This window comes from Melanotaenia boesemani, chromosome 14 (assembly GCF_017639745.1).
Source record: "Melanotaenia boesemani isolate fMelBoe1 chromosome 14, fMelBoe1.pri, whole genome shotgun sequence".
In the NCBI taxonomy this organism is placed as follows: domain Eukaryota; kingdom Metazoa; phylum Chordata; class Actinopteri; order Atheriniformes; family Melanotaeniidae; genus Melanotaenia; species Melanotaenia boesemani.
The window spans coordinates 10,041,544-10,329,901 of record NC_055695.1 but is presented as its reverse complement, the minus strand read 5'-3'; the positions used below and the strand labels follow the sequence as shown (position 1 = coordinate 10,329,901).

The window sequence follows — 288,358 nt, the reverse complement described above, 5'->3', positions numbered from 1 at the left end:
TATTGGCCATAAGGTTGCATCCCAACAATATCCTGAACATGGGAAAATGAAAAGGAAGGAAAATACAGTTAAAGAACAAGGTGTTCACAGACAAATACACCACCACACACTAACAGTTAATATCCTGCTCAGTCTGCTATTAATTAAATAGCTTTGGTGGTGCAATTTGCAGGGACAGAGAAGGTGGAGCTAGTTAAAGCCATGTTTAGGAAATTTCTTTTTAATTTCTTTTTAACATTGATGGTTGTAACAAAAATGTTAGACACCATCAAATGGATCAAAAAGTGATGATAATGTACCACCACATAGTTAGAAAGTGTTGACTGGACACCATATTTGATAAATAATCTGTTAGCAGGTTAGATGATTTACATTCTGATCTTATTCTGTTTCCTCATGTTTTCCAGTGTGATGTAGAATGTTTAGGTGTTAAAATCTCTTCTCACCATCTTTCTGAAGCCTAAAAGACAGCTTTATTTTAAAACTTTGCAATTCCCCAAAGGTTTAACACCACTACAAGAGTCCAGGAAGCAGTCAGACCACGGTCATTCCATTTTCTTCATTCCTTTGCACTTTTCCTTTGACTGTGTTATCCTAATACAGTGGTCCTAAACTGGGGAAGCATTATTGTTGACGAAGAAAAGTGGGCCCTGCAGAAAACATTTGGGAATCACTGTTTTTTAACATTACTGGAAGAATTTTTGTCTTGTCATTTTGTGAAAGTTAAGCCCAGATTTGTTGTGCAATCATAAAAGACGTTACACAACTCTAATGCTGAGTCAATTGGATTATTTGGTTTTGTCAGGTTTGGTAAATCTTTAAATCAACTGCCTCAGGGGAGTGCAGACCTGCCAACATCCCCCAGACTTTGCCAGATACTAAAACAGACAAAGTGCCTGCCAAAACTAACCCTAGACATTTTGAGAATTAAAAAGGGATTTCAGCGATTTTTAACTTGCACCTGCAAAAACAGACAGATCTGTTTGAAGAGGCGATTTTAATGTGTGACACCTGAACATGTAATGTATGAAAACACGAAGACGGTAATAGAGACAAAGCTCTAGTCCTGATAAATAAAAACGGCTTAACGGTGACAGCATTCTGTGACGACCTTGTGAGGAATGATGTGGAGACTGGATAATTACAATGCAGGAATCGGATTTACTAAGTAAATTATTGTTTGATTGTCTATAGATTAGAGCTTTGTTTGGTTTGGTGGCTGCCTTGATGTGTCGGTGTGAAAAACATCCTGTTCTACATAAAGACCTCTGAGTTGCAAGGTCATAAAAATACATTTAAGTGTTCACATCATGAACTGGGTTGTGATGTGGAAAAACAAAAAGTCATATTCTGCCAATCTCAGAATGCAACTCCACTGGTCTGTGTCTTAAACAAATCTCAGCCTTGTCAGATTAATCTGGAATTTGCACTAATAAAATAAAATAAAATAAAATAAAATAAAAAAGAATGTATAACTGGGAAATAATCAAGATGTGAGAATATTCACAGCTGTGCTTTTGATAGTAAGTAAGTAAATGGGAATTAAGGCTATAAATTTACTGTGTGAATCTGCATAGGGATGGACACGGTTAGCAACAATGGTCATGGAGTCTGTGATGTTTAAATTAGGGTCAATTGGTCAGTTGAAAAGACTCAAGTCTTATTGTTAAATTTCACATAGTAGAACAGATGTAAAAAGAGTATGTGAGCATGTGTTAGTTTTTTTTATTTCCCTGTGTAAGCTTGTGAGCAACAGGATGTACCCATACAGTAACTCCTGTTGTTTTAGCTGATAAAATATGTGATTCATTTAGGTGGGGTAACATGTTATGTAATCACTGCCTTGTTGTATTTGCCATGGTACATTTCCTAAACGCTCTGGCCTCCTCATTTGTTTGGATGCAAAACCTTTATTAACAAATGCTCTCTGCCCACATCACTTTCTTTTTCTTTCTTTCTTTTTTTTTGTTTTTTTTGTTTGTTGCTTTTGGGCAGTGAGGTCCAGACTTTCATTTGAATGTTTCCATGAAAGTTTCTATCCAAATCCTCCAGTAGAAACCTGGGAAAGTACATTTGAAAACAACCCAGATACTCAACTTGTGCCACTTTCATGTACATAACTATGTATTTTTACACAGACTGTGGTCTATGAATGTATGCTTTCTTATATTCTTTAAATTTTCACTTATCTCTCTTTGCTTAATCTGAGTTTATATTCTTATGAGGCAGCCCAACACATATGTGGTAGACTAGCTCCCCCCAATGTTCAAGATCTGCCAAACGTTTGCCGTTAACGTTTTGAAAAGACAGAGCAATGTGTAACAAAAATAATTAATGAATGACACATCCAGTGATGCACCCCCACATATCAGACAGCTCTTAACCTAATTAGGTGTAATGAGTAATGACTTAAGAAACAATTCCTTTTTTAATGATCTGGTCTCATTTTTCCTCAGTCACTGACCATTAAACATATAGGAGGAAAAACATTGATCTGCAATTACAAACCAAACATATTAGAAGTAAAAAGAGTAAAAATGTAATATTACCTTCCATGACACTGGTAATATGTTTTTTTTCATGTGTTATTCCAAGCACACTATTCTGTCCCTTATTCTTTTAGGGCTTTTGCTAAATGTTTATTAACTTAGCACAAAAATTAAGAAATTTATGTTTGCTCAACTATTTCTCCCTTTTAAGAATACTATGTGGAGTTAAATTACACAAAGCCTGATTAGTTAACTTCACAGCAAGGTATAACTTGTAATGATCATCCTTTTGTGGAATAAACAACACAGCTAAATGTGTGGGTAGCATCCCCAGAAATGTGCCAAAATCCCCTGCAATATCCTCCTGTTGGTATTCTCTCACCTTTGAGTGCCATCAGCAACAGATGTATGATTGGCACCCAATTGGCCTTAATTGACAGACATATTGAAATTAGATTCTGGAGTCAGTGGTGACCCCATATCTTCAGAATCTGGGACCTGGATGATAATGCTCTCCCCCACAGAACTAGGATCACCACAAAGCACCTCCATTTTTAGGAGTACAGAGGGTGGAGTGGTCTGCTGTAAGACCAGATCTTAACAGCTGGTTAAAAATTGGATGCCATCCCACAACAAAATGTGACCAGTCTGGTGACCAGAATGAGCAGGAGATGCCAAGCTGATGCAGCTGCACATGGATTTTTTACAGGTTGAGGTCCCTGACAGTGTAAAATGGTAAAGAGTAAAAATAGCCAATGTGTGTCTTTTTTTATTTTTATTTTTTTTCTTATTACTGTAGGAGAGTGCAATCATCCAACCCACCATGCAATTTAAAAAAGAGTGAATACCAACAGCAGAATATTGCATGGGATTTTAGGGTCTTTTTGGGAGCACTGCCCACACATTCAGCTGTGTTGCTAATTGTTCCTCATTGTAAAGATGGCTAATCAGGATTTCTAACTATGTATAATACAACACCACTTGATATCATTAAAGGGGAGCATGTCCTGACTTTTTGTAATTTAAAATCTCTGATTACTAAATTGAACATTTTTTCTGTTTTTTTGTTGTTGTTTTTTTTAGCTAACGCATTGTTTATGATTCTTCTATTATTATCAGTGTTTTCTATTATTCTTAAGTCATAAAAGTAGGCTACTTTCCACAAATTTAGAAAATGACTTGTGATGTCAGCTTATCATCGCTTGGTGGCAGTACATGTATCTCAATCAGCTAAAAAAGCTGTTTTTTGTTAGTCTTACTTTAGCGAAGCAGTGAAAACCTTCATTATAAATAAATCAACATGAAAAGCCTTGTTTAGTAGTTTTAATACAATGCGTGCGGATGTGTTAAAAAAGAGGGGGAAAGTAGCCAGAGATTAAACTAATTAAATTAATAGACATAGTTATGCTATATGTTTAAAAAAGGCTTCAAAGCGCTGAATTTCAGGGTGAAACATGACTGAGATAAAGCAAATCACGTCCAGGGTGCCTTGAGTTGATCCAAAATGTCTCGCGGTGCGACGTCGTTTGCGCCTTGCAGACGCGCTGGCCAGCTGAGAGGTGGTCTTTGTATGACAGAGCTGAACAGGGGTTCCTGACTTTGCAGATCAGAGACAGCAGACACCGCCACAGCTGCAGGGACCACAAGTTGAGCTGACTGAGCAGCGAGAGGCTGATAGCAGAAACCAGACTCTTGTAGCTATTCAACTTTATTTGGCTGATGCCGCGCACTTTATAAATTGTTCTAATGTCTTTGCCTTCGTATCGAGACTCACCCTAAGGCAAGAACAAAGTACCCAAAAACTCTGTCGGAGAAATCTCTTGGAACAGAAATGGGCAGCAGATTGATGTGGCTGCCGCTTCTGTTATCAGTGGCGTTTTCTGCCGCGCAGGACGCAAATGAGGATATCCCGGAGGGCGCATCCACCTTGGCGTTCGTCTTTGATGTGACCGGATCGATGTACGATGACTTGGTCCAGGTTATTGAGGGCGCGTCCAAGATTTTGGAGACGTCCCTGAGCAGACCGAAGAGACCTTTGTACAACTTTGCCCTGGTGCCCTTCCATGACCCAGGTAATGCAATAATTAACAATAAAGAAGTGGAAGTCAAACAATGTGATCGGGTTTTTATCAATTTCACAATTATGCGTTGCTATTTTTTTTCTCGCGTTTCCTGTAAAATATCTGCATGCCATTTGTGACTATTTCAAATCTATTCTTTAAAGTCTAAACAAAAACAAACAGAAAGGTGGGAGATGTGATAGTTTGCTCACAATCCGCCCTCTGCCTGCCTAATGTTCCTCACACCTCCTGAGGAGGAACTCTGCACACAGATGTTCAGCCTGACGGTCACTATCATTAGCATTCCGCCAGGGTTACTATGTGGCTCTAAGTTTGCTATGCATCCTGATGATTATCATCACATTTGGGTGCTCTTTCATTCTAAACAACAATGTCTACACAATACATCATTGGGCCATTAAACAGAAACTCTGACCTGTAGGTCAGGAGCGTTACAGTCATATAAGTGTAGCTCTTCCAAAATATTTAGCATTTAAATAGCCACATTTGATAAAGGTGTCCTCCAGTTAGTCTTTGCATCACTTTCTGTATACAAACTACTTAATGGCAGCCACCGCTTTGGTTGACTTTTGAAGTGTGAAAGTTTTGGTAATGGAGTAACTTGTGTGTGGGTTTTAGAAACTGTTGCCAAAAACAAATCCTAGGGCTTCTCTCATGTCATGTCATTGTGTCTTTGCACTGATTTGGAAATTAGAAATTGAATGTTCACCAGAAAACATGCTCACTTGGCATCAAGGTCTTGTCATGGGCTGCAGAATCCTTCCAAAAAACATAATGGTCAACAAAGAGGTAGCGACAGACATGAAGAACAACTGAGAGGCAGTTTTGCCTTTAAGATTTGTGTGTGTGTGTGACTTCTGTCATTAATTGATGTAATTTATGCATCTTTGTGCAGTTTCCTGTCCAAATGTTCTTCGTGTATTTAAATGCAGACTTCTACATAAAAAGTCTAAAAATCTAAGTAGTTTAGTCTAAAAATATACCCAGCAGATAAAGAGAAAAACTGCTTTGGGAGATCTGAAGGAGAAAAGAGGAAATGAATAGAGATGATCTGTGTGGTGAAAACACAAATACCTATTCCAGATGTTCTTTCTCTGCTGAACTTCAGCATGTCACAAATTCTTAGGAAGCACATTTCCTTAATCACTGATTCAATCTGCAAGCTCTGTGCCTAGAACAATAATTATATTCAAGGAAGAAATATGTTCAGTGTACACAAGTGTAATAAACGAGGAATTCATTATTGTGTGCCTCTGGGAGGAAAGTTAATCTAGATCATTAGCAGATGATAGAAGGGCTGTGATGCACTGTGTCTCAGATGTTGAAACAGTAGTGGAGAAGTGCTGTGATTTTAACCTGTGGCTAATTTCAGGATTTAATTTATGGGAACATAGCGACTTTGTAAGATCTTGCAGAGAGCAACAGTGACTCAAGTCAGAGTTCCAGTGTCAAATCTTCTTTAAAAACCTCACATCTTTGTATTTGGCATTTACTAGTAAGTGACGTTCATTTGCTTCTTAAAATGTTTACAAGGATTTCAGAATGTGTTCTTCAAATCCCCCTAGGGAATAGAAGAATGATTAGCACAACTCACAGCTAGCAGGGGTAGCTGAACATTTTGCCAAATGCTGTTGTGACCCTTTCCCTCTGTCTCAATGTTTGTCCTCTTCCAACAAAATCCCAGCCCCTCAGGGAGAATCAGTTTTGTTTTCAAAATGACTTTTTTTATTATTAAGGGCTTGTTTCATTCTGACACAGATCCATTTTCTTTCCTCTCCATCTTACCGGGTGTGATAACGCAGTCCCTCCTGTTTGATTTGGCCCCTTTTAAATCAGAGCTTCCCTTTTTATTTACACTGCAATCTGACACAGTAAACACTAGCGTGTGTGTTTGTGAGTCTGTGTTCCTGTCAGTGTCGGTGTGTGTCAGGAGGATGCCTGGATATTGGGGTCAGGCCTGTGTGGGAAGATCAAGCAGGAAGCCCCCCCTTTCCTCCATCCTGCAGGGGGAGAAAGAATGAAAGAAAGTGGATCCTTCACAAGTTATTTTACTGAAGAGTAGGGGCTGTGAATGTAGCACTGCAGTCTGAGAAGACTCCAATGAAAGAGTGTCAGGGTTAAATTTCAGCTATCCTGGTGTGTTTTTATGTCATACCCATGGTTATTTAAGAGAAGTACATTCACAGTGTGGGGGAATGTATTGTACAGTAAAGTCCGTTTTTAGGCTGAGAAGTCAAAGGTGTATTGAGCACAGACTTACTGGACTCATGGTACATTTATTTGAAAGTTTATAGCCAAATAAACTTGGCTTCACAACACCCCCACTATTCTCTTAAACAAGGAAATGTTGCCTCCATGTCAGAACTGATTTAAATTAGTGCATTTTTCCTGTTAGTCCTAAATAAAGCGACTCTAAAATGCAAAAGGAGGTTATTAAATAAGGAATATGTGTGCTCGAGGGACCAAAGTTGTTGCAGATGTCCACTGGTACTCTGCTTTGCTTTACTTACCAGACTCTGCTGACGTCTTCACATACACATGCACGTTCTTGTAAACGCTGCCTTGCGGTGAGAGGGTGTGAGTCTTATGTGTTTGTGTGAAGCTTTTATTGGTTTAGGTCGAGATGGGTCAGAGACCATCACCTTGGTCCAGTGGGAGATGTAACACACTCTCTATAGCATCAACTTTCAGGGAAGTCTGAACACATCACTGTAAGGTTCATGCTTCGTTTACAATTTCAAATGTTACGTTTAATAAAAAGTAGCCTATATAGCACAAACAAGTTGACATAAGAATTTATGAATGTGAAACAAAATCTTCCTTATTTGATGTCAGCATACTGTTGTAGCCGAACAGTGTACAAATATGCAATGTGTACAGCTCTGAACCCCTTCTAAACACAGGGGATGTAGTAGAGGCCCATTTTTACTACATATACATAATCAACTAAAACTTTTGCCGGCAGATTTAATAATTTTTATAGGCAATTGTAAAGCATTGCAGAGGTTTTAAAAGTTAGATAGAGAAAAAAAGTCATATATAAATGCAATAATTATGTCTGTTTCATTAACATTAAGAATTTAAGACATTTCAAAACTGAATCATTTGCCAACATCTTGTTTGAATTCTGATCTTGTGTTCGTTTCGGTTCAGTGTTGTGGAGGCTTTTTCCTCTCAGCTGATGGCTTGCCTTACTAACATTTTCCTGCAAGTTGTCTATAGTTAGAGGGAAATGGTTGTGGAGTGATGAGAGGGGATGATGGAGTAGTTTCTACCTTCTCTACAAGATCAAAGGCTCTCATCTCAAAGCTCCCTTTGTTGATGTTCAGCGTCTTTTCCTACCAGCCCCTTTTTCCTTTGTTTCCTTCTTTCCAGAGCAATTTTTTGCCTGAACCACCCCGCCCGTGTGAGATTACAAGGAGCCTGCATTTAGCTGGACAAAGTCAATAATGATGCTATTAGACAAGAATGCCCAAAAGAGAGAGGTGGAGATTTTGTAGAGAAGAGAGGAGACTGAAATGAGTATCTATTCTGAGTTTTATGTTCTAATAGATCTACGGTGGGATATTAAAACGACCACTCATTCTCAGGACTTCACATGCATCCTCAAATGTTGCCCAAGGTACTCTTAGAGCATCAGTTTCAGCTCCATTTAACTTTGTAATTGTTGCTCATTGTTATCTTTCATCTTGGAAGGCAGCACATACCTGAAGGATGATGCAGGAACACTTAAATGATTATCCTTTCTGTTCCCAGCTTTAAGCTTTATGACAGCTTTAGTTCCCTGCAGTATTTTACAGGTAAACACAATGAAAGGACATTGTTTGTGACAAGCCAAATGACGGGTAAGGTTTATGACCTTAAATGCACTAGCAAATACGAATCAATTTAGTATGAGTAATAAAGTTAAGAGGCATATTTTAAATATTTTGTTCATTCTATTATGTTGAGACTTTTTTCCCTTCAGGGTTTGTACATGTTTTCCTTTTTGAACTCTGAGCCTCATTCTGAGGTCCTCAGCTTTCATTGGCTCTGGCTGGGATCTTCAGGTATCTTTTGACAACACTGTCTGAGCTCTTTTGATCCTCTTGACCTTTGGTGGCTGGATTTTGATTGTGTCTGAACATGAAGACGAACATTGGTTAGAGAGCAGTATAGTCAAAAACAGAGAGGCAGAGCATGAATTACATTTTAATTATGATTATCCTGAGTGACGTTCCTGATAACTTTCCAGATCATAATAAATATAGAGATCTTTTAATTAAACGTCAGGCACAAATGCACATTTTGCTGCATATCTCTGACATGTGTTTCTTGCTCTGGAGCATATTTACCTGACGTATCCTTCACTTTTAACATATGTAATTATGTCAGCAGCAAGGTTCTCCCAGTTCAACTTTAATTTGTCTGGGAAAGATGAGCACCCGAGGCTAGTCAGGTGATTTTGATAACAACTGCCTCTGAATGCCTCATGTTAGTGGGATGCAGCTTTTAAATGTTTTGTCTGTCTGTTGCAGTAACTCTAACTTGAGCTGCACTACATATTCATTCTTTTTATTTATAGTTATGAATAACATACTGATGCATTTTTATGCATCTACAACAAAAGTTTGACTCCCAATCCACTTTTTAAACACACTTCCCTGGATCCCAAGTGGATAGTTTCCATCTGCTGCTTGCATACACACTACACTCTGTTTTAGTTTTTGCTAGTCAGCACTTTTATTCTTTATTACTCATAATAATAAGCAGCAACCTCAGCACTTTAACTGCTGCCTCTAACTGAGGGTTTCCCCAAATTCATCATTTTTAGATTGATGTCTAGACGTTGTTATTAAGGAAAGATGTTTTCTGACACAAGTTTCTTTTATAATGCATATCCATTTAAGTGTTTTACATCATGCTTTTATTGCCTGGATGACTCATTTGGAACCCATTAGAGTTGCGTCCTTATAGACCTAATTCCAAAGTTGAACATTCACATGATTTGGTATGGCATGACTCCACATTGGATGTGACTTCCAAGGCGTTTCCACTGTTCTTGTACATTTGAGTTGAAACATATGTAGGGTTTAAGGGTTTAAGCAGCAGAGTGTGAAGTGACATAGAAGTGATGCGCATCCTTAAATTTTCAGCAAGATATCAGGAAATTTAACTCATCTCCAGTTTTTGTGACTATGCTTTGTTTATTTTCTAACACATAATGAAAATTTGAATAAAGAAAAAAAATGCTTTTGCCTCAATTTTAAGAATGGCAAGTGATGACTGTCTTAAATGAACAAAGTTGTGAATCCTACTACCACGACAGTCCAAGAATTTGGATCTGCAAAGTATGTAAAATTGCATTAAATAGTAGATTTCAAGATTGTTTATTTGTCATGTGCATTTTCGACACAGGGTCAACAATGCAAAGAAATGCTTGGGATGAGGGGAACCGTTTGACTTGCAAAAATTTAAAAAAGTACTAATAGCATGCAATGATAGTACTTGTTAGAAGAGAAATAAATACAAGAGAAATAAGTAAACAATATAGTACGAAGTATAATAAAATATATTAATGTATAAAATACAAAGGTGCGGGTAGGATTAAAAATAAGGTGTAGGTAGAGTATTTCACAGGTTGTAATATTGCTTCAAGTGAATTTCGTATTGCACATAGTATGGCTGCACAGTAATAGGTAGCAAGTAGTTTAGTGCAGTATTATTGTGAGTTCAATAGTCTGACAGTCGGGGGGTAGTAACTGTCTTTGAGTCTTTTTGTGCGTGCTGGCAGGCTCCTGTATCGTCTACCAGAGGGTAGCAAACGGAAATATCCTAGTGCTGGATGAGTGTAGTCCTTAGGGATTCTGCGTGCCTTACGCAGACACCTACTGTGATAAATGTCCTGGATGGAGGGGAGACTGCTGCCAGTGATGTCCTCGGCCCCTCTCACCACCCTCTGTAGTGCTTTTTGGCTCTGAGCGGTGAAGTTCCCATACCACACTGTGATGCAACCCGTCAGCAGGCTCTCGATGGTGCACCTGTAGAAGTTTGTGATGATGCTGGTATTCATACTAAACTTCCTCAACTTCCTCAGGAAGTAGAATCTTTGTCTGGCTTTGTTTTTTCCCACAGTGTCTGTATGTATTGTCCAGGACAAATCTTCTGTGATGTGTACGCCAAGGAACTTGAAGTTGCTGACCTGCTCCACCTCAGCGTTGTTGATGTATATGGGGAGGTGCTGGTCTGCACGCTGTCTCCTGAAGTCCACTATCATCTCCTTAGTTTTGCTGACGTTTAGAGAGAGGTTATTTTCCTGACACCAGCTGGTCAGTGATTTCACCTCATCTCTGTAGGCGCTCTTGTCGTTATTGGTGATGAGGCATAGGATGGTGGTGTCGTCGGCGAACTTGAGGAGGCTGTTGGAGCTGTGCCTGGCGGTACAGTCGTGGGTTAACAGGGAGTACAAGAGTGGGCTGAGAACACAGCCCTGTGGTGTACCAGTGCTGAGGACGAGTGTGGAGGAGAGGTGACTGCCGATTCTCACTGCCTGTGGTCTGTTACTGAGGAAGTCCCATATCCAGCAGCAGATGGACTTCTCCAGGCCCAGGGCGGTGAGTTTTGAGACCAGTTTAGAGGGGATTATGGTATTGAAAGCCGAGGTGTAGTCAGTGAAGAGCATTCTCACATATGTGTTTCCCCTCTCCAGGTGGTTGAGAGAGGTGTGGACAGCTAGAGCAATAGCGTCGTCTGTAGACCTCTTTGCTCTATATGCAAACTGCAGGGGGTCCAAGGTGACAGGGAGGGAGCCACACATGTATCTCTTAATGATTTGCTCAAAGCACTTCATGATGACAGATGTGAGTGCTGTGGGCCGATAGTCATTAGGACAGGATGCTGTGGGGGTCTTTGGGACGGGTATAACAGTGGAGGTCGTGAAGATGGTGGGCACAACAGACTGGCTCAGAGACAGGTTGAAGATGTTAGTAAACAGAGAGTTGGTCAGTACAAAGAATGTTTGTATTAACTAAGGTTGAAGCTGTTTAGATGTTGAAATCTTGAATATTAAATCTTGATAGTTTTGCATGCAGTTTTTTAAAAAAAAGATTTTAAATAGCAAAATTAAAAAAGTGCTATAGACACAGTTTTTAAACCCTTCACTAATATTTTGTTGCAGAATCTCAATAATGTCAGACATTTCTTTTAGCTACTACTTCATGTTCAAGTTCTGTAAAATGAACTGGTTTGGTTTTCTACTGGAAGATTTCAATCTCTTAAGATTTTAATAACACATTTTGGAATATGTTGATGCTCTTTACTTTATGAGCTCCTTTTATTTCAAGTAAACAAACTGATGTGTTACATACTGACATAGCTCTCCTTTCTCAGAGCAAGTAATTAATCTATAACCTTTCTTAAGGATATATCAGCCCTTTTAAGAAAAAGAAAACGTGGTTTTCTTTGCTTATGACCATGAAGGTCTTCCAGATTTAGTAGCACCCATAAATCCATAATACCCTGAAGCTATTTCTAAATCTTGCGTGCTAGTTGTTTGACAAGCTGCATTAACCCTCACATGCTTCTCTCTCTGAGGTTCTGCCACACATTTTCAGAAAAGTTAGAGCTGTATTATGATAAAATATCTTAATCACACAATGGGCCATAAAAACAGAAAAATCAAGATTTTTTGCAGTTCCCACATAGTTTATTAGGTTTTTCAAGCTTAGCAACGTCCCCTCATAGCAAGAAGGCTCCTGGTTCGCTCCTCACTTAAGGCCTTTCTGTGTTGAGTTTGCTTGTTTTCCAGCGGTGTGGTCTCTAAAAGGTGAATTCTTTGTTTACCTTAAATTAAAAATCTAATACTGTGGAAAATTGAGCAAAAGAAATCCTCATGCAGTAGTTTATTTATTTTTACAGCTTTGTTGCCCAGTTGCTACTGGCTTTTGTAAGTTTCTATTGATTTTATTCCTACATGATTACCTTTTTGCCTTCCCTCTTGAGAAAAAATGAGTGAGCTTAAAGCTTTTTTCTGAAATGCATAAAAACTATAGTTGCATTTGTGTGTGTGTGTGTGTGTGTGTGTGTGTGTGTGTGTGTGTGTGTGTGTGTGTGTGTGTGTGTGTGTGTGTGTGTGTGTGTGTGTACCAGAGGAAATGTGAAAAAAAGAGGGAAAAGGGATTCAGTGTGGTTGAAGCAACAAGTTGTTTAGGATATTTGATGGACACGACCATTTGAGACGGTGTTAGTTGTGGCAAATGTGTGAGTCAGACAAGTGTTTGGGTTGGAGGAAGTCATATCATGCTCTGTATCCATCTAAGATCGGTTCTTCCCAGTATTCTTAATGCCAACTCATCACTGACGTCAGAATGTTTGTCTTCTCAGACTGGTTGTGAATAGTGACGAATTTGATGCTGAAGTTTACATCTATTGTAAGTTTTCTGAAACCAACAGAGGTTCAAACTCTTATGTGTAAAACAGAAAAGGGGAAAAATAGCATTATTGTTTTATTTGCCTTTTCACTTCTTGTTAGCGATTATTACTGGCTGCAGCTGCTAGCTTCTCTTTGACAACATAAAAGGTCTTGCTTGACAGAACTTGTTCCTTTGACCAACTCACAGTTCCTGGGGAAAATCTTTGGCGCAGATGTGAGCGAGAGCATCATAGATTTAGACAAGCCAGGAGTTTGTCTTGGAGACTTTTTTGCAGCTGCAACAACTGCAGATTCCAAGGTCATTGTTTCAAACAAATGTTCATGAAAAACGTATTAGAGTTTATCCAGACTGTCACCCTCAGCCATGAGGAAATTGGTTTATATGGAAGAAAACCCCTGATTCTACTTTAACATCACCACGGACTAACAGCACCTCATCAAAGTTAGAATTAAGCTTGCTGTTGAAGCCATGGACAAGAAGTTTGTCTGTCTTTAAAATCTTAAAAAGTCTAAATAATCATCCTATCTTTAAATTTAATGCAAATTTTACATTTACATTGACCTGCTACAGACTGCACATAAAGGAAAGATGAAGTATGCATCTGTCTGAGGTAGACGGTGTTTAGTCCTGGAGTTTCTCCATTTCAGCTTGTACAATGAAAAATCTGCCCAGTAAAACGAAAGACAAATACGGAACACAAAACACCATCAGTCATAAAATACTTGTTCTTGAGCTTTGTAATTTTAGGGTTTTCTTATGGAGATTCTTGTCGTTTAATTTCAAGTCTTTTACTTATTGGAATTAAAGGTCCATGTTTAATTACAATAACATTATGAATTAGAGATTCAGATCTAGCCAAGACTCTGGGCTTTTGATTTAATACATCAGACACAACGAAGCATGACTAATGGCAAACTTATCAGTTTGTTTGTTGCCTGCAGCACTCTTAACCCTCTCACAAGAGACATATAGAGTCTAAACAGAGACAACACGTAAGCACTCTCGAAAGTTTTGTCTTCTTTCATCCTTTTCTCCAAATATCCTCTTTGATATGTTGTAAAGGCAGAACACAAATGTTTGCTTATGCTAAAACTGTTTACTGTTGTAAGTTTTGTTGCTGTTTTTGTGACATTCATCACAACAGTAAATTCAGTCAGAGAGCAGAGACTAAATCATGATCTGAAAAGTGAGCAGGGATCATTCACTAGGAAAACTTATAAGGGAAAGATATTGAAACGCAGAAACTAACTTGTCGATCTGGCACACGGGGCAGAGGAGCACAGTTTAAATGTAGGAGTAGAGGGAGGTTAGGCAGGATGTAGGGATGACACTGTGTGTCTAGCATTGCATCAGTCCGGATTAGTGTTACTTCCAACAATTTATGTTCAAACTTTTGCTATGTTGATTTCTACACATAACTCATTAGGGGAAAATAATATTCCAGCTTCTCTAAAACACCACTTCACTGGCTGGTAAAAAGATGTTTAGTTTCTGTCAAGCTTTTGTAGTGAGAAAATCAGAAGAATGTTAAGAGCAATTCTTATTATTGTTTAATTGTCTGTTATGTGAAACATCTGTACTGCGACATTGTTGGCTAGAAAATCCTCAGTGTTGTATTTTACCAATGAACTTACACATAAAACTAAAATGAAATGTGCTCCAGATGCATTATCTGTTGTTTACTCTACTAGGAGTCTGGAGCCGCAAGTGGCTCTCTGGACCTTCCACAATGGCTTTTAATACATAGCTAAAATGCTAAAGAACTAACTAATGTTTTTAAATATAGGTATATAACAAATGCAGTTTTTTTTTTTTTTAGCAATTTTTCAGGTTTTTCATGGTAAAATTGCATTGAATTTCCACAAAATAATGACTCTAAAGTTCAGGTTTTTTTTTTTTTTTTTTTGTTATTAGGTTGAAACTATAGACCTTTTTTTTATATAATTAAAAATATAAATAAAAATGTGGTTTCATAGAGTATATTTGTCCAAAATTATAACTTGTCTTTTTTCAAAAGGTCTCATAACATTTGGGGCTCTAAAAGAGTTTCATTTAGCTGAGCTGAAGGAAAAATGGCTCTTTAGATTGTAAAGGTTGCAGACCCCTGTATAGACTCTATACCATGTCAGAATTGCAAAGCTCAAGAGCAAGAGTAAATCTTGATGACAGGGTCAGACGGGATCCGAAAGAGACTGAACGTTTTTAGAGGTTGCCTATGTTGACGGTGTTCGTAGATGCCAGCTTAGGATGCTGGTTGGTCATAATCATAGCATTCTTCCTCTTGAAGGCTGGCTGAACGAATCGTCTTGATTTCAGTCTCTGGAGAATCCAGCAGCTATGTGAAGCACCTCTTACATGCAGATATTAGTCATGGATATGAGAATCATCTTCATAAAGCACGGAAATAGTCATTGACCATTTTTGCCAAATGCTACTTGCTTATGTTGAGTCATTATTTACTTTATTTATTATTTACTTTTTTAATGTATTGATCCTTCAATATCATTCTATGTTCTTCTTTTGTGGTTCTTGTTCAGACAGGCTGTAGGCTTTCCTTCAACCACAGAGACAGAGATCACATCTGACTCATCTTATTAACAAAAAAATAAACAAAAAATAAAACAAAACAAAAAACAAAACAAAAAAAGAAAGGAAAATACAGTTACTTACTTACAATACTTACAGTTAAAAAAAACACACTGGATGCAAACAGAACATCAACAAACTATAGTATTAAGCAGAATAATGCATATAGAGAAAAGATAGACAATTAATGGGGGTCCATTTAACCAAAGTTGCTCAGATGTGAAATCTCAAAATCACACTGCAGATATATATTTTAGTCACCCCTCAATTGTATATCAAGCTAACAATAGTGTGCAGTTTATGTTAAAGTGGTCAGCAAGTTCAAAGTAAAATGAGGGCTCTAGCGGTGAAGGAAGTAAGCCAATCTGGCAATTATAAACCATTGCATCGGTTCATCCACTAAACCCAGTTGTTTCTGGTGAAAGTATGTCAAACAAATAGGTTAAAAATTCGGCATAACTGGTAGTGATCCCCTAATCTGGATTGGTACAAAATAAATCCACTTAATATCCACTGACCACTGATTCTTATAACACACAGCACTCTGATCGTGGTGACGTACTGGCTTCTTGAAAAAAATTAATTCAAGATGTGTAACTTCAGTATATATGTGCACATGCACTTCTGTAACTTATACAGTATAAATCCTAGAGAGAACATCTAACAATTCAAGTCAACAATTAGGTACGTCATAGTTCTCAGTTTTTTTATGTTCTTTTAGAAACACTTTTTACACATTTCTTTTTAACACAACTCTGCTGGTTTAACTAGCATTTCTTTTCTCTTGGAAACAGGAGGAAAATTAAATCAGCCAGAAAAAAAATGCAGCTACATCTGCTTCTGTAAATACTTCTAACAATATTTCGTCTTCTCATGTAATTCATGGACTAACGCCCCTACATACATTTTATACTCATAAACAGGCATTTGGTGAAATGTTTCATTCACACTACACACATACATTCACAGACTTAATAAAGATTTCCCATCAACTTGTATCCTCTGTGTTTTGTCTCCAGCACCAGTTATCTAGTTTGATGCATGGCTGTACATCTGCCAGCTGTTGTCTGTCCCTGGCACATGCTCCCCATCAGCCTGTATATCTGGGTACACATGCCCATGACTGGTGTCTGAAGTAGTTGCACCTCAGTTTACTTGTGCCATAGAGCTGATTTGAACTCACGAGTGGCTATGGTTTCATGGTTTTATGGCCTATTGTCTCAAGGCACATCCAGTTGTTGGGAATGAGGGCAGGGCTGCAACCAGCAGAATTTAAACTGCCTGGTGGTCCCTTTCTCTGTTAGTTGTGGTGAGAAGTTTCCATTGCAAACTCACTTTGTGCTGGTTTAAAATAAATCCTGTTGATGGCTCCATTGCTTCAGGCTAAACATAGTTTCGTCATTCCATGGTGGCCGGTGAAGTCATGCAGTTTAGAAGAGCAGGCAACAAAGAAAATAGTGAAAATGCAAATGGAAGTAAGACGTCTAAGAAGATACTGTTATAAAGGCTGCAAAGAAAATGCGAAGAAACAGAGAAGCTGGGCAGAAAAACAAAAGCTGAAGATTTTTTTGCATTGCAAGTCATGCTTTAATTGTTGAGGCTTCATTTGTTGAAAGAAAATATTTCTGACAGTGTGTTTCTATTGCAACAAGGACATGGTTGTCACTGTAAACACCAGACGTAATCAGACTTGATTTGAATTAAATGGAGATTATTATCCCATCAGGGCAACTAACCGCTTCCTCTCTACAACACTCCCATTTAAAATCGACAGCACACATGTGTTTAGTAAAAAGCTGGGATTTAACTTTCAGAAGGTTGCAATTTCCTGTTTGGAAAAAGGTTTCAAGCTGATTACATCAGTGGTGTTTCAATAAAGCTGTCCATTTTTTTTTTCTTTTTAGCCAATTTAATCAAAGAATAAGATTTGTGTAAAGAAGTCAAGGAAAAAAATAGGATGAAATAAAAAGAAAATAGATAAAATTCAGCAGTTAATAATAAAGATGATAAAGTTAACAGCTAAAAATCGCTGAAAATGAAATTTGTTTTTTGCATGCAGCTTGTTGTTGTTAGTTTTGTCCCAGGAGAAATGTAACACGTGTGGAGTAAATTAGTGGTGACAAATACTGGGATAATTGCAGAAAGCCGTTGTGTTGCTCTATTATGTGTTTGCGTGTGCATGTGCTTGCATTTATGTAAACTGTAAATACACTTGAATATCTTATACTACCTGAGGGGTCTGCAAACATTTCTGCACCTATGTAGAATGTCTGTTGCTGGATGCTTTCCTCACAGAAACACAGTAATTGCCCCATGTGCTGTTTCACATGTGTTTTCTCAGTGGGACTGATTACATGAATTATACCCCATAGCTGACTTTCAAGATGACAGCCTCTCTGTCATTCTTGTGGATTTTACCCTGAGTCAGCAAACTGTGTTTGTTTACTGGTGTTAAGTGTTCTAACAGCTTCATGTTGTGAAACCAGTTGGGGTTTGTTGAGCTGGAAAAGCCGTTGAATTTACTTTAAGTGATTGACCTGTGCTTTTATGTTCTGTTACAGAGGCTCATTAATTAATTCGCAAATTAGACTCATTGAGAACATTTTGCTAATAGAAATGAATCAACCAGGGCCAGTAGATAGGGAAAAAAAACACTGTAGCTGGAACATTGTATTTGTATCTATCTATCTATCTATCTATCTATCTATCTATCTATCTATCTATCTATCTATCTATCTGTCTATCTGTCTATCTGTCTATCTGTCTGTCTGTCTGTCTGTCTGTCTATATGTCTATATATCTATATATATATATATGAAATAAATTAAATGAAGGTTTTTATTATTAAGGGGGAATAGCCACTGGAATGGGCTCCACCCCCCACAACCCTGCATTGGAATATATTGTATGACCAGTCAATGGATGGGTGGAAACCAGAATCATTTCATGAATTTCTAGAGGCAAATTACAGAAAACACAAAAAAGAAATATATCATCTATGTTACACAGACTCAGTTAACAAGTATTTATTTTGGTGAGAGCGATTTCATCAAAGTAAAAGTTTAAGTTTTTCATGAAGATATACAACATATCTTATTTGAGCTTATCAGAGATAATTATAATTTTTGGCTCAGCTGGTTTTGAAACTAGATTCTGCTGGTCAGCTCTGGAAATCTGTGACAAAACTGTGACAAGAATGGAAATGTAATTACTGCCACTGCTATTCAATGGTTTTGGAGGAAGTGAGCCCGTGGGATTTAGAGAGCATAAAACTTTCCCATCAAGGTCATAACTTTAGTGTAATGTCAGTAATAAATTTCTAACAATGTTTGTGTCAATTGTTTATCATGTAGCAGCTTGTGAAAACCTTATTATTGCAGCCAAAACTTAAGATTTTATTTGCTTAGGGGACACAAGGGGGTGTGAACTTCCCATCCATCGGCCTTGGAATTCTTTGCTGCTGATGTTGTTCTCGCTGCAATGATTCACAGCAAATTACTTCAAGCCCAAATGTCAGGAGGTGAAGCTGAGTATGCCTTTGGATGGATGCCCATCTCACATTATGTTCTGTGAGCGTTTAAGCCTGCATGGGATTTGTTCATGGATGCCGGCATTACAGATAACAATGTATGTGAAGGCTGAAGTCACTGATGTGATTGTTTACCTCCACTTCTCTTGTTTCAACAATGCGCTCCACTACCAGATTAAGTAAACAGAATGCAATTCAGATCTTATGTTAAGTTATGTTAAGTTTCTTCATCTGTTTGTTGTTTTTTCTTGCTATTTGTAGCTGGAGCATCTTTATTAGTAAAGCACATACTGTGTTTTAGACCTCAGACTGCAGATAAACACTTAAAAAAAGTCAAAACAAACAGCAGTGTTTCATTTATCACGATATGTCAGTCAGAGGTTAGTGCACTAGTCAAGTTTAAAGAGATTTATTTTGTCTCATGCTGTTTAGAGTTCATGAGTATTAGCTATGGTTTTCCACACTGCTGGTGCAGAAGAGGGTGGCTGTGGTTAGGGGCAACACAGCCAAAACAGTCTACAGAATCCTTACAACAGCCATGGGAACTTCTCCCTGAAGGAAAGGGATGTAAGTTTTTCCATCTCTGAAAACTTTGGCTGTAAATTTCATGTTCCCTTCAGAGCAGCCAGAAACATTTCCACGTTAGTCTTCAAAAGCATCTCCGATCACCACAAATGTTTCCTCGCTCCACCTTGAGGATTTACAGCGATGCCAAAATCTGGGTCATTTGGAAAAAGACTTATTGGTTCTTTGTTTATGTTAAATAAATTGAAAATGTTTGTGGAGGGGTTTTCTTAAAAAAAAGAAATACAACATGATGGGAGCTGAACTGTGTGATTGAGGATACATTTCCCATTGAATTAAAAAAAAAAGAAAGGATACATGTATTTAAAAAAAAAAAAATGAAGCTGTGAAAATTTACCAAAGCTTATTAATGAAGCTGCAGCACTTTATGTGAAAACATTTCTCGTTTATCCCCTGGAATTTATGCAGAGTTGAGAACTGTCGTAAAACAGTTCAAACTGCATCTTTTTTCAGCATTCAGGGATCCTTTGTAATTGTACTCTCTCCAACAAGGGAACCCTTGTTTTCCAGTCTGCTTGCATGTGCAGAATTGCAGTGTGTGCATGTGTAAGTGTGCATGCATGCTTATTTTAAAGCCTCACTCATCAATCTCATTCCATTGCACAGCTGCGGTGGCTGAAGTCTCCCAATTTGACTCAAGAGGGATCTTAGCAGCCCATTAACAGATAGAACAAAGTCAGCTGAGAAACAGAAGTTACCACCAACAGTGTCTGATTCAAAGTGTACAGCCACTGGTGTCTATATGTGGTGCTGTATTCTAGTGGATAATGGCCACCATGAGTTGGGTTAGATCATGTGTGGACACTGACACAAGAGTGTTGCCAGTTAAACAACTAATGTCAGCTGGTAACTATTTACATTAATGCATTTTTCATATTTGCAACTTTACAAAATGAATTGAATTTGATGCTTTCATGTCTTAAACAAAGTTTATATATCAGGACATTAGATGGCTTGGCAAGATATTTTGATACATCATCTTGCACTGTGAGAAATTACAACATTTGCACAACGATCTTTTAGTAAGCATTTCTTTGGACCGATAGACAATGACAATAGTCTACAGTTATTTATTTAACATTGATTGTATACAAAGGATAAATGCATCTTTAATGAAAACTCCATCCTCTTGTGCCTTTCATATTGTTTTTAGTTAATCTGGAGAGTCTTAAATCATGCCATGTTTACTTCCCTATTTATTGTATACTTAGATGTGTTGTTTAAACGCACCAGAAAAGTTGTGGTAAGTATTTTGCTTTCAAGAGTGTCAACTTCACAAGACTGCTCTAAGATTTTGGATAAAGTCAGCTATATGTCCTTAACTAATAAATATACAATGTCTATTACAGTTTTAATAATTTTTTAATGCTTCTTGTTGTATTTCTAGTGAGAGGGCTTTTCAGGCATTCGCTGTCACTCCTATTATCAGTATATATCTTCCTCACATTTCCCTCTTCCCTTGTCTTTGTTAGCTAGATAAATCCCATTTCCTACGCTGTTCCTCACTGCAGTTCATACTTTGACATTTTAATCTGGACGTCCGTTTGGATTTGCCAGAACTAACATTTGGCTCAGGAGCAGTCTTTAGGAATTAAAAATGCTTTCAGTTATACATCAGATAAAGACTTGAGCCTGCAGCTCTATTAATCACACAGCTTCTTTTGTGTTACTTCTTTGCAGAGATTGGACCGGTAACAATCACAACAGACCCAATGAAGTTCCAGAATGAGCTGAGAGAGCTGTACGTTCAGGTGAGTTCATAACTTCTGTCAAACTTAGGAAACAGCAGCCATAGTCTGGGTGCTCAGGTCATCTGGCCTTGATAAACACACCAGCTCTTGGTCATACCAGATGTCTAGCAGGAAGATCTGTAAGCTGTTAATCAGTCATTTTGCATTTTAGCTTAAAAAGTCTCAAAAGAAAATCCGTAGGATCGATCTTAACAGGTTTTGATCACATATTTAGTTTGATGCAATGGAAAAAAAGTGAGATTTCTTTTCTCCTTTAATTAATTTTTTAAAAAGTATTTTTAAAAACTGCAATGGCTGGACAGTTTCTTGTACTTTCTGTGTACTTTTTGGGAAAGAAGAGAGCTGTGAATATAGTTGTGGAAGATTTTATATATGAAAAGTTTCAAATGAAATACATTCAGGTAACAGTAGCGAAGACAAAGGTGCCATTCAAAGGTTCTTTGAAGAAGCTCTTTGCTATGTGCCTGTTGACAGTGTAGTGTGTGAGCATATTGTCTGCAGCATGGAAAACATCCAGTTTCCTCTCACTTACCGCTTCATTTCCAAGTCTGTTTTTCCTCCTCTCACCTCTTCACCTGAACAACTCCTGAAGAGATTTTGGCCAGAGAACATGGAAAATATACTCTTTGGAACTGACTTTAAAAAAAGGAAATCTTCTGTTATGCTGGGAGAGGAACCAATGAAGCACTTTATGTATTTAAGCCTAAAGAAAAGTAACACGCATGGGGAAGGTGGGATAGGTAGGGGTAAACAGGCTTAGTGTTGGGAGCATTAAGTCAATTTGGGGGTGGATGTTTGGCAAGAAGAATACTTTGGGGTTCAGGCAAGACAGAGGAGTCTTGTCTCTCAACTACCACTCTGGCCCCTAACCTGAAATCATGGGTCAGTCCATTCCAGATGTTACTCTTGGGGGTGATGCATCCTAACAAGCTACTGAACCTTTTAGACAAATGGACATGTGTCTGTTTGAAAGCTGCAGAGCATGTTTGCCTTTGACCAACCAAGCTGTTCCCAAACTGTTCCTGCAAGGCCCCCTTTTCTCCAACAACAAAAATGTGAAGCCCCCCCCACTCAGACACTCAACGCTGCCCCAGATACTGATATTTTGAGACAACATGGTCTCTCTTCATTACCCTCCAATGACCATTACCTGGTCAAGCCCAGGGCAAGATATACCTTATCATATTTTTATCTCTCTTTTTTGGCACTTCAAATCCCTGTTGTTGATCCATCATTGTTTCATTGTTTGCCCGTTGGTACTTTCACAAATTTGTCCTTGTTTGCTCACAGTGCAAAATGCAAAAAAAAGTTTTATTTACCTTTACACATCTGGCAATGAACAAAGGTACTTAAATGATCAACAGGTGAGAGGTAATCAGCAACAAACCAAGTGGCAAAAGGGACAAGAATATTGTATGAACAATACAACAGGCTCTTTATATTAAAACAGGAAGCTACAAAACCGGAGCACACAGTTAAAAAACCTAACTAAATGACTAAACTGGAATGAAATAAAAGCAATGATAATATTAAATTCTAAGTAAACCTAATTAAACTAGAAGATATAACAGACTAGAACACGAGAAACTAAGTAATCAAAAGACACTGAAAAGAAGTTGAAACCTGAACCCACAAACCCCACGGATCCCATACATTATACAAGTTTAACAAGGTTTCAAGAAGAAAATGTGTAACCCAGTTAATTTAAATACAGTATATTACTTCTCACAACAGCAGCTGAAGAAGTAAACATCTGTGAAAACCTTTTGTTAGCTGAAATCTGACATTTTAAAAAGAACTTCTGCAAATCTTAAGGGGCTTAAACAGATTGCAATGTGGCCGAAAGTCCTAGCACACAGGTGAAAAAAAGCTTCTAAGTCAAAAGCTCGTCATTTATTTACACAAAAGTATACATTTGGTAGAGACAGATTTAATGCTTGATCCCATTGTGTCATAGACTTTAAAACTAAATAAGCTGCACAAATTAGTTTAGATAATTTACTACATTAAAAAACAGTTTGTTTGACATTAAAAAACTCACACAAGTGTAAATGTACATGAACACTTTTGATTGATCCTGTTTTTTGTCTCTTAGGGAGGTGGTGACTGTCCAGAGATGAGTATTGGTGCCATAAAGATTGCTTTGGAGATCTCTTTGCCAGGTTCCTTCATTTACGTCTTCACAGATGCCCGTTCTAAAGATTACAAGCTGACCCACGACGTCTTGCAGCTCATTCAACAGAAACAATCACAGGTCGGGAGATCACTTTATCTAATGTATTTTTTTCTGAATAGCAGAGGCCACATTTTTATTCCTTTTTCTGCAGGTGGTGTTTGTGTTGACTGGCGACTGCGATGATAGGACCCACATTGGTTACAAGGCATATGAGGAGATTGCATCTACAAGCTCTGGCCAAGTCTTCCATCTAGACAAGAAACAGGTCAATGAGGTAAGAGTATTGTGTAATATACATATGCGGCTGCATCTGCTCACTTTGCTTCTTTAGAAGTGATTGAATCTTTTGAAAATGTCCTGTGATTTCCTTTAAATGGGTGGAAATTAGGTGGTAGGTGAATGTTTCACAACCTCTCTCATGACTTTAGTTGTAGCACATTCAAATCTGGGCTCCAGAGCTGATGTGCAGGAAACATTTCATTGATTGACTCATACCAACACTCTTTTTAAACTCTCCAAGAAATGTAAATCAGTCATCTCGGACTGTGAAATGAGCAACATCATTAAATTTTAATGTTCTGCTGTTTTATTACTTCAAGATAAGATTTCTTACTAACAACAGAAGGCATCTTTATGTTAAACAGCTTTTAGACTGCAGTAGTCCAATTCTTTCTCTTGTTATGAACATCACTCTTTTATGGTAATGTCATGTAGTTTTGTATCAAATCTTTTGAAATTTTGTTTGTGAGTTCAGTTCTTTTTTTCTCAAAACTTTTTTTTCATTTCAAACACCTGGTCTCTCACATATTGTTCTCATTTGAGTAGCGTCTGAGTCTTGCACAGTAGTGTTTGGGTTCCCAATGGCCACAGAGAGGAAGCACGGGGCAGGACATGTGGAGAATGTTAGAGACTTAACTTGTTTAAGTCTCAACATAGGAACTTGAGAGGATGTCTTTGCTTGCAACTGGGAGAGAACACATGTCTGGGTAATAAATGACATGCTATTTAAATGTTTTTCCCATCTTTACAGGTTCTTAAATGGGTAGAGGAGGCGGTGCAGTCCTCGAAAGTCCATCTGTTGTCCACTGACCATTTCAGTCAGGTCAGCAACACTTGGCAGATGCCCTTTGACCCCAGCCTAAAGGAAGTTACTGTGGCTCTTAGCGGCCCAGCACCTGACATCGAGATTAAAACCCCCCAGGGTATGATATATGTTACCATATGCCATCAGTAATATTGTTAGATTCTTAAAAAGTTTTATTTTGTACATGTAGTTTTATTATTTACATGGCATAGATGCTCACAAAATCATTAAATGTCTTTTTAGATATGCTATAACTCAACTGTTTTAGGCTGATTTAACTTAGTTTGATGGAGATAGTAAATAAGTTGCAAACTCTAGGACTCCAATAACTACAGGACTTGAAGTAAAGCACAAAGGTAGTTTGAGTACATCAAAACACTGCATTTTTCTCTGTATTACAGTACAGATTTCAGAAACATCTGGGATCCATACACTGGACTGTGTGCACATGTTTTTTTACTTACAGAATCTTCACTATTGTGTAAAACATGTCTTGCATCTTTAAAAATCCCCTTTTGATGTCAATATTTTATGTTTAACTTGCAACCAAGCTACAAAAAGCGGTAAAGCTTTATTTGTATCAGTCAAAGCTGCAGAAAAAGTAAATAATTGTGTCAGTGTTCGTGTTTGGCCTGTAGGGAAGCTTATGGGGAACAATGATGGCCTGACCGAGCTCTTGCACATTCCCAACTCTGCCAAGGTGGTCAACATCAAGGACCCACAACCAGGGATGTGGTCTATCAAGGTAAACAATCCATTCTTTACCTGGAGAGATGTAAAATTGCTGTTTTTTTTAAATTCCCACAGCTGAGCTGTCTGTTGGCGGGACAGACTGCAAATAGTTTAGTGGTATGACCTTGTAATGAGGTCACAACTCACATGCCAGGAGGGAGTCATTCCCTTGAGGAAGGTTCTTCAGTTTAATTGCAGCATGTTGAGAAACAATGATGCGTAATCAATTTAACTTCTATGTTGTCTGGTGAAAGCATCTGTCAGCCAACCACAACATGATCAGAAAGACACAGTTGAACTCTGAGAGGATTTTTACGACAGTCCTGATAGATGAAGATAAAGTATGTTCAAGGCCACTGTTGTCATCACAGCCTGTTACATCGTTGTCAGGGCACTCCTGCTGCACAGCTGAAGCTGTTGGCACCTTGCTGTCAGTACAATCCCAAACAGGTCAGTCATTTAACTGCCTGCACTGTCGAAGCCAGATGTTAAAAAATGACAAGCATTTTTACCTGAGTGATTTGTTGATGGGGCCTCGACAGCCTCTGTATTCTCTGTGGACCTCGAGGGGGACAGTTTCTCTCATTTCTGCAGAGCTGTGTTCTGTGTTAGAAGCTAATTGATTTACAGGGAAGGTCTCGAATGAACAACTTTAAGTTCACAGCATTTCCTCTACAAGTGTTGTGTTCCTGTGTGCAGTTAATATTATGAGGGTTCTAGTTTATATTACAAATGGAAGAAGGCAGAGGCATGGATGTAAACTGCTGTTTGACTAGCTGATAAAGGCTAACAATTGTGATGCAGTAAATCTAGAATTAACAGTCAAAAACAATCATTTAGGTTCCTGTTCCAGAGGGAACAAAAAACAGAAACAAATTCATATTCGGCCTCAGTTTCCTACACCAGTTTCTCTGGCTTCTTGACTATCTTCTTTGCATCTGCAGCAGTGTTTCCCAGGGCATCTAAAGAAATGTGGATAAATAATTGAGAGGGATTTGGCTGTTCTGCCATGCTGGGTTTAAGTCACATTAATGGGCCATGAAATTCCAGTGTGGCGTTCAAGCCATAGATTGTGTGTGAAAAGGAATTTGGCCCTTTTTAATCTGCTTTTAAAGGGATTTTGTAGTAATGTTCATCCCATCATCACCACTTTTATGTTTCACTCATAATTCTTGAAGCTTTTGATGTATCTTGATCAGATGTGGAAAAATTGTCTTTCAGGCAAAAACGTCTCTGGACGCTGACTTGAATAATAAAAAGAAGTTTATTACAAAAGTTCAGACATCAAAACAGATTTCTGCAGCAAAATCTGGAGGTCCCAAAGCCAGAACGAAGACCTAAAGACTTGATGTGTCATTCTGTCTTATATAGGGTTTAAACAAAGAAAATTGCTCAGTCCTGTGTCCTCCAATCATAGAGTTTGCCTATAGGATGCCCATTTGCATAGAATGCATGTTCTTGTGTCAATCCAGTATGTAGGACAGAGAACCTTATATGGTAAAGACTTAAGTGTGTACCATACAAATGCTATGCTTAGATACCTCACTTTTCTACACTTAGTGATAATTTATCCCTTTAAGTCCTACTGTGTCCTTCGTGATGCAAAATACATTGTCATTCATCATTATATTACTTAAATGGTTAATTTAATTATTTATTCCTCATTTGCAAAACACAGACAAAAGCACTTTTTAAATCTTGGGCCAGGAGTTACATGTAAGCTGCCTCACATTATGGTAAAATTAAACAGTAGTCCTATGTATTCATTCAGAAATTATTACATGTTGTCATGCTGGTGTGCACGAAAAGCTGGCTTCATGCTTTTCACTTCTGGGTCATTTCTTACTGGAATTTAACTCCGCTTTAAATGCAGTTTACAGTTTTTTTTTACTCAAATTTATTCTTTATTCAGACCAAGCATCTATATTCTACTTCTTGTGCTTGTCATCTTCTTTATGCAGTGTGTTTTTTAAATGTAGGTTGATCTAATGCTGTTGATCTTGTTAATCTTGATGCATAGCTAGCATGCTACCAATAGGCATGCTATGTCAGGAAAAGGTCAGTCTGTATATATGGGTGTGAAATCAGGAAATTAGCAGCTCTAATGACAGTACTTCTTCTTTGCTTGGCTCACAGCTTGACCTTTAAAGATCCTCTCCCTTAATTATAACCTCATTTACAACAAACTAAAGATGGGATAATTCTATGGCACCCACTGAGGCAGGTTTAATGGCCACCAAATGTATTGTGTTTAATGATGGAAGACAATGATGTTTAAGACTGGGCTGACTTCTCTTTGTTGGCTGAGCCCTACTTCACTTACTTTGTTTGAACCAGTGGAGGGGTAGCTGTGGATCAGGGAATATTGTGGTAGTCCTCCGGTGTTGAAACATGGTGTTGAGTCAAAGATGCTTTTGACAACAGCAAGTGTTCAATAAGTACAAGTTTTACCTCTAGTTTGGTGGGAGTTATACCATATCTTGACTGAATGGCACAGACATGTTTGATATGTTTATGTTAGGTAGAATTTAATCATTGTGAGACAGAGAATCAGCACATTCTCTTTCATTTAAAGCAATTGCACAGAAAATGACAGTTCAGGATTGCGTGCCATCAAGGCGTTTTTACCTGAGGTGAGGAGTTTCCACCTCTCACCAACATATACTTCAGAGTAATTACTCCGTCTCTGTTTCTGCAAAGCTTCAAAAGACCTCCTCATGATGAAGACCACGTGAGCCATTATCCTCTCTGATTATAGTGATAGTGTTTGTTTAAGTGAAGCATGAGCATCAGAGCAAATGGGTCATCTCTAAATTGGGGATGTTTTATAAGCTCAGGTGTGAGATATTTGACAGTAAACAGTGACTTACTCATGGTAACTTGTCTGTACATGTGGGGATTGTTGGCATACAAAAGGTACTACACAACAGTCCTAAAGCTGTGTCTGTCATTAGACCACTAAGCAATGCTTTTGATGCAATGACTTCTCTTTGTTTTTGTTATTTTTATTCCATTAGACTTGTCATCATGTGGCATCAAGTTGGAGTTTTGGACAAATAACTTACAGATATACCTTTTTTAAATTTTAAATCAGGCTTCTAGTAAAGGAAGACACTCAGTTCGAATCACAGGTCTCAGCACCATTGACTTCCGAGCTGGGTTTTCCAGAAAACCCACGCTGGATTTCAAAATGACATCCAGTAGACCAGTTCAAGGTGAGGAACACTATTCTTTCCAGTCTGTTTTGTTTTGTTCACTTATATTTTTGGACAATGAAGTATAGAGAATTTATATCTTAACTCTCCAGGTATTCCCACTCACATCCTTCTGAACACCACTGGACTTTCCCCTCCTGCTCGGCCTGACAGGTTAGAGCTCCTCACAATAACAGGTGAAGTTATTAAGACTTTGCCGATCCGTTACTACCCTGAGCGTCAGCCGTACAACCTCTGGAACATCACAGAGTTCATCCCACCCAACGACGCTTTCTTCCTGCGGGTGACAGGATACGACAGAGATGGCTTTCTTTTCCAGAGGGTCTCCAGTGTTTCTTTCTCTAGTATTACACCCAGTGAGTGAATCACATGCAGATGAAGACAACAACAACCGCACATTGTTATTTAAGCTGCCTAAGTGGGTAACTTTATTGTCTTCCTACAATGAATTCCTTTTAGATGCACCTAAAGTGGTGATGCCAGCCACTACTAATGGTTACTACCTCCAAAGAGGGGCTATCGGATGCCAGGTTGAGAGTTTGATACCCTTCACTCTGCGCTTCAGTAGAGATGGAAGACAGCTTGGAGTGGACCAACTCTTCAGGTGAGGAGGACTGTGGATGAGTGGATGCATCAGTTTAAGGTCTGTTAAATGGCCTTTACTTTTCTGTTAAATGTGAAGGCAAACACAGTTTAATAGTTTTTTTTTTATGACCTGAGTATATGCTTAGCCATCCTTCAAGCACTTCAGCACATCATTTCAGTAAAACCTGGCCAGCTAGACGTTATAAACAGATCACTTTCCTGCTGCAGGATTTAGTTTCGGAAGAGCTTGTACATCTAATTTTCTGACATCCACTATTTAATATCTGTCACAGCTTTGAAACCGTACATCTCCAGCTGGTAAAAAGTCAGAATAATGAAACAAAATAGATAAAATATATAAATAAATAAAATAACAGGTTTTAGTTGGAAGAACTATTACAATGTGTTGTTCCCATGTGACTGAACCTGACTGGATTTAATCAGATGAAAAGAAAACTTAGTAACAGACCAAGTAGATGTCACATTATTAATTTCAGAGTTTGGGTCTGTAAATCAAGGTTTTCACCCTGTAAAAACAATCTGCCTGAAAAATCTGCAAATGTGCAGAAAAAGGTTTCCATTGTTGATTTCAGATATGAAAAGATTTGAATCTGTGAAAATAAAAATAAAGTTCTTTTGCAAAAACCCTGTTCACATACGCAAAGCACAAAACTGTATGCAAGACTCTGAGGTGGTGGTGAATTATGGCCATACCTTTACACTTCTATCTGATTAGATGGTAACAAATCAAACTATCCAATCAGAAAGCAGACAGCGTCCCGATTTTCCGCACCGCTGCAGGCAGGAAGTAGAGTTTCAACATGGACAAAGGCTCGAGTACGTCTGTTACTTATACAACCCTGGAATCCAAACACTGTTGAAATAGTTATGGCGGCGCATGGAGGTCTGCTGGAGGAGCGCGACCGGGTGGAAGAGAAAGTGGTGGTTTGCAGAGAGAAAGACAGTCCGAAGCACCTGCTGCTGGAGTCTTGGACTGAATAATATTGGTTTATGTTAGAGTGCGATGTCTGTTACTAATAGACAATCTTTGCACTTATGTGCAACATTGTGTTGTTTAAGTTTTGTCTGATGATGTTACAAACTTCATCATATTCATTTTGTCACAGAAATTGTCGCACCCAGTGTCATTTAATAAACCACTGGCTGCACCATCGCCAGTCTTTAAAATTGATCTACTCCCCTTTTAGAACCTGCAGTGGTGCAGAAAGACGGGAAACTGTCTGTTCTCTGATTGGATAGTTTGATTTGTCACCATCCAATCAGATAGAAGTGTAAAGATAAGACCATAACTTCAGAGTCTCGCATGCAGTTTTGAGCTTTGCATCTGTGAACAGGGTTTTTGCAAAATAACTTTTTTTCCCCCACAAATACAAATCATTTTTATAACCATGCAAATCCTTTTCTGTACATTTGCAAACTTGATTTTTTTTTCAGGCAGATTGTTTTACAGAGTGACAAGCTTGATTTACAAATACAAATTATTTGCAAACATTAATTTACAACTGCAAAATCTCTATGACTTAATGTTGAGCCCAGACATTATTTTTCGCATATCGAAGATACACAACCATCCCTGTGCCTCTTGTGGTTGCAGCGAGTCTGATGGTGCATCATGGGAAATTGGCCAGGTAACTCTGAAGGATGAAGGCTACTATGAATGCATTGCAATCAGCAGTGCTGGAACGGGACGAGCTCGCACCTTCCTGGATGTATCAGGTGAGCAGACGTTATGAGACTGTCTTTGTACAATAGGATACAGGCAACTTTATCTGCACATTTCTTTTGGATGTTATCTTGTGGGGAAGTCAAACTAGGAAATTAACTCATAAAAAATCATAAAAAAAAACGACTGTTGTTAGTTCACTGTAGAACGGTAGTTTATATTAATTAAAAGACCATGGTTAGCTGCTCTCCATCACTACCTTTAATGATCCAGGACTGTTAGGAAAGCTCATGAGCTGGCAAACATTAGACTGTCAGTGAGTGTAACTGGTCTGTGATGGATCTGCTGGCAGAGCAGTGAGCAGTTTAAAACATCACTACATTTAATGTCCTGTATCATGGTTAGAAAATACCACTTAAAGACGCACACATATTAAAAACACAACATACCATGAGTGAAATGGTGCAGCAAGATTAAGTTTATGTCATGCTCAAAAGGTTAAAACACACACACACACACAGGAACAGATGGTTGGAATCCAAGTGGCCACTGAAATGGGTAGGATTTTATATAGTCTGACATCTCTTACTGTAGACCTCATGCAGAGAAACTGCACAAAGGCAGAATTAATGTAACTTTATGGAACATTCGGCAACATAATGTTGTAATCCATGCCTCATGGCGATTGTGTCATGCGGTCTGTGGTATCATATTTGACAAAGATTTGTAAAGAAATAGGCTGCAGAAATTGCACCAGTTGATGATGTATCTATTTGTAAATAAGTTAAAAGCTGTGCACCAGGAGAAAACTGAACTGTAATGTTTTTAAAAAACCTCCAAAGATACTGCTCTTCATACTAATAAATGCATAGTTCTTCACAGGCTCACGCAGAAAGTCCTAATCGGGATAATAAATTGGGTGTGTGATGATTTTGCGATCATCGTGTTGTCAAGGCAAAACCAGGAAGGTCATGTACTGATTTATATCTCCAGTCTCACCACAGGGCTAAATAAAATTTACCTGTTCCAAAATCCTCTTTAGTACATCTATTTTCCAGTCAGAAACTTTTCCGTTCTGAGAGATGACAAAGGACACATCAGGAGCATGAATGCAGTCAGGTTGCTTTCCAAAAAAGTTTCTGCTCCATGGAATTTACCGGAGTTTCATCAACAAGACAAACGCCAAGCAGAAAGGTAGAAGGCAGAGAAAAACAGAGCAAAAGGATAAAAGTCATTTTGCGAAACAGAAGAAAGGAAGAGGGATCTGGATAGCTGATAAGGGTAACTCATTCACCAGCTTTCTTTACAATTACATAGTTTAACCAGTGGACCAGTTTAACAGTATAACAGGTCTCTTCAATAAATACATTTTCTGTACACGCACACATGTACACACACTCAGACTCAGCTGTCAAATTTATGTCATCCTAACCCCAAAGAGCAATGTTAAAATATCCAGTTTCCTTCCTTTATAAAAAGGAATCCTCTTTCCAACATCTTCTCTTTCTTCTTCATTCCTTTTTTCCCTGCACCCCCCCCCCCCCCCCCCCCCCCCCCCAAAAAAAAATAAAAAACTGACTACACATCAAAGCTGAAGGTATGAGTTTTTTCAACATTTTGGATAAAAAGCAAGAGCATGTGAGCAACAGATCTTCCCCTCTGACAAATGTGTTTTGTTCATACTTTGACTTTTATGAAATCCTATATGCAGTTGCCAGAGAAATTATTCGACACCCATACTATTGGATTTTTTATGCAGTAGGGGTTGAATCATTATGCTGTTGAATGATATTTATATCAAAATAAAGTCTATAATTTCCAGCACTCATCCTACAGTTTTGATTAAATTCAGTTCTATTTATTTATATAGCAGCAGTTCCAAAGAAGTTCAAGATACAGTCCAGTTTAATCCTATAATCAAATCCAATTCGTTATAGCTGTATTCATACACTGCCCCTCCAAAAAAGAAAAATCACCACCTGGATTTAACTAAGAAAATAGGTATCGCCTCCCACTGCATGGATGATTATGTTTCAGCTGGCAGTAAGTTATTTAGCCCTAACTGATGCAGTGAGTAGCTTCTCATTTCACATTCTGCAGCCGTGGGAAAGATTTAAATCTGTTTCAGAAAGATCAAACCATCAACCAAAGAAAGCATTATTAAAAAGTGGAAGGATAGAGGAGAACAATTGTTTCAGGAAGAACTGTGGTTGGGAAAAAACATTTGGAATGATGGTGTTTGCAGATCACTTAAATGTTTGGTGAAAACAAATAAAAAAAACAACAACTGAACTCATGGCTATGCTTAATAGTGAAAGTAAAAGCATTTCCACATGCAGAAAGCAGCTGTGTAGCCTTGAGAAAACTACTTATCTGCAAGGCTAATTGGAAAAAAATCACATATGCAATATGCTAGGAAGCATTAGGACTGGACTGGAGCAATGGAAGACGGTCATGTGGTCTGATGAGTCCAGATTTATCCTGTTCCACAGTGATGGAAGTGATGCCGACATCATGCCTAGTGCCTACTGTACAAGCCTGCGGGGGCAGTCTATGCCCAATAAATGAGGTCAGCTGACTACCTGAATATACTGAATGACCAGATTATTCTGTCAATGGATTTTTTTCTTTCCTGATGGCACAGTTATATTCCTAGATGACAATGCCAGGATTCATTGGGCTCAGATTGTAAAAGATTGGTTCAGGGAGCATGTGACATAATTTTCACACATAGACGTTCTCCCACAGTGAATGAGTGCCAGAGTTAAAGCCGTAAATTAAATCTAAAGGGGGTCCAACAAAATATTAGAGTTCATTACCTTGAAAAGTTAATAAATAAATTCATAAAAAGTTTCCTAGCTAAAAAAAAGTATTGCATTGTATGTTTTGGATGGTCATCTGCTTCAACCTCATTTGTGTATGACTTGACTTGCAAGTCATTTAAACCTTAATTAACTCAAATTAACAAACATGACTTAAAATTCTGTATGGGCGCATTGAATTCTTCATGTTCACAACTTTCCTTTCACACTGTAGAGCCTCCTCCAGCCATCACAGTCCAGGGTAACGTCACCGTCTCCCCCGGCTCACGCGCTGTCCTCACCTGCCACGTTGTTAGCACTGTCAACTTCAACATCACCTGGCTGCGAGGAGGCCAGGACGCCCGCCTCGATCCCCGGGTAAACATCCTGGGCAACCTTTCGCTGCAGGTTTCCGCTGTAACCCCGGATCATTCTGGCTGGTTCGAGTGCATTGCTGCAAATGAAGGAGGCGCAACTGCAGACCGGATCTATGTCACTGTGCAAGGTGAGGAGTGTATTTTTATATAATCACATGTTTCATATGAATCTGTAGTGTAAATCAAATGAGAATTTGGGCTTAATTTCCTTTTCCTTTTTTAAGTGTTTAAGTGATTTTCACATGTAGTGTGTGCTGTTTGTACTTGCATGTGTGTGTGTGGCTTTAATTTTGTGTATGTGTACCTGCTGCTTCTTTGTGATTTACACTGAAGAGAAAAGAAAATCTTGGCAAAACCATCTACCTTCACAGATATATGATTGTCTCCCAAATGCCTCTTCCCTTCTTTCCTCCCTTGCTCCCTACAATTCTTTCTTTAATTCTAAATCTTTATGGGACGTGTGAAAAAGCACTTCTGGCAACACTTCAGTGAGGATTTTTTTTTTTTAAATCTCTGAAACGCTCTGATTGTCCTGCTTCTGACACTTTGCTGACACCGAATCAGGAAGACTCTTTTTTTCTACAGATGACAGGGTGTCACAGGGCATCAGCCAGGAAATGTGGATGTATTACAGCTGCTATTAGCATATGATCTCAGCCAGAACCGATTTGCGGGGAATTCAGGAGCTATAAAGACGCAAATAACTTTGTTTTACATGGTCCAAAAGAACATCCTGTATTTACTTTGCTATATAATATCCAGTCTCAGAAGTTGATTTAGAATCCACATGTTGCTCACTGAAGCTTCATTTGTTTTATGCACCTTCCTCAAGGTTTTTACTATCACTCTGTTAAACCTGTTTGTTATACTTTTTAGGGACAATTCTTCCAACTTCTTTGAATTTAGCTTTTTTTTTTTTCCAGCAATCTCTCTTTTTCTCTAAACAGCTGTTAGCAGGCCGTGGGGGTTTCCTAATTACCCCCTGGTCAGTCCCATCCTAGTGATTAGCCTCACTTTGAAGTAGGTCAGGTCTGTCAAGTTTGATGGCATCTTACACCACTTGTTTGTAGCACAATGAAACTGAGAGCATGTCCACAATAAGCTGGGTAGAAGTCTAAATGTAAGTTACTTTGATGTTGGGATTCTGTCTCCACTGATTCTTCTTCAAAACGAAAATATATCATCGGTGTGGGTTATATGTATTTATTAGACAACTAATCAGTCATAAAATAGGATTTGGTGGATGTTTCATAAAACAGAGTTTGGTTACAGTTAAAATAAGGTCATTTTTTGTTGATGAAATTGTTGGAAAACATAAAGTAGAATAGAGAAGAACTGAATTGTGAGTTTATTTTAATGCACAACATGATAGAAGAGAGGTTGCAGAAGCTGATAAAAAGCTATTTTACTGTATGAGTTATTTTTCTTGATTACTGGTTTATGTGATAGTTAAACTTTTTTTAATTAGGCAGGCTGATGTGATTTATCTCTAAGAAAAGGGAGGAATGGTTAAGAGGGGAGTGAGGGAGAAAGTCAAGACAGGAGGAAGATGCCACGTGAGAGGGAGTGAAGACAGATGAGTTGAGGAGGAAAAAAGGAAGGATGGAGCAGGTGAAGATAGGAGTTTTAAAAACAGGCTTCTTGCTGACAGTTGAAGCCTGCAGAGTTGAGTTTGAAGAATCTATTTGTATCTGAAATTGGAGGTGTCTCTCCCTCAGATCTTGTGAGAAGAAGGGCCAGTGATGAGAAAACTTTACCTGTAAAGGTAACAATTTACAAAAATGGTACAAATCATATACTTAATGCGTAACTTCAGATTAACTAATGCATTAATTAATACAGATATATCATGAAGTCCTGTTTCTTATCATGAACTACAGTTGATCTAAGTGTGGATTCATTTGATCACTTCACACTTAAAAGACCAATTGAACATTAACTCACCGTTAATATATTCATCAATATGTCGACAAATAACCCAGTTTAGAGCAAATTTATATAATTTAGTTCCATGCCATTGATTTCATTTTAATTTTTTAATGTAAGACACACTTAAAGAAGTTAACTGAAGAGCATCAGTGGTTCGATTCCTAGCTTCTCCTATCCACATGTCAAAGTGTCCTTATGTAATGATGTCTCCCTGAGGACCCGGAAATTCAGCCACACACAGTGATAGATTCCAAAAATGTAATTTATTGAGACCGGGTAATGGAGGAGATGAGCAGGGTTTGGTCCAGTAGGAAGTGGTGGCAACTTCCTCAGGTAATGCAGGACTCCAGAAACAATCAGGAGGATCCACAATCCAAATGAGCAGAGAATTAAGAAGCCAAGAGTCATAAACGGGGGTAAGAGGCAGACAACTTAGCTGGGGCAGGCGAATATCCGGGGTCGTTCCAAAACAGGTCAAAATCCAGGAGAGCACAAGGCAGGAGCAGTCCGACAGGGAATGAGGCAAGAGAAGTCCAAGGGCCGTAACTGGGTCAAACACAGGAATCTGGAAACAAGAGTAAATGCGGGACATCAACAATGGAAAACAATGTTGACCATCTGGCAGGGAAGCAAGGACTGGAGCTTAAGTAGGGAGGGGAGCAGGTGAAGAGAGTGAGCAATCAGGATTGCCACAGGTGGAGCAGATGAGCGTGATGAGGGACTGGAGGCCCAGCAGAGCAGCAACCATGACACCTTAGGCAAGACATAAAACCCCGGATTTCACCCGACATGTTCATGAGTATGTGTAATAAAACAAATCAACAACAGCTGCTTTAAAAATAAAAAAGAAATCTACCATCAGAAGCAAATCCTTCTTTTTTTTTTATTTGATCAAAAAAACACCACAGCTGTAACTAATAAACTGAGAAATGCAGCCTCAATAAGACTTTTCCATCATTTCTGAACTATTATGTTTACTTCACACTGTGATTCTCATGTATTAATGATTAAGGATTTATTCACTACTCATTAAGATTTCATTATTGCTAAAATGATCAATTAAATATAAAAATGTGCCCTAAAGCAGCAATTCCCAGACGTTTTCCCTTGAGGACCCCCTTCATGCAAATACTAAAAAGCCATTCTCACCATAAATGTTTTCTGGCTGAATCCTGTCCTTCCATAGAGATAAAGTTAAATTAACAGCGTAAAGCTTTTTGTCTTAAAATTGGGACAATGTGTGAACATAAATCACAAAGGCTCTGAATGTTCTAAGCCTCTGGGGACCCCCTGTGCTCTTTGGGGGACCTAGGGGGTCCTTGACCCCAGGTTAGGAGCCACTGCCCTAAAGTAAAGTCACGTCAAATTTAATATTAAGCACCTAGTACTAATAGTACTCATAGTAGCTAGTACTTTACGTCTTCATTGAGTGTGTCATACATTAAAAAAAAATCAGTGGCATGGAACTAAATGGTATATTTTGGTCTAAACTGGCAAATTTGTCGACATCACAATGAATATATGAATTAGTGAATTAATGTTCGTCAAATGATGCTCCATTAAGTGTGATGTAATCACATGAATCCACATTTAGATCAACATTATATCATAATGAGCATGATAGCTTGTGCAATAATTAATGCATTAGTTAATCATATGTTAAGCATTAGTTAAGTATATGAGCTGTACCTTTATTGTAAAGTGTTACCCCTGTAAAAATAGATTAACTGTTTTGTCAAGTTGCTCTGACACCCTTTTATTTGACCTTTTTTTTCTTGTACAGTCTGCACGGCTTAGTCTTTGGTGTCACAAACATTAAGGTCCATATGATGTAAAGCTGAGGAATTTCTAAATGTCTTTAAGTCAAGTTTGTAATATATCAGGAGGGTTGCTTGATGTTTTTATTTATTGGCAGCATCTGGTGAATGTGCTGTATATCTTTCAAAATGTGACTTCTCTTGTGATTGAAGCTTGAGCACCTGTATGTAACGCTATGCATTCCTTCATTCCTTCACACCTTCTGTACTTGATTTTTTTTTTAACCTTTTAAACTTGGAACTGCTGGACCTCGATCGCATCAGCACATTCTTCGATCTAACCTGCAGAGACTTTCACACAGTCACTTACAGATGGTACAGATGAACAGTTAAGTTTCCTTTCTGCTCCCAAAGAATAAAAGAAATCCTTACATTTCAATTCTTGACTGACATCTTAGTGGGGTTGATTATCGTCACTAATTTAGCTGAATCGATGTGATTCGATTTGATTCACAACAGCTGATTTTATTTTGATTTTGATTATATCCAATTCAATTCAATATCGATTTGTTTACAGCTAATTGTGAAACACCACCTATTTTTCTTGAGTATTAAAGACATTCTCAACAAATTTTTTGTATAAAACACTGAGTGCATTTACTTAACAATCAAAGTCAGTTATCTGGGAGTAATCAGATTACTGTAATAATCGGATCTGACACATCTACATGCAATTTTGAAAGCATAAGGTCACGTTACCGGAAATGACAAAGAAAAATCAATCTACAAGTTCTTTTGGACATTATTTCTTCTACAAGCTGCACTTCAAGCTGGAGTGGTTAGACATGCTGGAGACAGCCCAGCATCAGTTAGAACAGCCTACAGAAAACACATGCTAAATATATGAGTTTCTGCTAAATGAGCCAGATGAAAAGTCTCTAGCGTGAACAGATTTTATGGATATGGTAAGTGCAAAACATTACATAGAGTGAGACACTTCTTACATTGTCAGAAAGCACATTTACAATACAATGCATTGTATACAAGCATTTAAATACAATGCTGAAACATTTAGCATGGGCAAAACAACTTTACATTTCAGAAAAAAACAACTGTACAAAGACATGATGCCGTGAGGGGCTACATAGTTTAGAGTGCCAACAGGAAACTACTCAATGTCTAGGAATCACCTGGATCGAGCAGACATGTATTGTCTATTCTGTGGCTGTTCTCTAAAGAGGAAAACTCCTTTTTGTGAGTTTTGTGGACATTCCTGAATGATGTTTGGCGAAGAGATGGCGGGACCATCAGGATGCATGTGCTAAACCATGTAAACCGTGACACTGGGTTTGCATGTGGCTGAAGTCCTGAAAATTTTGCATCAATGTAAAGTTGCTTTGTTGATGGTAAAACTGTTTCGGCAGTGTATTCAGAACTTTGTAAAAGTGTTTTACGTTTTGCACAGTTGTTTTTTTCTGAAATGTAAAGTTGTTTTGCCCTTAGTAAACATGTTTTGGCATTGTATTTTTGTTTTGTACATTACAACATGGTTTCTGTGGTGTAAATCGTGACAATGTAAAATTGAAGTAATATTGTTTTGCCCTTACCAGCCACAGTGTACCAGTGTAACACATCCCTGCTAAAGTGTTGTTGGTGCACTCCACTGGTAGGCAGATCTGGGGAAAATCCGGGACACGCTGGAGGGACTATGTCTCTCAGGTGGCCTGGGACTGCCCAGGGGTCCCTCTGGATGAGCTAGAAAAAGTGGTAGGGCTGGGAAGTCTGGGCTTCCCTGCTTAAGCTGCTGCTCCCATCACTCAACCCCGGATAAGCATTAGAAAGTGGATGAATGGATGGATGTAGTGTTATCACTGATCTATCTTTAGAGAGCTAAGTAACTGAATTGCAATGTGACTGAACTGGTGAATCACCAGAAAATCTGGTATTTTGTGGCTTATCCTGTAGAGGTACCACGGGTCTCAGTGGAGCCGCGGAATCAGACCTTTATGATGGGTGATGATGTGAGGATCAGGTGCTTGGCCAGCGGTTTTCCTCAACCCAGCCGAGTTTGGACCCACAATGACATGTTCATCATGGCATCCAGCAGGTGGGTTCATTTCCTTTCACCTGTACACTTGTCTTTGGATTCTATAACTCAGACATTTGAGGGCTTGTTTTACTTATTTTCTTTTACTTTCTATAAAACTATTGTTTTCTTTAAACTGAAGGCAATGAGTGCCGTAATGTTAATAGTTGTTCTTCAAGTCACTTTTTTAATATTTACCATGTAAAGTACTAACAACTGGACAGGTTGTACTGAACTGTTATCAAGTCATCAAGTACTCAGCATGTTGAGTGTTGGATTTTGATCTCCTTGCAACAGAAATGAAGATCATTAAAGAAGATAAATAGCTTTAAAATCCATCAACATTATGTGAAATAAGAGGCATCCTGGTATTTGAAAGTCATGCTTCTTCTTGGCTGTACAAACATGTTTGCCTGTTAGAAAATTTGTTTAATCTAAATAAACCATGTTCTTCATGTTCTTTAGCATCAGTTTCCCACAAATAGTCATTGTTGCCCTGGAGAAAGTCCAACAAACTACTGAAGGTCTCCCTAGGAAAAATAAACTAGCCTTTACTGTTATTGCACAGGGTACAAGGACAATTTGGGTGGACTTTTAACATAACTATAAAACAAAGAACATCAATAATATTGCTCATGTGGTATAATGCCCAGATTTAAAGTTGTGGAGTAAAAAACAGTTTCATGTTGCACATTTAAAGCAACTCTACATCAGTTTCCAACCTTAAAACTCTGCTTCTGATTCATTTTAATGGCACAGTTGAGATCAATATGCACATTCCTGTGGCTGTCTTTGCCCTGCAGCAGCCCACGGTTGAAAAACTGCACCTCACAAGTTCTTTTTCCAACCCGAGGCTTCATGTGTTAGCTGCATTTTGCTTTACAGCCCCACATCACATGTATGCAACTTTATATCAAAACATTGGCTGTGCACCATGGCTGACTCAGCAAAGAAAAGAAAGACAGAAAATCACAGAGCAAGAGAAAAGACAGGAGGCAGCATAGGACAGACTTTTGCTGGCTGGAGAGACCTCAGAGAAAAGACAGGATTCAAAACGGATGTCAAAAGTTCAATAGTGCTGTGATGGAGACCTGTGGTTCCATCACCATCTGTTGCTGAACTGTTCGTACTAATATTAATTGAGTGATTGGCAGAGTTTAATTTAATGAGCACACAGATGAATTAATAGATTCATGAAATATTGAACAAAGTGAAAATGTTTGGTATATGTTTTCAGAGAAGGATTGGCCATCATGCCTGTGTAACAGAGGACTTAAATTAGTATTTTCAGATTTTTTTTTTTTTTACTTATTACTTTGTTCTATTTGTAAAGTGCGTAAAATAAGATGCTTGGCAAAGTAATGGCAGTACTCACTTCTTGGCAGGGCGGGGGAGGTAAAAGAGGGAAGATGGCCTATTTTCCTGCTTAAGAGTTTTTGGAGTAAACCTGGGGAGTAGTTTAGATTAATATATTGAATGTGTATTTGAAATATGTTGCAAAATTAGTTATTTAATTATTTATAGGTATGTTTAAGTCATACTTCAGTGGGTTGTTCCAGCTAACCTTAGCAGGAGGGTATAAAGTCCTTAGTTGCTCTTTGGAAGGTGATGATAACCAAATAGTCAATAAATTTTGCTAATAATGGCTGGAATGTACGCAAGTCTCACACTTCTTCTTAAAAGCTGTTGTGATCTCCAGCCAAATTGACATGCTGCTTTAATAAACTTATTTTTAGGGGGAAAAGTGTAATAGCCACTTGAGCCTCAAATTTTAGCTTTATATGATGTTTTGCCTCAGAATGGATGAACACAGACAGTAATCGGTGGTTAAAAAGTATTTCAGACTTCAATGTAAAGTGGTAGGACCAGTAATACCCCCCTGATACCCTCACAACCATGACTCCTGCCTCAAACGTATACTCATAAAAATCCTGGATAAAGTTGAAATGTGAATCTCACGTCATTTCCAGACACAGGATGACTCCTGACGGCACTTTGGTCATAAGAAACATGGAGAGGAAGGATGAAGGAGTATATGGCTGCTTGGCCAGCAACCAAGCTGGTACTGACACAATGACTTCCACCCTCACATATCTTGGTGAGTGGTACAGACAGTTATTTCAAGATTTAGTTTTAGCCTTTGATGTCTCTATGGTGCTGATCTTTCATTAATGTCTTTATCCTAGAATCTCCTGTTGTGACAGTGGCATTAAGTGAGATTCTCAGTGCCATTGGAGAAACCACCACGATGGCCTGTTCAGCATCTGGAGTCCCTCAGCCTGAGATCTGGTGGTACAAAGGTAACACCTTCAAAGCTGAGAGAAGGCTTTTAAAGTTCACAAAACAAATCTAGAAAACAATGATTGAATTATCATTTCATTTCTTGACTTATTTTTCAAAACCAAGCTATCTTACCTTTTATATTTGCTCTGATCACAAGGTAATGTTCAGCTGCATTCCTCATCCCTGGTGGAGGTGGACAGATTGGGAGGGACACTCATCATTAAGCAAACCCAGATTAGTGATGCTGGAGATTACACTTGTGTGGCTGTCAACGCTGCTGGCACGTCATCAGGGAAGATCTTTCTTGATGTTGGAGGTAAAATTTATACAAACTTTGTTAAGCATGATAAAATTACTATTTTATTTATGTTTAAGATTGCTGCAGGCTGCTATAACAGTTTAATCAAATCCATCTGCACTCCCACCAGGATGTCCTGAGAATTTACTTTGTTTCTATTCTGAAGCACAAAGTGTGTTTTATGTAATTAATGCTTATAATTAGATATTTATCTAGCTTAACATATGGACAAAATTGCATGTATTATTATGGAGAGAGTAACAAAAAACTTTAACAAAATACATTTGAACTAAAAGTTAATTAGCAGAAACTAATTGAGAGCTTCAGTGGGTTACCAGTTCTTTGTTGCAGCTTTTTTTTGGAGTCTGCATCCCTTAGGATCCCTTAGCTGAATTTCATAGATGCCATGTGTGTCATGAATGGCAGCGGAGGTGAGGACCCAAATGTAGGCAGAATCAGGCAGGAGTCAGAATCAGTAAAGGTAAAGGTAAAAGGGTTTAATTTCCAAAATCCAGGACAGGGAACCACACACGACAGGGAGTTAACCAAAAAGATCTGACAAGGAGTAACTGAAAACCCAGAACTTAAATACACAGACTGTCAAATTAAACACAGGTGACGTGCATGAGCAATCAGACAAGGTGCGCTAATGAACAGAAACCAAAGAAACACAAAACTAAGCCCCGAACACCAAAAACCAAGAACAAAAACTAGAAACATGACCAAAACTAAACACATGAAGTCAGAACCGAAACCATAAACCATGACAATGTGTGGCCATATGTGATGAACTAAAGATGATGTGTCTTTTTATAAAAAGAAAAGACAAATGCAAGGACTGAATCTTGGCAGCACTTTATTTAGAGGCTAAAATAATTAAAACCTTATGTAATATATGTGTTTGCTAGTGCCCATCTACAAAGGTTGTTTCATGTCTTAACAGGTTAACCATGAACCATGATGTGTGTGATGGCTGTGTTTATTGTGTAATGATACAACGGCTCATTTTGTGCAGTTCATGAATAGTGCCTTTAACAGTCCGAGACTTAAACAGGTCTGGCTTTTATTTACACAGGTTTGTATTCATTAGCATGTATGGGGACACTTACCCATGGTTCAAAAGTAACAAATGCAACTATAAACACCTAGAGGTCCATAAATCTTGTGTGAATACTAAATTTATTCCATCTGCTGTATAATGTTTCCTCTCTGTCATTGCTCTCTTTAACCTTGACTACTCCAGCTGCACCCAAATTCACTCACAAGCCGTCAGATGTGGCCATGGACATCAGCTCCAATGTGACCCTGACATGTCATGTCCAAGGACATCCTGAGCCACAAGTCACTTGGAAGAGAGAAGATGGCTCCCTACTTTTTAATAGACCACGCATACATGGCAGTATATCCCAGAGGAGGGGAGAACTGCATATCATTAGTAAGCTTATCAGTTATATGCATATACATTAAACAGAAAAATATACTTGGTTCACATTCTAATGTTCCTTATTTTTTGTCAGATCTGTGGGTCGAGGATGAGGGAGTGTATGTCTGTGAGGCTCAAAACCACTTTGGGAAGATCAAAACCCAGGCCAGAATCACTGTGACTGGACTTGGTAAGGCCAGCGCATGCAATGTTTGTTTTTTACAAAATCAGTGCTCCTTTTCGTTTTCACCAGATAGGAGTGTCTTCAAGGTGAATTCCAGTGTTTTTCTGTTCCTATTTTCTCTCATATATGGGTGAAAAGCACAAATAGGCCCAAACCATTCCCAGTAGAATCCACACTGAGACCACACTCATTACCGAGAACTGATGAAAAGCTAAAAAGAACATTATCCTCCCCTATGTGATTGTCAGTCATCATCTAAGTTTGGGGTGTCCAGCTCCGGTCCTCAAGGGCCACAGTCCTGCAGGTTTTCCATGTTTCTCTGCTCATAGTCATAGTCCATTAAACCTTTTTTTTCCAGTTTGGAAAAGAACTAACCCAAAACACTGTTTTAGAGAGCTTCTTTTCTAAACCTGTTCTGCAAAAGAACTTAATTCTCCTGACTTCTGATAAGAATCAAAGCCTGACACTTCCAGAAACAAGGACATTTGCCCAATAATATCACATTAATAGTCAAGGTGCTGCTCAGTTTAGATCTAATTGCACATATTTTATTGCCAATAATATTTGCACCATAATTTAGGGTGAATTGAGGAAATTAGATGAACTGGGATTGATTCATTTAATTCACAAAACAGATAAGAGAAACTGAGAATGGTTTGCTTGTGATAACATTTGAAATTGATTAAAAATTGCTCAACTAAGATTTTGTCTTGTAAACCTTTGCTATTCAGAGACAAAGCCCTGTTAAAATCAAGAAAGTCATGAGTTTTTGTAGTAAGTTCATAGATCATTTTCTAAGCCAGGATAAATGTCTGTTGAGTCCCTACCTGTCTATATCTTAGTGCTTCTGTCTCAATCTTCACATCATCACATCATTCCTTAGATGTAGGCCAACGGTTAAAAATTACAGACCCACCCAGATGACATGTTACCCTCCCTACTGGCCCATTTCCACACTGACGACACTTCCTCAGAGGATACATGAGCCCAGTGCAGAGCCACATATACTGTAGTTTTATCTGGACAATAATTAGGAAGTGAGCGTTGGTGTATGCAGCGCATGTGTGTGTAAAAGTGTTAGATTTAGTTTATTATTTTATTTGATTGTTTTTGCATATCAGTCAGGGTCGTCAACATCCTATTATCTGTCACATCTCTCCGATGTTCCGTTGCCTTCATGAACAGCCTAAACCATTGAGATTAAATGTGATTTTCAATAATTTGTCATTGTCCTGTCAGACTCCTGGATTATTTACATAAGCTGTGTACAATCTGCAGTTTCACCTGTCATTGCGATGAGTCCAGCTGTGCTCAGTGTAACTGAGGATCAGCAGGTAACTCTTCCCTGTGTGCTGCTGGCTGGAAATCCACTGCCTGAAAGACAGTGGCTACACAACTATGGCCTGGTGAGAACAGTTTACAGTTTTACCGCTTACATGCAAGCAACTTGGGATTTATTTAAATGTTTTTAAACCACAATCTGTTAGGTGGCCTCAGACCAGTATGTAACAGTGAGGAGGGACGGCAGTCTACATATTGAGAGAGTTCGGCTGGATGATGCAGGCGACTACATGTGTTTGGCTGAGAATGTTGTCGGGGCCACCAACCAAACAACTACTGTCAATGTCCACGGTATTGTAACCACCCTGCAGACAAGAGTATAGTAAAAAGAAAGAAAGAAAGAGAAAGTAAAAAAAAAAACATAAAATAAAATAAATAAAGGTCAATCTTTACTGTATTCTTTCAATTACTTTGTGGAGTGTCTGAACGGCATGTCATGCTAGGTCAGTTTTTGTTGTCTTCTCTTGGTATATTCTCAGGGACATTAATATAAGCAAACAGACAAACAGATTCAGCCATTTCAATTATAATTTTTAAATAAATAAATCATTTTTAAATGGGAGCAGCATTTCTAGGTGGCTGTATCTGAATATGTCATATATATTACACATTACATTTAGGATGGGTTTGTACTGGAAAAAAATTTCATTGCACCTGTTGCAATGACAATAAAGTTTCATTCATTCATTCATTCATTCATTCATATTAATTCTAAACATAAAAATCATATTATATGAATATTTGTTTTAGGATTTTGTAAAAAAAAAAAAAAAAGAACAAATTATTTTTACCCTATATTTGCATTAAAACTATTTATGGGCAAAGCTTTATTTTATCATTGAGGACCATGGTGAGAGGAGCAGTAGTGATTTGACATTATTTAACATATCAGCAGTTAATGGCTTTAAGTTGAGATAAAAGGTTGCAGAACAATCATTAATTTTACTGCAGAAACATTATCAATTTTAAATCCCCGGCCGTAGTCGGGAACTGGGACAGTTTCTGGACTTGTGCCATAGAGAAATTTATTAATTTCACCTCTGCTTTTTCTGTCAGAATAAGTCCAGACACCCTGAGAAAAAAAGGTCTGCAAACGCTTCTCATGAATAGGATTATCTTTGAGGTTGCATTACAGCCAGGAACTGCTGAGTAAGGGTTGGCAGATCTTAAATCACAATGAATGGAAGCTAAAAAAATGTGTTTTCCATTTAAACTACAGACATATGTTGCCAGATTCTACCAACTTATATGGGCAGAGTTTGCAGCAAGGATATAGTTCTTAAAATTAGGTCAGTCCTATTAATGCAGATGAACCATTTTAATTTGACTTCTGTAGTTGGTGTGAAGCTGAATTTGCTTTAACTGAAGTATTTATCACAGAGGTTACAAGAAGTGTGGAAAAAATGCATATAGCGCATTGTATTTTGTAACAAATACCACAACAAATTTAAAATAGTAAACAGGAAAGGGAAGAGTAAAGTGGATTAAACAAATATTTTAAATACTGTTTATTTAATTGAATGTAGACTTTCTCCAGTTGCAGCTGAGACACACAATTAATTTGGTGAAACAATTACAGAGACCACCAAGCACATAGTTAATGCTCTACTGTCTTCATTATGCATCCAGGTAAATCAGTAAATATTTGATAAAGATTTAAAAACAAGTTAAATTTACTATGTTTTGTCCTTGTTTCTTGACAGTTATTCCTACTATTCAGTATGGCCCGCAGGTATTTAGCACTATTGAAGGAACACCCATATCTCTGCCATGCCGTGCCAGTGGTGTACCAAGTCCTGACATCACTTGGACCAAGGTATATACAAATATTATTTCTATTTTTAAATGCTAATGAGAAGGCCAGTTCTGTCACTTTAGTGCTTTAAAGAATTTCTTTTTTTATGCTAATCAAATCATTTTTGATGGGAATGATTAATAACGTCCTGAAACACAAACTACTACTTGCATGAATATGCATATTTATATAATTCTTTATTCATTGTACTTTGCTTTTCCTATGTATAAATTGTGACTCAGTGCTGATATGCAGCAAATTTTAGGAGTTGTATGCATGTAGCATGTAGCTTGTAGCATGTAGCATGTAGCATGTAGCATGTAGCTTGGAGTTTTCAACAGTGATGAGCTCCTCTTGAAAGAATCCAGCTGGAACAGTTTTGTTAGCTGTTTTGTATCAAAGGTCAGGACTAATATGTCTTCTCAGTTCAGGTCTAGCTTCACTGATGGGCACTGATAAGACAATATTACCTGAATGGAAAATACCCAGCTGTCTCTGTGAGCATGTGTGTGTGTGTAGCTAATGTGCTGCACTATCAAATCAGCTCTACAAGTGTTTATTTATTATGTGGAGTGTGTTCAGCCTTTAAATGTGCAGTTGTTTGTTAGTTAAATGTGTGTTAGTGTAAAATATAAGCAAGTTTGTATTTGTGAACCGTGCCTCCCTCTTTTCCATTTTCAACACTAGTTTCTTGGAGTTGTAAAACCTTTGCTGTTAAAGTAAACAGGACAGCTGGGACGTATGAAACATGACGCTGCAAAGTTCTGAACCAGCTCTGCAAATATGATTCTTTTGTTTTCCTTTCTGGAAAAAAAACTTCTTCTTTTTAACATTAGCTATGGTAGGCTAGCCACATCAGATCCAAGAGGAAAGGCCAGATATGACGTAGTCCTAAAGCAGTAACATAACATTTGGTTTGTTTTGGTTTGTTTGACTAAATAATTATTAATGTTTCATTCATAGCATTTTTGTTTAACTGTGTGGAAGAGAATCAAATCATAAATTTAAGCACCCTTGAACACCACGTCCAGTTTTAATAAAGCTGATTGAATGAAATAAACTCTGGCTGCCGCCCTTTCCCTGCTGTAACTTATTTGTTTAGGGTGGAGAGCTGCTGAGCATGGGTGGTCCAGCTTTCGCTCTGGATTCTGATGGCAGCCTCGTCATCACTTCTCCTTCTGGAAATGAAACTGGAGAATTTATCTGCACAGCTACCAATGCTGCTGGCTATGCATCCAGAAAGGTCCAGCTCACAGTCTATGGTAAACATCTCATCAGATGAGAGCTTTGTGAAGTCAAAAGAAAAATAAAGGAGCTAAATGTAGCATTTCACCTTAGCAAGTTATTATTTAATTAGTTCTGAGACATTAAAGAAAGCACCCAATCTTTTCTAAATAATTATGTGTTTTTTAAGACATGATGTAAACTGTGGACACCTACATGGTGTGCCATCTGTATTTTATCTTCTATTTTCAGTTACTTTCATCATAAAAATTACCCAAACTATTACAGCAGACCTTATTCTCTAGCATGTGTTATATGACAACATTTTTTTTTATCCAAGATTTAAGATTCAGTTTATTTGTCATTACACAACACAAGCTTGCACAACAAAATTACAGACATGGTCTCTAATTGTGGTCTGTTTGGTCTGTTAAATTCACCAGCTACAATAAAATACCATGTGGTTGGTTTGTCATGTAACATCTCATGACCTCATCCACTTCCTTTTGAGCATTTTTTCCCTTTTATACTTCCATCTACGGGAGAGCACACAGCAGAACTACATAGCAAAACAATGCGATTAACATTCCAGTCAAAACAAACACACAAAAAACACAATTTGGCAGCATCTGAGCTTAAAACACCACAGATGCATACAGATCTAAAAACCTATTAATAAGGAGTATTTGGAATTGATTAAATCTGTCTGTGTTTGCCTGACTAGTGCGACCTAGGCCCAGTGCTGGTGGTCCTGCTGGAGGCTCAGCAGAACCAGTGAGGATGACAGTGATTGAAGGGGAAGATGCTGTTTTGCCTTGTGATGTCCACAGTATCCCACCTCCAACCATCAGCTGGGCAAAAGAGAAGCAGCTCATCTCTCCTTACTCACCCAGGTAAAATATATTTACTATACAATTTTTAATTTATTTTAAAAAATTTTGTTGTTGTTTTTATTAATTTTTTTTTATTATTACAATAGTCTTAAAACTGCAGGCAACAGTTCATTAGAAATAATCATAATTTTAAAGTGGAGTCATTGTATGAGCTTAATAATACCTCTATGTACCATTACCACAGTATATATGACAAAGGTGGTCATATGTGTCAGGAAACAATCAGGGAAAATGTCTCTAAACTAAAACTTAAACTACAGGTCTCCTCAGTTCCCAAACAATTCTGGAGGATAATTAAAAGAAAATATGTGTTTTAGATTGAGGATTTCAATAACACATGGCCTGGGAGCCACAAGCAGCCCACGGACCAACCCATTTTGTAAAAAATACAACATATTTTTAAAGAATGTTTGAGCTGGAAAGAGAAAATAGTCTCTAATTTCACTCGATCCCTGCAGAGAGCACTCACCATGTTTACATGACATTAGGAAAAAAAAATTAATAGTCGTATTAGTGCAACTAAAACCAGACTTTTAAACAAGCATGTGTTTATTTGTCCTAAATCTTATTAAATTAAAGGTCTTTAAACTGGAATAACTCATTCAGATAATCATTAGGAGATCAAATAACTTGTGCTTTGTCATTCTTTCATGACCTTGGGTTATAGTTTGTGGTTTTCTAAGATGACAAGATGATGAGTGTTCAAGCTTTACTCTGTGATCTATTGTATTTACTGCACGCCTGCCACAGTAACCGTAATTATAGTTGATGGTGGATCACTAAGAATTACTGAAGTACAAGTTTACAGTCATCACTAAATAATGAGTGGAAACAATAAGTGTGTGAGAGAGTGTGCTTATCTTTATTTGGCACAGTATTACTTGCCAGGTTTTGACTTTAAAGTTTAATTTATTTCTGTCTGTTTCTGAGCATGAACGATATATCTCATTCTTCTCCCAGACATACCCAGCTACCATCTGGGTCTATGAAGATCTTGGAGACCAGAGTGTCAGACAGTGGGCTTTATATTTGTGTTGCCTCCAATATTGCTGGTAACCTGACATTATCTACGAAGCTGAGTGTTTTGGGTAAGTTCTACAAGATCCCAAATCCTAATAATGAGTTAACAATAATATCATCACAAGTTAAAAAATGAGTTCCTGTTTTCTAAATCTACTATATCCATGTGAAATTTGACATTGTTTCATAAGATCACTTAATGGAAACTGCCCTGGTTTGGATCAAACTGGTTAGCTAAGTATGCAGTTTGTGATATGCATTTAATATTTTTATACAGTCAAAACTACTTATTCTATTTGTGGGCTGAAATTCCTGTGTGATCAATAACATGTAGTTCCACAAGAGGCAGAGAGAAGCTGAGAAAATCTTTTTCCTTCTGCAGTACCTCCTAAAATTCAAGCTGGCCCAAGAGTAATGAAGGTACAGGTGGGCCACCCTGTGGAGCTGTCCTGTGTGGTGAGAGGTGTCCCAGAGCCGACACTCACCTGGACTAAGGAAGGTAAAAGTTACCCGGTGTTACCTGGTGGTAGCCTGACACTGAAGAACGTGGGGCTGAAAGATGAAGGAACGTACACCTGCACAGCCACGAATCCAGCAGGCAGGGATGAGGCTCAAGTTAAGCTTGTCGTTCAAGGTTGGTTCCAGATCAAATTAAAAACTGAAAGCCTTCTGTTGATTAGTACGTTTGATTATTTACCAAAAGAAAAAATCAGCGATTAAGCATTTTAACAAAAGTTACTGTTTTTTTATTGTCTATTTAAATGTCAGCTGGTGCAATACTGTGCAGGACAAACTGTCACATATGCATTGTAGTGTGTTAGGGTTTGTATTTGGAGGTTGGCTTTTAGTAGATTATGTGTGACTGCGTTTTTTTTTCTTTCTTTTTCAGTTCCCCCTGTTGTTGAAGTACTGGAGCCCCCCTTCAACAGCCCCCTGCAAGAAAGAGTTGCTAACCAACGAATTGCTTTCCCTTGTCCTGCCAAAGGTGCAGAACTATCCTCTCCCACCTCTAAGTATTCCTGAAGAAATATTTGATCCAGCTATAATTTTGGAACTTGCAGTTTGATTAAAACCAATGTTTAACAACTGTTGTTGTGTTATAAGTAATAAAGTGCCATTCTGCCTCCTAATTACTAATAGCTTGGCTTTCCTGCAGCTCTGGTCTTCCTTTAAAAAAAAATCTCAGATTTTACTTAAACGCACTTATTAGATTTTTATTTTTTTTACTATTTGCATACATTTATCAGATGTTGAAAACTCTACTGAAGCAGATTTTAGGTTTCCTGTTTGTAACTTAAACAGAAAAATCTAACAGTAGGTGTAACTGACAGTACTTCCACAGTGATTTTTCTTCATATAATGCTGTAGGGTGATCCAACAAAGCCAGGTTCATTATGTTGTTGCTGAAGTCAACAGATGTAAAAAAATATAGCAATGAAAATTTAATGTCTTTGATTGATGACTCACATCAAATTGTTCATATTGGAACAGAGATACTACTTATTGATAGTTTTCATGTAAAAGTGAAGGCTGTAAGTTAATGATAAGATGTTATCATTTGGTTAGGTCATAATTAAGATTAAATTTGATTCTTAATTGTCCTCCTATCTTTTGCAGGTTTTCCTAAGCCAGTAATTCGTTGGTTGCGTAATGGCCAGGAACTTACAGGGAATGAACCTGGTGTGTCAATCCTGGAGGATGGTACACTGCTGATTCTTGCCTCAGTCTCACCTCTGGATAATGGGGAGTATGTTTGCACTGCTGCCAATGATGCCGGGTCTACGGAAAAAAAGTACCAGCTTAAAGTTAATGGTGAGTGAATTGTTCATTACGTCAAGTCTTAACACATCAGTACAGCTCTACTACAGCATTAAATTCTGACACATCTTAAAAGTATATTCATCACCTTCACAGTGCCTCCAGATTTCCGTGACAGTGATATCCCAACCAACCTGTCAGTGGTCCTGAACCAGCCCACCAGCTTGGTGTGTGATGTCACAGGAAGTCCAACCCCTGTCATCACTTGGTACAAGGATGGGACTCCTGTAGGTGCAATGCAGATAAACTTAAAAAAAAACAAAAAAAAAGCTGCTAATGCAGTTTTTTATGTTTTTCTTTTTTTATATTTTCCATAAAATATTCAAAAGTTGCTTTTTAAAAAAAGTAAATGCACACATCAAATTCACATTCTGAGTAATTGAGTAACACTAAACCCTGTTATTTCTGTAACCTACATTTGACATCAGGAGAGTCCAAAACAAAGATTGGATCACGCTGTTTTTACATGTATAAACTTAATGAGAAACTACAATGCCCTGTCCTTTCATTCTTTAATGAAAGCACTCATAAAAACTAAATGAGCTCTGATTGCAGGGTGTTCCATCCAAACAAAACAGACTTTAAAGCTGTGTTTATACAGTGTGTGTGCATGTGTGTAACAAAGACCAGCTTTAGTTCCAGTCTCCTGTAATAATAACATAAATGTGATGACCTGATGCAACGGTAGAGCTGTAGCACTGCAACATTGAATTTCCCTTTGGGATTAATAAAGTATTTTTCATTCATTCATTCATTCATTGCCGTATCATCCCAGTTAGTTGGCTGCTTTTTGCTGTCTTGGCTCCTGTATTAAATTTTCCTGCCAGACTTGGATGGGAAAATCAGATTATGTACCTTAATCTGCTAATTATGGGTAATCTAAATCACGATGATTTGCCTCTAAATGCTTTTGGCGCTGAGAAATATTTGAACTCTTTTCATGTTTTGCAGGCGTTTCTCAACATCTGAATAAATCTCTCTAGTGCTGTTTTTCAAATCGGCTTAGATTTTAAGTTTGATTTTTTGAAGCTATGATCGTAATGTTTTACTGTTTTGTCCAATGGTTACTGTCAGGCAGCATTTCCTGAACTTTCAGTTATGTTGTTGTGTTTGATTTAATTTATTTATGGTGATCGACAGGTAGTTGCCAGTAACAGCATCCAAGTTTTTGACATGGGAAAAACCTTGAAACTACTGAAGGCAGAAACAGCGGATGCAGGCAGCTACAGCTGTAAGGCCATCAACATTGCAGGCAGCACTGAAAAAGATTTTTTCCTGGATGTACTGGGTGAGTAAAGACAGTGAGAATCTTTTTTCCACTGTAACACAGAGATACTAATCCATGGCTAATCTAACAAACTTTAATAGTACTTTATGATGATATCTAACTCAAAATATGTAAATAATTTTTTTTAATCTGCTACACAAAGTTTGACAGAGACATAAATAGTCAGAACACAATAGCAATATATATATATATATATATATATATATATATATATATACTCTTTAGAAGGTTTCATATCAGTGAACTAGTACAATATTTTTTTTTGCTCTGTAGCAGTTTTAAGCTTTGAAGTGTCATGTGACAAATTGCTGACATACAGAGCCTACAGAATATTGTTAATTTGACATTTTTCCAACATACTATCTCTTTTGCCTCAGTCCCACCGACAATTGTAGGTTCTGGTTCTCCTCAAGATGTTTCAGCAACTCTCAAACAAGAGGTCACTCTTGAGTGCAAAGCGCAAGGGTCCCCCTTTCCAACAATCCAGTGGTACAAGGACAGAAAGTAAGTATCCTCTCATATAAATAAAAAAAAAGATTCAATTCTCATCAGGTAACACCGGGTTCTCACATCTCCTTTCAATGACTTTCATACATCTGATCCTTATATTTTTAGGCTTGTGTTTCTGGGTGATCCTAATCTAGAGGTCACCAACCGGGGTCAGGTGTTGAAGATAAAAAGTGCCCGTCTCGGAGACCAGGCTCGGTACCAGTGTAGTGTCATGAATGCAGCTGGAAAACAGTCCAAGGATTTCAATCTTAGGGTCTATGGTGAGTGAGCCTTTCAGGGAATCTATGTGTCAAAAACGTAGCCAGGTCGGGCTCAGTTCCAGAAAGTTGTGTAACTGTTTTTTTTGTGTCCTGTGGTTTCAGTGCCCCCGTCTATCAAGGGAGGCAACTTAACCACAGAGGTGACTGCACTGGTGGACACAGTGGTAACACTGGAGTGCGAGGCACGTGGAGTGCCATTCCCCACCATCACCTGGTACCGAAAAGGAGAGGCCATCCTGTCCAACCGACAGGCTCAGTATGTAGAACGAGGCCACTATCTAAAGATCCCACAGGTCCAGGCATCTGATGCTGGTCAGTACATCTGCAAGGTGACCAGTGTGGCCGGGAGGGCAGAGAAGAGCTATGAGCTGGACATCTACTGTAAGAGACTTGTATCTACATTTGATCAATTTTGAATCTAATTCTAATCTAATTGGATTATGAGAGCATGTTTGGCTAAATGGGCACACAGTTTAAAATCTTCAAATGAGAGTCATTCATATCCATATCATCATTATCTGTGTATCCTGAATGCCTTACTTAATACAGCAATGAATTTCAAAAATAAAAATTGTAATATTTTATAAGAAGACCCTATAGGTGTTGTATAGGTGTAGTAGGCCGTATAATGCCTGGATAAAATAAGCTGAATATGTACATTTAAATTTTTTGTCTGCTTCAGAATCGTAGTTTAAAAGTATGTTTTTTTTTAATTATTATTTTTAACTGGAACTTTAAGGCATGTGGGTTTAACCAGCTGAGAATATTTGGCAGATAATATAACTGATCATCTTTGAAGAGCATTATAAGGATCTGGTCCAAAATAATTTATACATAAAGCAATTTTACATGATGGTGACAGATGAAAGCCTTGAGCTTAGATATTAGATATTAATAAGATGCCTTTCAAGCAGACAGTCCAAAACTCCTTCTTTTTCCTTTTTTTATTCATTTCCACAGTGCCTCCTACCATTGTAGGGGGGGATGATGAGCCCACTGAGAGGAAAGTGGTCCTCACTAAACCTCTGATCCTAGAATGTGAGGCGGAAGGACACCCTCCACCCTCCCTCACCTGGCTGAAAGATGGAGTGCCTGTACGTGATGGAGAAAGTGTTCGTGTGCTTGAGCAAGGCAGAAAAATAGAAATCTTGTCAGCCACCGTCTCAGACTCAGGACGCTACATCTGTGTGGCCACGAGCATTGCAGGAGAGAAGGAAGTCAAATATGATGTTAGAGTTTTAGGTAAGGAAACACAGAATACTGCTTTATATTGGCATGGGCAGATACTGCACTTAAAGCACCAAATGAACTTGCAAATAAAGCAAATAAACACGTCCATGTTTGTTGTTACATTTCTCAAGCTTTCTATATTTTATAGTATAAAGCCTGCTACCTCTATACACTGTTTAATCTGGATATTGGAACTGCACTTCGTACAAAGGCAGTTTCATAAAAAAAATTAAAAAAGGGTCAAACATTTGATTTATTAAAAACTGTAATAGAGAACATTAGTTATATTCTGCATGGTTGTTTATATTTTGTTCCATGCCAAATAACCCTTATTGAATTGAATTGAAAATGGATAGTTTCACGTGGAACTGTGTTGTCATGTGTGCCGAAATTACACAGATTCATCTGAAAGTTTTTACTTCTACAAAAGCACACAGAACTGATGTACAGTGACAATGTCTGGGTCATCAAACTCACACATCTTAATGACAAAGCCAATTAGCTGTATTTTGGTCCCTGTTTAATCTCTGCATCCATTGATGACCTAGAGGATATCTTCTTTATTCAATAAAGCATTCTTCAGTATTTCTTTTTTCATTTCCAGTTCCTCCTTTCATCGATGGTGCGGAGGATGTAACAGACAGCACAGTTATCATCAACAGCCCTTTGGAGCTGGAGTGTGACGCCACCGGAACACCTGCACCAGTCATCAAGTAATACATCCGTCTAATACAAAAACATGAACAAACATAAACAAACACTTGAACACACTCAAGTCACTGTAAAAAAAATCTCCTTGCCAGGTGGTATAAAGATGGAAAACCAGTCAGACAGGGTGAAGGGTTGAAGATTGCAGCCAGCGGCCGACAGCTGATTGTTTCCCGTGCTCAGATCTCTGATACAGCTCGCTTCCAGTGTGTAGCCACCAATGAGGCAGGAGACCACAAACGGGACTTTAATGTGGTAATACAAGGTAACGTTAAAAAAAAGGAAAGACAGAAAGAAATTCTTAAAATAAAGGAATAATCTGAAAGGTTTTTCATATGTTTCAAGTTTAATTTCTGTAATTTTTACTCTTAATATAAGATTCAGGAAAGGTGCCACTTTTTTTTTTTTTTTTTTTTTTGCTGTTTGTTTTCTTTTTTCCATTCATAGTTGTAAAGTGTTTTTAAGAAAATAAGTCCATTCTCTTCACCTCTACAGTTCCTCCATCCATCCGTACGACTGGGCCTGCAGAGCGTTCTGTAGTTCTTGGCAAGTCCATCAGTTTGGAGTGCATCTCCAGTGGCATCCCTCCACCCAGTATTACCTGGCTCAAAAATGGCCGACCAATGGACACAACTAAGGAGCACCTTAAGGTTGGTTCCTGATTGGCTATTATTAAGACCTCTGACATGCACCGAAAATTGATGGTGACACTTTATTTCAAAGGGTGAGCTTAAGAATAATATGACAGCTTAACATGACATAAAGAAGAGTTAGCTTTATATTTGTACTTGTCATTCAGTCTGTCTTTTTTAATGGGAAGCTGATACTGTTTTCTAAGAACAAAATAAATATTTGCCTGCAGTTATGGGAATTATTGAGGAAATGTTATATTCTCAGTATTCTGATGTAAAATAATTTGTTTGTTTGGACATTACAGCTATGATTTTGATTTTAATTTCAGTTAACTCATTGCTGAAAATGTTATAGTCTTGCTTGCTTTGTTATGTTATGACAAATTTCTTCTTAAGTTGTCATAACAAACACATTATAAAACTTTGCATCAAGAACAAAAGCTTTGAATTTTTCTGCAATACGTGTAACCCTTTGTTGGATTTCTAAATTAAACTGTAATTAGAGCATGCTGTTCTTTATATCCTCTGTTTGTCTGCACCTAAAACTCCTATAGCTGCAGTCAGCAGGCAGAACTCTCAGGATCACAGAGGCCAGACTGGAGGATTCTGGGAGATATACCTGCTTGGCCACCAATGCAGCCGGTGAAGCACAACAACACATTCGACTCAGTGTCCATGGTAACTTTCAGATATTCCACACACTCCTTCCACATAACCCTTTTGTAGCTCATCTTCTCGCTCCTTCTTAAATTTGTATTCCCTCTTATTCCTGCTATCAAGAGACTATGTGAAGTTATAAGAATATCATGTATTAAATTCTTGTGATGTGTGACACTCTATTTATCTCTCAGAGCCTCCAAGAATCTCCCTCTCAGGAGAGATTATAAACCAGACTATTCTGTCAGGCTTTTCCACTGAGCTTGAATGCAAGGCCACAGGCAGCCCATTACCTGGTAAGAAAACTCTCTTTTCTCCTCAGTCCTGCCATTGCTCATGCACAGCTGGCAGGGCGTAGCTTCCTCAGACCACTGAGTTGAACATGACGTTGCAGCAGTTGTCCTTATCTGTAACCATTAAAGGAAGTGCAGAAAAGTGATCTCAGTTGTCTCCCTGCAGGCAGCTTCTCTTCTGTCCCACTCCTTTTCCTTACAGATAGATGAACTAGCAAGTTGTCTGTGAAAAACAATTAAACGATAGACGTCTAGATGTGTAGAAACGGCTGTATGTTATTTCAAGCTAAATTTGAAAGACACTCAATTTGGAGATGAACATGTTAAGCCATTATAATATATTAAATGTTCTCTTGGATTAAAAAACATAAATGTATGCCTCATGTACATGATTCTGTTATTCTTAAATCATTATCTTTTTTTTTACTTGAAATTGATTGTTTTTAAACAAATTATCCACATACATACCAACATCTATAACAATACATTAAATTAAATTATTTGATATACATAAAAATGCAGATATCCAGTAAAATAAAAGAAAAAACCTGGGTGAGGACAGAGGGTATTTCAAAAGTGATATACAGGAAGTATCATTAAGTGAGAAGACAAGCACAACAAATAATTGGATACAAACTGGTTTGCATCACTGGAACCAAAAGGATAAGATATGGGACAATTCACACAGTCAGAGACTACTGTCTCAAAGTTCTGGGAAAGATGGGAATTTTAAGGCTAATAAGCATTATAGATTTCCACAGCTGTTGTTCCTCATTATAAAGTTCATTTAGGTGGGATGTAGCTCCTTCCATGCAAAGCATTTCTGAAACTTTTAGTTGAACTTCATTTTTCCACTTCATTGCTATTATTATTTTAGCTGCTATGCATCCAGTTACTAAGATTTGTTTGTAAACTTTATACTAAACTGATTCAACATTAAATTCAAAAGACGTAAAACTGGATCACAATGAAGAAAAAAGCTAACTTTTTATCCAAAGTCTTTAATATATTTTCCCAAAAAGCTTTAATTTCTCTGCATGTCCACGCCACATGTTAAAAGGTCCATTATCTTTATGTCTCAGCGATCACTTGGTACAAAGATGGCCGACCTCTGACCGGTGCAGCTGGTGTTTCGATGCTGAAACGTGGCCAGGTGCTGGAGATTGAGCGGGCACAGCTGTCCGATGCTGGAATGTACAAATGTGTAGCTGTCAACTTGGCTGGAGCTGCAGAAATATTTTACAGCCTGCAAGTGTTTGGTGGGTGTTCTTTTTTCTTTTCTTTTTTGAAAAATGTGTTGGAATAACTATGCTAATTCCTTCATTTTACCCAGCTGTGACAACTAGACATCTAACAGCACTTATTAAGTCCATGCTGTCCACTGTTGTGCCTCACAGTGCCTCCGATCATCTCCAGCCGAGGTGGTACAGTAACAGTTGTGGTGAATGAAGTCGCCAGGCTGGAATGTGAGGTCACCGGTGTTCCCACGCCCAGTCTCACATGGCTAAAAGACGGCAGCCCTGTGGCAAGTGTTTCACATGGCATACAGGTGACTTGTCTACTCACCAACTGTGTTTACATCAAGTTGTAGGGAGGGGTTTTTTGTGCAATTTTTCATCTTTTCAAAACTAAAATTAGGTTTTCAGATAAATGTTACTTTAAACTTTCACTGTCATTTGTTGTTGATCTTATATATTTATTTAAATTTACTCCTGTTTTCACATTTTTGCATTAGTAAAAGGTAGGCACTATATAAGCTCTAGCTTCTGCCGACACTTTTGGTTTTCTACTTTTTTTCCATTTATTTTTTATCTACTTTTACTATACCGAATAAAGAATGAAAAAAATAAAGACTATCATCATACTGGTTCAAAATGAAGCATGCCATCTCTTCAGATTATGACACATTATGAGTGTTCTGGTCTGTTTTTGTCTCCCTCTCAGGTGTTGTCTGGTGGCAGAGTGTTGTCGCTAAACAGTGCACAGGTTAGTGATGCCGGTAAATATACCTGTGTGGCGGTAAACGCTGGAGGAGAACAGCAAAAAGAGTACGACCTCAACGTTTATGGTGAGAAAATCTATTTTCACTTGGCTGGATAAAACCCCACCTGTGTATTCATACATTTTAAAAGCAAACATTGATTTTGTTTTTGTAATCTACTCTTGAACTAAAGCAAAACGTGTTATCTTATAGAAGAAAATGGACTAAAGCTGAAAATTTTACAAGAAAAGTTATTTATTATTTAAGCTACCAAAGTCTTTTTAAACCAGTAATAACAAAAGTTTCACCACTGTCATAACCATTACATTAGAAACAGAACAGAGTCAACAACAAAAAAAAAAAAACAATTCAGATAATATTTAAATATCCTATTTTTGATCTGCACTCACAGAATATCATCCTATACACGTAAAACAATGTGTGATGTTATGCATGTGATTTTTTGGGGGGTTTAAAACAGTGGCTCACATATGGCCATGTGTGTTGTTGTGGCCGAGTGGTTAAGGCGATGGACTAGAAATCCATTGGGGTTTCCCCGCGCAGGTTCAAATCCTGCCAACAACGGTGCTTTTTCAGTTGTCCCATTGTTAAAAAGTAAACAAGGGCTGCCGTTGTTAGAGGGTTGCTCGGCTAAAAGCAACGACGTGCAGGAAAGTCAAATTCCATACATTTAATGGCCAGAGAAAAGCATTGACTTTTATAGATTGAGCGTGTTTAGAGACAGTATCTGCAGTTCTACAGTTCTAATTCACTAAAGGCTATTAGCTTGGGTAACAACAAGATAAAAAAAAAAAAAAAAACCTTGTCAGAAATAGAGCCAAACTCACTGTGATAATTGCCATGTTTGTTTTTGTCCTTTCACAGTGACTTAAGTTTTGTTTGCCCTTTAACTTTATTGCAACACATATTAATCAAAAGTTAAAACCTACAACAGGTCAGATTTGCCAAAAAAGGGTGACTGTGTCATGTAAAACTGATGAACAAAGGCTTGAATAAAATACCTCCTGCACTAGGTAATCTTTTCAAGGACATAATGCAGACATGATCATTTACAGGGTGGAGATTTCCTAAGTTGATGCTTTGCTGTTTTCAGTTAATTTCTCTCAAATGGTTGCCCTTTGTAAGCTCTGAAAGCTTACATGTCATATTCATGTTGTGAAAAGTTCCAGCAGCACCTTCTTTGTTGTTGGAGTCATTCCCCATTTAAGTGCTTCTTAGCAACTTCTGTGGAGATCTGGTTTTAATGAATGTCTCGGATATTAAGTTGCTCTAATTTATAAGCAAATGTTGAGCTGCTAGGAAGGAAAAGTGGTGCCCAAAGAGAGAATTTATTCTTTTCATTTATGAAGTAACTGGTTGTCTGTAGCATAACTTCACAGACTAATTTTACATTAACTGGCCTCAAAGCATCAAATCACACTGAATGTTTCACACCAACATTGATTTTTACTCGTAGAATTTACACAAGCTGGAAAATATTTTCAATGACTTGTATTCATGTTTGCCACAGTGCCACCTAACATAAAGGGGGAGGAGGTTAATGCTACAGTGATGCTTGGACATCCAGTGGAGCTTCACTGCCAGAGTGATGCCATCCCTCCACCTACACTCTTCTGGCGAAAAGACGGCCGTCAGCTCTTTAGGAAACCTGGTCTCACTGTCTCTGTAGATGGGAGTTTACTCAAGGTAAAGTTTGTCAGATGTTATATAACCAGCTCAGAAATGCACCTTAAAGAGCTCACATTTGACAGTTTGACTTTTGCTACTGCTTTCTTTTTTATTAGTTTGAGAGGTAATGCATGAATCAGAGCAGTATCATTATTATTATTACACTGAGTGACCTGTCTGTGAATTCATTGGTAGGTTTATAGTGCTCAAGTGCAGGATGCTGGCAGATATACATGTGAAGCCATCAATGTTGCTGGAAAAACCGAGAAGAACTATAACCTCAACGTCTGGGGTGAGTTTATAATGTTTTATTCAGTCAGTTCTTTAAAATAAGAAATAATTTTTACAAGATAACACTTAAATGAGCAGCTGATTTTCAGTGTTACGTGGACTAATTAAAAAGCTCAGAGACCATAGTTTCTTGTTTTTCATCTTACCTGATTTTTTTTTCTTCTTTTCAAATTTGCTTATTCTCTTAAAATTTTAATGTTGAAAAATTCCAAATAGCATATCATGGGAAAAATTTCATCAGTTCCCCTGCTCTATTAAAAAATGTCTCATTATAATTGAATGTGGTTTGACTGCTACCTGTTGGTGTCCTGCTGTCCTTGCAGTTTCTCCCAGTATCCGCGGTTCAGAGGAGGTGTCTCCTCTGACGGTGATAGAAGGAAGTCTCATCACTCTGGTGTGTGAGTCAAGTGGCATACCACCGCCCAACCTGACATGGAGGAAGGATGGTAAGTGTGCACATGTGTGAAAAGGGGGAAAAGAAGTCAGAATGAGAGCATGGATTCTCTGTGGGTGGCAGGTTTTAGCGCTAGTTTTCTTCATGTTTTAGGTTCTGAACTTAAATCAGACCAGCGGCTGAAGATTTTATCAGGAGGCCGTCAGCTGCAGATTTCCGGTGCTGAGAGGACGGATACGGCATCTTACACCTGCACAGCCTCCAGCGCATCTGGAACAACCTCCAAGGAGTACAGCCTGCAGGTTTACCGTATGTATGCCACATCAGTTCATCCAATGATCATATTTATTTTACACTATTTGGTTTTTATTCCTGATGTACTTCGATACAGGATGGTGAATTCTCTAAAATCTATATTTTTACACAGTGGGGAACTACTCTGGCATAGAAAGTAAAGTGTAACATAAATATGGAGAGCAGAATCAGACAAGCTACAGTGTGCAAATATACAATAGTATTTATAAAACACTGAGGAGAAAACTGACTTTAAGCAGAGCTTTTACCAAGAAAGGCATGTTTGTTTATTTTAAATTACTTTAATATGCAAATAGCTGAATCTTTTTGGTATATTAATGAATGTAAGATAGTATAGTGTATATTCATATAGTTGAAAGCCATACAGTATGTTAATAATGTGGATACATTAACAATATGTTGTAGAATTATTACCACAGCTTTTTGCGCTTTTTGTGTCATTTCAAAGATACACAACTCGTCTGCTTTTCTCATTTCAGTTCGCCCCTCCATCAGACGCAGTGAAGGTGACACTGATGATGTCACTGTGACAAAGGGGAGCGATGTGACCCTTCAGTGTGCTGCAGAGGGTGTGCCAAGACCAGCGATCACATGGCTGAAGGATGGACGACCCATTACAGACCATCATGATGCAAAGATCCTAAATGAGGGGAGGTTGTTGCAGATTAAAGATGCTAAGGTGTCAGACACAGGACGATACACTTGCATTGCTGTTAATGTGGCAGGACAGGCAGACAGCAAGTATGACATCAGTGTGCATGGTATGAATTTGTGATCTTTTAAGCTGATTTGTGTTAATTATTTGTATTTAATCATTCATCTGAAATTTGGAGTGTTAGAATTTCATTGTCTTCCTGTTCCTTTTCTTCACTGCCTTTCTTATCGTCCAGTCCCACCTAGTATAATTGGTCAGGTGCAGTTTCCAGAAAATGTGAGTGTTGTGGTGAAGAACCCAGTTGCCCTGAGCTGCGAGGCTTCTGGTGTCCCTCTTCCTGCCATCTCCTGGCTGAAGGAGGGTCAGCCTGTTAAGGCAACTAGTACAGTGCGCATCCTCTCAGGTCAGTTTGCATTTGATTTTCTGAGCTAAATGAAAAAAAAATTACTCTATATTTTCTTAGTACTTTCTTATGAACCTTTGCAAGGCAAAGCCAGTATTAGTTGAAATCTCATTAAATTGGTTTATAAATGTTTACACAGTTGTATACCTAAAGTTCCAAATCTTTCTGTTTTTTAAGATAATTAATTAATGAGCAAAATAACATACTAAATTCCAAACAAACTGAAGGAGCAAGGCAGATTTCTTCCAGCTACTCTGATGGGAAATGTGCGCTTGCTGACTTACAATATGGATGAGTTCGAAGCACTAATAAGGACACAGAGGGAATATATTGAATGCAGTATAATATGGCTGCAGGAACATATACTCTCATGTGCTGTGCACTGTTTTAAGACTGTTTGAGCAGACTGACACACCTATTTTAGCAGAAAGCTAGAAAGAGGAGTGTTGCACTGCTTTCGGTTTGAATATGTCTCAGTAAAGGAAAAGATCTGCAAACCAGATATTTAACTGTTAGTAGTGAATTTCTGTCTATATCATCTTTAAAGAGTCAAGACCAAAAAGAGTAGCTCTGTGCTGGGGACTGATCTGGAGCTTCTGAAGCTGATTGTCCAGAAAAGAAGGCACACAAACTGTTGAACATAAGGGACAATTATTCGCACATTGAGGAAACACCAGTGTGTTCAGTCAGAGGCTTCTTCAAGTACAATGCGAAGACAAAAATAAACCAGTAGTCATTATTACAACATCTATTTCCTACTGGAACAATAGGACCTATGATATTATTAAAACGCGATAATAATACTTCCCTCAAGGGATTATTAAAGTATTTTCATTTAATTTAATTTTCATTAATTGATCCTGATTTTCAGAGAGGAGAAATCCACTTCCTCAAGACTCAGAATTTTGCGTAAATCTTCTTACAGTATCAAATTGTACTTGGAAGAATGAAGATTGTTAGATAAATGACAGTAATTGACCCTTTTCACCTCTAGGTGGGCGCAGTCTCCGTCTAATGCATGCTGCAGTAGAGGATGCTGGGAGGTACACTTGCATCGTTTCTAACAGTGCTGGGGAAGAAAGAAAGAACTTTGACCTCGACATCCTCGGTAAGGAGGCAGTGGATGCCTGTTATTGGGGTTTTTAGTTTGATTCCTTTGAATACTTTGTAAATGTCTACTTTTAAGACACATTACAGACTGAAAAAGTTTTGCAGCTCTAAGATATTTATGTTTGAGTACGACTTGTAATGATAAAATAGTGAAAGAGTAAAAAACCATTAATTGCAGTTCCACCAAGTATTGTGGGAGAGGGAACGGTTGTGGACACTAAAATAAAGGAGAAACACAACATCACTCTCACCTGTGAAGCATCAGGTAAATTACAAATTTTCCTAATGAAAATGTTTTATCAGCCCTTAATGTAAGTTAAAGTAAACATACTCTTTATTTTGCAACTCTGTTGACTTCCTTTTAATAATTTCCCAGGTAACCCTGTACCAGAGATTAAATGGCTAAAGGATGGACAACTGTTGTTACCTGACAGGCGCCACCAAGTGCTGTCTCATGGTCGCTTTCTCCAAATCTCTGAGGCCCAAGTTGCAGACACCGGCAGGTACAGCTGCCTAGCATCCAACAGCGCAGGAGATCGCAACAGGCATTTCAACCTCAATGTTCTGGGTAAAAATACAACTCTTCATAATCTGGAAAGTTTTATCAACTCAATCAGACAACCTCAGTTGATTAACAGTCCATTTCATAATCTAATTATGTGTTTCTACCCTTTCATTTACCAGTTTCTCCCACCATTGCTGGGTCAGGCCCTGACATTTCTCCTGAGGAAGTTACCGTTACCCTGAGCAGCCCCACTTCACTGGTATGTGAAGTCCAGTCTTATCCTCCTGCGCTGATCATCTGGCTCAAGGACGGCACTCCATTCGAATCCACTCGCAATGTCCGAGTCCTTCCAGGTGTGAGATCAGATTTCTAATTAAAAGATTTTCAAAAAGGGCAGAATAGTGTGGTATATTTTTTTAAACCTTGTGTTTTTTGCAGGTGGGCGAACGCTGCAGATTCTCAATGCTAAAGAGGAAGACGCTGGAAGGTACACCTGTGTGGCTACAAATGAAGCTGGAGAAACCTTAAAGCACTATGAAGTCAAGGTTTATGGTGAGATTCCTGCACCTTTGAAAACATGCATAATGCATATATGTATGCATATGAGTCATCAGATCTTTCCAAAAAAATCACTTTATGATAATCATATAAACCCACTGATCTGAACTGAAAATGTTTTTGACCTAAGTTCCACCACAGATCAATAAGAATGACATTCCTGGAGAGGGACTGGCCCCTAAAGAGGTCAAAATTAAGATCAACAGCACACTGACTCTGGAGTGTGTAGCTCAGGCGTTTCCCACCCCAGCTTTGCAGTGGTATAAAGACGGACAGGTATGGATTTAGAACAACTGGCTTAATTTTACTGTTAATATGTGTAGGATGTTCTTCTTTAAAAGCAAGATGCCAATAAAGACTTTAAAAACACATTTTCCACAGATCCTACGGACAGATGATCATGTGTCCATTACAGCCAATGGCCGTATTGTTCAGATCAAACACGCTCAGGTGTCGGACACAGGCCGCTACACCTGCGTTGCCACTAATATAGCTGGAGAGGATGAGAAGGACTTTGATGTAAATATACAAGGTGAACTGGGTTGACTCATGCTTACAGGTTAACAGAGACTAACATCAATGACTGCTGACACTACAACCTCTGAGATACATCCAGAAATAAGTCCTTTATTATGTGTCAAACCTTATAACCAAAAGTAAAGCTCGAGTAATCCTCAAAGTGTGGTCAAAATATTTTCTGTTCTTTTCAGTTCCCCCTCATTTCAATAGACCTGGTGGAGTTGGGGATACAACATCAGCCTTTGGTTTCGGAGGGGATGCTCGGGATGTGATTCTTAACAATCCCATCTCTCTGTATTGTGAAACAAATGCTGTACCCCCTCCAACACTCACCTGGTACAAAGATGGACAACTACTAACTTCCACTGACAAAGTTTTGATCCTACCAGGTAAGACAGATAAAGAGAAGAGCCAGAAAGAAAGGAAATAGGACCGCAACTGTTTATATAAAAATCCATATTACTTTAATCATCAGGTGGGCGAGTATTACAGATCCCCAGGGCCCAGATTGAAGACTCCGGCAGATACACTTGTGTGGCCATCAATGAAGCAGGGGAAGACTCCATTCAGTATGATGTTAGAGTGTTATGTGAGTTTTTGATCAGTTTAAAATGCTGTGGAAAAAGTCTTTTTAGATAGAGCCATTTCTCATGGTTTCATGTTCTATGTCTGTCCTGCCCCAGTGCCTCCAACCATACGTGGAACAGTAAGCGACACGCCTGATGAAATCACCGTCCTGGTCAACAAAACTACCCAGCTAGAGTGTCATGTGGATGGAAATCCCACACCCAAGATCACCTGGTTTAAGGACAGTCAGACGATCAGCTCTCAGGGTTCTCATTTAATTTTGTCCAATGGGCGAACACTTAAGGTAAAAACCAGGAAACACAGACAAAAAAGATGGGTTACAACATGACAGCAAGATTTATAGGTGTTTTCTGTTTTTGAAATCTAAGATTGTTTGCTGTATTTTTGCATATATTTTTTTTTTCATGTTATCTTTTAGTTAAACTTAGTTTGAATTTGTTCTCAGTGTTGATTTTCACATTTTATTGCTTTATTTATAACCAAGATAACTAACATAGACCTAATTTGTATACTTACTTATGATGCACTATTTTCTCCATCAGGTGTTGACTGCTCAGGTGTCTGACACAGGCCGTTATGTGTGTGTGGCTGACAATGTGGCTGGAAGCGCAGAAAAACACTTTAATCTTAACGTTCATGGTGAGTTATTGGAGTGGACACTGAATAACCTTTCTTTGTTAGCTTTATAAAATAGATCAACCTCTTTTTTCATGTAGAACATGTCAGTTTCAAAAATCTTTTTAGTTTCTCTGCCTTCAAGATCACCTTGAAGATATTATTTGCTGCATTTTATGGTGCGTCTTCTTTGCCTTTCAGTCCCTCCCACCATTATCGGTATGAGTCCCAACAATGTGACAGTGGTGGTGAACAACTTCGTGTCTCTTTCTTGTGAAGCTATTGGCTTCCCTCCTCCCACACTGAGCTGGCTAAATGACAGGGGCCCTATTCAGGCCAACTCTAATGCCCTCATCATGCCAGGTACTGGGAAGTAATGTCTACACGTTCAGGGTCAACATTTAACTTCAGGAAAGTGATAACAACCAGAGAAGCTATAATACATTCAAAATAATTCTAGATGTTAATGTGATGTTAAATAAATAATTAAATTAAAAAAAATTTACTTTTGTATTTGTATTTGTGTCTATTTGTGTCTTCAGGTGGTCGTACTTTACAGATTCTTAAAGCAAAGGTATCTGATGGGGGAAAGTACATTTGTGTGGCCATGAATGCAGCAGGAGAAGCTTACAAACACATTTATGTCACTGTGTTTGGTCAGTCCACATCTTTCTTGTTTGTTCTGTACTGCATGCTTCTGACTCTTTGACTGTTTGACATTATACAGTGTATGGTTTTCATTTTTACTCTTGCAGTTCCCCCCAGTATCCGGGGCAGTAACAGAGACTCTCCCGTGGTGGTTAGTGTGCTTGTTGGTAAATCAGTAACTCTGGAGTGTGAATCCAACGCCATCCCTCCTCCTACCATCACCTGGTACAAGAACGGCAGGGTGGTGGCAGAAACAGCCAACCTAAATATTCTGGCAGAGGGACGGATCCTTGAGATCAGAGGCTCAGAGGTGAGAAACACCATACTGCTTGTTCTGTGTTTTTACTGATGACATCAAGTTATTCTTCTCATGTATGAGCCATTATGTTCTGATGGTTTATCAGCCATAGTAGATACCTTCTCAAATAAATTACATCCTCTTACAAAACAGTTGTTCTCCCAAAAATGACCAAGCACTTGCAGATAAACTGACATCAGGCAGAATTGAAAACACATTGTTTTTAATACTTTTTGCAGGTGTCTGATACAGGACAGTATGTTTGCATGGCCACCAACGTTGCTGGACAAGTAGACAAGAACTTCCACTTGAACATCCATGGTAGCTCCTTCTAAAGAAATATCTATTTAGAAAATTCAGGAAACACATACTTGGAAACAAATATTTCAATATGTAGATGACACTAAAGAGATCTCTTTCTAGTTCCTCCTAGTATTGATGGTCCAGCAGAAGAGAGTGTTGTGGAAACCATCAGTAATCCAGTTTCTTTTGCCTGTGATGCTACTGGAATCCCTCCACCCAGTCTCACTTGGTTAAAAAATGGACACCCCATAGGTAGGCCTCATGCAGTTTTAATATTGTTTGCAATTCGCAAAAAACCAACAATTTTTATTATTGTGAATTCCTCCATAAAGTAATTTACCAGTAAACTTCTATCATGTTTACCAAGCGGGAAAAATCAGTGAGTTTACTTTGTCACTGTTAACTTCATGTTTCCTTTAGAGAACTCAGACTCTCTGGAGATGCACATCTTCTCAGGGGGAAGTAAACTACAGATTGCACGTTTGCACCTTTCTGATAGTGGCACATACACGTGTTTGGCCTCTAACATTGAGGGCAAAGCACGAAAGAGCTACCACCTCACTATACAAGGTACGTGCTCATCTTTTCTGCAGGTCTTCAGCATTTAAAACAATCTTATAAGGATAGTCTACTTGTTACAGCATGCCTACTGTATTTTTTTTTTTTTTTTTTTTTTACCAGATTACACATTATGACAATTGTATTACTGGATAATCAAAATCCAGTTTTAATGATAGCATTTCTACCGCTCTCACCTGGATTGCAGCTAACTGGTAATTCTCTCCTAGTCCCTCCTCGTATCTCTGGATCAGAGATGCCCAGTGAGATGGGAGTCCTGGTAAATGACAGCATCCAGTTTATCTGTCAAGCTCAGGGAACCCCTACTCCAGTCATCCAATGGTTGAAGGATGGGGAAGCCATCAAGAGTATGGGAACCAAAGGGCTCAGGTACAGAAATTTGTGCCACCAGACCGGCATTTCTGTCATTATGGTAATCTATATATATCCATACTCATTTTGATTAAAGATTGAAGCCTAGGGAGTGTAATTTGTACACATAGCTACTGAATCAAGAGGGCATACAATATTCACAATCATTTGACAGCTTCCAGGACAGGATATTTGATTTTCACCATGGAGGAGATTAAATACAAACTTCACTGGAAGGTTACATAGGATGTGTTTCTGTAAAGATGTGTTTGGTGTCTTAATGCTCAAAACCAGTCCAGATGGCAGCATACTCACAGTGACCCAAGCTAACCCTGAAGACAGCGGAAAATACACCTGTGTGGCCACCAACACTGCCGGAGAGGAGGACAGGATATTTAATCTGAATGTATATGGTGGGTTTAATTGTTGTTTGTTTTTTTTTTATGTTTGTTTGTTTGTTTTTCACACTACAACATTCAACATTCTGTAAAGATGATCTACTGAATTTACTTGATGATGAAACAACCAGTTTTTCCCTTTTACTGACCTCCATTGTCCATTCACTAACACAGTTCCCCCTGCAATACTTGGAAACAATGAGGCTGTTGAGGATCTGATCACAGTTGTGGACAGTTCTGTCAATATAGAGTGTGTTGCTACCGGGTCTCCTTTGCCGCAGCTAAACTGGCTGAGAAATGGCCTACCTCTGCCGGTGTCCTCCCACATTCGACTTCTTTCTGCTGGACAGATGCTCCGGTAGGTCAGTGGACAGGGCACATGAAAAGGATTGTCCTGCAGTTGCATTTTCTTCTTTTCAGTGTGAAAGTGGTGATGTAACACATTCTTATTTATTATGTTAAATAACAGTAAGATGTTGTTAGCTTTACCCTTTTATGTAAACTCAATATAACTTGTTTATTCGAAAGATTTGTATGTCGCTTTAAGAAAAATGTCCTTCTGACCTGGATGTTGTTGGGAAGCTCTTCCTGGCTCTACAACCATGAAACCACAAAAAACTGAAGGATATTTAAAGAGTAGAAACTGGGTCCGCACCATTTATCACCTGTGTGATCCGGCGATCAGCCGGGCGATCAGCCGGGCGATCAGCCGGGCGATCAGCCGGGCGATCAGCCGGGCGATCAGCCGGGCGATCAGCCGGGCGATCAGCCGGGCGATCAGCCGGGCGATCAGCCGGGCGATCAGCCGGGCGATCAGCCGGGCGATCAGCCATGAGATAATAAAGGCTTTTTTTTTTCTACCTTCTTGAGTGCCTCGGTAATCTTTTCATGAAATAAGTTTGATGTTTGACCTTTATTTGTTTAGTAGGTAACTTCGCATTATTCGATTCCTCAAACAATTTCAGCTGATTTTATAATTCTTTTCACCTGCTCAAGGCAGCGGAGTTCTGTTCCAATCCATCTAAGAGCCCTCCCATAGACACTTTGCAGACCACAACCTAGACAAGAAATGAGTACAAAATTATGGCTTCATTATTAACTTTTTATTATTTTTATGGTCAATTTCGCCCTGAAAGATCCATGCCACTTTTGTTTTGGTAAAGCCTCTTTCCACCGACAAATTGCTTTCCTCTCCGTTTGAACAGCGAGCTCCTCCTCCCCTACTCGTCATCACTTCTCCCCAGGGTCATCGCCCGGCTGAGGGTAAAGGAGCGGACCCAGTAACTTTACGTTAGCATAGCTGATAGGCTGGATTTTGTTCATTTTCAGTTTAACATTGTAACTTAAAATCTGTCAGGATTACACGAATCCAGGTGTCTGATGGTGGAAGCTACACCTGCGTTGCATCAAACAGGGCAGGAGTGGACAACAGACATTATAACCTACAGGTGCATGGTGAGTTGATAAGTATATACCTTTAGAAATGTCCCTTGTTAAACCAAATAAAACAAAAACCAATAGTCTTTTAATGACTTTCTTCAGTTCCTCCTGGTTTGGATGGTGCAGGAAGCACAGAGGATGTGACTGTGGTCAAAGGAAGCTTAGCTTCTTTGCTGTGTACTGCTGATGGGACCCCAGCCCCTGTCATTTCATGGCTCAAAGATGGAGTGGTTCTAGTCCCTGACCACCATGTCTCTCTCCTCAAACTGAATACCACCTTACAGATTAGCCAGGCCCAGGTTAAAGATACAGGGCGCTACACCTGTGTGGCTAACAACACTGCTGGTCAAGCTAGCCGCCACTTTAGTCTGAAAGTTCTAGGTTAGTAAAAGATTTCAATTCTAACTAGTTTCATCTTCTGACTGATGGATGAGAAAACTGAACTTAGTTATAAATTCAACTCTGTCTTGATCAGATCCTCCACACATTGAAGGCTCTGGAGAAACATTAGAAGTAACTGTGGTTGTTAACAATGTCCTGGAGCTCCAGTGTGAGGCTACAGGCATTCCTTCACCCTCTTTGACCTGGCTAAAGGATGGACGCCCACTCCCACAGACAGACAGTTTGCGTCTCCTCCGTGGAGGAGAGGTACTCCGTGTGGCCTCAGCACAGGTCAGTGATCTGGGACAACTGTAGTGAAATACTTATGTGATATTTTTACATTTACCTATAAAATATTTTTTTTTATCATTCTTCCATTATGTGCTTCATATGATAACAGAAGAACAATACAATAATACCTGCTGATATTCTTCCTCGCACTTGTTCATGTTCAGTTGGAGGACACAGGCAGGTACAGCTGCTTAGCCAACAGTCCAGCAGGAGATGATGACAAAGAGTTCCTTGTTCGAGTGCATGGTGAGTGAAATGTGTGCGTTATACTAATAATATGACTGAGAACACTACAAGGCATTGGATCGATTTATGTCATGGTGCGTATTAAATTAGATTTTAATGGCAGCAGCGTGTTTGAAAGAAGTTGGAACATGGGCATGTGTACTATGGTGTTAAATCAGGAATTTTAACAGAAGTTTGAGAAACTGAAAAGACTGATTGCTGATGTCTTGATGGTAAAAGGTTTTCCCATTCTTGCTTAAAATACGATTTCAGCTGCTCAGTTTCTTTTGTTACATACCTTAGTTATGTTTTCAATGTCTGTCAGATCTGGACTGCAGACAGGCATGAGTCTTTATAAAAGATAATTTTTCTTTTTGGCATTATTTTGTTGAAATAACCAAGGCATTCCCAGAAAAATGCATTAAATGGATGGCAGCACTAGTTCTTCCAAAAAGCATATCCATCATTCAACCTTCATTGTGCCTTCATTATGTGCTCTAATGCCTGGTTTGTCATGGATGCCTCTTTTGAACCGTGCACTGATAAGGCAAATTGTCTTTCCTTGTCAAACTTGTTCAAGCAGCTGACAAGAAGATTTCTTTTTTTTCCAAATGTAAAAATTTTGTAAGATCCTTTAAGTGAAATTGGATGATAAAATACCTGATGGTACATTTTTCTGTTCAATGCTACATAGTTCCACCAAACATTGCAGGAGAAAGCACACCTCAAGATGTGTCAGTCCTGCAAAACAGACAGGTGACCCTGGAGTGCAAGTCTGATGCTGTTCCACCTCCAACTCTAACATGGCTCAAAGATGGCAAACCACTTCAGGTCAGTTTAAAAAAAGCAAACAGACAAACTTCCAACCTACAAAGAGATCACAAAACTGCCAGCATAGTGTGGCCATCTTGCTTGAATCATATCTAAAAATGATCAATTTCCTTTGTGTAGGCCTCTGCTCGGGTTCGTGTCTTGTCTTCTGGACGTTACTTACAGATCAACATGGCAGAGCTCAGCGACAGAGCTCAGTACACCTGTGTGGCAAGTAACATCGCTGGCAAGACAACGCGACAGTTTAACCTGACTGTCAACGGTACAGTTTCTGTATATGTTAGAAAAACAAGCTCAAGGCCCTCCTAGCTTTTATAGACTTCAATTCATCATAAAAGAAGAAATAAAACAGTTTTGGTTTGATCACCTGTCCCCTCAGTGGCCCCTACTATCAAGGATGGTCCTCAGATGGTGTCAGTGCATGTTGACAAGCCAGTTGTGCTTGAATGCATAGTCAGTGGCGTGCCACCACCCCAGGTGACCTGGAGGAAAAATGGCGTAATATTGGCAGGAAGCAACCACAGGTAAAGTGCATCATATCTATCTATCTATCTATCTATCTATCTATCTATCTATCTATCTGTCTATCTGTCTATCTGTCTGTTTGTCTGTCTGTCTGTCTGTCTGTTAGATTAACTAACTAACTATCTAATCTATCTATCTGTTCTAACCGTTCTTCTCAGGTATTTTCACAGAATCTGCCCTGAATTTAACATGTGAACATGTATGCAGGTACACATTTGTAGAGGATGGGTCTTTACACATCCACTTAGCTCAGGTGACCGATACCGGTCGCTACCTGTGCATGGCAACAAATCCGGCTGGGACACAGCGCAAAAGAGTGGATCTGCAAGTATATGGTGGGTGGTAAATTTATACAAATGAAATTGGGTCACACCAAACCACAGTCATGGAATGAATTCACAATCCTCGCCTCTCATCTTTTAGTGCCTCCTTCCATCGCTGACAGTCGCACCAATGTGACTGTTATCGTCAACGTGCAGACCACCTTATCTTGTGAAGCCACCGGCATTCCCAAACCCTCTGTCAGCTGGCAGAAAAATGGTCGAACCATCAATACTGACCAGAATCAGAATATGTACAGGTTGATCCAGGTTTTCTCCCTCTCTTTACTAATTTAAGATATTAAATTGTTTTTAAGTTTTTCAAGAGAATAAATTTAAAGACATTTTGAGCACTTATTCTACTTAGAATAAATTAATCTATACAGTTCTTTGGCAGTTATGTTAAAGACATATTTTACAAGATTGAAGGTAACAAAATATGTTGTTTAACTTTTTCTAAACATTAACTTGACTTCTTTCAATTATTTGTAGATTGCTATCATCAGGCTCTCTGGTCATTATAGCACCAACAGTAGAAGACACTGCAGTGTACAGATGTGTGGTCTCTAATGAAGCAGGGGAGAACTCGAAATCTGTCAACCTCACTGTCATCGGTGACTGAACCTTATTTGTTATATTCAATTCATCAATTTCATGGTGTAATATTGGCATTCCAGAATGCAATTGTTCTCATGGTATCTGTCCCACTAGTTCCTCCATCAATAGCTGATGAATCCACTGAGCTGGTTGTAACCAGACTGACCCCGGTGGTCATTGCTTGTACTGCATCTGGTGTCCCACAGCCTACAATCCACTGGAGCAAAGATGGTGTGAAGCTTCCCAAGATGGGGCAGGGGTACAGCATCCTGCCAACAGGTCAAAATTATATCTGTACAAATTATGTTCTTAGTATATCTCCAAATATACAACCATCTTTGACTAAATTAATAAATAAAGACCTTATAAAATTCTAAGATCAATTGGAATGAATTTCAATAGCTGCATGTAAAATGCTAATTTAAATTGGTTGAAAATGTTGATTTGTGTGTGTGTTGATCGACACTAAGGTCCAGTAGAGATCCCGTCAGCTGAGCTCAATCATGCTGGACGCTACTCATGCAGAGCCACGAATAGCGCAGGCTCCACTCACCGCCACGTGCAGCTTACAGTGCAAGGTAAAAAACAATCCATGTCATCTTACCAGACATACTGTTGTTTTGAGACCGTGCAGCTTATGGCTTGTGTAATATTTTCCTTTTCAGTCTTTCACTTCAATCTCAGACACACATACAAATCATTTCTATCTCTAACTTTTTCATCCCCCTTTCTGAGTTTCTGGATTATGTCCTAGAAAGGTTATCTTTTTTTTTTTTTTTCTTAGGAAACCTGTTGGTATGTTATATAGAAGATGTTACTTAGAACATATAAAACTGCATGCTACATATTACATATGTAAGTTCCTCAGTGTTGAGCTGCATTCAGAAAATATCATGTCAGAACCACTCATTATTTCGAAAGGTGTGCCTCAAGGGTCAATTTTGGGCCCCACCCTTTTCTCCATTTACATCAATGACATAGATAAAGCTGCTGGCAGCTCTCGGATCCACCTGTACGCCGATGACACCATTCTGTATTCAGTCGGCCCCTCCCCACAAGCTGCTGCAGCTGTTCATCAACTCAGCCTCACTTCAGTAGAGCAGTCCTTCCACAACCTTCACCTTCGCCTCAACTCCAGTAAAACAAAGTGCATCCTTTTTAGTCGGAAAACTGGCGCTGACACCCTACCAATACTCACCTGCCTAGACGGCACGGCTTTGGATTATGTCAACTCCTATAAGTACCTGGGCATCTGGCTGGATTCATCTCTGTCATTCGTCACCCACATAAATAATCTCCAAGCCAAAATAAAAGCCAGACTAGCTTTTTTTTTCTGTAATAAAGCCTCTTTCACTCACGCAACCAAATGCACTTTAGTCAAATTGACTTTACTCCCAATTTTTGACTATGGCGACATTATTTATAAAATGGCACCAAGCTCAGCCCTTAAAAAACTAGACACTCTATACCACTCAGCCATACGCTTTGCCACAAACGCCCCTTTCCACACCCACCACTGTGATCTCTATAAATTGGTGGGCTGGCCCTCCCTTCACACTCGGCGACTCCATCATTGGTTTCTTTTTATTTACAAGTCAATCTTACACAAGACACCTTTCTATCTCTCATCTCTTCTCCACCTCTCTCACAGCACTCATCACACCAGGTCAACCGAATTTATTAAGCTCATCATTCCCAAAATCGCCACTGTTTTCGGCCGTAATGCCTTCCACTTTGCCGCTGCATATGACTGGAATACACTGCAGAACACTCTCAAACTTCCAGCTCTGATATCTGTTTCTCTGTTTAGACAGAGACTTCAACAGATTATTGTAGATACTTGTTCCTGCTGACGATGCTGACTCTCCCTTATATACAAACATTTCTCCACTACTTTTTCTCTCACATAAATCCATCTTATATACTGTGTTCTACTCCCTTTCCCACTTTCATTTTTATATATTTGTACTCACTCTGCGTTTTTTTTAATTTGTATTGTATTGTTGCATTGTGGTCCTGTGTATGCACAGTTGTCTGTTTATATGTATGTACGTTATTTATTCCTGCTGGGGCCTCTTGGCCAGGTCATGTTTGTAAATGAGAACTGGTTCTCAAACATTTTTTACCTGGTTAAATAAAGGTTGAATAAATAAATAAAATTCAAAGTACTCATCTGCTGGCTCTCTTACTCCCAAGATTTACCAGGGTTAAGAGCAGGCAGTTGTTAAAACATTTAAGATGTCACTTGATTTAAACACTGCTACACGATTGTGGACTGGATATTTGCAATTTTCTCTCAAAATAAACAGCAAAATGTCTGCATTATGTTTGAGGCCATAAACAGTGTTCAGCCTCTACACTTTAGTTGTGTACTGTTTTTTTCCTTGTGTTTTAGTATCTCAAGTTTTAAACGCCGATGTTAATTAAATAGGAAAGTCAGTTTAATTCCAAAAAGAGCTCAATTTAATATTTCATATCTCTGCTTAATTTAAATCTTTTTGAGAAGCAAATAACAAGACAAGGAAGATCACTACAAACACAGTTTGCTTTAAGGCAGTTTAAAAAAACAGATAATTGATGAGAAGATGTTGAATCAGTGTATGGATTCATCCTTTTCCCTTCCTGCTCATCAGAACTCCCAGTGATCCAGTCACATCCATCCACACTGGATGTGATCATTAATAGCCCCATCACTCTGCCCTGCAGAGCCACAGGTTCACCCAGACCCACCATTACCTGGCAGAAGGAGGGCATCAACATACTCACCACGGGTAATTATCCTGTGTATGTTTGAGTCAGTGATCACGTGTAATTAGTCATGACAACATGTCTCTTGTTTTATGGTAGGTGGTGTTTTCACAATACTCCCTAATGGAAGTCTGCAGATATCCAAGGCATCTTTGTCAGACTCTGGGACGTACATTTGTGTAGCTCAAAACCCTGCTGGCACTGCACTGGGCAAGACCAAACTCAGAGTGCAAGGTAGGTGACAGCAAATAAGAAAGTAAGACATTTATTACACATCTCAGGCAGCTTCAGAGCTGATCAAGTTATCCTTATAATCACAGCTGTCTTCATGAAGACGCATGTTTCCTAAGACTGTCAATAAATACCTTAAACATATGTACTACACTTAATATTTCTGTTTGCACTCTATGCAGTTCCTCCAGTGATCCGTTCAGAGATGCAGGAATACGTGGCCTCTGTGGACTCCTCTGTGACACTGCAGTGCCAAGCTGAGAGCTACCCTCCGCCTTCTGTCACATGGCACAAAGACGGGCAGCTGCTGAGTGACTCCATACGCCTGCGGGTGCTCAGCTCTGGATCTCTGCAGATTGCCTTCATTCAGCCCAGTGATGCTGGAAGATACACTTGCACTGCTGCCAATGCAGCAGGCACCATGAGCTTGGAAATGAGCCTCACTGTACAGAGTAGGTTCTAGTTAATCAGCAATTTGAAGCACGTGATTCCACAAATCACACGACATTCAGAGTTAACCTCAGACTTTTATCTTTTTATGGGTTCATGCTGTCCTTTTTGTGTTTAAACCACATTTTATATATTTTTACAAACCTTGTTTTTACCATAATCACTTCACTGATTTGAAATTCAACTCAAACACAGACATCTTAACATTATCCTGTTTTGTTTTATTCTTAACATTGGAGTTCTTATCTATTTTTTTAACCTCTTTGAAAATCGGATAATATTTTATTATATTTATACCAAAAAAAAAAGGATTAAAATTTTTCAAACTACTCTTATATAACCACATATAAGATTAACTTAACTAATGTTTAAATAAAAGGAAAAATGAAGGTTAAAGTCAATGCAAAGGCAAACAACTTTAAAGGGATTTTAACTGTTTTATTTTTTACATCAGTTCCTCCTTCCATTCGTGGTGGAGAGCAAGAGGTTGTGGCAGTGGAGAACAGTCATGTGCAGCTGGTGTGTGTGGCAGAGGGCATCCCACAGCCCACACTGTCCTGGGAAAAAGATGGTACTCCTCTCAGTGAAAGTATGGGGGAGTATACAATCCTGCCATCTGGGGAGCTGGTTATTGACAGTGCTCAGGTATTAAAATAAATGGATAGAGCAGATGCCTAATTTTATACTACTTTGCTAAAACTTTAAATAACAATATTTACATCTATCTACTTGTTTATGAACAATTTTGTCTTATTTAAAAAAAAATCTCTCCTTCTCTCTGCACCAGCCTGATGACGCCGGTAGTTATACCTGTGTTGCTGTTAATTCAGTCGGGCAGGACAGTCGGACGGTGACGCTGTTGGTTCATACTCACCCTGTTTTCACTGAGCTGCTTGGAGATGTGGCGCTCAACAAGGGGGAGCAGCTCATGCTGACCTGTGGTGTCAGTGGCATACCTTTACCCAGAATTACATGGGCCTTCAACAACAACATCATCCCAGGTTTCATTCATTAAGAAATTGTTTTTCATACATTTATCCATGTATTTACCAGTGATATTCTCTTAATGTTTTTTCCATTCACTCTTGACGCTCTAGTTCACTACGATCATGTGAACGGCCACAGTGAACTGATGATAGAGAGAGTGAGCAAAGACGACTCCGGTACCTACACCTGTGTGGCAGAAAACAGCGTGGGAACCATTAAGTCTCTGGGCTTTGTCTATGTTAAAGGTAAATAAACATTTTCATGAAACATTCTGGCTCTCCTTTGTAGTTCTGCTCTCAGCTTAGCTCATCCTGTCTGTTCTCCAGAGCCTCCCATCATCGATGGGGACATTCATGCCAACCGAATTGAACCTCTGGGTGGCAATGCCATCCTGAACTGTGAGGTGCGAGGTGACCCACTGCCAACCATCCAGTGGAGCAAAAATGGAATAAACATTCAGATCAGTAACCGAATCCGTCAACTAGACAACGGTTCTCTGGCCATCTATGGCACAGTGGTAAGAAAGCACATATGTTTGAGGCTTGTCTTGAGTGACATTGGTTAAACTTTCTTCTTAAAAAAAAACATGTTTTTGTGCTTTTGTGGTTCAGTAGCTTGAGCTGCATGTCATGGTAATAGAAGAATATTTTTTATAGTGTTTTTTTTATCTTTTGTTTTTATGATGAATCACAGAGTGAAGATGCTGGCAGCTACATGTGTGTAGCAACAAATGATGCTGGTGTGGTGGAGAGAAGTGTCACCCTCACTCTGCAGAGTACGTCTTTACCCGTGTCAGTCCAGTAGAGCTTTAAATATTGTGAATATTGCATTTTCTGTGTACTGTAAAAACAATTGTGTAATTGAGCTTTTAATCAGAACAAATGATTCTTCTGTCAGGTGCACCCACTATCATTGTAGAGCCAGTGGGAACAGTGGTGGATGCAGGCACCACAGTTGTGCTAAACTGTCAGGCAGAGGGTGAGCCTAAACCTATGATAGAATGGTCCCATCAAGGACGCCCCCTGCTGGTGAACGAGCGTTTCTCTACTTTGTCCAACGGTTCCCTGAGGATCAGTAGTGCCCAGAAGGAGGACACAGCTGAATATGAGTGTGTGGCCAGAAACATGCTTGGATCAGTGTTGGTTAGAGTCGGTCTTACTGTACGAGGTGAGCTTCATATTGGTCAGGATTTCACTGTAAATGGCTGAAAATTTGACATATTCCAAATAACATTACTACAATTTGTTTTGTAGTCCATGGGGGCTACTCTGAGTGGGCAGAGTGGGGCCCTTGCAGTGTATCCTGTGGTGCGGGTGTCCAGAAGAGGCTGAGGGAATGTAACAATCCTTTACCTGCAAACGGGGGCCGTCACTGTGCAGGATCAGATATGGAAACACGTGGTTGTCATGGAAAACCATGTCCAGGTCAGAGTAATTTGTAAGAAAGATAAATAAATAAATAAACCAAAAGTAGACAATTCAACCTGTCCTTTTACTGATTGTAATGTTAACGGTATGCAAACTGAACCCCTAATAATATTTTTTCCCCTCTGCAGTGGATGGTAACTGGTCAGAATGGTCCTCTTGGGAGGAGTGTTCACGAACCTGTGGTCAGGGCAACAGAACCAGGGTCCGGACATGTAGTAACCCTCCAGCTCAGAATGGAGGGAGACCATGTGAAGGAAAGGCAGTGGAAGTCCTCATGTGCAGTGTCAGACCTTGTCCAGGTGAGAAATCATAATTTCTGCAAATAAAAGAAGGAACGATCCATTGTAGACAAATGTTGTAAGGTCTTGGTGTGACTTCAGGTGAAGCATCTTTTTGTTTATAATCTCATAGTGGCAGGTAACTGGGGATCTTGGTTACCATGGAGCCCATGCAGTGAGAACTGCGGAAAGGGCATGCAGTCCAGAATCCGGCTGTGCAACAGCCCCCCACCAGCATTTGATGGGCTGCGTTGTGAGGGCACAGACACCCAATCGCAAGTGTGCAGGGAGAAACCTTGTCCTGGTAACGGCAGGATTATGGTTTAGGAAAGTCTCAACTGTTGCCACTAAATGTAAATGGAGCCAACTAAATCTTCAAATTCCTCTCTTTTTGTTTCTTCCAGTGGATGGAAAGTGGTCATCGTGGATGAGCTGGGGAGCCTGCAGTGTTTCCTGTGGAGGTGGTACCAGACAGCGAACACGCCTCTGTGCTAGCCCCGCCCCTCAGCATGGTGGCAGGAAGTGTGAGGGCAATGACGCTCTTATAGATTTCTGTAACAGTGACCCCTGTCCCAGTAAGTATTTTAACTTTTTATTCTTTCTGTTGATATTTTAGAAATTACATTTGTGTGTGTGTTTACATGCTTGCTGTATTATTTTTCTATAATTGCAAATGTCTTTGCTGTTGTTAATCTAACACTCTTTACTACTTTATGTCAGTCAACGGTAACTGGGGTCCATGGAGCAGCTGGGGCAGCTGCAGCAAGACGTGTAACGGAGGTCAAATGAGGCGCTACAGGACTTGTGACAACCCCAGACCTGCTTTTGGTGGGAGAGCTTGCGCAGGTGCTGATACACAAATCCAAAGATGCAGCACAGCCAACTGCCCAGGTGAGTCAGCAGTGTTTGTGCATCTGTGTTAGGACCCATAGATATTTGAACAAGAGTTTTAAATGCTGTTGAGGGTTATGTTTTTGTGGTGCATCATTGCAGTTGATGGTAACTGGGGCTTATGGCAGCCATGGGGAGAATGCTCTGCTTCCTGTGGAGGTGGCGAAAAGACACGTATTCGACTCTGTAACAACCCATCTCCAAGTAACGGTGGTCGAGCATGTCCAGGAGACTCCACTCAACTGTCCAGGTGTAACACTCAGGCGTGCCCAGGTAAAGCATATCATAAAGAAGTTTGTCTGTGTCTGTTTTCACACATGCTAAGTGTATATAGCAGCAAATTCTCTGGGGCATTTACACAAGCTGGTATATTTAAAACAGTTTTCCACCCACTTTACAATATTTCAGACACTGTACATCAAAATATGTGCACAAAAAAAAGTCATAGGATTATCACTATAGAAAACCCAGCAATTTCTTCAGCATATCTTTAGCATCATGTCTTGTGTCTTGTGCATTCCACTGAGAGAACACATCTCATGTGTGCAGCACAGTAGCTTTATAACAGTCTGGTCTATACTGTAACCCTAACCCCCATGTAGAAAAAAGGCTTATGTGCATGTTCTTTGTACATTAACTGCATTTACACTTAAACACTTCTCTTCACCAGGTGGGCCACTAAAGGCTAGAGGAAGCATCATAGGAAACATCAATGATATTGAGTTTGGTGTTTCCATCCTGAACGCCACCATCACCAAGACCAAGTTTGGCAACAGACTCATCAAAGCCACTATATCTAACGTACCAAGAACACTTGGTCAGTTTCGTTCTTTTCATCCAAAAGTAAGCACTTCTTTTTAAGTTTCACAGAAGGACTAAATTTAAGATCTTTAAATTCAAGGTCCTGCAATGACAAAGCTCATCTCAATCCTGAACCCCATCTACTGGACCACTGCACAGGAAGTAGGAGAGGCTGTCAATGGTTACACACTGACAGGGGGTATCTTCAGACGTGAGACGCAGGTGGAGTTTGCTACAGGTAGAAATGCTCAGAGGGCTTCTGTTAGGTGCACCTACTATCAGTGCCTAATTAAATGCATAATTAAAGCTTTGAATGAATGAGCATTAAGGTAGTAGGTTGACTGGCATGTGATGTAATTAAATGTTTCCAGGTGAAATCTTGAGGATGGCCCACATTGCCAGGGGTCTGGACTCTGATGGAACACTGCTACTTGACATTGTAGTTAATGGTCACATCTTACAGCTACCTTCACACGCTGACATCAGTATCAAGGTACACAAATATTATGTGTATATTTTTTTTCATAATCAATGACAGTGATCGCTTTTTCTTTTTTCATAGCCTGCTATTTCATGTTACCTTTCTATTTTTATGTACAGTTTTTCAACCAAATCCCCCAAAATAACTTTTTTTTCTTTGCAATTAATGCAGTGTTGTTATTCTGTTGGCCAAACTTAAATGTCCTCTCTTGTATTTATTGTTGTGTTGTCTTCACTGCGTTACCCTGTACTTGCAATGTCTTATCATTCTGAAACCAAATAAATTAAATTTAGTGATGCCTGACACACACCATACCTGCCTTACGCTGTCATCTTTCAGGACTACTCTGAGGATTATATCCAAACAGGTCCTGGCCAGCTGTACGCTCTGTCCACTCGCATGTTCACCATTGATGAAGAGACTGTTCCTTACTCCTGGAACCATACCATCACCTATGATCCTGCCAAAGGAAAGATGCCCTACCTGGTAGAAACACTCCATGCCACAGCCATCACTGCTCACTACAATCCACTTGAGGAAGTGCTGGAATATAGCATCCAAGCTAGCATCGCCAAGGGTGTGTTTAAAGTTTTGTAAATATCCAAACCTTCTGTGAAATGGGGGTAAACATAAAAGCAGATTTTTAATTGGGTTATTTCTTTAAGCTGAAGTTTAAAGTGTTTTCACATGATTCCAGGTGATCGCAGCAACCAGTGTCCTCATGGTTTTACTTTGGTGGCTGCTGGGCCTTACTGTGCAGGTATTGCTAATTATAACACATAGTCAGTGTCTTTGTCTCAGTAATACTACTAATACTCCTAAGCTCAGTTAATGCCACTTTGAAATGTATTGTGATTGGTTTTTTTTTTCTTATCTCTACCATGCATGTGCTGCAGATGAGAATGAATGTGAGGTTGGGAATCCCTGTTCTCATACCTGCCACAATGCAATGGGAACCTATTACTGCTCCTGTCCAATAGGCCTCACCATCTCAGCTGATGGGAGAACTTGCCAGGGTACAAAACACAGTGCCACACAGTCCACTTCTGTTTAACTTTATGTATTATTACAGTTACTTGTCATTGCTCATTAAACTCACTATTCCTCTACTTCAGACATCGATGAGTGTTCCCTGATTGGGAATGTGTGCCACAGTGGACAAGACTGTGAGAACACCATCGGCTCTTACAGATGTGTCAAGCACTGTGGGCGGGGTTTCAGGAGAACAGCCGATGGCCTCAGCTGCACAGGTAGGCCACCAGATAGAGCTACGAATGTTTGGTAACACTTCATTATAAGGGTGGATACCATCTCCTTAAGTCAGATCATCTTGAGTTTTGTTTTTTTTTTCATTAAAATTTTACATCAGTTTGTAGAACTTGAACAATTTTTCAGTAAACAAGTCTGTGATGTTTCTTCTAATCAGTCAGTCACACGAAAAACATAAAGACATGCTTCTGATATTAGATAATTTTCATATCATGTATAGCAATGGGTAATGTTATTATAGAGAAACCCATTTTAAATCAAACTTGTTAAAACCAGCTTACTTGGCGCCATGTCATTTAATAAACACACACATCAGTAATCAAGTCATTTTCACTAACTGATTACTTGATCATCTATTAAATGTGAAGTAATCACATAAATCCAGAAGAATTAATAACATGTTCTGTAATAATACTATAATCATGACTAATGCATTTATCAAGCATCACTTAAATATGTGATTTATGTCTTTACTGTAAAGTGTTACAGAACTTTTTACTGATCTGTTCATTAAAGGATCTTAAGCTGACATGTTCTTTTATATTTTCTGTTGTTGCTCAGATGTGAACGAGTGTCAGGAGTCAAACCTATGTAATCAGCTCTGTTTGAATACCATTGGTAGTTATCGATGTGCCTGTGAGCCAGGCTTTCAACTCAGAAACAGACGGTGCATTGGTGAGTCTGCAACCCAGCTCCTTTAGCTTTCCAGCATATAGCACTGAGAGCATCTTCTGGCAGAAACACAATTAGCTTTGCTTACCTATGTCTAAAACTGGATGATTTTATGAGTTGTTTGGGCTTTTGTGACCTTAGAAAAACCCTCTATATCTGGAGGATCTTTGTTCTCCTTGCAGCTTGCCATGTTTATGTTGTAACCTAGAGAAAACCAACACAACACTTACTTTAGAGAGAGATTTTGAGCAGGTACCAGTGTGTACCCTGCCTCTTTCCTGCTAATTGCTGGGATAGACTCCAGCCCCCTGCAACCCTGAATTGGACTAAGCAGTATAGAAAAGGAATGAATGAATGAATTAAAGTGTAGTTTGGGATTATTTATTTGTATGCAGTATGCAGGTTGGCCTCTAGATGTCCCTGCATCCTACACATTAAACACTTTTTTCTCCTGGAAAAACATTCCTAACTTTTACCTAACTTTTTTATAAAAACATACCAATTTTTTTTTTTTTTATATCTGTTCATTTCAGATATAAACGAGTGCAGGCAGAGGGTTTGCCGCTCTGATCAGCAGTGTAAAAACACACGGGGAGGTTACACCTGTATTGACCTCTGCCCCAATGGTATGACCAAAGGTGGGAATGGAACATGTGTGGGTGAGTGTCCAGCAATTCAGAGAAAGAGAACATCTAGCAGTTCCAATAGAGATTCCAGAGTTATATATCGCATGGTTAATCTTGGTGGGTCTCGTGTCCTGTTATAGACATCGACGAATGCAGAGATGGCACTCATCAGTGCAGATACAATCAGATCTGTGAGAATACCAGAGGCAGCTACCACTGCTCCTGTCCACGTGGATTTAGATCACAGGGAGTTGGACAGCCCTGTGTCGGTACGTAAATCTCTCTTTTCTTCTTTTCAATATCAACAATGGTGCTCTTTGAATTTTTTTTACATTCATAGAGCATTATTTGCAGTGTCCAGGCAGGAAGTAGTGAGGTTTGCTAGTGTGCTCTTCTGTTTATTTAAAGATATTTGCTTTAACATTTCTGTATTACTTGTGCTCTACACTTCCCATAAGCTTGCTTGCTTCTGCCAGCAGATTCTTCTTTCTTTGTGTTGGTGATTCAACCCATCAAGGTATAAAGAGAAAACAAAAACAAAACAGTTCTGTGCAATGTGAACTTCATATTCTGCTTCTGCTTGCTTAAATAACTTAATGCTTTACTGAAAACTGCTAATTAATCTTTACATCCAAACTGCATTTTTTTAAAGAAATCCACTGCACGGCGTCAGAGCCTTTAAAACTATAGGATGATACTACATCTACTCATCGACATGTTTGGTAACTTACAGAAAAAGTTAAAGGGGGAATAAATGTTTGCTGCAGCCAATTCTTGCTATTCTAAGTGACTTTTATTATAGTCCTTTACAAATACTGCAAGTTACATTTGTTCATTTTTGGGCTTGTTTCTGAGGCATTTTTACTTTGTTTTATTTCCCCTTGTAGGTCCTCTCCTTTTCCAATGTTATTGTCTAATAATTACCTATGGATTACCTTGTTTTCTGCTTAAGCAGGATCATTTGCAACCTTGTTTTCTTGGCTGTTTACATTTCCCCATGCACACAAGTGACAAGCATATCTTACATAAACCCATGATCAATTACATTTATTTAGCTACTTCACTTTATTTTATATATTTTTAAAAGCTTATACTTTAAATGCTTTACATTTATAGAAGTAACTGATCATTTTTCACCAAGTTATCACTACCTTAACTTGAATAAATGATCACAATACTTCCCCATCACCTTACATCTGAATATATTTAGAAAAGTTTTTTTTTTTTTTTGTTTTTTTTTCGTTGACTCATTATTAATTTCTGTTGGTCATGTGCAATCTAAATTTAGTCAGATGGATTGTCTCTATGACATTGCAGTTAGTAAGGTAACCAGGATTAGTCGTAGATGTTTCCATAAATCTGGCTGTTTGTTAGTTTTGTGAGATCTGGCAACTCTGAACTCTTTTATATGTTGACCTAAAAGGCCTAAAAGACCGGCACCACAACCTCACAGCTCTATCTGTTTCTGTTTCCTCTAACTTTCTTCCAGGTCGGTATCTTCAAACTGTTTCTTACACCTTTACATCTGTCTATGGCTATTTCATGGTTTTGCTTTGTAATGGCATTCATCTTGTTCCCCCTGTGATACTAACGCCTTGATGTTAATATGTTTTCATCTAACAAGATATGGGTTTTCAGCCCTATGTTTAAAAAACATAGCTGAGATAAAAACGTGATAGATTTAGTTTTCTTTAATTTTATGAGTTGAAAAGTCTACAAATTAGATAACATTTACTTATAGTCTCAATACATTTCTGCTTCAGATACAGGGAAATGTATTGTTATTCAGTGGGGTAATTGATATATTTCCTCTCTCATTCTCATCTTTCTTTTCTATTTTCATCACCTCATTTATTCCTTTCATGGCTAAATATCTTTTCATGTTTCCACCTTGTGTTATTTTTGCTCCTTTTCCTCCCTCAACCTTTCTTTCTGTCACCTTTTTTGATCTTTCTTTTCCTGGTGCTGGTCTTCTTTTGTACCGAGGGAAGACATAAATGAGTGTGAGCGGCTTCCACAGCCCTGCGCCCACCAGTGCATCAACACTCCTGGCAGCTTCAAGTGCACCTGCCCACCAGGGCGCCACCTGCTGGGGGATGGCAAGTCCTGCGTTGGGCTGGAGAGGCTGCCAAGCTATGAAAGTTACTCATACAGCTACCGCACGTCTCAGTCTTCCCCGGAGCGCAGCTCCAACCATCAGCTCTACCACAACCTGGCCTCTCAGAGCTACCACTCCTACACAGCCACCAGAGGCGGGCGCTCCAGGAGCCGTAGCCGCAGAGAGACTCGCAAACACTCCTCACAACAGGGTGTCCTCACTTGTCAGCAGGGGTTTGAGCCCAGGGGTGGTCGCTGCTTAGGTAACTATAAAGGAAAGGCAGGATTGAGATCAGGGAAGAGGATGAGAGCTATGAGAGAAACCACACCCTCTTAATTCTGCCTGAGGCTGCAAATAGTGGCTGTTATCTTGCAGTCTATATCATAAAGAAACATGATTTGCAGTAGGCTTTTGCTGTGTTTTTGTATATGACACCAACAGACATCAATGAATGTGACGTGAGAGACACCTGCCAGCATGAGTGCATGAACACACCAGGAAGCCACAGATGTCTCTGTCCTGCCGGATACCGCCTAATGGCTAATGGCAAGACCTGTCAAGGTAAGACCCTCAGTGTACTTTCATAACCCGTGCAGCTTCTTGGACATACATTACAACTTACTTTCTTGACTCTTAGATAATTTAATGAACAACTGACAAAGCTTCCACACTGGGAGATGACTTGTGTGATGAACTCTTTTCTGTATCTACAGACATAGATGAGTGTCTGGAGCAGAACATCCAATGTGGAGCAAATCGGATGTGTTTCAACATGAGAGGAAGTTACCAGTGCATTGACACACCCTGTCCACCAAACTACCATAGGGATCCAGCCACAGGGTAAACCACCATAGAAATACACTACCAACTACTGCTAAAACCATCAAATCATGCAGATAGTGTGGTGTAATTTCATGTATATTGAGACGAATAGTTATTTGGATTTTTTTGGCTTACTCAGCAGAACAAATGTCCTCTTCATTTATTATACTTGTTGCGCTGTCTCAATAGGAAATAGATCCAGTGAAAATAATTTTCAGTTCTGCAGATTCACTGCAAGAAAATATTTTTCTATAAACAGCTGATTTTATAATAGGTGAGATCTTAAAACATTGCCTCTCAGGTCATTGACATTTAATGGTTTTTGGGTAAAGTGATGAACTATGTATGCACATTAAAAGCACTTTTGATTTTGAACTTGTAGGTTCTGCCTGAAGGACTGCCCAGCAAATGACCTGGAATGTGCACTGAGCCCTTATGCGCTGGAGTACAAGCTACTGTCACTTCCCTTTGGCATTGCAGCCAACCAGGATCTCATCCGGTTAGTGGCCTACACTCAAGACGGTGTGATGCATCCCAGAACCACCTTCCAAGTGGTGGATGAGGATGTCACGTTACCATTCGCCCTGCGAGATGAAAACATGAAAGGGGTTCTGTTCACCACAAGGCCACTACGAGAACCCCACACATATAGGATGAAAGTCCGAGCTCTCTCCTATAGCGAGGATGGAGGCATTGAGTACCAGACGACCTTCATTGTCTACATTGCCGTCTCTGCCTACCCCTACTGAAAGCACTTTAAATTATGTGAGACAAAGGTGGGATAGTGAACTGCGTCCTCCATTTGTGGCACCACATGGTGAGAGTGAGTGGGTGTGGTTTTGGACAAGTAACCACATCATTATACAGACTGAAAGAAAGTCTTGTGTTGAGTGGGGGGTGGTGGAGTGTGCACACCGCTCTGAAGACATTTGGAAGTAGAATTAAAGAATATGAAAGAGGCTGCTAAAAGAAACTCGGATAAAGCTGAGTGTTTTTGGTTTTAATTCCTCACATTGAACACATGTCAGTTTGTCAGGATTCTGTGATTCAGTTCTTGACATTTTGACTTGTTAATTTCCCTTGAAATTTATTTATAAGATCAGTGATTTAATTCCTCAAAGCAGAAACTCCTCTCAGTTGCTCAGTAATTAGTTTTAAGCTTTCCCTAAACTCATCATGTATTTCCATCTACCTATTATTAACTTATTGGAAAGTGCTTGAACAGGAAAAATGGGCAGCTCCTGCCTTTGTTTAATCTTATCAGTCACTACAGTGGAGATGTAACCGGTGCTGATATTTGTAATTGAACACTGCCACGTATACCGACTGCATCCTCAGGTTGTGGCCCATCATGCAGAAGTGCCTCAGATAGGATCCCCATCAGCTATCAGTCTGATTGTTTTGTCAGTGTAACGCTATAATTCTCCATCCAGTAGTTGATATCAAGATGTATTTTATTTTTATGTCCTGTACATAAGTGTTTTTCTTATATTGTACTTATTGTATCCATTTTGTAATAAATATAAAATGATGTATATCTGCAGCACTCCTGCAGCCTTTGTCATAAATAAGCTCCCATCACATCTGTGCTTGAAACTTATGTGAATTAAATTTGGGTGTCCATCAAAAAGCAGTATGTGGAATTTAGTGACACCTAGTGGTCAAGTTGCAGATTGCATCGTTTTGTTTTTTTGTCAGTGGATTGTACAAAGGGGATATAACGGCTCATTTTTAGAGTAAACAAAAGGGTCTTATTAGAGATGCATGCTCTTTTCACATAGGTTGATATAATTTCTTGAAATCTTAAGAAAAAACAAGTGATGTGCGTTTTCAATCATGTTTTACGTCTGTTCATACCAGCTAGTTTTAAGGGTTGGTGCAAGTGCCTCAACTCCACTCCATACTTTTATACGTTTTGGATAAAAATTACAATCAGTAAACTTTTAGGTACATTATTAGTGTATGAGAGCACATAGTACCAAACCTGTGAGCTCACATTAGTACACACAACATACTTGACTGACAAGATACTGAGATTTTTCTCTTTAAGGCAACATTTTGTTTTAGGCCTGTGAGGAAGGATCCATGACCCATGTAATCAGTATAAGAAAAACTGTCATATTTGATCAAATTTAGCAGCTTTAAAGCTTTTAATTACTAATAAAATCTTTTGTTTGGTGTGTGCTCACTTCTGTGTCCACCTGCAGTCAACTTGTGTGGTGAAAGTGCACTTTTACAAAGAGTGTGCTTATCAAGGCACAATCACAAGTCAGGACAAAGCTATGGTCAGCATTCATACCTTTTATTTTCATCGAAAAAAAAAAAAGCAAACATAAAAAAGGAATAGTTGAGTAAGGCAGTCTGTACATCAGTGTGGTCTGCTTTCATCTCCCCATTGGCTATAAGAGCATCACAGACTAGAATTACAAAGAAACAGAAGAAGTTATCAAACCTTTCTGTTCTTGTGTGTATACTTTAACTACTGTGTTAGAAAAAGTATCCAATGTCTGGATGCATCATCACTGATGACAGTATTTAAACATGACAACTCATGTTTAAATATCAACTGGTAAGTAAAACACAGCAATAATCAATAAAAAAAAATCCATGAATAAGTTTTAATTAGTCTGGAATTGAGCAGAAACAAAAGACTGGAATTGAATCCCATCATCAATGTTGTGTTTGAGGAGCAAAGCTGAGGCTGCTTGAATCCAAAACCGCAACACACTTTGTTTTCATGCTCAGTTATACTGTAAATCAGGGGTGGCCAACATCGGTCCTCGAGAGCCACGATCCTGCAGGTTTTTCAAATTTCCCTGCTGACTTAAACACACCTGACTTAAACTTAGTCATTGTGCAGATCCTTATAGGCTGTTGGATCCATTTAATTTGAGTCAGGTGTGGTGGAGCAGGGAAATTTGGAAGACCTGCAGGATCGTGGCTCTCGAGGACCGATGTTGGCCACCCCTGCTGTAAATATTGATAAATCCGCAACGTCTCCTCTAACACACAAACTCAACTAAATCACCAGTATAGGCTACACAATTCAACAGAAAAAACATTTGGCAACAGATGAAATCTACCCCAGTAAGGCAGATAAAACATAATCATTTCCAGTTTTCCTCAGTCTTATATAAAATCTTAATTCAGCTTAGTATCAGTGGTAGTTAAGGTGGAACTTCCAACAATAAGGATGATTTTGTTTTTAAAATCCTACAGCATGAATTTAAACTCAAAAGATTATACAAAAAAAAAAATGCTTCCCAGAGACAAAACAAGTACAAAGATGAGTATGAAATGCTTGATTGTGTTTGAAAAAAATGGGATCATGCAAACTATATATTTTTAAATTCAGATAAATTCCCTCTCCATTTACAGCAAAACAAAATAGTCATTTTACTGACTAACATCAGTACTGTTGAAGCTCTGAGCATTTTTAATAATTTAGTTTAATAGAGTGGGGATTTGGCTTTTAGGCAAATATAACAAAAAAAAAAAAAAAAAAGTTTAATCCTAGATTTATTTTTCTGTTAAATACTTATTAAAAAAAGATCTGAGGGCATTTCATTGTGGTGATGTGTTTTTCCTGAAAGTACACAGAAAATGCAGCTTCTAAAAACAGTACCAGCAGAGCCACATACAACCCTGTTCAGTAGCAGAGGGAGCATGTGGGTGTGAGGAACAGCAAAGTGGGATTAATATCAGTGGTGGTGGAGATGCATCGTGGGTAATAATCCTCCTCCCCTCCCTGAGGTGAATGCTGACCCCTGTGGGCAAACTCATCACCCTCCATCTGTGACTGTGCTTTTCAGGAGACTCCCACTGCTCGAGTGTTACTCTAAAGAGGATTTACTGCTGTTATTCCATCATCAAGTCTGAGGTTGAAATAACATGATGAAAAACAAGTGAAAAAGCATAAACCTTCTGGTTGTTGGTGTGGATAAATTACTACCAGTTACAACCATGTTTCAGCACAAATGGAGTGTGTGAGCAGAGTGTACAGCAGTGGTACTGAACCTTTTTATTTAATTCAAATCTTCTAATTTTAAGATATTAGCAGAGCAAGAATATGGCTGCATTTTTCTGCTGAGCAGATGCACAGGAATGACATTCGTGGATGTTTATAAAAAGACTCAGGGAATCCGCAGACACTCAGATGGGATGTAGTACCTGTAGCACCCTGTGAAGAGCATCACTTCAGCTGTGATCATAAATGGGAAGGAACATAAAAATCTGTCTTTAACCAAATACGACCCCGATCGTGTTATGTGGTTTTGCCTTGGGCAAACCAGGATCTCATTGGGTTAAAAACTCTGCCATCTGGTACATGAACAGTGCAGTGTGTCTGTGACGTGAAACGCTTTTCTGCTCCGCTTTTAAACAGTCTTCCTTGCCGTTAGTACCCTGACGATGCTGCCCACTCCTCCGGCAGCCAGAGCCTGTGAACACAGTCAAAAGCAGATCATCAAGTTATTTATTCAGTGATGGTACATTATTTGAGCATCTCAATTCAGGCTTTCAGGATGTCAAAAAACAAGCTTCTTCTATATTCATACATTTCCATAACCAGAGATCAGCCCGGGGGTTCACATCTAAAACATACGGTTGATAGTAAAACTGAAAGGCGAACCTTCTTTGTCCTGACTGACATTTTTGTCAGGCATATTTAAGACCAATGCATGATTTTTAAACAGACTCAAACCTCATATGGTGAAGTGTTAGTTGAAAATAAGGTGAACCAAGTGTAACGGTTGTGCGTAAGGACAGAGAATCTTCCTGATGTCTTTGTTTAGTCTTTTGCACTAAGCTTATGGAGGCGATAACAGCTTACATTTCACAATATCCTTTTTCTACTCTGTTGTTTTTATTGACGTTTTCATGTGCAAAGCATTTGGAACTGGGGTTGTTGTAAATATGCTGTAGAAATACACAAACTTGACACGATTAATCATGGAACATGTCTTCATCCATTACAGGATTAAGACAGAAGTGGAAATAAAGTTGGCTCATCTGTGTTCAATAAGAGTTATAAAAAGAGAAATGTACCTGCTCACAGCCTCATGAATCGCACTACAATATTCATGTACATAGTTTTTGCTTCAGCCATCCTGAAAACGAATCAGCAGACGTAAAATGTTGACTTTAAATGAAGCATTTAATTATAATAAATCAATAAATGATAATTATTTGAGATGGCAGACATCATTTTTCAAAATTGTGTTAATTTTTTTTTTTTTAAGTTGGTAAAACAAATGGAAATCTCATATTTCCTCATAATTCTCTTTGATGTAGTTGAGCGAGCTGAATGCCTTTAAACAATGTAATCTGCTTTCTGAGGTAGATGTATTATATCTGCCATATACAGGTTTTGGTTTACAAAACTTAAAAAGCAACAGAAATAAAAGTTTTTATTTATGTTACAGTAATTATTTCATATAAATTTTATTTTTCTGAACTGACTAACATGACAAAAGTCTCATAAATGTCTTGTGAACAATTGTGTTTTTGTCCAAGAAGAGTTTGATACAAAATGTTGAGGCACAAAAAATGGAAAATTGAGATGTTTAAGATATAATTTATTTTAAACGATCACTCTTCAACCCTTATGTGCCATAACTAAACTAGATTTCTACAGGTAAACGGTCAAATAATAGTTATATGCATTTAAAAAATAAAAACTGTAGCCTAATTTAAAGCCTGAAGACATTATCTGTATGAACACTGGATGCAAGCTTAACTCAAATTATCATTACCACTTCCTTTCATTACTCCAAACTTTCTAAAAATCATCACATCAAAAGAAAATGTGACTGTTCTGCTGAACATTTATTCCATCCTTGAAGTATTTTAATAACATTTATTTTAAGAGAAACAAGAAAAGTTGTGTAAATATTATACATCTGGCTAAAAAAAAAAAAAAAAGACAGATTGCTGCAAACTATTGGTGTTTAATGCCCCTCACTGTAAAAAATAAACCTTTTTTGTTGTTAATTTGCTCTTATGATGTTTCATGTGTTACAAGACATCACAGAAGAAAAAAAAACAATTAACACAGTGGCTGAAGATTTTTGCTCTGAATCTGCACCACCTTCAACCTCAGACAGGAGAAGTCCTGCTCTACGTAGACTAGAGGAACAAGCTCCAATAAATCCTGACTAGTTGCTGCTAGATACAAGTTAGAGTGAGAGGAATGTTAGTAAGTTTTCCTCTTTCGTTCTTTCTCACCGAGTGTGAGAATCAGATTGTACAGAAGAAAACAGCTTGTACTCTTCATTGTTGGTGACACACTGCCACATCTGGCTGACCAAAACAAAGTGGTGAGCGGCAGATTCCATTAGGAGAGACAGCTTTCTGCCCTACGGATGAATCTGACCCGGAGACAGCTGGGCTTGCCATGAAACCTATGACAACTATTCCTGCCATTTATCTGGGTGATGCCTCAAGTATGAGATTGTATATTTTCTTTTGTCTCTCATTTGCAAATCATGCCATCACAACAGCTATCAACAGCTGACGGCAAACCATCTTTACTTCTAGGCTGTGTCAGTCATTCTCCGGGGAAAACATTAGCACACAGCTTAAAAAAAGTTTAGGAAAGCAGACTTCACTAACGGAGAGCTGTCGACAGTGTCAGACTTCTCACAAAACCAAGAGAAAGGAAGCCGTGATTGGCTGCTGTGCCCTCAGAGGAGAATTAGCTGCCCTACATCGCTCTTTTTTCTTGCCAAGGTGAGCTACTATTTGAGTTTTGCAGAGTTGGAGGAGACTAAAGAAAATGTAAGAGGCTGTGTTTTGGATAGAGCTTATTAGCGTATTAATAGAGCCATACTCACCAATTTAAAAAGAAAGTGCAAAGTTATACCCCATGCAAAACATTAAGTTGTTTTGTTTCCTCCCATGGAAAAAACTTTTAATATAATCTTTAAACAAACAGATGAGCTGTTAAGAGAATCAGGGACTGTATCCTGAATCCTCCTCACACTTTATGGCTACATAAAAACATGGAGTGGAACTATTTACCTTTTCATGCCACTGCAGCAGGACAGCACTGCTGTTTTCTGACGGCCTTTCAAAGCCTTTGTAGATGTATTTCATCAGCAGGTCCACGCCGTTCTTATCAAGCGATTGCACGCCTTTCTCGATGTCACTGCTCTTGAAGGCACTGAGCACCTTCAGGACCAGACCCTCCGCACGATCCTGGTCAGAAGAGTGATGGCAGTTACAGACCACAGCTGCTACAGTTCAGCAGATCACTATCCTGGAACTTAAGTTATTAATCAGCCCACATTAATGTGGTTTTTAGTTTCAGTGTTGTCCTTTTTCTTTATGAATTTCAAACATATGTCTCACTTAACAATGAGTGTCAGCACAGATCAATATTTCTATGATTATCATTTAGGAATCTATAAGGAATCTGATTAGTGAAACCAAAACCCACCTTGACATTCTGGTTCTTTGTGTTGATAGGTGGGTTCTTCAGTACAGCATGTAACGCCTCCATGAGATTTCCTGTGCAGGGAATGTTAAGGATACAAAATAGCAAAAAGGGCCTATTTCCAAACCACAACTGCTTTAATATTATTCTTTTTAAAACAGATAAATATGATAAAAAGAAAGAAAGACAAAAGACTAACCACAGTCACTAGTGTATACCTATATCAAATAGTTGTAGTGTGAATATTTTCATATATACCATTTCTTTGAGAGCCTCCACTGGAGGAGTAAAGATCTTATTAGATATTGTTATAAGAAAACATATTCTAAATATCTGTCTTCTGCTCTGGAATCTGGCCCTCCAATAGCAAAGAGGAGCAAAACCTATATGAATGTGTAGACATAAGTTTGACGTTTCATTCTCCTGCATTGTAAAAAGTGGGAGGACTCGTTCAATGAGGAAGTGCAGGATTTTCAAGCCTTATAAGGCTGAATTGAAGGCTTCTGAGTTTAACTGCTACACTACCATTAAAACAAAAGCGATTAAATTGTACCACTGTGTTTGTGGAAAAGATATGCACAAGTAGTACAACATTTCAGCTTAAATTTGGCGGTAATATTTAACGGCGGAGCTGTAGTTATCAAAATGCAGAGCAGCTTGTAGTGATTACTTTGTAAAGGCGGCCTCAGCCTGGAGCAGCAATCCCTGGAATGTGACTGTCAGGCAAGTCTGGACAGTAACTGGCCTGTTAGCAAAACGCCCCTCTAACAGAAAAGCCGGAAACATGGAGCAAAATCGTAGCTGAAAATTAAAACAACACTATCGAAAACAACTGTCTAAGAACAAAAGGCAAGCTATCTTCTTATGAAAAATGATATTGTCTGATGAGGGAGTCCACCTCTGCTTCGTCAGGACCCAACTGGTTTTCTCCTCCGTCCTCCTCGTCCACAAATTTGTTCTCGTCGTACTCGTCCACGTCCACTCGTCTGAAGCGGGCGGACACTGTGTTCTTCGACATGTCTGCAGCTTTCGGGTTGAAGCGCTGAGCAAAAAGGGAGAAGAGTTCAGTGTCAAGCCCGGCCTTTTTCTCTGAGACGGCTGTCACAGACAGGAAGTCAAGTGGGTTCCGGTCTTCTTTCCTGCTATGTGTTGTTTGCGTTCTTTTGCTCTGCACCGCCGCAAAGCGGCCAAAATGTGTAACTGCAAGTTGTTGTTGTTCTTTTTGATTTTCTCCACGAGGGGGTGGTGAAACCTAGGAAATAAATCTAAAGTCAGTCAGAAGCACAAAGCATTGAACCTGCTATCACCATTCAACAAGTGACACAGACATCCGAAACTTAACTAATATTAATATTTGTCTAAGCAATTATGTTAAATATGTCCTATTTGAAAAACATTTATTTTTTTATTTAAAAATTCAGAGCCTTCTTTGTCCTGTCAAGAACAGCCTTAAGTTCTCACCTAATTTTTAAAATCTTTTTCATCATTATCATGAAAAAAAAATGTTAGTTGGGCTAAATAAATATACATTATATGTGTATATAATTGTAGGTATAAACTACAGCTCCGACTTAGATCAATGTCAGTGATTATTGTAACTGTCAGAAAACTGTTTTATCATTAATTGTTTTTAAATTTACAATGTTTTACTATAATTGGACTAGTTTCCAAAAACTTGCACTCAGGCCCTAAATATGCCCTGACAATGTTTTAAAAAAAAAAAAGACAGATTAACTGTGGACTTTACTGAACTATGTGAACTATGTATATATATGTATATATATATATATATATATATATAGTTTTGTTTTGGTTTTTTACTTTTTGTTTTTTTTGTATTTTCCAATCTAAGCTGCAATGTAATCACAGCTCTGCTGATCAAGCAGAAGGAATATCTTTGCTAAATCGCTTCTAATGCCAGTATAAAACAACAATAAACTTTTGCTACTCAGCCTAAGGCATTGGAGGGACCAATGAAATAAAAAGTGATGAACAAAACTTGCACACATTTACGAGAGGTACCGTGACAAGTGTTTCTCTTCGGCATAATATGTGATTCCATGTGCACTTCGTATTAAGAGGTCTAGATGAATCTGCAGCAGTGATGAAATCTGGGAATCTGTTGGAGTGCAAGTCATGTATCTGTCTGTGCCTCTGAATGAGTGTGTGAAGGTTTCATTAACTGCAGTGTAATCATTGCACGGTTCAGTATGATGTCTGGATTTTTTTTGAGTCACCTAAAAATGCATTTTTCTCTGTGTAATAAGCAAAACAGACTCTCGATCTAGCTTATTCACACTCTCATGCATCAGAGTAGAAACTTTTACTGATTAAAATGGTCTGGCGCCTTCTAATCTTCTGGGGTCTTGTTATGTTGTTAGGAGTAACAGACAGTGGCCAAGTGAAACAACCTCATGGAACACAGACCTTTGTGGAGGAAGCCATGAAAGCAACGACACGCCTACTCTATGTTTTAGTTATAGTCTGTGGAATTCTTCATTTCCGTACTGGCACTGTATAGACTGCTGACCATTTACCTCAGCAGGAAATATGATAGCTGTTGCTGATCCCAGTCAATCTAATACACGCGAGTATGAGAAAATGTTGCTCACTCTACTGGATATGAACATGTGAGGCGGTGAGTAGTAAAACTAATACAGACAGTAGAAATGCCAGTAGACCCCCCCCCCCCCAAACCCCAAATTACTGCTCATACACTCCTTTCATCCCATCAACACACTCATGCTTATTAAGTGCGTGTACAAAACGTCTTTTTTCCCGCTCTCAGATTTTCCCCCCATCACACCCATTCACGCAAACACACACACACCACATTGCATGCATTGGTCATAAGTCCTCATTGTAGCTTTGTGTAGTGCCCTAACCTGTCCGTGCTGTGTTTATGACTCAGCACATCAAAAGCTATCAATGTAGGCATACATGTGACAGTTAAGTGAATATGTAAATGAGAACTTTTTAATTTAAAGGCAGTTTGTCTTTCTGCCTTGTAGTGGGCAGTGAAATAACCAGTTCTGAACAAATAGGCAGGGCATCTGTCCAGATGCTTCTGTACTAAAGAGACTTTAAAGTATCCCAAGAGTGTAATAAGTACTCTCGCTTGAGGAGACTGTTGCTCTTGGATGCTGATTTAATTGAGGAATGTAATGATTTAACCGGCGCTGCGTTTGAGCAGGTCTAAAGACTGGGCGAGACTGCGCGTGGGTTCTTTTTATTTATTCTGTGAGCTAAAGTAATTTTATGTGGTGTGTTTTTAACATCTGCCTGAGCTTAAACCATGACAATGCACACATTATCCCTCATACAATTCCAGATTATATGAAAAAACATAAAAATATTTTAATATATCAAATATATATTATTTAGATTTGATGTACTGATGGATCAGTAAACAATATGCTACTGGTTTTACATCATAGGACGTCTCATATTAGAAACATGGGATTTTTTTTAAAATGTATATCCAATGATTGGTTAAAATATATGATTGGAAATATCCACTGTTTCCTTGTTTCTGTACAGCCTATTTATTCATTTCAACTTGTGCAAAAGATTAGTCTCCTTTTGGTTACTACAGTGATCTAGCAGAACTGAAATGAAGATGAAAAACTAAAGCTAGCGTAGATGTTTTTTTTTTTTCTTTTTTCAGCTAAAATTGTTCATTTCAAGTGGGACTGGCTAAGATAAGATAAAATTAGACAATGTGAAACTAACCTAGAGTACTTAAAATATCCTCCTTTAACCTAAAAGTGTGTCACCGGATGATTAACACACACACACACACACACACACACACACACAAATATACCACAGAATGTCTCACTTATTTCCACTGGAATTTACTCAAGGAGAGAAAAAAAAAATTGTGAGTTTAGGTTTCCTGGGTATTCCTTTCATTTAGGCATAAAAGGAAGTTTGACCTGATAACGGAAATTACCCTATTAGACTAAAAAAAAACATATGACAGGGGGTGGCCATAAAATTCCCTCTACCACTAACTTGAATAGCAAACAAAATTACTGTAAAATCATAAATCTGCGTGTCATCATCGCCTCTGTTTATCTTCCGCTTGTAGGACAAAAAAAAAAAAAAATCTGCCGCTGACTCATCTTTAGTGAGTCTCATGGTTTCGAAATGTGTCAGTGTGTTCGTTGTCCTTTCTGCATCAGTGATTTTCACGTTAATCCATCAGTGTAAAGTGAATTGAAAGTAAATATGTACTTCATAGCATAATGGTGCTACCAAACAATGGTTAGATGATGTATAACGCATATAATAAAAGGAAGCTGGAGCTTATCCCAGCAATTAGCAGGCGAGAGGCAGAGTACACGCCTAGGGAGAATTTAGAGTGACCAATGTCTAACATGCATGTCTTTGGATGGTGGGTGAGAACCCACATATACATAGAGAACATGCAAACTACACAGAAAGGCTACTATTCAAACCTCCCCCAGACAGGGCTCAAACTAGCAACCTTCTTGCTGTGTGAATGAAGTGCTAACCTCCACACACCTAAGCAGCTTTACCTTCATCTTCCCCTGTGCCTTTTTTTAAATGCTACAGGCTTTCTGGACTGTTTTCACCTGCCTATAACCTAATTGTTTTTTTTCAGCTACTGAGTAATAAAAAGGTACAAAATAAAGCTGTGGTCACTACTGCCCTGTCTTCCTTCCTTAATCATCAATTTCCTCCACTCTCATACAACACAAAGTTCATAGCAGGAAATCAGTCAACATGTTTTAGACAAATTTAAAAATAGAAATTTGGATTAAAATCTATTACATAGTTCTGTTTCTATACCTTCTGGAAAATCTATGTAGGACAATCCAGTAACACAAAAGGAAGTCGAACAAAAGGAAATGGTACATGTCACAAGGGTGACTTCTTTCTCAGCTAATGTGTTATTTCAGGGGGTGTCTCACGGATATCCAATATTTTAACAGAAAACAACACACAGGAGATACAATTCTCTCTTTTATTATTATATTCCTTTAACATATAAAATAAGAACACCATGCTTTGCCAGTTATAATAAAGTTAATGATAACAGGAATGTTTGTGTTCACACATCAAATCCCCAAAACTGACTTTTTTTTATCTGGTTACATGTAAACACTGATCACTGTTCATAAAATCAAACATAAAAATCAAAGTGGCTACCACTCTTGACTTGGTAATGAAAAAGAAAAGCAGACACAAATAATCAATATTTGTTTTGTTGTTAGTAAAACCCTGTTGACTATTAAGAGATTTATTTATTCACGTTCATAAGAATAACCTTAACAAAAAGTACGTCCCTACACTAAAACCTGTTTGTATGGAGACAGAGTTCCAGTCTGTCATCTGCACTCTCACTGCCCACCTTCCTGCCTCACAACCATAAGTAAAAACCAATAATTCTTAAGAGAATCTAAAAACACAAATATTAAAACATCCCTCTGCTGCATAGCTGCGCTGTAGCCAGCGGTGACTACTGTCTGTTAACAGTGTGTAAACAAGATGACAGTTAGAAAAGTTGTTGTGATTAAACTACTGAGAATTATCTCAAATTCTGCAGTTCTCTCTGGATTTTTTTCCCAGCTTTTCCTTAAGTTTCATTTTGCGCAGTGAAACCAACCATTCTGTTTCACTCTAATGGCTCTAGTGCACTAGATACCACCCACCCCAGACAGATGTTCAAAAGAAAAAAAGAACACAACACAGCAGGCAGATGAAGTGAAAATTGCTGAACACAGTGGAACACTGAGTGACATTAATAGTCTAAATTTCTTTGTATTACATCTCTAACAGGAAAACAGGTCTTTTGATAATAAATTCTCTTTTACACAAGCATTTTGGCTAGAAGAATCAGGAATTTCCCTCAGTACTCTGTAAAGATAACAAAAAGGAGTAAAGAAAACTGTCTTTTATGCTCATCACATAATTAAAACTTCAGGCAAAATTTGATATTTTTTACATTGTAATTTTTGTTTTTGTTGGTAACTCACATGAATGTAATGTACAGACATAAGAAAGCGCTTGAACTCCTTATGCAAATCTACATTTCAAAATCAAGGAATGATTTTACCCAAAATGTCAAATTGAAACCTTTAAAGCACACATAAGTGAGTGCTGCAAAACATATAACAACACCAGTATACACATACACAACAAAGACAAACTGGCTTGAAACATGAGCATACAGTGCTCGGAAGTGCTTCAGTGTAAAATTCCACAGCTCTGTGTGCAGCTTTCAGGCCTCTGCAGGTAGAGGACTAGTGTGTCAGATTCCAGGATTTTACTGCTGCAAGTGTAGGTGTAGTAAAAAATTCCACAGTGTTGCTGAGAGTCACGATGTCAGGTCTTGTGAACACATGTTACTCAGCCTGGCCTTCAATCTACTTAATGATCAAAAGGTCTGACAGTGAAATTGTATTTGCTGGGTAAAGAATTAGCCATGGAAAATTGGAAAATTAAACTTTCTCTGTCTGAAACGCACCCTGAAAAAATATAGATAGAAAAATAAATGTAATGTTGTCTTCGTGCAAAGAGAGATAAAGAAACAGAAGAAGCAAGGCTGTTTCCATAGCATCAACTTCTATTTTTCCAAAATGGTAGATTTAATGAGACACTCCTCTTGGAATAGCACTCCGTTTTCCCTCCCTGTAAGCTGGTAAACATCATTCAGATGTTTTAGGCATCCAGAGGGGGTGCTTTTGGCGTGCTTAGGAGTTGCCATCAAACATACCCAAAAATTATGAGCTCCTCGTCTCTGTTTATTTGCATGCTCTGTAGTTTGAATGTTCAGCTTACTTACAGGTAGAGCACAGTTGAAGCGTCTAACAGTGAATTCAGTGAAGCAAATTTACAAACAACACGGCTGCACACAAAGTCATGGAAAATGCAAGTATGGCTTGACTCTAGGGAAAGTGAACTACAGTCAAGAGCATCAACATCAATTGGGAATGTTGGAACTGAAAAAGAAAATTCATGTGATGCAATAAAACTAAATGAATAAGTACATGGGTTTGAAGAGGACATATCTTTCAAATGCAAATAACTTATATGTCATGGTTTGGGATTCTTGGAAGAGAAAGAGCAGTAGAAAGGACTCATTGTGCTGTCTGATGGTAGAGATAATAATCCAGTTGTACTGGAGTGTAAATCATCAACATCCTGTTTTCTCACCCATAGGTGAGGTGACTATCAGCTGTTTCGGGTCAATAAGCTGTTTTTAATGTAAATGTAACCCCAAACCTTTGATCAGTTAAATTTCTTTACAAAATACCTCTATTAGACATGAACCAGCATAATTAAAAGTATACAGCAATCAGAAGATGAGCATCTTGGAAAATAAAATGCTTAACTTTTAAGCTCCATCAACAAAACGTCTGCTTGTCCAAAGTCTGAGTTTCAGGCTACTGTTGGTCCTTTTCCAGATTATTCAAGGGTTTTGAGTGAGAATCTCTTTTAAGAGACTTTTTCGGGATCTCGCTGAGGGAGAAGGGACGGGAGAGGCTCGAGGGATTCTCCTTCCGTGACACGATGCAGTCCTTGATGGCTTCTTTAATGACCTACAGGGGATAAGAACTGGGATTAAATCCAAACTGTAATGATTTGTAATGCTTTAAAAAGAGATGACAACTCTCAAACGTAATGTTGGATAATTTACCTTTCATACAAGTCAGAAGTGTTAAACTGAGTGGGGATATTTAAAAAAATTTTCACCTGAAATAACTGAATAGAAATAATTTGGCAGTCTGAGCTGTTGACACTAACACCCATATTGCTTTTTGTTAACCTGGCTAAGAATTTCCTGTAGATGAATACCACAATAATACATAACTTGGCTGCATGTAATTTGGAGTGGAAACAATTACTTTGCTGCCACTGGAGAGAGTTCTTGTATAATCAGAAACAAATGTGTGTCAGACCCCTTTTCATAACCACATACAGTGACATGCAAAAGTAGTCATTCCCCTTAAACATTTTGTCACGTTACATCCACAAACAAATATAATTTATTTGAATTTTATGTGAAAGACCAACACAAAATGGCACACGATTGTGAAGAACAAGGAAAATTAGACATCATTTAATTTTTTTTTTTTTACAAATAATAAAACTGATAAGTGTGCAAAACTATTCAGGTCCTTTATTCTGAGTGGAACCATTTGCCTTCAGAAGTTGCCTGCTCATTGCTGAATGATCCAATGCTGGCATGATGACTAAATAGACTCCACCTGTGTGTAATCTTATCTCATTGCAAATACAGCTGTTCTGTAATGGCCTCAGAGGTTTGTTAAGAGAATATTGTGGAGCAAACAGCATCATTAAGTCCGCTGAACACACCAGAGAGGTCAGGGATGAAGTTGTGGAGAATTTTAAAGCAGGGTTAGGCTATAAAAAGATTTCCAAAGCTTTGAACATCTCATGGGGCACTGTTCAATCCATCATGTGGAAATGGAAAGAGTACAGCACAAATGCAAACCTATCAAGACACGGCCGTCCACTTAAACTTATAGGCCATACAAGGAGAGAACTGATCAGAGATGCAGCCAAGGGGCCCATGGAGACTCTGGACAAACTGCAGAGTTCCACAGCTCAGGTTGAGGAATCTGTCTACAGGACAACTATTAGTTGTGCACTGCTCAAATTTGGCAAGAACTGCCATTGTTAAGAGAAAACCATATGAAGTCCCATTTGCAGTTTGCCAGAAGCCATGAGGGGGACACAGCAAACCTGTGGAGGAAGGTGCTCTGGTCAGAGGAGACCAAAGTTTAACATTTTGATCTAAATGCAAAACGCTATGTGTAGCAGAGAATTAACACTGCACATCACTCTGAAAACACCATCTCCACTGTTAAGCATGGTGGTGGCAGTACCATGCTCTGGAGGTGGTTCTCTTCAGCAGGGACTGGGAAGATGGTCAGAGTTGACGGGAAAATGGATGGAGCCAAACACAGGGCAAGAAAACCTGTTGGAGTTTGCAAAAGATTTGACACTAGGGCAGAGGTTCACCATCCAGCAGGACAATGACCCTAAACATAAAGTCAGGGCTATAGTGGAATGGTTTAGAATGGCCCAGATTTAAATCCAATCAAGAATCTGTGGCAAGATCTGAAAACTGCCGTTCACATGCACTCTACATCTAATCTGACCGAGCTTGAGCTGTGTTGCAAATAGGAATGGGCAAAGGTTTCCGTGTCTAGATGTGCAAAACTGGTAGAGACTTGTAGCTGTAATTACGATCACGAACGAACACACTTCTGCAGTGAAGTATTATTTTGCAGAAAGTGTTTTTCCATATGACTCCAGCACATGGTAACAATATTTAGGAAACAGAGGGACAAGAAATAACACATCGTACTCATGCCACGTCTTTGTCAGACCAGTTTGAGGCAGTGGTGACGTCACTATGGCTTTATTGAAAAGGATGAAGATTAATTTATTCCGGTCTTTTTTAAGGTGACGTTGGGCTGGTAAAACTGTATGTATTATCACTGTTCCCGCTATAGTCTCAAAGTTTTGTTTTTGTCTCTATACTTCTTGCATCAAATGACTTAATCCATATGTCTCACATAATAAGTGAAGTCATACCATAATGCCAGGAATTAAAGACTTTGTATCAGCACTGTTTCCCTGGTGCCCGACACAGAGAAATTTGGGAATGTTAGAACTGCAGCATTCAGGTTGTTGGGAATTTTTTTTCTTTTGTCAGAATAGGCTTGTCTGATTTAGTTAATTGTCCAGTGAGCTTGAATCTGAATGATTAGCAGGGAAGTGACTCACTGAAATAGGAGCCATCTGACCTTGCTGTGGCACGTCTACTGTAAACATGTCAAAACTTCTACTATCCGGTTGTAGGTGAGCCTCCTGGATTTGAAATTTTTGACAGTGCACAATAAAAAAAATTTTGCACTTCCTTGATTGAGTTCAATGGAAGTAGACTTCAAATACATAAACGGAAATCAGTCTGTCTGTGTAAGCTGTTGGTATGAATCAGTATCTAAGACCTTGATGATTACTGAGAATTACACATTTCTTCATTCATTTTTGGAGAAACTTTATCCATGCCAATCTTACAAAAGCACCAAACTGACCTCAAGGTTGTTGAGAGTGTTGAACTCCATGAGGTCATGAAGTTGGGTGAATGCCTTGTTGGAGTACTGGAAGTTGAAAGTGGAGAATGGTGACTCAGGGTCATCAAAGATGTCAAAATCTGCCAATTCCTTATCCATCTCAGTTTCCCTGGGAACTCCTGAAAGATGACCAAAAGAAGAAAAGAAACAATTAAAAAAAAAAAAAAAAAAAAAGACACTGTCCGATCCACCGGGATGAATTCAATTGTTATTAATCATACATGTTGGGTTTATCTGGAAAACATCAGTTGGCACAGACAGCTTTTGAACATATAACATTATCTTTGTATTATGTAACTGTTTTCAACTCACATTTCAACTGAGAACAGAAAAAAAACCCATTTCCCATAATGTAGTTGCCCTCAAGTCATCAGTGAACCACAATACATGCAATGTAGCTCTGAAGGAAGAAGCTTGTACACAATGTAAAATATCTTTCAGTTAATAAGCATTTGATATGTTATAGATTTTTCACATCATAGGAAAATGTGTTTTTAACCAGCCAGCCAAACAAATGATTGAAACAATCTTCAAGTTAATAAAATCAAGTTTCTAAATAACACAAAAAATGAGCAGCGCTCTCTGTTCTTAGAGGCTCTTTTGGTGCATTTACTGATGTATATGTTGACTGTGACAGATCTTGTGTCAGAGTAAATAAGTTGCAATAAATTTAGCCCATCTATTGCTTTTATAGTTTATTATCTTCAATTATCTTGTTCTTGGTTGTATGTATTTTTACTTTTAAGAAGAAGTTGACTTTGGTCAGCTTCTCTTTTTTTTAAATGTGGCATATGAATAAACTTGACCTTGCCCTACACAGTTAATCTACATCTGGATTTAACTGAATAAAAGGAAAGTGTTGGCATCCATTTTTCTTCTCTGAAAAATGATTGACAAAACAATTGTGGCAGCAGGTGTGGTTTTTGAATCAGCTGGAGGGCAGACAGAGGTGTGGTGGATTCTGGAAAACATGTCAGGTGAGTCTAATTAAAACAGCTGGGCCCTTTCTAATCAGTCTCCCTCTTTCTATGAGAAGTTGTGGACTGAGGTCCTGGGCTATTAGGGGGAAAAGGAAGAAAAAGGAAGCTGGGGGCCATTAGTAACCTGTTTTGTTGTGTATTAAATTCCTTGTGTTGCGTTGTTTCTGTACACAGTAGCTGGAGCAATACTGCATACAATAATCAAAACAGTTACCAGTGGCATTGATCTTTTAGCAGAATTTCTTTCTTAATCTAAAAAAACATTAAAAATTCTTTCAGTCGAGCTCAATTGCCCCAACACCAACTTTATTTAATCCTTTATCCTGATCAATCTGTTGCCTTTTGATGTGATCATCATTAACACAGAGGTGGACATTACACAGTTGAAAATACAATGGTAAGCAGGAACTGGAAGTCCATTTATGGATTTTCAGTTGCACTTCTCAGATTTCTTTTGGTTTTGGGTGCAAAAATATCCGCAAATGGACTGTGGAAGCACATGGGCAGATGGCCAACAGAATGCAAAGAGAAAGAAGTGCAGATGTGGTGGTAGTATGTTTTAGTATGCTTCTGATGTATGGCCTGTTTATACAAAGAGCTCTCCCAGTGGAACCACGTTTTACATCGAACACACTGTGGTTCATTGGCTCATGACACAGCAGGCATCATTTCCAGCATTTCAAACCCCCACTGACCTTGAGCAGATTCTTTCTACATGGGCCCCTCAGATGATAGGCCTAATGTTTAAAAAAACTTGAAACACTGCTGCTGACTAAATTTAGCTGAAATCCTTAGTACAACTTCAGGGAAGAGATGTCTCATGTGCCATGTGGTAAAATGACATAATTCTAATAATACAAAAGAGCCTTGGCACATTTACCATTTATTTAAATTGTAGAAATCTCCATATATGCACATACTTACCAGGTGCTTTGAATTGCCTAAAGTTGATGTTGACCAGGACAAAGTGAATCACAGTCGGGCAGTTCTTTTCACCTTTTCTTGGTTTGAAGACGTAGCATTCTTTCAGACCCTCACGGTCAAAGACCTTGGGGTCGATCTTGGGGAATGGAAGCTTGTTCATTCTGGCCCACTTTTCTGCTAACAGTAGCTCCTGCAGCATATATATGCAAAGTAGGCAACACTGCTCTTGACTTTGAAAGTACATGGATAATTTCTAGTGATTCATGCAGGTTATAAAAAAAAAAAAAAAAAAAGAGCAATTTAGACCTTGAATGGAGGGCTGGAGTCACTTGGTCGAGCAGAAAAGTCAAAGGAGATGATTAGGTCTACACCACGCTGTGGCCGCAGGATGAGAGGGTAAGGAAGGTTGTAGGTCAGGCCACTGTCCACAACATGGATCTTCTTACTCTTCACGTCCAAAGGCTCATAAATACGATCAAATTCATCTGGATCTGCAAAATAACACAAAATTTATCAAACTATTGCAAGAATGACTCTTTAAAAGTAAAACTGTTCGCCACCTAATGCACCCAACTTGTCATGGCTCTGTGTGTGTGTGTGTGAGAGTTTGCAGGTTGGGTTGAGCAGGTTGCCGTGGGGACGGAGGGCGGAGGCTGGAGCCTCAATTGACACCACCTGCAGCTCATCAGTGGGCTCGTTAGCCAGCTCTTCTCCCGGCTATTTAGAGTCATGCAGGAGCTCCAGTCTTCGCCAGATTGTCATTCAATGAAGCGTGGTAATCAGGCCTCTACCTACGATCTATCTGTGCTTTGCTCTTGGATTATTGACCTTGTCATTTTTTCTACAGACTAAGACCTTGATCCCCTCAGTTAACCTCAGCACCCAGGATTTTGGACTACTCCTCGCATCAAGCTACCTGCCTGCCTGCTCGCCCTGCCTGCAACCAAGCTCACAACACCATCCACAGATAACATCTCCTGGTTCACCCCTCCACAGTCAGTCTCACGCAGAAACACAGTAAGCCGCTGACACAACCCAGCACCTTTCCCTGCAATAACCCTCTGCCCTTTCCACAAGAGTTGCCCGGACCTGGATCAAGCTACCAACACTTCTCATTAATAAACATTGTTGCACCTTTCTCCCGGCTGTCTAAGTGTTCTGCTTTTGGGTCCGCTTCCTGGTACCGCGGCTGTAGGCCGTGTCACAACTGATCTGTTTTCTGACACGCTTCTGCATCATTGCTTCACTTTCACTTGAAATAAGAAAAGGAGATTACGGTACCACATCTGTCTTCCTGGAGTAGCTGGAAAAAAGGCTAAAATGATCATAAAAGAAATATGAAGTGTGATTAAACCCCAGGAAGTGATTACACAACTTTGCATTTTCCCACTGCTGCTTTATTGTTGTCTCTCTCTCTCACACACACGCACTCATTTTATCATTTCCTAACAGATGAGGGAGCTTTCCTTACTGAAACCCATTTTGCACTTACTGCCCAGCAGAAAAAAAAATGTTGCAGAAGTGTGGTGGAGACCAAAGCAGAGCTTCAGAGTCGTAATCAAATTGTCTGCTTACTGTATGTTACTGTTTCTCCTGGACATAAAGCTGAAGCCTCACAGAAACAATTCCATGTCAGTAATATGATATGTTCACAGTTTGTTTCCACCTGTTGTCTGTTTTCTCTTGTCACATATGCACATTTGGCTTTCTAAGCCATGTCTTTTCAACACATACAGTATGACTGCCGTCTCTCAGTGAAAAGCTCTATGCTGATGACATCACTGTCATGTGGTTATCATACTAAAGGTGAATATTTTGAACCAAATTATGTCATAATCTATGATTTTTCCCTTTAGCAGTTTTGTCATGTTATGTTCTTCTTTGTCTTAGTTTGTAGTTTTTTCCTGGGTGTATTCTGTTTTTTGCTTTCTGGTTCCCGTCATTATTGTACCTGGTTTGATTTGGCTCATTCGTATCACCTGTTTCCATTTAGTTGTCCAGAGAATATATACCCCTTGGTTTCATTTATTCCCTGCCAGTCCATTGTTAGAATGCAGCAGAAAGCTATAAATCATTTTCTCCTTCTTGCCTGTGACAGCATCCACTTCGTCTTCAGGTGTGGCATGGTATGAGACCTCATTTACTGGAGAGAATGGAATATTGGTGTTCAGGTTCAGGCCCAGCATGAAGTTATGCACCTGGTAAAATATTAACAGGGGGTTTTAGTCATTAAAATATGCATTTTAATGTAGCTGGGAGATCAGGAAAAATGTAAAGTTGTTCAAATATACCTTCCCAGCCCGACCCTCTCTTGTATTGAACAAGGCAGAGTCACTGAAGAGTGAGGTGAACATTCGTTGAACCCAGCTGGCTTGAGCAGTACGATGAAACTCCTCCTCTGCCTCCTGGTTTTCTGTCCCACCTGAGCACCATGGTAAAAAAACAAAAAGAGCAGCTATCAAATGTGCTTGCATGAATTAATACAAATGTTAAAAGTAAAGTAATACATATGAGAAGAACCAAGACAAAGTTTAAAAAAAAAAAAATCTGGCGTAGTTAGATGCTTTTCAACACTTAATTCTTTTTTTTATCTACAAACAATAGTCATGTTTGACTGAAAGCTGATGCTGCTGTGGGTGGGTGCTGCCATTAAGAAACGGGAAACTTGGGTGCAGTTTTCTTTATCTTTTATAAAAAAAAAAAATCTCTGTAGTCTTTACCAACATTTCTGTGAAATAAGGAAACATGAGATAGTTTCTATCCTGTTAAGATAATATTCTATAGCACTTTCTTCAGGAATACCCAACAAGGTTTGATCAATGTCAGTGATAATATTGTCTGACAAGTGATGGGTCCACCTTTAAGAGAACACCAAATAACAGTATGCGGGGGTGCAAGACAAAGATGTTGCGCTACAAAAAAGAACATTGTTAGTTTGTTAAATGTCATGTGAACTTGACAGAAGACAGAAATGTGGATGGAGGATCCTACAACACAACCAGCTGGTTTAAACTGAAAATGTTAAGCTGAGAATTAGGAAACTCTAAAATCTGCAAGGCTGCAGTCCTGCAGACTTTAGATGTTTCCATGCTCCAACACAACTGATTCAAATGAATGAGTCACTGTGCTGAAGTCAATAAGCTCAGTAGGGAAACGTTTGACATATATAAATATCTATATAAAAAATTCTGAAGGGTTCACAAATGTTTACAGCGCATGCAGTACTGAGCAGATGACAGTATTTATTTCAGAAAAGTTGATGATCCAAGGCTTTTTGTTCTTTTATGCCATTTAAAATGAAGAAAATAATAGGTAGTAATGATATAACTCAACTGTGCGGTGCACAAGTTCCAAGTTATTTGGGTATTTCATACTGTAAGCCCCATTTTGCAAACACTTTTTTTCTTTTAGTCTGTCTTCTTCTGAACCACTCACTCCTTTATAACTTTCACTCTTCCCCTTCTTTTTTTAGATGTAGATTTTTACAAATTCATTCACAAGTTCACTACTAAAAGAAAAAGAAGAAAATTCAGCTTGAACAGTGGTATTAATAGCATCAACAGGAGCAGAACAAACTGTTTTTGTAAAATCTGTCAGGTGGACAAGAGAGGTCTTTTTATCAGCACCTTTTTATGACCTGACCACAGCAGATGTTTCACATCATAATACTGTTATTACAAACTTTTAAAATGTGTTAACTTCCCCTTATCACACAGCAATGTGACAATATGTTTTCTCACAGCTTTCAAAGTAACACAAACTTTATTATGCTGCACTATAAGAGGTCAGTTTATAAAATGCTTGTATGACTGACAGATGTTTATAGCTCACCTTTGCGTGGCTCATCATCGTCCAGACAGTCTTCTCCAACGATATGCTGGGGCTTGATCTGCTCTGTAAAAAGTTAAATAATATGACTTTTCAGTGTTTTAAACAAGCATATCTATTTCCAACCCTCAAAATTAACTCTGAAAGACAGTAAATGTGGCATTATCAAATTCCAATCTACTGATAGAAATTAGAACAGCCATGATCTAATACTGCATTCTCAAACTGGGTGGAAAGGTATTTTGTGCAGCAACACATTGTCGTCTGAATATATAAAGGTCATTCCAAACAAAAGCATTCAACAAAAAACAAACATCCGATGAGCTGTCAGGAAGCAAAGACTTTCTCACTGTTGGGAAAACATATCACACACACACACACACACACACTCATTATGCATACCTTGAGTGAAGCAATAGAGTGATAATTATAGGTATAGGGAGCTTTTAAAGCTATGAGAAGTCCAACTGTCTGTGTGTGTATGTAAACAACCAAGAAGGTGACAAAACTGTTAGATATGCCAGATTACAATAGCATCTCAGTCAGAGATGAATGTCAGTTTCAGTGGGAGGTGATACCGCAAAAGCAATTTTATCAGTGACATACCAACACCGAAACACAAAGCACCCATGACTACAAATGCAGATTTAGGATTTTTTTTTAAAGCTATCAGTTAACTGTTGTTCAGAGCTTCAGCCTTGTAAATATGTTATGGGTCAGTAGAAGCACAAAGAAAGACAAAACAGAGTAAGATTACCTAACTCCTCCTCCATGGTGCTGCCACCAGCTGTGTCCTTGACTCCCAGCACTCTGTTAAACAGGATCGAGAAGGCACTTCCCCACACGCCTGATCCATGAAAAATGTATCAGTCACTATGGTGACAGAAGATCTGGCACTTCATTTAATGCTGTTGTTAAGTCATCATTCTCACCCATCAGAAAATGAAGAGGGTTTTCTTTATATTTCTTCACAACGGTTCCCATGAAGAACTTGCTTCCAAACAAGTCAGGCGTCATAAAAGTGCCGTACTTTGCCATCCCAATTTCATACGGGCTGAACTCTACCCAGTCTGCAAGTTAAAATTTCAATGTTAGCAGCGCATTAAGGAATATAATGATAATGTATTCATCAAGCACCTGACAGTTTGCACTTAACTGTAAAACTCTGTAAACACGTGCAATGAGTTAGCTTAAAGCTAAGCCAAACTACCGTAAAATATTTTTTCCCAAAGACAGTTTCTGCTATTGTTGTAGGATGTTCTTATTATTTTGGATTACATGTCGGAGTTGCCTCATTTTTAACAAGCCATCAATTATAATTTAGGGTTGTGCCCACAAGTGAAGCAGCTGAATGTGGGCGGGACCTCAAGGTCTAACTAGCAATTATTATGGCTCATTCTCTGGCTCCCAAAACGCGTCACTGGTGGGATATTTTGGCTTAATTTGTGCATGGCATGAGGAAGTGGAGAGGCGTCATTCATCATTCATTCATAATTTATGCTGCTACAGGACTAAAAGCAATTTATTTCACTCAGCCTGCAGCACATTTTCTCTATAATTACAAATAACCTCCAAAGACGCTCCCAAGACGCTTTTAAAACCCTCCAAAGACGCTCCAAAGACGCTCGTTTATCTACATTCACCTTATTGGAAACCCTAAAACACTGCTGTAGGATCCTCCTGTGCTGTCAAAACAACCTTAGTTATTTTTATTTCTTTTGTATCATGGATTGCACAAAATCTTTAAGCATTCTTTTGTTATTCTGTATAATTCAGAAAACTGTAGAAATTGTGTGGAAGGCTATACACAGATGCCATTGCCTAACATTAACCTAATTTTCTTCCCCATGATGCACAAATATATGTGAAAGTGTATTAATTGTGGCTATAGATGGATACATAAAGAGTAACTATTTATGGTTTAAGTTTGGTTGTAGTTTGTCTGGATTTAGTTATTTATATTTACTCCTTATGTACCATTATCTTTGCATATATTTGTTAATATTTTCAGTTTAGCTTCCTGTTTTTCTTTGGAGCTGTCTGTCTTTGTGTATTCTGTTTAGTTTTTCTTCTTGCTTTGCTTGTTTCATAACTGGTTTTAGTTTGCTGATTGACGCCTGTTTTCTTATTCATCTTTGTATATGTATCGCCCCGGTTTTTGCTTTTGTTTTTATCCCTTGCAAGATTGTAATCACCTCCTGATTTGTGTCTTCTTTTTCTTTTCTAAGTCTTGCCCAACCTCTTTATTGTGCTTTTGATCTACAGTTATTTGTTTTGTTTTGTTTTATTGTTTAATGGACTGTTTTTTGCACAACCTATCCTGCGGCATATTTAGTTTATTTCTCCTTTCTTTTTTTAATATGTTAGTTATCTATTACCAACCTGCTTTCAAGTCAGTTTATGGATCTTTATATACATTACCAACAAGCGTCAGCAATAAGTCTAACTGTACTAGCAGTCTTTGAAGGGGCTAGGTTTTTTCCAAATGAGAATAAAAATTAATGAATTTGAAATTGATGACATGGACGTGTGAGTTAAGACCAAAACAAAGTTACCATTGGGCTCACTGACATATTTGCTAGAAATGTTATCTAGATCTTCCTGTGAAGAATTTATACTCTGACCAGAATGCAGCTATGTTGGAAAAATCCTGTATTGATGATAATGTGAGATGGTGACTTGAAATGACCCGACCATAACTGTTTCTGCACGTTTCTGTCTTACTTTAGAGCAGAGGTCCCCAACCCTGGTTCTCAAGGCACACTATCCTGCAGGTCTTAATTAAAATTAAGCTTAAAATCAAATGACTCTCTAACAAGATCTACAAAAGTCTGCTAATGACCATTAATGTGAATCAGGTGTGTTGCAGTAGGGAGCCATCAGACCTGACCTCACTGACTGAGTGTCTGTCATTTATTGAAAGGATTTTTTTCTAACAAGCTAAAGCAACTACTTCTAGGGTTTCTAATTTCAAGGTGTGATGAGAGTTAAAAAACAAACAAAAAAAAAAAAAAACAACAAAAAAACACGTAATTCTAATTTAGGAACAAGTTTGCCAATCCTTCATGAATATCAAAGCAATACTGCACAGAAACATCTGTTAAGTGAATCTGTTAACAACCAGAAATGATAAATAGTCCACTTGTGCTCAGTTTCCTATCAAGCCCTTTTAAAGAAGTGAAACTGTCACTGTTTAGGAGACTTTTTAAATAAATTCAGTGTATTTCTTTAATTTTTTCTTGAATTGTACAGAAAGTTTAAAAGCATTTGTGTCCTACAGCATTAAGCCATTGCTGTAGAGCAAAATTTAAAAAACACTATCCTGTTTTTTATTCCAAGAACAAACACATTTTCTCAGAGCAAAGGGGGAGAATAATGTCATGAATTTTTGAGGTCTTATATGTTCAAGCTGCAGCTGCTATGATGAGATGTTTATGCCATGCTTCTTGTCTAGAAGTGAATTGATTACTGGATATTTTAAATGTTTCTTAATTTAAGTTTCTGTTCAAATATTTGAGTCTGTTGCACTGTGAGCAGTTACTGTTGAGCCTACATCAGCAATGGGGAAGTACTGCAATGCATGCGACTAAGCCAGAGTCCACCATGACCTTGTTAACACCATTCAGTTCCTTGATTTAGCTGAACTGCTATCAGCAAGCTAAAAGCCAACCCACCAAGCCATGTCACATCCTCTGAGGCAGCAGTGTAGCATTAATAGGAAATATGCTGGCTGTTAATTTTGCATGTGGCTTGACTTATCTGATAATCTTCAGTCACTCATTACATATACAAAGTAGCTCTGCGAAGGGTACAGGCTACATGCAGTGCACTTTAGCATGAATAAAAGGCAAGAATTTACCCGCAAACATAAGCTCAGAGACATCTGGCTTGACATGCAGACATGTGAAGAGAGGAAGAGGACTCTGGGACTGGTTTATCTTCTCCTGGATCTCACTTAGCTTGGTATCCATCCTCTGGTAGGACAGAAAACTATTTTAATAATTTACAACCATAGATGTTCAAACAGTACATCTTTGTCTTGATTTAGAACTCCATCTGGCTATATGTGATAAAAAAAAAATATTTAAATAAAATTCTTCACAAAAAAAAGGAAGAGATGACATGCAAATGAGCGTTTTTTTACAGTAAAAGGGAAAAAAGAAAGAAAACATGTACCCAAAGAAAGGATTGGACTAAGATGCTGGTAGTAAATATAGGTGATTCCTACCGCAGGTATTAGCGTCTCTCCTATGAGCATACCGAAGATATCAGTAAAGGTAACAGGCTGGCCTGAGGCCTTCTTGGTCCACAGAGCCTGGATGTAGTTGGTGATGTGCTGAGGCAGCAAAAGCCTCAGTGGGTTGCTGCTAACTCTTATCATCAGCTCCTTGTTGATGTCCTTTGGTCCTTTATTTGGAAAGTCGGGGTGGGAGTACAGAGTAGACATGTACCTGCAGGGACAAAAGAAAAGAGAGAGAAAAAGAAGTGCAAGATATGAGTGCAAGATCAAATTTTAAGGAAGCAGCTGATAAATATGTAAAATGTAAAATGCAGGATATACCACTTGTTAAGTGATGTGTATCCAGCAAGTAAACACTTGAAATAAGCCAGAGCTGCTTTCCTAAGGATAGTTTCATACCAGCAGAAGAAGACAGGAAGTTTGCCAGAGCAAGGAGGGGCAACACCGAAGGAGAGTCAGAAAGGAAAAAAGGACTAAACAAGAAAAAACATAGCTGTGATGAAGATGAAGATAGAGAAAAAAGAGAGTTCAGGGAAAAGCAAGGTGTAAAAACAAAGAACTTGAAAACAAAAGACAGACCATGTCGATCCAGAAAGGCCAGCAATGTAAGTGGCACAGTCTAAGACCCCAGATTCAAACAGGGCCTTCATCACCCCAGAGAAGCCGACCATGGCACGGAAACCACCCCCTGAACCTGCTATGGCAATCACGGGCACCTGCAAAACACACACACAGATACAAAATAAGAGTCATAATCAGAAGTTAAAGGGGGACAGAGACAGGCTTAGTTACGTCATTACAACTTACAGCTCTTACACATTTAATTCTCAGATTCAGTCACACTAGCTTGAGTAACTTCCCCTATGCACAGCGAAAATGCTGTGCTAGTAGCATCCTGCCTACGTAGCATTGTCTACCTTCTGACCTCAGATTTTCAACTATTTCATAACTCCTATTGTGTAACACTGGTTCCTTTGCACAGTGTTTATCTCATTGTCTGATAGTTCCACAGCTATCCAGTGGAAGAAGGCATTAACTAGATAGCTCACTCTTCCACAGCTCCAAGCACCATGAGGATGCCTGGCTAGAGATTACTGCCAGCCCCAAGGTGCCTGGCCAGAACCAAACTGGAAAGAAAGGCAGCTTATCTAAATGCTTTGCTTCCTGGTGAGATAAATGTTGAAGTGTTATTGTAATCTATTGAAAAAAACAGCAAGCCTGCAGCCGACATGATTAAAAATGCCGCAAGGCAACAAACCTTAATGCTTTGAGCTGTTTTTTTTTTTTTTCCTTTGGAATTTTTATCTTCATTAGAACCACAGATAAGAGGGAATGTGTACTAGAACAAAGACGGTACATTAAGCACTCATATTGCATTCACCATGAATATCCACAAAATGCTACAACAACTGTATTTAACGCTGAATTTTTTAATCCCCAGGATAAACAATTAGAGCAGTAGCAAGTAAAAAAGGGCAATATTAGACTAACAGTGATTATTAAAAACAAAACACTCAATTACCAGCCCACTTTAGGACAGTCTAAAATATTTGGAACTTCCAATTGTGGTGTATGTAATTTCATACCGTGGGATCAAAATCATACAGGCAGTCAGCATGGCTAAAGATATGCAAAGGGCGAACATAGCAAATAAGATTTAAACAAACGCTGAAACACTGAATTATAGCAGTGACAGCAAGTCAGTCTTGTTTCAGGTGAGCAGTGAGGCAGCATTATTTTGTAGCTGTGCATGTCAGCTGCACTTTATAATTGTATCTTGATTATTAAAATGTAGTCATTTTCTTTCTTGCAGAGAGAACACCGAGTGAAAATGTCAGTACACGCATGGTGAAAACAAAGTTCACCACTGGAAACAAATGATTCTTTGGTTGGCAGGCAAACAAAAAGCTCCATGATTTTTTTTTTTTTTTTTTTTTTTGCCCCAGACAAGATGTGCCATCTTTCAGTGGCATGGTTCGTGCCTGGCAGTAGTTTATGTTTACTTAATGTTTCATTCACAAAATAGAAAATAAGAATATAATAACAATAATAATGCTTGAGCTGGGGAAATGGTAATTATGGACTCCTGTAAAGCTATGAGGCGAAATCAACACAGAACCATAATGCTGTGATGCTGAGAAGGTCGGTGTCAGCTTCACTCTCTTGGCTTAGGAGCTCGGTGCTGACTCAAACCATATTCAGAGAAAAGAGAAACCAGTCACTGAAATTGAGTGTTTGAGTAAAGTTAAGCTATCAAGTCACAAGTTTTAGTTTCAACAAGTCATGACAGTTTTCATTTCATTGGCATGTTAAAACATAGACGTCACCTCCTCTGGGGAGCTGGGGAGGAAGCGAGGCTTCTCCATGTCTAGCAGCTTTTTAATGCCGAGCATCACTCTTTCTCTTCGGGTTTGCCTGAACTGCTTCTCTTTATCACAGAGAGCCAGGCTGAACCTCAGGTCCAGGTTTGTACTGCAGACACAAATATCAGGAGTCAAGTTTTCTAAGAATCTGCTGGTAAACAAACACGTAATGACTCATGTTTGACATTTTCTGCTAGCTGGAGTTAATGAGCATCATATCTTTTGGTGTAAAACACAAGTGGTGACACTGAAACTGATCCATCCTCCAGATAAGATCTGCTTTTGGGTTAGTCTGGTCTGGTGAGAAACACACATTCAGAGACAAAACACTCATGACCTCTAGCCCTTTACTACTCACTTTCCAATAAAGACTAATCTTTCCAGTTTATTCAGACCCTCCCACCATTCTCTAAGCAACGATGGCCTGAAAATTATTATTCATTTGCATATTAGATTACTCAAGGATTCTGTTACTTAGCCACATAGTTTCCAGCTTGAATGTTACACAAGCCTTTGTTACAGATGTTGCTGTATATTTTAAACCAGTAAATCTGCATATATATCCTGTACTACTTTTAATACAAGAGTTTAAGACTAAACTGTGGGCAGTATCAACAAATAATGTGAAGATAAAAAAAATTACTTAAGTTTGACAACAATACATACCAGATCTCCAGTGTCATCTCTAAGTGTACTTTGGTTGCCTGTTGAAAAAAAACATACCTTGGTTATTGTACAGTCTTCAACTATACTTCCATAAATTAAATTAAATTAAATTAAATTAAATTAAATTAAATTAAATTAAATTAAATTAAATTAAATTAAATTAAAAATATTTTTTTCCATCATTTCTAAAATCACTACATTAGTATAACTGTTAAAAAGGTACTCTTTTAACACACTGTGTACTACATCCATTGTCATATGTTCATTCATATGAAGTTAAAAATGTAAGGTGCCATTTACACACTTCCTTATCAACCATATTAAACCATAAAGCGTATAACTAATGAATCTAAAATTTTCTTCCTTACTTTGCCGATAAGGAAAGTCTCCATTTTTTTCTGGCCCAATTTAAGCTTTGTGATGTTGAAGGATGCTGTCCCGAGTGTCTCGTCCATCACATAATTGGCATCCATTAATGTTATCTGGTCGGAATAAACAGCAGGGGGTTATAGTCAAAAATCTTTAAAAAACAACGTGTTAACATAAATAATTCTGCCATTATTTTATATTTACCGGTGTGTTTTTTTTGTTTTTTTTTTACATTTTTGTCAAGAAAGAAAACTTTAAAGCAAACAAGGTTTTTAGAAAAGCCTCAATATGAGCAACATGAGTCATTCTAAGGCAACAGTGATGACATATTACCTCATGTCAGCTGGAAAAAAGTGTTTACTTTGATTTGTGTGTTGCTGCATCATTGCTTGTCATCCTGTACTGGATTAAACTGGACTATAAAATGCAGGTCTAACCTCCAGGACATTCTGCTGGTTTGGGTCTAATATGAAATTAAAGGTCTCATTCCATCTTGGGTTGATGTCGTTGTCTATGTGCTTGGTCTTCTTCCTGCTCTCTGGGGCCGTCCGGATGAACAGCTCTACATACGGATCTGGAGTATCCACTAAGCACAAACACGTACATTCAGTGAATGTAAATGACCTCATATGTTCTCAATAATGTATTACAGAAATATGTTTAAAACGTACACAGGTCACCCAGCGCTCCTTTGGTGACGTTCTCAGCTCGAACAACTGTCACTGTGAATTTGTGAGAGAACTGCTGTTCCACCTGCAACAAAACATTCAGTCATTCCAGGATGGCTTCGCTGCATCATGATAAAAATCAATCAAACCACAGTGAAAACAAATAGAACAAATCTGCGTGAGAAACGAGAACAATTATAATGTGACGTAAGCAGGTTCACTGCAGATTTATGTATTAGCTAATGAACACATATGGGGCTATTGTCAATCCATAGAAAAAACCTCTGATTCAGAGGTCAACATCCAGCTGTGCTCACACTTCTTCGTTCATAATTTGATCTTTTCCGTGCATTTTGTCAGGAAAACGCATTTATAGGGGCTACACTTACCAGAGGCAAGTTGCATAAAGCACTTCAACTTGTCCCACTAAAGAAACCTTTCAAACAGTTAACCAAGAATAATTGTTTAGTATAAACCTGTAAAGTAATCATTAACTGCAAAGTGGCAGAAAGAACAAAGTTCTGTACAAATTTGTGATCGATCCAGCTGTATGTCATTGGACAAATTATTAATTGCATGCTGTTTGACTGTACAGAAAAATCAATCACTCATTGTTAAAACATTCTCCCAGTCATGGAAAACTTTTCTCTAGATGTGTTTATTTGCTGATTTATTACAATAAACGTTGTCATTTTTGGCTAAGATACAGTTAAAGTTTTTTAATTAAGTTAGTCGCCAAGTTCTTTTTTGCAATGGTTTATCTGCTTCACAAGGAATTCAATTTAAGAACAGATAGATGCAATTCCCAAGTACAAGACCTAAAGTGGCCTGGTGCAACAGAGTATATATCAAGGGACCCTTAACTCAGACTTTTAAGAAAAATCTTTATGTGGTTTGTGCAAATGAAGCCCAAATTGAGAGTTCATGCTCTCGTTTGGCCCACCTCCCATTCAAACAGAATTCCACCCAGCCTTGGCCAGCCACAATCTTTTATTTAATATGTGAAACAATAAGGAGCATACAGAGGAAGCCATCTTAGTCGCATCACTAAGTAAGACTATACATCTCATTTTCTATTGCTATGATTGATAATAAGTAAGATCAGAGGTTGTGTTGCATTTTTAATGACTTGCTTTGAAACTGATCACAACTCAGCACCATATTAAAAAGTAGTCATATCACTAGTTGTTTGTGATGTTTCATTGCACATTATTTTTATAGATTACAATTCAGTTTCAATTAACCATATAAACATCTCTTAGATAGGAAGTGTTTTAACATGTTTTAGAGATCTAAAATAGCATGACAATGCTGGGAATGCAGGTATCACAGATTATCTCATACTCATATTTGAAGCTTAAAGCAACAGTCATTCAAACATTTAGGCCCCTGCAGAGGTAATAGAATGACCTTGATGCTGACATCTTGACTGCTGTATTTACATTTTTTTTTTTATCTTTTCTGTAATGAGTGGAATTCGTTCACTGTGTTATTGGTAAACCACTGACAATCCAAAGCCTTCAATTAAATGATTAAAGTCAGCGTAATCTGTCCACTTATGCTTCAGCTTGAGTCGGCTTTAAATGCCGACTCAAGACACAATAACGAAGTCCATACTTACAATTATATTTGAAGCCATTGTGTTGTCAGGTGAGGAACTCTCAGATATGTCTTCAAGAAGAAGTAGCCTTTAACTCAGGAGAACATCTCAGTCGAAACACTGATGCATTTAGAGTCTAAAATAAAGAAATGCAACCTAATTAGAAATGCTTTATCTGTAAGTCAACAACATAGGAAAGTACAGATCTACTTTTGACTACAGCAGTCATAATTTCCTTACATGAAGCTACCACATCACGAAAAGACACCTTCCTTAGATGAAAAATGAAAAAAATGCTTTATCAGTATCATTGAAGCTTTATGCATCTTGGCAAGGGCGAGGAGATGTGTGCTGAGACCAGCCTTACAGAAAAAGAACACGGTGCATATGCCACATGCATTAGATTCTAGTAAAAGTAGGTGTATCTTTGATGTCCTTAATATGACAGAAACAAATATGGTGTTGTGTAATATCATATCTACTACAGTGAAGCTGGGTGTAGGTTGGCAGAAAAGTAACGTTTTGTTTTACCCTCTTTAAACAACGTTAATGACTTCTATTGATGCTCACACACATTAATTTACAATAGGGGTGTGTGTTTGCCTGTATGTGTGTGTACGTGTGTCTGGCGCCTCGCGAAAACATATCAAGGTCATCGAATCTTTTCTTTGCTGCTCATCAATGCGTATCATTACTGCTGGGATTCAGCACGTAGAGCGTCTGTGTGACCACAGCAGTCACGTACTTTGCGACAGAGGTCCAACTTTTGGATGTGCCAGTTCACTGCACTTGTCCTGATTCGACAGCTTGCAACGAGAGCATGCAGGCGGCTGAGCTTTGCCTTTGTGCTAAAATAACACAGAGTTTAAGGCACAACTTTTTCATATGAGGACGTAAAGCTTAATGCAAAACAGCTGCAGACTTAGCTGTATAAGGCACACAGTCTAAGCGTCCACATGCAAGAGCACTCCCATCTGCATTAAAGAGAAACGTGCAGATTAGGTCTGCGCTTCCTACACATTAAGGAGTAACTTCTTTTCTGGATTACAGGCTTCATACAAAGTTAGTCATTCGGCACCAACAACAGGTTTTCCCTGATTTGTTTATCTGGCTAAATTAAGACTAGGTAGATCAGACAAGGCCTGAGAATATTTAGACTTTGCAACTTGCAAACATTACCTCGCAGTTGATTATTCTACGGCAGACTACACAGTGCAATGCAATACAAATTAAATTAACGTTAACATGACAAAGCATGTAGGCTATAATAGACTATGCATAATATTATATAGTGACTTCACTCTCTTATAGGAAGCTGCTGCCTATGTTTGCCCTGATCTTATTTCAAATTTAATAATGACATTTAAAATGGTCAATAAAATTCTATTACTTTACGCTCATAAGTAGCGTGTTTTCAGTTTCCTTATCCAATTAGTTGCGCCAAGTGCGAGCTTTCAGGAAGACATTGCTTAAACTATTTCAGCCAGAATTACAGTTATTAGACTTCTTCAAATATATCCTTTTTCTTGTTCTCTTTCACAAAACCCAACATTGCATGTTCACAAAGAAGGAAATGGCAACTTACTTTAACTGGTGGACGCTCTCAACTCGGAAATCCTACTAAATGTGCCATTTTGTTCGAGAAAGCCGTTCCTGCACTAGTGCCACAGATGTCAGCGAAGCAGAGGTACAATTAACAAGCAGAAAAATGAACTTGGTTGGCAGGGAAGAGTTATGGAAAACTCCGAGGAGTCAGAACATGATTCAGCGGGTGATCCGCGACTGACTACTGCTGCTACACCTTTCCAAATGCGCACCATTGCGTAACAGTACCTCCTCGTGGTGGCGCGCTTGAGAGCAGTAGGACTATAAACATTTTATAAATTTTTAGACCACGTAAAACTCCAACGAACATGACACAGAGGTGATTATGAGGTTAAGCTAAAATATTCCAGCTTGAATCAGACAGCTGGTCACTTCGAACCCCTGTTTCCTTCCAAGTGGGATTATAAGACCTTTAGAATTAAGTTAAATATTTCTTTTAATTCTTCAGAAGCCTCTTATTTTGTTTGTAGCCTTACAAACCATATACATTGGAAAATTACTAAATTAAAATTAAATAAAAATGAAAAGGGAAAGGGAAATTGCAAACCTAATTTAAACTGGGAAGTTTTGGATGCCAACACGCAAAAGTGCTTAATTAATTTATTTATATATCTGATTATAATCATTATTGAGATTTCACACTTAATTTATTATTAATGAGTTAGATTGACGGCACTTGCATATTTTATGTTCCTTGATAGGGTAACATATTTTAACCCTTCTTTGTATAAAGATGTATATATAATTTAGACAGTCGATGGACATTTGTTGAAAAAATGTAACAGTAATATGTATTTATGCATATTGTTTTAATGATAAAAAACTATTGCCGCGGATTTTAAAGTTGGAACTTTCAATACAGTTGCAATAAATTAATTTCAACATGGTTTCTATTAAATGAAATGGTCATTTAAACCAGGATACTAATTTAATTTGCTCGGTCTCAAATAATTTAATAAATAAAAAATCTATATAGTTGGATAAAAGATTAAGGTTTGCGAAATAAAAAATATTCCCCACTGATTCCCTTTATTTATTTGAATTTTTTTAATCGCTCTGGCGGAGGCGTTCAATGGATTACGTCAGAGACGCGTGACGCAAAACGTAGAGTATTTAAAGTTTGAGCCTCAGGAAGGCTGAACAGAGTAACTGCGGAGCAGAGCAGCGGGGAAAGAGAAGAGGAGCTGACGACGTTTTGGGAGTATGAACAGAAACACGTGTGTGGTTTTCCTTCTGGCGCTGGGGTTTCTTGTCTGCGAAGGAGGTGAGTCAAGGATGAGAATAATTTCTCACTTTTTAGCAGAAGCTATAACTTTACAGAAGCCGAAATTTTAATTCTGTTCAATAAAAATGAACGGACTCTGATAAATGATTTAGTATTGGATTATGGTGTTCTCATTTTACTTTATTAAAAATTAGTAGCCCAAAATTTGCGTAGCAAAATAACAAATTGATATGCTGACACTTTATGGCTTTGCACTTTTAATAAACGTATAATGTATCTGTTCCAGGTAACCCTTGTTGCTCAGAGCCATGCCAGAACAAGGGTGTCTGCACAGCACTGGGGTCGGACAATTATGAGTGTGACTGCACTCGCACGGGGTATTATGGAAAAAACTGCTCAACACGTAAGTAACAAAACACACACTTTTGATCCAAAATCCTCATTTGTTTGTTTTAGTGAGCTTTAAAAAAATGACCTTTCCTCTTTACAGCGGAATTTCTCACCTGGATCAAAGTGTCCCTGAAGCCATCACCCAACACCGTCCACTACATTCTCACCCACTTTAAGGGTTTCTGGAACATCATCAACAACATTTCCTTTCTCAGGGATGCCATCATGAGATACGTCCTGACATGTAAGTCTTAAGGCAAAATGAAACCATTCATAACACATTATATAATTTGTACAGCAACTTTGTAGAGAGACAGTTTAGTATTGATACTAAATTAAATGATATGCTTGTTTTTTTCTTCCTTTGTAGCCCGATCCCACCTGATTGATAGTCCTCCGACTTACAATGCTGATTATGGTTACAAAAGCTGGGAAGCCTACTCCAACCTGTCTTACTATACACGCACCCTTCCCCCTGTACCAGAGGACTGCCCAACCCCGATGGGAGTTGTAGGTGAGAGCGCTTTCTCAGTGCCTTTGGAGAACCAGTTTTCTCAGATTCTTAAACACAGTAAAAAAAAATCCTGGTCCCATTACGTCAGAAGAAGAGCATCTTTTTTTTTTTTTTTTTATAAACTGAGTAAAATCTGCTCCAACAAGCACGATTTAATGTCCTAAAACTACCTTTTCCACTGAGATTATTAAGCAAATGTAAATAATTAATTTTTTTTCCTTAATTAATATCCCTTTTTTTTCTTTACTATGTTTTGTGTCTGCTCCCCAGGTAAAAAGGAATTACCCGATGCTAAAGTTTTGGCTGAGAAGCTCCTGATGAGGAGACAGTTTATACCAGACCCACAGGGGACTAGCCTGATGTTTGCATTCTTCGCGCAGCACTTCACCCATCAGTTCTTCAAATCTGATATGAAAAACGGACCTGCTTTCACCACGGCTAAAGGTCATGGGGTGAGTACAGCAGCCGTCAAGATTAAATAGAGTCCCTGATTGAGAGATTGATTTATTTTAACTGTGAAATGTGCCTTTAATGGCGTGGTTTATTCTTATAGGTGGATCTCAGCCATATTTATGGTGGCAACCTGGAAAGGCAACACAAGCTCAGACTTTTCAAGGAGGGCAAGCTTAAATATCAGGTATGAGAAAAGACGGCAGCAGTTCAGGCAGACAAAATGTTTAACACGACACCTGTGTCTCACAGCTGCTTCCTCTCTCATGATGCAACTTTGCAGATATTGGATGGAGAAATGTATCCCCCAACGGTTAAGGAAGTAGGTGTCGACATGCACTATCCCCCTCATGTCCCGGACTCTCACCGCTTCGCTGTTGGGCATGAAGCATTCGGTCTGGTTCCTGGCCTCATGATGTACGCCACCATTTGGCTTCGTGAGCACAACCGAGTGTGTGATGTGTTAAAGGAGATACATCCCGACTGGGATGATGAAAGGCTTTTCCAGACCACACGGCTCATCCTTATTGGTAAGTTTAATAAACAAGAAGTCTGTAAAAAAGCCTTCAGAATTTTTCTTTTCTATGATATGGAAAGTCAAGTTAAAATAATAATGTAATGTAATGTAAGCAACTAGGTGGTTTTGAATAGAGGAAGTTGTACTTTTTAGTTTTGTAATCACAAGCCAACAGTGTTGCATTCAGTACAGCAAGAAAATGATTTACAAGAAACCTTCGTTTTATATTCAGCATTAAAAGGAGGAAATGTTTTAGGTTGTTTACCTTTTAGACTCATTTAACAATATTACATGCATGTACATAATAAAAAGGAACTTGTCCAAAATATCTGCATCAGATTTTAAATACTTCATTATTTTCCATGTAGGCGAGACCATCAAGATTGTAATTGAGGACTATGTGCAGCATCTGAGTGGGTATCACTTCAAGCTCAAGTTTGATCCCGAGCTCCTGTTTAACCAGCGTTTCCAGTACCAAAACCGCATTGCATCTGAGTTCAACACCCTTTACCACTGGCACCCGCTGATGCCTGATAGTTTCCACATCGAGGGGAAAGATTACAGCTACAAGGAGTTTGTCTTCAACACCTCAGTGGTGACTGAGCATGGCATCAACAACCTGGTGGAGTCATTTACCAAGCAGGTTGCAGGACGGGTAAGAACTGTTAATTCTGTAGCAGCAGCCAGGCTGGAACACCACTGGTGCTTTATGCTGTATAACTTACATTTTATCTTCTTTTACAGGTTGCTGGTGGTCGTAATGTCCCAGGAGCCATCATGTACGTGGCCATTAAGTCCATAGAGAATAGCAGACAGATGCGTTACCAGTCCCTTAATGCCTACAGGAAAAGATTCTCCATGAAGCCATACAGCTCTTTTGAAGACCTGACAGGTGAGACAAAATCAAGATAATTTACAAGAACTTAGACAAGAAGGTGGAAAAGAAGACTTGGTTGGATTCAAGAAGGTCATAATAAGCATTTCCACATGAATAACTGTAAAGCAAGTTGGAAAATTCCCAAATCCTACCAAATATGGCTCATTCCAAAGTTTGCTTATTATAAAGGAAATGGCTTGGGCTTACTTACTAACAGTTTTGGAGGCTAGGCATTTATTTCCATGACTCTAAAAGCCAGATGTTCATATCATCTTGACGTAGTATAAGCAGACTGTCATCACAAAGAGCAACATGTAAACACACAATGGAGACCTCCTGGCTCAGAGGAGACCACTCAAATTTTCAAAAGACAAAAATTTAAACTAAATGTGTCAGCTCAGCGTCAGGTCAGAGGAGAAGCGATGTTTGCAGTCATGTGGGGGTCATATTTAGAATAACTTTGCAGCTTCTGAGCCAGTGAAGTCAAATTGTATCACCGGTTAAAACATCTTTGTTTTACTTTCTTTTCTTAAGGAGAGAAAGAAATGGCTGCAATTCTGGAGGAGATGTACGGCCATGTCGATGCTGTGGAGCTCTACCCAGGCCTGCTGGTGGAAAAACCTCGATCCAATGCCATCTTTGGGGAGACAATGGTGGAGATGGGGGCCCCTTTCTCTCTCAAAGGCTTAATGGGAAATCCCATTTGCTCTCCAGAATACTGGAAACCCAGCACCTTTGGAGGCAGTGTGGGCTTCAACATTGTTAACACAGCTTCTCTGCAGAAGCTTGTGTGCAACAATGTGCGTGGTCCCTGTCCTGTGGCGTCCTTTCATGTGCCTGACGTTAAAGAGACCGGGTCCTTCATCATCAACTCAAGCACATCACAGTCACGTAGCAGTGACATCAACCCCACTGTCATTTTAAAAGAAAGGACTTCTGAGCTCTAATTATAAAATTCATGTTTTTATTTAATATGTATTTATTTAATATTTATTATATTTTCTATTTATGTGTTTAAACTGAACATGTAAAAAAAAAAACATATTTTTGTATTTTTTTGTATGTATGTGTCTGTTGATTTTGTCATTTGTTACATGGAACATAAAAGTATATATTCGTTATTTATTGAAAGACTAACTGTAAGTTACTGTGAGAAATAATTTTTTATAATTGTTTATTACTTGAACTTTAGTTTACAGTTTCCGCTACATAGCAGCAAATATAATGTTTCTTTAGGATAAACACTGTAATTTCAATGTTCGTGCAAGTTGCAGGGCTGTTGCTGCATGCAATGGGAGCTTTACAGCATCATAGTGTAGTGGAATATTCAGAATGACCAATGTTGATGTCTTAAACTGATTTACCACACAGTAAAGTGTATTTCTGTTTTAAGCATTGTTATGCTGATATATTTTATTTGTATTTTCTTTGTGCTGGCAATGGTGACCTAAACTGTTTTTGAGCTGCTGAGTTCTTCAGAGAAAAATTTCCTATAGGAATTCTGTACTATGAACTTCTATGAAATAGCTAAGTTTTGTTGACTTGCAACTTCACTGTTAATAAAATGCGGGCAGGAAGTGCCATACATTTATAAAAAAAAGACAAAAAGCTTCCACTTTTATTATATTGACAAAAAACTTACAAAAAAATATATATAAAAAGCAAAAAAAAAAGAAAAATCTATAATAAAAACTTAAAAAAAAAAAAAAAAATGCACTGCCTCTAGCACTACATGACAGCACCTGGGTCCAACTGGACTCACAGCAGTCTGACTAAACCTTAACTATGATGTCCCATCTTGTTTGAATTCTTGCTTGTGTTGTTCTTACTCTCAAATCTAAGTCGCTTTGGATAAAAGCGTCTGCTAAATGACTGTAGAATAGAATAGATTTTACATTGTGACTTTGAATTCTCATATAACCTTTTTGACTTGGAGCCTGAGATCAGATGGGCTCTCCTTTCTTTCTATGCAGTGTAAATCACATGTAAAGCATGCACAAGCAGTGCAATCCAGGTATTTCCTTTTTGCTATATTACAGCCATATGCTAAAATACTTATATTAATTTTCCTCTATCAGTCTTTTTAACCCCCAAATGACACTAGCAGAGCCTTTACTATGATATTTGACATTTTGCTCAGGAGCCTTCCAAGTCTAACCTGTTGAGAGGTATGTAGATAGAAGTCAATCTGTAGTAAATTCGGCTTATCTGGGCATGGTTGTTAAGGCACACATACAGTATATCAGGGCTTTTGGCAAAGATAACAGGGGGGGTCAAACAGATGAGCTGCACAAGTCGTATGTGGCGCTAAATGAACCAGAACTCCATTCAGGATTTGTGGCCAAATAGGAGTCTATCCTAAGTGTGAGAGACATGTGAGGGCTTGCTCTGAGTTTCTGAGGAAAATAAGTCTTATAAAAAACCTGCTTCTTATGGAATGGTGGCTGGGCACCTTGACAAGATGACAATGAAGTAGAGTGTTTGCAGAGCAGAAAACCTCTGTGTCATTCCTGATTAACTTTCTCTATTTTCACACATGGATCAGAAGGAAACATGCACTTATACTAAATGGCCATGCAATTTGTTTTTAATCTGTCACCAAAAAAAAAAGTGCACAGCTGTGAATTTAAAGAAACTTGGTGGAAAGATTCAACAATAAAATGAATGCTTCAGATTACAAAACCGAAGCATTGGCCAAGGACACAATCTTTTAGAATTATTTAAATTTAATTTGATTATCATTAGATTTAATGTGATAGTAACTGGACTGAACTGGAATGTATTTATGTGAACATGTTTAAATTCTCATTATGATACCCTGAGATGTGAACTGGAACTAAATAAATAAATAGAATTTAATTAAAGTTCTGTTTTTTAGGTGAAGGGTTAAGGAAGCATATAAGTCAACACAACTGGTAATGTTTTGTTTGTTTGTTTTTTTTTAATTCACATTTAAAACTGGTTCTCCGTGAGCTAAAAATACACATCTAACACATAACAGAACATGTAGCATCGTGAAAGATGAAAAATAAACTGAACAACTGAGCAGCAACTGAAACTTTCTACCTTTGAAGCTTGGGGTTTTTTTTCTACCTTCATCTTTCAGAAATCAAAGCAACATTCCACCACATCACATACATAGAGGCATATATGTAAGACCTCAAACCAATAAAGAGAAACCATAAGACCACAAGATGAGGTCCCGCCATGGAAACACATTGAAAAGATTTAAGGATATATTGTGCTGACTACTAGTTACATGGCAAAAGAAATTTACGTTTTCGAATTCTGTAGCATTCGTTACTTTTATTTATGATCTCTTTTTCCACAGCATTGGTTTGTTTGTCTGTCTGTTAGCAACATATCTCAAAAGTTATGGACAGATTTTGATTAAATTTTCAAGAAATTAAGAAATGGAATAACGAACAAGTGATTACATTTTGAGGGTGATCCAGATCACTGCCTGGATCTAGGAATTTTTTAAAGGATTCCTATTGGGACATAGGGATAATTTTGCCATTAAAGCATCTCAATAGATTTTGCCCAGAATCACTGTCATAAAATTAAAAAAAAAAATAAAGACAACATTACATCATGGTAGATGTTAAATACATTAACGGGTAACCCAGATTATTAGAGAAAGTCTTCAATAACTTCAAGATTATCATGGCCAGTTGCTTCATCTTGGTCTCTAAGGGTGTTTCCAGGGTAAAGATTTCTAAATAAGATGTAGCATCTATCCAGATGAAGGAAATACATAGTGATATTAGCTTAAAATATACATAAGAGTGTTGTCATGGGGTTGGTAAATGGTGAGCTGTTGGACCTTTTGGGGTTTTTCCTCAGGTGAGTGACCCTATGATTGGTTGAGGTCTGTGCTCTCTAAGTACTTCTAGTTTTGTGTATAAAAACATTGTCTACATTTCTGAAATGGGTGAAGAGAAGACTAAATGAACATACAAAAACCACAAACAAGGAGATTATAGGGTTGGGCAGAGTGATTCAAATATCAATAGTATCAGCATCGTTCGATACCATTTTGAGATTGATATTTTTCTTGCAGAGGGCTTCGGGGGCAAAAAGCCTAAGAATGTAAATTGAAAGTAGGTTTTGCTTCTGTTTAGCTAATTTGCACTGTTGACCTTATTTATCTCAAACAATTTTATGTGATAAAAAGGGAAAGACAGTTATTTTATTATTTTGTTATATTGTTGATGTTATTTTATATAGTTAACAAACAAAATAAGTATAAATTTAAATTTATCAGTTCTGCCATTCAGTTTATTCATAAAAATGTTTTATTTGACAAAAAATATTTGCACTGTTATATTATGATCTTAATTATGATCAATAATTAAAAACAAAATATTAAATGATTGTAAAATTTCAAGCAAAAAGTATTGGTATAGGTCTCGGTGTCGGTATCGCTGATTTCCTTCCTTGGATTTACTTGGTATTGGATCTATACCACCATTTGCAGTATAGTCCAGTCCCAGCAGATCTCCAACTAAGACTAATGTCTTCACTCACAGTTTTAAAAGGAAATCTGGATCTACACTAATATATAAGTTCATTTTATGTAAATGCCACAGCAGATAGGGATAATTTTGCCATTAGGGCTTCTAAAACAAAACAAAACAAAAAGAAATATAGAGATTAATAGTTCAGCTTAAACCTGGGAAAAGAATAATTCAAACTGATGTTTTGCTTTAACTTGTTTTTAAAAATAATAATGATAAAATAAGGTTCAATGTTTTAGTGTAAATCTACATTTTCTTTTATGATTTTTTTCATCACTCTCATTTTTGAGCAGCTGATGAGTTTTCACTTCTACAGTTCAACAGATAAAACATGTACATACTTGTCAGGGTGAAGGTGTGTGTACAACGAGGCTGCACTGCACGATTTCCCGCTACTCCTGTGTTGGTGAGACAAATCAGCTTAGACAGTTTTAGTGAAGTTTGTCTGTCTCTTAATCAAAATTAATTATTCCTATTTATGTGGATTACTGAGACAGTAAATACTGTTTTGAGGTTATAATAATACTTTCCAGTTATTGAGGTATGCTTTAGGGGGAAATGAGTTGGTGGGAATATTGCTTTACTGTATATGAAGTGTGAAGAATAGTACCCAGTTCCAAAAGCTTACAGGAAACCTTTTATGATTAGGATGGATTGGCAGTGTAACAGTGGAAGGAAAATCTTCTTTTCCAGAATATGCGGTTCAAAGCAAACATGGTGGACAGAATGTTGACGTGACTGCCTGCACAGAGCTGTGAGTCACTCCCCCAGGCATCCTCCCTTCTAAAGGCAGACAATGGCAAACTAAATTTTCCCATCTATTCACACATTTCACACAACTGAAGCAGAGACCATATTACTCTCTCCCCTCCTGCTGTACAGCTGAAAACAAAACCACATACACAACTAAGAACATTGCATTAATTAAGTCATGTGCATCAGTTGTCATCTCAACTGAGCCTCATCAACAGTTCCTCCTCCAACGCATAATCTTTGTCCTGTACTTCAAAGCCGATGGATACCCAGGGGATTGGTCCAACACAGCATGAAAATGACCTGATTATATGAGCACATTATTGCTTAGTAGTTGTTTCCTCACTATCAGATGCCTGAGCGTGACTATTATTATTTCATTGTGTGTCAATGTGTGGTATGCTCAAATCCCGATCTATCAGACTGAGCAGGGGAAAGCATCTCGCTTTGTGTGGAGGTAATGAGCTTGAGCAGGTCGTGGGCCCCGGAGCAGGATAGCTCAGTCTGTGTTTTCCTTATGACCGCCTTCAGACCTCTATGGAACCAGACCTGGTGTGGGCACTGAATGCAACTGAAACCAGTTACGTGACACCTTGCAGGTGGTCAAAACTGATGTCAGCTGAAAGTTGATTCCATTTGTTCCAAATTTGTTTATGTGCACATAAAACACACCAAGTCAAATATATGTATAAAGTTTTATGTAAATCCTTAAAGGGCCTTTGTGTAACATTGTCTGCTGTTCACTGGCCAAAATCGCGGTCTGCATGTATTCAGGACCATGTATTTTCAGTGGTGGTCATTATGACCCCTGCTAGTGATCTGACACAAGCAAAGTTTAGATTTGTTTATACATATGACAGGTAAGCCGGTAGGGAAGTGCTGCGATGACCTGCCATCTTGAAACTACAGCCACTGGCAAGGGACAAATAACACCCACGCAGAATCCAAGGCAGCGCACAGTGATTGAAATGCGGGAGGAGAAGATTAACGAATCAGGCTTACTACCCCGGCAAGTTGGAAAATCTGTTAAATTGTTATTAACAAAAATGCAGGACCATGCATATGCAGCAGCAGCACTGGAGCCGTTTTCACCATCACCAAGATGCAAAAAAGGACACTTGAAGGCAGTGTGACTAGACGATACAAAAAAAAAAAAAAAAAGTATCAACATCATGCTAGCCTCAGTGGTAGGAGCTCAAGAAGGAGGAAAATTTTAAAAGGGATGCTGAAGTTGCCAGCTTTCTCCTCGACAAGTAAGTCAATGGTACTACCTAACTGAATCTGAAGCTAACTTTTTTCATTCGGTTTGGTTAGACAGTGTTGATCATTACCACTGGCAGCATAACAGTAGTTTCTGCAAAAAAAAAAAGCTTTGTTGGTACAGAAGTGTATGTTTATATGGTTTCATTCGCTTTGATAGTCAAAGTACACTCTGGCTTTCAGTTGCAGGAAAGCTAAACTAAAAGCCGGTGGGAAGGTTTTATAAGCTGGCTTTTACAAAAGCCAGCGCTGTGTCGAGGCCAGCTTCTCGTCAAGATCTGTTCCATCTGTGAGAACCATTCTTCCTTCAAAACACAGAGGAGCCATATCTGACAGTTTGATGTGATGAGGTTTGCAGTCACAAACCTCTTCACCTGAGTGAACTCTCAATGAACTATCGGATGACATGCTTTCATCTGTGTTGTCGAGGCCTTTTGAGCAACACGTGTTGTAAAGTAAGACCCTAGAATGCACCATATGTTAGAATGCAATAAACGATTCCAACATTAGATGGAAGTCTTTTTTACACATTGTCCCTTTAACTATTAATCCAACTTGCTCTTGAAAAACCAACACATGTGCAAAACTGCTTGTGGAGTGCAGAAAGCGTAGCTGTTAAGTAAACTAAGTTATGTGTTAGTGTTTACTTAAAAAAATTAGAGCAATGCCGGACAGTTCATGTGTATTTGACCTTTCAAATGATCAAGGCAAGAAGGCACGCCATCACGGCATAAGTTTTCACCCATGAAGAAACACCAGCCTGGATTTTAAGCAAATTGGAAGGCGATACCTTGGCACCGTTAATTATAAGGATATGTTATCTGGAGATCTCAAAGTTATTCTGTTTATCATTAGTTAGACATCAGCGCATCTGAGTAAATTACTAATGATTATTAACTATGATTCATCTGACAAATAGCATTTGATAACTGACATTCCGCATTGGAATATAAAACACAAATCTTGTTATAAGTTATCAAAAGTTGGTAAAAGAAAAAAAAAACTTTTCAAACTTTTGCAAAGGCTGTTCCTTTTCAATTTAGTTAGGTATTTGGCATAGTTTTGTTATAACTAGTTAGGACACCATGTAACCTATTTGTGTTACTGACTGACTGATTTTTAGATTCTGGTCACAAGTTTGTTATATATTAATATATATTACAATAAATCCGAAAGTAGTCATTAGTTGTCAGTAACACTGCAGCCCCTTGTCTCATCAGCTGGATTTATACTTGCACAGCGTCTGCGTACGGTAGGGCCAATGCAGCTGATGCTGGTGAAATAAAAATGCTTTCACACTCGAGCATAGGGTTACAGCGTTGTGTTGTAGTTTCTCTTCCATATGGGAAGGTGGCAGTAGGGCTGCTATCGGCTAGTGAACTCTACAGGGCGGAGTTCTTTAGATGGTTCACTTCAGTTACAGCAGACACTTAGAACTGCAATGGCGGCTGACATGATGTGTTGCCTCCACAAACACGTGGTGGCAAACAAAAAAATAATTATTCTATTAAACAGTTTACAGCAAATAAAAATGGCAGTTACCTCACAAATGCAGTTAGAATATCCAGAACCACAAACTGATCAATTACAAGGAAGAACTTGTGTAAAACCGTAGCAGGGGTGCATATTAGGCCTGGAAGAGGTGTGTATCAAGCCTCCGTGGAATTACACTGAGTCCATTATCATTAATTAAAATTATTAATATCATTAATAATAATATATCACTAAAATAACAAATGTTACCCATTGTGTCAGATTAAGTTGGATGCCAACATGGATACACACTGTTTAGTGTCAGAATGATGACAGTTTACCGAAATTTACCATATTACCATAAATATATCACTTTTTGTTGTTGGGAATAAAGTCCAGTGCTTCCTCTTCTGCTGCTCTTCTCCACAGACAAACGCAGACAGCAGCTATCTAAATATTCTTCTTTAAAAAAAAAAAAGAAACAAAAGTAAATGTCTGTGATCTTTACATGCCCTTTATTAAATATATATCACAATTTAAGTTTTCCACTGCTGTTCGAACCGCCAATTAATGTGCAGGTCTTTCCGGATTTCCTTGATATTGTTAAGAAAATAGTCCAGTTCTCAGCTGTTTTACCCTGACATGCAATGCCACCTCAGCAATGGTGGAGGGTCTACTTCTTGTTTTATCTGGTGCCCGGATTAGTCTATACACAAACTGTGTAAAAAGTGCAGTAATATAGTTTACTATGACAGAAACTGTTGTTTTTGTTTGTTTGTTTGTTTAATTTTTTTCTTTGGGATTTAAATTTACCTTCATGAACTAACTGACTAAAATGACTTCAAAATAATTTTGACTTTGTGGCAGCTGTTTGTATGATGTACTAAAGCAACCAGCTGAAGTGTACATGATGATGGATATTACTTTCCTCTACCCATATCCACCTGTATGCTGGTGAGACACTTTTTCCAGTTTATGTCCTTTCATGGAATGCTGCATTTCCACTGTGACAAGTGCATTGCCCTCCACACTGCAGGGCAAATATTTATTTCGATGTCATTCTTTATAAATGAATGTGTTTCACTTCCCTTTTAACACACTCATGCATAGGTGTCATGTTTTCACAAGCATACGCTAGTTGAGGTCATTGTGACAGTCTTAGGAAAACCCCGGAACAAATCACTCAATGAAATGAAGTTTGCATTCCAAGTGCACCTTGACAACAAAGTACACAACAAGCTTATTTTTGGTTGATTGGGTTTGGCTGTCTAAAATTGTAATGTAATCTCTTGAAGGACAGGAAGTTAAAAAAAATAAATAAAAACATAGATATTGATCAGAAGTTCAAAAGTGTGATGAGGGTATGCTTCCGCAGAGAAACTAATACAAACTGTGTGGAATACAAAACTAAAAACAACAAAAATATGCAGGAAGTGAAAATCCCAAGAACAGTAAGCTTCTGTTCACAGAAGAGGAAGAAACAGATGTCATTTTCATTTAGCTACTGTATGTGGGTACACTCATTTAATTTGAATTCATCACTGTGCCAGTTTTATCAGCATTACAGTGAATATTTTACTATAGTCTATCTGTGATGTTTGATTAAAACATACTGTAGAAAGAAAAAAAGAAAGAAAATATTTGTTTCCTGTACTCACGCATACCTAAAGTTTGAACCTCCTCCCGTGACTTTCTGTGACTTAGGTGATGAGGAATGCCTGCCACCTGATTGTTTCCACTTCTGATCCATGTCTCATCTGATGACTACGGAACCCCCCTGAAACTGCCAAACCACTGAGCAGTGGATGCCATTTCAACATCACCTGTATGCTCTGGCTCGGAAACACCAGATTCTCTTAAATGCAAATATCTTGGTTTTAGACCAAATAATTATAACAAAGATAATCTCATAATTCCTGGATTTTGCTTTTTTCAAACATAAAACAAAGAATAATTCTAAACACAATATCTGAATAACTGTTTTTGTCCAGTGGGCGTTAATGTAGTAGCTCAAAATATACAAACACAGTATCTACCTCACTTTATTTCTACCAAATTTTCTCTTTCAATTTAGCTTTAATCAAGGTAAAATAGTTCTATTGTCTTTATATGTTCCAGCTCCTCAGTGGTATAACATAGCCGTTTAAGGTCTATAAGGAAACAAAACTCTACAAAATACCTTTGAGGATGAGATAACAGCAAAAAAAAAAAAAAAAAAAAAAAACCACACAGCACAGGTGTTACACATCCAGGAACCACACAAACATTCAGTCACATAATGTCATCAGGTCAGACCTACTCCTTGTTACTCACTGATCAGTCACTTTTATATTTTCTCCAAACCTGCATGTGGGCCTAGATAAGCAGATGCAGTGACATCACACAGCAGTAATGTTTGGGATGATCTCTGCTGATGAAGTTTCACTCTTTAAGCAGCACTTAAATTACTGACATCACTCTGTTGCACCTGGAACCTGAGAATTCAAGAAGTGTATTTACAAGCTATATTCAGTCAAACACATACAAGTCAGTAGGTCAACTTCTTGTTACATCATCATTAAATCAATACTGACTTGTCAATATAAAGACAGGCAAAAAACAGGGTTCCATCCTAAATGTTATGGAGGGGCAGAATACACAATCTGTGCTCTGGATGAAGATGAATGACAGTGTCCAGCCGGCACTGGTCAGACTCAAACCTGTCAAATTCAGATCCAACTGAGCATTGGAACTTACTTTTAGTTAACTTGAATGTGGTTTTTATGTTATAAGTGTTTGAAAAAAAAGTTTTCTTTGTAAACAGTTTGGAGATGGTGCATACATACAGATACATACATACAGATTTGTGTTGTTTTTTTTAAGATAAATATTAGAACTGATTTCATTTCAGGCACTTAGCATTTATATTCAATAATTACAAACAGAAGCAGATTCCAACTCCGGTGGACTGTGTGACATTAGTCTGAGACATTATTTTTGGGTTTAGTCACTCTTTCTTTTACTTGCAGGTGTTTGGTCGCATTACAAAATTTCAGTCTGAGAAGTAGGTCAGAGATTAAAAACCTGTTTGTGGATTGTGTTAAGGTTGCAACAAAAAGAAAATTTTCTGAATTTACCCACTGTTCTGCAAAACACACTAAACATGGTGAAGACATTGAGCACACAACCTGAAAAACATTACTTTCAAAGGAAACAATACAAAATCTGTGCTCAGTTTTTATCTTAATATTAGTTATCATTTTTTACTATTCAATTCTTTACCATGAGACTGGTTGTCTGGGCAGAGTTTCTGTTAAATGCACCTTCCTTCTTTTTGCTAGTTTTCAATTTACTCTTGAATAAAATCTGAAAAAAAGTTACAAAAATTGATAAAAAAAATACTGTTCTTTACCTTCATATTTTTCATATTTAAAAACATGTCATTAATAGTAGAAATTTCAAGTACCATGTTTAAACTTTTTTTTAAAGGACATTACCCATTCCTTTAAGTATCTGATTCATGTTTTCACTACTTATCGAAAAAAGGTTCTGCAGAAGTTTAATCATTCAGATTATTAAACCTATTGACGTTGTCATATATTGGTAACAGTATTGCTCAGACTGTTTATCACTACTGACTAATTTCAGCTGTAAAGTGACACTTGATCTGATGGCTTTACCATGTTAGTAATAGGGTGTCATAAAGTGTCAGTGGGTGACACAGCTTGAATATCTGGCAAAACAATCCATATTTGGAGTAGAAGATCAACCAGTTCCACAATCTGTGCATGTACCTGAAGTTTGTTAAACTCATAGACGTATCAACAAATTCAACTATTTCACTTAAAACTTTGCTTGATAATGGGTCATGTCTAAAGGAAAAATGAAGGGAACGATCAACGTTTTTTTTCCAGTGTATATTATAAGATATGGTCTAAAAACGATAACAGTAGTGATGTTTGTTTGAGAGGCAGTGATGCATAATGCTACATCCAGACTGCTGAGAAGTGAAAGAAGAAAAAGTAACCCTATCAAAAGACAAGACATAGTGTTTTAACTTGTTTAATTAACAAAAGTCACACGTGCAGTTAGCATGTGTACATTATCTTCTATAAATTCTCAAGTGAATTCTCTATATCAAGGCTACCCAGTTTGGTCTTACAAGGGCCGCAATCCTGCTGAGTCATTGTGCAGAACTTCATAGGCTGTTGGATCTATTTAAATTGAGTCAGCTGTTTTGAAGCAGGGATTGAAAACCTGCAGGACTGCATCCCTTGTAGAATCGAACTGAGTAGCCCTGCTCTAAAAACACTTGCACGCACATATACACAAAAAGCAAATTAAGTGGTCACTGCGCAGGCTGCTCACAGCACACAACAAACAAGCAATTATACTGTTCACAGTGATAAAAAAAATGGAAAAGATCACCTGCATCATTTGGAAAATTTGATGTAGCCTATCAAATACATAAACACAACGCAGACAAATTAAAGGTAGTCTATTCGTTTAGGAAACACCTGGAACTTCATGGAAAATAAAATTTTAAATAACCTGAAAGTGGGCTATTTGTAGAGCTCCCCCTAAGTGTCTCTCTTTTTTAGAGGAGCTTAACTGCTTTTCATGGGAACTGAGCTCCCCTTAGCTCCCCCGTAATTTGAACCATGGTACTAAATGCATTAGTTTAGTGGTGCTAAAAATTTATCAAGTAACCTGACTGAGCTGCAACACATGTTAAATGGCATTTCTCAGTCTTTTCCTTCACTGTTCAGTATGTTTTAAAGCTTTAAATGAATGAATCATCAAGAGGCTTCTGCAGAACTTTATGACACTCTTCAGTGTTAATACTTAATCTGAATCAGGTATTTTTGAGCAGGGAAGTACAAACTATTCAGGGAAGGAAACTGATCTGGGTTGCTGATATAAGCTAAGAATACTCTTCATGTAAGTTCCTGAAACCAACATTGTAGGAACATTAACATTAGCTGATTTCATTGAATCAGTGTCTCCATCAGCCATGTTGGTGCTGTTAAGTTGAATGGACTTCAGATGGAGTGTGTGGAATTGATTTATATTCTACTCCATGGATTATTTCTGTAATGTATTTCTATGATGTATTTCTGACAGTAAACTCAGAGTTGTCAAGTGGTATTTATAATGAAGAAAACACAGCTAAAAATGTAATTTGATATTTTATTGTTTTAAATTTGTAACTTTTAAAATCAAATTCTCTGACGTTTTATGTGTGGTTTTACTCATAAAAGAATTTTCCTTTTTTTAATTCATGCACAACTTTAAATAAATATGCACTTGTGCACACATTAATTTTACCCCACACACCTGTTACAATGATTCACTTCTTTTATTGTTACAATCAATGATTCACTTATGATCATTTTCCATTAATAACAGACATTTGATGAGAATGTTGTTAAATGTTTGCCAACATGTTTCTCTTTAATTTAGTCTTGATTGTGTAAATAAAATAACTCGTTTGTCTTCTCTGGAAAACTCAGTGACTCGGACTCTACGGGGATTTGGCAGGACAGTCAAGAACACCCAGAGAACATTCAGCAAAGCAGCAATTAATTGGTGTCCAGAATCTGCACGTAGCTGTGATGTCAGCTGATGAATTAATGTGTTTGTCCATGTTAGATGTGTTCACTTTCAGTAGCCTTACCCTTCACATTCAGGTTAAAATGACTTGTTCTCAATCTAAGTGTGTGTGCTGGTGGAAATGATATAGTGATGTGTTTCTGGAGTTTATCTTAGTGAATGTATTATTAAGGCAAAATGTCCTCTTCAAGGAAGAACTACCAAACGGAATTTTTGACTACTTTAAGAGGTAGTCATACTGTATTTCTTCCTTGTTTCCCTGTACCAAGTAGAAACTGAGATCTCTAAAAGATTTGTCTTAACACAGTAGGCTCTTTGCATACCTTCATTTTATCTCAGAGTCCTGTCATCTGCAGAAATACTTAGATGACTCTGCAGTTGTGGGGAGGGCCAGTGGTGGATAGGAAGCTGAGTACAGGGAACTTGTGCAACAGTCATTTTAAATGTAAACAAGGCATGGGAGATAACATTCATTAAGAACATGCATTAAGAAGTGTGAATAAGCCAACACATTTATCATCTTCCTAGGCAAGAAGGTAGAGGTGGTGGAGGTTCTAATGACCTATGTGTAAGATCATCATACACATAAAGTATAGCTGATATATCTGCACAGGTGTTGTCTAAATGGTATCTTAATGGTAATTGTGTCAGATAAGGCTATAGTTACAAAAATCAGGATTTTATTAAAAGAAAACAACAGATGTGAAAACTTAATGCCACCTAAGTCTCTTTATGGTGCTTTCCAGTCACAATTACTGATGTACAAAAGATAGACGAGAATAAATATGCAGGAGTTATTTGAGCTTAAACCACATTATTTGTCTGTGTTTGTCCAGTTTTGAGAGTTTTGGTCAGACAATAATTTGTGTTGATTAAAAAGTTCATTTTTCATTTGAACAAGTGGCACACTGAAGTCTTCAGACAGAGGCTTCTTCAGCTAGAGGCTTCTTCAGCTCAGCTACAGTAAGGGTCGGTCCAGGAGGTCATGCGTGTTCACTGCAATAACCTTACATAGGATTGTTTATAATGACCGAAGCTTATTCCGGCTACTGTCAGATGAAAGACAGAGTACAGTGTGGACAGATCGCTAGCTAATTGCAAGACCAACATGCAGACAACCATCCATGCATGTTTCCATTCACCCCTATGGTCAATTTAAACTCAACACTGTAAAGACCACTGAGTCAGGATGATCAAAGTGCAGAGCAGTATGGTATTTAGAAATGGTTTTCACTTTTTCTTACTATCTTTATGAGTAATGAAATTACACAGTGGAAATATTTAGCAATTGCTTTTGCGCAAATAAACTTTTAACATTAAGGAGAATTTTTTCAGTCACCCTAGCCATCTGTCACCACCTGCATTATGTTTGCTTGTGACAAACGGGGAATTTCTCAGAGTTTTCAGATAAGACATTCAGGAAAAAGAAGTTCTTCCAATAAATGATGTCCTAATTTTCAAAGAATGATATTCATCTATTCAGACATGTTTTTGTTTGTAAACTCAAAGTCAGAAGTAGTAGGAAATCAGCAGCAATCCGACATCGCTATCTTTATTTCATATTTGTAACATTTTTACCAACACTGCATTTCATTTGTTCACAGTATCTCAGTTTGTGCTCATAGCAACTACAGCAGTTTCTTGTTACACAACATTTGATTACAGTTTGGGAAAGTTTGCTATCTGTATTTGTGTGTGTGTGTGTGTGTGTGTGTGTGTGTGTGTGTGTGTGTGTGTGTGTGTGTGTGTGTGTGTGTGTGTGTGTGTGTGTGTGTGTGTGTGTGTGTGTGTGTGTGTGTGTTTTAAGCACAGAGAGTCAGCAGTGATTTTAGCCTTAACATCCAAACAAAACAATGATAATGGTCCTTTCACTGTAGTAAATGTTTTGCCTCATTAAAAACAGAATACATTTAGAGAATAAATATGTTTAGCTTTGTAACACGGAAAAGTAGTATGGGAAAAATAAACATGCTTTCATGGAAACAACATTGATCTGCAGATATAAGTTCAGTCACCCATCCGTTTTGGCAACAGCCAACATAATTTTACATTCCCTGAAATTGCAGATATGGAAAAGCTTTTTGGGTTCTTAAAATTCCACTTCACATTAATCAAAACTGAAGAGACTATAAGCACATGCAGAAACCTTATCAACCAGCATATAAGTAACTGGGGTGAAATTCAGTTGGCTTGAGTCTTCTGTTTTCTTTTCTTTTCTTTTCTTTTCTTTTTGTTTTTATTGTTATTTTTTTCTTATTTATTTATTCTTAATTTTCTTTTATTTATTCATCATTGTTGTTCATTGAATATGTTAAGGCAACAAAACCATTTGTTTAGGCTCAGGCAATACAAGTACTTCTTTAGGTTTAGGAAACAAACATAAATTTAAATCAAATACAGCATTTGAAAAGTAGGTACATTCCTTACAAAGTATTACAGAACAAAGTGAAAGAGACATAAGCGCTTTACGATAAAACAGTTAACATTATACAGTATGTGCTACTGAGAAATGGAAAAATAACACATTTACCTGCTTGAAAAGCTTTTTGACTGGTAAAAAAGCTACTATTAAGAGCAACCTGAATCTGTTATAGGTGCTGGTATAATGTAGCACCTTTAGATTTAAGTTTATCAAAACACACCCTAGTGGTTCTTTATTTGTGTGATTTGGATGCAAAATTTCATGCTTTCTTTACCATACTCACATGAAAGCGAATCAAGTCATATATTTTATTAGATTTATTTAAACAATTGTTTTATTTAGTCTTTTCTTATCATCCATACTTCTACAAACCTCAGCAACTACTCATTTTTGTTCTATAAACTGAATAGACAAATTTTATTTGTATGTGTCTTAAAATATGCCTCAATTTTTCATGATCCAATGTCAAGCTGGAACACCTGAAATTTAAAACTAAACACCTGAATTTTAAAAATGTAAATTTTGATTGTTATGAACTTTTTATTCAAAAAAATGCCTTTAAATGGTTGTTAACTGTTTACACACACACACACACACACACAGATATATATATATATATATATATATATATATATATATTTTTTTTTTTTTTTTTTTATATCGACGCATGGCTTGGGCTCTGGGACCACTGTCTTTGAGGGGGGCTGGACTCCCGGTGAGAGGCGCCGAGAAGGTGTAGGCATGCTCATTGCCCCCTGACTTTGTGCCTGTACATTGGGTTTTACCCTGGTTGTTTGTGCTTATGCACCAGGCAGCAGTTCAGAGTACCCACCTTTTTTGGAGTCCTTGGAGGGGGTGTTGGAGAGCACTCCCTTGTTCTACTAGGGGACTTCAATGCTCACGTGGGCAATGACAGCAAGACTTGGAGGGGCATGATTGGGAGGATTAGCCCCCCGATCTTAAACAGAGTGGTGTTTTGTTGCTGGACTTCTGTGCTCGTCACGGACTGTGGGACTCCAGAGGCAGCTGATGGGTAACAGCAGGCTAAGCGGAACACAGCTTTGGCGGTCACTAAGGCAAAAACTCGGGCATGGGAGGAGTTTGGAGAGGCTATAGATAGATAGATAGATAGATAGTTACTTTATTGATCCCGAGGGAAATTCAAGCATCCAGTAGCATATACATACATTAAAGGTTAGTACTTGACATTAGGGGTTAGTACTTAAGCATAACTAGACTAATTTAAAATTAAATAGAGGCAACGGTAGATAAAGAAGACCATTATTATGGTCTATGTACATATATACTGTACAGGTGATCAAGTATGTACATATGTTGACGGTGGTAGCCAAACAAGGTGCATGAGTGAAAAAGTGCAGGATGTGCAAAAACTGCTGAGACAGTGTTAACAGAATGGGATAAGAGCAAATGTGCTTCCAAATGAGAAAAAGGCACATGTCCATAAAAACTATTCAGACTATGGTTGTGGTTGTGACCCCTGCGCCCTCAGCGAGATGTTGTACAGCCGGATGGCCCGGGGTACGAAAGAGTTTTTGAGTCTGTTGGTGGAGCAGGTCAGGGACAGTAGTCTGGGGCTGAACACACTCCTCTGCCTGCTCAGAGTTCTATGCAGAGGGTGAGAGGAGGAGTCCAGGATGGTCAGGATCTTGTCCAAGGTCCTTTTTTCTGCCACTGAGACCAAAGAGTCCAGCTCTGTGCCCACCACAGATCCTGCCCTTCGGATCACTCTATCCAGCCGTGCTGCGTCCCTTTTCTTTATGCTGCCTCCCCAACACACCACAGCATAGAAAAGGACACTGGCCACCACAGTCTGGTAGAACATCAGCAGCAGTTTCTTGCAGATGTTGAAGGACCTCAGCCTCCTTAGAAAGTACAGACGGCTCTGTCCTTTCTTGTGGATGGCGTTGATGGTCTCTGACCAGTCCAGTCTGTCATCAAGCTGCAGTCCCAGGTACTTATATGAACTGACCGACTCCACCTCCACACCCTCTATGGAGACGGGCCTCAGGTCTGATCTGTTCCTCCTGAAGTCCACCACCAGCTCCTTGGTTTTGGAAGTGTTCAGCTTCAGGTGGTTCGCCCTGCACCAGCCAACAAAGTCTTCCACCAAACTCCTGTACTCCTCCTCCTGTCCATCCTTAATACATCCAACTATGGCAGTGTCGTCTGAGTACTTCTGCATGTGGCAGAGCTCAGACTCATACTGGAAGTCTGATGTGTAGATGGAGAATGACTTCCAGATGGCTTCCGCCCGGAGTTCCTTAAGGCTCTGGATGCTGTAGGGCTGTCTTGGCTGACACACCTCTGCAGCATCGTGTGGACATCGGGGACAGTTCCCCATGACTGGTAGACTGGGGTGGTGGTCCCCCTCTTCAAAATAGGGGAACCACAAGGGTGTGCTCCAACTACAGGGGGATCGCACTCCTCAGCCTCCCTGGTAAGGTCTATTCATGGGTGCTGGAGAGGAGGGTCCATCGGATAGTTGAACCTCGGATTGAGGAGGAGCAGTGTGGTTTTCGTCCCGGTCGTGGAACAGTGGACCAGCTCTACACCCTCTTCAGGGACTTTGAGGGGGCATGGGAGTTTGCTCAACCAGTCTACATGTACTTTTTGGACTTGGAGAAGGCATTCGACCGTGTCCCCCAGGGACTCCTGTGGGGGATACTCCAAGAGAATGGAGTGCCGGACCTGCTTGTACGAGCTGTCCGGTCCCTGTACGACCGGTGTCAGAGCTTGGTCCACTCAGAATCAGAATCGTTTCCAGTGTGGGTTGGACTCTGCCAAGGCTGCCCTTTGTCACCGGTTCTGTTCATACCATTTATGGACAGAACTTCTAGGCGCAGCCGAGGTGTTGAGGGGATCCGGTTTGGTGGTGTCAGGATTGGGTCTCTGCTCTTTGCGGATGATGTGGTTCTGTTGGCTTCATCAGGCCGTGATTTTCAGCTCTCACTGGAGCGATTCAGAGCCGAGTGTGAAGTGGCTGGGATGAGAATCAGCACCTCCAAATGCCCCAAGTGGAGGAGTTCACGTAACTCGGGGGTCTTGTTCACGAGTGAGGGAAGGATGGAGCGGGAGATCGACAGGCGGATCGGTGCCGCGTCTTCAGTGATGCGGATCTACGTTCCCACCCTCACCTATGGTCACTAGCTATAGGTACTGACCGAAAGAACAAGATAGCAAATACAAGCGGTCAAAATTATTTTTCTCCGCAGGGTGGCTGGGCTCTCCCTTAGAGATAGGGTGAGAAGCTCGGTGATCCAGGAAGGGCTCAGAGTAGAGTCGCTGCTCCTCCGCATCGAGAGGAGCCAGATGAGCTAGCTCGGGCATCTGGTTAGAATGCCTCCTGGACGCCTCGCTGGTGAGGTGTTTTGTTTTCTCTTTTTAGTAAAAGTATAATATAATACATCTTAGTACAATATAATAATCAGAATGTAAACTGGTTATAAAACTTTTAGATATTTTAGATAAAACTAAAAAATCATGAAGGATTGTTGTTATCATAGTATTTTAGTATCTTGGTGCAGAAAATCGTATATTTGCTGTTGTGGAAAAACCACTTTTGTACCTCCACAAACAATAAGTGCTGCAAAAGTTTTCATGAAGTGTAATCCTTACAATGAGTTGTCATAACATATAACATAACCAGAATTGGTGAGACTAGCAACTCACAGAACGTGGAAGTAGAAAAATGGCCGTTATTTTCTGGAGGTCAAGTGAGCTTCAGATTAAACTAGAGTTCTTATTGACACAGCAACATGCACTTTTACCTGCAACAAATAAATGAATCCAATAGGAAAACATAGTGCTGAATTTATTAAACACTTAAAAATTTTGCATTTGTACTTAGAAACAGTTTGCATTGGGAAGGTGGTCAAACATAAGCTTTTTTTTGTCCATCTCCAGAAGCCTTTTTTATTTTTATGTAAACATGGGGACTCTAACTAAAACAGACAGAATGGAGCCTTTCCCATTACGTTTAGCCATCATATTATCAGTCAGCACAACAAGGCGGGGCAATAAGAAGCATCTGTGTTGAGAAAACCGTGAAGACTGTAAGGTCAAGACTCAGTAACTTTTTTTTCAGCAGTACTTGTTTCTTTATTCAGCTGTTTTAATTGCAGTAATTTCAACGTGTCCAACCCACAGCTGTCTTGTTTAAAATTATGTATAAATGTGAAATATATATAAATACCTTCAGATTTTTTTGAAAGCACCGCATGCCTGCCACTGGCAGTCACTGTGCCATCAAATCATAAAATCAAATTTAAAATCATACTTTGCTTAGATCAGTAAAATATTTTATTTCACTGATTATTTAACTAATGTCATGTAATGAATTGCTTTTTAGATTTTAACTTAAAATCAATAAATAAATGCATCACCATTCATGGAGATTGTGTAAAAGAAATTATTGTAGTTGCTACTCCTAAGTTGCTGTAGCTGAAACATCACTCCCTGTTATGCAGCTGAGTTTCGCTTTACGTATCGCTTCACACACAAGTTAACAAATATTTACACACCAGCTGTTTTGAGAGCTCAGACATGTAGGAGAACATTATCAGAGGAAGAGATGAGAAGAAAGAAAGAAAGAGAGATAAGAGTCAGCATAAGACTGACTTTAACCGTCTGGAGAGAGCTCCCAGTGGGGGTAGGTGGTTGCTTAGTGCGTCTTTAAAGGTTTGAGTTCATTATTTAGTGGTCATCATTTTGATGCTTTCTGCTTCCCGTCCTGCTCATTCACCTCACATGTGCCAGTTAATTTAGTCTACATGTCATGTACCCATCTTGCTTCCCTGTCATGTTGCTCATTTTTGTCCATGTAAGTGATTCTGGATTAAAACCTTTGTTCCTGTTTTCCATCTGCCTCCTCGTCAGCCTGCATTTGGGTCCTCAACCACACCTTGGAACTTTGACAGAAAAGTTAGGTGAAGGTATAGTAATATCTTTATTAAGCTCATAACATTACACTTAAGAAAGCATTATGAATAAATTACTGTAGAATGGTGTAGGACCGGGTTAGCAGAGGAGACTGGTGAAGCGTTAAGTCTACCTGAGACACATAGTTTCTGTAATACACCAGCAACTGAGGACACTACTGAGAAGACTTTTTTTATGAAAATAAACTCAATGTTTAATAGGTAACAAGAATGTATAAGAGCTATCATATATTCAGTGACTAACGTATCGTTTAAAGAAGAAAACAGTAAGCACTGAAAGAATGGCCTGTATTTATGTTTCAGTGGGTGTAAAGGTCCTGAGATTTGTGTCTCAAATTTGTGACACAGTGATGACGGGATCTCCCTCACAGCTTGTTATGACAGTGATCTTTAAAAACCATGTGTCTAACAAAGTTACTATGATTGAACCCATGGCTGGTTTAAACTGCTCTAAACCACTCTGGAGGGCTTGTTGTGTGTTGTAAGTATCACTGAGTCATACAGAAAGTGCACTCTGTTGCTAAGGAGCATCCTGTGTCATTTGTAATTACTGTATTTCAAGACCATGGATGAACTTCTGTCTGATGCTCTGGTGGATTATTAAACAAATACTATTTGTGTATGTTTTCATTACAGCGCAGCATGCACTGCTGTGTGGCTTTATGTTTGATTACCAAACACAGGTGGAAGTAGTGTGTAATATGTAGGTTTTATGTTGTAAGAACAATATGTTCATGTCTCATATTATATTATCTTATTTTATCATTGAGACAACACTTTAGATTCTTTAGTAGTTTTAAATTAATCATATTTTCCCTCGATATTTTCCTTTGTGTTTTCATCAGTTAATATCCTGAATATCAGGCAAGCAAAGGAGTATGTCTTTGAAGTTTGTGTAAATGTCAAAAAACTTGATTTTTAGACAGTCATCCAAAATCAAATAGAACGGGTTTTGAAATTCATTCAACTGAATTATTCCTAAATCTAAACAATATTACTTATATTTTAACTGAATTGATGAATATTGCCATGAATTGACCTTTATCCTCTTTTCCTTGCTTTTCTGTTTACTTTGTACTCCTGCAGCTCCTCCCAGTGGTTAGGTGACATTTAACATGAAAAAAAAATGTTTTGGTGTGTGTCATTCTTTGCCTTTAAACTTGAAGGTGGGATGTGGGGCCCCTTATCTTGTAAGCAGGATTGCCAAAGTAACTAATGACTAAGACCTGAATAGATCACAATATCAACAGCGGTATCTGGACAGAGAAGGTAACTGGGTGAGTGTCTCATAGCCGCTCCCTTCCTCCTGCTCTTACGCACATGACTGGCTTTAGTGTTGCACAACACATACACAAAACAAAAGTGCATGCAGGCTGAAGCAGGGGCCCTTGAGAGGATAACTGTCCACGAATCTGTAGGATGGAAACTACATCACTCTGTTCCATGTGACTTTATTTATCAATGTTTACAGTGACGATGATTAGTTTTTAAAGGTGGCAGCAGGCATCTTGCCAGGCATGAATGGAAAAAAAGTCCATCGCTTAGCTTTTGTAAGCAATAAACAACAGTCCACATTCAAATGGTTACCTTTTTATGAACTAGGACATGGTTTATCGCTACTAATTTGTTATGAAATTAAATTATGAGTGCAGGAGATTCTTGCTGTTCACATACAGCAAGAAAATATTGGGGCAAGGAAATCTCTTGCAGAACGAATCCCTATTAAAAGTTAAATTTCTAATTTTCCTTATATGACCCAACAAGCATCCATTTCCAACACTCATATACAGACACTGTGGCAGATATAATCACACACAGCTAAACAACCAAACTCATTTACATTTTTATATTTGCATTTTTGTACCAGTCATTTTCCACCTGTCTTTAGTCTGTTTGCACATCATCAAAATTTTCCACTTGCTTGCAATAAAAACCAATGATAGTGGCTCATACTAGGTTACATTAAGTGTCCTTTTACTATAAACAAACGCCATGAAAACATGTACAGGGTTTGAAGGTTTCGGATTCATATTGAGTTATAACTAACCATGCAGACCCCCCCCCCCCCCACCCCCTCGATTGTGACAGCCCCATCACTGCATCTCATTAATCTTTGAGAAATTTGGTACACATATTCTAGATGCAAGGGTGGATGAAAAATCAATGGCCTATCAATGGAGCAATGGCCTAAAACCAACAAGTCGGCCATTTTGGTTCAAAGTTGAAATTTTGGCAATTTACTGACATTAGATTTCACCATACTGTCATCAAAATTGGACTGAAAGTTTTGAAAGCATCTGTGCTTACAAGTTAATGAAAACCTTGTCAACGGAGTTGGTAGCAGGGGCGGGGCCTTAAAGTTTGATGTTTCACATGTCGTTGGAAACTGATATAACTCTCATTTCCTGTCTAGGCCATAGCCCCACCCACTTTCAGCTGGAAGTGACTTTTTCACCGTGTAATGACGTGCTCCTCAATGAATAATCCCATACTCTTGAAAGTGCTTCACAACATGTCAAACCCTTTCATGATACCACTGTACAAAACTAGACTTCCTTTGCCAAATGTAACCATGGCTAATATTGGTCTGATGTCATGAAACAGGAAGTCCCTGTAACTTAACCATTGTACCGTTGATCTCCACCAAACATGGCACGGAGGATGACAGTCTGCCTCTGAACTAGTCACATGGAAACATGCTGGATAGGTTACAATATAGGTCTCTAGCATCCCTACAATGTCTGACATCATTGACCTACACGGATAGAATTTGACACATAGTTGGACCTACAAAAAAGCCTCTTGGACGTATAGGCTGAATTAAATAGGAAGTCGGCCATTTTGAAAGGAGTGCTACTTTTACTTTTGCCCTTTTCTTTGCATTGCATTTTAATAAACTCTTTCTACACATTTTATCATACTTCCCTCAAAAATGGTCAGAACACTTATTAAAGGAATAAAAGTTAGCGAAAAGGAGGAATCCTTTAGTGGTGGCATCTTCTCAAAGTTTCATGTTTCACCATCAAGCACAGTCTTAATTAATCCCACAACACCCAGTCAGCACCACAGTGAACATGCTTCAGTCCAGTTCCGTCCTGACCACATTAACATCACCATAGCTCCGCCCTCCCGGAGATAGGAAGTGACTCATTGACCTGCATTACTCCAAAAAAACATTTCTATATTGACTCATTTCACTCGCTCATGCTTTTCAAGAGGTGATAATGACCTTCAAATATAAATGAAGTGATGAGCCTGTTATGCTGCACACCCCTGCAAGACTACAGGTGTGGCTGCAGTTGAGGTTCAGTGCACGTGGCAGGAAGGTCACCAGGGGTCATTGCAAAGGACAAGCGGCTCTGAAAGTGTGAGGACCTTCACCCCTGCTTGCAGCTTTATTTTGCTTTTAGATTTTTAACAGCACTCCAGTATAAAGGAAATGAATGAAATTTAATTTATGGAACATTTTTTGTCTAAGTTTTGCCTGTCCAAGAAACATTTTCTTAATTATAAATTATAAATTATAAATATAAATAATCATTCTGAACAGCCTTTCCTCAAGCTTCTTAAGACCAAAAGAAATTGTGTAAAACTGGTGACGGCATGTTTAATGGGAAATCATATAGCCAATCCTTGTGGCTTGCAAAATTGTTTTGAATTACCCCTAAACTGAATAAATGAAAAAAAGTGCAATTTTTTATTTTGGTTTTTGAAAATGATTCATCTTATCATTTCATCTTTAACACGTTTTAGTGTCATTAACACATCGACAGCCATTGATATTGCATGTGTTAGAACCCTTTAGCTCCATTCACAATAACAATGATGCCGTTAACTCTGTCCAAGTTGTTTTGTTTTATGGTTGATTTTGAATTGCTCACAATGTTATGGATGGATTTGTGAGTAGCTGAACCTTTTGATTCAACTTTACTGGAGGTTTCCAGATTTGCAATCCTCTAAACCAAAAGTGGCTAAAGTGTAAAAAAAGAAAAAAAGAAAAAGAAAACTTTTCTTCAAATACAACATTTCAATATATATTTCAGTTAAACAAGAAAACTGCCTATGTTTTACACTACCCTACTACACTAACCCTAACCCTGTGCCTGTCTGAAAGGATGCAGCTTAAGAAAGTCAAGTTATATCTTAAAAAGTTTATTTGAGAACATTTCTTCAGAGCAGCACATTTTAACCTTGAATGGGTTGCCAGAAAGTAGGAAGTAGAAAAAAGTACCCAGACCTCTGTAAGAATCACCTTCACAGTCACTTTCAGCGTCAGACATTTGTTTCCGTAACATGGATAAAAAAAAAACTCATTGAACCATGAGAGGCAGTGAGGGGCAGCAGGAGATCTTCCTCGCTACTGCTTGAAAATAGAAATGAAACCTCCTGAGTCAGTGCAGCTGAAAAATGTCGACACTGTGCCAGAACTAAAGCAAACCCGGACTTTTAGACTTGCAACATGATAGCTTACAGCTGTCATAATATTGGAAGGCTCCCCTACTAGAAGAATCACTTCACCACAGGAAGAAAAAAAAAGCACATTAAGACTTGAGTCCAGCCAGTGGAAAGTTACAGAACTGTACTGGTTTTCCAGACCCAAAAAGAAGTGGAGTGAATGTAGACTTCAGTGAAAGGGGCAAACATTTTTTTTTTCTGAAGAAGGAAAAAAAAATCCCTGGTTCCCTCACTCTGTTGCTTGACATCAGTCAGTGATAGTTTTCATGGCAGAATAAAACTTCCATGAAGAAAAAAAATTACCAAGAAAAGGTTCACTTTATTTCCACCTGCTACCTTAAACAGTCACCTTGGGAAAAGCTGTTTCTTAAATTAGCTGCTCCCACCTTATCTAAAGAATGCACCCATGACTGAGTCACCGTACAGTTTAAAGAACCTGCTTATTCTAACTAAAGTATAGCATCTGGGAGAGAAACCAAATACCTATTACGTGTAAAGCATTTACATCACTGCAGTACTGATTATTTACATTCCATGCCTGAATGTCGAGCCTCTTCTCTGACTCAACGCTCAGTTAAGAAAACCATAATGTTAACAGTGTAGCAGGAAAATATGAAAAGCAGTCAGGAAATTTTTCAAACCTGTTCATGATTGTAATTATTTTCATATATGATATCACCAATGAAAAACTTCACTCAACAGTCATTTAGCATCAGAGCCAAGTTCTAAAAAGAGAAGAGTGTCCTCTAGTGTTTAAAATAAAATGGAGGGGGGAAAAAAAAAGAAATAAGCTGGCCCAGAGTCACCCTGTTAACCAGCTAAGGCAAGCGATCCAATCATCAGTGACCATGTGACAGAGCGACGATGAATGGCGTGCTTATGCACAATCCTGCGCACCCATAGATACTAAAGTACAAGTGTCCAGTTTCTTCCCTCAGGATTTAAGCTTTTAAAGAAAATTTCCTCTTCTTCCACATACTGCATTCAACCATTCTGCTGTATGTCCTTTTTTCATACAAAAAGTTCTCTGCTTTTTACATATTATGATTACATAATCTTTTAGCCATTTTACTGTAAAATACACATTCAATGTAATTAGGTATTCATTATTATTAGAAAACAAGCTATTTTTTTGTTATTTAGACATTTATTGCTTTGCTCTGTGTGTTCCAATTTACATATTCATGTGTCCAGCGGGAAGAATTTTGTCAAAATTAAGAAATTCAACTCTGTCTGTTGTAAAATAAAATCACAGTTTATCTTGCTCTTGAAATCTTTTAGATAGGCTAATGCAATTTGATGCTAAGGTGCATATCTGAAAAAATAAAAATGTAAAATGGTCAGCTGAATTCCGTTTTAAGCAACGCTCCCTTATCAGTGGTGAAACCCCACCTGACACACATTCTCTGTACTCCTGAATAAAAGAGTCCAGTAATCCTTTAAGCCAATAAATATGGGACAGAGAGACATAGACGAAGGGCAGAAGTCAAACACGGTTGTGTGCTCTGTCCCAGGAAACATTATGTGGGTGTGGAAAGCATTTATTCTTCCTATTTGAGCTGCAGTGACTCAACACTTACCTAAGAGAAAGATTACCAGGAGGTATGCAGGGAGAGACAAAGAGTGACAGCAGGAGTGATTAAAGTTTCTCATGCCAGCTTTTGAAAATAAGTACATCCACACTATCCTGTTACAGCTAAAAGTAATGCTGCACTGCTGTAACATGCATAATGAAAAGTACATTTAAAAAGGAAATTTGGTCGGTGTTTGATGACAATGAAAAAACAAAAGTGTTGGAAAGTAACTGTTATTAAATATAACATCATTTTTACTCAAATGTTTCCATTAATCCAACTTTATAATTATGTACCACTTCATGTGAAGAGCAGAGTTTGTTTTGTTCCACTAAAATTATGCATCATGTATGAGTAAAACATATTCTGTGTATACGTATCAAGAACACAGACAAATGTTTAAAATAAATAGAAGTCATAATTGTGAGAATTTTCATTATTTAGTGATATATATGCTTAATTTATATGCTTTTATAATAGATTTTCTTTGGAAAACCATTACTTGGACCTGATTTATTATCTTGAACATGAAAGTTTTAGTGTAGTTATTCTTTCAATTTGTCCTGCAGTAACTGTGATGATGAATTACTGAGACATATTCTGTCTTTTAGTCTCAATTTGAATGATTTGAAGTTTCTTTACTTTCTCATTTACAGCTGTGATTACTGTTTTGTAATACCAGCTGATCAAGATGTCTTTGCTTGGATTCTCTTGCTCATTAATGGATAATATAAATATTGAGATACTTTGACTGAACTTTGACCAAAACAACCAAATGACTACATTCTTCTTTTGCAACTTTGGACCAGAAATTCTTGAGAAATGTAGACACAGAGAGAGACAAAGTATACTCTTTTACAAAACTATAAAGACTGACATGTTGTTGATATAAACCTGGATATTTTGATGCTCAGTTGTCTTGGCTTAATCACACTAAACATTTTCTTTAGTTATGCTTTAACTAAAAATTCTTAAATCTTCTACCAGCATTATTTCTCAATGTTTTTATACGCAGCATGGTAAAAAAAATCCTAAAACGTGCAGATATTTCTCTCATACATCTGTCTTTGTTGATGTGCTTTTATATTCACATGTATACTTTTATATGTTTGTGAACATTAAAAAGGAAAACCAGATATTTAAGCAACTAAAATACAAATATGGTCATACAATCCTGGTGTAGGACGTGAGCGGACACTACAGTGAAATTTTTGTGTTGGAAATAGTTATGAAGCACATGACTGAGCATCTGTAGATATTCCCCACCCGTAGCTAGCGGTGTTTTGTGTTTTGAAAGACTCCTATCATGAGTTCATTTCGTGTGAAGCTTCATGCCTCGAAGAACTTTGAATTCCAGACAAGATCACTTTATTTGAAAGTTCATCTCAGGGATATGGTGCTCTTTCTCAAGTTAACTCCTAACATGCTGTCCGTGCCAGTGTAATGTGACACTGCAGGACTTGTGCACTGCTCTTGAAAATGAAATGCTTGCACCAATTGAGTGATAGAGTCATGCGTTAAATTTCTAGTAAACAGAAGAAAAAAAAGGGAATAAAACATGTTCACAGATTTGAAAAGAAGGGTTCATCTCATCTTATCGGTTTCTCTCCTCAACATGTGTAGTCAGGCCTTTATCTAGTAGAGGCTTCTAATTCCTGAAGTGAAATCCTCTTAGGATCTATGCTCTATTTCTGTTTGGTCTATTGGTTCTTTTTTTAAAATCTCCATTAGACCCAGCTCATTGGCTGGAACAGACACGCATGCACAGAAAAACACACACCGTCCAGCAACAGATAGCTCAGTGAAGTGATTGAGACTACAACAGTTCATGGTTAGCAACTGACAAACAGAGAGGACTTCATTGTGACTGTGGGAGGTAAGAAAAACTCGATTGTGGAGTAAAATCAGCTTAAACTTCTTTTCAAACTGTACATTTTAATTTAAGATCTATGAAATATGAGACAGATTTTTTTGTTCTGTATATCTTTATATACACTCAGCTGATTTTGAAAATGTTTTGATTATTTTTCTTTAAACTGAACCATTTCTGCTATGTTAAAACTTTAAAAATAAAAAAAGAGCTTTTACAAATTATATTTTTGTTCATGTTTTGTTTAGTTGTGAAGCCTTCTGCCCAGAACAAACATTTCTTTCATTTGGAGCTGAATTTGGTCATGAGTTTGTGTCTCACTGGAAGTCAGCTGCTCACAAAAGTTTGCTGTCGATTTCTCAGTCACACTGAACTGAAACATTTGTACATGGTTTAAGTTGCTACAGCTAAATTTACCAAGGAACTAGATGGTTACAATAAAGATCATTAGAGCAGATCATCACCGTGGTTGCAGGCAGAAGAGATGACTGCTGGGAATAGGCCACTTAATCCAATCAGATATTGGCTCTACAAACATCACATTATGAACTGATACAATCAGTAGCACCACAAAAGTTAAACTGCAGTGTGTAACCTGATGTATATTGTAAAAGGACTTCAAATTTACATCAGCATGAGCTGAATATCTACATAAATAGTAGCTTTAGGGGCTAACAGCAAGAAACGCAGATCTGGTGCAGTTCAGTAATCCTCTTAGACTGCATTAATTTAATTAAATATCATGGGACTCGCTTGGTTTCCAGTAGCTTTGCCACAGTTAAAAGAGCTTACTTGTATCTGTGTTTAAGAAAGCTGACAACAAATAAAAAAATGAGTTAAACATCTAAACTCCCTATCTTTCAAATTTTACAGTATACACAAATATAAATAGCACTGTAAAGTCTGTATTTCAGTTTTTCTCTTTTGTCCTACAGGTAGCTGACCACAAAAATGTCTGACAGACTGATTGAGTTGGAGGAGAATGCAACCCACACTGGTGAGCATATGAACTGTTGCCTATTGTGACAAAGCAACAAAACCTCTGTACTGGTGTTGTTATTTAAGAATTGCTACACTTTAGACCTACAATTCAGCTATTAGTTTAAAGGAAAATACTTGACAGCGTGATGTGCTTAAGTAGACAAATAGTTCTCAAAGAAATTGGCTTTAAACAGATAAAAGAAAGACCAAAGTAGAGCAGAGAACAACTTAACAGATGCTCTAATCTTCTTTCTCTTGCGCAAGACTGAAGTAATTAGTACGCTTTCTAAGAGGTTAAGATAATCCCTGGATCAAAACAGGAAACATTACCTCCCAATAACTGATTCATTGTTATGCATTGTTGCAAACCAGTCAAGTTCTCTTACTGGTCTAAATGACTGAATTCCTTTCTTGTCTTAATATGTTTCCTGTATTATTATTGTTTTGTCCCCACCAGATATTTTAAGCCAAAGGCTTGAAATAAACTGGTCACAGTACCTCAGAAACTCAATAAGTTCTTTTTTTGTTTTTCTTAGGTCCAAAAGGAGTCATCAATGACTGGAGAAGGTTTAAGTTAGAAAGTATGGACCGGGAAAACTTACCACCTGCAAAAAGAGAACTTCTAAGACAAATGTCATCCCCCAATAAATCAAAAGAAGACTCCAGAGCGAACCTTAACCGCAAGGTACGGCCAAATCTACAGTCCAGACCACATTTATCTTTTTCAGGCATGAGATGTAAATTTTCTGTGGGAATTCAGTATACAAGTCTGTGAATGAACCTCAAATGTTGCATGAAACACTGATGCATAGCAAGATGTAACAGTGAAAAAAAATCCTAATGAATGCATTTATCCACAAATAACTTTGTGTATTACCAACTTAAAATCTCACATACATTTACATTTGTCACCATATACAAAACATAAACTGCTATCATTGTTTTAATATGATTTTTCAGATGAGTGTCCAAGAGTATGAACTGCTTAAGGAGGAGGATGAAGGATGTTTAAAGCAGTACAGAAGGCGTTGCATGGAAGAAATGCACAACAAGCTCAGCTTTGGGCCCAAGTTTGAAGGTGTACATGACCTGGACAGTGGAGAGGCCTTTCTCGAAGTCATTGAGAAGGAGCATCACAGCACAGTGGTGGTCGTCCACATCTATAAAGTTGGGATCAAAGGCTGTGAGCAGCTTAACAGCTGCCTCGACTGCCTGGCCACAGAGTACCCCACTGTAAAGTTCTGCAGGATTGATGCCGTTGCATCTGGTGCTGCTGAGCGTTTCTCGGATGAATACTTACCAACGCTGCTGGTGTATAAAGCTGGTGAGCTGCTGGGGAACTTCCTGTCCTGCACACAGCATCTAAATGAGGAGTTCTTTGCTACTGATGTGGAGGCCTTCCTCAATAGCTATGGCCTGTTGCCAGAGAAAGAGCTGCCAAGCATGGATGATGAAGAAGAAAATGACGTAGAGTAAACAGAGTTTAGTGTCTGGAAAAGAACAGAAGGTAATTCAGACGGCTGGAAAGAAGATCTAAAAGAAACGATTCATAAATAAGATATGTCAAGTTATGCTTTTGGGCTTTACCAAATAGGAAAATGCCCCTGTAGAACAATAGTGTTGGAGTGTTTTTCAACAGAGAAATTTTACATCCAGATGATGAGGAAACTTCTGTATTCCTGATATGAGAGCTACTGAATCAGTGAGTTACAGCAAAGTGAGGAGGCAGCTTTCCTCACCGGTAACCTGACAAAAGCCAAAGCAAACTAACTGCAACTATATTTGCAATGTTTTATTTTGTATTGTTAGGAAATCTTACTTGTTGTATCTACTTGTAAAATTATTCATTCATAGGTTTTTTTGTAGCGTTTGAGTTTGTATGTATACAACGTATTTATAAAATAAATCAGGAGTCATACAAAGTGACATCCACAGAGTTAATATGATGTTATACAAATGTATATAGAATATTTCCATGGTGTTGTACTAATGTGAAAAATATTATGATAAACGAAAAGAAGATATAAGTTCAACCTCAGCTCATACATATAACTCAATATGGAAAAATTTGTCTTCCAGCAAAGTGAGTCTTGTGTTGCAAAAAAAAAACAAAAAACTTTATTTTCATGAAAATAAAAAGTGAACAGAGGAATTTGTATATTTCTGTGTACTTGAAATGATAAAATGGAAGGAAAATATTGCAGCAAAATAATATTATCATCATTATCAACAACTGATTTTAGTAGTTTACATTTTTTTTTCAATATCGTCTGGATTTGTCAACGATTTAGAAATTTAATCTGTGTACTGTCATAAGATCAAACCAGTTTCTTGTCAATAAGAATTCAAATAAAACAGTGATGTTTTGTGATGTATTTCATTCATTAATTATAATTAAGGGCCTTTCACCTGAAAGTGTTCCCTGTGACCTGGAGTTTACATCTAATTTGTTCACCACAGCTCTGAACTAAAATAACTTTATACAGGATTTAAATAATTATAATAATGCTATCCCTTAGAAGTAAATTAACTTTTTGTGTGGATTGTTAACTAATATTTCTACTACTTTTTCTAGCTACTTTTGATTTTGATATTCTGATATATATTCTCCCCTGTTCCATTTGCAGAGCTGTTCACGCTAACCTGAATGAATCATTTTTATTAAATGATTAATGGCTGTAGCTTGGTTAATACATACAGTAGCATGGAAACAGAGTATGGCAGCTATTTTATAGTAAAACTATGTATTTTTATGAAAAGCATCCTTTCCAAAATGTTAACACATCTTCAGTCTGTGATGTGGCCACCACAGTTTTAATGGCAAAGAAGTTGGAGGTGTAAAAAGAGGACATCTTCTCTAAGATAAGTCCTTAAGACATTCTAACAGGTAAGGAGGGCTTCCACTGTTCTGATATTTGGCACCTTGTTTTCCCATCGTGAAAACACAAATAATAACAGGACAGACTGACTTGGGCATTGGTATGAAGGCAAGCCAAGTTTATTTGTGTAGCACATTTCATGTACAAGACAATCAAAGTGCTTTACATAATACACAAGAAGTATTAAAAAATAGCAGTTATTTTGATTTTTTTTTTAAAAAAGGCAGCAAATAGAAAAGTTTTTAACCTTGATTTGAAACTGTTGAGAGTTTCAGCAGACCTGCAGTTTTCTGGGAGTTTGTTCTACATGTGAGGAGCATAAAAGCTGAACGTTGCATCCACGTTTAGTTCTGTCTCTGGGAACAAAAAGGTAGATTTGACCCTGATGACCTGAGGGATCTGGTTAGCTCATAACGAACCAGTAGATCCTGAATGTATTTTGGCTCCAAACCATTCAGTGGTTTGTAAATTAACAGCAGGATTTTGAAGTCAATTCTTTGGACTGGAGTTATATGAACCACTTTCCTGGTCTTAGTAAGGACACGAGCAGCAGCATTCTGGACTAAGTGCAGCTATCTGATGGACTGTTTAGCAAGACCTGTAAAAAGAGCGTTACAGTAGTCTAGTCTACTCAAAATAAATACACAATTTTCTAAATCATGCTGAGACATCAGTCCTTTAATCCTTGATATAATAGTCTGACTTCACAACTGTCTTAATGTAATTGCTAAACTTCAGACTCCCAGATTTCTGGCTTAGTTGTTGGTTTTTAACATCAATGTTTGAAGTTCAGTCCTGATTTTTTTTTTTTTCTTCCTGGACTCCAAACACAATTATTTCAGTTTTGTCTTCTTTTAACTGAAGGATGTTCTGACACATGCAATCTTTAATTTGATCAATGCCGTTGATCAGTGTTTGGATTGGACAATAGTCTTCTGATAAGATGGTTATGTAAATTTGTGTGTCATCCACATAGTTATGGTAACATATTTTGTTGTTTTTCATTGCATCGCATGTAGATGTTGAACAGCAGGAGTCCCAAGTGGCAGCTTTGGGGAACTTCACAGGTTATTTTTGTTCCTTTAGATTTATAGTTACCTATAGGCACAAAGTGGTCCCCGTCTGTTAAATAGGACTCAAACCGGTTAATTGTGGTGAAAGTCATACCCAGTTTTTTATCCAGTCTAGTAAGATGTTATGGTATACCATATTTCATAGTGTTCAAATACCATGTGTTTAAAAAGTCCATTTTCTTTAGCTAACGGCAGTTATGAATCCTATAAATAGGAAAGACAGATACCACTGAGATACAGTCCTTCAAAAGTTTTGTGTAAAGAAAGAAATAAAACAATCCTTCATTTAGTGTCTGTTTTATAATTTTCTTTGAGATCAAGAGGAAACACCACTGTCAAGATACTAGAATGAGGGGGAAAGTCATCTTTAGGTAACATTTGTCTACCAATGCCTGTAATATATTCCATCTAGATTATGAGGTTTGATATATAAACTCTCCTAAACTTTGTATGAATGTCGCTCATCAACTCAGTGTATCTAAAAATAATTCTTTATAAAGGCAAGGCAAGGGCAGGCAGTTTATTTGTATAGCACGTTTCAGGCACAGGAGAATTCAAAGTGCTTTACATAAAACAAAAGCATTACAGATATTAAGAAATAGTAAAAGGCAGAAACGCATAGTATGAATCACAATAAAATAATAAATTACATTAAAATAACTAAAAGCAAGATGAGTTTAAAAGTTACCGTGCAGAATTCATGCATAGGCGCTTGAGAAATGTTTTTAACCTGGTTTTAAAAAGTGTCTACATTTGGTGAAAGTTTAATTTCCACTGGCAGTTTGTTCCATTTGTTTGTAGCATAACAGCTAAATGCTTCTTCTCTATGTTTAGTCTGGACTCTGGTCTGGACTAGTTGACAAGAGTCTTTGAATCTAAGAGCTCTGCTGGGTTTATATTCTTTTAAAAAGAACTGTATGTCCTTTGCAAGTCTTTTAAAACTGACTATTTGAATAAAGGCACTGTGGGAAATTGAATGCATGAAGAGGGATAGGGAGAAGAAATCTTCCTGTCTCTGCCTGCTTTCAAGATCACATTTAGCTTGAGGCAAACACTTGACTTACCTGTGACCCCAATGAGCTCCAGGTATGCCAAAACCACAAAATTAAATCACTTTAAGATTTTGATTTGTAAATAACAAACAGTTTGATTTAAAGTCAATCAAATTAAGTGTTTTCATATTTGCATAAACTGCCTAACTGAACATGCACTGCTACACCCACAAGAAAACAGGTCTGTTATAAAATAGATCAGTAATTCTGATTAGTGTAGGGAGTGTTCAACATGTATGAAACATTATACGAGACATCAATAAGAGTCATATTTAAATCAAGTTTTGAGGAAAGTTAGGAGCCTAGATCAACTACAAGTATGGAAATAAATGAAAAAGTCATCTGCTTGATAATTTACTGACTACAAACTACAACCGTGTAGCTACAATATTTGCATCAGACTGTGATATACCTCTAGAAGTCCACTGCTGATTTGTTTAGCAGATGTATACATCCACTGTCATTGTTAATGAATATTTATTTTAAGTCACACTGTTTAGATATTTTAAGAGTCCTGAATGTATAATAAACATTATAGTATTGTCCAGTACGAGTCTTGAATCTGACCCAAGGCCTCTTTCTGAAAGGACTTCCCCTGGGAGACATCTGGAAGGCATCCTGACCGAATGTCCTAACAACCTCCACAGGTTCTTTTTCACATGAAGGTCTGAGCTCCTCCTGGATGACCCTTCAAGCCTGCTAAAAGTTGAGAGGAGCAGAATAAACTCTGATGCAGCAGATTTTTGTTCTTACTGTCATTCAGGAATAATGTTTTTTTGCATTACCATATTCTAAAGGTTGACTGTTCATCTGACTTTTGTTTTTCCTGAGAAATATTTTATCCTGTTTATCAGTTTGATTTACATATTTACATTTCATTGCATGTCTTCCATATATCAGGCCATACTGCAGGATTGAGATTGTTGATTAGATAAGTCATGTGCATGCTTTCACAACTGTCATGGTTCATGAACAATGCGGGTTATTGTCATGTTAATTCCACCATTAAATAGAATAATAAGGGATCATACATAATATGTTAACTTAATTACGCATTAGTTTAACAGAAAAACAGCTTTAGAAAAGCATCAAGCAAGGTATAAATCTTTACATGGTTTCACAAAGTAAGTTTTAATAATTGCTGACAAGGATATATGTGCTTGTGATTCCATTGTACCACATCTGGCATCAATTACGTAGCCTCTAGCTGATGGTTCCCCAATTCCCAAAGTAGCGTGTCTAACTTTTATCATAAATATTATAATGCCTCCTTCCAGAGTTTTCTGAACAGAGAGGTTTTCCCTGAGATGCCCAAACATGTCAGTTAGATGGGTTGATGCTGACCTAGACTACATCACTGTATTCAAAATTGCAGTCAGCAATTCAAAACATCATTACCACCAAACCACAAAAAAGTTTTTCTGAAGTCACACGTCACAGGCATGAAGGGTAAGAAAGGTGCAGCATGCGTTCAAAGCTTTCTCTAAGAAAATACTTGCAAGACCTGAAAGAAAATTACAAAAGCAAAATGTCTCATTTCTAAGTTCATAATGAAAAAATTAAAGAGAGAACACATTTTGCCTCAACGTTTTGCAGCACAGACACATACTAAACCACTGGCTTCCTTTACTAAGCAGATTTACTGAGCTGTCTGTACAGCTGAAAACAGCTCATGCATGTTAAAGGTTTGGAAACATTCCAGATTTTCTCAGCCAAGTTACCCAAATAACTCTGTGAACTTTCCACTTGGAACAGACCCCAAAGTATGATTTGACTCATGGGTCCACTCAAACAAATGTTTACCTCAGTGTTTACCCCTGCACTAACCACCTGATTTCGCCCCCACTCTGATGTTTTGTTTACAGTGCTTTGCTAATTGGAAAATTTTATGCTTTTCATGTTTGGACTTTTGGAAAGCCCAGCTGTCGTGCTCTAGTTCATCCACATAAAAACCCATTTAAATGAGATTATGTCAGGACACAGCAGTGGAAACCTGGGATGAGCCATGTTTGACCAAATATGGACATCGGATGTAGGAGGGATGACATAACAGCAAAATATACTCACTTGCTGTCATTGTTAATAAAAACTTATTTTAGGTCATATCATTTAGATAATGACAAAATCCTAAAGAGTCCTTAAATTTTATTTGTGCATTGAAAACATGTTGTTTGATATGTGCTTGGTATTAGACGATTGTAATGACTAAAATAAAGGAGAAGTAAACAAACCTTAAAAAGTCAGAGGGCGTAGGAAGTTAGAGGAAACATATGTCAAGCTTAGGAGCATCAGAATCAACAACAAAGATAAATTACTCTTCACTAAACACTAAATAATTTATCTGCCTTTGGGTTGGTCTTACTGATATTTCACATGCTACACTTACCTTTCAAGTTGTTTCCGGTTACTTCAGTTAGATGTAATTCACACGAGAGAAATCTCTTGTCAGAATGATTCATGCATTAGATAATTTCTACAAAGCAGAAAGTAATATCAGTGCTTCTGAGATTTTTGTTGGGGACAAGTCTTGACAACAACCAGCATGACTCAGCTTAAAGGGGTTTGCACTGTAATGTTGCTATAGGTCACTGTACATCTCAGTATCCAGGTGTGACAGTCAAATAAGAAAATAGCTATGCTGCCTGCAGCAAAAGTTTACCACAATTCCTCCCAGGTTCGTGCTGTCTTTTGTTTCATAGAAGTATCCCAAAGATTATGAACCTATAAGCCACTGAGGTATTTGTCGGAACTAGTCCAAGCAGGGTTTAAACACCCACCAGATTGTCAAAGATACAGTTAACAAATGACAGATACTGAAACTGCGGAAGTGATTAAAGCCTATATATGGAGGAGTAACTGAAACTTAAAGCATACAGCATTAATCTGGTTAAAACTAGTAAAACCTCTGGATCTTTCAAATGTATCTGTGGCCTGCAATGTCATCATCATCAATATCATTTTTGTCTAATTGCATACAAATTACACAGGTAACTTATGGTATTGTTGTGGGTATTAGAAAAGAGAAATCTTCCAAAGGTCCTACTTTGTTTTCAAGGTATAACCATTCCAAGAAGGTAAAGTATAACTATTAACACCTTGGTACAAGACGTCCTGTGGGTAGGAGATGACAAATAAGTATGTATTTTACTCAGTTTACCTTCCAACCTACCTACATGTTATACCCCAAGATAATTGAGATTTAAATTATTTAAACCATTTAATAAACACTTATTTCTGACCAGTCGCAAATGAGATCAACCTCTAAAGTCATACTGTTCTCCAGCAGCAGATCATACTGCATAAAAAAAAGATCCTGTTACATCAGTAAGGGTCCAGTAAAATAGTTGGTCCACAACAAGTCTTTTATCCATATAAATCCATTTTAGGCAAAAACTGAAAGGTTTTAAGGGGTTTATGAAAACTTAGCATAAAAATTAAGAAAATCTTGCCTTTTGGCCATAAACTGCTGAAACTTATACTGTTGGAAAGCTTGTTTATTTCCCTTCTAAAGTAAAATGTATTGTGCAATGAGCAGCAGAATTAAGTATCTGGGTTGTGCCAAAAAAAAACTTGCCAAATCTTCTCTGCCAATACCAAGTAGTTTATACCGTTATTGCCTCTTGTTGTGAGCTTCTGATACACCTGGTGCTGACAATCAAGTGTCTGACTGGTACCTAATTGTCATTTGTGAGCATGGACACTGCTATACCTTTCAGTTGGGCAAATTGTAGAAGAGAAGATGTGGACAATGCTGTACAGACTGCTAAATTAGGGGTCTGCAACTGTTACAATCCAAAGACCCATTTTCCCCTCAGCCAGCTACATAACACTCATTTAGAGCCGCAAATGTTATAAGACCTTTTGAAAAAGACAACTTAATTTTTTATAGAGATCTAGTATAGAAAATTTGTTGTCATTTTTTTCTATTTTTAGGTTTTAAAATAAAGAAAAACATAAAACTTTTGCAAAAAGATGATTTACAGATTTTCTTCTACGGGATGTAAATATTTGTGGAAAATTATGTAAAGAAAAAAAAAAAAAGTTTCCAATCTAATGATAAGAGAAATAGATCTTTTTTTTTTTTTTTTTTTTTTTATCTAATTATTTATTATACTTTTGGAGTCATTTTGTTGTGGAACTTCAATGCAATTATTCCATGAAAATAAATAAATAAATAAAAAATACTGAAATTGCTAAAAACCTGTTTTAAGAGCCATTATGAAAGGTCCAAAGAGCCACTTGCGGTACCGGAGCTGCAGGTAACAGACCCCTGTTCCAAATAATCCAAGAAATCACTCATCACGGGCAAGCGCTACAAGCATGCGTATTTGTTCATGTTCAATCTTTCCGTGTGTGTTTGGCGCCATCTGCTGATTGTCAGTTAACACTTGAGGTTAACAAACAGGACAAATTGCATTATTAAAGCATTTAATTAAGTATAGAGTAATGCTTAAAGTTTTTACTTACTTATTCAATTGACATATATATATTTTTTTTCTCTAAAGACTGACATATATTTTAAGTGTCTGTGTCACGGTCCGATTGCTGCTTGACGGCATGTTCACCTGCAAAACAATACATTTCCCACAATACTTCCGGAGCTTCGACCACGATTACAAATATTCAACTGCGCCTGCTCGTGTCTTGTTGTGGGAAAAAAATGGCGGCACTGCTGCTACAGGAGTTAGAAGCTTCCGAGTTTGCTAAGCTGCCCAAAAACATCCAAAGCAAACTCGAGAAAATTTTTACAGACCAGCAGTATAAAATTGATTCGTTGAAAGCACAGCAGGAACAATTCCGGGTTGATAGCGGTAAGTTACCTGAGGTTATTTTGCTAGTTAGCGGTGCTAAAGTGATTGTGTCAGCATAGCATGCATGGAAGGGAATGAAACCAAGTCAACAATTTAACTTTGATGTCATGTGCATAGTAACCGTGTCCTGACAGAGTTATATATGCTTTTCAACAATAGCTTTGGGCTTGTGTAGTAGCCTTAACGTTTAAAACTGCTTATACGAAGCCACGATGTAAAGGCAACAAGTGCTAGCTTTGGGCTAACCCATAAAGCTAACAGCTAGTTTTGACGTAAATAATATGACCGCGACATGTGAGAATGCGAGTAATTGCCGAATAGAACAGTTGATGTTTGTGGTATTGTTTCCTTTCTTCGTACAGAGCAACACTTTTTTGAAAAAGTCAAACAACTTGCCCATTGTCAGGAGGAGTTTTTGTCACAGACTCAAGAACATCTTAAACTCAAAGAGGAAATCACCAAACTCGGTAGGGTTGAGCATGTTGCTGTATTTACACATTTAGCTTAATACGGCTTCAGTAAGTTGTACTAATGAATCAAATCTTTTCTTCAGGTGAAGAATTAAAACGTGTACGTGAAAAGAATGGAGAATATGAATCCACACAGGAGAAACTGTCATCAGAGCAAGTAAGGTCATACACAAGAAAACAATCAACCACCTTGATTGTTGTTGTACTCTGTTACTGCTTGCTGGTAAATTTACAGAAATGTGTTGAAATAAAGAGGGGAAAAGTATGTGAACGCACTTGGTCAAGTATTTTAAACAAAGTCAAATAAAGTCAATAAATGCTTAGCTTTGAATTCATAGAAACAAAGATAAGCTGGGTCTTTTGGGGAAATAAACATACATCTTTTTTCACACATAAACTCCAGGTAAACATCTTAAGATCAACATAAACAGTTGCCCTTTTTCATGCGAGTACTAGACAAGCAGAAATTGTTCATGCCAGACAAATTTTTATTGCTGGAAAGTTTCAGATGTGGTAAAGTGTACAAAAGGTAGAACATGAAAAGGCACAACAGAAATCTTAGTGACATCTTTACAGTCTGGCAACTTAATTAATCTTTTACGAAATATAAAACAAACTCAAACACAAAATATTTTTTCAACACTATTTAAGTCAGGCCAGCAGATTATGTTAAAAAAAAAAAAAAAAAAGCTGCTCAAAAATTAAATTTATGCTGAATGTTGAACCCCTATCAGGGGGTTTTGCCAATGAGCTTGTCACTAGTTTTAATGCTAAAATGTTAAGTATTATGGATGCTGTTGCTCCTATTAAGGTGAAAGTTGTCTCTGGGAGGAAAAGGTCTCCATGGAGAAATTCCACATTGGTGAAAAATGAAAAAAGAGAGTGCCGGAAAGCTGAGTGCAGATGGAGAAAAACAAATCTACAGGTTCATTATGACATGTATAAAGAGAAATCTCACTCTTATAATCTACAACTGAGGAATGCAAGAAAGTCCTATTTCTCTGACGTTAATAGCGAAAACTATCATAATGCTCAGGTCTTATTCGCTATTGTCGAAAGATTAACAAATCCTCCTGTGTCAGTAGCACCTGAACTCTGTTCCACCGAGGCCTGCAATGAGTTTGCCAAATTCTTCACAGAAAAAATCCAGAATATCAGACAAACAGTTGGTTCATCAGCAGCAACAAGTTCAATAAATGTACTGTGTCCATTGAAAACCAGCTTAAACACCAGTTTAGTCCCATTAGCAGCAAAGATCTAGGCGATATCATAAGTGAGTTGAACTCCTCATCTTGCTGCTTGGACATCCTGCCCACAGGCCTTTTCAAAAAGGCCTCAAAGACTGGAACCAGATCTGTTACAGATTGTTAACTTATCTTTAATTTCGGGCGTCTTCCCAGAACTTCTAAAAACAGCTGTAATCAAACCTCTGCTAAAAAGGGACAATCTAGACAAGACACAAATGAGCAACTACAGGCCGATCTCAAATCTTCCTTTTCTAGATAATTGAAAAAGCCGTTTTTCATCAACTAAACAACTTTTTAACACAAAACAACTGCTATGATGTCTTCCAGTCAGGTTTTAGACAGCACCACAGCACTGAGACTGCTCTGACCAAAGTCATTAATGACATATGTTTGAACACAGACGATGGGAAAATGTCAGTCTTAGTCTTACTGGACCTCAGTGCTGCATTTGATACAGTTGACCACAATATATTACTTAAAAGACTGGAGAACTGGGTGGGCCTCTCTGGCACTGCACTACTCTGGTTTAAATCTTATTTAGAGAATAGAAAATACTTTGTGTCAGTAGATAATAAATCACCAGGAGATCAAGGCCCTGTACAGGCTCTTGGTAAATACATTAAAGAGATTAATGACTGGATGTGTCTGAACTTTCTTCAGTTAAACAAAAACAAAACTGAGGTGATGGTTTTTGGAGCCAAAGAGAAACGATTAAGTGTCACCACAGAGCTTCAGTCTATACAACTAAAAACCACCAATCAGGCCAGAAATCTGGGTGTAGTGATGGACTCAGACCTTAACTTTGAGAAACACATTAAGGGAATTACAAAATCAGCCTACTGTCACCTTAAGAACATATCAAGGGTAAAAGATCTCATGTCTCAGCAAGACTTGGAAAAACTAGTCCATGCTTTCATCTTTAGTCGGCTTGATTATTGTAACAGTGTTTTTACAGGTTCTACCAAAAAAAAAAAAAAAACAATTAGACACCTGCAGCTTATTCAGAACTCTGCTGCTCAAGTCCTCATTAAAACCAAGAAAGTGGATCACATCAGTCCAGCTCTGAGGTCTTTACACTGGCTGCCTGTTCGTCAGAGAATAGATTTTAAAGTTTTGCTGCTGGTCTATAAAGCTCTGAATGGTTTAGGACCAAAATACATCAGTGACCTCTTGACCCAGTATGAACCTACCAGAACCCTCAGGTCATCTGGATCCAGTTTCTTATCAGTCCCCAGAGTCAAAACCAGACATAGAGAAGCTGCATTCAGCTTCTATGCTCCACATGTCTGGAACAAACTCCCAGAAAGCCTCAAATCAGCTGAAACACTTAATTTATTTAAATCAAGGTTGAAGACCCACCTGTTCTCTGCTGCATTTCACTAGTTTTTATTTGGATAGAAGTCCAGGTCTGCATTTGGTTCTTTTACGCTGAAATCTTAACTTTATTTCTTTATCTGAGCTTTTTCTTGCTGTTTTTATGTAATCAATTTTATCTTTTTTAATCTTTGTTTTTCTAATGCACTTGTATTTTTTTTCTTCCCCTGCACCTTGCTGTAATGTTTTTATGTTTAATGTAAAGCACTTTGAATTGTCTTGAACATGAAATTTGCTATACAAATAAATTTGCCTTTCCTTGCCTTGCCTAATATATTTGTTTAGACTTTGCTCTCAAAAGCCAAAGAGGAACTGGAGGCAGAGAAACAAGAGCTTGTGCGGACACTGGAGAGGAGATCCTTGGAAGTTCAGCATTTAAATGGTATTTAAATATGAATTCATGTGGACTTTTTTTTTTTTTCATTGATTTTATTTGGATACATAATCTTTTTTGTTTTTTCATTGCTTCACCAGATGACTTGAAGCAACTTAATGATAAATTAGCTGAAGTCAACACTTCTAAGATGGCTCTGCAGATGAAGTTAGATGAGCTTGAAGCAGCAGAAGTGAACATAAAAGTGAGTTGTACAATATTTGTATTTATATGTTTATATGTTTGGCTTCGTAATCAAATTACTGACTGAAGTTGTTTGTTATTCCAGTACAAGGAGAAGCGTATGGAACAAGAGAAGGAGCTGCTACATGACCAAACATCATGGCTGAAAGAGGAGCTGAAGGCCAAGACAGAAGAAATGCTGTCCCTGTCCCGGCAGAAGGGCAATGAGATCCTGGAGTTAAAATGCACCTTAGAGAATAAAGAAGATGAGGCAAGTTTAATGTCTTTATTTACATTCATTCACTCATTTGGTATTTTTATTTTTATAGATCCATCATTGCTTTACACATCAGTTGGCTGTGGTGATCTTTTTTTTTTTTTTTTATTCAGATCTTAAATAGTCGCTTTCTCTTCAGTACTCATTGTATGTCCACTGTTGTCAATTTTCTGTGATAAAAGGATTTTTCTGTTTAAAATTATGTTATATCTTAAACTGTTGTTTGGATTTTCAGTTAAATAAATTCCAAGATCAAGTGGCCAGTTTGAAAACCTCAAATGAACACCTACAGAAACAAAATGAGGACATGATCAGCAAACTGAAAGAAGTATGTATATTTCCATTTTGTGTAGTTTTTAATTGGATAGCAGTATTTTGTGTATGAAGTTACTAGATTAGCAGTTTATATCATTTATTAGTAAAACATTACTAGAGCTGATTAATTAAATTAAATCATGATGTTTATGTTTTGCTTTTCAGGCTAAGGAACAACGAGCCAACATGGAAGAAAAGTTTAGAAATGAGCTGAATGCCAACATTAAGCTTTCCAATTTATACAAGGTGTGGATCTTTGGAAGCAAATAATGTGCATTTTTTACCACCAGGACATCAACTCCCAGTTTGTATTGGTCATGGTTTAATGCATGAAGTGTCACTGTTTTGCAGTTACCAAACATGCTGTTTGAACACTGTTTTAGGCTTTAGCTTATTTGCTTGTTTTTGTTTTTATGGGTAAAATTTTACCACATCTTCTTTCAGGGAGCAGCAGCAGATTCTGAAGCAAAAAGTGAGGAGCTGGGTCGTGCAGTGGAGGAGCTGCATAAGCTACTGAAAGATGCTGGAGAAGGTAAAATGCTACAAAAGAAAATTATATTTTGTTTATTTGTTTTTTTTTAAGTGGTTTATTGTTTATCTCAGTTTAAGTTGTCCTCAAGAGTTTGTCCATCTCGTTCCTCAATTACAGCAAACAAGGTTCTTGAAGAGAAACTCCAGGAAATAAACGGAGCCACAGAGAAATCTGTTAATGAGTTGAATGATAGGATAAAGAGCCTCGAGAAGGAGCTGGACAATGCCAATGAACTTCTGTCAAGTTCTAAGCTTAGAGGTCAGTTCTTTTTATTCCAGCCCTTATTGCCTTACATTATTTACATTCCAAAGTAAATCTGTGCCAGTTTCTTCTTTTATTTGAACACCAGTCTTACTTAGTTTTTTTGTAACTAATATGATCTACTGTCTGTTTTTCTTGACCAGGCCCAATTGGTGCCTCTGTGTTGACAGAAGAGCAATTGACGACAATGTCTCCAACGGCAGCCGCTGTGTCCAAAATAAAACCAGGCATGAAGCTGACTGAGGTATGCAGAGCTTAGATTTAGTACTTAAGTAACAGGCCCTCTTTTACTTTCTTACTTTTTGTTATGGTCTTTCTCCTGTATTTTAACATGAGATTTGGTTTTAGCTCTACACAGCATATCTGGAGAGCCAGGAGCAGCTGCAGTTGGAGCGACTGGAGAATAAACGGGTCAATAAGTATCTGGATGACATTGTGCAGGAAGTAGAAGCAAAAGCACCCATCCTCAAACGGCAAAGGGATGAGCACGACCGCATGCAGAAGTCAGTGGCCAGTCTTTCTGCCAAGCTGGAACAGGCCGTCAAGGTATGTAATGTAGAATTACGTGTCTGTGGAATAGCTGCCTTTTTTTTCCTTCCCTAAAGTGAAGTGTATGTAAATCAGCTCCCTACAGTGAAAACATCGCTGTCTGTACAGTCTGATAGGAGTGTAGGAATTTGACTTTAAATGTGTTTGTGACAGGAGGTGCACCGTCTGCAGAATGAGGCTGATGAAGCCAACAAGCGCTCGTCTGTCCTGGAAAGGGACAACCAGAGGTTTGAGCTCCAGCTGGCTGATATGGCTCAACAGGTGGGTTTATATACTTTGTCATACTTTTATTTGTATTGTGATCTCTATTTATTGATGTGTAACACCCTCTGCTCTTACCACTAGGTTCGTGTGCTGCTGATTGAACTGGAAGAAGCTCGAGGAAACCACGTGCTTCATGAAGAAGATGTAAGCTCAGCTGATGTCAGCAGTACATCAGAGGTGATCAGCCAGCACTTGGTGACGTTCCGCAGTGTAGAGGAGCTTCAGAAGCAAAACCAGCGTCTTCTTGTGGCCCTCAGGGAACTCAGTGATGCCCAAGAGAAAGAGGAGTTTGAGGCCACCGGCAATAAGTATGTGTCCCGATGAGTAATGTTCTTGTTGTTCATTGTTGGTTAGCTTGTTTACCAAGCTGGGAATGTGGTGTCATCTAATTTTAGTAGTTGGCATCACAATTGTATATGAACAACAAGCTCTAAATACCAACAAGGCCATTTAATTTTTAATTAATATTTAGAAACTTATATTTGGTAGTAGTCAAACTGGACTTGTTCTAATTAACTGTCTCAGGCGTGGAGAGCTGGAACAGAGTTTGGAGAAAGCTCAGGTTGAGTTGGAGTCTCTGAAGGAGCAGCGAAGCCAGCAGATAAAGATGACCGAGTCTATTGTGAGGCAGAGGGACATGTACCGTGTGCTTCTGGCTCAGGCAACTGGAGTCAATTTCCCACAACAAGGTAATGAAAAAGAACAATGTATAACAGATGCAGGTCAGAATATGCATGAATGAAGGCCGTAGGATTAATGCATTAATTCATGCATATCAAACTGCTGTCATTTTAGTTAGATCTCAACTCGGTCGTTTAGTTTTTGTGAAATATATTGGACAGTGTTAATATAGTTCACTCATGTATTAAAACTCTTGGTTGTTTGACCTTAAGGTACCCCACCCGACGAGTTCTCTCTGACCTCTACCCCCCGACGTTCACCAGCAGCTACTCCCACCACAGGCACACCTACGGCTCTCGTCACCATGGCTACAGATTCTGCTGAAGCATTGGAGGCCAAGGCAGCCTTGCGACAGGTAAGCATCACATTTGTCATATAAGACTAAACTCTAAGATGTTCCTTTTATCTTTTTTTTTTTTTGTTTGTTTGTTTCTGTTTAAAGTTCAAAGCAGTAACATGAAGTATAAGAACAGTCTGCACATAATCAGTGCAGCCCATGGTGTATGTGGAGCACTCCCTGATATGATGAGACTTCCCATTGTAGGTCTGATTTTCAATCTACTGGATGATTTGCTGCAGAATTAACTGTGTAGCTAGAGCCGGTACAGTTTTATTACTTAAAGATGGTGAAGTCAAGTGTTTCTAAGTAATTAAACAAACTCTGACCTCCTTACATAATAAGCTTAGATTGTTTAGTTGCTTGTGTCTGCCCCCAGATGGCATTGTTTTTCATTTGAGAAAGCTGTCTTCTGTTTTTTGTTTTTGTTTTGTACCTTTACCACCCTTTTGTGGTGCGACAACTCTTTAACCTTTTTCGTATTCTTTCAGGGAGTCATATGGGGGAAGAATGTCAGTTTAAACTTTGTTTAAACTGTGGGAACTTTTAAACTATTCTGCTTAAAACAAACAAGCATCAAGAAGCATCAGTGCTGAAAGTCACCTGCAAAACCTTTACTGTAGAGCACAAAACCACAGCTGAAGTTCCAGGTTTCTCTGAACACTAACAATTAAGGATTAACTTGTCATTTTATCAGCCTGGTATTACTAGATCAAGGGAAGGTGTACACTCTTATTCATCTTCTGGAAACCTGATGGGAAAAACTTAACTATTTACATCTGCAGTTGCAGGAGGTGTTTTCCACCTATAAGAAGGAGCGCATGGAGAGTGACAAGGCAATGACCGAGCAGAACGAGAAGCTACAGGAGCAGCTTTCTGATCTTCACTCCCAAAATGCCAAGATATCTACCCAGCTAGAGTTTGCCTCTAAGAGGTAAATGTGGTAAAACACCTGTCAATTTTAGAAAAGTAAGCTTTGTCCTCCTTTAAGAACAACAAAAGTAACTTCCATCTCCACATTTATAGGTATGAGATGCTGCAGGACAATGTTGAGGGCTACAGGAAAGAAATTGCTTCCCTGAGGGAGAAAGGCCAGAAGATGTCTGCTGCCACACAGAAGCTTGAACAGACCATCCTCACACTGAATGAGGATCTTAAAGCTGCCAGGGAAAAACTCACCATGGCTGAGGTTTGTTATCCGTCATTCATTGTTGTTTCTGTTTTCTGCTCTTTTTTTTTTTTTTTAACTATCACAGTTAAAATGATGAAATGTTGATGCATATACTGTGAATTTATTTAATCTTGCTTTTAGGGCCATGCTGAGAACCTGCGCAAGGAAAGGGATATGTTAAAGCTGGTAGAGTCCAAGCTGAACCAGGAGAAGGAGACAATCATGAGCCAACAACAGAGTCAGACCCTGCTGCTGACCAATCTCCAGGCTATTCAGGCAATACAAGAGTTCAAATTTTTACCCACAGAAATATACACAATGATCAAACGAAATGTCACAAAAGTGTTTTTCTCTTCTTCAGGCCTCTCTTGAGCGTACAGAGACTGATACACGTCAGCGTCTCAACAGCCAGCTAGAAAAGCAGGAGCGAGAGATTTCCCAGCTGCAGAAGAGACTAGGACAGGAAGTGGAACAGCGCCACCTGCTCAGCAGAAACCAAGAGGTAAACACCACATTTAAGTGTTCTCTTGTGTGAATTTAACCAAAAGCGTAAGAACTGTAGACCGTGGTTTTTGGGGGATTGGGGCCCAGTAGCTGGACTTCTACTTTAAGACTCAAGTTAACAGAAATTGCTTAAACTGGCATCAACAAATACAGTATTTTTTAACTTTAACTTTTTCATTTGTAGATCCAGCTGATGGATGTAAAAAGACAGTTGGAGACACAAGTGGCTTTACATCAGAAAACAAAGGAGTTGCTGAATGCTGCTGAGTTGGAGCTTAATACCCTGAGGATGCAGCAAGGCAGCATTGAAGCACGGCACATTCTGAGCTCTCCATCCACACCCAGCATCAGAGGTTGGCATAAAAACATGTTTACAGACAGGAATACATGAAAAGAAAAGGAAAAAAATCAGCACGGTGCTGGGAATATGCAAAGTGAAATCCATATTCATTCTTGAGCTAAACAATTTATTGCTTAACTTTCCATTTATTTAAATTCTTATAGAAAGGACGGCAATGAAACAATGAAATTTCTCTCATTTTATACATTTCTGTTTTCCCGTCCACTGACCCAGATTTGTAGTTGGCCTACTTTGTTACACTCATTAGATGTGGTCTTTAGTTGTTCGTGTGAGCTGACATGCAATAAAAGAGCTCAATTAAAAAGTTAAACCACACTTTCTTAAGAGACATTTACCAGTGGAATGGCATTTTCATTGGTCTACAAGCACGTCCCCATTTAAAATCCCAAATTGTTTGACCCAATTGCAGGTCTGCAGGTTTCAGAGCAAGACAGAGAGGACCTCCAAAGCCGACTGCAATTGGCTGAAACCCGAGCAGAGGAGCTGGCAGAGAGCCTCAAGACTACCACCTCCAGTATGGAGCAATACAGAGCCATGGCTCAGAGCCTGGAGGAGTCTCTGGACAAAGAGAAACAGGTTGGGGACACAGTTGTAAACTAAAGTTTTTTGTCTTTCTGAGTCCTTAAGCTGTTAACAGCTGCTCAGAAAAGTACAGAGAATTGGTTGAGTAATTGTGTGATAAACAAATGTGTTATTATATTTATAAACACGCTGATTGACACAAATGGCTTTAAGCTAATTCCTTGTTATGCAAATTCTAAAAGTACAGATGTAATATGAAAGCATTTTCAGTCAATTAAGCAAAAATGTTAAACTACAATTTCGACCATTAGGGACCACCCTGCCGTTAGAAGAGTACGTGATATTTTGAGTAAAAAGCACATTTTTTGAACAGATTTCTTGACGTGGGGAAAAAAAATAAAATGCCAAAAAGAGTTTCTCATACATATTAAAACTATTCTATTATAGTGTTTAGCTTTGAAAGTTCTTTAGATGCTCTTGCTGTTAGAAATCAGGTGGTGAGACTGATTACTTCTGTCCTGACTTCATATTTGTAAATGCCCACTGACCAGGTGACGGAGCAGGCTCGCTCAACCATTGAGGCCCGTTTGAAGGAAGCCGAGGAGCAGCACCACAGGCTGGAAGCGACGCTTCTGGAAGCACAGAAAGAAAAGCAAGACTTAGAGGAGCAGAAGACGAGAGTTGTGGCCTCTCTGGAGGAGCAGGTATGAATCCTTGAATTGCAAGCCAATGAATATTGGTAGACATTTGTCTTTAAAGCATGCAGACACATTTGAAACATTTTATTTGTTGAGTAGGTCACTTTTACATGATTTCTTTTTATTTATTTATGTATAATCTTTTATAGTTAATTGATGACTGTTTTGTGGGGTGACTTGCTTTTAGATAAGTAGTCTGCAGAGAAATCTCAGCAGCGCCCAGGCAGATCACCAGGCGGCGCTACAGCAGGTGGCCATTGCCGAAACCCAGCAGCAGCAGGCTCTGCAGGACAGTCAGGAGCAGGTATGCAGTTATATTAAATGTCATGAAGTATGATCTGATACAATACATGGATTTACCAAGCTATCTTGGTTTGAAAAAATACTCAATGTTACTCTTTCTAAAGATACTGGCTCATGAGGCACTTGAGGTTGAGATGTTATTTCTTCAATTAGTTAATGCACTGCCAAAGCAGCTTATAAGTAATGCAGGTAAGTTGGAGATAAATTAGTTTTGCTTAAGGTTGTTTGAAATAGTGCTGCATTTGTGTTGCCATCAAGAGCACCAGTGGTAGTTGTGGGAAAAGCAGTTCTGGAGCCTTGTGCAAAGTGTTAAAATGAAATAAAATCTTCTTCTCCATCTCCAAGGCTAAGCTGGCAGCTGAAGCTCAAGATAAGTATGAGCGGGAGATGATGCTGCATGCCGCTGATGTGGAGGCCCTGCAGGCCGCAAAGGCTCAGGTCCTACAAGCTGTAGAGCTCAGACACCAGCTAGAAGAGAAAGTCCAGAGAATCAGTGCTGAGTTACTGGAGGCCAGAGTCTCCTGGGAGGAGCAGGAGAAGATCCTCAAGGTTGGTTTTTAAACCTTTTTGAAAGATGAGTTTTGTGAATCGCCTGTAGTGGTATATTCGCACTAAGTAATGAAGCCTTAATTTTTATTTATTGGTTTTTATTCCATTTTCTTGAGGGCATTTGTTATTGAAGTTGATAACATTCCTCATCTAACAGGAGGAGACGTCCAAAATGGAGAGCCGCTACGAAGACCTGCAGAGGCAGAATACCCTCCTGCATGAGCAGGTCCAGAAAATGAGCAGCAACATGGCTGCTAACATGCAGCGTGCCAGTCAGAGTTCTCTGAACGTATCCCTGACTGAAGAGGGAAAATCTCAAGACCAGCTTCTTGAGATTCTCAGGTAACTAATTAATCTCTCATCCTACCTTATAGTTGAGGACTAATGCCCATGTAATCTGTTTTATAAAGAAATTTTAAAAAGGCAAACGTTTAAAAGGTTTGAAAGGTATCTATGGTAATGTTATGTTTTAACTAATTATACTGTCTAATAGGGTCCTGTCCCTCCAAACTCTGATTGTTTCTAAAATCTTGATTCCTGCTCTCCATCACAGGTTTGTGCGTCGGGAAAAGGAGATTGCAGACTCTCGTTTTGAGGTTGCCCAGGGTGAGAGTTTACGTTACCGTTTAAGAGCGGAGCACTTGGAACGAGAGCTCAAGGAGGCACAGGACAGTTTAAGCTCTGCAAGAGAGAGAATGCAGGTTTGTTTTTATACTTGCTTATTCAGAGATCCGACAATTACCTACAATAAATAACATTCAATTTCTGTTTTAATGCTTTAAGAAGTATGTTTCTTTCAGGGGGAGAGGTCTGTCTTCCCTTGAGTTGAACAGCACAGAAATATGTGGACAGAAATGTACAACTAACTGTAATTTGTTGAGTAGCTGTGAAGTCTACATAATATTGTAAATGACTAATGCCACAATGTTTTTTTTTTCCCCCTCAGGTGACTGCAAAGACCCTCGCTCAGCATGACGAGCTAATGAAGAAGACTGAAACAATGAGTATATTAGTGGAGACCAACAAGCTACTAAGAGAGGAGAAGGACAAGATGGAGAAAGAACTGCAGCAAACTCAAGCTAAGGTGTTTGGATAATTTTAAATTCATTTTAAAATGCTTGTGTTAGTGGTTGAATTGATGTGTTATTCTAAAGTTTGTGATTCCAGTGTGTATGTGTGTAAATATCCTACATCTTTTGTGTGTTTCAGGTGCAAAAAAATGGAGTCGGATATCATGCCGCTGCAGCAGGCTAATTCTGAGCTGAGTGAAAAAAGCGGCATGCTGCAGGCAGAGAAGATGATGCTGGAAGAGGAAATCAAGCGTTGGAAGGCTCGAACTCAGGTCAGCTTTGAGACAGAAAGATAAGTCCATAATGCGTCTTATAGTCAGAGGAGCACATTAAGAGAAGTTGTGAGACTATTTTATGTCCAAAGTTACATGTATTCACACACTGTTTATATTTCCTTTCATGTTTCTCCAGCATTTGGTGAGTCAACAGAAAGATTCAGATCCTGAAGAGTACAAGCGTCTGCATTTTGAGAAAGAGGTACATCTTAAACGTATCCAGCAACTCACTGAGGAGAGCGGCAAACTTAAAGCAGAGATTGCTAGGTAAGCGATTATATTTGTTAAATTTGCTAAATTAAACAAGATATTATACATTTGCTTGGTTCTTTTTCTCACACTGCACTATTTTTTTTTTTTATCTCTCCATGTCTAAATAGGATAAATAATGTAACAACATCACTGCAGGGACAAATACAGAATTTGCGTGACACTATGAGTAAGTTAAATGATGAGAGGAATACGCTAAAGAAGGAGTTGGAGACAAAGAACCAGGAAATCCAAGAGAAGGTGCGAACCATCACCCAGGTGAAGAAGATTGGACGTCGCTACAAGACCCAGTATGATGAGCTAAAGGTGAACCATGATAAGGTAATGGTTTCCTAACTCTCTGTAATCCAAACCTTAAAGTAAGGGTTCATGGTTTTTAGTATATTTCATTCAATCATAAAATGTGTTTGGCAGCATCAGTGATGTGCCTGTTTTAGGTTCATATTTCTTATTGCATATCTCACAGCTGGTAGCTGAGGCTTCAGCAGGCCCACACCAAGACGAGGAAGCACGTCAAGCCTCAGCTCAAGAACTACAGAGCCTTAAAGATTCTCTGAGCCAGGCTGAAACCAGGACCAAAGAGCTGGAAGCACAGCTGGAGAACTTCAACAAAGTAAACATCACAAGTCACACATGATTTGGCTGGGACACTTAGTTGAACGTTATATTCTGTAGACACATTTGTGTTTTTAGCTCTTTAGGGAAAATGTACCTCTTGCACTGTTTTCAGCTAGTTCAAATAATTCCAATAAAACTGTTCTTTTTGGGAGAAGAGAAAAAGCTGGGGTAAAAAAACATAACTGTATATAGACAGAGTTTGATGTTTGCAACAGGTGGTCACAGAGCGAGAGGCTGAGGTGCGCACTGCCCAGGAACAGTCTTCTAGGCTGCAGACAGAGCTGACCAGACTGAGGCAGGAACTGCAGGACAAGACGTCTCAGGAGGACACTTTAAGACAGCAGATGGCTGAGAAGGAGGAGAAGACCAGGAAGGCCCTTGTTAATGCCAAGCAGAAGATTAACCAGCTCACAAGTGAGAGGCTTTTTTTTTCTTCATGGATTACATTGCAAACAATGAAACTGATGTCTATCAATGTTTATACATCTGGAGTTAATTATTCCTGCTTGTTCATTTTGTTTGTATCTCTGACCAAAATCATTTGTGTCAAGGCACCAAAGACCAGCTTCAGAAAGAAAATGAAGAATTAAAGCAGCAGCGAGATGAAATGGAGGTGCGAGTGAGTGCCCTGAAGTCTCAGTATGAAGGCCGCCTCAGTAGACAGGAGAGAGAACTTAGAGACCTGCGAGGTCAACAAGAGAGACAAGAGCAGAGAGATGAGCCACCTGAGGCAGGTCCCAGCAAGGTGAGACTGCTAGTTTTCAAAAGACGGGTCTTTTAATTTACATAAGCATTCAGTAGCGTTAATGTTTATTTAGATAATTTTACGTAGTCATTTCACAGAGTGATGGGCTTCTAAAGCCCAGTTTCCACCAACAGCAGCAGGTCAGGATGCTTTTTTTTTTTTTTTTTCGTTTCCACACACGAAAACTGGAAAAGGTACCCTAATATCCCGCCCGTCCTACTTTTGGGATATCCTTTCGCCTGGGTACCAATCTAACTAATCCAACGCAAAAAGGTGGAGCTTGACACACTGCAATCCACTAATTTGTTTATAAAAAAAAAAAAAGTCACTTATGCAACCTGCCATAAAAATGTGACTCCTCCTTTTCATTCAAGTGTTTAAAATTTTTAGTTGTGTTGATTTGTTTTGTTTTAGTTAAGAATTAAATATTAAAAACAAAACAAAGCAGGAATGGCTCCTTGTTCAGAGCAGCAGAATTTCTTTTTGTTGACTAAATTTCCATTTAAAATAACGTTATGAAGCACCGCCAAGAAGAAAGAACACCAAGTGTTAGATGACCGCCATTCTCATTTGTTACTGAGTCGTGTTTTGGTTATACTTCATGGAAGGCGCTGAGCTGCGATGGCGTCATGTTATCACGTAGCTGAGGCATCTATTGCTAACAGGCAGATACTCCGCCTTTCAGGTAAGGTTACAGTTCGCTGTGGGAAACAACAAAATTAGTTTACAAAACATATCTGCACCCCAACCGTCCCGACCTGCACCCGTTGGTGGAAACAACTCTGTATTAAACAAACCATAAGTGACTAGTTTAAAAAAAGAGTTTAAGGAGTTAAAGTAGTAATTAAATCAACTGCGTATTTTCATTTTCTCAGTCTTACAGATGGGATAAACTTTACTGCACGTTTCAGTTAAATTTTTTATTAAATGAATCCTTTATTTTGTTTAAGATTGATGTCATGGCATAAAATGACTTTGTAGCCGTTTCCATCATTTCTGTTCAGAAAGCCTTCAGATGTTTGTGGACTGGCATTGTTTTCTTTCTTTGTTGGTCTTTTTTTTTCACAATTTTTTCTTTTTCTTTTAGACTCAAGAGCAGCAGAGGAGCACAGAACAAAGACAGATCAGTCTGAAAACAACTCCAGCTGCAGACAGGGGCAGGTACGACTTTTGGAAAATAATGAAAACATTTTTTTTTTTTTTTTTTTACTTTAGATTCAAGTGGCATCAAACACAGCATCACATAGAATTCAACTGACCACATGTACAGTGTTAGACGGCTAGCCCTCTGCAGTTGTTTGTCTCAATATTGAGTTAAATGTGTTAACTGTATGTAGTGCTACATTCATTCAGTTATGCCTCTATAGTTTACTCACAGTGCCACAATAGAGAGCCGTGTTTGAGACAAATACCTGAAAGAGCAGAATTATTCTTCATCGTCATCCTTGTCTTTGTCAGTGCCAGCATCTCAGAGCCTCCAACTGCCAACATCAAGCCAACACCTGTAGTCGCTACAGCCAGCAAACAGCCTGTCAACCCAGGGAACAAACCCACTCCAAGAGCAAGCATCAGACCCATGATCACCCCAGCTACTGTACCCACTCCCACACCCACTGCTACAGTCATGCCTACAACACAAGTTGAGACCCAGGAAGGTAGGTGTAACTGCAAAGCTTTAATGTGGCTTTTTTATTGCCTCTATATATATTGTTTCAAAGGCTTTTATAAACTCAGAAGCCTTGGGCTTAGAATTTGGTGTATGTGTGTACTAATTTTGTCACTGTTTTACAGCCATGCAGTCTTCTGAAGGCCCACCGGTGGAGCATGTGACCGTGTACGGCAGTGCCAGTGGCTCACTGCGTTCCGCCAGCCCCAATGTCCAGACCACCTTAGCTAGCCCCATGCTGACTGTTCAGCAGACCCAGACACAGGCCACAGCATTCGTTCAGCCAACACAACAACAGAGTGTGACCCACTCAGAACCACCCAATCAGGAGCCACCACCTGTGGTGATTGAGGCAACACCTAGCACACAGGTGGAGTGGCCTTCAACGTCCTCCTCTGTGTTTGGCACTGGTGAGAAATTGTGTTTTTGAAAACTGAAATGATAACAGGTTTGGTTGTAAGGGTGTTTATTGTATCGTTGGATAGGGTGGGATTAGTAAAGGAGGAGAGTACGCAAGAATTTAAAGACATTTAGGTGAGGTGAGGGGTTTTTTGTAAAACAATTACAGATGGAAATCTGAGGCTCCTGTTTTTGCTCATTTTAAAAATGGAAAGTGTATGCTGATACTGCCACACTACAGAATATTTTTCTCTTAATTAAACATTAATGGTTTTTAATTCAGACCCACGTGGCTCTTTTTGTTTTTGCAATCAAAGCTGCAGATACTGTATCTTCATTCATTCTTCTAGTTTCAGCAACACCAGGAACGTCTGCCATGTCCAAGAGGCCTCGTGAAGAGGAGGAGAGCAGCAATGTGGTCACTGACACCGAGGCAACCCAGGAGGACAACTCCAGGGCTCCAATCCCAAAGAAGCTGCGCATCATCCAGAGAGTTGATCCAGAGGTAAGGAAGAGGAGGAACATATTAAAATCTATGAAGACAATAGTCTGTTGTTTTCATTTATTTAAAAAAAAAAGAGAGGGGGGGGCGGGGTTGAACAATTGATTCTCACGTGGTCTTTTTAGGAGGAGATGCTGGCTGAGGAGAATGCTGAGGCTGAGGGAGTGGTACCAACAGGCAGTCAAGATGGTGCTGAAGCAAGTCAGGTTGGTACAGAACCTAAAAAACATTATTGTAATCTCTTTAAAGAAACCGTTAAATATTTCTATCATCATCCTACCAAAATTATTTTCTGTAAGTGTAACATTTTCATTATGATAAAGCAAACAAATGGTGTAATAAAACTGCCTGTTAGTGATTATCCTGTTCAGAGAAACAAGCTGAAGAAAATATCAGTAGTCATAGAAAAGTGTATGTTGCTAAAACAACGAAAACATGTTAGTGAAGACTATGACCCATTTATTTATTTGTAGTTTTAGTTATGTTAAAGCTATATCTTATAGCTGTAGGTCTACCTGAGTTTTACCTAAAATGGAAGAAATTTACTTATTGCAGAATTGGGCACATAGGGAATCTTGAGGGTACACATGTGTGATCAGCATGTTGGCTTAATGTTTTTGTCCTGCAGACAGATCAGTTTTCAACCCTGGAGGAAGGAGATGAAGGTGCAGCTTCTCAGTCCATCACAGGAGACCAAGAGGTTACCCGGACCCAAAATGAGACCCCTGACCAAATGCAGCAGGAAGTCATTATCATATTAACTGACACTGAGAGTGAAGATGACCAGGAAGAGGAGGATGAAGAGGAAGAAGAACAGGTTTGTGTTTAGCTTTTTTTTTTTTTATTAATTTATAAAATGTCCCTTTTTATTGGTGCGTTGACTAATTCATTGCAGGAGTATGAAGAGGAGGACGAAGAAGAGGAGGATGAAGAAGAGGATGAGGAAGATGAAGAAGAGGAGGAGGAAGATGATGGTGGGATGGGGGAGGAAGGAGAGGACAGTAATGAGGGTAGCGGAGATGGCAACGAGGCTTACGAAGGAGACGACACAGAGGTGAGACGTGTCTTGTTACAGCATTGACCCACACAGCTGTCATTTCCTGCACGTTATCCCGTCCAGAGCTTCCGTTACGTGTTCACTCCCTTTCCAACTAACTCACATGTTCCACACAGTCCCGTTTTACCGTCACTTGTATTTTAACCCACTGTTGTAACTTTCTGTCTGAGTGCAGACTTTTCCTATATTTGCTTTAGTTGTTTACTTTTTCTCTTTTCTTGGTTGCACATGTTCAGTCTGATGAGTCAGTGTCTGTAAAGCATTTTGTAATAGTCTTTTACTCATAGTTTGCATTTGTATGTCTGAAATGTTTAAAGGTGTTTTGGGTGTGCCATCAGAAAGTCTGTTTTGTGAGTGTGTGTGCTTATTTTAACCTTCATGATGGGTACTAAAACCTGACTGGACAACAACTTATGTGGAGTTCCTGTAAATGTGGGGACCGTAATTTATCAGGGATTTTTGAGAGTTGGGACTTTGTTTGGGTTAGCATTTGGTTGTTGGATTTTGGGTTAGGCCTTTATTTGTGGTGGTAACAGTTTGGGTAACACAAATCAGAAGCACGTATTAGTTTTTTGTGCTTATATGCATGCTGGGTGATGCTGAGTGGACATCACTAAATACAGATGTTAATGCAATCAGATCACACAACAGTGGGAGTTGGTTCAGGATGCATTCACCAAAATATGTTTCGCTTATGTACATAAACAAAGCAAACTTTTTTAAACAGCTTTAAGAACAAAATTCTTGCTGTGAGTATGTGACAAGTTTTGCTCTGCTTTCTCACCTCTTACCGTCACTTGCGAGCGAGCCATAGTGGAACCGGACAGGAAGTCGAGACTCTTGTGTTCATTTTTCAAAATTACAGTATTTGCAGAGCAGTGGCACATTTCCTGAGTACAATTTCACACTCTTAGTTTGGTCTGTAGACATCCATTGTGCACAAATAGAGACTTTATGTACATATGGATACATTCATATAATATAATTTACTTTTGTAACATCTGGGAAAAAAAATAATTTTGAAGGCGTGGCAGCTTTTTTTTTGCCGTGATGATGCACCTCGATCATTTATGTAGCAGAAATACTGAACACATTCAGCTTCTTAACAGCATAAAGAACATACCTGGGAGGCCGAATAGGCTAAGTTAACAGCAAGTTCCCGATCTCGTTCCACATCACTGAATCCATTGAACTGTTCATCCTCGTTGTCGACTCCGGCAACTGCTGCTCAGTCCTTCTGTTTTCGGCTGCATATTTTTCTACCTGCACTTTGTAATCTGCAAAATAGCATTTTCTTGTTTGGACGCATTTTGTTTGTATTCAGTCTCTCAGTTGTTTTTTAATGTTATAGGTAATTTTTCAGTGTTACAGGAGCAGCAAATACTGGTTATCACACGCTTAGAGCATCTTCTTGCGGCTGTAGACGGTAATGTTTACTCCTTGGTTCATGGCAGTTGGTACGAATGACCATTTAAACATGTTAAATTATACAAGTCACACCTGACTCTAAGTAGCAGGACCAGCCTAACTATGAAGAAAAAAACAAAACAAAACTGCGACTTATATTCCGGAAAATACGGTATAAATTGTGTTTCTCTGTGGGTTCTTTTGTTCTAATAAGCACAGCTGTATAAATATGTACACAATATTTACAGACTTCACAAAACATTTTTCTTTGTTGCATGGAGAACTAAATCTGATTGTTAAATTTTTCCAAGTAAATCCTGGTGTTTGTGAACCATTTCAGACTTTTCTTCCTTTACAACACCTCCATCCCTGCTTTTCCTTCCTGGAAAGGCTTCCTGTCCTTTTTCCATTCATTTTTTTTTTCTATGTGCTTTCCTTTCCCAGGGAGCTGATGTAACAGACCCGGGCACTGAGACAGAGGAGAGTTTGGGGGCGTCGGACTCCACCCAGAGGCCAGCAGATTCCCAGACACCCAGCTGTAAGATCCAGGAAGCCATGTCAAACACACACCGTGTAGATTTACCTCAAATTCTCCACATCTGCTCATAAACTGTACCGCTGTTCAATTAGTTATCCGACACCCCTCAATGACTGGAAAAGATGTCATGTGTTGTTTGTAAGGGGGAGTGTGGGACAACTGGTGTGAAAACATTCTTTTACAGTCAAACAGTCAGATGTAGTTTTGATCTGCATATTATGGATAAAAATAATAAGAAAATATCATTAATTGACTGCAAACAATTTGCCACAACAGCAGTTTGGTGATTTTAAACTTTACAACAAATCATCTTATTTACATCAAAACTAGGATAAAGCGTTTTCTAATATTTTTTTCATATTACTGGACATATAATGTGCTTCTGTGATTTATATATTGTATATTTATCCATTTAATTGGAAAATATCTGACTCATTTCTAGATCCTTTCTTAACTGATTTATAAGTTTACTGTGTTTTACCATTCACAGATTATATTCTCCACAAAAAAATTTGCTTTCATTTCTCAAGATTATTATTACTTGTGTTATCATACATTATTTTAAGTTCGTAGTTTGTATTTTAACTATATCTTAAAAGCTGTGATTCAACAGGGATTTACTCACCCGATGTTCACTAAGTAGTCTTGTTCTCTGTTTTCTTTTTATTTAGTTGAGGGAAGTACAATGGAGGCCTTCTCAACAGAACAACCTATTACAAGTTCTGGTACACGCATGCCGCAGTCACCACGACGACCAATGCATCAGCTACCTCCCCGACTGAACATCCACCCTGCCCCAACATCTGAACTTGGACCTCCTGCTCAGGTTCAGGTTTGCACATCATCACTGTTGGTGAGGAAAACGTTTTTTTTTGTTTATTTGTTTGTTTGGTTAAATTAAATGTAGCTTCTAAATTGTCTTTCACAGCGTATCCCTGTCCGGCGCCAGTCAGTGGGCAGACTTACTCCTGGGATGCCGGGCAGTGCCGTAAGTCGCCTTGACAAACAGAGATTTTACTTGTTTTCTTTTTTTGTTGTTCTGTTTTGTTTTTAAACTCAACGTTGACTTTCCGCCCTCTGCTTTTGTAGCAGCACTTCTTTGATGAAGATGACAGGATGGTTCCCAGCACTCCCACTCTGGTGGGGCCTCACCGCCCTGATGGTTTTGACCAGGCCATCCAGTAAGTCACACACGTATTAAAAACAAGGTAGAAAACAGATGTCATGCAAAGTTTTAATGAACTCTGGAAACAAACTGATTATGGAAAATGTTGTAATATGTACATCTTTCTTCTTTTAGCATAGAGTTTCATGTCATCGTCTTCAGTTTGTAATATATATGTTTTATACTTGGTATACAATATATACTACTGACTGTTTGAGTGAGGCTCAGGATCAGTAGATCAGTTTTATTCTGGTGTGAACAACATGGTCCATTTTGAATACACACCTGTGTAAGATGTACTCATATTTTGTTGTTTTCTTCTTGGTTTTAAGCCTTTTGAAGCCATGTGACTCATTTTTGTGTACATCTCATTTGTCAGTTCTCCGCAGGTAGCTGGGGTGCCTCGCTTCAGTTTTGGTTCTTCAGGGGAAATGCCACAGACCAGTTCCTCCTCACATTCTGACCTGGGACAGCTTGCATCACAAGGAGGTGCTCCACTCATTTACAAACGCACACATCATGACCTCTTAGCTTATGCATAGTATTTTTGCCAGACAGGGTATAAGTGAGTGTTGTACAACATAGGAACAAACCACGGATGGTTAAGCTGGATGAATCTTAATATCAATCTTCAGGTAATTATGATTAATAATTGCATTATTTTCTGCAGGTTTGGGGTTGTATGAAAGTCCTCTGTTCTTAACAACTCATGAGGAGGAGTCTGGTGGACGCAGCGTTCCCACCACACCACTACAAGTTGCAGCCCCAGGTATGCGATCAGTGATCAGTTTGTTTACTCAACCACTTTTCATTACCATATAAAAATTAGTTTTTTGAGGCTGGAAAACGACATGGGAATGTTTGGATTCTGAAGTGCTATCACTTCCTAAAAACAAGATGTTTTTTTGTTATCTTCCAGTTACAGTCTTTTCAGAGGCAGCACAGTCTGACACAGCGGAGCACGCCTCTCAGTCGGTTCCCATGGTGAGCACATCCACACCAGGCCTTGTGCCTGGAACAGCCAGCACAGGGGAGGAGAGAGACGACATCTTCCTAGAGCCAGACACTGATAGGTGATTCTTCCTCCTCTTTCTGACAGCTGTTTTTCTTTTATGACAGAGGACTTCTGGCTAGCAGATGTAAAGTGTCACTCTTTTCCCTCTAAAATGATATGTTTTGATAATTTGTTTTTCAGGGTGGTTTCCTACATAATTTGAACTTTTGTTTATTTGTACTTTCCAGGCCCAGTGCTGAAGTATCAGTAGAAGCTGTGGTGTCTCAGGGAGACTCGGAAGAGCCAAGCCAGCCATCTGACAAGGCCAGCCTCCCCTCCACCAGTCAGGAACCTTCCTCCAGCTCCGCAGGTAGTGTTAATTTCGTGACTGTGACAGCTTCCCTGCTGTTGCATGCAAGTTCTCTTTTGTTGCATTTTATTGCTCTGCTGTGACTGTGAAATGTCCCTGTAGATACAAGCAGTGCTCCACCTAAACCCTCCCGACCTGGACCCAGCAGACAGCTGCAGCGCTGGCCAGAGAGCCGCGGTGGACGCATGAAGAGAGGAGGTAACACGTCCAAAGGCATTATAATGCTGAACTCTGGTACCAAACAAGTTAATGCAAAAGCAGCTTAGTTGGGGGTAACAGCAGTTGTTTAAATCTATCAGGCATTTGAGATGTTTTTGTTCCACTCATCTGAAGGAAGTTGTTTTATTGAATCCTGTAATCAGTTTATCTTTGTAGTGTCAAGCCTTAAAATCTGAACAGGTGAAGAACATGCACCAGCATTTTTTTTTAATTATATTTTTAGGTGTCTGTTTTATAGGTGTCAATGAATTGTATAGTGTTGCTGTCAACTAAGAAATGTTTTCACACAAATTTAGGCAAAGCACAGCTTAGTTTTCATGGACAGCTGCAAAAATCTTAAAGTATTTATTCAGATTCAGCATCTCATGACAGTAAGAAAACATTATCATACATTCATAAAGTTCTTCCATGAATACATTTAGTACAAGCACTGTTCAGAATTGACATCAGTGTTGCGAGGCTTGTCTGCAAATATATTTTACATCTCCACAGGTCAGGCCTTTCCTTCCCGCGGTGTACCTGGGAGACGATTTGCAAGATAACGCATCCATCCGAAGCCTTGACAACCATAGCTAGATAATTCATCATTCTTGTCAGAAACACATTTAAATTCAAAATATCTAGAATTTTTCATGATGGTGTTCACTTGTTCTGAAGCATGTGTTGTTCTTTTATATTTTTTTTGTTTTTTTAATGTTCTTGAAAAGTACCTGTTATCATAATCCGTGCTGAAGCGGTATGTTTTATGAAGAGTAAAATAAACTTGACTCAAAAAAAAAAATCTTGTAAAAGGCAGATTTTCTTTCTGTTAGGTTTTCTGTGGACATCTGAAGAAGTTGCTGGTCTGAGGTGATGTGTTTGCTGTAGGAGCAGCGATGACTGGACGTTCACCCTCCATTCTCACACTGTAGAATGTTGCTGGGAAAAAAATGAATTATTAGTTGAAAGTTTTAGCAAAGGTTTTAATATAGTTTTGCATCCATTTGACATTTTATTATTTAGAGAGCAGCCATCTTTCATTTTTTAGCGGTTGTAACTTGGTGTGTTTATTAGGAAGTGCATTAGGATGCATCTCGGTTGCCGTGTGGCCTGAATGTAAGAGCTGCAGTGTTGTGAATGGTGTAAATGACTGTACAGAGCAAACATCCTGACCAGACTTGAAATGGAACATTTTTGAGCTATAGGTGAAAGGACACCACCCTTAATGATTTTCACATCTGTCCAACGCCCCACCCCACTAGACACACATGGTCTTCATTTAACATATTCGAGGACAGAAGCAAATAACACGTTCTTTTAAAGTTTAGCCCTGGAAATCTGAACAGAGTAAATGAAAACCACATTTCCTGCTTGAACATCTCTCCAGCTTTCATTTTGGCTTGAACCGGAGTCCTCTCTTGCAAGTTGTTTTTAAACCAGATGGTATGAGATGAAGCATGAAGCCACATTTACCAGTTCTCATACAAGCTTATTCAATGTGTGCACACTAGATAGAAGTGCCACACTGGAACAAAAGAAGTATCCATGCCAATTCCACTCCTTCTGCAACGTAATTTATTACTAATTATGTTTAGTGATTGAGCAACATAAAAGTGAGTTTTCCAAAACTCAAAAATAAGATGTGGCTGTAGTGTGTACTGATGACTTACATCTTGAGACGACGAAATAGTTGTATCCCTCTGGTTGTCTGTTGTTCGGGACAGACACAGCGGCTGTGATGGGGGAGGGGAAACCTCTCCAGGATGTCTGGATTTTGATGGCTGGTTCTAACACTGACACTGGAAGTAAAACAGTGACGTGTGAAGTTTTCATCAATGCTTAAGTAAAGGAACAATTTTTATTTATCAGGCTATTAATCGTGATTAATGGACCACAAACAGATTTTTCTTTCTGTCATTAAAAGATCATGTTAGGACTGACGGGAATAATTAACTTTAATATATGCTTTAAATCATAGTCTTTTTACAAGTTGAACCCTAATTCCTTCACTAAAGCATGACTCACTTTTTCATTTTTACCTGTTCTGCTACTCCAACAGAACCTGTTTATATTCAGTTACTTGCAAAACTGGGTTCAATGGTGAAAATAATTGTGATATGAAAAGAATCAACTATCGATGATATTGTATGAGGGTAAAATCACATTAATGTTTGCCAATTGGTGTTCTTGTACAATTTTCACACTTCCTATTTATTCCTATGCTTTTTCCATTTTGAATGTAGTACAATTACCATATAAAAAGGATAGAAACCATCCAAACAAACAAAAAGAACTTAATTTAACATCAACATGTTTTCCCAACTGCTGATGTTGTGATTTGACCAGTAAAAACCTGATATTGTAACAGCCAAAAGGAAAACTTGTTTAATTTTTGACTTACCTGCTTGCCGGGCTCTTCGGGTGTGAACTGTGTAAATGGGAATGTGAACTTTCCTTCCACATGTTGGACTGGTGCCAAACTGGTATGAATATTTCTGAACAAATCCCCCTGAGAGAAACAAGCAAAAGCAAAATTCGTAAATCTCTTGACTGAAATTATGAACATGATACCACACTGAATCAAAATCAAGCAGAACAACTGAGCATCAAAAGAATAAAAGTCTAATTTCATCACCTCTCTTGAAGAAGTAGACAGACTCTCTCCTGTTCCTGTACTGCGGTACAGACAGGGCAGCTGTAATGTGGCCCTGCAGCCCATCAAAGCCTGTTTTAATGAATTTGGGAAAACCAGGGTCTATAACATCATTTTCAAATCTCCAGTATTTGCCTCCCTGCAAACATATAGAACGAACCAAAACATTACAAAGAGGAGATTTAAGTCTTTCATTGGAGAAAACCCTAAATATTTTTAGCTTCCACCCACCTTAAAAATGTATGTTTTGCCCTGACAGTTGCAGCGGGTGAACACTGTGTCAATGGGGGAAGGGACACCCCACACTTGTGTGATGCTCTGAGCTGGACTTGGAACCCTGTTTCTGTCCAGAAACCAAAAGTAGTGGCCTGTGCAAAATAACATTGCATGGTCAACAGAAGTGCTAAATTCAGTAAATGAACTACATTTGTATAGCATGTCCTTTTCAGGTGCATTCACTCATTAATGCACATTCAGTTTTTTTTTAGTCCATACACTCAAATATATAAGATGATTTTTGATAAGGGACAAGGGAAGCCTGTTAGGTATCCATCACAACAGTAAAATACAATTTCAATTTTAAATGTGCACTCTTGATTTTTTTTTTTTTTTTTTTTCACTTTTGGAGAATTTAGTTCATTAAATGGTTAACAAGCAGATAAAGTAGTGTAAGTACATTTAATTTCAGACAGATATTCTGCTTTCAAAACTGTGAGGAAAAATAAATACAGTCTCATTTGCATCTTTTATCATAGCTGGCCAAAGTGGAGCTATTTTAACTACGTCATTCATTACAATATTCCCTAAACAAGGTTCAACAAGATCTACTGGGACAGTCTGTTGGGACAAGTAAAAGCTCCACCTTTTTTTTCCCTGAACATGCATCCTGTATTTAATCGAGGTGCTGTTTGAATGTATGCTATGATTGTCAGCTTTTATTTTTGTGAGTGCACTAACCTCTGAACACCACTATTGTACCGTTCCTCATAGTGGTCACTGCGCTGACCGGCCACCCACTGCACAGGTTTGTATCATTGCTGTCATCTGGAAAACAAAAAGTTATACAGTGTTAGTAGTTATTATATGTTTACATTTCCTGTGAAAACTACTTTTAAGGATGCTGCCCCCATCCAAAAGAAAATCTGTCTGTGCTCATTGGTCAGTTCCACTGGCCTTTTCAAGCTCTGTCCCAACCAGATGCTTGTGTATTCTTGTGATATCTTGTAAAGCAGACTGTATAACAAATAAGAAAATCTAATGTGACTGACTCATAAACTGAGCTGCAGCCACTTATGATATGCTAACAGAAACAGGTAGCTTCCATCTCCGCAGTGATACTAAGCTGTTATAATAGATTTTGATAGCAAAGAAATTTCCCCTTCCAGATGAGTAGAGTTTATTGTTGTGATAAATGTACAGTTCATGACATGTTTAGAATCTGAACCGAAGATAAGAACAGGTCTTACCTGCTTGATAATATCTTGGGTTGTCTGTGGCTAAGGTTTGTGTATCAAAAGGCTTTGTCTCAGGTTTAGAGGTTGGCAGTGGTTTGCGTGGTTTAGGTTTTTCCTGGGGTTTTGAGGTGGGTTTAGATGTTGGAGGACTGGTCATTTCCACGGAAATCTTAACTGGATCAGCTGTAGGTACCTCTGGTTTAACACCATCTGTGATGTCATCCTGTACTGAGGGAGTGTGTGTTGACACGGCATCAAGCTGCGATGCATCCCCAGCCTCTGCTGGAGGAACGTTGGTGGATGGATCTTCGAGGTTTGCCAGTAAAGAGGGAGGGTCTGTAGTGACACTTTCTGAGATGTTCTCAATGCTGGGGTTTGAAGTTGCTTCCTCTGGGTTCACTGTTGAAACCACTGTTGATGAGGCAGGAATGGTGGTAACCTGAGAGAAATCCACGACTGTGTTTGAGTCCTGTGTGTTGTTGATTGTAATTTCTGGTTCACCTAAGGGGGGGATGTCAGTGTCGATCTCTGGTGTTGAAAGTGTAGGTGCTGTTTGTGGCACTGAGGTTGAATTTAACTGGTTGGCTGTGGTTGTAAGCTGAGGGGGATTAACTCCTTCTTCAGCGGGGGGTTTAAGATCTCCAGCATCTGAAAGTGGAGGAGTAAAATATTACATTTCTGAATTTGAATTAAATTTACTCATCTGTGGTAGAATTTGTATTAATAAATTAATCAAAGCCTACAGACGACTGTTCAAATAAAGGAAAACCTGTAGCCTGAATTAGCCCACAGTGAGATGCTAATAAATCCCAAAGAAAGAATAACAGCAGAGACCAGGGGAAAAGTATGGAATTAAATGGAGCTACCTAACACAAGATGCAATATATAATTCATTCAAGGTGAACATTGCAAACCTGTGATTGCAGATGTTGCATCTCCACTGGTGGAGTTAAGCATGGAGAGGTTATCATCTGATAAAGTTGGCTCTGTTGGAGAAAATGGTGCCTCTGTTGTGAACTCCACATCTGTATCCAGAGTGGGTTTGGTAGGAACTTGATCCAGCTGATCAGCTGTTGATGGTCCATTTCCACTGCTGTTTCCTGGGATTGGACTCACGTCCAGGTCCTCCACTCCACTGATGGAGAACTCATCAGTGGAAGGAGCCGGGCTGTACACATCTATAAAGGAGAGGAATACGCTGGGATGTTGCAAGTGAAGGTTTATGGGGAATGGGCTTTCTGTTTTTATAATCAGGGGATTTTTCTACTCACCATCACTGTAATCACCTGGTGGGTATGATGTTGGACCATCCACAGAATTTAAATAGTCATCTATAGAGAAAGGAGGCAAAATCATGCTGAAAAAGTCTTTATTTAACACTATCTCCTTCCATTAATCTGTTTAGTAGTTACAGAATTAAAATGGTGGAGAAAAAAAGCCAAGAAAATATGCTGTCATTATTTTTTGGCTTCATTTGGTGGTTTCCTCTCTTGTGACTAAGTTTGTGCCCAGCCCTCCTACACATGGTCCACTCAAAACAACACTACTGCCTTGTGTTTCATTTGGCACATAAGACTAAAACACTTGGCTTGTTTCTGTTGAGACTTGAACTTAAAAGCAAGCCACAACCATACACATCTTCTTTCACACTTAACACACATATAATTCATTAGTTTAGCTGTCGATATTAATTGAAAAAACAAACAACAAAAAAAAACTAAGATATGAGTTTCAGGTTTATGTTTGGAGCAAAAAAAAAAAATCTAATGTGAAATAAAGATTGTTATAGCCTCTTCGAAAAACATAACTAAATAATACAATCACCTGCATAGTTTTCGTCAGTGAAGGAAGTCTCTTCAGTCAGAGTTGGCTCTGTGGGTATATTCATAAGTTAGTTGTGTTGCCTTGAAGCACTTTGCCATAAATCCTAAATGGCTGAAAAAGTAGTAAAAGACAAAACATTTTTCCAAGAGAATATACCTTTATGTTGGCTATCATTTACAATATCACATGAGCTAGTCTTCACTGGTGCATTTTCACTGGCTGCTCCACTGATTTCTGCAGTAATTACCAAGACAGAAATACTGTCAAGGACCCAATGCATCAGTGTCAAGTATTGCATGCACTACATGCCATTGTTTCACTGTTGTGCATGTTGGTGGGCATGCTGCTGTTGGACATGCTTGCTTGGTGAGTCTAGGATCTCAGGTTAATTCTCAGTTTGCTTTATTCATGTAGACTTTCATGCTATTTGGCTATATTTAGCTGGATTTGGAAAATATAAAAATAATGCTAAGGAAATCTGCATCAGATAGCATGCAGAAAAATGCAAACAAGTCCATGATGTGCAGTTCAAGGCCCTTACCTTCCTCATCGCAATGAGTTTTGTAATCTGGACAACACTGCTTGTACTTCATGCAGTCAGAGTCGCAGCTGCATAGCCGGCCCCTCTTAAAAGCTTCTCCACATCGGCCCTTACACGAATTTTCTGTGTCACACAAAATCACAACAGACCTGAATAGTCATACCACATTACATTAAAAACATAAATCACTGTGATGTAAACTTGGTAAGGTTAGTTTTTTTACTGCTACTCTTCTACATCTCAGAGAAAACATAAAATTTTCCACTTCACTACATTTATTTCACAGGTTAAATCACAAGTTACAAAATGGAAGCTTTGGAAACTTGTTTAATATTTAATATGGTAGCTTTTAAGCATTTGTGGCCTAAAAACTGAGTTGTTTATCAAACTTCTGGGAGAGGTTAACAGCATCACCATATAATGATTTTCCATCTGAGCTTCATTCAAGAAAAAAAAGAGCTTAAAATATATTCATATACCAGAATTTTGTTTTTCAAAATCCACCACGAATCAACAATCATTTAACTGGTCTGTTTATCTAAAAACGAATCTATCTCCAGTTGCTGTTACACAAAACATTTTTCTGCTGAATTATAAGTATAGGAAGAGCTTTACTTGTGGTGCATTGAGATTCATAATCTTTGCAGCATTCTCCATAAGACAGGCAGTTATAGTCACACTGGCACATGAAACCCCTGTAGTATTCAGTACCGCATCGCTCTTTGCAGTTTGCTGTTAGAAAGATAGTAAAAATGGAAAAATGACATTAGATGGTACACGTTATGTGCTGATAACAAAGTCTACTTGAGGGTAGAGTCTGTACAAGGCTGCCAGATATTGATTTTTGAGGCGGTGACAAATACAAACATAAAGGCACATGTTAACTCACTGGTGAATAATCATTAGTGGAGTAAACTTCAAAAAGTACAAGCACATAAACATTTGTTCCGGAAAACCCTTTCACTCAAAACAAACAAAAAATACAAATAAAGAATACAATTTTATTAAAAAATGTCTATTTGCAATTTAAAGTTTTCCATAAATAATACTCACTCTGAGCTGCACTAAATGTCAAAGCGAAAACCAGCAAAATAACAGCACAAAGTTCTTTGGAAGACATCATGGTGTAAACCTGAAACTGAGCATAAGATGAAGCAGATCACATTTCCACAAGTGTTCACACTTTCAGGACCGAGAAGTCTTGACTTATTAAAGAGAGAATACTGACAGCAGAGCGTAACCTACCTCACTCCAGCTCCTGCCTCCACTCTGCTGGACATTTGATTCAGGCTGCTTTTAAAGGACTGAGAGTGACAGTCAGACCTCCCATTAATTGGCAGATCCGGTCTAATTAAAACTGTGATGATCTCACAGACTGTAGGGAGGGTCCTGCAGACCAGACATCATGATTCCCCATAAACAGCTGGAAGCACATCAACACACATCCATGCCAGACAGACAGCTGACTTCACACACTTCTGGGCAAAGGAAAAAGTTGTGGTCAGGACTTAAGAGTTTAGTCACAAATAGCAGAACTGGATAATTTCTCATCAGACCTTTGAGTTTTGTCAAATCAATACCATATGGGCAGTCAAATAACTCAGCAACAGATGAGTCATTTCTTTCTCTACAATATTATTTTTAAATTAAACTTTTATTAAACGATCAGAATTTGTAATTGAATTTTATTTTGAGCACGTGAAAAAGAAGGAAGGCAATGACAATAAATTATATTGATCCCCCCCCCCCCACCAAAAAAAAGAAAAAGTAGGAACATGTATAGCTGATTTATTCATATCCATCTTCATTTTATTTAATTTTTATTCTAAATTCCTCAAAAGAGACAGTAGTTTCAAAGGACATTTTGGTTAAAAAAAAGGTTGAAACAAAATAAAATAATTATTGGTTCAAATATGTCAATCCTTTTAATTACACAGTCATCCAGGTCTGTTACTGAATAAATAAATGCAATGCTGTTCTCCCAACGGGTAGAAAGTACCTAAGATAAATACATTGCAATACAGGAAAAGCAACCATAAAAGGCATCGTTTGTCATCAGGCTGCAGTAACAGAAGAGAAAAATAGGGACGAGTCACTGGTTACCTGACCTCACGGTGCTTTATAAATATTTACATGGTTTGATCAGTTTAGCAAATAGCTTCTTTTCTCCAGAGGATTTACTGAATAAGTGTTTCATGTCCCCAGAGGAGAGCATTTATTCATTTGTTTATCTCTTTACTTATTCATTTAGTAGACTTTGCTTTTTTACACTTTGACCTATCAGACTTAATTCTCTACCTCTGCCTGGGCTCTGACCTTTGGGTTGGGATTCACGAGGTAGTGAGTGTTAGACCCGAGTCAGTATGAAACTTTATCTTAAAAATTATATTTCAGTCTGTGCTTCTCTGAATGTACTTAAGCATATACAGCAGTGTCTATGTGCAAATATATCTCAATAGTAATTAAATACTCAGTGCAGTAAATATCTAATCTAAAGCTTATAAAGATCTTTTGGGGCTAATATTTTGTGGTTGTAAATGTTGATGGACCATCTACGTGGCCTGGTATTTTCTCATCATGTCATGATCCAGTTAGAGGAATAGTAGTGAGTGTTAGTACACTTGTGTCAAAGCAACAACAATAACAGGGTCTAGCTGAAATGACTGCACCTTCAAAGCAGGCTGAAGGAAAAGTTAGAACCACCATATAATAAGAAGAAACAAGCCCTTGTCCAGTCATCTTAATTAGAAAACTAACAGTCATCTCCTTAATGCCAAGATTTTGAAAAGCTGTAGTGTAGTTAGGGCCCCCCCTTGTGTATATAATTTTAAGTGCATCAGACTGACATAAGTTTTTTTTTCTCAGTGTTCAAATGTTTTATGGTGTGGGAGCTTCCCAGTCCATCTTTTGCACCTCGTTTTAGGGCAGATTTTGCTCTCAAGTTCAGAAAAGTAAACCCACTGCAACATAATCTTGGGCAATGAAAGCAGCACTACCTCAGTGACGGAAGGGGCAGTGAATGAGTAATAATTACAGAAAGATAATTATTCCTCTGCTTTAGTCCCCAGGTGTGTGGTATGTTTCCAGGGCTGTTTGTTTGTCTGCAGGCAAGATCACACAAACACTACTGCTCTTATTTTTATTAAACTAAGCTGAGCGATGAAGCACGAACTAAGGAAGAAGCCATTTTACTGTGGATTTGGCACACTTTCAATAAAATTATGACAGAAGACAGTGGCTTGAAATCTGCCCTTTCTTAGCCTGTTGTCCAAGTTAGGTTATTAAGTATAACAATCTATGTTTTAGGAAAAAAATCTTTATTCTTTAACTCATTCTGGTTGCACAGCCATCTCTCTCTCTCTCTCTCTCTCTCTCTCTCTCTATATATATATATATATATATATATATATATATATGTGTGCATATATATATATGTATATATATATATACATATATATATATGTGTGCATATATATATATGTATATATATATATACATATATATGTATTCTTATTTTGCACAGACATGAGCATCTGGATCTCTGTTCACCACCCAACAGGCCAACAACCCCTCAGAGAGGGACACCCAGAAAAAGGCAGTAATATCAAGCTATAACACATATTTACCACAGATGGATGTCATACACTTGATCTCCCAAGGAGATTAGAGGACCACTGATGGGAAATGGAGCTTGCTTTCTGGGATCCAAAATTGTGTCTGTGCTTTGTGAGCAGTTGAAGCCAATCTTCTGTCTTGGCAGCTTTAATCAGCCAGCCTGTACAAGCAGGAGCTAAGCTCATTTGTAAGAGTCTGTTGAGAGGCAGAAACAGGGAAAGACATAGGGGGAGAGGTGATGCAGAGCATGTGGGAGTGCATGCTGGGCTTCATTCAGTAGATAATTTTACTACCTTCCCAGAAGAAAAAATCTGATGAGAAAAGCTCTGCAACATCCTGGTTGTGTGTAAAATGTTGCTGCAAAAATGAACAACCAGAGGTTTGTTTCAGAACAGGAAACTGATGTATAAGTGTGGAGCTTAGTTTAGTAAAAATATGTCTGTTAGAAGGTGTTTGTTTACAGTGGCTTTTGTGATTAATGAATATGTGATCAGAAAGAGCCTTTAGATGGAGACAAATGAGAGCGTATCAATGTAGGATAAGAATAGAAACACCAATAGGTGGCAGCGACTAATGAGACTTAATTAAATTCAACAGCTTCTTTCATTTTATTTCTGAGATTTTACTGTGGATTAAAGGCTCAAATTGTTATCCATCATTTCATTTGTATGTGCAGATAGAAGAAAGAGACTGCCAGTTACACAGGAAAAAAGGTGTTTATAAATTTTAAAATAAGTTGTATTTCCGTGTGTATTCTCTTACATTCTGTAAGGTGTACAATTTAAGCGCTTGCCCAGTCTTAATCTAAACCCCTATAGATAACCATTCTTAAAATATTTTACTTCCTGACTTTGTGGTCAAATGCTCTCTTCATGCCTGTAGCTCATAGCGAGTCTAAAGGAGGAAGTGATGATCTGATATAACAATCTCCCTTACTGCACAGGAAATGTACACCAACTTTAAGTTTCTGCAAAGCAATGCTTCACTGCCTGACATTATGTTCAGCTGCAGTGTGTTGGTTTCAATATTGCACCACTGAGGATCAAATCAGGCTTTCAGTACCCCCAGCAGAGGACTCTCACTGCTCTTGTCTTTGATTCATAAAAGGACAAATAAAGTCACACTGGGCTCTTGGGATCAAAACAGGCATGTTTGTTTTTCTGCAGGAAAACAGCCTAATTTATATATTAAATAATGGGGACAAGCAATGTTCTAGAATAAAAGTACATGCAGCACATCTTTAGAGAATGTAGGCATTATTATCCCTGTTAACTACTTTTCTGAGAGTCATTCAACTGCCATCATTATGTCTTGCATGTCTGTTAGCATTTCCTCTCAGTCTGCACTCTCATCACGTACCTGTTGATTATCAAGACTGCAACTAGATTAATGCAATGATGAAAGTCCTTCTTTTTATTTATGAGCACCTTTGTTTACAGATAATCTATACAAGCCACTTGTGAGACTCAAGTGACCAAGTTGCATGTAGAAGTAAATACATACATAAATGGCATTTTGTAGGTTTTCAGTACAAAAAAACATTGTAACAAAGGAGAAGTTATTGCAACAGGTTTTGTTTGTTTGTTTGTTTTATATTTAATTCTACTGTTACCCAATTAGGAAGTAAGATTTTGGAATGAATATTATGGAAACATATATATATATAAAGACAGAAAATGAATAAACATGCTGTATGAACTCATTAACTAGACTGATGAGAGGCTGTATGTATGTGTAATTGCTAGGCTGATGCTTCAGAAAAACAAACAAATCCTGAACAGATCTAGATTGTTGCTGATGTCAGAACGCCTTGTGGCAAAGTGGAGGAACAACCATATTAAATGTAAACTAAAGAAAGTAAATAATAGATTTTAGGAGGGCAGTGAATAGGTCAAGAGCTGTTTCCACCCTGGGAAAAAAGGGAAAGGTAGGGGAGGATTAAACATATCTCTACATTCACATGGAAACGTAACGCTGGCTCTGTCTGCAAGAAGGTACAGAACAGACTCTACTTCTTTAGGAAGCTTAGACCCTTTAGAATTTGCAGCAGGTTTAGGCATATTAATTCTAATAACTCTATGGTGGAGATTTCAGTTACACTTATCTTTGGGGCAGTGGCATCAGAGCTTGTTACTCAAAGAAACTCAGAAAAATGATGAAGAAGGTTGGCTCTGTGCCGGGGACTGCTCTGGAAGCTAGCTGTGCAAAGAGGAATTTTGTATAGACAACACATCTCTTCCCATACAGAACATACTGATTAAATAATTGTCCTTGAAGCTTATTTAACTCCACCATAATGAGGATTGGTACTGGAGACGATTCCTGCCTCATGGGTCAGGAGGAGGGATCATTCATTTAAGTTGCTGCAGTGCATAATTATGTATCTGTCTTTTATAAATTTGTTCTGAATTAGGTAAATAATAGATTTATCTTAAATAAAAACTGAAACAGTGTCATTCCTTTGAGTATTTAATAAAGGGCTCTATTCTTTTCTATTGTATTCTAAAATGAGAACTCAAATCAAGGCCTTAAAATATTAAGTTAATATCTAAATAACTATTACATAATATCTCAGAATAATGAAAAATTGGCAGTTTATTTATTTACCTTTATTTTTTACTTTTAATTGAGTTAGGTGAAAATTAGTATATGGAAAGCGGTGGGACGTTTATCTTTTCTGACTGGAATGTTTGATTTATCTGACTGTTTAAAATAGGTGTCCTTTTATTTATTTATTTATTTATTTATTTATTTATTTATTTATTTATTTATTTATTACTGATTTACAGATGTACTTCATACACTTTCCCCCTAAATATCTTGCAGGAATTGCCGGGATGAGAAATACCCAATAAGATTCTGTTATATACTCTTAGAACCGCCCTTATGTGGTTGCTATGCCTACTGCTCGTTTCTTTATGATTGACGGGTCAATTAGCCAATCAATGATGAGATGGGCGGGCGTTTGTGCCCATACTGAAAACTGCCTTGTGAATTTGTTGTACTATAATCAAACCGCTCAGGGTACGTACAAGTGCGGGACCGAAGCTGCTGAAAGCACGGGGATGGAAAATGTACCCTGCATTGTCTGAAAACTCTGTCCAGGTAATGAATTCTTCCTTTTCTTTTCACTATCATTTTCACTATAATTCAGAAGTAGTCCTGAAAGACTACGGTAAATAATGCTAAGCTATTAAAAATAGCGAGCACTGGTAGACACGCTCGTTTGACATTTTATCGGAGGGAAATTTGGCTAAGGCTGCGGGAGAAAACTTAACGGCAACGACTTATACGGCCATGAAATATGATATGACACCAGGATATCAGGTTTATCTCAGCGTGTGTATAGCAGTTTTTAAAACGAGTACAACCTGTGAACGTGGGTCCCAGTTTTGTTCTGTCGCTTCCTCTTAGTGGTTATTCTTAATATCTGTCACTTTGCAGTTATTTCTGGCACCCTTGTGGATTTCCAATACATTTGGATTATGTGCTGAATGTGATATTGCTGAATTTAACTGGTTAAAGATATGTTTCATTTCAACCGCAGACAGGTTGGCAGTAAAAACTCTTTCTTTCTAAAAAAAAAAAAAAAAGTGCATATGATTACATGAACACATGATTAGAGCTTTACCAATACAAGGCATTTCAAGTTGCTGTTAATACTTTTACTGTAATTTTTTAACCATATAAGTGCATCTAAGCAAAAGATATGTATTTGATGGTCATTACAGCTGACAGAAACATTAATATTTGAATGCAGTTGCAGTATAGCTGCCATAATATGAAACTGACTGACAATGTCAGCCATGCAAAATTAATGGTCAGTCTTACCTGTGGGACATGATGCTCAAGGTTTACAGAGCAAAATCTAACTGAACAACCTACAGAAGCTGGATGAGAACAGTATCACAGGTCAGAGAAGCCTATTGCAGGACGAAGAGAGATGGCTACAAACAATAATATAATACGTGAGTTTTAGATGTGTGGTACATATTTGCTTGCCACTATAGACCAGCACAGGAGACGAGTACAATTGCTTGTTTTAACTTTTACCTGAGAAAAATGTAAGTTTACCTTCACTTGAAGTTGCTCCTGGGTGTTTGATATTAAAGATAGAATGGGATAAAATCTGCTGTAAACTGCAGTCTGTTCATCTTTTGTCAGCCAAACCTGTTTAACTTTGTTGTAGTCACACTTCTTCAGACCTGAGTGATTTTTGGTTTTTAGGGGTTTATTACACCATTTTTTAAGTCAGCCTGTGTCTGCACCAAAGAAAGCTGGGTGGAATTCCCCTTTGAGTGCCTATTAGTTGTTTAGTTTCTCACTTTGACATTTGACTTAATTAGCAAACATCTGTTTGCATCATCAAATTATAGCACAGCTACCTTCTTGTGCTATGTCTGTTTCATGTTGTTTTTCTCTCTCTATCTCTGAAAGCAAATGGCAGGCGTTAAGGGCTGGGTCTTTTGATATCAAAGAGATAAACAACTCTCTCCTGTGTGCTTTGACTTTAACGTGACATTAACCTTTTCCTTTTCAAAGTTGTGGAGAGTGAGTCAGGGTGAGTGGGATGAAAAAAAAATGAAAGAAGTTTTACTGTCACTAAGAGAAAATATACCACTGTCAGTGAGTCTTTTCTCCTCTCTCCTCACTTAAAAGCAGAACTTGAAAAATCACTTTTGATTGTGGTCATTCACCGAGGGAATATTCTACGGCTGTTGAGTAATGCCTGTCTAAAAATAAACTTGGACCACAAATTTAATGCCAGGCTAGAAGACTATCTGTATTGATCTAAAGAGATAAATACGTTTCTCTAATTTAGCTAATTTTTTATTTAATCACTTGTTTTTACTTTGTTACGTTGTCGTTTGTGATTTATTGATTTTAGCTTTGATGGAGTTACCTGTAGGCTGATGTCTTGCAACACAATATTAGTTTAGAAAGGATCTGTTGGCAAGGGGGCCTCTGGATAGCCCCTATTAACATGATGTATGATTAAAATTACATTAGCTCAGCTATATTTAAGCAATTTTTAAGACCATTTGATATTGTTAGGAGCACCACAAAGATGATTAGTCCCTTAATCAGTTAGCTGATTACCACGTAATGCTTTGATTAGTTAGTTGAAGCCTTTTAGCTTTCAGGTTCTTAATTACAAGACTAAAAGGAAAATCTAGAGAGAGTATATTAAAGTTTAAGTTAGTGGATTGTGCCAGGTTGCTATAACTGCTTCAGTGGACCTGTTTGTGGATGCTAAAATATCTAAATCTCTAGGTGATACTCCCTTGTATCTTATGATAATTGTGGTTGTGTTCAACTAAATAAGATCTGTTTATTATTAATGTAGTGGAATTTCCAGTCCCATTAGACTGTTCAATGACCCCTCTTTAACTAGCATTGTCACACCTGGAGGAAACATGTCACCGAAGTATGATTACTAACAGCAGCTTTGAGTCGATTTGCATTTATTTTTCCTTCTAAGAGGAAAAGTGAACATATAACAAGGCCACTAAATGCCTTCACTGTAGGAATCAAGGATTAAGGCTTCCTTTAATTTATTACCTATCTATATATTTGGGGATTAATGAAAACTTCAAGACTTTTAATAATTAGGTTTAATATTTGTGGTTAATTTTGGTAATTTTTCTGACCAAATTTATTGGTTTAATTTGTAAAATAGTCAGATAATAAAACTAATGGATTATACCTACACCTGAACCTATGGTATTTTACAGCATTTTTATCTTGTTTTCAACTTGATGAAGCAATGGTGTCACTCAAGCTTTCGCTGACTGGGGGTTTCCTTTAAGCTGTGCAGCACATAGCCAATTACTAAACCACAAACACTCATGCAACCTCTCCAGACTTTAGCTGGCAGAAAGATGGCTGATGATATAAGGAGCAGGTGAAGGAGAAGCGCTCCTTGATTTGCATTTTGATTTGAATAGGATAAATGTCTGTTCTGAGCTGATGCTTTATGACAGCAGATTACTTAACAGCCCTGCTGCTTGATTATTCAAACTCATGTACATACTGTTTCAGTTTTTAGCAGGACTTTTTGACCTTTCTGATGACCCCTCTTTCTCTCTTTAACCCATAAAGATGTTGCTACTATTAATTCTAGTGGTCCTGACTTCCTTTGTTCCTACTGGCTTTCCTGCAACACATTGTAGGGTGACCATGACAACTATGAATTAAACATGTAGTTTCTCATATTTAGGCTAGAGTGCTGCAAGGCCACCTCTTGTGTTTGCCAAGCAGGGCAGCACCCAGAGGCAGGAAACAGTATAGCTAATGTTTTACGGGATGAAAACATAGACTGAAAAGCCATGATTTATAGTGCAATATATTTCAGTGGTTGGTATATTTCAGTGTTCAGAGTACAGTTGTCATTTTGTGTCAGGAATTTAGTTGAAAACAGGTGACAGCATGTGAAGAAACCTCGTACTCTGAGTAAAACTGTGACCTGCAACTGAAGTTGTGAATGAGTCCAGCCAAAGCTCTTGTGTGGCAGATGGGTAGATCCTGGGGCAGGATGGAGAGTGGGCTTATCCCTCCGGCTCTGGTCCTGACTTGCTCTAATTCTGAGTTACTGAGTGATTTTATGCTAAATTGAGCTGGATTATTAAGGAAATTGTGGTGATTTCAGTTTGCTGAGTTAACCCAGAACCCCTCCTAAGGAGAGTTATCTGGGCCCGTATTCCCAAAGATTCTGAGAATCCTCTCAGAGGGCTCCTAACTTGGCCTAAAAATTCCTAGCAAGGAGTCTTAAAAGGGTTTCCAGAACATTCTCAGACAACTCTGAGCAAAAAATGGACAGAAACTCCTGTCTTAGTGAGGAGTTGTGGTTGACCCCGTTGCTAAGTGTGAGTCATCATTTCAAAAGCTGTGATTGGTTGATCCTAAAAGCTACAATGAGCAGTGGGCATAAAATGGACCGCCAAATCAATAGACTTAATCGAATCTAATCTCTATTAAGACTGTGTAATTAGGGCTGGGCGATATATCGGATGTACTCGATGTATCCTGAGAAGTTTCATGTGCGATATATAAAATTTCTGTATCGCAAACATTCAGTACAAACTGACATGGCAGCGTTTAAAGCGTCTAAATGTGATTTTTCTCTCACTCCTCCCCCCATACAGAAAACTTTCCTGCGCACAAGTGCGTTGTTTCAGGAGAGACAGGAAAGAAGCATGGAGTATGCAGCTAGCTAGCTAGCAAGCTAGTGTACGATCATTAAGAGATTGAAGCTGAATGCAAGACGTTTACTTTAACCAGTAATACGCCTCAGAAATTACGACAATGACGAGGAGATTGTGTGTTTCCAGATGGACATGAAGTTCTTCGTTCACCGGAAACTCCTCCAGCTGCACTTATTATTAAATACAAGCTGACCTTAAACCAGATATTTTTGTCTGTTTTTACAGGTGGTTGATGCAACCATTTCCAGCGTCCTCTCTATGTCTGCTGGTGAGAGGCTAGCTCACCTGTGTGTGCACGCAGCATGCCATGTACAGACATGACGTGATGTAATTACATGTCAACATGAGAATAAGATACATAAAACCAGGATGTGTAGTTTTTACAATAAAAGGACAAAATAATAACCTGTTCTAGAGGACAGGGGCCCTTACATTACTTCTGTTGTGATATGGTGCAGTGTAATTATAAAAAAATTTTTTACATAAAAAGAAAATCTCTGTTAAATGAATAGCAAGCTATACTTTTAAAATGATCCTACGACATGTGTAAAACTCAGGCACATTATATACATGCTGATAATTATATTTATTTGTTTACATTTATTTGCCATGCTGCTAATTTTTGCACTTTAACCTTTTTAACTCCATTTTGCATGAACGAGGGTAAAATAGCTCAGCTTCCATCAATGTCTGTGATTGCTAACCGGCCTATAAGAAGCAGTGTTGGTTGGCATTCAGATCTAACACAAACCAGTGAACGGCAGTGGAGAAGAAACGAACTAGGAAACCAACTGGACTGAGGAACAGTGTTTGATCCTAGGTCAGTTTTTTATCAGTGAGCATAAAAGTGTTGTTAGAGGTAGATTTCACGAACATGATTCATGCACCACCCAATCTGTAGCTTTTAATTAATTCACTGTCATCCAGTGTTTAAGAATATCTCTTCTACATCTTCTGTCCACTATTTTCTCCTCTGCTTAGGGAACTCCTAAGTCTTCTTCCCTGCGCTTAACAGATCCCACCGTAGGAGCTCTGTTAAGAGCTACCATTCTTTAGGAATACCTTTTATCATTACTAGGATCTACTTTTCACTTTTAGACGAAATCCTTAGAAAACATCATGATTCTAAGAATTTCCTCAGAATTTGGCCACTAGGAGCAACTCTTTGTGCTGAGAATCCTTAGGAATACGGCCTCTGGTCTCTATAATTATGTTTGTCTTTATTTGTATAACATCAGATAACTCGAGTGAAAACAACTGGATAATCAATCAAACTACACAAGTTAATACGCAACAATCTTTACAGTCTTATTAAGTAATTAATCAAGCTAAAGTGTCAGTGGGTTGATTTCACATTTACAGGTAAAGCTTAACAAGTAGTGTAAAATATTTACTGCTCATTCTCCAATATGGCTCAGTGGGTAGAGTGGTCATCCTGTAGCCCAAGGATTGCTGGTCCAATCGCCGGCCAGAGAAATTATGTCGAGGTGTCCCTCAAGACACCGAACCCCAAATTGCTCCTGATGGGTCGTGGTTGAGCGCCTTGCATGACAGCATCCGCCATCAGTGTGTGAATGTGATGTATATGTAAAGCTCTTTTGGGTAAAATTGCCATATAAGTACAGACCATTTACCATTTATGAAGGAGAGAGGATGACAGGTTTCCAACAAGCTGTGAAAAGAAATATGTCTTTTTTTTTTAATCATCTATAAACCAAGATGGAAACCATAATAATGAAGATAGAACTTTGTTCTATTATTAATAACCCTATAAAAGCAATATAACCTCAGTTTTTTTCTTATACACAGTCTGACAAACAGCCTCATAACCTTCCATGTTTGGATCTCGACTGGTGCCCTCTGCGCTCACACAGCTGGTCATGCCAGGGCTTAGATGGGATGCTCGCCTGGCCCGTTCTCATAGACGGGCCTGGACTAGAGCTGTATGCTGCAGTGACAAAAGCACATTCAGACTGGGACAATAGGGAGCTGACAGCCTGGGTTCTGTTTATCACTCAGCTTTCTCTTTCTCTCACCCTGCCTCCTCCTGTTTATTGTGTTTGCTGTCGCACTGCTTCTCTATCTGTCTCAGTCACAAGGCAGCCAATTTATCGCTTTAAGAGAATAGCTTTGCTCCTTGTTGCTTAGTCATTAAATACAGGGTTTAATCCTGTCATCATTTTGGTGGGTGTGTGATTGTTGGTTTCAGTGCGTCATCAGTAAAGTATGGGTTCTGTTTTCATGTGCTTTTGGTAATGAATTTGGATTTGTGGGCTGTGCTGACAATCTTGAGGTGCAGAATACGTTACCAATGATAGCAGTAGCAGTAACCGTATTTTAATTATCACAGACACCGAGTCACTAACAGGAGCAATTAAAGAATTTTTGTTTTCTGTATATATACACTACCGCTCAAAAGTTTGGGGTCACCCAAAAATGTCATGTTCTTTCCATGAAAACTCACATTTTATTAAACGAATGGGTTGCAAAATCAGAAAATATAGTCAAAACATTGACAAGGTTAGAAATAATGATTTGTACTTGAAATAATAATTTTGTCCTTCAAACTTTGCTTTCATCAAAGAATCCTTCATTCGCAGCAATTACAGTCTTGCAGACCTTTGGCATTCTAGCTGTCAATTTGTTGAGGTAATCTGAGGAAATTTCACCCGATGCTTCCTGAAAGCATGGGGTGAAATTGGCTTGATGGACACTTCTTACGCACCGTGCTACCAAGCTGTTCCCACAGCAGCTCAATAGGGTTGAGATCTGGTGACTGTGCTGGCCAATCCATTATAGACAGAATACCCGCTGACTGCTTCTTCCCTAAATAGTTCTTGCATAGTTTAGAGCTATGCTTTGGGCCATTGTCTTGTTGTAGGACAAAACTGGCTCCAATCAAGCGCTGTCCACAGGGTATGGCATGGCGTTTCAAAATGGAGTGATAGCCATCCTTATTCAGTATCCCTTTTACCCTGTACAAATCTCCCACTTCACCAGCACCAAAGCGTCCCCAGACCATCATGTTTCCTCCACCATGCTTGACAGATGGTGTCAAGCACTGCTCCAGCATCTTTTCATTTGTCTCACAAATGTTCTTCTTTGTGATCCAAACACCTCAAACTTAGATTCATCTGTCCATAAGACCTTTTTCCAGTCTTCCTCTATCCACTGTTTCTCAGATCTCTCTCTTTCTCAGATATGGCTTTTTCTTTGCTACTCTGCCTAGAAGGCCAGCATCCTGGAGTCGCCTCTTCACTGTTGACGTTGATGCTGGTGTTTTGCGGGTACCATTTAATGAAGCTGCCAGTTGAGGACCTGTGAGGCGTCTGTTTCTCAAACTAGAGACTCTGATGTACTTGTCCTCTTGCTCAGTTGTGCACCGGGGCCTCCCACTTCTCCTCCTATTGTGGTTAGAACCAGTTTGTGCTGTTCTTCAAAGGGAGTAGAATACACCATTGTAGGAGAGCTTGAGTTTCTTGGCTATTTCTCTCATGGAATAGCCTTCATTTCTCAGAACAAGAATAAACTGACAAGTTTCAGTAGAAAGGTATTTTCTTCTGGTCATTTTGAGACTATAATTGAACACACAAATGCTGACGCTCCAGATACTGAACTAGCCCTCTTTAATCAGTACAACAGTTTTCAGCTGTGCTAACATGACTGCACAAGGCTTTTCAAATGATCAATTAGCCTTTTAACATGATAAACTTGGATTAGCTAACAGAATATGCTATTGGAGTGATGGTTGCTGAAAATGGGTCTCTGTACACCTATGTAGATATTCCAATAAAAAAAAAAAAACAACTGTTTCCAGCAATAACATTTACCACAATAACAATGTCTAGATTGTCTTCTGGTTAATTTCATGTTATATTAATTGAAGAAAATGCTGCTTTTTATTAAAAAATCACAACATTTCTAAGTGACCCCAAACTTTTGAGCAGTAGTGTGTGTGTGTGTGTGTGTATATGATAGATATATATATATATATATATATATATATATATATATATATATATATATATATATATATATATATATATATATATATATATATAAGTCACTGATCAAAGAGCATAGTTTGCTAATTAAATGATGGTAAAGATAACAGCAATTTGTAAGGAGGTAAAATCATTCTTATGTATAACTGTGTGACCAAAGGTGCACATCAACATACAGATTGTTTCAACAAGTTCAGCAGTAACTTGAATGCATACACTAGCAAGTGTCCATGCTTGCAAAATGCTCACCCATTCTCTTTTTATCTTGTTTTTCTATAAAGTATGGGATACAAGATTAATATAATAAAGAAAAACTGACATAATAAAAATATTCATGTTACTGTCAGCTCCATTGCCCATCAGATTCATATCTTTTTCTTAGATGCACTCAAAATTTAGACAAAAGTATTAAAAAAAAAAATAAAAACAAAATTATCTCAACATATGTTGCATTTGTAGAAAATGGACAACAAACCTCAGTGGCATGTGAGAGCAGTGAAGTCTTACTTGAAATTGCCAGCCACAGCTGTGAGTCATCACTGGCAAGCAGATGTGGAAGAGGAGAGCAGAAGATTGTTGCTGGCGATGGAGGGGAAATTGGGCCTGACACAAAATGATCAGCTTCCATGCTTCACCAAATCACATTTAGAAGTAACACAGAAGGACAGAGGAGTCGATCTGCATCGCAGACTCAAGCTGCTGCTTAAATTTAAATTCTGTTTGTCCTCATCCTATTTCTGGGTCTTGCATCTGCACTCAAATAACCCTTGAAAATCAGGCAGGCTTGCTAGTTAAAATAAATTAGAATATGCTCTTTAAATGAGTCATTGACACTAACGCGTTAACTAATTATTTTTTTTAATGAATGCATCAGTCATTTTTAATACGTTAATGATACTGTTTAACAAAAATGGGGAGATTTTTCTGAAATTGCTTATTTTTCCAGCCAATATCCCAAACCCCAAAGAATACAACATGCAAAATTTAGAAGCTGGAACCAAGAAAAGTTTAAAATACAGCACCAGTTTAAAGTGGAGCATCACTGTGGTATGTCTGGTTAGCTAGCTTCAGCCAGTGATGGAGTCAACAAATTAAGTTGAAAGTTTACAGCAGGGCTTTACAGTATAAGCTTTACTTTTTGTGTTCACACTGCAGATATTAATGCTCAATTCCAGTTTTTTGCAGTTAAAGGTCCCATATTATGCAAAATTTGCTTTCTAAAAGTTTTTCTAACAGTCATGTGTGTCCTCAAATTCTGTCTCCTATCTCACTTACTTTCTCCACTTTCTAGCAAATGTGCGCTCTAACAGGTGAGTGTGAGATCTTTCCCTTTTTGACCTCACAAAGGGAAATAACCACTACCCCCAGTAGTGGATACTGCCATTAACCCGCCTCCCTGGCTTGCTGAATCTGCCTCCTAAAATCACTGAGCGGGTGGCAGTGAAAGCTAGATCCTCTTCCAGAGAGGGGCGTGGACAGGAACCACTCATTAACACTATTCAGAAACAGCCCATTCTCAGTAGAGCTCACTAGAGCTACTTTTGGAATGGCTGAAATTAGGGTCCAAGGCTGAATTTGGAGTATTACTTTTTGAAAACAATGTTGTTGGACCTCTTGACACCCATATGAAATTGGGACCTTTAAGGATTATTGAGCATTTTGATGTTCAAAAGGTTAAATAAAAAAAAATCTAAAAAAAAAAGATTAAAAAAAAGAAAACCCTTCTTCCTAACTACTACGCATTGCACATGTCAAAAGCGTTACAATCATGTTAAAGCTGTCCATCATGCAAATACAACTAATCAGATCACTTTATCCAGCATCCCTGTAAACATGTCAGCTGGAATCTCTAAACAGACGGATTTCAGTCAGATAGATAAAATATTTGTCCATAACGCAGCTACTGTTGGCTGAAGGAAAATGTCTTTTCTGTTGTTGTTTTTTTAAAATGGGCTAACAGGTGACATGATGCTAAAAATCATTGGCTTGTAGTTAGATTTGTGGCATCTGGACCTTGACTTTTTTGGCTTTATCCTCATGAATTTCTGTGTGATTCCAGTCCATAGGTTATACACAGATACTTGCTTAATTTATTGATTTTTTTAAATTTATTTATTTGTGTATATTTTACTTGTACAATTGTAACTTATATTGTGCCATTGTGGTTGACACGGCTAAAAGCTGATTGATCTTTTGCTCCTAGACAGATACCAAGAGGAAGCAAAAAAAAAAGAACTGGTGTATTTATAAGTATATGGAGGATATTAACAGGTAGGTTGTCACAGGTGAGCATTTCAACTCAGTTTATTGTTTGTTTGGCAGAGACAAAGCACAATCACATAATTGCACCAGAGTTAGCTAAAAGCTCATTTTCATCTTAGTTATAGCAGCATCTTTAAAAGGATCAAGCCCTGAGTGTGATTCAATAGTGCAAAATAAGTGAGCTAAGGCATTTAATCATGGTTAGTCTTGTGTGGATTTCAGCCAAAGCTTAAGTAGTTTTTTAAACAGTGCAAAGCTGCCAGACCCTCCAGTATCGGCGGGAAGGGAATTACATTCCCCAACAACTTTAACAGAAAACACAGATTTTTCCAGGGTTGTTCTCTTACACTTTGGTATCCAGTCTTCCCTTGAGGATAATCTGATTCTCACCTGCTCAGCTTACCACTGTCGGGTGAGTTCAGGCACGCTCTAAGAGGGGGAGGTGCCACCACATGAATAATCTTAAACATCCAGCATATGTCTGAGTAGAAAATGTAGTTTTCAAAGTTAAGAAAGTTGTCATTTTTTTAGAATATTACAGTGGTGATACTCCCTTGGTTTTTTTTTATCTAAAGTTTTTAAGATCTGTTTGTAAAGAGAGTATACTGGTTTAATGGTGGTCACCCCTGCTTGGGACCAAGTTGTTATGCAATATGACAAATGTAGAAAATGTTTTGCAGCAGATATAGCCATTTGATGCCTGGTGCTCTTAATTACTGAAATTGAGCTTTACCTTTGTTATTACTGTGCTGACATGTTTTTTAAAAGACACCTAAGTATTTAAAGTGCTACACAGCTTTTATAACGCCCCCATCAAACAAAATATCTGGATTACGTGTTTTAGTAGTTTTTGACATAAAATATATGCAAACTGTTTTACTTACATTGAGTTAAACATGATTTTGCAAGTACTCGGCATTTGTTAGTTTAGCTGCAACTTGCTCTTTAGATCTTGCGTGTGTAAAAACAACCATATCATCGGCATACATTTGTCTTGTTTTTTCAAGATTACAGAGGATCAGGAACTGTTTCCACCCTAATAAGCAAACTTTTGCTGCTGCATGTTTCGATTTTCTCATGTTCTAAAAACTATTTAGTGGATTATCTTGGCTTACCTATCTGAATCTACAATATGTGCCTGTTTGCTTTATTTTTGAGGCTCTCCATCCATCCACCCACCTTTCCTCACTCTCACCTCAACTTGCCCTTTTTCCTTTTTCCTCCTTTCCTTTGCATCATTTACTTTCTCCCCTCAGCTTTGCTCCCCAAGCTCCTGACAAATTTGCCTGTTCAGAGGTTGTTGAAACATCTTTATTCCACAATCGGCTGTGCCACTACATTTAACTAGACTCCATTTTTATTGTGCTCCTTAAGGCAAAGAAAAAGAGCTGTTTGTTTCTGGTGTTTGCAGATGCAGAGTGAGGAGACAAATGAGGAGTAATTCTTGTAGAAATTTGCTTCTTTTTTTTTTTTTCTTGCCCAGTGGAGGGCGAAAAACAGGTGGAGGTGGTGAGGAGGAGGAGGGAATATATGTTGACCTTCCTTTCTGCCTTCAGAGAGACATCTGCCAGTAAACCTAACTCTGGCAGAGGAAAGAAGGTGAAAGCAGAAATGCTCAGTATGGGCGGACAGGATGCATCATTTATTTCCTGCAGGAATAAAATGATTTGTGGATGGTTTTTGTTGGTGTGTGAAACTTTCTTTCACGCCTCTTCAATTGCTTTTTTTTTTTACATCTTATTTTTTTTGGCAGCCATCTGTGTTGTCAGGCAGTGTGAGGCTGGTAGGAGAGGAGGTCAGTGTGTTTTCATTAAAAAGGCTGGTTGCATGCTCCGTCTCTGCTTCTGCTAAAGATTGTGATCGTAGTCTCTTGCATTGCATGTGACTGCTGCTGTTTTGACTCACAATAACAAAAGTCAGAACTGTGTTTACATTTTTTTAAGTATTAAGTATTTTTATGTGTTTTTTTTTTTTTTACCACTCACCAAGTAAAATATTTTAATGGACATTTTCTTGTTAAAGGCTGCTGAAGTTCTTTTTCTATCTACAATAGCAGCCTAACGTTTGCTGAATTTACTGAGACACATCTGCTGCTTCTTGAATTTGGCCTCATATCTTGGAATTATATGAGAAATAATAATAAAAAAAGGAAATGTTTTGGAAAGGTAATAAAAAATAGATAATACTGAAAGTATTAGGTAGTTTTCTTGGATATTGATGTTCAGCAAACCAATAACTCCCTCAGTTTGGTTTTATTATTGCAGATGCTGTGGTCCAATTTCCTAAGAATCCTCATTCACTTGAAAGAACCCACATTTAAGACACCCTAACTTATTGCCATTAGTTTCATGTATTGTTTGATTATTTATTTTGAGAGGATGAAAGTCAACAGGATTCAAGATTAAGTAACACAGCATGTCTTTTTCTGCCGCAATTTGTACGAACTTTTCTTTTTAAAATGTCATTTTTTCCCTCTTGATTTTCAACAAAAGGGCTTGATACTGCATGTGAATAATATGCAATACTTTTCAGGAAAAACCTGCATCTGTTTGTAAATTACTCCATTATATAAACTGTGCCGTACATCTTTTAATAATGAATAATCTCAACAGACACCAACACTTTGTACATTTTGTAGCAGGCGCCATGGTGACTAAGGCAAGTCCGAATAATCACATTTTTAAATGTCAAGGCTTTAATAGTCTCCTTGCTGTCTATGTGGGGTGTTCCTTGTTCATGTGATGTGTATCAACCATAGCTGCAGTGTCTGTAATGACATGCAAAGCAAACCCAAGATTTGTTTAGACATCACTTTCTGGATTAAATTTAAATCTGAGTTAAAGTGAGAAATCAAGGTCACACCGTGGCCCACTTCTTCTCTGGGGGTTGTTTGCTTCAGAGCTGATTTCAGCTAAATGTCTAGTTGGAAGCAGATGGAGAATGCTAGATGTCAGCTGCTTCTATACATCCCACCATAGTGGGTATCCACATGGGGTCTTGGTGTACACACCCCTGTCTCTTTTGTATCTATGGAGTGTATTGCATAAAACAGGATTAAAACTAAATGGCTAATTACCTCAGATGTACGGGACGTTGCAGTATGTCACACCAGGCTGTGATGAGGAGAAAACAAGGGGTGTGTTATCTCTCTGTGTCTGTTTTCTTGCTCTGCCACTGCCCTGCTTTTTAGTTGCTGAAAACCATCTGGTAGTTTGGCAGGATCACAGTCCTCCTGCATGGGTATTTTGCTATGAAAATTTTGCCATGGCCAGGTGTTATTTACTGGTGGGTTAAAAACTCTTTTGAAGTGATTTTGACTGTGTTTGGTCTATGTCGTTTCATGATTTCCAAATGATAAAGATAAAATAGAAGCTGATGTTGTTTTATTATTCCATTCAGTGAATGTTTAAATGCCTGCCACACCACTTACGACAACCAGTCACTCAAATCTTTGTAGAGGCCAAAGATGGTTTGTTATAGCGTTAATGAGTAAATGTTAATTTACCCCACAGAATTAATGTTTAAATTACATCATAACAAAACTCCCCACAGCTATTTTCTCAAACAGATCATATACAGATGAAAAAGACAACTCCCCAAGCTGTTTCTTACCTTTTTTATGATTCACTGACCAGATTGAGGTTGCATACCACATTTTAGTAGACTCATCACTAGCCCTTTTCCACAATATCATTTCAAAGTGGGACTGATGTACCCTTTTTGTTCATCAGTCTCCTGTTTAAGTATGGAAGCAGAATGAGGGAGGTAGAAGCTGATGCACCTCTGAGCCAGCAGCGAAGATGGTCGCAGTTGAATTGTACGTGGATGTAACTAAAAGGGCTTTTATTACTAAGCTGATTCCTTGATACAGTGTCAGTGTGTGGCTACACCACCTCTGTTTGCTCCCTTTAAATGACCTAACAGAAGCAGAGGTGGATTGATGAAGTTGTGCTAATATGCTGTCACTGCTGTTTGAAAAAGTGTTGATCCATCCTGTTACTCGTTGGCAGCTCTCACTTACAGGATTGTTGTACCTTTTATGAGCGTACAAGGGGCTAGAGTGGTCCATAAATATTGTCCAAAGATTGTATTATTGCCATATTATTTTCTGCTGACAAACTGCATTCATGCAGAATACCTTTTTCATGAAATTCTCATTTACCACCAGCGAGTCAGAGCCGAGAAAATGGGGACAGTTATGGGCCTCTGGTGTACACATTCGCACTCAAATATCAGGGGGTCTTGAAACACACATGCTCGCTTCCGTTTGGTTATGTGGTGATTTCTGCTTGGATCAGAGGTTCAAAAGCTTCAACCCGTTTCCAACAAAACAGCAGGGCACAGCAGCTCCACTTTGATCAGATAAAAAAGGCTCACTGCTGAGCATATTGTGTACCTTGTTTTGCACAGAGAGTTGTGTTCCTAAAATCTGACAAGTCCATTCACACATGGAATCAAACCCTTTATTTTTTATTTGTTTGTTTTTTAAATTCTAGTTTACTTAAGCTATAATTGGACATATTCATTGTCTTAATGAAACAACTGAAATAGAAACTGATTAGAGGTAATGTTGACTCATTATGTAGCTTTGCTCCTGTCCTAATCTGCCAAAAAGAAAGCTGTCTGCAGGGCTTCCAGTCCCACTGCTGAGCTAATTAACAAGGTGTGAGGTGTGTTAGTATTGCAAATGTTGCTGTGTTTGTTCCTGTGTGTGCTGCTCGCTCTTGATGCCAGGTCACCTGGTCTGAGCTGAGTCCATGGCAATACAGGGGAAAAGCTGTTGTCAGCACACACACACACTCACTCACATGCAGTCAGCAGAATAACAGATAGCAGGAACCTGTATGGGTCAGCCCTGGGGAAACACTTAACCACATCATGGATTCTCTTGGAAAGAGCACGACCGGATTTGAGTGTTGTTGTTGTGCGTTTCTTTAATGTGGTTGTGTTTTGTTTTACATATGGGGGTCAAAAGGTGTTTGATAACAGACATTGCAATTCCCCCAGCTTGAAATTTAAAGAACCTCACTCATGAAAAAATGCTGTTAAAGTCTCAAATACTGAGAACTTTTGTTTTTATTCATTTTTCTAAATACTGAATGCTCTGTTGTGTAACTGTGTGCGAGTTTTCCTGAGCCTTCGTAGAGTCTTTGTTATAAAAGGCACTGGTTGCAACAAGCCATCATCACAGCATGATTCTTCCCACAAACAGCCTCCGTGTGTTTAAGGTCAGCGGAAGTCAAAGAAAAGTACAGAAGACAACTGTAATGATAAACTTTAGTATAAACAAATTCAGTTTAAAGTAGTTTAAAAAATGAATTATTTGTTTTGTCAACACCAGGAAAATGTATGAACAGCCCAGTTTGAATGATAAATTAAGTAGAAATAACATTTCATAACATAATCATGAAAAAACATGCTTGGCAGTGAAATACTGGAATGTGTTTAATTGAAGATGTTTATCAGCGTTCCCAGAAGTCCAAATGAATCTTACCAAGCAAACAAAGAACCCATTGTACATGTATAATATATCAATTAGGATACATTTATATTCACTAATCAGTAGGCCTCACGTACCACTGATGTAGTCATGTACCTGAGTACAGTTCTTAAAAGATCTCGAGCTGTTGGGAAAACGTTGGGATTCAGGGGGCATGTGTTTGTGGGTTGAAAGCAGCGAATGAGCTGATGTTGAACCACTGCTAATAAACAAAGTGGTTGTTGAGTAGAAATACTAGAAGGAGTGACGTTTTTCAACCATTTGATATAAAAACCTGCAGCCACAGATGTAAGCTTTTCAACTCTGCATCTGACTGAGCCAGTAGGATTGTATCTCATCATCTCCTTGGTGGTTATAAACATCACTTCTGCCTCATTCCCTCCATCGATTTGTCTTCTCCCCTGGTCTTTCCTCTGTCCTCCCCCCATTTCTTTTGTCACTCCTTCCAACTCTCTTCATCGGCATCCTCCATCCTGAGTTTCTTCTTTGAAGTTAGTGGTTAAGATCCTCTCATGTCTCCCCCAGGACTTCCCACACTGATGTCTCAGGATTCTTTTTTTTTTTTTCTTTTCAACCACAGAAATTTCAGAAAGCTAATTTATGTACAGTTTGTTGAGACTTTGATACTGCAATTTATTTTTTTAGAAGGTTGAGACAATAAACACATTTTATGGATTAATACACAATATATTCCTAGGGTAATTCTCTCCTAAACAGGAGATGAGAAAGGTCAAACGCTTTACGTTGTTTGTTTTTGTCTGTTTTTTTACAGATTGCTGTGAACCTCTGAGTGAAAATGGCCTTCTTTCAGAACAACTTCTGGGTGAGTCTCTTAAACGCCTGTAACAGAGTAGTGCCTGATCTTTAATCACCTCTCATAATTTATTCATCTAATAAAAGTCGACTCACAGCTATGAGTAACCAAGCTTTTAATTTACATTCTCAGTGGGCAGCCATGCTTCTGGTTCAGCTACTTGTCAGGTGCACACAGGAGCTGCTAACAGTAGAGATCAATCTTGCATTCAAACCTCTGTGTATTTTCAGCTTCATTGAGGCAATATTGTTCAGATCATTACTGTGGACTATGTCTGCAGTGCTAAGGATAGAGATAAGATAAAAACTTGCTATTACTGCTTCTTACTTGGAGAAGTAAGAGGGGTGGAGACAGGGGTGCGTTGGAGCCAGCCACTCCAAGCAGAGCTCTGAGCCAGGCAGTTACCTGCAGAACGAGCCGCAGCTGCCTGCAATAAGCAGCGGCCGTAACAACATGGACGATTAAGTCGTATTACTGGAGGTATTTTGCCAGTCATACAATTTTTCAGAATTTTGCATCATTACATTAAGAGTGCATCTAAAAGGTAGCAGCAAAGATGAGATCCTACATGAAAGTTTCAGCTGTAATTTTAAGTACTGAAAATATGGCATAAACTGTGTAGGAGTTGGCCAACTTCCCTATGGTCTTCCTGTTTTCACAGGCTGAAAACTAGATAGGAGTCAACCCAGGTTCTGGGTTTGTTTTCTGTTATAAATTTAGGAAATATAATTCCTTTTCTAAGCAGGCAGGATTTATGACTTGTGATTAGTTTGCTGTAGATTCTAAAAGTGAAGCAAAAACTTACAAAAGCTGGCATTGTGACTTAATTACATGTTAATTTGATAAAATTTAGAACAATTAAAAGTCTCATTAGCAGCTTTGCACAGATGTAAAGTGTAGGAGTGAGATGCTTTCTCCTCCCTACACGGCTGTGATTCTCCTCCCTACACGGCTGTGATTCTCAAATGAATTCATCAACTACTACAGGACAGCTTCTCTCGCTCTGCCTCATTTTTTCCTGTAACCTCACTTTCACTGCTTTGCTCTGTCCCTGCACACCTGCTACATCTATTTCAGGTTTGTCCTAATTCTCCCACTCTGCCTTCTTACACATTGAAATGTCCACAGTAACAGTTTTTTACATGTTGAAATTAAATGGTTTTAATGCAGAAATGAGATGACAGGAAATAATCTTTTTATGACATTTCCAGATGTGGAGCTAAGGTAGTGGTGAGTGGTAGTTCTATGCATAAAAGTCTTAAGACTGTGGATATGTACATGCAAATTTCTATTTGAGTAATAATTGTGTTCTTTCTTTGCAGTGATTGTTGTTTTTGAATAGGTAAAGACTTCTTTCTTCTGAGATTAGCTTTCATGTTGTAAATGTAGTAGCAGCAGTGGTGCAGAAAGAAAAGCACAACATTAACATTACTTTGGTTAGTCGGCTCTGAAATACAAAACTAAGCTAATATGTCTTATTTACAAGCCCACTGTTTACACAAATATTAAACAATTTTCCTCCCAGGCCGTTTTCTTCAGCCAAAAAAGATGTGTAATGCAAACCTCCCCTTTAGTTAATTATCCAACACATCTCGCCTTGTTGGCTCAAGAACATTCACAGCCGCTCACAAAAACCCATAGCATCCTGTCCCTTTCAGTTAAGTACATAAGAAAGGTGCTTACAGCTAACAAATGGAAGTCATCAGTGTTAATTACGCACATCCTTAGCAAGTTGAGGTTTCACAATAAGGATTTGTGCTTCTCTGTTATTCCAAGCTTGGATTACAACAAAATTCTTAAACAATTTTTCATTCTAACCATGAAAAACTGTCATTTACATCCCTTTTGAACACTTCTTCGAATATTTTACTTCATGCCTTATACATCAGTATCAGGTACATCTACTCAGTAACACAAACTAAACCATAGATCTCTATTTCCTCTTCAGCACAGCAAAGTAAAGCATCTTCAGCTTGAAGAGGGGAGTTTTATCTTTCCTAACAAATTGAATATTTGAGATGTTGGGTTGTAGCTACCTGCTCCCGATGCTGCTGTGAGAGTGCTCATTCTGCTTGGCTTGCCCAGTCAGCAGAAAAAGTTTCTGTGAGTCAGCAAAACTAACGCCAGCACTGACAGTCAGGTCAGTTGCCTGACTCAATCATCATTTAGTGTCTGAAGGACTGTGCTGCTTTACTCCTGAATGAGGCTAAATATCATGCAAATATCATCATGCTCCACTTGTGACAGAAAGTTATATGTTTTAAATTTCTGGCAATTATAAAATCCTATCAGCTTGGGCAATAAAATGGGATAAAATTGTTGAAGTTACACATAGAGTCATTAGGATTCCCGACATAAAACACAGACATGCAAAAATTTACAGGATAAAAACATGATTAAGTTTAGGTTTTCAGATTTATTTGTATTAAAATCACTAGTATTGCGAGACAAACTTTTGCTAATATCAGGATTGGCCTTTTCTTGCTAAAGGAAAGCCTCAATAAATAAAACCACATTAATTTTTTCAGTTTCACTGTGTGGTTGTTCAGCCCAACTCAATCCATCTTAATCTAGAAAGATTGTTAAAAAAATAGAATAATCAAAAAATTTCCAACATTTTTCTACTTTTTCTACTCTTTTGAATTGAAATGCAATTAAATGCGTTTTTCAGACATTAGTAGAGCTTGAGTTTATGACGTCTTTGTCTATTATTTAAATCAGTGTCCTTGCACAGTATGTCAGATTAAACAATTTTCTAATGGTGCACATTTCTAATGCATTTCTTTTTTTGTGCATTAGTAGAGGAGATTCTGGATCCAGGTAAAACTTACTACTTAACACGGTCTGCAGTTCATGCCAGACTGCATTCCTGTATAACACAGAGCAGGATCGCAAGCAATGTATGAGGCTATGGAGTAAATCTTCCTTTCATCCGACCACTGACATCTAAGCCAAAATTATATTTATTGTTACTGCATTTTTGCTATAACGTTTAAATTATTTCATGCTCACTTCAAGGAAAAAGAAAACAAAAAAGCAATTCAGGCTGTGATGCTTCATTAAAAAGCCAGAAGGTTATAGTGCTCCAGTCCCTTTTTTGTCACGTGCAAGATACTTGAAGTTCGAATATCAGAAGCAAAGATGGCAGTAATTAGTCAGCAGGACCGAATTCGATCTAATCAGGTCAAGACAAGTTTTATGTTGATGTTTGGAGAAAAGAAAAAGCTGTAGCATAGCACAGACAAAGATGATGATAAAGATCTTAGTTGATGTGGAGAAGAGCCTGCAGGCCAGAGCCAAGCTCAGCTCAGGTTGTTTCGCTGCCTGTAATTAGTTTCATCCAAGCCTGAGGGGAGGTCTTAAGATGCGTCTAATTAGACTCAAATGAGAGCAGTTAATAAAGGTCCAACCCTGGAGATGCAAAAACTCATTCATGAGGACAAAACACAAACTAAACACACAAACTAAATGATTGTGACAGAGAAATTTATCTGTTGATTTATAAAATAAGGAAATATCTTTGTGTTTCTTTTATAAATCCGCAGCACAAAACATTAAAATTGTTATTACCAAGAATAATGTACAATCACAAACCTTAACAGAGGATTGTCTTATCTGAACCTCTAAGGATCTTTAGAGAAACTGTAGTTTTCATGTTGTCTGTGTAACTTTTCCATAATTGACCATCAGATTAAGAACTGGAGTAAATCAGGTTGGCTTGACGGTAAACTTTTCAGCTGTAGAAAGACTTTTCTTCTTTGTAAATCTCATTTATATCGTAAATGAAAATGTCACAAATATTCATTAGTATCCCTGTCTAGACATGTGCTGAAGTATTTAATGGGTTATCCTATGTTAACTATTGGGGATAAGGTAGTATTAATATTATCAAACAGCAACAGTATGGTTTCTTTGCATTAGTAAAAACTTAGATTCAACACCTCTGTTGCTTTTTGTCAGTTATCAGCTTATTTTAATGAGAAAAGACTGAATCAATTATTATAACACTTAGTGAGAATTGTCAGTAACTTCTTTGTTGGTATAGAAGGACTGATAACAATAACTGGGTTGCACCAAAGCTTAGCAGTGAGCGTCCATATTAACAAGTTATATAAGATTCTTACTGTAAGGTATGAAGTAGAGTAAAATAGAACAGATTTGAAGTCAATGCTCCTTCATATTCATGCAAGACTGTGTTGTTTCTCCTCCACTCAGCTGATCTGACCCCTAACTAAACTCACTGTCAGTACATCTACTTTTTAAATCTCAAAGACCAGACAGAGAGATGCTATCCACCTAAGTCTAGTAGTTTCTCTCTAGAACCATCCCCCTGAACAACTTCAAGAATCTCTGGCCATCCTTAGAGGCCCACCAAGTCTTCATGAGAAACTTGTCCACACACAGATTTTACACCTCCCCTTAAACACCCCCCCTCTCAAGTTCCTCCCGTCTCCTCTCCCATCGTTTTCCTCATTGTCATGGTAATGGATTTCATCATGCATGACCAAAACGGTCAACTTAATTGATGAAAAAGAGATCAGCAAGAGGGCATAGAAGAGGGGGTTTGCATATATCGGACGTGAGGGATTTTCATTCATTAAAGGTTTCTGGAATACATTTTGGCGCTTGAGTACTGCTGGTGTGTTTTGGGCTCTTGAGTAATGTGAAATGAGATTCCTTAGCATGATTCAGTTCCTACAAGGTCCATCTTTCATCCACTTGATCAATCAAAAACTTGCATACTCAAACACTCCCACTGTGCTGTTTTGCATCTGTTACTTGATAAACTAGATGAACACTTTAATGGACTTGTAGACTTTCAATTTTGTTAAAGAATTAAGTTGTGTAAGTTTTGCTGCTGTCAAATAGGAAAACATCAAAAGCAAATATGTTAATCAATCTTTTAATTTTTTCTCCCTAGTGTGCATGAAAACCCACATAGTGAAAGGTGTTAATATTTAGGAAATAGAAGAATAAAAGCAACAGAATAAGCTTTCTATTGCCTACAGAACATCAAATACCTGTTGTTAGGATCAGCATGTTCATGTTATTTTTTGTTGACTGTAAGGAAACCTAGATTATCATCAGGCTTACTTAGAAAAATATCTGTTGCATACAGTTTTAACTACATTTAGGAGCAGGTGTAGCACAGGAATATTATCGTTCTCTTCATCAGTTAAAGTGCCTGTTGAACATGTTCAGTGTTATTACTGTTGTGTGTGGCCAGTATTTTACATACGCTACATGATAGTGGTACCAACATCTACAGTAACAGCCTTTAACTGTATAACGAAGGGGAAAAAAATTAAAGTATGGACTTTAAACACGAACTCTAGGATGTTATCAGATCTCCACTGACAGGGTGGCCATTTTTCTTTCCCATAATACTCCATGGCTGCAGATAGAAGTTCTTGGTTTATGAACCTTGACAATAAGGTTCTCTAATTTCTTTTTATGGGTATGAAAAAACAAAGGAATTTGTGGCTCTGTCAGCTGTGTAAAATGTAAATAAAAACAAGATGCAATGATTTGTAAGTCTCATACATCCATATTTTATTCCCAGTAGAGCATAAATAAAATCAGATGTTGAAACTAAGATATTTTCTTTGGTAAATGGGACAACATTCCTCCTAAAACTCAAACAGCTCTCCTAGCTTCTTGGACATTTACAGACAATAGCCAAAAGAAGATCGGAAGCTGCACAATGGTAAACCTCACCCTGTTCTGACTCTTTTGAGATGTGTTGCTTCCTTCAAATTCAAAATAAGCTCATTTGTTTTCCATGAAATGGTAAAATGTGTCTGTTTAAACATATATGTTTATGTTCTATTGGTAATATGGGTTGATGAGATTTGCAGATCATTGCCATTTGTTTTCATTAATATTTTACACAGTGTCATTTTACAACTTTTATTTTTGAAATTGGGGTATATAAAGATAAATGAATAAAAAGTTTAAACGATAAAATAAAACTGTTCTGCGTTTAAGACCTAAGTTATCCAAAAATAGCTGTGCATGCAACACATTGTCCAGCCAGCTTTAAGATGATGATCATGGAGAATATATTAAAAACTTGTTGTACTAACCCTGCATCTACCCTGCAAGTGAAATGTTGGAAAATGATGGTTTAAAAAAGGTATTTCTGAAGTTTAGAAAGCTTCTTTCCCATCCAGGTATCACACACTGACAACCATCACTAGCTAGCACTAATAATGGTCATTTAAAAGAATCCTTTTCACCATCTCTTTGTTTTATAATAGTCTTTGTGGGCAGTTGTCTGAACAAGATCAACACTTTTAGATTATTTGCAAAAGCAAACGTTTTATACATGTAATGTGCTTTTGCAGTTGAAATGCTTTTCCACTTTGGAATATAGCTCTCATCTCAGTGTTTATATTTGCCTTTCCAAATATTCCATAAAGCTCTCTATTGAGTATTATCATGATCAAACACTGTGTGCAAACCCTTTTTAGGACTATAACAGAAGCTCTTTGTATGCAGCCGGCAGACTGGTCTGGCAGAGAGGCAGACAGGTGCTGTGTTTTAGCTCTGGAGAGGCTGGAGTGTGTGTGCTTTGAAGCACAACCTGACAGTTCACCTGTCAGGTGAGGGTAGGATTTTGATGGAAGACATCTGGAGGGAAGTTTCTAAACCCAGATAGATATGGTCACCATTTTTAAAAAGGCAAACCCCTGATAATAAACAGCCACCAGTAGCCCCGATGAACAGTTGATGAATAACGAATGCCAAAGCACTCAAATAATAATACAAATAATTCAGTACAATTTGTTGAGAATGAGAAAGGAAGATGTATTTAATTAGAATTGTGACTGTATTTAAAGTAACACCAGTGAGTTTTATTTCTGGTTCTTAAAACTTAAAAGGCAATATTATCACTTTGAAACACTTTTTTAAAGTGTTATTTGTGAGTTAAGACTTGGTTTTGAGTTTTAGGGGAAAATTTAGATTTATGTCAGAATCAGGGAAGGTTTTATAGCAACGAAAGCTTGTTGCTATGGTTACAGGGGTCTCCTACATGTTGCTCACGAGCTACCAGTAGGTCCTTTCCAATACTAATAATCGTCACTTAGGAAAAACTGGTTTAGAAATTAAACAAATTATTTGTCAACTAGCTGCCAATCAAACATTTTTGCTGCGCTTCCGTAAGTGATTTAAATGGGGTGGAGAGGGAGGAGGCACAGGCAGACCACGTCAGGTGCCAGGCTGTTGACAGAAAAGGCAGCTGCTGAAATCAGTCATGTCAGTAAGAGGCAAAAAACTTATTTTTCCCACAAAGAATGGGAAATGGGCTTCTGTTTCACAAATGTGAATGACAAGTGTTTGCGTCTGATCTGTGGTGTGAGCCTGGCAGTTGATTAAAAAAAATGCAATATAGAGCCCAATTTCACCAAAGTACTTCTCTCAGGGCCTTCCAGCAGGAAGCAACCTCTGTATAGAGAAGGTAAAAAAGCTGAAAACTGCACTCTAAAAACAACAATCTCTGTAAAAAAAAAAAAAAAAAAAAAAAAAAAAAAAAAGACGAAGAAGGCTGGTGCATCAACTGAGGCATTTTTAAAGTACAAACAGGCTTCGCTGATGGCGGGGTCATTAAAGAAGCTATGACCATGATGGCAGAATCTTTATTCTAGGACTATAAAAATAAAACAGAGATTCTGTCTGCTATTGCCAGTGTGACATTTATACCCTTTCGTGGATGTGGATATCAGTGAGTTGTCAGGACAGATGAACTTTTTACTGTTGATCCTGTGGAGATGGAGGTTTTAAATCTCCAAAATATTGTCCATCTAAAATCTCAGCATCATCCACTGCATTTCTGGAGCTTGGTAGAGCCAGAGAATGACAAAAATCTTCTCCAGGTTGCTCTAAAAATAATTGCTTTGTTTGGGTCAACATATCTGTGTGAATCCACCTTTTCTGACACGAATGTTATAAAATCAAAGTACAGAAACGGAGTGACAGATGAGCATTTAAATGACTCCATCAGAGTGAATCTCAGTGGATACACTTCTGCTTGCAGCTCTCCGGTTGAATCCATGCAGTCAGTCTTCTCATGTATGGACACTATTCAACATATAGAAGATGATGTTGTATTTATGTGCACAAAGTTGTACTGTTTGTAAAGATTATGTTTTGACATCATGTGAATTTTTTTATTCATTCATACAGAAATACAGCATCCACAAGCTGGTAAATTTTTTTCTTTGTTTTTTTTTTATACGAGTGTTTTATTTTAGAATTCTTGCATTGATGAAAATGTTTAATAAATATTCAAGAGTACAGCATGCAAATGCTAGTGACGTTTTATAAAGAAAAGTATAAAAAAGGACAGTTTCCACAACATTAGAAGTGTTAAAATACAGCAAATGTAAAGTGCACATGTTTGTGAATTTAAGTTACACAATATATGTGTCCTGTAAACATTTTTTAATGCATTATATGCAAAACAGTTGTTCAGTTGTTCCGTATGGAAATTAGCAATGTGAATAAATGTGAATAAACATTAGTAACTCTGCTGGACTTTCATTGGGTTAAACGTAGCTCACAGAAGATAAAAAGGTTGGAGACCCCTGGTTTAGAAGAACCATCCTTTTGCAGATTAAAGTTAGTCTCAAAAGGTGCAAATATTTACTCTAATATTTTTTATTTTCTACTGTTTATCATGATAAACCTGATAAACATTTATCATGATAAACATGATAAATTAAAGTTAATTTAATCTAACTAAATGACCAAATAAATCTCAGAAACATCTTTACACTATATAACTCAAAAATCTTGGGTTAACAATCAGAATAAAGCTAATGCAATGATTGCTTGTTGATTAGTGTGTAATAAGCCGTTTTATTTATTATTTCAAAGCTTAGCCTCTTACAGGATTAAAATTCCTCAAAATGACATCTTCTCTGGATATTCAGTGAGCCAATGCTGAATTTGTTTAGCTATTACAGTTTAAATTCTGCTTCCTCTCTTGAAAAATCATAAACAAAAAGCTCAAGGAAAATGATGGTCAGCATTGACAGACAGACTGGATGTCAGATCTTGAGAACCTGAGATGCCCACCATTTCGCTTCCTGGCCACTGGGTGTCCATTGCTTAGTTTGGATGTTTACTTCTTCTTTGTTTGCTTACTGTGCAGGGTGTGTGTGTTTGTGGCTATAGGCAGCCCTTCCTTGGCATTCCAGCCATTCCCCTGGTACCTGGGAAAGGGTCTGTTCTCCTTTAGTGGGATATTTTTAGTTCCTGAGAAGCAGCTGTCTGTGTTTCTGTCTGCACAAGCAGCCTAGCCGTCTGTTGACAGCAGAATGTGGTGCAGCTAAAGATGTGACACAGTCACGCGAAGACGCTTCTTGCCTTCTCAGACACACATTTTGAGATTAAACTGGCTTATGCAAAGTCAGGTGTAGGTTTATATGATTACAGCAGTGGTGGATGTAAGGTGATGATTAGAACTGTTTGGCTGCAAAGTAAGCAACTCGTCCCAGGACCAGGTCCTGTGAGTTTTCTCACATTTTGATGGTACCAACCAATTCCTGCCCTTCTCTTTTTTACAGGGTAGGGATCAAGGAGTAGCGGGCATCTAACCCATCACCCCCCTCAAAAAGCCAGATGACAATTACTCCCTGATTCCCACAGGAAAAGAGTCCTCTTATTCTTGTAAAAACAGAAGGTTTTGGCCAAGAGCAGACACTAGAATTAAGCCAAAGTAATGTTCTGTCTTTTTGGTGCAGGTACTGAGAACTTGTACTTTTACTAATATGATATTACAAGAAAAATTAGTTTCGACCAGCACAAATTCTTTTTTTTTCTTTTTTTTCGGTTAGACCCAGTTCACTTTCATAAGTGGTCTTAAATCAAATGCATGTCAGATTTTTTTTAAAGCATTGTCATTGAAATGACTTGTTGCTTGTCAGGGGGAGGCCGTGCAGCACTTGGGTTCTTTGAGAAACAAAAACCGGGTCAGTTACGTGCATATTTAGCTGTAAAATGTCAGTAATACACAAGACAGTTTCATTCTTTATGTTTTTGTTTGCTGAACCTAGAAAAATGGTTCAAGTGTGATGCTGAAGCACCAACCTGAGATCACTCGTAAGTGTTGTCATGTCAGTTTGCCATTTCTGGATTTGGAGCTGACAGAAGGTTTGTGTGTTTTGTTTGTTTTGCTGCAGGGGGAGAAAAATGCCGGCTTTGACGTGCTTTACCACAACATGAAGCATGGCCAGCTGGCATCCAAGGAGCTAGCCGAGTTTGTCCGAGAGAGGTAAGGTTTGTGTGTATTTGTGAATAGTGGTGTGGGAGGTGGTGATGGTGGAAATTTTACATTTTTGACTCTTTACTTGGAGAGAAAGATGTGAGACTGTGTCAAGGATGAGTTAAATACTCTGGTTATAGGACCCCTGCAGTATATACATTTTTCATTTGCCAGCTACTGGGTTTAAATATTCAGCTGAACTGATTATAAGCTGGATACTTAGTTTTAAGTCACAGCTTAGCCACGGCTATAAGCTACGTTACGTCCGTTGAACTTTGAATTTATCAGCTCCATGTAAGGAGTTTAACATAGTATAAATTTCTAAAGTCTTTTTAAACCAAGACAAAATAATTAAGTCGTAAGAATGTATTAAACATCTGTTACAATGCTCTGATGAAATAATGAACACTTGATGATAGAACTGGGTTTAAAAATAAATCTATTAATCGTTTTGAATTGATTTACATCTAATTAATCTAATATCAATTCATAAATCTCAGCTTTTTTTTTTTCTTTCTAAATGCGTTGCCTTTTCTGACGACAACAACTACTCTCACGCGAATACCGACGCTTGGTGAGATCTTAACATATATGCACAATTGAAAAGTTGTAAAAAATCTCAATCTAAGGCTGGAAAAACTATCAGAAACTGATAAAGAGGATATAAAAGGAGGATAAATGGTTTTTGGTGGATTATGCTCACAGCTGTGACAAGGCATCTATATGCCCAAAATAAGTTTCTATGTCAAGTTGGAAGTTTTCCTTCATAAATGAATTAATCAATTATCAATTATGAATTAATAAACCTGTTTGTTATACTATCTAACAGTTTATTACCTCTCACATTAGCAGCGAACGCTGGGACTGGCTCTGCCATGTCCAACAAACACCAAATGTTTCGAAATAACCGGAAGCGACACACAAATGTGTACTCCGAAGTAAATCTGATAACGGACTGGTAAACGCAGACAATGATCTTTCAAATATCGTATTTTAGAAGTGCATGTAGATGTGTCAGATCAGATTATTGCAGTAATCGGATTACTCCCAGATAACTATATGTATGTGTTAAACTAACTTGGTTCCTTTGTGATCTCGCAGATTATTACACACATTTTTGTTGAAGTGGTCTGAAATTTAAAGTTCAAACTCTGGATTTTTTTCTCCCCTTTTAAAGCTCGATGATTTTCAGCAACTCTTTCTCCTGTTTTCAGTTGTTTTTGTTTGTCTCATGTTTCATTTCCACAAGTATGTTGTGAACATCAGACTGATAAATCCTTGTTCTGTTGATTAGATGTGGTGCCCACACACACCTGATTGTGCTGTTAATTGAAAACACCTGATACTAGTTCAGCTTTCAAATGAACTTCTAAATTCATGCTTTAATTGGATTATTCTTAAATCAATTCTTAACCAAGTTTATTTTTGTCTCTTTCATTTAAGTGTGTTCTCTTTATCTACTCAGAGAACTTGTGGAGCATCTGATCTTGTTTTTGTTAATATTTAGACAGAAATAATGAGAGTTTTCACTTTTTTTAAACTAGTGTATCTAAGAAACCTTTTGCATTCCTGTCAGTCTGAAACGAGTCAGATGGATGAAATGTGTTTGTAGTTTTATTTTTTGTTTGAAAAATTAAAATTCCAAATGTTTAAAAAATTACTTCTGCTACCACCAAGATGTATATCCTCCATGTAAGAATGGTGACTTTGACAGATATTTCTAAACACAGCACTTACATTAATTACAAAATTTGATGTCAGCTTTGAGGTTCGGTGTATAAGAATTACTGACATCTTGTAACGCTGGGCATAGAAATTATTTTAAATACCAAGCAGAGTTGTGAATGGATGCTGGTCATCAGTGGCCAGAATGCTTCCAGACATAAACGTGATTGAATTTTGGAAGTGGATCCAGTGAGCTCAGCTGCAACATTGACTGCACCACAGGACACTACATCCAAATTTGTGTACATGTGTCTGTCTTCTTCTATGTGCCTCTCAAGGTGTTACTTATCTCAAACAGTGCTCCGGCACCTTTCAAACAAAGCTGGTACTGTATAGCACAAAAAACTCCTTTTAAAATCCTTTTTAAAATAACTTAAACTTCTTCATTTCTATGGTCCAGTTCTAGTGACCTTTAAAAACACCAATACGTTTCAGCCCACTGGCTTTTGTCATAAGTCAAACAGATTTGATGAATTCAACGGGTTTTAGGTGTGATGTTTGACTATCGGTGTGGGTAGTTTGTAGTTGTAGTTTGCTCTTCCTGACATGTTAGATTATTTGATCTATTGTGTGATAAGGCGGTGGTTCTCAAACTGGGGGTCGGGACCCTCAGAGGGGTCGCGAGGTAATTGTGAAAAATATATATCCTACGTTTATCAAATAAATTTGGGATTTTTACCAGGGCTGCAAAAATTAAACCATTAATGAAGAGATAAATATTTGTATGTAGGTGCCTTGTCACAGCGGTGAACCACCAAAAACAACTTTATGTTCCTTATTTATGAAGATTTTGACATATTTCCAACTTTACATTTAGAGGATTCTCCAAGATGACCCATTTCCAAGTCCTCGCGTGGGGGTGGGGGTCGTGAGCACTAATGTATGTTATCTTGGGAGTTGTAACTCAAAAAGTTTGAAAACCTCTGTAATAAGACATCCATGATTGTAGTCCTTTGTAGTTTTTGTCTTTTTTCTGCTTTGTATGGGAGGAGTGCTGTTGATGGAAAGCTCCATTACAGGTGCAGAAGACACCTTAAACTCATCCAATCTTTGACAAAGGCCAGTGGACCGTGCCCATCAGGCGAGAACAAATTAATCCAGGAAACGCTCCTAAAAAAAATAATTTTTTAAAAGCTGGTACTGAAGTTTTAAAGCTTACACAGAGTTGTTTATCCATTCAGAGACACCGTAGTAAGAATGTTGCCACAAATATGGTGGCTGCCATGTATGTGCACCCGCGGCGTATAGATTTGATTGGCTCATTCTAAGAATTAAATCTCAGGTTATTTAAGTAAAGTAAATGGATACCTCTAGACAGTGGCGGCTGATGACAATTTTTTTTAGGGGGGCGCAAATTTTCTTGGAAAGTTGACACTTAAAACTTAGCCACTTTAATTTCAATACAGTTACAGAGTTAGGAAGAAAAGAAAAACGAAGTCTGTGTATGGCTTGTCCACAACGTTTCGGTGGTGCCGACACTTTCAAACAGCAGACAAGGGAAGCAGAAAAAGGCGTTACTCACGGCGCAACCGGCAAGCCAACTCCGTTTTTCATAGTAAGAGCGGGAAAAAGCCCGGGTATAAGCTCTTCCGCGGTCGCCGCTTTGTTGCTGTGCTTGCAGATCAGGCTGGTCAGCCCCGAGCTCCTTTATCCTCTTTTTCTCCTCGAGAGAACATCTTGAAAATGGGTGCTCTTGTAAATATTTTACAGAATTAATTCGCTCGGGAATTCCGGTTCCACTTTCACATGCCATCTTTCTAATCGTACGCTACTACAGACTCGTCTCCAACTCACTCTGCTTGCTACTACGGATGTACGTCACACTGGCTTAAAATACAGGAGTGTATAATTGACCATGACATTGTCCAAACACACTGAAGCAACATAATTCAACTATTCTAATTGGCTGACGATGAAAAGTGGGCGTATCCGGGGCGCACCGAGCTGCGCCACAAGCAGATTTTTAACGAACCAATCAAAACGCAGCCTCCAGTGACGTTTTAGTCAAAAGTTTGAGGCTGACAATAGGGATTCATTTGACCTGCGCCCCTGCAACCAGGAAGTGTTGTTCAATGAAAAATCATTAAAAAGAAACACTGTGTAATGCGCTTAACATGCACAAAAAGCTAAAAAAAAATACATTATTTTACACATATCTTCATCCGAAATTATTCCTAACAGTTTGTTTTTTTTAATTGTGTAGTAACCAGGAATATGGACTCTTTGTAGGTGAGGGCGGCGCCCCAGCGCCCCCTGCTGGCCAGCCGCCACTGCCTCTAGAAACTTGTAGAGTTTTTCTGTCATTGATCTTTTGATTTTGTTACACGCTGCTCCTTTCAGTGGAAACTTTGTTATACTGAAAACTCTGTCCCTACACTGAGGTGTGGGAACCTTTGTGCTCTCAATGCTGGAAGTCAGCACACAGAGCACACTGTTAGCCCACTGATATAATCCTGACATTGATTCAGAGAGCTTGCGCACATTCCTCATAGGGGAAATGCACTTATCTGCTCGGACAGAAGTGGACAACAAATCAGCAGTCAGGAAATGAAATAGAAGCACTGTGGGTAAGATGTGTGATCCAGCAGAACGAAGGAAAAGCAACTATGCTGCCACATTTTCTGCATGTATTTCTCTCTCTCTCTCTCTCTCTCTCTCTCTCTCTCTCTCTCTCTCTCTCTCTCTCTCTCTCTCTCTCTCTCTCTCTCTCTCTCTAGGCTTGTTAAAAGGTGGTTTTTTAATATAAGATTGTACATGAAACATTTGGATTTACCCCATGGATTTATCAATTATCTGTTCAACTGAGCAGCAGTCATTTGTTGTAATGTATTAAACATAGTAACATAACAGTTACTTATGCAAGTTAACATATTACTGTTCATTGGTTCTGGTGTGTCAAATTTCATTCTGATTAAAAAAAGTTAGGAGATGTAGTTGCGCTCCTTCACCTGCAGAAAATAAATGAATATTTGCCAAGATCATCTCTATTGTCACTTTTGGAAATTGAGTCTGTCTTGATCGGGTCTCCCTCAGGGCCAGGTGGTGTCAGGGTGAAAGGCTGGGTTTATCTTTGGATGGAGACAGGTAGACTGGGTGCCCAGGTTCAGCTGCTTAAAGCAGTGGCGACCAGTCTAAAAAGGAGACATCAGCCTCCAGTGTCTCAAAATTCCCCCTTGTGAGCAAGCATGTGTTGAGCAGCTGTGAGCGTACAGGAAAGGTTTTCGTCACAGCTCTGTGCACAGACGGTTACATTTGTGCAAACAGATGAACCATGCTCAAGGGAGCATGCTTTTCTACTTATGAATGTGTTTGTGTGTCTAATGTGGCAGAAATGCATTTTTAAAAGATTCTACTACTTGTAGATACTTGTCTGCAAGGTCTTTTTGCACAGGCCTGGTTCCACGGCTCTTGAGGTTAATTAAACAGCATCTGAATGGAACTTTGGGGTTACCAGCGGGTGTGAAATCCACTCTTTCTGTGTTACTGTTCACACTTAGTCCAGGATATTAAAGATGTGCAAACCTGCAGTGATTAGTCTTTCCACGAGTGCTTGACATGATGTTGGAGTCTGAACTCTTCTCCTTCACTAAAGTTGGTTTAATCAACAAAATCTCTCTGTCGCATCCACCATTACAAGACTTCAAGAGTACAGTATGTATTCTCCTAATAAGCACAAGCATCTTGTGATGCTCATAACCTCTTACTTGAAACTAAGTGTGGATTTCTTTTTTTTCCCTCCTTTGCTATGGTTTGAATTATACTTTGTTTGTGCTGCTTTTTGGACCAAAATTTAAAATATTTAGATCTTAAGAATCAATGAAGAAAGTTTTTTGTATTCCTGCAGTCATTTATGGGATATAAAATTGCATTATAGCTACAGCTATGCAATATCTTTAAAACAGTAAACTCTTTAATTGTAGTAAAATGGAATAGACAAACTAGACAAAAATAAACCCTATGTCACAATGAACTAGTTCAAACTTAACATCTGTGTTCTCCCTCATCAGTACTTTTGAATTACTAGATTACTGTAATGCACTCCTCATCGGGATCCCTGGCAAGAGTATTCAGAGACTGCAATACATCCAGAACAATGCTGCCAGGATCCTGATGAGGGTGCCCAAGCAAGATCATATCACCCCCATCCAGAAAACTCTTCACTGGCTCCCCATCCCACTCACATCAGAATACAAAGTCTCCCTCCTCGTCTACCAGTGCATTCAAGGACATGCCCCTCTTTACCTATAGGAACTCCTCACCTCTCATACCTCCTCACGAACCGTTCTACAACCACAAACACCCTCCAAGTTCCCAGAACCAAGCTTCGTAGCATGGGTGATCGGGCCTTTTCAGCTGCTTCCCCAAGACTGTGGAACACCCTACCAGACCACCTGAGAAGTCCACAGTCTTTAGAAGTTTTTAAGCAAAACTTGAAAACCTTCCTTTTTAAAAAAGCCTTCTGTTAAATAGTATTATATTGATTTTTATTATTATTATTGTTATTATTATTGTTATTATTGAATGCAAAAAGATTAGTGCTGGGCAACGATTAAAATTTTTAATGAAATGTTGCAATTAATCGCATTGTTACAAGCAAAATGTACTTTTCCTTTAAAAGAGGGCCTACTGCTATATAAAGAAAATGTAGGTCATTTTGGTTTACAAACACTAAATCAGGTCTGCAAGCTTAATTTGAATAAACCTTCTCTCTCCTGATTACATCAGACGCACCGCTGCAGCAGGACAAGACATGGAGGAAGAGACGTGGACTGCAGCCATCTGCATGTGGCCAGCGAGCAAGAAGATAGAAAAAAAAAAAAATTTAATGGCATTAATTAATTAATGCGTTAACTCAATAATAATGTGCCCAGCCCTAAAAAATATAAATATATTTTCTTTAGGTCAAAATATTCGAACACAAATTTGTGACAGTTTATCCTTCAACACAAGCATTTCTGATCTATATAGACAGTCTATTTGTCAGTATGTTTAAGGCTCTCTGTTTATGAGGAGCAAGTTACTCTGGTAACCCTCCAGGCCATTTGGATCATTGCTCCTTTCTTTCTTTCTCCTCGGGGTCTGCAGATGGTTGTTAAACTTTTATTACCAGCCTCGTGAAACTCGTCTGTTTGGCATTTAAATGTAGCTCATTGCAACATTTACCCAGCACTGATTAAATTATTCCCTATCTCACAGAGACTCCAGTTTGGGTAGTGGAAGCCTGCATCGTGTTTAGGAAGCTCAGTATAAAGAATATAACATATGAGGCTGCTAACGGAAGCAGCGGTGATGTTAGGAAGTGGTATTGGAGTACATTATGTTATACCGGTCTGAAGGCTTTTTCACATTCAGTCCAATCCAATCCACTTTATTTATAAAGCACATTTTAAAAACCCAGACATGTCTCTAAAGTGCTGCACATCAAAAAACAGCAATGGTGATTAATAGAATAAAAAATAAATACAAACCATAACCAAGTGTTTCTTGGTTTAGTTCCACCAGCTCTTATTAAAACACAGTTAGGACACCAAACAAATTGTCTTCCTGTTGTTTTATTGGTGTTGTCAAGCAAACAAGATGTGCATCTTCTACTGTCATCTATGCTACATATTTTACAGGTTTAAAATATGGTTTTTAGAGGTTTATTTTTATTGCTGTTTTGTGTCGGTTCTTGCAGGGCTGCCATTGAAGAAACTTACTCCAAATCGATGAGCAAACTGGCTAAAATAGCCAGCAATGGCAGTCCACAGGGGTGAGTGTCAACATGTAAACACAGTCCTCTACAGCCCATAATTTAATGTTGCTATCCATCCATTCCTCATGTTCCTCCTTAAGTGTATTACAGTAGAATTAATTCCCCAGGAGGTGTTGTTTTTGTAATTTATATATGTAATGATCATATGGCTGCATATGTGATATGGATGAGTACCATCTGCATCACCAGATGTCCATATTTATGATTGGAATAATGCCTTCATACTGAGCTCATAGGTTGCATGAGTTATCTGTTCATACATAAAGATGAAAAGCTGGACTAAAGCAACAAACCTGCTACTTTTTCTTTTGTAAGAAACCAGATTGGCATTACAAACCAGAACAAATATCAGAATAATAAAATAATAGTCTAACCATGCTAAGATCTTTGGTTCTTGGATACAATTCCATCTAGTCTTAGTTGTTTTCTTGCTCATGTGTGTATTCTTTAGGACTTTTGCACCCATGTGGGATGTGTTCAGGGTGTCCTCAGACAAACTGGCCCTCTGCCATCTCGAGCTGATGAAAAAGATGAATGATCTCATCCGTGACATCAACAAGTATGCAGATGAGCAGGTTAAAATTCACCGCAGGGTAAGCATATGAGAGGAAAACGTTACTATTCCTGCAGAAAACAACTGGCTCTTGTGTGCATTTTATTGTGAGGATGCAGCATGTTATCCCATTACTGCCCTGCATCAAGCCTCCTTCTTTATGATCTAATTTATCTCACAGAAAATCCAATTACTGTCTTTTCCTTCATGGTAATTGCTGCATTTGCCCATAAAGTATCAAATACAATGATGATGTGTACAGTAGGCCCATATGAACTCTTTTTCTGTGTGCGTATCATCACCCAGACCAAGGAGGAGATGGTGGGGACGGTCGAGGCAGTGCAGGCGCTGCAGGTTCAGAGTGGTCACCTCCAGAAGTCAAAGGATGGTTACCATGCCAAATGTCTGGAGCTGGATCGGCTCAGGAAGGAGGGAGCACCACAGAAAGAACTGGAGAAGGTTCCTTTATTGACAGTTTTAAATTAAACTAAGCAGTGTTCCATAAAACAAGGATTGGTTTAGAGCAGTGTTTCCCAAACTGGGGGGCAGGCCCCCTAATTTGGTTTAGAGAAATCAGAAAACAAAGACACACCTCTGTACTGTTGGCTTGTAATAGGTTATTATGCTTACAAGTTAATTAAAACTTCCCAAATGGCATGTCTCACATGCGCTAGATAGCATGGGAGACATAATAAACCAATTAAACTAAAACACAAAATCTCTTTTAATCGGATTTGGTACATTTGATGCATCTTTTGTCTTTGTTTTAATAGTCTTTAATTATAATTTATTAACTATAAAAAGGGAGAGGAGAGTTGTAATAACAGTTTTTGGCAATATTAGTGATTTTGTTTTGGAAAATCAAAATCACTAAAATCTCACATTTTAGCATCTAGAGCTTTTTGTTATGATACAAGATTAATCTCTTACTTTCAGCAGATATTGAATAAAGAAAAAAAGTTTATTCAGTTTAAAGCTGAGAATACCCTGCATGAAAATTTCTCTGATGTCTAGAATGTTATAACTTTTGGTACATATTATTTTCTATTTTTGGCTCCTCCATAGAGACGGTATTGGTTTTTTTGTTGTTGTTTTTTTTTTTTTACTTTGATCAGTATTGTTAACAGCATCATTGCAGACTTGATGCTGAATTGAGACTAGTTGTAATTATAGTTCAGATATTTTCATTCATTCATTTTTATTTCAGTTTTCTGAATGAGAGTCAGTAGATCGAAAACAGTCATTTTCTTTTTCCTTTTCTTCTCGCTAGGCGGAGCTGAAGTCTAAGAAAGCTGCTGAGTCATTTGCGTTGTGCATCGAGAAATATAACCGCGTGGGAGGAGAGTTTGAACAGAAGATGAGCGAGTCCGCCCAGGTCAGCTCCAACTGGGCCATGAGCCACTTTATATCTGTCGCTCTGACCTTCTGATGCGGTGTTGTATTTATTCCTCCCTCTTGCAGGTTTTATATTTCTCTGAATCTATCTGACTCTCACACAAGAACTTCATGTTATCATTTATTACCGTACATCTTGCCATCCCCAAAAAAAGAAACCTCAACCTCCGACATCTAAACACCCACTTGCACACATTCATTACCTTTAATCACTGCCTCCATAATTCCATAGCGACTGCCGCTGTTTCCATGGGAATCTTCAACAAACCCAATGAGCGCTTCTGTGTTTTACATTTGAAATGATGAATGAAATCCTCGTGACCAATTATCTCGTGTAATGGCCCTGAAAGGGAAAGTCTGACCATAATTATGCAGGAGTTTGTGGGACCTGGGAGATTATAATGAGCCTTAAGGTCGAAGGTGAAATAAAACAGTAGGTATCAGAACAAGCCGTTTTTCATCAGACTAAAAGAGATCAAATTAATTAGACCCTTTGATAAGCTGTTTCGGTTTAATCCAACACAGAAATAAAAATCACATTGCTCCTGTTAACAGCTGTACATAATTAATAAGATGTTCTGGAGAACATGTGGACAATTTAATCCAATTCTTTGTTTCCTAAGTTTCATAAAGAACTGGTTCTAAGTTAAGATTCATTCCCAAAACCTCAATAAAACCACTTTTGTGGAAAAACACCCATCTTAAGCTCTGGTTGCCATAATTGCATTTCACTTGAGTCCATTAGAAAGCAAACTCTCCCTGTTAGTCAGTGTTAATGTGTCATTTAGTCCAGTTCAATAGACAATAAGCAAACCTGAACTAAAAAGGGTCAAATTTACCACAGTTGGCTCAAACCACATCAGATCAGTCAAGTGTAAAAACATCTTTTGTGATTGCTTGTAGCACAGAATAAAGCTGTTTTACCTGCGGCGGGGTAGGTTGAAAGGAGCAGTACTGGTACAAAATAGAGAACAGACAGTGTTTTTATATTGTTCTCCTTTCTCATTTGACTGAATAAATGGGGGGAAAGAGGTTGGCAAAGCTTCTGCTCGGTGGCTCATCCCCCCCTCCCCCCAACAAAAGCCAGTAACTCTATATCAAGGCAGTTCTTCCTAAAACAGATAGCACTGGAGTAAAGGGTGGGATCAAACTTAAATTCTAAATCCTCTCAAATTATTACTGGTTTAATGACCTGGCAGTTCAGTTCCTCCTGTCGGCTCGCTGCCTCCCTGCAGCTTAGCTCTCTTTCAAAGGCTATTCTCCTTGTTTTGTACTGCTTATAGGTGGAGTATAAAGTTTCAGTTCTTTTTTTTTTGGTCTCTGGTTGCTTGAATGCAATCAGCCCATGTCACATCCAGAAACAAAAGCAAAACCAAGTCTAGATTGAAAAAGAAAACATACCTATCTGATTTACAAAATGTGGTTTTCTCATGAAAACTGGAATATTTCAAAGAACTGAACTCTACTAAAACAGTGTTTTAAAGCAGATACGCTGATGTTATTTAATGGTTATAAAAGGTTGACTCATCACAAAAGCTCGGTGAATATCAGTCTGTGGAGGGATGCACCTTTTACAAGGATGTTATAAAGTTACATTTAAATGAGCACAAGTGAAAAGGAGCAGTTTACATTTTAAAGATGGTTTCTACTTTCTGTGTGAATGTGCTTGTTTGAGCAGAAATTTCAGGAGATCGAGGAGGCTCATCTGCGGCAGATGAAACAGCTGATAAAAGGTTATTCTCACTCCATTGAGGACACCCACGTCCAGGTGGGACAGGTACGTTGAGGCTGATCTAAAATCCAGCTCAGATGGCTGAGCATCTGCTCCAGAGGAAAGTATTTATCCAGAATTGTGTTAATCCTTTTATTCTTTCATTCTGGTGATATTTTTAGTCAAAACTAAATGGGATGACTTGCAACAACTGTGGCACTCTAGTCATATGATAAGTTGTAGTTTAGCATATATTGTTGGATTGTGTTATATTAATGACAAACAAAATAGTCTTTCAGATGTGTGACAAACTCATAAAGTCCAGATTAATTGCTCTGTTCTCCTTGGCTGCAGGTTCACGAGGAATTCAAGCAGAATGTGGAAAACATTGGTGTAGATAACCTCATTCAGAAGTTTGCTGAACAGAAGGGCACAGGGAAAGACAGGCCAGGTACAGCAAGCACTTCATGTCCTGTTGGAAGGAAATGAAAGAATAAACACACATCTACAACAGTTGTGTAGCACGGAAAGCATGTGCACACCCACTTTCAAAACAGCAGTGTAGCAGGGGGATTATTTATAATGGTAAAGTGTGTGTGTGTTGGTGTCTGCAGCGCTTGTTGGATTTGAGGACTACATGACAGCTTTGGCTCCTGAAGGAGGAAAAAAGAGTCGAGCAAAAGCCTTCAGGATCCCCGGCCTTGGCAAGAGAGACAAGGAGCCAGACTCTACGTGAGTGTGCGCATGAACACTAAAACTGAATTGCGATTGATGCCGGTAGCAAGGAGCAGAAATCTAAGTTAGAAAATAATTTGTTCTTTTTCTCTACTGCAGAGATTTGGCTGTTACAGAGACACTGGTGAGTATTTGACATATTCTCACTCAAGATGCTGCAGCTCAGAAACCACAGACTCAATTATCAGCCCTGTTCTTGTCCTAAATCTCCAGATAGCCCTGCAGACACTGGGAATTTGAATGTCTCTACTCTATGAAACAGTGTGTTTCTGTGTGTTAGGGGAAGCGAGGGATCATGAGTGTGTGATAATGACGTTACAGAGGGTGTGGGGTTTCCCAAGTTTATTCCTGTACTTCTGAGAAGAGGTTTCTGAGATTATCTTGCTGGCACGGGGGACACACATAGCTACACGTGAGGGAGAGAAAATGTGTGTGTGTTGGATGCTTGCAGAAGGCCATGTAACACGTTGATGAGGAGGCAAAGAGTAAACAGAAGATCACACAGACAGTCCTGTTTCTATTTCACACCTTCACAGGCTTCAAGTTTCTCAGTGCAAAGTGGCCTTTTTCTTTCCTTTCAGCGTCTAAATGATCAATCAGTCCGGCATTGAGCAAGAATGATATAACCTGTAACTGTGAAAAAGCTGCAATAGTTCACGTCAGTGTAAGAGCTTTTGATTCTGCTACTGTATTTTTCTTTTCTGTCATGCCTTAGTGTTCACTGGCGCCTGGTATATGTAATAACTTGAGCTCATGAGATTGCTTTCTCTTGGAGAAATGTTCTTTTTTCAGGAAACGTTGCTTCAGCCCTTCTGTATTTTTTTTATTTTTATTTATTTTATTTTTTTTTCTTTGGTAGTGATCATCTCAGTCAAATAGTCTCAGTTTGCAGACATGATTGTTTTTATGGATTTGAAATGCAAGTATATGCTGTCAGTGTGTCCCTGTTACCTAAATATAGCTTGTGAAAGTTTCAAATACAAATGCATCCTTTTGGTCCTACTGTTAGTAGGAGATTTCTCGCTGTTAGATTTCTCTTCTCCGGACTTTATGTCACACTTGCGTTGTTGTCACCCTACAAGATATCAGAATCAATCTCCTTTTTAAGCAGAAAATGATTGTTCAAAGTGGAACTGTTTGCATGGTAAAGAGACAGAATTTAGAGTTGTAGTTATTGATGCTTGTGTAATACAAGGCAAGTTTATTTGCATAGTACATTTCATGTACAAGATAATTCAGTTATTTACGTAAAACATTAAAAGCATTACAGCAGGGTGCAGAGCATTAAAAATAAACTTTTAAAAAGAAAAACACAATTAAATTAAGACAAAAAAGGTAAATAAAAAAGTTAAAATGCAAGAAATTAAAGTTACAGTGTGAGGAATTAACAGTGTAGCAGCATGGAAGCAGACATGATATAGCACAATGGTTCCCAACCTGGGGTCCCCAAAGAGCACAGGGGGTCCCTGAGGCTTTGAACATTAGAGCCATTGTGATTAATGTCCACGAATTGTCCCTATTTTAATAAATAAAAGTAAGGCTGTATGTTGTTCATTTAACTTTAGCTTTATCAAAGAACAGAATCATTATATATGGTGAGAATCTCACTTTTGAATATCTAAAACCAAGCATGGTTCCAGCACAGGGTGGAGCAGGGGGTCCATGGCTTTTTAGTGTAAGCATGAAAGGAGTCCCCGAGGAAAAAAGGTCGGGAACCACTGTTATAGTACACATGCTTAGAAGCTGATTTTTTTTATTTTTTATTTTTTCAATGCAAAGATGTGCAGCTTCTTTGCTCCGTCACACTGTTATTTCTGTGTGAAGTGTTCAAGATTCCTTATAATAAGACCTTACATTTATCATTAATTTGACATTTATAACTTCATCTCTTTATGAATGAGGCTATAAATGTTTGGATCTGATTTATTAATCTGTTAATCTCATAAGAAAAGCATCTGTGGAAATATAGAAATGTACTGGTTTCTATAATTAAATGCAAAGAAATTTTCTGTTAAGCTCCAATTTAAGATCCATTTCAGTTTGATTTTATACTCTAGTGGAAAGCTGGGAGTGAGTGCTGAGTTACACAGTATGACAGAACGTGTGTCCGATATGCAGCATTTGTCTCTGTGTTGCTGACACAGCTGCTGTCTGAATCCCTCTTGTTCTCCTGTTCCCGTCCATACAGAACTCACCGCTGGAAGTGGACGATGAGGGATTTGTCATCCGAGCTGACAGCACTCAGAATGATATCCTTTTCCTGCTCCTGCATGTTCAGTTTTGTTCAGTTAGTTCAGCTCCAGCAGTTATTGATGGAGAGTTTCTGTTTGACCAGACTTCTCAAACATGCTTCCCCATGTGATATTTGGATTAACGGGGACAACGACCTGAATTAGGAACATGTGATTGTGGTTTGAAAATGGAGAGCAAAGATGCTTTCATAAAGGGGCTGCGTGGAAGCATCTCTCCTCATAGGCTTTCCACTTTTCAGGCTTTTTCTTTGGTTTGTCACCCATTTGCATCTGAGGTAAATAAACCATTAGAAGAATTGCATCTTTTCTTCTGTAATAGCTGCAAACCTAAGATGTATATAAAAGTGTCATAAAAGTGAGTCAGTCATGTGACAGACTGTGTGTGGAATATTAAAATTAATAGACTTCTATAAAGATCCCTAAAGCAGAGGAGGATGTAATAAATGGAGTGTAATTTAGTCTAGTCACTTCATCTTCTACATTCTGGAGTTCATTAATTGTAGAGCCAGACTGTGAAGATCTTATTTGTGTTTGCTAGTGCAAGTCACTAAACAAATTTCCCTCATTAATTGAAGTCAAGGTAAAGTCGGACTGAACTAAACTGCCTGCAGTCCTCCAGCTTTGAATATAAATGAATTGTCCTAATAAGCTGATACTTGAATACACTATCCTAACTCTGCAGCTCTGATTCATTTGTCAGTGTTGGCATGCTCCCTTGAGAGATGCAGGACTCTTCCTGCCTTTGTCATCCTCTCATGGAGCTTCCAGCCTTTACAGGAAGAGCACATTCATCAAATACCCTCAAAATGTACACAGCATGGACGTGCTGCTGAGTAAGTCCAAGTAAAAGAAAAGGGGTAATGACTTTTCTTTTGTGGGTGAATGTGCAGCTGGAAGTAACAACTCAACGGTTCTGCGTTGCCTCTGCCTGTACTTCCACACAAGTCTGTAGTTCTGCCCTGTTGCCTTGATTAAATCAATACAATGAAAAAAGTTAACTTACTGAGTTTTTTTCCATTGTTCTTCTCTTAAATGTGTATTATTTTTAAACTTTCAAGTAAAATTCACCCGTCTGAAAAACAGCTTTTTGGCTGTTCCTTTCTCAAAATGCATTTATCAAACACCATCATTTCTCAGCTCCAGTTGCAGCATAAGCTTTTTCTCCTTGACAATTCTTTTCCATTGTACGCTGCTCTGAGAAGGAGAACAATTTTTACTCCAGTGATTCAGACTTTGATGATGAGGAGCCCAAAAAGTTCCACATTCAGATCCGGCCAGTAGCCAGCAGCAATCGCAGCGGTTCAGTCGCCACAGAGAAGGAGCTGAAGGCCACCGTGGGCTCACTCACTCTGCCGCCCAACAGAGTTCGGCAGCAGGTTGTTCCACGTTCTTTTGCATCTTTTAATATCATTTATACATTATACAGCGCGTCTTTATAAATGTTATAAAAAGACAGTAAGATCCCACTATTCTGATCCTTGTCATCATCCTTGTGATTAGGCTTTTAATTAGTTATTGTGTTGCATTAAAAAATGTAGAATAAATCCCACTTCATGCCTCATTGTCTTGATTTTCAGGTATCAGCGAAGCGGTATCTCTCCAGTAAGTTCAGTTCAGTTCAGTCCTCTGTTTCTGTAAAATTATTCGGCCTTTAATAATGTGCAGCAAATGTCCTTAATGTGACACAACACAAACTACCGGGAACTAATGCATAATACTGTAATTGGTGCACAGCTTTTCTGACGTCACTTCGCTCGTCTCTGTAGGAAACTCCAGTACTGCAGGAGGTCTGTCAGAAGACAGCGAGGCCGCCTCTCACAGAGGTGAGTTATGCATCTCCACGTTTCCTTTACATATCACATTTCCTCAATGGTTGACCTTGCATGAACGGTTGACCCTCTGCTCGTGGAGTTGGTGTTTCATCACCAACACGCATGTTAGCTGTCAGCAGCTTGGGCTGGAGTGGGAAGTCTGGCAGCAGGTAGTCTCTCTATTCAACCCAGAGGCAGCAGGATTAATGTGCAGCATCTGATTAAAGCAGTTAGTCTGCACTGACAGAAGCGGTCGCTGGAGCTCAGTGAGATCCAGCTAATTGCTGGTATTTATCATGGAGAAGGTATTGGCTGATGGGTTTTCCCTCATGTCGTCTTACCTCACCCCATCCTGCCTCCTCTCAGCTTTCTGATGAATAACACTGGGCTACTGATTAGTACTGATTAGAGAATATCCTCTGCAGTGAGTCACTGTATCTCATTGGGAGTGTATGTTGTCTCTTTGCAGATGGAGAGCAGGAGGGCCTACGCAGGTCCTCCTCCAGCCCGGATCACTGCAGGTGAGACGAATCTGCTCTTTCCTTCATCATTTTCTCCGTTCTTCGTATCTGTCTCTGAGGTGGGCAGAACCCAACTCAGTGGGAAAGCTGTGTCATTAGAGGTCTTTCAAGCAGTTTGAAGCCCTTCAGGTTTTTTCCTCAGTCTGCCAGTTGTCAACATGCTTGATTTTATTTAAAATAACCTAGTTATTTAGTCCTTTTAACATTTCCTTTGTCAGTAAAACAGCCACCAGCTTTGTTCTTTTGGTTTACGCTGATGTCAAGGTGCAAATTAGGTTACCAGCAGTGACTCTTGAACTATGTGGATAAAAATACAAAGAGCAAAGTCAGAGCAAAAATACCCAAAGTCCACGAAGCATTGTTTTCTATACATAGCATATTTGTCTAATATTCAAATACAAATATTCAGAGCTTCACCAGCATTATACTCCACAAATAAACAAAAAAACGGTTCTACTTAAAAAGGTCGCATTAAATCACTCCTGACCACATGAATTAGAAAAGCTTATACCACTGTCTGGGTAAATACTCAATTCTGATTGGCTGTAGAGTGTCCATTAAAAAGTGATAATGGACACCTATGAAAGAAGATACGGTCAAAAAGCCTTATTGTTGTAAATTATTGCGCTGACTAAATGCTAGTTGGTAACCGTAGCAACAGAAACTCAGACGCCGGGCTGCAGACACACCAGATTATGTCTGTGTCGGCACATCGCTGTGAAAGCAGCTTGCAGGCTTATTGGGCTCCGTCAGTCCAGGAGAGACGAGAATGGAGCAACATTTTGTCGTCCCGCAATATCCCAACCAGCAGTGGTCAGGGTCCAAAAACGTTAAATCTCCGTCCTTCAAACGCCACTATGGACATGCCAGTATCTTTATGAAATGTCACGATCAACGGCAACGTTGCATTTAATTTTAAAAAGGTTGTCGCCTGTTTTTCTGTCTCGATTACCTTACTTACATACTTGATACAGAGTCAGTGGTGGATAACATTATAAAAACAATTTAGAATAGACTTGCTGGATACACATTTAATGATCAGAGTGAATGGTGGATATTATTTCTTGCAATAAAACAATTTAGAAAACTATCTGTGGACTTTGACTGAAACATAATACTGCATCATCCTCTGGACACACACAAGCTGTAAGAGCTGCATCCGGCCTTTGAAATGATACTGTGTGTCGCGTAGCATAACGTTAAGCAATCATCCCCCTTCCCTCCACCGATCAGGTCTAATACAACAGCTGACCGACCGAGCTGCAGGTTCTGTGTCAGAGCCGGTTACCTTGGCAACGTGTCACAACGAGAGATATTAAATAGTCCACTCAGCCTCTTCTTGTGAATAACTTAAGATTTTAACGGACTTCGCCACATCGGATGATTCACCATTAATTTATGTTAATGGGCACCTCGTCGGGCATTATCCCTTACATAATTTTATCATGCAAATGTTGACCTGACCCTGCAGAAACACATGATCGTAACACATAATTTGGGAGTTTTCCTGCAAACTGTTTGAAAGCGTTCTTACTTTTACAAAGATGAAAAGCACAGTTTGTCGTTCGCTCTTTTTTCATGTCCTGCACACTCGGGCTTCCTTTATTTGTCACAGTCCCTCAGTTTCTTCTTTTTTCAGTAACACCAATTCTCGCTTTTCTTTTCCTTCTTCCATCTCTTCTCTGCCTTTCTTGACTTTCTTTGCCGTGTCTTTGTCAGGTTGAGTTCGACAGCATCGGGTTCAGACAGTCTGTTCGGACCACCGCTGGAGTCGGCCTTCAAGTCCAAAAGTTTTGACAGCCGTGAACAGCTAAGAGAGCAGAACACTTTTGGTACTTCTGACTGTAAGGAAGATTTCAAAAATTAATTTTGACCAGTTTTTTTTCAATTGTCTCTTTTCATATTGTCATGAATATAAGACAACCTCCCCCCCCCCAAAGATATTGTAATTTTTACTCAGCAATCAAAGTACATGTGGAATTAATGAGGGCTCAGTTGCATTAGGTATCCCTGGAAGCCATCATAATGGTTTAGCATGCACAGATGCAGTTCCTCTCATTAACACACCTGCATTTCCCTGTAGAATCCATTAAAAGATGATTTTCGCCCAACAGGTGTTTCTTCTCTCAAGATGTCATTAAAATTCTATTTTTAGTCAGGTAGGAGACCTTCTTGTATAAATTAAAGGGGAGGGGGGGGCAGGTCAATGACAGTATCGTGAGGTCACAAAGGGAAAGATCTCAAACTCACCCATTTGAGCACACATTCGCTAAAAAGTGGAGCAAGTGAGAGACGAGACAGAATTATCTAATTTTTGTGCCTAATACACAGGCTATGAGGACACATATGACTGTTAGAAAACTTTTAGAAAGTGAATTTTGTATAATATGGGACCTTAAGAGATTAATACTACACTTAACTTATTAAGACACCATTCAGTACTAATAAAAACACAGAACAATGGCTGGCAAATTCTATTTGAATGTCCAAATAAGTCGCATGTCCCTCGTCCATGCCATAGACGCCCTACAATCCTGTAGTTGTCACAGTTTGGAAATGTAAAATAAGCATAAATACAAAGAATACATAGATAATAAAAGACAGGGCTAATAACAGAGATAATAAAACAAAAAAATAAAATTAAAAAATGATGAAAATTTGTACAGTGTTCTCTACGATATTTATAGAAAATTTTACATTAACCTGTGTATTTTACTTAAAATCATTCTAGTTTCCAAAATATTTTCTAATTTAAAACTGATTATAAATACATAAAATAGAGATTTAATAAGTTTCTGATTCAAATTTTAAGCCCTGATTAATCTCTGCAAGGTTTCTTTTAGGCTGCACACTGCCCTCAACTACAGCCTAAAAAACAAGACCCAGAGCTTACAAAGCAATCCTGAGTGAGCTATCATTATTTTTATGTTGGTTGTTGAAGATGGACATAAAGATGTTCAGAGGTTTAAAAAGTTGAAGTTAGTAAAACAAGAGGATGTGCCTGCATATTGTCAGTGAAACTGACACCCTTATCTCAGCTTTATATGAACAGAATAGCAAATATTTCCCATGAATGTTTTTACTTTGGTACAAGAACAGAAACGATTATTCTACTTGTCAATTTATGGAAAAAGGTGAAAATAAAAGGGAAGCCAGTGTTAAATCTTAACTTTGAAAACTGATTGGGATGCTCAAACCATTCAAGTTGAGGTCCTGCATTAATGAAGGAGCCTTTGATCCTTTTTATCCCTTCGTCCCAAAGCTCATCAGATTTCTACAAGCCAATTTATTCACTCTCAGCTTTGTGGTGAAGTTAATGTCTCTGCAAAAGTATCCACAAATTGGGTTATTAGATGTTGAGAGAGAGGACTTTGGACACTGTCATCACAGCCAGAGCCAGACAGGACTTAGACTTGTTGATGAGGTGGACTCTGATTGTGGGATTTAATGAGACTCTCTTGGTTCAAAGAGAACAACCACCTCTTTTTCTGTTTTTTCTTGCTCACATGGACTTTGATCACAACAGACTGGAATGTTTTTACTTTTTTTTCTGTGTCCTAAAACTTTGCAGGTCTTTTGATTCTTCTCATGGTGACAACATTATTTACTTTTGATTTGATTTTGTTTGGTGTGTGTATCATGTGTTAGATGCTGCCTTCTCATCTGATTCCTCATCACCTGAGAACGTTGAAGACTCCGGCCTGGACTCACCTTCCCATCAGCCTTTTGGGCCCTCTCCTGAGCCGGTGGGTTGGGCAGCTTGGCCTCCTGTGGCACAGAGTAAAGAACAGACACAAACACTAGGACGACTAGTGGACCCTTTCCTCTCTGTTTTCCATGACCCTCCCCCTGGACACAGCCCAAACCCGCAGGGGGACCCTACCAGCATCTGGTCTGTTGCCTCATCTCGTCCATCACGCGTCCCCCCAGACATGGACACATCATCGGTACGATTCCCTGCTTTCTCTCAGTCCCTCCAGCCACGTGAGATGGAGTCATCAGTGTGGAACTGCAAACACATCCCACCTGAAGACCCCTTCCTTGCTGCCTTTGAGACGACGGTTACCCAGGAGACACTAAATATGTCTGATGCCTGGACACGCCCGCCGCCTCGTCTGTCTCAGGAAGGCAGGGGAAAGGAAGTACGTGGGGACCCGTTTTCTGTCTCTCTTGTAGACAACAAAACACTTCCACCCCCTTCCTCCTCTTCGTCATCTTCCTCCTCTAGCCGTAAAGAAAGAGACAGGAAACGGGACCGCAGCCTCCCTCCTCCTGTCACTTCCGATGATCCATTTGCGATCACGATGATTGGCAGTCCAACACACCAGTCATCACTGGCTGCAGCATCCGGGATGATACCGCCGCACAGCGGCAGCAGCTCCGCCAACAGCAGCAGACTGGGTCTCGATGCCAGTTCGAGCTCTTTACCATCACCTCAGCCGAAGAAGGAGGTGACGCACTGGAACTCTGTCCACAATCCTTTTAGTGAAGGTGTCAGCTCCAGATCACAGGAAGGAGGGGGGAAAGGTGACGGAGGAGGTGGAGGAGAAAGGAGAAAACATCGATCATCAGAGAGCGAGCCACGCAGGAACGCCCCTCCCCTTACGAGGCACTCAGGACCTCAGGAGGATCTGTGTTTCTCAACAGACAAAGATCAGGACTGTCTGGATCTGAACACTCAGATAACCTGCAACATCAGCACCAACAAGGGTAAAAAAAAATTAATTCCTCTCCTGTCTGATGGCTATTAAGTATATTTATTTTCATTTCAAGACTGGCTGTATGGCCATTAAGTATTGAAAACAAAACACAGGAACAGCACTTCCACGCGAGCTCCGGTTTAAGTTTGTGCCTCTCATGTAGAGTCGGGTCACAGAAGGGGCTGTAGGAAAAAAAAAATTTGGGAAACCTTATGTCATTCAGCTCTGGTTGTTAAAAAGCTTTTTGGTCAAGTCTACTTTATAAAGGAAGAAGGTAAAAGTTGGCAGCTTGTAATTTTAGATACACACTTGGCTATTTCTTCTTTTTTAGACCAAACTAGATTGAGGAAAAAGTGGATTGTTAATTCCTCAGTTATGATGCTTTTTAGTGACATGACTACATGTTATGCCTTGGTACGATACTACCCTGCTTTGTTTTACATTTCACTCAGTACCGTCTCACTGTGGGCGGCATCAGCTGCTTTTCAGCAGCATGTGTGAAGCTGTGGCAGCACCGATGAGGTCCACAACTTCACTGCATCTTTATTACTGATTCTAAGCAACTAACAGACGCTTACAAGTGGGGAGTTTAGAGAAGTACAGAGTGGTTATTGCACTGCTGCAATGATCATCAGAGGAAAAACAAATCAGTGTATAAATCCAAACTCGCAATGTTTTCATCAGTCATGTTCTCAGTCTGCCATCCATGTGCACATATATATATCTTTAATGTTGTAAATTTTACCACCAGACTTTTAAACAACATAATGAAACAAGAATTGTGTCAGGTTGTGCAGCTGTGGAGACTTGTTTACCCCTTTATGACCAATTAACTCCCAGCAATGTTTCAACATCAAGCTATGGTATTGGCTTGTTTGGAACCACAGTTGAGGTAGTACCAGCAAATAGGATAGGATAGGACAGGAAAGGTTTCATATCATAGAGAAAAAAAACTAATGTTCTAAGCCAAAACCAAACAGTACATAAATATGCAATGGAAAAAGCATCATTAGAAGCAGAAGTGGTCAGCAGGCAGCAGAATAGCAACACAATCACAACAAGTTCAGTTTCCCCACTCCCCAGTTATTACTCGTACCCAGTTTCCTAGTGAGTATCAGATAAAACTAGTCTGTTATCTGATGAGGACTGACTGTGTATACAAGCAATAGAAACTGAGATTTGTTCAGTTCTTCCTCACTAGAGAGGAAAATCTCTTTAAACAAATTCAAACACCAACAAAATGTTTAATCTTTTAGTTAATCAGAACAGATGAAAACACCATTTGCTGCCAACTTGTTTTGGCAGTGTTCTTATTTTCAGCTTGTCACCATTAAACACAACCGCTGATGCTAGCCGTCTGTCCGGTGTGATTCAGATGGAGTGGCTTTGTTTTTGTTTCTCTAAGGGTCCAAACATAACTTCAGACAAGACAAAGCTGAACTGGTTGCAGCTGCTCCTCAGAGAGCGGCCCGAGCCAAGAGGTCTTCAGGTCGACTCAGCGGCTCTGATAGGGTAAGTATTCTTCAGTCAGCTCCTGCACAGTGTGAGTAAGTGATGGAGTAGGGACATTATCCTGACAGTAGTCATGTCATCATCTCTGTCTCGCTCCTGTGTTTCAGTCCCGGTCACTGTGTTCATCCCCGATGCTTGAGCCCTGCCCTTCCCTCACCTCCTCGTCCTCCTCCAGCCCCAGTGAGTGGGCGCCTCAGGCAAGAGACGGAGATTGGGCTGTGCAAAACCGAGCATCCAGTCCTGCCAGAGTGGGACAAGCCTCACCGCTGCCCTTCCAGCACCAGGACCTCCAACAGAGACCGCGTAAGCCACATAAACATAAAGCCACAAGTAGATATCCTGAAGTGGAGCTGCAGAGTAATACCTGAAAAATACATATTTATACTGTTTTTAAAAAGATCTCACTGATCGTAAGTCATAAACTAATGACACTGTTTATTTATGCCTTTATTTCACATATTAATCCATAGCCATATTCTCAGAACAAATACATAAAAAGACCCAAAATTAACAAAGAATTGCTCCACAACGATAAGGTTGAGATGCATGTTCCTGGAGTCTGTGGACATGTACTGACCTCGGAGAAAGTAGTCCCAGTCTGAAAAGTTTCAGTCTGTAAATTTCTATCCCTGCCTGTTTTATTCCCCATATTTGCCAGATGATAATTTCATGCTTAACAACGCACACCAATGCCATTGATCACCTTCAGTAACAAAATCATTTTAAACAGTAACGTTTTCACTAATAGTTGAAAACAAATGTCCTGTTTAATTATTTTCTTATAGTAGGTGATTATGTCTGGCAAATTTTTTTTGGTCTTTTTAAGGGCCAGTGGAGCTTTAGGCCTCTAACATCATTTGGGGTTTATTCATTTTTAAATAAAGCTCAGAAATACACAGATTTACAGTGTTAAAGGGACAATGATCAGTGACTACAGGTGCAAACTGAAGTAAAATAATATGAAATCACCATCTTGAATTGTCAGTTGGTGGTATGAGTGTGAATATTTAATACATACTAGAGATAATTCCCATAATAAAGTAGCACTCACCTGTGTCTTTGAATAAGTCTTAAAGCCAGAAGTGGAATCAGAAAGTAGTTTTTTTGGAGTTAATGAGCTAATTGGAAATATTTAGAGACAATATACCTGGATTTTTTTTAAACCTTTGCACATTCAGACTATCTGTTCCTCTTTTAAGCCTTTGTGAAGAGCAAAGTTAACTAGCTTTACACGGCACGTCTGTATTTACTGTACTTAGGTAAAAAATTAACTAATCCATAATCAAGAAAGAAAATATATTAGAATAAATATGACTTGTGAAAACGTGAATCAGTGTTAGTACATTTGTCCTCCACAGTGCACCTGTCCAGAGGTCCCAGCCCCATTTCCCTCAGCACGCAGGAGGCCTGGCCAGTAGCAGCAGCTATAACTGAATATATCAACGCTTACTTCAAAGGTGGACAGCACAACCGGTCAGTATGCTGCTGCTTGTTTCCCAAAACATTCTGTGTTGGTAACTTACATTGAAATAATTACAAAAATGAATTAATCAGCTTGTTTGTTTGTGCTTTTTCTTTTTTAGTTGTCTCGTGAAGATCACCGGCGACCTGACGATGTCCTTTCCAGCAGGAATAACCCGGATTTTCACAGGCAATCCCAACGTTCCCGTGCTCAGCTTCAGGCTGGTCAACATCTCAAGGATCGATCACTTCCTGCCCAATCAAAAGCTGCTTTACAGGTCAGCTGCCCTCTGTTGTTTTACAAACATTTTCTCCTTCAGTATTGAATCTTTATTATTCTACTGTGTCTGCATCCCCACAGTGATCCATCTCAGAGTGACCCGGACACCAGAGATTTCTGGTTCAACATGCAGGCCCTGCAGATCTACCTGCAGAAAGAGGCTGAACTCAACCCCCAGGCTTCGTACTACAACGTAGGCCTGCTCAAGTATCAGGTCAGAGTTTAGGATTCTCACCCTGTAAAGCCAATATTGCAGCTTTTTTGCCCATGATTGGTAAATTGTCAGAGAAAACACCTTCACAATGTGCAGCCTCTTGTTTTCTCAGGTATCATCTCAGGACCCGGGTCGGGCTCCTCTCCTGCTGTCAGCTGAGTGTCAGCGGAGCGGCACGGTGACCCGAGTCTCCCTGGATTATCACTGCTGCCCAGCCACCGCACCCTCCACCCAGCTTACTGCTGTCCAGGTGCTGCTGCCTCTGGACCACACCGCCACAGATCTTCAGTGCCAGCCGCCCGCCTCCTGGTGAGCAGCGGTGATGTAATGATGGAAGGATAATGAGTCGTTTGTCATGAGGAAGGCTGGCAGGAGACCGACCTATTATTTTCCTGATGAATGTTAATACCAGGATTATTGTAATGCACACCCAGAATCATAAAAAAAACCTTGACTCAGTGTAGATGCACAGCTGCTGCACATGAGAAGACGAAGGCCAAGTTTGAACAAGAATTTTAAAGAAACTGACTTAAAGATAACTAAAAATGCAAGTCTGAGATTAAGGGTTCCTACACAGTAAGTGTGTTAATATTATCCAGGTCTAGATAATTATGGAGACTATTTTCCTTCTTTTTTTCTTGAAATGAATGCATTAAAAGGCAGGGTGATTTTCACATATATATGAGGAACTACAGACATCATGATGTCCCTTCTTGGCTAAGTTTTTTAGGTCAAGCATCTTTTCTCCACTGCCATCTCTGTTTTTTAGACCACACATTTTGAGTTACTGCCTAGCTTGCACTCATGCATGTGGTTTTGGCTCAGATGATAAAACTAGTGACCCCCTGATAGTGAGGTTTGACATTCAGTCATAGCCAAGGTTAAAATGCCATGTAAGTGGCAATCATTTACATGCTAAGCAGTTGATAGCAAAGCCTCAAAGTCTTAATTATTTTGGTTGCTTTACTCTAAATGGAGCCACAGATTTACTAAATGAAGATGCATTCGAGAAAATCAAATCCAGTAATTAAGAGAATAAAATCATCAGGAAAATGGATAGAGATAGGTTGAGAATGGGATCATCCTCAACCCTTTACAGACTGCAGCATGAAGGCACTTCAACAAGTTCCCTGTTTTTATATCTGGAGGCAGCTTTTAATTACAGTCTGGTTTATGCATTGGTTTGATTTAAAAAAAAAAAAGGGATAAAAAAACAAATATGGAGATTTAAATCAGGGAAAGTATCTGGAAAATGTTTAGGAACTCTTAAGTCCTGATTTGAATCTGCTTGTCTTCTTATGGTAAAATGGTAAATAGTCCGTATTTATATAGCACTTTACTGTACCTGGAACGATACCCAAAGCACTTTACATCATACTTCACATTCACCCATTCACACACTGATGGCGGAAGCTGCCATGCAAGGCGCTCAACCACGACCCATCAGGAGCAATTAGGGGTTCGGTGTCTTGCCCAAGGACACCTCGACATGAATCCGACTTGGCTGAGGATCGAACCAGCAACCCTCGGGTTACAAGACGACCGCTCTACCTTGCTGAGTCATGCCACCTTATTTATTCATTCTTATGGGGGTGTATCTCCATGACAACATGTCAGGAAACTAACAAGCAAGTTAGGCTCTAGACGAAGAGTTTAACAGTTAAAAAACACCAACCATTAAATTCTCTTATAAAATAATAAATGAAAAACACAGAGGTATATGAACAGCCTCTTATTTTTCTGTCTAATTAAACCATTTTTTGGCTTTAATTTGGAAACATCTACATGAGGTAAATCAAAAGTAAATGTTTGAGACTATTTCACACTTTTTTTGTTTGAAACCAGAAATGAAAAATGAAGTGTAAATGAGGGCCCTTCTCATTGGGAACTCAGTGGTATTAGACTGTGGAATGAGTCTGCATTAGCTACACCTGTGAAAACAGGGATTTTTATGGGGTTAAAATAGTGACAGTCTGTTGGTTAGAGAAACATCCACCAACACTATGGCTGCCAGTTCAGGTGGAACACCTTAACCACTGATTTGTCTAACTGAAATAAGTCAATAAGTAACTTTCATAGTTTTAACAGTTTATTACAGGTTCCTGGTTTGGCAGAGATGTGCTAGAAAAGCAAAGTTTAGCTAATGTGTGTTAGCTATGGTTAAATTCATTTTGCAAAGCTAGGAGTTAAAGGTCAGAGTTATTGCTGCTGCGCAAGGTGTGATCATATGGAAACTAGATTCTGTTGTAATGGGGTGCCAGATCAATATTCATGAGCTACGGGATGCACAAGCACATGCCGCAGACATGCTCGCAGATTCGCAACACAAACGTAGTTGACAACTTTGTCCAGTTATACAGCAAAACACAGACATGTGGATGTTGTTGTATCTTTGTGAACACAGGTCTGGAGAAGAAATGTTTGTCACAGTCCTGCCCCTCAAACCCCCCGAAAATCAAACCAAATTTCATTTTCAGTCGTCTTAGCTGCGACTGTGTGACCTTGCAGGTTTTCCTGTTGTTGTCTGGACATTGCAGAGGATAAAAATAATGCCAGCAGTGCATGAACAACAACGGGGCATTCATTGTTCTTTGAAGTCTGACAGTGCAAGAAAATAATGATGAAACATTTTTCTTTCCTCTTATTTTTTCCCCCATTTGGAAGTTTTAAATTTCCCTTTTGGCCTCACAATAGGCTGCAAACCTTTTTTTTTCCCCTCATTGAAATGTCTTCTTCAAAAGCTTGAGATTAGGGCGTAAGTCGGACCTCAGTAAGTAATCATTTGCCTTTGCAGGAACGCAGAGGAGCGACGGCTGCTGTGGAAACTTCCCAACCTTTCCCCGACCAACCACAGTAAAGGTAAAAGCTCTGCAGCTGCTCTTCATACTTCGATCCCTTCTTTTCCTCCTTGTGTTTTGATTTTTAAAAAAAATGTCTTCATATGGAAGAAAACCAGGATGACACCTAAGTGTCAAAAGCTGCTCTCCCCCTCTTAACTAATTATATTTATTAAAACTAATTCCAACTAAACTAAATGCTTAATGACCATTGTGGTTCTGAAATGAGAGCCAGCATATGGTAAGCTTCTAATTTAAGTTACAGGCAAGTCTATAATTAAATAATTTTCTTATGGTTTCACTCACCTTTCTGTCATTTACTGCCATTATTACCTCCACATGAAGCTATTGTCTCTCAGATCTTAGAGGAAACTATGTGGAGACAATGATGGATGGAAAGATAAAAGCAGAAAACATTTATAGGCAGAAGCCTCCTCTGGTTTATGAAGCAAGGCCACCATAACTCTTTACTCCCCTTTTAAATACTGTTTTCCTCAACCAGGCTTCTTACTTTGCGACCAGTGTTCAAAATGCAGCTTTGTAATAATGCTGTCTGGCACTACTAAATCTATTTCTAGGTTTTACTGGACATTTTGTGAACAAAAGCTGATTTGTTGAAGAACCATCAGCATGAAAAACATAGTAACACATCCTGTTTGTCAGCATTTATTCACTCACCATGATATTTAGAAAATACACAAACATGTAAATATTTGTGACATTTACACACAGAAGTAAATTACTTGTTTCACTGACATTTTGCAAATCTGAAAAGTTTAATTATAACTACCATTTATTCTCAGGCATCGAGAAGATTTTCAGAAAGTAAGAATTTAAGAAAAGACGTCTTTTTATGCTCAAGTTCCACAAATTTTTTTTTTTTTTTTTTGTTTGTTTTTTAGTTAATTGCCAAAAAGGGAAATATTTCAAGTGCATTGTGCCAAAATACCTTCTCAGGGTATCTGAACGTGTTGTTTTTTGGGGATTTTTTGTTGTTTTTTTTTTTTTTTTCTTTTCACCAGAAGCTTCCAGTTACTTTTCTCTTATTTCATCTGATGGATTTATTTCATTACAGTCCTTGAAGACATGTTGGCTTCATGGGGCTGCTACTTCACATTCAAAAAAAGAAAAAATTAAATAAGATGGTGGTTGTGGATATGTTTTCCATGTGAGCTTTATTTCCCGTCATTGTTCAGTTCATTTTCTCTACTAGCTTACTGTGCAGCTGGGTTTACTATGACAATAAATATACTGAAAATCTGAAGAGCTGGAACGAAGCTGACCTGAATGACTAAGAAACTACAACAGATATGTTCGTTGTCCTTTTAACATGCAGTTAATTGGAATCTCGGGGACCTCTGCAGAGCCGGCAGCTGTAGAAGTCTTGTTTGGGATTTACTAATTTAGATGTGATATCATCACCATTATTGTCTTTCTCTGCTTGAACAGCATTGAAAGTTTTAAAAGTGATGGTTAAAATGCAAGTTCAGGGTATTTAACTCGCCTGTGTCTGGCCTCACTGATCATTTAATCTGATTTGTGTACACTGCTTAGATGTAGAAACTAAATAAATGTAGCATCTCTGCCACTACAGAAACTAAACTGTATCCTTGCTGTGTACTTTTACACGTGGTTTAATGCTAAAGTTCTTGTAAGTCTGATAAATGATGGTGGTATTCCTGTTAAACATGATTCTGCTTGTTAAATTGACATCTTTTAATCTATATTACTGCTGTCCATTAACATTGGGGTGTGTATATGTGTGTGTCAGGCTCGGGCACTCTTTGTGCCAGCTGGCAGTGCCTGGAGGCTCCCCGCGGCCCTCCTCCCAGTCTGGCTGTTCAGTTCGTGGGCTCTGGGACCTCGCTGTCGGGCATGGATGTGGAGCTGGTGGGCAGCCGCTACCGCATGTCGCTCATCAAGAAGAGATTTGCTACAGGTGACGCTTTGAATATCTACAAATGTTTCCATCATTCACTGAGAGGGGAAAGTGAGAGAATCCTTTATTTATGGATTATTTAAATTTAGAACCACATTTTAACTAAATTGAGGTTTTTTTTTCAGCATTATCACTGATATTTTTACATAAATGTCGCTTTACGTATTTATAAAGCATATGTAAATTAATCAATTTTAACATTCTTATTAAAATAAAAACTTTATATGTAATAACAAGAAATTTTTTAGCAACAAATCCTTTCACTCGTAAAGTTTGTTTTTCTTTCTGACAGTAATGAAGCTCAAATTGGCCCAAATTACTGAATCTTAGACCAGAAGATTTTCAACACTCGTGCACGCATTAGTAGTTTATACTGTAGAGCTGCAGCCAATTAGCTTAGTGCTTTATTAAAACTGCAGTATGAGAAGTATGTATTGTCCTAACAATGTCAAAATACACTGATGAGCACCTGTAAGAAGCCCTAATTACTTCATTAGAGGCGTATTTCTTAGCTGGATGCAGGGGAACCTGCAATCTTGCTACCATGGTGAAAGTTGCCAGGAAACGAAGCTTAGACAACAGTCTGGCACATGACCCACTCCTTATATTGAAGAAGCCATTTTTGCACTTGAGTCCCTGTTTAAACAAAGCTGTAGATTGTTAAAGTGTCTTAAAGGTGCAGAAACAGATCCACCACATTCCACGTTGATAAATAAATTTACTTAGAAGTTGCACGTTACAGTCTTCTTTGGACTGTGTTGTTTTGTTCATTAACATTTCCTGTTTATTGAATTTGACAGGGAAGTACATGGCGGGCTGCTCTTTGTGAAAGGTCCAACACACTGTCAGACAGTTAAAAGGCTCGACGCTGCAGCTCGAGAGAACTTCGCACTTTTCCAGCATCTGAGTCAAAAGGTCGCCCTTGGTAAGATGAGGCTGCTCAGCCATGGAGGACAACGTGCACTTACTTCTGACTGTCCTGCTTCTTTAGGACCAAGCCTTTTCTTTCTTTTCTTCTAACTTGTGTGTTGTATGTTTGGGTTTTCCTGCCTTTTCCAGGAAGAAAAAAATGTATTGAATCATCTGTACACATTGTGTTCTGTGTGCCTTTGTATCAAGAAACTGCAAACTAAGCTAGATGTCGGAACATTTCTTATAGAGGAAAGGAAAAAAAAATCTGTGAATTATAAACAAAGCATATTACAGTCTGGAGGTGAGTTGCCATGGAAACTAGGATTTTTAAATTATGTAAATATTGTAACTCAATAACATCCTAAAGGATCAAAAAGAGTCATTTGTGAGAAAAGATCCTCCATCAAATTGTAAAAAAAAGAGAAAATGGTTGTATATCTGAATTTGTTCCTAATAAAGGTTTTGTGATGTTGATTTTTGATTTATAAGAAATAAATAAATAAATAAATGTGCTCAAATATTTTGGTCTACACCAGTTTATTACACATTGTGACCAAGTACAAAATACAGCCGAACTATGCAGTTTAATACAGACCGCCATCTGTCCTTAGGCCAGTTAAAGTGTAGTCAAGAACAGGTTTAAAAATACACAAAAATAAGGGTTCAGTATACTTGTAAGAAGAACCTAGTTCAATAAAAATAATCCTCCGCCAAAACCTCTATAACAGCCTTACAAAACATTACAAAGTACACATAGAAATGATTTTTGTCCAAAGCACTTTAAGGCAAATTACTGTGACAGGCACACGTTACAAAAAGCCTTAAATAACTCAAACTTCAGGACTCATTGCTACAACAAAATCATTTTAGGGGGAAACAACGTGGGAAAAATCAAAACAAGCAAACAAATCTCAACACAAAGCTGAAGTTCATTAAATCAGATTAGTTCATATAAATAAGATTTTTTTTTTTCTTGTGACAGTTCAATATTTTTCCCGGGGGCAGCAGCGCCTCAGGTGGAACTAATTGTCTTTACATTTAACAACTGAGATTGGAAACAAATTTTTTACATGCCAGTTTAATCAATTACAGATCAAAGCATTTCTTCAGATGTAATATGACTTGACAAGTACAGCATCAGAAAAGAGATTAAAAGGCATAGGCCACAGAGCACACACTTTCTACATCATATAAAGATATATATTTATTTATATAATCTATTATGGACAAGTTCCCCAAATAACACACTGTATTTTCCATCTAATTCAAACAGAATATAAGACTTCAACTGAGTAACTGCATGAGGTCAAAGTATCTGAAGTCTGGGGCTTGTGTGCTGGCTCAGATGCCTTTTTGTTTAAGGGTTTTGGTTTACCAGTCCAAAGCTTTAACATGTATTTAACATCCTGTCTCCATTTAACTGATTATTCTGGACTTGTTCCAACTCTGAAGTAAACAGCCACAAGTGTGTGCATGTATCCTTACGGCTTTTAGAGCTGTCACAGGTTTGAGATCAACGTGTAGAACTATTTACATGAAAAGGAAACGGGAGTGAGATACAAAACAGAACAGTGGCTACATTTATCTTCTTTTAAATACTTGCCTCATGTAATCTGAGCCGAACTGAGCATAGCATAGAAATCTATTGAGGTAAACAAACTAACATCTAACACACCCGAGATCCCCGCCTTCCTGACTACAGCCACATGATGAGGTCCTACTGCCTTACACAGAGCCTGCATTTAACTTGAGCTGGTGGGAATAACTGAGGGGAAAAGTCCTTTGAGTCAGTTGTTCTTAATATCTTTTACCTTTTTTGTGTGTGTTAGGTACGAGCTGCAGCAGAGCAAACGAGAAGAGCACACCGATACCTAGTCAACGTTAAAGGTGCTTTGAATGTTTGAGGTTTTTGAAACGATACATTCATACTGCGGTAGAGGCACAGCTGAGGAACAGACATCTGCAGTGGTGGTTTTAAAGTTAGAGATCTAAGGCACTCAAATGACACTATGGCACAACTAATTCAAATAAAAAATAAAATTAAAAAAGAGAAAATTAATCACAATACCACCACTCAAAGTTATACATCCAATAAGAAAGTACTGCACAACATTATTCACAGTTGGAAAAAAACAAAACATCAGACCTGTTACACCCTTGTGAGTTTAAAAAAAAAAAAGAAAATCCTTAAAAATACTAGTCAGGGGAGGACCAATGCCGCTACACTTTTTCTTTTTTTTTTATTTACATTGCACACTGTCTGCAGAGGGAAGGGACCGTTGTGCTCCAAAAGGCTTCATGAGCCACTCGTCACAGAGATGCTGTGGCTTTCAGGAAGGACTCACATCTCCTGCAGAGGGTGGTTGATTTCAATCCTCTCTCTCTTCACAGCCGGTTCAGAAGGTCCTCTGGCTGCATCAGTATCACTGCCCAAATTACTCATCTCATCAGAGAAAGGTGTATCTGGTGGCACAGAAGGGGAGAATAGATTTGTGACCATGAAGTCAAACGGTGCGGAGGTTGCTGGATAAAAGAAGCCAAATGATTACATGCAGAAAAAAGATAGTTTAAAAAGCATGGCATTAGTAATTCTTTTGTCAGCTAATCTTATGTAAAAACGGAGTTTCCTGCCCTATCTATTTATCTCATCTGAAGCCTCTGGCTGCTAACAGTGAATCATTAAAAAAGCTTTTGGAATTTCCTAATACAGCTGGATAACGTAGCTTTTGTCATTGTTGAAGTGGTAAAAAATAGATGTTTGGTGCTCTGATGCAGAATGAATATGAAAATGGAAACTGATGAATGGATAAGGACAAAGGTCCCTGGGCTGGGGCTGTTAAGACTGGCTTTGATAGAGAATCATCCATCCCTGTTACAGTGAGATGAAGTTTACAGTTTTGTTAGAAAATGTTTCATTTATGCATCTCCTATTGAACCAGCACAGTAAGAGTAAATATAATTTAATTCCACTATAAAAAGAGACTTGATGTTTTCTGAAATTAGGTAAAAATAAATAACAATGAAAACTCAGCCAAACTGAAAATATTTCCATTGAAAGATGATCAAAAAGTCTATATGACAGAGCCTGTTTGAATATTTCCTGTGAGATGTTATTAATGGGTTTAATTCAAATAAGTGAAATCACCTTGTGCAAATCTGTGGCTATAATCCTAATATGAAAAAGAAAAAACTGGGATTTGATGCAAATAAGAAGAAAAAAAACAGTAGCTGTGAACATACTAGTAAAGCCCAGTCACCTGATGATGTTACTGTTAACAAGGACAAAGACTTACCCTTTTCCATCAGAGATGGCATCATTGAGCTCAGATCACTGAACTGTAATTGAAGTGTTAAAAGAGCACTTGTCAGAAATGGAAGCATTACATGCCAAGCAAGTACTCTGACAGTGACCATGTGTCTCCTCATCAGAACAAAGACTGTCTCATTTACCTCTCCCATGACAGCAATCGGAGTTTCACCAGTGGCCTGAGCCACACGATGCTCCACCAGGTAAAACATGTACTCGTCATACAGCAGGCGGATCAAGTGGAAGGAGCCGAAACTAGCAGCGCTGCGCAGAGTCAGATCTCTGATCACCATTGAACTGCAGGTGGGAAGAAAACAATATGACGTGTCTTACCGAAAACAGTTTTCTTTTCCTTTTTTTCTTTTCTTTTCTAAAGGAAAGTTTAGGCGTTCCCGTCTCGTACCTGTAGAAGGACCACTTAAGCAGGAACTGGCGAGCAGCTTTGGGGAAGCTGGGGCTGCCCTGGTGAGGTTTCAGAACCTGAGAGACCACATTATCCAGCCAAGTAGCCCACTGGTCCAGAGAGCTCTGCTGCTGCAGGGTGACCTTAAAGTCCTGCTCAAGACGCTGAACCACACTCTCGTCACACTGACACACCCATGACGCCTGCTCCTGTTAGACACGATCCACAGCAGGCGGTGTGAGCTGCAAGCTGCCATTTAAACATTTTTTAATTTGAACTACATAAAACGTGATGCTACCTGGACGTTGGCAAAGTCTACCCTGTTGAGGTCAGAGAGCATCTGGTTGATTTGGGAGGTGTTCTGAAGGACGGCCCGTGCTGCCTGGGCCAGGTGGTTCAGACTGGTGTAACGCCTCAGAGTCTGAGCAAACGCGCTGACCACCGCCACCTGCAGCACACACAGGAGCAAAGTTACTCGCCAGTCCTGTAAGACTAGCACGAGTCTACATGGAATAACAAATGTTACATTTCTTTAAAATGACAAGGACACCTTTCAAATAAGTCAAAATGAACTACATTCATCTCACTAAACTCATGTTCAAATCGAACCTCAAGAGCCTTGTGACATTTGATATGAAGTCTGCAACTCACAAAGAGACATTAAAGGCATTTGATGAATCATCACACAGTCTACATAAATCACTGTGTAATAAACGGCAAGATCAAGATTTTCTTCTTACCTTAGTGCGAATAATCTCTTGAGGGAAATTGTTCATGGCGTTAGTCAGCCAGCCTTCCAGACTCTTGGCAAAGTTTCGGATGGCCTGAGTGAGGGTGCCTGAAGAAACCGAACAGTCTGGATTACAAAGTGTCTTCACAAAATCTCAGAAAGCCGCGCAAGCAGAGCGGGAACGCCATCCCACTCGGAATAAAACGTATTACTGAACATGGCGTGACTCCAGGACAACCTAATATCCTCACATTGTGTTTCATTAAAAGTTAAATCTATTTAATATTAGCTTAATTTTGAGATAAATGTTAAGATATTGGGGCAAATTTGATGACATGGTCAAAGAGAAAAGTAACGGCTATGAATTGATGTTTATATAATTTTTCTAAACTTATAAAACCAAAAACAACAACAAAGGTACTTACTGGGAACAGGACGTAACACATCAGGGATGAGGATCTCCACCAGGGCCTGGTAGAGGATGTGATCACAGCTCCTCATCCATATTCTGACTGGTTCATATTTACACAGAGCCACAAGCTTCTCTCTGGGAATTCCACTTTCCAAGTCATCATCACTACTCAGAGAAAAAACACACAAATCCTAAATTAAAATGCTGCCATTTGACAGTTTGTTTTTCCTACACTCAGATATATAATACTCTTGAGCTGTAAACAGAAACCTCTTCCTGTCTGTGTGATCCCACCTGTTGGGGATAGTGGTACTTCCGTCACTAGATGGCGTTGTTGAATACCAAAATGTCTGCCAGAGTTTCTCAATATAGTGGAACTGGAGATTCATCACCACATCCAAAGTAGCCTGCAGGAGAGAAGCAGAGGGAGGAAAAGGGTGAAGGGAGGGAGTGGAGGAGGGGGGAAAGGGGGAGAACAAAACATACAGAGCTGAACCATGGCAACCAGACACACAACAAAGTTTCTACAGGCAGGCGGGCAGGCAGCCTCTCGCTCACCCTCGGCCCTCCTGGTTAGACAAGGAGCCAGCTTAAACAGTACTCTACACATTAATCATCAGGAGGATCCTACAGGCCACGTTTATACTTCAGCTCAAAAACTCACTTTACTTTAAATCGTGAGCGTCATCTGAAGAAGAGGACAATCTGTCCATTTCTGTCTCAAACAGAAGAGTAAATCTCTGGCGTATGAAGCAGCGATTCACTCGGTGCCCAGACAATCTCTCCGCTCTCGATCTGGCAGGACATGCACTTGCTGCTGGATCCTGTTACACAGCAGCGTAAGATTCAATCACATGATATGTTTTTGCTTCCTCACTCGTTGTTGCCATGACAACTATGTTTACAGTTGCCCCCAGCAACAGGTCAAACACAGAACTCCAAAACAAAAGGGAGAATTCCCCCTTCCCTTTAAACAAGATCATTTTGCATCCAAATTTTTTTTTTTTGGCCACACTGAAATAAAAAATGCTTAAAGTGTTGAAGATGAAATAACACGTGTTCACATGCAGAGTCACAGACAAACTGATAAACAGCCTGCGGCAGGGCTTCCCAAACTAAACCTGTACTCACACAACTACTGTGGTTTATGGTGTGATTCATTACTCCCAGTGTTGTATTAAACACCTAATTATTTGCACTTAAATATTACTTTAAGCCCTGAATATCTGTTGTGGCATCAGGTGTTACCATGACATTATAGTAGCAAACATACTCCACAATCGATACAAATCTATTAACAGCCCATTCAAAAAGAAAATGCATTAAAGTAAAGGGTAAAATTCAAATAAAATTCCAGGCTAAAGTCTTAACAGTCACTTGCAGTAGAAAATTTACAAAAAAAGAAGTGAAACATTAAACACGTTGTGGCAGTGTGAGCTGTAAGAGAGACAGAATTGCGCTGGCAGACAAAGACGGGAGCCCATGTGCCTGTCCACAGACAAGGCAACACAAAGGCCCGAGGGGAGGCCACCACAAAGACACCGAGATGTCCACCCAGCACGCTGAAAGGTTAATTGGCATGTCTTGAAAGCTGCACAGAGATGAAAAGACGGCTGGAACAAAGGGAGTGTGGAGAAGCTGGACAAGGGGAGGGCAGGGATAATATGATGAAGCCAGAGCTTTGCTGCTTTAATCGCAGCTTCTCCCCTGCATGTAAAGCCCCAAACTCTGATGTTTGGTTTTATTTCTACTCCTTGTTTCCAGAGTTTCTTCTTCTGCCAACTCAGATTTACTGTCCTGTCAAAAGGCTGTGACTTATGCTTTCATGTTAGGTAATACACTCTTTCTCCACAACTCTTTCCTCATGCCCCACAGATTTTCTCTTTAGAAACACCTGTTGACTGTTGTTGACTGTTGGTTTCCAAATGAGTCTTATAAAAGAAGGCTAGCATTGTATTATAAAAGGACTATTTTAGAGGGACCAGAAACAGTGATGTGTTTAGATTTATTTATTTTATTTTTGCTAAGAACAGACTGATTAACTTTTCTTTAAATAAAGTATCTCAGAGTTTTCAGCAATGAAAATAACACATTTTATGCTCTTGCTCTGTAACTTTTAGCAGTCACTGTACTTTTTCACAATTAACAGATTCTGGTCTGCAATGTGGTTCTGTTCACGTTTAAAACTACTAGTTTAAATTGTATTTGCTATACTGAACTCTGCTAAACTCATTATTAGAGTATAAGTACGTCTTGTAATTTACTTTTCCCTTACATGAAGTACATACAATATTTATTAATATCAATAAAGAATTCTGTATCAGACACCTGCAGCTATTTATCTACTGTCTCCTTAACCTTTAAGTATGTCAGAAACTGGATAAATCCTGAGCCAGTGACAGTGTGCTGAGCTCGGTTACAGCTCTGAAACTGAACTCTACATGTAGCTAATGCAACCTCACTTTCAAAACAGTTGGGATCTTGAGTGAAATGTAAAGTAAAGCTAAATCCAATCATCTGAAAATTTCATAATATTAATATAATATTAATATGTTACTGTGGCAACAGCTGATGGAAGATGCTGCAACTAATTAAGCTCATTGACAACAGGTCAGTAATATGATTGTGTATAAAATGGGAAAAAAAAAAGCACATTAGAGAGGCAGAGTCTCTCAAAAGTTAATATGGCCAGAAGCTTAGCAAGCTGTAAAAAACCTGTGAATACTTTGATTATTCCACAATCTACAGTACGGGACAAAAATATCATTAAAGGATTCTGGAGATGTGCCAGTGCTGGACTCAGGAAACCTTTTAAAAAAAAATGGTTGTTTAATGTACACAGTTCATCGTCCCATCCATAAATGCTGGTTTTAAGCTTTATCATGAAAAGAAGAAGTCATGTGAACATGATGCAGTTGCCAGATCTAAAAACGCCATTGTCTTCTCTAGGCCAAACCTCGTTCAAGATGCAGTGAGAAAAAGTAGAAAACTTTCTGATGTCAGACAGAAATGAAGAGGAAGCTCTTGTTGCCAACAACCAGCTCAAAAGCCTGCAGCTTTGATGGTATGGGGTTGTGTTAATGCCTTTGGAACTGGTAACGTCTACATTAGCTCTGAAATCTCTATCTGCCTTTCATCAATGCTGAAAGGTAAATATGGGTTTTAAAGCAACAGCTCCCCATCTAAATGTCTTTTTCAGAGAAGCCATACATATTTCACCAATACATTGTTAAACCACATACAGCCTCCATAACAACACAGCTTCACAACATCAGAATCCAGGTCTTGGACTGGACTGGCCTGCCTGCCGTCCAACTCTTTCACAAAATGAAAATATCTGGTGCATTATAACATCCAAAATACAGCAAAGATGACTCAAAAGAATGGGACAATATTATTCTCTTTAAAGTCCAGCAACTGGTCTCCTATGTTCCTAGATGTCTGTGGGTTGTTGTTAAAAGAAGAGGAGATAGTTCACCGTGGTAAACATGGTCCTTTCCCAACTGTTTTTAAATGTACTGCTGCCATCAAATACAAAAGAAGCTAATACTTTTCATGAAATAATAAGATGTCTCACATTCGTCATAGGATGTGTTTCCATTTGCTTATTTTCTGAATATAACAACGTTTTTTTTTTTTCTTTACATTTCACACACTGTCCCAACTTGTTTAGAGCTAGAGTTGTAAAAACAAGTTCTACTGTGATCACACCCACCTCACAGTGGTTTCTGTAGAGTGTTTGAAACTTCTTGATGTCATTCACGTTGATGCGCTCAGGTAGAGGCTGGATGCCCAAGTCAGGAGAGGGAAATGGAGGCAAAGTGTGAGATGTATCTGTAGAATACAAAATAAAAAAAAATCAGACAGCTGTCATACCCACAGCCTCAAAGAAATTGGAGATAACATTTTTATAAAGTAAATGAAATTCAGTCAGTGTGATAATAGCTCATGAAGTCTGTCATAAAAACAACTTCTAACTCAACCAGTCTGGTATTAATCGTAGATCATTTAGAAAATATGCTGGAGAAGGAAAATAGCAGTCCCAATAAAAAAAAGTGAAGTCATGACAGTTTGTGGCAACTTGTGTCTTTACCGATGTACTGCTGGTGGTGCTGGCTTTGAGCAGCCACCGACTGCTCTGGAGTGCTGTTGCAGTGCTGAGAGCTCCCACACAGGCTGTCAGACATGCTATCTACCTTCTGTAGAGGCTTGAACCTATGACACATATGAGGACAAGACATGTAGGAAGACATGTACTGTATGTTAGCTAGATAAGGAAAGTGAAACCCAAATGGAATTAAAATTGGACAATTTTTTTTTATCAAATTGTTTTTTTGCTTCCATTTGATGATGTAGAGTGAAAACTCAACAATACAACTATCTTCAGTGGATGAAAATAAAGTTAGAACATCAACACAGGACTCATTTATCTGGTGTCTCCACATGTATGTAGTACTACAGCACATCTTCAACAACAACAAATATAAATAAACGTATATGGTCCACACCTAGATAGCACCTTCTAACCTTAGTTTGGTTCTAAAAAGCACTTTAAAACACATTTATCCTCCACACATTCACACAGACAAGTTTTCTTGTTCTATATTACAAATGCGGTTTACATAAGCAGCACTTATTTCCCTCTACAATCTCACACTAATCAGCACGATAGGGAGAAATATAAGGTTCAGGCTTGGTCAAGTGCTCTTCAGCACATAAAGTGGGTTGAGGATTGAGCCATCGATCATCGGACTGAAGGAAAACCACTCTTCCACCTGAGCCACTTAAACATTAGTGCTTCAATAGTATTGATCTAATGATGGGAACAAACCATCACTTTTACTTTAACACTGTACAAGTTCTTCTGCACCTGAATCTCATTATGTTTTCTGGTTTTGGTGAGTGTAATAAAATATTGTGTATTTTTTCAAACTGAAAATGACCATTTGTCCTTTTGAATGAACTTAATTTGTCTATTACAAATGGAAGCTAGTCATTTAAGTTGGTTATTTTCAGTGTACTTTAGATTTTTATGCAGTGCAATACTTGCCATAAAGTATTTATTCATCTGTATTTCTACTTAAGTACAGTATCAGAATACTTCTTTCACTTGTTCTAATTACTATCAGTGAAGTGAGTTTTAAAACCAACACTGACCTTGTGTTAAAAATTAACTTAAGAAACATTGAGATTTGTGTGTATCTGCTGTAGTAGACAGACTTCTTTATGTACACGTCTTGTTTACAAAAAGGAAATGCATACAATACACCGTCATACACTGCAGCTGTAATAAGAACAATGCCTAAGTCGTAAGCAGAATTTTAAGAGGGTGAACAGAAGAGAAATCTAGAGACAAATCTATCACAGAACACAAGTATTAAATAAGAAGAGGACTTAATATGGCATTAATGGCACACAGGGAATAAGAGCTGACCTCTGTTTCTGGTGGACAGGCTGCTGCCTCATGGCCATGTACTGGGTGTCCTCCTGCAGCCGATTGAGCGGTGAGTCCGGCTTCACCCGGATGCCATAGTAATGATACTTAGAGTTGCCTCTGGTGGATGCAGAGAGAGAAAAGCCAGAAACCAGTAAGGAGAAGCCTTGCTGTCAGTGTAATCACTATCATTATCCTCTCCCACCAGCATGTCTATGAGCATCATCATACTCGTCACATCTATAATGGTTGCGTGATTACTGTTATCAGCATCTGCAACAACCTCTTCCTACCTGGTGCCAAGGCGGCGGGTCCTCAGCCCCATGAAGACCGAGCGGATGAGTTTGCCGAAGGAGGCTGCGTTGACTGGATCCAGTTTCTGTTCCTGACAGTGCCGCAGGTAATGGTTATAGAGGGAACACCGGGGCAGGCTTACTCCTTCTGCCGTCTCATAGTTGTCCAACAGCCACTGGAGCTAAAATTACACAGAAGAGGACACAGTCGTACAATTAGCGTCCCCCAGGGGACAAACTGTGTGACAGTCACCTGGCCAGCAATGGAGAGGATTACTAATTCTTATTATCACATCAAAAGACAGATAACACACACACACACACACACACTCTAAAACATCACACAATCTCCTATTTTTAAACACTACAGAGACCACAGCACTTTCTCTGTGACTATGTTTAGGACTTTATTTCTTCACTAAGGCCATAAGTAACTAAAGGATTAGAAAATTCAAACATCAGTGCTCATTATTCCGTCAGACAAATTTCGACAATACTGTGGAGGACAGCGTCAAAGTACTGCCCGTAACACCACAAAGAATTTACAAGGATCCTACTCTAATCTCCCAATTAGGTTTAAATAAACTACAGACACAATTTGGACAAACAATGCTAAGAGTGTGTCACTATAAATGTGGTAAAAAGTTTTTGGGGAACTCTTAATCACAAGTTTCCCAAAGCAATCATAAATCTGTACGGAAATATGGCATGAATTTCTTTGAAATTTCATTACAACTCAGTGACAGCCTCCTGGGAAGAGCAGAATATCTACTGCTGAGAGTGTGTCTTTACGTTTCTGAAAGTGAAAATGACAGAAGTTTGGAAAAGAAAAAGGAAAATAAATAATCGGCATTAGATCATGCACGGTATCAAAACACGCAGAAGATCTGAGAAAAAGTGATAGCAAACAAGTTTATATAGAGGACAAATATTGACTAAGTCAATTATGCATGGCAGTGGGAAAGTGTAAAGTAAGTAAGCTAGCAGTGTGTTCAATTGAGCAGAGCACAAGTAGAACATGGAGCCTACAGATTCAGCCACAGCTTTTTTTTTTTTGTCCCATTTCCTCTCCAAACAAAGTTTCACAGTGACTTACATGGCTGTTGAGCAGGCTGCTTTTGTGACTTGCAATTCCTTCAGACTTTTGGAGGTTTTCAATCGCCATTTCAAGCTAAAGAAAGAAGAAGCATGCAAAATAGAAAAAAACAGAGTGGACACAGAAGGGGGAGGAAGCAGGAGAGTGCAAAGGATAGGAAAAGGAAGGGGACAGAAATAAGCAGGGGCATGGGGGGGGGGGGGGGAATAAAGGAAATAAGACTGTTAGCAGGCAGCCAGATCTCTGCATTTCCATTAAAATCAGTCAGTGTTGCAGCCAAATCCATTATTGGCTGACAAAAGCATGCAAATCAAAGGACTCGTAGGGTTAAGCTGCTCACTGAAGGCTTAAGGTCAGACATTCTAATGTATGCAAATAGGAACCACAAACAGGGGCACAGGTCAACCCAAAATTTAGGACAGAGGGTCAACAATGTCACTATATATATATATATATATATATATATATATATATATATATATATATATATATATATATTTCCATAAACCAAAAAAGAAGCATAAAATTTTATTCATTTTCTTTTTTAAAAAATATGTTTAATTCTATCACTGGATGACAAATCATAAATAACAGAGATAGACTGTCAACTGAGGTAAATGACAAAAGCAAGGACATTTTGTGAATCTGTAGAATAAAATCAAGCCAAAAAAGAAAAGTTATGTGGTACTTCAGCCAAACGGGAGACAGACGAAAAGGAAAAAGAAGCAGGCAATATTCCAAGCCATAAGAAGGCTCCCGAGGGCTCTTGGCCAAATGGCAGTGAGCCCCAGGGGTTGCTTTGTTTCATAGGGCGCTCAAGTGCCTGTGAAAACCTCTGAAACAAGGCAGTGTTGAATTATTTAAGCCAATGTCCTGGTTCTGCAGGCTCATGGCTCTGCCCTGTGTGTGTGTTCGTACGAAGCTGTAAGGTCCCAACTCAGGTTGCGCATTCCTGGGAAAAGGAGTTGTCAGTTGGACACAGGTAGTGACGACCATTACAAAAAACTGAATGTATAATTCATATTTTTCACAGAAGTTATAAAACATTCCCCTGAGTGTAATCGGTATTGTTTAAGGACTGATTCGGGGTTTTATGCTTGCTCTCTAACTCTGTCCTATTGGAAAAACATGCTGTGGAGTACCACAAGAACAATGGGACTGGTGTTGCTCACCATGGCTGAGGAGGAGCGTGATGAGTGTGATATGTGGTTGCGGCTTCCCTCCATATTTCCGCCATGTATCAGGTAGGTGCTGCCACTGGAGATGATGTGGCTACTGCCCACATCCATGGCAATGCCAACCATGCTGTGTGGAGGCACACCACCACTGGCAGAGGACACCACCGTGGTGACATGAGTTCCACCAGCCTGAGAATCAAAGTAGGTTCCTCCACTGCTCTGCCCATACAGCTGAGTCTCAGGGTTATAAGAGTAAGCTGCTCGGCTGGGGAGAGATTATTGTTATTAGCATGCAAGTACATTTACACCGTTGTTGTGCTGCAAGAAAAAAAACACAACAGGAATACAGTCTTGATGATTGTGTTGACGTAGACAGTAATACAACTGATGTTTTCAAAACATTTGTTGTCAGAGTCATGTCACACATTCAAACCGTAGGACAAAAAAAAAGTGCTTTGGCTTCTATTAACTTTAATAACACTGTGATTACAGCCACTTTAAAAGCCGATGGTTGACACAGCTGAAATGATGAGAAAAGTGGTGTGGAAAGTCTTATCTGTCATTATGTTTTACACACAGCACTCATTCATACATAATTCAATATGACTGCAACTGAATAAGGCCAAATATAATGTGCAGTTCTGAACTGTGATTTAAAAGGTAAAAATGATGTGTTCATTTTTATTAAAGTGAGAATTTATTAGTATGAAAAACATCAAAGCCAAATTCTTTACAATCAGAAACTATGTCAAAATTCTTATGAGAATTTTTTTTGCTCCATAAAATGACTTAATTACTTACATTGTTCCATTGGTATACACAGCTTCTCCGCTTTCTCCAACATACTGGACTTGAGATGGGTAGACATGCTGCACCTGCTGCACCTGCAGAAAGGCAACAGTATAAATACAGAAGGGTTAGACCGTGATATTACATCCAAACATTTAGGTGTTTACATGCTATACTGCTATAACATCATTCAACCTGTCATTTAATATTAACAATGTTGATTTTAAACCAGCTAAGGTCAGTTGTATACAGCAGAGTTCTTCATATTTCAGTCATAATTGAAAATTAAATTTCTCATTATTAAATTATTATTATAGGAGATATTGAACAATGTTGGGTAGAAATATAATCATAAGTAAATTAAACTGTACACTTGACCAAAGTTGGGAAAATCCGCAATGAAATGTATGCTAACTTCAACCGATAAAGATGTACACATGGTTTACTAAAAGCAAGGTTGACAAACTAAAGCATCAAACTGATGAAAAGCAGATAATGAACTCTTGGGTTTTGGTTCAAGCCCCCAGGAACACCCCTTAACTTTGCAGTATGATTGCATGAAACACTGGGACCCAAAGCTGAATGCAAGCATTAAAAAAGTCAGGAAAAGTATCCTTATCGTCACACACCTAAAAAAAATATTAATTTAATATTCTAGAAAAAGTGCCTGTCCTTAATCAGTTCTTTATAATTCAGCAGCCAACAAACTACCTCTTGGCAAGAAAATTGCTTTAAAAGCACTACACACTCGCATGAGCTTGAATCAGGTTCAAATAAAAAACACCTAAAATTTTGCAGTGTTTTAAAATGAGCAGAATCAAGTGGATAGAAATAAAATCATGTTTCTATGATTATGTCATATGTGTAGCTTGTCTAATTTAAGGGAGAGAATTAATAAGAGAGCTTAAGTATGAATATGCAGTTGAAGTAGCAGCTTAAAAGTCATTTGTGCATCTAACCTCCCTGCAGCCGTTTAATATTCTACCATCGTCAGTTAGTTTCAATAACAACCATTTGTGAATGTGTCAGACACTTCAGCTTGAAATGCTGGTGCTCTGTATCAGTGCCTATAGGCTCTGAGTGTTGCTTATAGCACCCTTAAGTTATTAAATGCATGTTATCTATATATACAAGCAAGGAGCCAGACCAAGCCAGAAAAAGAATCTTTTTACCCTCTTAAAAGGGGCACAGTAAGTAAGAAAAGCATTTTGGATCTGGATGTACAATTTTTGGTGAAATGAATGGGGTGCAGTGTTTGGGATCTTTATCAAGTCTTTGAAACAAACGAGGTTTGCTGACTGTTCAACTTGTTTACTTTGTAATGAGTTAATCAAAAGCCAAACAGCCAACCCCATAGACTGAGGGTTATTTAATCTTGAGGTAAATTGTCAGCTGAGTGTGACAAGTTGATGAAAATGTGTAAATGGCATAAAATAAGTCACAGTGAAGTGGGCAGTATACCTGTCTTGACAACCTTGTTCATATGTATTGTTATTTTACCTTTGCAGCACTTTGGGTACTTCTTGGTATGTGAAAGTCTTATATAAATAAAGATTTATTTGATTTGATATGACTCGAATCTTATTCTTACTTTAATGTAAAATAACACACTGTACGTGGCTGTGGTCAAAATGAGAATGAAAGTCAAAGGGTGTACAAATAATTTCAGAGCACTGTCCCAGTATGCGCAGTCCTGTGTACCTGCTGAGGGACCTGTTGGACCCTGGGTACTGAAAGCTGCTGTACTTGTCCTCCCTTCTGAGCTGAGCCTGTGGCTTGAACCAGCACCCTCTGTGTGGACAAGACATAACTCAATTACATAGGTATGCTTGTACAATCACACACAAACACACCAGTCTTAGCGTATGGCAGTCAGCACAACATGGGTAAACACACAGAGAAATTCCTTCATCGAGCAAATGTTAGCCATTTTCTGCTAAATTCTCACTTATTTAGCCAATGTATAATAAAATGAAATTCCAAAACAGAAAAACACATTCTTCACGTAAGATTTTTTTTTCTGTCCTACGTTCTGTATTATTTGAAAGAGGTAGCTGAGTGACAGGAAACTCAGGTTAAGACACAGTGGTGATGACATGAAGAGTAGGTCCTGCTACCCAACTAACAGGGGACTCATTGCTAACAACATTTGCTCCCATGTGGTATGCACCCTAACCTCTCAGCTAACATGGAGCTCCTTCATATGGTAAACTGATACGAGAGGCATCTGTTGGCAGAGTTGAAGGTTGCAACTTTTGTATCTGATGAGATACATATCTGAATTATATTTCTTTTAAAAATGTATTGCTTATGATATTGAGTGACTGAGTTATGAGTGAAACAACTTGTAAATAACACTGCACTTCAATCTGTCTTCTATCTGGACACGATGAACAAAAACTAATGTGACAAAGAGTTCTTGATTTGGTTTCCAAAATAACTTATTTTATAATTAACATCTGAAAAGCCATGAGATGGAGGCGTTAAGTCATTACAGACTTGGTCCTGTCATTATATTAGCAGCAGGGTGTTTTTCTACCTGCTGGGAAGCTGGGACGGGCTGTACCACAGGAGCCTGGGCTGATGATGATGTCCGCAGCGCAGTCACGCTGGTAGTGGTGTCTGACCCTCCCTCAGAGTTCTGCATGCTAGGAGGCATAAAGAAGGTGAAAATACAAAGGTGTTTATATACCATGCTAAAACAAAAAGGCAACTTCTTTCCAGTTAAAAATTAAGTTTTAAAAGAAAAAAAAGGAGCATTAAGTCAATACGCGTGTTTCTTCATGCTAACTAAATGCTTTAATACCCACCCCCCTCTCCTGTGGAGCCACCAGGACATTAATCGTCTCTTAGGGGTTTTCTGTTTTTGCCAAGTCAAGCTGAGTCACCAAAAGCTCTCAGAACTCCAACAGTAGCCCAACTTGGGCCTTAAACAATGGCAAAATAAGCGCACCAACTGTACTACACAGATAGAGCCTTGCTGAGCAGATCAGGCCCACGTGGAAAAGTTACAGTAGAAAAGCTCAAATTACCAACCAGACTGAAGTTCTGCTTGTGGATCAAAACCCTCTGCCACCACTCTGCTTTCCACTGAGTGACAATGTGCACAGCATAGCAAAGTGGAGCTAAAAATGGAGTGACACAAAGGTTCTTTTTTTTTTTTTTTAAAGGAGACAGAGAGGGAAAGAGCGGGAGCAAGGCAGGGACAAGAAAAGAATGGAACTGCAAGGGAGAGTGGGCAGGGGGAAAAAAAACACAAACAACTTCCCCACTCACCAAAAAGAGAGGAGAAAATGTGGGGGGAAAAAAGATGAAAATGACTGTGGGGTTGCAGACCCTGCCAGGGTCCTGATGATATCCAGAGTTTGTTTCAAATAAGAGCCAGTCTCTGAGGGCTCCAATAATCCAGCTGATATGAGGAAATTCCTCAATGCTTTGTAAACGTTTGTCAGTTGCTATGGTGAGGAATCCATGACAACCACCCCAACTCAACTCCCCCAGCCCTCCATGTTCCCTCCTCAACAACCCTCCACCACAACCCAATCTTTTATAAAGCTCCTGCACAGGAACTCTTGAGTGCAACCACAAAAAGAAGAGGGGGAGGAGGACTGAAATAAGGGAGAGGGAGATACGGCACAGTTGGGGGTGGGTTGAATTGATGAGCGGTCTGTAGTTTAAGGCAGAAATCATGCAGCAGCGGGTAAAGTCAGTAGGCAAACAAAACAGTTGTGGTCATAAGTAGCATTACAGTTAATGGCCACAAGACACAACCTGCTCCAGACATGCCATGATTAGTCATAACACTCAGCATGCACAACAATGGTATTTTAATTTACCGGAAGAGATCTGATAAACACCGTTTGGCTGCTCAAGTTTCCCACTGAGTTATAAAAAGGCAAGAAATCACCCAAGAGTAGGCTGTTACACATTTTATAGACTCTTATGAAAGATCCCTTTAAATTAATCCAAATGCTTTGACAAGGCTTTGATGATGTACGATAACACTACTCATCTGAACAACCAACAAAGACTTTGAAACTAAATATGGATGAATATGTATGTGACCAATTTATCACACACAAAATCTCTACTAATAAGTTCCAGTAAGTTTTTAGATACTGTAAAAGACAAGAAGAACAAATGTATTTAAAAAGAAAAAAAAAGTGCTTCAAACTGGGTTACAGCAGGATTGTGCAATATATACAATTTTGATTTTGGCTCCAAACGATCACAAACTTATGACGGGTACCAGAGCTTGGTCCACATTGCCAAAAGTAAGTCAGATTTGTTTCAAGGGAGGGTTGGACTCCACCAAGGCTGTCCTTTGTCACAGATTTTGTTCATAACTTTTATGGATAGAATTTCAAGGCACAGTCGAGGTGTTGAGGAGATCCGGTTTGGTGACCTCAGGACTGAGTCTCTGGCTTTTGTAGATGATACGGTTGGCCTCATCGAGCCATGATCTCCAGCTTGCTGGGACAATTTACAGCAAAGATAGATCTGAAGAGGATGAAGATCCGCACCTCCAAATCTAAGACTATGGTTCTCAGCTGTAAAAGGGCAGTGTCCTCTCCGAGTTGGGAATGTGGTCCTGCCCCAAGTGGAGGAGTTCAAGTATCTCAGGGTCATGAGTGAGGGAAGGATGGAGCAGGAGAGATATTTACTTAAAACAGTGAGTTGTTTCCATAAACTGCTGGCTTTACCATGACCTGCCCTGGATAATATTAAACTGAAACCAATTAACCATCAGATTCATTGTAAACAATGCGGCTTTACTGGGTCTGTTCATTAGAAAAAGAAGTTAAAGCTGTTGTTGCTTTAGTAATTTTAGCTGTTATTATTTATTGTACCTGTGATATTGTATCTGAATAAACTGTAATCCTGAGTTGTTGTTTTTTTATTATTTAATTTAATATAGTGTAACATTCATATTTTCTGTACTAAACTCACACAATATTCAAGCTTCTATTTTTTTCCCCTCCAAACTATTAAGATTTTTCTCATGCACAAGCTCAAGGATCACCAACTCCAGATCTCTTTGGCCGGTGTCCTCTAGGTTTTAGACGTTTCCGTGCTGCAACACACTTGACTCAAATTAATGAGTCATTAAAGGGCTTGTGCAGGACCTGACAACAAGCTGTTGGAGAACCATTTAATTTGAATCAGGTGTGTTGCAGGAGGGTAACAGCTAAAATAAAAAAAGCTATAAACTGTAGTATCATTTTAGAAAATTTCTCAGTGGGTCCAGATAGATTTTTGTACACATTAAAAAGTCAAAAGTTATAGCTTAAGAGCATATTTAGTAATCAAAATAAAATTCCATGTTCATCTACAGGTTTTCTGAATTCAGTAAAGCAAAGAAATTGGCCAGCATTTGCTAGTTTAAGCTAATGATCATTGCTGTTACAAAATGCTGGCAGATAAAGGGTGGGTATGCATCTTAAATGATATTATAATGAGCCTTGAGCAGACCAGACAGCAGGCGTCCATGAAAGATTACTCATCACAACTTAAAAGTAACTTGAGACTTGACTTATGCTTGTAAAAAAGGACTTGTGAACATCTCTGGTTATAGTACACACTGACTGACAATCTAACAAGGGGATACTTGCATTTTCCTACATTATACAGTTGCAAATTAACCAAAAGCACATTGTAGTTAATAAAAGTAAATACTCTGTATGTTGCAGTAAATCAGTGCAGGTTGTGCTGTGAGAGGATGGGGTGTATTAAGTTTCAAAAAGCTCAAAAACAACAACAGTCTCATTCTCAGCTACAGCAACAAATCCAGGGTGATACGTTTTGTAATGTATTGTAATGATTAAGTGAAAGTAAATAAAACATTTAAAAAAATTTAAGAAATGAAGATGGAAAACCAAAACATGTAGTCAGAAGATAGTAGCTTATAAAACGCCTACCCATTACAAAAAAAGGACCCATTTCCAAACAAAATTAACGATATTAAATAAAACATTAAATAAATAAATAATAAAAGAATAAAAAAATTTACATCACTATCATTAATTGTAGGAGCAACTTATAAAACTATTACCCACAGGAAGATCTTTAGAATTTCATTTATCATGATAATTCATTATTATATTATTTATGTACTTTCTTTTAAATTATTTTAAAGTAATTCATTATAACAATCGTTCCAGTTTGACACCAGTGACAGATTTACTTTATATTTTCTGTACCTTGTGTTTGCAAAACATTTAATTTCCTTCAAGGTCATAACATTTCTCCCTCTTTTTAAACAGCCTCTGAATGGCAATTGATTATTATTAACTTTATACATAATTTGAATTGTGTTGTAAGACTTCTAAATTTCAGTATGTGTAATTGAATAAATAGCGAATTTGTTGGTTCACAATACATTTTTTACAAATTATACGTATGGCCTACTTTTGCAGTAAGAAAACTGAATTTGTGTTTGTGTGGTGTTTCCCCACACAACATATATGGAACAATCCATGAGTTATATAAAATAAAAAGTAATTTTGACACAGATAGTCCTTTACTTTGTAAAGTATTGCAAAAGATGTAGACAACTTGGTTTTGACATAATTTAACCACCTTCTCTGTAATCCTACTTGCCTTATCTTTTACACATGGAAACCTGTCTTTTTTGTAAAGTTCCCTCCAGTTTGTGTCCATTTGATCGAGACAAAGTGCAAGTTAGTTAAGGGAGGTTGTTGTATTCAGCCAAGTGTTTAAACTTTAAACTTTCATCTAATCACTTTCATCTAAAAACTGTCCATAACACCTCACAAAATGCTTGAATAACAGACATTTCTGTAGGCTGTTGGACTGCTTTCATTTTCCACTTTAAAATATTTCCATCTAGCAGACATGTTGTCAAGATCCTGCCACAACCTTTTAGGGCAGCTGATGTAAAACACCAGACACTGGGGCTGATGACTTCAATACCAATCAATCAAAAAACACTTTGATAGGGGACTCTGATCTGATACTTGAGAACAGACTGGGACATTTCTGTTCTGTATCAAGAGATAATTATAGCTCAAGTCTTCAAACTAACCAAATGAAACATTAAATGTAAGGAAATTTAAACTCACTGTGAAACATGACAGACAATCAGTTGCCTGATACATTACTTACAAACTGCACACACACACACACGCACACAAACACACACAGACAAAAACTCAAACTGATGATCGCAGTATGTTTTAGAGGGCAGAAACCTGTGGAAAATGCAGAGTATAAGAGTGCTACTGGGTGTTACAACAAAATCATAGTGTCTCTTTAAAATGGAACAACAACAGACTTGGGTGTGCCATCCATGCAAGCCACAGACAAAGACACAGCTCTACTTACATTACTAATAGACTGAGTCGGGAGGCCTATGCTGAAGTTGTTATGTGTCACTCTTTAGAGTCCAATATCTATATTGAGTCTTCTCTAAGCATATATCTATGCCCCATTTTCAATTTATTTGTCATCACAGAGCACAATTAACACTTACATGTAACGCCTCTCATATTCCATCAAAATGTTTCTTCACACTCCTGTCTTGTATGTCAGTAAAGTACTAAAAGTCTATTATCAGAACATTTAAAAAGCTGATGCAATACTTAGGCATCTTTCTAAACCCAGGAATTTGGCTATGAAGTGTCAGCTGAGTTATAAATACACTTGGAAACAATCCCATCATTTTTCTGTATAACTGTCATTTTCACCAGAGGAAGTCTGAGGACCTCTTTATACCATTAATGAATGGGTGGCATAGCAAGATGGTGGGGAATCAAAGAACAGACCACTGACCTGCATGTTCTCACTCATTAAGGGATTGGCTTAAATAGGTATGGTGAAGTGTGCCAAATCATTGGAGGAGGGAGAAATAAAGTGAATGGGGGCTTAGAGGAGTCTTTCTGCTTGGTGTTCAGGGAAGGTTAAAAGCCACACAAATTCCCCACCAGCATCTCAGAAAGGCACAAAGTTAGAACACAGCAGGAGGCACAGCACACTGCTGCAAAACTGATAGTGAGGACAGTGTGCTGTTAAAAGCCAATCTTTTCTACTTCCACCTCAGAGACGACTTCATACACAAGTCTATTTTCATGTCAAGTCTATGAGCCTGGTTTTATTCAAACACTTAAAATTACAGCAGACCATCTTTTCAGGAAATGCCTTAGTTTTAAAAGCAGAGAAACAACTAAATGCACTTAACAACCCCAAAAGCCCCACAAACTGTTACAAACACTACAAATTTATAATGTTAAGAAAATCTGAGGGTCTGTAACAGGCATATCTAACTTAAACAGGACTCAATCTATGATAAATGCTTACAGATGTTCAATTAAAAGCAGGAGCCCACAGTCTTGGCTCATGTTTGTACTGGCCCACATTGTTTGCAGAGCAACAACGGTTGCTAGTGGCAACACCGTCCACTCCCGTTTCCAGGAGCCTGTTGCTATGCAACCAACTGAATACTTCCCAAACCAAACAATGCCATCCCCCACCTGATCCCTCTATCTCACGCTAAGTAGAAACTTACAACAATAAATACTATGTAAGCCATTAATTTCAGACACTGGGGGACCAGAGTTATTTCTGTGTCAAAGCCATATAAAAATACAGATTTTACACTGGCTGTGACAAGACATACTAGAACAGGAAAAATTGCTACATAAACTACTGTGTGGTAAAGAAAAAAAAAAAGAGTGTTTAAGTCATCATGAAGACAACAGACTAAAAAAGTTGCTTTGTACTTGCGCCACCTGAAAATGAAACTAGATCAAGAGGAGTTTTTCCAAAGTTCCCTGGGCAGATGGGACCGTAAACATCCTGAGCAGAGCAATGCTTTTTCCAACTCAGTGGAAAATAAATTAAATAAAACTGAAGTGACACTTGTTGCTTTTAAAGGAACATCTATGAAACGTACACTAAGAACATTTTTTATCTCACTTTCATCCATCTACCAGCAAAAAGCAACAGGTAATGGGATTACAAACATGCTCCCTGTTTTGACAATTCATTTAGTCCATACATTTTTATTTCAATATATTCAATGTCATTTATGGGTTTGAAAAACAAACAAACAAACATTAAGCTTTGATTTAATTTAATAAACCATACAGGCACACGCGTTCACACAAAGAACAAATTAAGATATGATAAGAGATTTCCACAACAGAGGCTGCTCTTCAAGCCTGTCTCATTAATTCATGGCTAATCCAATCAAAGCAGCTCTTGGGGTCTGCAGATGGCAGAGTTGGGGGGGTTGGCAGAGAAAGGACGCACCGACCACTGTCTCTGATCCAAGAATACTCTTCCCCTCCCCACCTCTGGTCATCAGCACAACCTGTCCACTCTGTCACCATGTGCAATGCAGGCCTGACAGCCACTGAGAGAAAGATCAAACTGTTGCCATGGAGATTGTGTGTTCGCCTAAGCTCTACACTTCCTCCCCCAACGCCCTACTTCATCTAACCCTTTCCAGATCTCCACTGCCCCCCCCCCTACCTTCATCCACCCCAGTCTTTATCCTTATCATTTAGCATCAAGATGAAGACTGAAGGGTTTAAACAGCACTTTTTAAGAAAAAAATTTAAAAAGGAGAGGAAAAAGAGGCAAGATGGGCCCAAGTCAGAATGTAATCAGACCTTACTCATGTTTGGGCATCAAAATAATTCATCTCATGTGTTTTCAGAGTGCAACAGTGTTGGCACAAATAAATAATAAAAGGAGCAGTTCCAGGTAGTAAGGATTTTTGCATAATATTGATTTTACTCATAGAACTGAGCACACTGTACAAATCTTGCTGCAAGGATCTGCATGAATACACAGATCCTAAATTGTGATTTGATGACAGAAAAATACAAAAAAATCTCTTTTTGGTAAAATCAGTAAAAAAAAACAAAAAAAACAAAAACAGACTTGTATCCAATTTTTCTACTGTTAATAGAAACAAAAAAAGTGCAAAACACTCTAGGTCTACTTGCTCTCTTGAAGAAGAGTGTGTTCAACCTGTGGATGTGGGAGGTTTTATTTCCCAGCGAAGCACATTCTGTAAACATGGCCTCAAATGATGGCAGTGTACTGACATGATCTTAACAGATTAAACTAAGATAAACGTCATGTTGCATTTGAGGACTCTGCCTTTTTGGCAAGCATTCACTGCACAGAGATTTGACTCAGTGAACATACAGTATGTACAGTACGTTTTCACACGCCAATGATTCACCAGTTGATGCTTTAAATCTGAGAGGGATCCAAGTGACTGTTGTTCATGCTCTGAATACTAGACCAGACTGACAACTTGCCATCAGACTCAGTTTTAGGTTTCTGCTTATTAAAATGACACACCGGACAGGCACATTCTGCAGGATATCATTCATTTCAGAATACCTGCCACAGGTAAATGATAGCACCAATTATTCTATTTATTTCCATTTTCTAATAATGTTGCTGACGACAGGCATTTACGAATTTCACTAAATTTGTTCATTACATGTTGTATTTACTTTTAGTCAAGACTGCTGCCTATACATACATAATTTTTTTTCCAATTAGTTAGCTTTCAACCTAAAAGCCTTCTTCTAACCAAACTTGACACTTACAATATATTAACCTACAAACTGCAACTAAGCTAGTTTAATACACTTAGAAGTATCTTTGTGTACAACAACTGAGATACATTAAGCAGCGTCACATCGCTGGTTTTCATCTCTGGAGGTAAATCCAGTTATTCAGACTCTTCATGTACACTTCCGTATAAAAGGGATGTGTTGGCATCAGATGAGTAATCACTAATATAACTTTAAGCTTTTTTACTTTTCACATAAAAAATAAGCTATCCTAAACTAATCCTAATTAAACATGAGGAATTTAAGAAGATTATTCAGATTCAGTGTAGGTTAAAAAAAGTCAACTGGACTGGGTGAGTCACAACTCTCAACGATGGTCAAAGATTCTGAAACATCAGTGGTTTCATCACCTTTTACTCATGTTAAATGAAAACTGTTGATTTCTGTATGGAAATAATGAACATAGAAACCTGTAACATTAACAACTGTTAAGCTTTGAATCTAATTACTCAGAATAAATGGCTCTTTAGGAACAAGACCATCACAATTAAGTTAGCCATTTGTCATATAAATAATTATCAGTTTTATGCCACAACTATATTGTAGTGAACTGTAATTATTCACCAAACCTACTTATCAACAAAAGAAAGGCCATTTAATGGAAATTAATCCAAGAACATGAATAAAAATGTTACTTTGCCTTTTAGACTTTCTAAACAGAAACTGCATAAGTTTTAGTGTCTGTCATATTATGACAGACACTAAAACTAAACCTTAAAGAATACCTTTAAGGTTTAGTTTTAGAGAATTTTTTCCTTTGCTATTAAAACTAAATCCACCTCACCAAAAAGGCTAATCTTGGTCTTGGCTATTACTTTGTGGCAGTTTTACACTATAAGAACTTCTTTTTTCTCCAAACAACCTTCTCTACCCTAAAACACGACAAAAGAAGGGAAAAGTGAGGAACCCGAATGAGGGTCTCCTACTATCCCCTTCCTGAAAGGTGGGGGTGAGGGGGTGGGCAGTCATTGTGATGCAAATATCCCTGCCTTGTCTGCTGTTTGTGGTAGGCAATTTAATTACAAGTTGCATAGCTACAATACAAACAGGTGGAATGTTAAGAATGCTGCTGATGACACATACATGCAGACAGAAGAGAGACTAAAAAACATTTCATTTCACAACGAGCTTCGACTTGTTTCCTCCACACGAGAGCCAATCAGTGACAGCCTTTTTGGCAGCACATTACAAGAGTTGCTTCTTTATATCCTAGCAGCAGAACTTAAAATGATTTCCCAAACTCTTTACAGATGAACACCTTCATAGAAAAGAGTCATAAGGACACTTAAAACAGTTTTACTTTCAACAAATAACAACTCATCACAAAAAAAGCCCTTAACAAATTATGAAGATTAGGAATCTGAAACCCTTCATGTGTACAAGTGGCACTATTAATTTCCACTTAACAAGCCCCACGAGGCATTCTCCTCTCAGCCTTTCTGTTTTGGTCTGTGGTTTCCTGACATGCCTTTGACTGGAGTTATGGGACAATCCATTAAAAAGGTGTTAGATCATACATTTCTTTATGCAAAAGCCAAGCAGCTCACTTAAAACAGCAGGAGGTAAATGCAGTCCTATCTGTATATCATCAACTGTAAACTGCCGTAGCACAATGGATGAACAGGTCCATGTCTATATCTGTAGCTGGCTATTGGATTGAGAACTTTCCCCCTTGGGCAGTAGTGGGCCTCAACAAGATAGCTAAATACAGCATGAGCAAGCAAACACACTAACATAACACACTCACATATGCACTCAGAAAATTCACACACATACACACAGAACATGTGACTAAAAGCTGTGTCAGGTCACCCGCTGCCCAAGAGACCACTGCAGCTGTCCTATTGATAGCTGAACTGTACACAGACGGGTCCATTAAACACACAAAATGTCATAAGGATAACAGCTGAGACTGCAATGTAAAAACAATAATCATACAAATAACTTTGGAGGTGGCACAGAAGAAGCCAGATAGAAGTATATTGTTGTGTAAAGATCAGGATGAACCCAAGCACAAGTCACAGGTTGCTAGCAATGCAAATAAAGTCATGAATGATTACCTACAGGTGCAGGTGACTTACAAAAGTGAATTAAGAAACAAAAAGTAAAAAATTTATGTATCTCGTCTTTCGAAATTATTATTCCCATGAATGATATCTCTTGTCTTTCATCTATTGCTGTCTACCGGCTTCTACAAACTAAGGATATGCACTCCAGGCACAAAGAGGGAGATGAAAATAACCTGATTAAAAACACAAAAGAATAACAATTCAGCATGTGGCCCACTCTAACCCCTTTCTTTCCATGACTTGGGTGTATTTGTATATCAAGTTGCCATGTAAACATAACAGTGTCACGCTCAAATTGAGAGGTGGGGCTAGAGAGGGTTGCACAGTTTCGGTACAGACACTTCTATATTTTTATTCTTATTTTAGAAGCTTTGAAGAGATGTCTGAATAATTAAAGTTTATTTCTCTGACAATTGTTTCTAAACAAGCTCTAAAAATCCCAGTCAAAGGGGAGTTATATAATGTAGAGGAAGTATACTTCATGAATATATTTCAAATCAGAAAAGGCATTCGGTTTCATTAATAATACGCCTTAAATATTTAACTTCCACTATTTACTAGATAAATATTATGTATAAATACATACTTAAGTGTATTATTCAATATATTAAGCTTAAGAAGCGGGAGCATTAATTAGAGACACTTTCATGCTGCATGGATTCTTCCTAATGCTTCAATGGCAAACAATACAAATGACCGAGCACCTGACAGATGTCTCTGAGAAGATACTTCATTAGAATTAAGTCTCCTCAAGGGACAAAGAGTAGCAGAATCCCAAAAGGAGAAAACAAGTATGCAAAGTGCAAGAAGGAACACACACACAAATAAAGGGGCCACAGACATGAAATAACTAATTAAAGTTAAACTTAAAATCACAGGGGGTCTACTTTATCCTTTCTTGCACTTTAAAGTTGGACCACAGATTGATCAGAGGGGTCAAGCAGCAACATTGAGACCTACCATTTGAACAATGAAGCAGTGTCACTGAAAACAACTTGCATTTTGCCATAAAATTTGTTTTTGTGTCTGTTTAATGTATATGGCATTAGTTAAACGGGAAATATGAGCATTTATTCAATTGTGAAATAATGACAGTAATAATAGGGATCAGATTCAAAGTCATATGTAACTATATATATATATATATATATATATATATATATATATATATATATATATATATATATATTTAATACAGCTATAAGGCACTTCCAACACATGACTGAAAAAAACAGTCAGCAATATAAATGACCATCATACAGTAGCACCACCTAGCTGTAGCATATCCTGTTATTACTTCTGAAATATTAACAGCTTTATAACTTTGTTAAGCACCAACTTGTTCCACTTTGATATCATGTGCTACACAGTCTGACACATATCTTCGTCAGGATGCTTTACATTAGAAATCAACTGAATTTGGCTTTGTGTCGGTGTAGCGCCGAATGTCGTTACCACGCTGGTAGAGGTTCATGTATCAATGTTCGACTGATTCATGTCTTAAATCATATTTACGACTGAACTGTGCGTGGGGAAAACGTCGCAGAAGAACTGACAACCTTCCCTGCTGCCATTAAAGTGATCAGGGTGATGAGTCTACGGTTGCTTGCAGCGGACGTTGATAACAGTTAGAACACCAGAACCTAAGAACCAACGGCGCTAAGGCTACTCTTTCACTAGTTTAGATTTCAAACAAGACGCTACAATGCTTTGCTTTATCTGTTTTGTCAACCGGCAAAACAGAAATGTCGTTGACAACGCGACGTAAGACTAAAATCGCGAGCCAACTTGCCACTTTAGCCGCTGCCAAATTAGCATTAGCTGAACTCGAGTGAATGCTGGTCTGACCATCCATCCTACTGGAACTGAGTTGGAAGTGCGTCCACGTCTCGATACACGCTACACAACGTAGCAACAAGTGGAAAGTGATGCTGAATCTGTTTGGAGTTGGGAGTAACAACAGTGCTCTGTGTAAGCTAAGTGTAGCAACAGTGAACTAGATCACAGGCGGACATTAAAAAGCTGTCGCCTCTTAAATGAAAAGAAAAAGGCTTCCGCCACATGAGGCGGATGCAACAAAAACGAGAAAGTTGTTTTAGAGAACCAAGCCCCATTCGTTCCCCAAAGAATTTTTCTCCACATTACGATTAAATCTGTTTCTATTTTCTATAAATATAGTCACCTTCGCCGTGAGAAAACTTCTGCCCTCGCTCTGATCTTTTTCCCCTCTCTCCCACTCGTTCGGTGACTTCCAGATGCTGCTGCTGCTGTTGCTGAGTGTTGCGCCCGTTGGTAAGTAACTGTCTCCACGGCTACAGTCACTATAGCGCGACGGGGTCTCGAGGCAACTGTTGCTACCCTCGAATGGCTACGTCAGAGCCCTCACTATCATAGGGAGGGGCTAATGAGACAGCGTTCCGCCCACTTAAATAGAACTGTAAGTTAAAATTGAACCACTAGAAGGTGGTGTTAGGCTAGAAAGTGTCCCCAATTTACACAAAGTGATGCCCGGAATGAAACTGACTATATTTGTGATCTATAAAAACTTTTCCTTGTAACAGA

The 288,358-nt window shown here is 38.5% G+C and overlaps 9 protein-coding genes, 1 long non-coding RNA gene and 1 other non-coding gene across 15 annotated transcripts; 6 read left to right on the top strand and 5 right to left on the bottom strand.

Moving 5' to 3' along the window:
• Positions 1 to 4,320: 4,320 nt before the first annotated feature.
• hmcn1 (hemicentin 1) lies at positions 4,321 to 90,460 on the top strand. The gene is made up of 107 exons (XM_042006958.1): positions 4,321 to 4,561; positions 21,362 to 21,432; positions 23,528 to 23,686; positions 23,760 to 23,882; positions 24,639 to 24,810; positions 25,331 to 25,437; positions 28,519 to 28,639; positions 28,732 to 28,995; positions 29,099 to 29,243; positions 30,840 to 30,961; positions 33,945 to 34,214; positions 39,738 to 39,879; positions 41,829 to 41,956; positions 42,045 to 42,158; positions 42,299 to 42,457; positions 43,683 to 43,874; positions 43,957 to 44,052; positions 45,325 to 45,452; positions 45,534 to 45,678; positions 47,091 to 47,203; positions 48,285 to 48,444; positions 49,131 to 49,299; positions 50,260 to 50,387; positions 50,702 to 50,953; positions 51,209 to 51,304; positions 51,937 to 52,131; positions 52,234 to 52,364; positions 53,278 to 53,425; positions 53,803 to 53,929; positions 54,041 to 54,195; positions 54,298 to 54,576; positions 55,156 to 55,437; positions 56,030 to 56,138; positions 56,229 to 56,398; positions 56,629 to 56,783; positions 57,320 to 57,443; positions 57,617 to 57,718; positions 58,798 to 58,974; positions 59,113 to 59,264; positions 59,660 to 59,783; positions 61,228 to 61,403; positions 61,581 to 61,677; positions 62,000 to 62,122; positions 62,224 to 62,379; positions 62,865 to 63,146; positions 63,276 to 63,443; positions 64,438 to 64,551; positions 64,732 to 64,818; positions 64,930 to 65,121; positions 65,238 to 65,411; positions 65,497 to 65,610; positions 65,747 to 65,892; positions 65,998 to 66,148; positions 66,327 to 66,524; positions 66,611 to 66,724; positions 66,819 to 67,006; positions 67,266 to 67,362; positions 67,540 to 67,701; positions 67,881 to 67,994; positions 68,094 to 68,296; positions 68,524 to 68,605; positions 68,708 to 68,839; positions 69,008 to 69,157; positions 69,376 to 69,535; positions 69,812 to 69,930; positions 70,090 to 70,273; positions 71,273 to 71,370; positions 71,458 to 71,736; positions 71,831 to 72,027; positions 72,192 to 72,273; positions 72,947 to 73,083; positions 73,204 to 73,345; positions 73,463 to 73,607; positions 73,816 to 73,943; positions 74,032 to 74,188; positions 74,421 to 74,542; positions 74,640 to 74,804; positions 74,996 to 75,103; positions 77,159 to 77,296; positions 77,373 to 77,507; positions 77,687 to 77,956; positions 78,409 to 78,599; positions 78,742 to 78,955; positions 79,052 to 79,186; positions 79,268 to 79,458; positions 79,635 to 79,716; positions 79,839 to 80,108; positions 80,195 to 80,365; positions 80,497 to 80,667; positions 80,780 to 80,950; positions 81,051 to 81,221; positions 81,367 to 81,537; positions 81,640 to 81,810; positions 82,208 to 82,354; positions 82,439 to 82,576; positions 82,710 to 82,831; positions 83,159 to 83,396; positions 83,517 to 83,579; positions 83,716 to 83,835; positions 83,935 to 84,069; positions 84,650 to 84,763; positions 85,294 to 85,419; positions 85,527 to 85,655; positions 87,378 to 87,746; positions 87,926 to 88,045; positions 88,198 to 88,324; positions 88,689 to 90,460. The coding sequence occupies exons 1-107, from the start codon at positions 4,321 to 4,323 to the stop codon at positions 89,053 to 89,055; spliced, it is 16,857 nt and encodes a 5,618-aa protein (XP_041862892.1). The 3' UTR covers positions 89,056 to 90,460.
• trnas-aga lies at positions 60,200 to 60,281 on the top strand. Its single transcript has one exon. It is a non-coding gene; the product is annotated as a tRNA-Ser (tRNA).
• A 692-nt stretch (positions 90,461 to 91,152) lies between the features above and the next one.
• Positions 91,153 to 96,874, bottom strand: arpc5b (actin related protein 2/3 complex, subunit 5B). The gene is made up of 4 exons (XM_042006702.1): positions 96,620 to 96,874; positions 95,745 to 95,817; positions 95,327 to 95,503; positions 91,153 to 92,745 (listed from the first exon to the last, which is right to left on the bottom strand). Exons 1-4 carry the CDS (start codon positions 96,757 to 96,759, stop codon positions 92,683 to 92,685), a joined length of 453 nt encoding a protein of 150 aa, XP_041862636.1. The 5' UTR covers positions 96,760 to 96,874; the 3' UTR covers positions 91,153 to 92,682.
• A 3,846-nt stretch (positions 96,875 to 100,720) lies between these two features.
• On the bottom strand, positions 100,721 to 123,356 carry pla2g4ab (phospholipase A2, group IVAb (cytosolic, calcium-dependent)). Its single transcript, XM_042006331.1, has 19 exons — positions 123,104 to 123,356; positions 121,540 to 121,654; positions 119,922 to 120,003; positions 119,688 to 119,836; positions 119,250 to 119,363; positions 118,882 to 118,919; positions 118,180 to 118,324; positions 116,432 to 116,568; positions 115,841 to 116,063; positions 115,472 to 115,586; positions 112,545 to 112,682; positions 112,370 to 112,459; positions 111,616 to 111,678; positions 110,076 to 110,206; positions 109,874 to 109,982; positions 108,091 to 108,275; positions 107,785 to 107,974; positions 105,842 to 105,999; positions 100,721 to 103,312 (listed from the first exon to the last, which is right to left on the bottom strand). The coding sequence occupies exons 2-19, from the start codon at positions 121,555 to 121,557 to the stop codon at positions 103,157 to 103,159; spliced, it is 2,241 nt and encodes a 746-aa protein (XP_041862265.1). The 5' UTR covers positions 121,558 to 121,654; positions 123,104 to 123,356; the 3' UTR covers positions 100,721 to 103,156.
• A 914-nt stretch (positions 123,357 to 124,270) lies between these two features.
• ptgs2b (prostaglandin-endoperoxide synthase 2b) lies at positions 124,271 to 128,701 on the top strand. The gene is made up of 10 exons (XM_042006332.1): positions 124,271 to 124,387; positions 124,635 to 124,751; positions 124,839 to 124,982; positions 125,109 to 125,252; positions 125,523 to 125,704; positions 125,806 to 125,889; positions 125,986 to 126,232; positions 126,588 to 126,874; positions 126,964 to 127,111; positions 127,631 to 128,701. Exons 1-10 carry the CDS (start codon positions 124,327 to 124,329, stop codon positions 128,041 to 128,043), a joined length of 1,827 nt encoding a protein of 608 aa, XP_041862266.1. The 5' UTR covers positions 124,271 to 124,326; the 3' UTR covers positions 128,044 to 128,701.
• A 27,137-nt stretch (positions 128,702 to 155,838) lies between these two features.
• On the top strand, positions 155,839 to 159,106 carry pdcb (phosducin b). The gene is made up of 4 exons (XM_042006333.1): positions 155,839 to 155,979; positions 156,909 to 156,970; positions 157,491 to 157,639; positions 157,915 to 159,106. The coding sequence occupies exons 2-4, from the start codon at positions 156,925 to 156,927 to the stop codon at positions 158,428 to 158,430; spliced, it is 711 nt and encodes a 236-aa protein (XP_041862267.1). The 5' UTR covers positions 155,839 to 155,979; positions 156,909 to 156,924; the 3' UTR covers positions 158,431 to 159,106.
• Positions 159,107 to 166,593: 7,487 nt separating this feature from the next.
• tprb (translocated promoter region b, nuclear basket protein) lies at positions 166,594 to 189,821 on the top strand. Its single transcript, XM_042005831.1, has 51 exons — positions 166,594 to 166,769; positions 167,132 to 167,236; positions 167,323 to 167,396; positions 170,146 to 170,242; positions 170,335 to 170,438; positions 170,523 to 170,687; positions 170,929 to 171,021; positions 171,174 to 171,254; positions 171,453 to 171,540; positions 171,658 to 171,798; positions 171,945 to 172,045; positions 172,150 to 172,347; positions 172,504 to 172,611; positions 172,696 to 172,922; positions 173,140 to 173,303; positions 173,508 to 173,650; positions 174,418 to 174,566; positions 174,659 to 174,821; positions 174,945 to 175,079; positions 175,165 to 175,305; positions 175,492 to 175,660; positions 176,078 to 176,244; positions 176,742 to 176,894; positions 177,076 to 177,192; positions 177,537 to 177,740; positions 177,898 to 178,082; positions 178,294 to 178,441; positions 178,687 to 178,826; positions 178,950 to 179,082; positions 179,222 to 179,352; positions 179,466 to 179,676; positions 179,822 to 179,968; positions 180,189 to 180,387; positions 180,525 to 180,718; positions 181,806 to 181,879; positions 182,177 to 182,373; positions 182,510 to 182,794; positions 183,134 to 183,288; positions 183,411 to 183,491; positions 183,914 to 184,102; positions 184,181 to 184,339; positions 186,194 to 186,287; positions 186,959 to 187,113; positions 187,216 to 187,275; positions 187,377 to 187,468; positions 187,832 to 187,941; positions 188,123 to 188,221; positions 188,372 to 188,525; positions 188,695 to 188,816; positions 188,919 to 189,014; positions 189,528 to 189,821. Exons 1-51 carry the CDS (start codon positions 166,619 to 166,621, stop codon positions 189,575 to 189,577), a joined length of 7,098 nt encoding a protein of 2,365 aa, XP_041861765.1. The 5' UTR covers positions 166,594 to 166,618; the 3' UTR covers positions 189,578 to 189,821.
• prg4b (proteoglycan 4b) lies at positions 189,365 to 196,995 on the bottom strand. 2 transcript variants are annotated; one of them, XM_042005829.1, is made up of 15 exons: positions 196,732 to 196,995; positions 196,540 to 196,624; positions 196,102 to 196,218; positions 195,487 to 195,609; positions 195,102 to 195,179; positions 194,946 to 194,993; positions 194,393 to 194,452; positions 194,036 to 194,299; positions 193,134 to 193,769; positions 192,625 to 192,711; positions 191,899 to 192,035; positions 191,650 to 191,806; positions 191,416 to 191,523; positions 190,685 to 190,813; positions 189,365 to 189,953 (listed from the first exon to the last, which is right to left on the bottom strand). In XM_042005829.1, exons 2-15 carry the CDS (start codon positions 196,607 to 196,609, stop codon positions 189,844 to 189,846), a joined length of 2,124 nt encoding a protein of 707 aa, XP_041861763.1. In that variant the 5' UTR covers positions 196,610 to 196,624; positions 196,732 to 196,995; the 3' UTR covers positions 189,365 to 189,843. The 2 variants fall into 2 exon arrangements, with proteins under 2 accessions (XP_041861763.1, XP_041861764.1); XM_042005830.1 differs by lacking the exon at positions 195,102 to 195,179.
• Positions 196,996 to 202,100: 5,105 nt separating this feature from the next.
• On the top strand, positions 202,101 to 259,709 carry fcho1 (FCH and mu domain containing endocytic adaptor 1). The gene is made up of 27 exons (XM_042005801.1): positions 202,101 to 202,206; positions 218,845 to 218,895; positions 229,074 to 229,165; positions 236,559 to 236,633; positions 237,088 to 237,229; positions 237,496 to 237,648; positions 238,460 to 238,564; positions 240,263 to 240,361; positions 240,650 to 240,746; positions 240,910 to 241,027; positions 241,130 to 241,154; positions 243,219 to 243,279; positions 244,471 to 244,658; positions 244,860 to 244,884; positions 245,049 to 245,105; positions 245,563 to 245,614; positions 247,334 to 247,458; positions 249,263 to 250,324; positions 251,720 to 251,826; positions 251,934 to 252,129; positions 253,185 to 253,299; positions 253,410 to 253,565; positions 253,649 to 253,781; positions 253,894 to 254,090; positions 256,576 to 256,640; positions 258,390 to 258,557; positions 259,358 to 259,709. Exons 2-27 carry the CDS (start codon positions 218,869 to 218,871, stop codon positions 259,384 to 259,386), a joined length of 3,669 nt encoding a protein of 1,222 aa, XP_041861735.1. The 5' UTR covers positions 202,101 to 202,206; positions 218,845 to 218,868; the 3' UTR covers positions 259,387 to 259,709.
• Positions 232,922 to 244,760, bottom strand: LOC121652789. The gene is made up of 3 exons (XR_006012685.1): positions 244,750 to 244,760; positions 243,949 to 243,952; positions 232,922 to 233,155 (listed from the first exon to the last, which is right to left on the bottom strand). It is a non-coding gene; the product is annotated as an uncharacterized LOC121652789 (long non-coding RNA).
• Positions 259,710 to 259,989: 280 nt separating the features above from the next.
• Positions 259,990 to 288,144, bottom strand: rfx2 (regulatory factor X, 2 (influences HLA class II expression)). Of its 4 annotated transcripts, none has more exons than XM_042005797.1 (18): positions 287,979 to 288,142; positions 275,651 to 275,759; positions 274,813 to 274,902; positions 273,124 to 273,206; positions 272,317 to 272,587; positions 271,145 to 271,219; positions 270,049 to 270,230; positions 269,756 to 269,875; positions 268,415 to 268,536; positions 268,037 to 268,155; positions 264,616 to 264,728; positions 264,335 to 264,486; positions 263,920 to 264,017; positions 263,478 to 263,627; positions 263,180 to 263,388; positions 262,920 to 263,073; positions 262,763 to 262,805; positions 259,990 to 261,932 (listed from the first exon to the last, which is right to left on the bottom strand). In XM_042005797.1, the coding sequence occupies exons 2-18, from the start codon at positions 275,756 to 275,758 to the stop codon at positions 261,811 to 261,813; spliced, it is 2,211 nt and encodes a 736-aa protein (XP_041861731.1). In that variant the 5' UTR covers position 275,759; positions 287,979 to 288,142; the 3' UTR covers positions 259,990 to 261,810. The 4 variants fall into 4 exon arrangements, with proteins under 4 accessions (XP_041861731.1, XP_041861732.1, XP_041861734.1 ...); XM_042005798.1 differs by lacking the exon at positions 287,979 to 288,142 and adding an exon at positions 276,148 to 276,169; XM_042005800.1 differs by lacking the exon at positions 274,813 to 274,902 and having other exon boundaries at positions 287,979 to 288,144.
• Positions 288,145 to 288,358: the final 214 nt, after the last annotated feature.

Bases quoted from the DNA above. Each gene is read 5' to 3' on its own strand.
- fcho1 (XM_042005801.1), top strand. From the start codon at position 218,869: ATGGCCTTCTTTCAGAACAACTTCTGG. The intron at 237,230-237,495 runs GTAAGCATATGA...ATCATCACCCAG, and splicing joins AGGTTAAAATTCACCGCAGG to ACCAAGGAGGAGATGGTGGG. The intron at 247,459-249,262 runs GTAAGGAAGATT...ATCATGTGTTAG, and splicing joins CACTTTTGGTACTTCTGACT to ATGCTGCCTTCTCATCTGAT.
- hmcn1 (XM_042006958.1), top strand. From the start codon at position 4,321: ATGGGCAGCAGATTGATGTGGCTGCCGCTTCTGTTATCAGTGGCGTTT. The intron at 58,975-59,112 runs GTGGGTGTTCTT...TGTGCCTCACAG, and splicing joins TTACAGCCTGCAAGTGTTTG to TGCCTCCGATCATCTCCAGC. The intron at 69,158-69,375 runs GTACGTGCTCAT...ATTCTCTCCTAG, and splicing joins CTACCACCTCACTATACAAG to TCCCTCCTCGTATCTCTGGA.
- ptgs2b (XM_042006332.1), top strand. From the start codon at position 124,327: ATGAACAGAAACACGTGTGTGGTTTTCCTTCTGGCGCTGGGGTTTCTT. The intron at 124,752-124,838 runs GTAAGTAACAAA...TCCTCTTTACAG, and splicing joins TGGAAAAAACTGCTCAACAC to CGGAATTTCTCACCTGGATC. The intron at 126,875-126,963 runs GTAAGAACTGTT...CTTCTTTTACAG, and splicing joins CCAAGCAGGTTGCAGGACGG to GTTGCTGGTGGTCGTAATGT.
- pla2g4ab (XM_042006331.1), bottom strand. The intron at 116,064-116,431 runs GTCTGTCTTTTG...TTGTCCCTGCAG, and splicing joins GGCCTTTCTGGATCGACATG to GTACATGTCTACTCTGTACT. The intron at 106,000-107,784 runs GTAAGTATGTGC...GTCATCTTTCAG, and splicing joins TAGGCAATTCAAAGCACCTG to GAGTTCCCAGGGAAACTGAG.
- tprb (XM_042005831.1), top strand. From the start codon at position 166,619: ATGGCGGCACTGCTGCTACAGGAGTTAGAAGCTTCCGAGTTTGCTAAG. The intron at 179,677-179,821 runs GTAATGGTTTCC...CATATCTCACAG, and splicing joins TAAAGGTGAACCATGATAAG to CTGGTAGCTGAGGCTTCAGC. The intron at 182,795-183,133 runs GTGAGAAATTGT...TCATTCTTCTAG, and splicing joins CTCCTCTGTGTTTGGCACTG to TTTCAGCAACACCAGGAACG.
- pdcb (XM_042006333.1), top strand. From the start codon at position 156,925: ATGTCTGACAGACTGATTGAGTTGGAGGAGAATGCAACCCACACTG. The intron at 156,971-157,490 runs GTGAGCATATGA...TGTTTTTCTTAG, and splicing joins GGAGAATGCAACCCACACTG to GTCCAAAAGGAGTCATCAAT. The intron at 157,640-157,914 runs GTACGGCCAAAT...ATGATTTTTCAG, and splicing joins GAGCGAACCTTAACCGCAAG to ATGAGTGTCCAAGAGTATGA.
- arpc5b (XM_042006702.1), bottom strand. From the start codon at position 96,759: ATGTCGAAGAACACAGTGTCCGCCCGCTTCAGACGAGTGGACGTGGAC. The intron at 95,504-95,744 runs GTGGGTTTTGGT...TCTTCTGACCAG, and splicing joins CAAAGAACCAGAATGTCAAG to GATCGTGCGGAGGGTCTGGT. The intron at 92,746-95,326 runs GTAAATAGTTCC...CTGTGTTCACAG, and splicing joins TGCTGCAGTGGCATGAAAAG to GCTCTGGCTGCCGGAGGAGT.
- prg4b (XM_042005829.1), bottom strand. From the start codon at position 196,609: ATGATGTCTTCCAAAGAACTTTGTGCTGTTATTTTGCTGGTTTTCGCT. The intron at 191,807-191,898 runs GTGGGTGGAAGC...ATATGTTTGCAG, and splicing joins GCAAAACATACATTTTTAAG to GGAGGCAAATACTGGAGATT. The intron at 191,524-191,649 runs GTGATGAAATTA...TGTTTCTCTCAG, and splicing joins TGTCTACTTCTTCAAGAGAG to GGGGATTTGTTCAGAAATAT.
- rfx2 (XM_042005797.1), bottom strand. From the start codon at position 275,758: ATGCAGAACTCTGAGGGAGGGTCAGACACCACTACCAGCGTGACTGCG. The intron at 274,903-275,650 runs GTAGAAAAACAC...TTGTCCACACAG, and splicing joins CCGTCCCAGCTTCCCAGCAG to AGGGTGCTGGTTCAAGCCAC. The intron at 263,074-263,179 runs GTACGAGACGGG...TCCCACCTGCAG, and splicing joins CTTAAGTGGTCCTTCTACAG to TTCAATGGTGATCAGAGATC.